The sequence below is a fragment of the Cryptomeria japonica genome, chromosome 2 (genome assembly GCF_030272615.1).
Source record: "Cryptomeria japonica chromosome 2, Sugi_1.0, whole genome shotgun sequence".
Classification (NCBI taxonomy): Eukaryota; Viridiplantae; Streptophyta; class Pinopsida; order Cupressales; family Cupressaceae; genus Cryptomeria; species Cryptomeria japonica.
The window spans coordinates 18,247,088-18,535,445 of NC_081406.1; the positions used below are offsets into that span (position 1 = coordinate 18,247,088).

General features: G+C 37.0%; 1 pseudogene; it reads left to right on the forward strand.

The window, feature by feature from the left end:
• The first annotated feature begins 29,555 nt into the window (after nt 1-29,555).
• Nucleotides 29,556-178,423, forward strand: LOC131035378 (putative beta-D-xylosidase; annotated as a pseudogene).
• Nucleotides 178,424-288,358: the final 109,935 nt, after the last annotated feature.

Below are 288,358 nucleotides of genomic sequence, written 5' to 3' on the forward strand. Positions count from 1 at the left end.
TCCAAATTAAAAGGGCAAGCACTCATTAACTTTGGTGAACTATGCAAAGCCAAAGCTAAACAAGAAAAACAAATGGCTATTCAAAAGAAAACTAAAGTACTTCAGAAGGTGAAAGAAATCTTAACCAATATGCTACCTGAAGCTACAGTGTCAACAGATGTAGCCATCTATATTCAACTGGATGAACTCCTCAATCAGATAGAGACATCTAGAGTAGATGCATCTGAATATTTGAGCAAGTTAAAGGACAAAGAGCTCACTGCTAAAATGATTGAAGAGGTACAGAAAGCTATTGCTATTGGCAAAGTTAAACTTGTCAAATTTATTGCTGAGTTGACCCCTCAACTCAGGCACATTCTTTATTTATTTCAGAAACTCTGTACATTTTCTCTATTCATTAAGGACATTAAAAATAAAACTGAAGTGATTGACAAAGAAAGTACCGATCTCTCAAATAAGTTGATGATTGAGCTCAACAATTGGAACTAAGGAATGAAGAGCACAAGATAAGGATGGACATAATGACTCTTCAAACATTATTCCTTCCTCATCTTTCATCTGTCCAAGAGCAGATCAACAAAGCTATCTCCCTATCCACTCAACAAGAGGGAAGCACCTTAGGTGGACTAATTTCACTGTTAGCTGACATTACAGCTTAGAATTCACTTATGGACAGTGTTAAGGATGTCCTCTCTGCTACCCTTATTGATGCAAAGACAAAGTACAAATCCATTTTTGACCAGTTGCACCATCGAATGGTAACTAAGTTTTGATGTTTTTCAAAATGAGGGAGTGAGTATCATATCAAATTATACAGGGGAATGTAGTATATAGGGGGAGCATATACCGAATAGAAACAGAGTATTCAAATGCAAAATCAATTTTGACAAGAAACAGAGAACTGAGAAGTGAACTGAGCAGTTAACATAGAACATTGATCACTGAGCATGCAAAATCAAAGTTATGTATAGTATATTGATAAGGGGAGTATATCTGAAATATACTACTTCATTGACAAATGTATATACTATTAGTTTAGTCAAATTTTGCAAGTATATAGATTTTTGAGGTATAACTTTGAAAGTAGTTTTGTCAAACATCTCAACTAATGTCAAAAGGGGATATTGTTACTACTTACTAAGTCTCCATTAGTCTTATGTTCAAAGTTATTCTAGTCAGTTACTACTACCAAATTATTCAGTCGGTAAGCATAGAACAGTCGATTATAGATGAAACTAGTCTCAGAGCCCAGTATTCACCGAGCTGTCTACCGAGTAACATTCCATGTCTACCGAGCATAAATAATGACATACTGAGTTGATATACACCGAGTGAGACATGTTACCAGATTCATTGAACTTGGACATATATGGGAAACGTATTACAAAGATCGAGGAACAAGTAACCGTTATCACATTGAAAATTGCACGTAAAGATTGTGTATGATTTTAAGGTCATCTAACCAATGAAATATTTTAAATGGTTATTCATTCAATAAATCATGTTTGTAAGATCGAAGCAATGAACCTGATCACCGACATAAGAGATCTATTTATACATCATGGATTAAGGATAAAAGTATGACAAAGAGAGAGATATAGAGGTGTATGAAGCTAGACATGTGTGATACATAAGAAAGCACTGAGTGTTATGACTGTTACAGAGACACAAAGGTCATCGAGAAGGATTTTAGAGAGTAGTCAAGGAATAGAGTAAACAGAAGGGTTTACCAAGTTAATATATGGATTATTGAGGTATGCTATAAGCAAGGTAATCTCATTTTGAGCACATAGAATCTGCTATAACATTCTAGATGTAAAGTTGCAGATATTTTGTAAAGATTTTGATTGTAATATTTTAAGTTGTAAGAGAAACCTCTAACAGGGTAAAAGACTCTAACTAAGTCTATAAATTGTAAAGCCTCTAACCAGGTGCAACATTTAGAATGAGTGTTGTAAAATCCTTTAGCAAGGTAGATCTAACAGATCTTGATACTCCTAATAGGGCAAGCTATCAAAAATAGCTAAACATGTAGCTCTAACCGAGCAACCTTTATTATTGCAGTAGTGAAGTTGTGGGTGCCATCCCCACCATAGTTTTTCTCTCTAACCAAGAGTTTCTGCATAACCAAAATATATGTGTTATGGAGTGAATCATGTATGATTGGTATTAATTTGTTTTAGCATTATATTATGTTACAACAATATTCAATTTATGCTTAATAGTAAAGTTATTTTTGAAGAAAAGTTTTGATGTACTGAATCACCCCTCCCCTCTCAATACATTAGCTTTCCATATTGGGCTTAACACCCCTGAGCTGAATATTGATCAATACAAAATACTCCATACTCCCCCTAATGTATACAAATCCCTTTTTTTTTTTTCACATCTATATCACTCCCCCTTTGACATCAATGCCATCAAAATTTCCAAAAAGAAAACCAAAAATCCAAAACCGGGATGAAGAATGAATGATACTGTACAATGAATATCCCAAAAATATCTTACCAGAGCTTAATATATTTGAAAATACAGGGTATTCCTTCTCCAAAATCTCAAGATAAGTATCCCAACCAAATTTGAAAGTGCCAAAAATATATATAAGTCCTATTAGCATATGTGCAAATGATTCTTTCTCACTTAACTTTGTCGGTGTGGGCTTACCAACCATATCCATGCACTCCTTATGTGCACTGAGTGAATCCAACCAGGGACTCACCAAACCTCTAAGACTTCTAGCTCTTCTTATGATTTGGTCCTTTTCTTTCTGAAGTACATAAATTTGGGCTTCCAAAACCAAAATCTGACCATCAATGGATGTAGTCAATGAATTCAATCCATCAAAAGAATTAGCTATACTTGCAATTTTCTCCTGGAATTCCTTAATCTTCTTATCCAAATTAAATGTAAGAGCATCTATGTTACAACATACTGTAAATATTTGTACATTGCTTAAAAGTATTAACTATCAATTTTAATTTCTCATCATTTTCCTTTCTCTTAGACTCAATCATTTGATCAAATGTAGCTCTTTTAGCTTGTGTGAACCTCTTCAATGCTTGCCGGTTTGAAATCTGCTACTAGGATTGAAAATCCTTTGAATTTTTCTCTATAATTATCTTAAGCTTGTCAGATGGGCTCGCTTCTCTGTCAAATTTACAATCCAGGACTAGTTTGTGCAAAACAGTGATAGACTAATCAATAATCTGTTTTATCCATAGATCCCTCCTTCATTAATTTCTGTGTAGCCATCATCATGAGTTCAGTAGAACTCATCTCGGTTATGTTTTTCTTTAAAACCTATGAGGTGTCAATTGACAAAAATGATGGACTCATTACTGGTTCCCTACTGGATTCCCATTTCTTCTCCTCTGATGATTTATCCTTTATAGTTTCCTTAGTTGCACCGATGGCTTTGCCACTTGGTGCAGTCTCAGTAACTACCGGTTCCTCCCTAGGAACTATAACCACATCTTGTACATTTGTATCTGGAGGACTGTTGTCCTCCACATTAGTATCCTATACATTATCAGCCTTTACACTCTCTATATTTGTTGGTATCTCAAAATTTTCCTATACATTTGTATCTACTAGGGGCTTAATTTCCACTATCTTAATGTTTTTCAAAATTGAGGTTGAAGTACCCATAATACCCTTTCCTTTACCTTCAACCAAGATTTCTGCAGTGTCTGTCTTTGATTCCGATAAAGTAAAGAAACCTCGGTTATCTTCAAAGAACTTAACCCATGTCTTGTGGGTCTCCTTGATTGTCTCATTTACTCCTCCTAACATAAGACTGGTTATTCTATGTTTGTTATTAAAGACTTTTCAATCTGCCACCTCAAGTGTCTTATCCACTTCCTCTAGAGTAATAGAAACACAAATAGATAACAACTCTTGTATCTTTATATGCCCATCTTCTTGTATTGCTGATAGTCTCCTAACATCTAACATTTTTCTACAATTCTATCGGTATTTGGTTTTCAATTTCTATCAAGGGTTTCTTATAAATATCCAAATATAACAAAACTACTTCCTCTATCTCTCTTTGTTCATCATACTCTAAATTTTCATAATAAAACTGTACATTCTTTAACATACCATCTTTAGTGATCTCATCAAATAATTATGCACAATTTTTTGGTGGAATGATAGTTACATTACCAAATTCAATTGCCAGATCAATGTCAGCCTTCTTATTCCTTCTTGTACTGCCAGATGGGGATGAAGGTGTTACTTTTGGAGCTTATTTCTGTGCTAGTAACTTGAATGTAACTTTCCTAACTGGTTGCTTTTAGCCTCTACCTTGGTTTCCTTTTTTTTCTTCCTTATAACCCTTTTGAAAGCCAGGGGTGTGCCATCCTTAGATGTAGACTCTGCTGCAATAGGATCAATGAACACTTCTGGTTCTTTTATCTTCCTACCTTTCTTTGGGACATCATCAATCAATTATTTATTGTCTTGTGAGACCTTCTCAACAAACTTACTTTCCCTTCCTTCTTGCTTCTCTCTTTTCTTCCAGTTGAACTCTATTTCAACCTCTTGTGTCTTTTGCTTTGCAATGCCAAAGGTTTTGACAATTTTATCTACCAGTGCATCAATTAACATCTTTGCATAGGCATCTAAAATCTACCCATCAACTTCATAGCCCATTTCCTCAATCCAGATCTTTCGAGGCTTAACCGCTTCCATAAGTGTTTCATCTTTCTTCACCATGAAGCATATGTCAGTTTAGTATTTTTGAACAATGTGCTTAGAAACCCTTTCTCTAGACTTCATATCTTTCTAGAATGCCTTAAAATATCCCCATATTTTGTCATCTCTCTGATTGTGTAATGTAGCAATTGACTATTTCAGCTGCCTCCCTATCGGGATATCAAATGGCCATTGCCTTTTCCCAAAACTGGGAATCTCATTCATGAAAAATAGCATTAAACAAACAATTAAGTTCCCATACTGGAAAGTTCCTTTCTTTTCTCCTTTAATATTCCCTAGTTTTATCAATAATTCATCTAACATCCAACCACATAGATCCAATTTCTCATTTTCTCTCATCATCTTATAAGCTATGAAAATGCAGGAGCAAGAAACAAAATTCTATTGGTTTCATTGAGTTACCTTATAACCGATGACCATGCTACCAAATCTGATGTCTATATCGATAATAGTGTTGATTCTCATGGATCGCCTGTCTAATGTTGCACCGGTGATTTTATTTACATAATCATTAGAAACCTTATTATCTGGACAATTCCCAACTTGTGGTAAACTAGTGAGTTCCTTGATAGTTTCCTTGGTGATCTTGTATGGTCTATCCAACCAGATAAACTCCCCATGTACTCTTCTTAAAATATACCTAACGATTTCATCTTCTAATTCTGGAATGTCCAGAATGCTGGTAAACCCTACGTCTTCGATGTGCTTGTATTAAGGTTTAACCTTTCCAGAATTTCCCATTAGCTCGCTCATGTACATTCCCTTTATATTAGATGCCCCCAAATCCTCAATGTGACAGTGTATGTATGCCCTAATATCTTCGACATATACAACACCTTTCGAAACATGAGAAAATGCTCCAACCAAGTCATCCAGGGAAGCCACATGTGGTTATCACTTGAAAGTTATCTTGGGATGGTCCTTGACCTCAACAAAAGTTGGATTTGCAACAAACATAGGTACAAATGATGACCCCACTTCCATAATTAAAGATAAATACCTGAGAATCACTTCTGGCGAAAAACCCTAACAAACTCTTTCAGTCGCCGGTGAAATTGCTCAAGAATATATCTGATCGCACTGAATCGCCTTTAATTGCTCTAAATCACTCTTAATCACACTGAATGCAAGGTGATAAAAAATGGAGTAGATTCAACCTTTTATCCTCCAAGAAAAAGAAAAACCCTAATCTTTTCATTGACATCAATGACTTCCGGTGAAAGATATTGGATCTTGAACAAAACATATCCATGTCGGATAAGCATCTCCAATGTCTAGAAAATCTTCTAGAACCTCTTCCCGGTGCATATGCAACATCTTCATGAATTTTGCCTACCCCTGAGGCAACTGCCTCAGTTATGGATTGAGCTTCCTGCTGGTGCAACAGGATCAACCTCCTCTACTAGATAAGTAATCAGTGCATTCCCATCTGTAGATTGATCTTTAGTCTTCCTAACCCATCTCTGGGTATGATCTTGCCAAATTTCATTAACCTTCTCTTTCCTTTTCAAATTTGATCCTCCATTACCAACCAGTGGATTTTTGCTTCTACAAAATTTAGCAATATGTCCAACCTTATTACATGCATAACATGTAATTGTTCTTTTGAATTGCTTTTCTAAAACTGGTATAATTGTTTGACCTGCAGTGATTAGCCATATGTCCAAATTTTCAACATGCATAGCATTTAACATTCATTCTGCAGTCTTTTGTCTTATGACCATACTTATTACATTTAGAACATTGACCGGGAGCAAAATCAGGGTTCTGATTTGCTTTGTTTCTACATTGCCTAGCCATGTGACCAAATTTATTACAAACAAAATATCTACCATTAAATTTAAATTACCTTACCAGTGCCTTATGGTTTTGATCTTCATTAGTAGTACCAGAACTCTATCCTTGCTCAGATCGAAGTCCACTAGAATCTCCATTCTGCCTTTGTGTCTTCAATAACTCATCTAGTTGTGCTAAACTAATCTTGAATTTTTCTTTATACTCACTTGCAATAGTTAGATCATCTCTCTGAATTATCATTTGTCTCTCAAGCTCTTGTTCATTACTCTGGGATTGTACTAAATCAGTTCTCAACATATCATTCTCATGAGCCAACCTACCACATTCTTCAAATTTGTTCTTCAAAGATATAGCAAGATTTTCTTCCTTTTTCTTTTGGTCATCAATCTCTTTAGAAATTCTCATAGTTATAGCTTGCATTTCATTTTTCATGACCATGTTCTCCTAACTCGGCTTCTGACACTATTCCTTAAGTGCATCTTTCTCTTCATCATCCTGATTTTGTAAAAGTTCCTTCCTCCTAGCTTGAATAGGTGACAACCTCTCCTGTAGGACAAGAATGAATTCCTTAGCAGAATTCAATTCATCTTGTAGCTTTAAGCTCTTCATCCTTTCAACATCATAATCTTCAAGTGCCATCTCAAGTTGCTTTTCCAAGCCCATATCCATGGATCCTGGATTTGAGATCTCCCTGAAGTTGTTAAACTTCCTCTGAGGCACAAGGCTCTGATACCAATTGTTGGAATCCAAGAACACTAAGAGGGGGGGTGGTGTAGGAGAACCTAGTTGAGTAAAACTCTCCTTTTTTAAGTATTTTATGCTTTCATGTTTGTAATGTCTTGTGTTAAGTTTATAATGTTGTTTTAGGTTGTTATGTGTCCTGTCTAGTGGTTTTGATCTCATTTTGGGCTCAGGAGGTCAAGTTTTGCCTTTCAGGCTTTGAGTTGACAATTTTGGCAAAAATGTGCAAAATTGCCTAAAAGGTCTCCAAATGATTTTCAAAGCATTGAAACATGTATACTAAGTTTTTTTAAGCATTTATTAGGTGTTTAGATAAGTTGATGAGGTAAGGTTGTAGAAAATGTCTTTTGGAGCAAGAAATGTTGTCATTTGGGCTTGCAAAAGTTGTAAAAGTTGTCATTTTTGGTTTTTTCAAATACAATGCAGTTGTGCAAGCCTCATATCCTTACAGGGATTGATAACTAATTGGAAGTACTATAAAAATGCCTCCCTTTTCCTTGAGAAAGGTTGGTGATTGTATTAACAAGAGAATCCTAATAGAAATCATCAAATTTTGTTTTTTCTCATTGTTTTTTTCTTCCTTGGAGTAACAGTCCATACTATAGCACTCTTTGTCCATACTGTACCTTTTGGGAAGTGTTCCTATTTATTATTTAATGCTCCCCAAGTGATTATTGCACTGGTTTTTCTTTTGCAAGTTGATGTAATAAAATTTCTTCCATTCTGTGTGCTCACTGCCCTGTTAAGGGTTTGGAATTAGAAAATGCCACAACTTGACTAATCCAGGCCTAAGCTCCCACCAAAATGGATTGGGTCAAGTTGTTTTATGCATGTACATTGTGTATATATGTCTTTTTGAGTCAGAACTATCTTTGGAGGACAAATTTGAGTGAAGATTAGACAAGCTTTTAAACTTAACTAATATCCTTCTTGAAAACTCAAATTCTTGTAATCAAAATGCATTAAGGTGTTAAAGTGGCCAAGCAAGGAGTCTGATAAGTGTTACAAGTTAGCTTGATTCAACTTCAATAGTTGACAAGTTTGTAATTTGCAAGTTTTATCAATCTTTGTATTTAGCAGCAAGTTCACTGTTTGTGATTTGTTTTTGTCAAAATGCTCAAGGAATGTTTCAAGAGCATTATCCAAGCCTTGTAACTGTGAAGGGAATGTAATAGGAAATTTCATTGATGTGTTGCAGACCTTATTAAGGTAGATTTCTAGTTAAAACTCCTTGTTATGCAGTTCCAAAGGTGTAGCAGCAGTTGACTATTAAAGGGCAGTGTCTTGACAGTGACAGTGGCATTTTCACTTCTTTTCTTAGTTGTTTGCCAAGTGTTTGGCATAATGTTTGTGTGACAGAGCCAGGGGACACATGTTGAAGTTATGACAGAGGTTGTATGAAGATATAGGTGCTTGTATTGGTGAACAAGGATGCTAACACAATGGTTATACTCCAAAACCCTCCAAAACCCTACATTCATGCCTTAGACAGCAAGACCACTTCTCTAAGCCTAAAACCACAAAAATATCTTTGCTATGACTTATTCCTCAGTTTCCAAATCATCTCCCATGGTCAAGAATCCCATCGTTGGGCAGGGTGAGTAAAACTAGACCAATTAGGCCTCCACGGGCTAGTAGCCCTTTTGACTGTTTTTATCAAAAAACATGAACCCGATTGCATGGAGAAGTTTGGGACTTATGAAACTTTGTGAGATCATTCTAAAACAATGAAACAAGGGCCATATAGGACCTTGGATAGTGTGTAGACTCTTTTGGAGGTTTTGATCCTTGGTTGGTGAGTTGAGTAAGCCAAAGGCTATGGGCCTTAAACTAAGTTTTGATTGTCAAACCTTGAGGAAACCTTGTTTCTCTACATGAACATGTTGGAGTTTCCTAATGCACTCTAAAACAGTAAGTTGAATGTCAAATGAACCAGAATTGAGAAATGTGTAGATGGATGAAGTGAGGAATTGGAGTAAGTTTGAGCATGGGTGTGAGCTTTCACTAAAAACGGAGGTTGATGGTGAAGACTTGTAGAGAGAACTATTAATAGTAACTACTCTTCATATTGCAAATATAAGGAGCAGATAAAAATAAGACTTTTTGTTTCCTATTGTACCTTTGGACCAAAATAAGTCTTTTTTGAGCACTTACCTAGCAATCTCCCTATCATAGTGGTATCATAGCCAACAAAATATTCGGCGAAAAAAGGATCACTAGGAAAACATGGTGACTAATTCTGAGTTAGAAAAGAAGGTCAAAGACCAAGAAGAGGAAAATAGGGCACTCAGAAAGATTGGATCAACTAGCAATGAAACTAGCTGAAGTAGAAGTCAAAACTAAAGAAGTCCATGATAAGGTTTGAGATCAAGGTAAAATGGTGGCCATAGAAGATGAGGTTCCCATACCTGACCCTGTTATTGAGCAAGAGCCATTCTTGAAAGCTTTGAGAGCTATGGGTGGTAAAACCTTAGAGGGAGTGGCTCTTATTAGTGGAAAGATGGATCTAGATGCTCTTATAGAGTGGATTGAAGGTCTAGAAAACCATTTTGAATGTGATGGAATAACTGAAGCACAAAAGGTTAAGGTGGCAAAATCAAGATTGAGAGGGAAAACCTTAACTTGGTGGAAGTTCATCCAAGAGGAAAGGGTGAAAGAAGGTAAGCAACCAATAGCCACTTGGAAAGCAATGGTAGCCAAAATAAGAGAAACCTACCTACCTAAAGACTATGAAGTCCAACTTCACAGGAAAAGACAAAATTTGAGACAAAAAGACTTAGATGTCAGTAGTTACACTAAGGAGTTTCAAAACCTGTGCCTAAGGTCCTGGGTAGTAGAGGATGAGAGAATAAAAGTGGCAAGGTACTTGAACAATTTGAGATGGAACATCCAGGAAGAGATGAGCTTGTTATGCCCACAAATAGTACATAAGTGTTATCAACTAGCACTTAAGGTGGAAGAGAAAAGTAGGAGAAAGCAAGAACAAAATAACAGAGGAAGAGGTAGGGGAAGAGATGGTAGAGGTCATAGAGGTAGTTTTGGGGGAAGGAGCATAGATCAACGATCCCAGGGAGAGTCTAAACTTATAGAGAAAAGTGGGGATTCTTAGAGCAAACCCAACTATAGGGGTAGGGGATCAAGCAACCCGAGTAGGAGTATATCTAATAGACCAGGGAGAGGGTCCTAATTCTCAACCATGAAGTGCTATAACTATCAAAAGTTGGGCCACCCTGCCTATAGATTCCCAAAGAAGCCTAGCTCATCCTATGATGGTGAGAAGAGGGTAAATTATATTTAGGAAGATGGAGGTAATACCAAAACTTTAGCATTAAACCTAGCTTCAGAAGATGGTGAGAGTTTAATGATCAAGAGCGTGTTAATGAAGAAGCTACATAGTAAAGTGGTCTCATAGAGAAGAGCATTATTCAAGATTAAGTGTCAAAACATGGGAAAGGTGTGTAAGGTGATCATAGATTCAAGATACACAGATAACATCATATTAGAGGAAGCAGTCAGTAAATTGAAACTACCTAGGATACAACACAAGGAACCATAAAAAGTAACATGGTTAAACAAGGGACAACATGTGTTAGTAAATGAGCAAGCCTGGGTAGATTTCCACATAGGTGGATTGTAAATACGCAAATTAAGGATAAGACCTAATCTACTCTTTATTCATAAATAAACTCATATTTCAAACAATAAGTCTATTTCATACAAAATATAGGGAAACCTCAAACATGGATATAAAAACATTCATAAATATATCATTATCATGTAAATGAATAATACACATTTCTCGACATATAAGTCCTTATTTCCTACTTAGGCTTTTAGATTGCCTCACATATATACAAGAAAAATGAACATGAGATGCATCCATCGATCTCCATTCTAAGTCACTTCCTTCAGTCCTTTGAATGAAGACGAGAGCAAGAGTCAGGCGCTTTTTCCGCCAAACCTTGAAGCTTATGCTTCCCCAGAATTCTTGGTCAATCAAGAATACCAGACCCTGCTTGAATTATTTTAACCAAAGAATTCGAAAGCAAGAGGGAATCTGGTGCATGACTAGATAATATATGCATTTTCATTTTTCTACTTCATTCTAAGAAACAATCATTCACTATTATTCAAGGATGTGGTAGAGAGCATAAAATAAGGAATTTCCATCATTTTCTACAGATAATTCAAATAATAACTTGGCCAAGTATAATGCTATGCACAACAAAATAATAGTTGAAAAAAGAAACTATTATCTCTAAAAACTAATGAATACTAAGAGGGGGGGGGGGGTGAATTAGTATACCAAAAAACACTGCACTTAAGCACTTAAATAGTCTAAAGATAAACCGGTAAAATAGTTTAACAGACAAACCGGTTATCACACATGCAAACCAAAATGCAAATAAAGCATTCACCCACAAAAGCAATACAACCATAACACAAGATATTTGACGTGGAAACCCAAATGGGAAAAACCACGGTGAGATGGAAATCACAAGTCACTATCTGTAGAATAGAAACCAGATCGGTGAAGGTCAGATTGGTTAAGGTCTTACAATGTTCTTCACCAGAACAGATCCTGTTAGGAATCTCAATCTCTGTTAGGAGATAAGTCCGATCAAGGAATACCTTGCTAGAGGATTTAAGATTCACAGAGGTGAACCACCTTGTTAGAGGATTTTACAAAAGGCTTTTGGGCCTACCTGGTTAAGGGCTGTAGACTTGTCAAAGATGTGAGTAATCAACAAGTGTTTGATCTATCTAATAGCATGGACTACTCAGTTAGATCCTTGATACCTTGTTCTTAATGCGCTCTTGCATTACTTCAGTCTTCTACACATTCATATTCTTTTCAACTCCTCAACCACCTTAAACCCTAGCCACAACATAAACCCACCTAAAACCCTAGACATGATGTCCTTTTAAAGGAATCTGATTTCATGTCGGTCCAATAGGATTACATTTCAATTTCCTAGGTTCAATGAATCTAGACATACTCAGTAACATGACACAAGAAGCACCACCAATGTGTTGGCACCGTCAAACAATTGGTGGATTGATAAATCATCACAAAATACTGTTTGGTAACTCATCACAGAGTATTACTGGTTCATACAAAAAGCCGGTTGCCAGTTTGACAAAAATGAAGACTAGTCAAAATGTGTTATGCTGCTTTAATCCTTCATACCGCTTGAGGTCAACATGCCGCTTTAGACCAGTAAACACATTTTGCAAAACATCAATAGTCTAATGACTATAATACAACATACTTGCAACATACCGATTGAAACATATACCGGTTGTGCTCTAAGTCATACATATAAAGAGGATCTTAATGCAAGTGTGTGTCTATCAATGACAATCACAATATAAACATCAAAAATGCCAACAATCTCCCCCTTTGGCATTGATGGCAACACTTAGGAAATAAAATTTTGACATCTAAGTGTTTTACAACAAAATCATGCTTTACATCAAAATCATGCCATTAGCAAAATTGCTGCCCCTAAGCATATACACTATCCCTTAATCAATACAATGTATAGCAATTTTGCATACAGAGCATAAACATTGAGATATCAGAGCATATATCATATATCAAAGCATATAGCAAAATTTTAAATACCAGATACGTCTCCCCTATACTTCTCCAGAATAGAATACTTCTCCCCCTTTGCCAACAATGACAAAGTATCGCTAAACAACCCTGTTTCCATTTGATATATAAAAATAATAAAAGTTTATGACAATAAGGAATAGTACTTGTCAAAAATAGATTTATAGTCCTGCAAGAATTGCTTCATTGATAGAGACCAGGACTCAAGTAGGGAGGTGGCCACTTCTTTCTCTGTTTGCATCTGGGAGACCTCTTCTTCCATGGCATCAACTGTGCTCATCTCTTGTGTAACTATCAAGGCATCCAGGTTCAGATAACACTTCTGAAGAATTTGCAGATGTGGAAGTAAAACCAGTTGAAGCTCCTACAAATCTCTAGACTGTGTGTTGATCTCTTGCTCCATTTTGGCAGACTGGATATGAAACCAGTGAACAGTTTGCCTATAAGTTGTGAAGGGATCATAGGGTGGCTTGAATGTGCTCAAGTAAGACTATAAATCTATTTGAAGCTTTTGCTTCTGAGCTAGCACATCATCATAGAACAAATGGGTTTGGCAGATTTTGCTAAGTAGCAGATTTCCCTCATCCAAAGCGTCCCTTATATCCTTTTGGTCTTTCTGCAATTCAGACCAGAGCTCATTCAACTTCTTTACCATAGAAATGTTAAGAGCTTTTTGATGCTCTTTCTTGACAATTTTCCTCAGCTACTTCTTCCAGGCTCTGGACCTGATCATCCACTACTGTGCATAGTAGCTTGAGTTTTGCTAGTGATGATTCAGTGTTGGGAAGATTTGTACCAGGTATCAAACCGGTAAGTGTGTCCACAACCGCTTGAATTATATCCTGCTCCTTCTTCCTTCAAATGATTTCAAGTCACTCTTGAGCAACCTTGATGCTCTTCATTAGCTCCAATTCACTTGCAGACTGGAGATCTATAGGACTGGAGAGGTCAGCCAGTTTGGCTTGACTCCTGGTTGCCTTCAGAGTCTCCATCTAGGTGCTCTTCGTCGCTTCTCCTGCCTCTTTCGCTTTCTTCTTCTTCGCTACTCTCCTCTTCTCTACTTCCTTGTCCTCCTCAGCCTTTTTCTTTTCTGCTTCCTTCTTCTTCTCCTGTTCCTTATCTTCTTTTTCCTTCTTCTTCTTTTCATCTTCTAGCTTCTTTTTCTCCTCTTCATCCTTCTTCTGCTTCTCCTCTTCATCCTTCTTCTTCTTCTCCTCTTCATCTTTCTTCTTCTTTTCCTCTTCAACTTTCTTCTTCTTTTCCTCTTCATCCTTTTTCTATTTCTCTTCTTCCTTCTTCTTCTACTTGTCTTCTTCATTTTTCTTCTTCTTCTCTTCTTCTTCCTTTTTCCACTTCTCTTCTTCATCCTTCTTCCTCTTCTCTTCTTCTTCCTTTTTCCTCTGCTCGACCTCTTTCTTTGCCGCTTCCTACCTATCCTTAGCTTTCTTCTCCTGTTCAGCCTGTTACTCTTGACTTGTTGCCTCAGATGGTATCTCCTGGGTAACATCTTCTCCATCTAGGGCATCAACATCAATAGTGTCGACCAGTTTATCAACTAGATTTCCTTCATCATCAAATGCTTCATCCGGTTTGGATATAGCCGGTTCTTTCTCAGCTTGCCAATTGGCTTTAGCCAATCGATGCATCTTAAGAGCATCTAGGGCGCGAGTGTGTGTATCCTTGAGCACTTCCTTACATTTTCCTTCCAGTAATAGGAGTCTTCTTCTTCTCATGAAGAAAAGACCTTTTTACTTGTTCATTACATCAAACAGTTCCGAATTTGATACATCAGGAAAGTGTTCAGCAAAAATGTTTTCTCTTATTTCCTGTTCCTGCTCTATGGCAATGCACCATTTATTGTCTAAGGACTTATACAAAGAATCCGATGTTTCAGATCTAATTTTTGAAGGGGACCGGTCATTAATACATAAATATTGAATTATTTGTTTTTCCATCACCTCCTTTTCATCATCATTAAAGTCATCAAAATAATCAATTAAATCATTCAATACTTTTCTCCTAATGTTTTTGATAGTTCTTTGACAATGTGTCAAAGGTTTGTAGGAGGAGATATCTATATTTACCGGTGCTGAAGATGCCGGTTCATTCCTTGTCTTCTTTCTTGTCTATCTCGCCTTCTTGGACTGCTCCTCAGACATAGTTTCTTCTAAGTCCGGAGAGTTGCTTCTTGTCTTCCTCTTTCTCTGGAACACTTTAGCCGGTGTAGCTTCCAGTTTCTTCTTAGCTGGTGACTGCTTGGTCACTTTTGGAGTTGCAGTAGTAACCGGTGCTGATGCTGCAGGCACTGCCTTTTCCTTCGTCACTTCTGGTCCTTTCTCTTTCACTGCTGGTGGTTCCTCAGTCGGTGCTATCCTCTCCAAGTAGGTGTCGGTTCGGTTCTCTTCGCCTTAGTATCAAGCGGTGAGGCAATAAGGGTAGAGGCATACCCTTCCAACATGTCGTGTTGGTATTTTGGTATGGTTTTGTCATTGATGTCAACACCTACTGAATACACCTACTTTGGAGATCCAACAACATTCACCGGCAAGCAAGTAAACTATGCAACAGTTACTGGTATATGGTTCACCGACAGGATATATTGTTCACCAGTACCTGGAATGATATGGAGGACACTTGGAAATGTTGAAGACATCACGTGGACACTTTTGTTTTGAAAAATTAATCATTGGTATATTCATAATTGCATATTTGACTTTATCGGCAAATAGGTCTAGGTTATCTAGGGTTACATTGGTAGGTTTATCTTTTCTAGATCAGCATGGCACGCTATGGAGATGATTTATTATTGTTGTAGATGCATTAAGCTGACATGTTCAATCGGTTATTGCATCAAATATTATATTGTTTGTAAAATGTTTTTATTGTAATATCTTGTAGAGCCGACCTACTAAAATTGGTCTTAGGGTATGGTATAAATGTAAGATCTTATTTGTAAGATCAAGTGTGGAATGCAAAAAAGAATTAAGTGAAGGTATATGCGAGATCAAGCAGGGATATACACAAAGACATCATTTGAAGGTGAAGTTAGGGTTTTGTAAAAGCATATCAGCATTACACTGGTACTGAATCCAGCATATGAAGATGCTATTTTGTACAGTGCATTCTTATTGGATTTAACCATCCATTTGTAGTTAGTGTGACTCCCATTTTGTGATTGAGCAGTGAGCTCTAGGCTGTTGGCCTTTCTGCATGTGCAGACCCCATTTATGTACACTTACTATCTGTAGTAGTATCATCTGATTGTGGGTAAGGTTTCCCACAGTGGTTTTTCCCCTTACAGGGTTTCCACGTACAAATATTGGTGTCATGTGTTGTGGATGACTTTATGTTTATGTTTCATGCATTAATCCTTACTGGTATAGCAATTTACTGTTAACACTGTCTACCGACATACTTAACTGGTTTACCGGTATTAAGCATTAAGTTGGTTAATAAGTTTTTGGTTTGAATTTATTAGACAACTGATTCAAACCCCCCCCCCCCCCCCTCAGTTGTCTCCGGACCTAACAATTGGTATCAGAGCTTAGTCCTCTTTTGCAGAAGTTTAACAACTTGAGGAGATCCAATGTCTACTAACTATTTCAGGAAGGACAATCCTAAACTTGATGGAACCAACTATGGGATATGGAAGATCAAAATGGAGACACATCTGAATTGCATTGGTAAAGACATCTGGGAGGTTACTAAGAATGGTTATACTACTGTTGTAGCTATTCAGACTGCTCCAACTACTTTAGCCAAAGATGAAGAGAATGATTGCAAAGCAAGAGAAGCACTTTTGAGTGGATTATCAGATAGGTCTATTGCTAAAGCTATTTGGGATCACTTGGAAACACTGAATGAAGGAGATTCCACATTCAAGATTGCAAAACTTGAAAGCTTCCGAGTCAGGTATGAACATCTGAAAATGGAAGAAGATGAAAGGATTTCTGCTTTTATGGAAAGATTAAATGAAATTGTTTTGGGTATTAAGTGTTGTGGAGGAACTCTAAGTGATGATGAAATTGTTTCAAAAATCTTAAGAGGTTTTCCATCGGCATATAAAATGAAGGTTACTACTATAAATGAATCAAGAACAATTCCTAATACATCAGTAACCAGGGATACATTGATTGGAAAACTTTCAGCCTTTGAAATTGAGGAATTTTGTCCTATTGCTACTATAAAGACTGATTTGGCCTTTAAAGCATCAACATCATCTGCTCCATCATTTGACAAATCAGACAAGAGAGCCTTTTATGCAAGAGAACTTGAAGAATCCAAAAAGGAGAATGAAGAGCTTGAAGAACTTGAAGCACTATTTGCAAGAAAAATGCCAAAAGGTCCAACTGGAAGTAAGTATGAAGGTAAAGCACCCTTTAAATGTTTTAACTAAAATAAGATTGGTCATATGGCTTCAAGATGCCCTGATAGACATGCTAGACTAAGAGAAGAAGCTAGAAGAACATACAAGCCTAATCCTGAATATCAGAAATATAGATTTAAGAAGAACAAAGATAAATCTTGTTACATTGCTGATGAAGGTGTGACTGATGATTCTGCTGAGGATCCAATAGACAATAGATGGGTTTTTGTTGCTATAACAGAAGATCAACTGGCACCTACTGCTCAACCGGTAGAACAAGCCCTAGCAGCTAAAGTTGAAACAAAAGATGAATGGATTATTGACTCAGGATGCTCACATCATATGACTGGAGACAAAGGTAAATTCTTGAACTTTCAAGAATACAATGGAGGTCTAGTAAGATTTGGAGATGACAAAGCCTATTCAATCAAAGGTAAGGGTTCAATATCTCTTGATGGTAAGCATAACACTGACAATGTTTACTATGTTGAAGGATTAAAGCATAACCTTTTAAGTGTTGGTCAATTAGTTGAGAAGGGATTTCAGTTACAATTTAAAAATGGAAAATGTAAAATCATGAATAAAACTGGTTTGGAAATTGCAACCGGTAATCAGACTAGAGGCAATATCTTTCATTTGAATAACAGTGAAAAGGCATGTTTAATTTCACATATAGATGAAAGTTGGTTATGGCACAAGAGACTATGTCATGTAAACTTTGATTGCATGGTAAAAATCAGTACTTCTAAGGCAGTTAGAGATCTACCTAAAATTGTGAAACCTCAGAATACAGTATGTAAGGAATGTCAATTTGGGAAACAAGTTAGAGCTAGTTTCAAAAGTATTCTAGAAAAATCCAATAATGCTCTTGATTTAATTCACACTGATTTATGATGTCTAGCTAGAACTAGAAGCTTACAAGGTGATAGATATTTCATGCTAATTATTGATGATTACTCTAGAATGTGTTGGGTTACTTTTCTCAGAGAAAAATCAGAAGCACTTGGAAAGTTCAAACTATTCAAAGCAATGGTTGAAAATGAAACCAGTAAGAAATTCAAATGTTTAAGATTAGATCAAGGAAGAGAATTCACATCTAAGGACTTTAATACATTCTGTGAGGTAAATGGAATCAGAAGACAGTTATCAGCACCTCAGACACCACAACAAAATGGAGTTGTTGAAAGGAAAAACAAAACTATCTTGGATGCAGCTAGAAGTATGTTATCTGAAGCAAATGTACCACATGTGTATTGGAGAGAGGCAGTTAGCACTGTTGTCTATACATTCAACAAAGTTCACATCAAACGTGAAACCGGTAAGAGCCCTCATGAACTATGGTTTTGTAATACTCCTACTCTTAAGTATTTCAGAATTTTTGGAAGTAAATGTTATATTAGAAGAGATGAGTATATTGGCAAATTTGATCCTAGAAGTGATGAAGGAATATTTCTTGGTTATTCATCTAAGAGCAAGGCATATAGATGTTTTAATAAAAGATTGCAGAAAATTGTTGAGAGTACAAATGTAAAGATTGATGAACAATTCAAAGGAACTTCAAGGTATATAGACTCTGAACCGGTAACAAAAATTGTGACAAATGAACCTATACTGAATCCACCGGTACAAAATGAAGATCCAGTTACCCCAGTATCATTAGAAGATTCCACAATAATTGAAGAACAACAACAAACTAAGACACCCCGGTATGTAAGATTGAATCATTCTGAAGACCAGATAATTGGAAACAAATTTAAAGGAGTTATGACAAGAGGAAGATTGGCAAATCAAGAGGTATGTCTTATTTCTCAAATTGAACCATCATCTATCAATGGGGAATGTGAAGATAAATTTTGGATTAGAGCTATGGAAGAAGAATTAGGACAAATTGAGAAAAATAATACTTGGACATTAGTTCCCCAGCCTAAAGATAAAAATTTAATTCGAACTAAATGGGTATTTAGAAATAAACTTAATGAAGATGGTAAGGTTGTCAGAAATAAAGCAAGACTAGTGTGTAAGGGATATTCTTAGAAAGAAGGAGTTGATTACAATGAAACCTTTGCACCGGTAGCCAGAATTGAGGCAGTTAGATTATTCTTGGCTTTTGCAGCTCACAAGGACTACAAAGTTTATCAAATGGATATTAAATGTGCATTTTTGAATGGAGATCTTGAAGACAAAGTATATATTGAACAACCTGATGGATTTTCTTTGACAGATGACAATGATATGGTTTGCAAGTTAAGAAAAGCTCTATATGGATTTAAACAAGCCCCAAGAGCTTGGTATGCAAGGTTGGATAAGTATCTTTTGAAGATTGGTTTTACTAAAGGAAGTCAGATAGCAATTCATATTGCAAAATAACTATTGATGACATCTTGATTATTGAAGTATTTGTTGATGATATAATCTTTGGAGGAGAAGATGGATTATGTAAGGAATTTTCTCTTGAAATGCAGCAAGAATTTGAAATGTCTATGATTAGAGAAATAAAATTCTTTTTAGGTTTGCAGATTTTTCAGACTGATAAAGGTATATTTTTGAGTCAATCCAAGTACTTGACAGAATTACTAAAGAAATTTGGGATGGAGAACTCTAAACCGGTAAGCACACCTATGACTACAAATGACAAATTATCTCAAAGGGATGAATCTACACCTATTAATACAATTAGATACAAATCTATGATAGGAGGTTTACTGTATTTGACACAAACTAGGCCTGATATTATGAATGCAGTATGTATTATTTCTAGATTTCAGAGTAATCCTAGGAAAAATCATGAATCAACAGTAATAAGGATTTTCTGGTACTTACAAGGCACATCAAATCTTGGATTATGGTATCCTAAAGATGAAAATTTTGATCTATGTGCATACACAGATGCAAATTGGGCTGGAGATATAGATGATAGAAAGAGCACCACTTGAGGAGAATTCTTTCTTGGAAAGAGATTAGTTTCTTGGTTAAGTAAGAAACAAAGTTGTACATCTTTATCAACAGTAGAATCAGAATATGTTGCAGCAGCAACAAACTGTACACAGGTACTATGGCTTAAGCAAATGTTGAAAGATATAAAGGTAAAATGCAAGGAACCTATTACTATATACTTTGATAACACTGCAGCAATTGATATATCTAAGAATCTGGTATTACATTCTAAAACAAAACATGCTTCTATCAAACTGAATTTTCTAACGGAAAAAGTTGAAGAAAAGGAGATAAAACTGGTTTATGTGAATACTAAAGAACAGCTTGCAGATATTTTCACAAAACCTTTGCCTAAGGAGACTTTTGAGTATCTCAGAGATTAGCTTGGAGTCATACCACCACTGGTAGAGACTTAGATAGTTGATGATTGTCATCAACCGATAGAACTAAAAAGACAAATCTTTTATTCCGATATTTTATGAGGAAGCTACTTCTCAGGGGGAGTAGTTGGTATATTGAATTGATTGGTATTTTGTATGAACTTGACTTTTTTTTGTGACTTTGGCATTTGATGTCAAAGGGGGAGAGATATCTATGGAAAAACACATTATCTTTTAAGGGAGAGATTTTGAAAAACACATTTAAGGAGAGATTGGTATTGAAAATAAATCTTTGGATAAACACATGTTACTCCCAGGGGGAGAAATGGAGATTGTTGGTTTTTGTATTTGGCATTTCTGTTTTGGCACTTTGATGGTTTTTCCATCTTGTGTTGCCATCAATGCCAAAGGGGGAGATTGTTGGTATTTTGGTATGGTTTTTTCATTGATGTCAACACCTATTGAATACACCTACTTTAGAGATCTAGCAACATTCATCGGCAATCAAGTAAACTGTGCAACAATTACTGGTATATGGTTCACTGGCAGGATATATTGTTCACCGGTACCTGGAATGATATGGAAGACACTTGGTAATGTCGAAGACATCACGTGGACACTTTTGTTTTGAAGAATTAATCATTGGTATATTCATAAATGCATATTTGCTTTTACCGGCAAATAGGTCCAGGTTATCTAGGGTTACACCGGTAGGTTTATCTTTTCCAGATCAGCATGGCACGCTATGGAGATGATTTATTATTGTTGTAAATGCATTAAGCCGACATGTTCAATTAGTTATTGCATCGGATATTATATTGTTTGTAAAATGTTTTTATTGTAATATCTTGTAGAGCCGACCTACTAAAATTGGTCTTAGGGCATGGTATAAATGTAAGATCTTATTTGTAAGATCAAGTGTGGAATGCGAAAAATAATTAAGTGAAGGTATATGCGAGATCAAGCAGGGATATACATGAAGACATCATTTGAAGGTGAAGTTAGGTTTTTGTAGAAGCATATCAGTATTACACTGATACTGAATCCAGCATATGAAGATACTATTTTGTATAGTAAATTCTTATTGGATTTAACCATCCAACTGTAGTCAATGTGACTCCCATTTTGTGATTGAGTAGTGAGCTCTAGGTTGTTGGCCTTTCTGCATGTGTAGACCCCATTTATGTACACTTACTATATGCAGTAGTATCATCTGATTGTGGGTAAGGTTTCCCACCATGGTTTTTCCCCTTATAGGGTTTCCACGTACAAATATTGGTGTCATGTGTTGTGGATTACTTTATGTTTATGTTTCATGCATTAATCCTTATCGGTATAGCAGTTTACTGTTAACACTGTCTACCGGCATACTTAACTGGTTTACCGGTATTAAGCATTAAGTTGGTTAATAAGTTTCTGGTTTGAATTTATTAGACAACTAATTCACCCCCCCCCTCTTAGTTGTCTGTGGGACCTAACATGTCATACATCACCTCATAGCCCATTGGCTCCACTTCTTCCATTCTAGGCTCAACAGCCTCCATTATACATTTTTCTACTTGGATGGTGAAGCATATATCATCTTCATATTTCTTGGTGATGTCTCTTGATATCCTCACTCTTTGGCTCATCTTCCTACTGAACTCATCAAAATACTTGTTTAGAATATCAGGGTAACTGGTTCCAAGTGCTTCAATGCTTTCCTTGATTTGCTTGGTTACTGGTTGGTCACCAGACCACTGAACGTCTCCTACTCCTAGGAAGTATCCTTGAAAATAAAAGAACAACCCAACCAATAGTTGTCCAAACTTGAACCTCGGTGCATTATCTTGTTTGATTGATTTCAGGTTCAATAGGAGTTGCCTCTGCATACCAGTGCATAGGTCAAATGATGCATCCTCCTTTATCATTCGGTAAGCGGCATTTACCACTGCAGCAGATACGGAGTTGACTCTATTGGCTGAGAACGTCTGGTAGCCTATCACCATGCAGGCATACTTAACCAGATCATCCTTGATTGAATTTACAGTCATGCCCCGTGAGTCACTCACTGAACCGGTGAGCTTGGACATCTTAGTTTTGCTAACTGTCCTTAGGGCTGGTACTTCCCCTGTATTGCAGAAACCGGTGACTACATGAATTGCCTGTGGCATGATATCATGCATCCTCTCCAAGTACATTTTGTCACCATGGACCCTGCTCAAAATAATCCTTATATGATCTTCTGTGAAATCCTCCAGGAAGTAAACAACATTGTGGAGTTTCTTCTTCTCCAGAATACTATACTCTGGTTTGATCATCTTATCTTGTCCACAAAACAAACCTAGTTGGGAGTGGATGGCTAGAGACCCTAGGTCTTCAATCTTGCAATCTATGTAGTCAGAAATTCCCTCTTCTACTATTACTCTAGCCAGAACTTGTGATAGGGCATTATATTTTGACTTCTGTTGAATAAAACTTTCAGACTCAATAGATGCACTAGAACTGGTATGAGATGCGGAAGCCATTGTAGAAATTTTAAGAACTCGAGAAATACCTTTTAAAACATGCAAATTTAGGGCTTTCTGATTCTTCTTCACTCCTCACTTTGTCGGTAGCTGAATCACCACTTTGTGTTCTCCACTTGACCTTTTTCTATTTGAATTTGAATCTCCTTCACGATTTCTCAATTTCTCCAAATCTCTGCTCAAATCGCCTTTTCGTTGCTCTTCTCTTTGAAAAAAATTTCTTGGCTCGAAAACTGATAGTGAGAAATGATTTCAAAAATGCTTTTAAACATAGTCCTCACCTACCGTCATTAATGCTCCTCCATTAGGGCATAAACCCTAATTTGCCTTTTTATCATTTCTGGTCTTCTGCCAAGCGACAGGTATCATATACCAGTTAAGGTCTTTTGCTGGTATAAATCGGGGGTTCGAAAATATTTTGCCGTTTTCTCCCCCTAAGCCTTTTGAAGCTTAGTTTGTCGGTTCTGATATTTCCACACTAGGTGCAGAAATCGATTCTTCTTCCAACATTACTAGTTTCCTCTTCCATTTTTTGTTCATGTCTGCTTGAACTATTTCAACATCAATTCCTCCTTCCTGAGTGACCGGTATATCATCAGATATACTCTTTCTGCTTTTGTAGAATCTTGCAATGTGACCTAGTTTGTTGCAGTGATAGCAAACCAATCCAGGTGCTCTCCAAGGTCCATTGTTCATGTTTCCATTCTTCCTTCTGCATGTTGCAGCAGTGTGACCATGACCATGACAGATCATACAATTTGCTCTCCATCCGGTTGCCGCTTGATAGTCACTGCTTCTTGGCTAATGATTGAAGACATTAAACTGGTTGTGATTCCGGTTCACAAAAGGTTTAGGACCAACTCCATGGGTCCTCTAAGGATATCTTCTAGTGTCATTCATGACAGACCTGCATTCAAATGCTTTATGCCCATACTTGTTGCATGCATACCAATGACCATTGAACTTATTGGATCTAGGTACATTGTTAATAAAGTAAGGAAAATTATTGTAGGCTTTGCTCCTACATACATTGGCAGTGTGTCCTTCTTTAAGATAGTTAAAGCAAACAGGTTTGAATTTTTTCTTACCTTTACCTTTGAATGTCGGTTGCTTCTTTGATGCTTCGGCATTTGTTCCTGAGGATTCTCCTTCCTCATGTCCAGAGAAACCAAGTCCATTGGTATTCTTTACCGGTCTAGCTGATTCAAGCTTTTGCTCTAGCTTGACAATACTTTTGCTAAACTTAGCAAGTATTTCCTTTGACTCAGAGAGTTCTTTGGAAATAGTAGCATTTGTTTCCAACAAATTTTCATTCTCGGAGATGGCAGTGTTCAGTTCTCCTTGCATGTCTTCCTTTTCCACCTTGCTTGCATGGAGTTGAGCATTTAGGGCACTCATCTCTTGTTTCAACTTGGAGATCTCACAATCTCTTTCTTTCATTAGGTCTTCAGTTTTTCTCCAATTCTCAAACTCTTGACACATCCGGATAGTCAGTCCTTCCAACTCCTTTCTCAAGTTGGAGTTTGATTCATTCAACTTATTTACTTGTGCAATTAGGGCTTCCATGTCTGCTTCATCTGTAGAACTATTTTCAAATAGCTCCATCAACTTTTCTGCATGTTCTCTCCTTTTTGCTTGAGATGCCTTGTATTTGACCATAAGATCATCATAGGCTTGCTCAGACTGAGTGAGCTGTTGAGTAAGTTCCCTCAAGGTGTATTCCCCCATATCTCTTTCCAAGTGGTTAAACTTATAGAAAGGTAGGCTCTGATACCAATTGATAAATACTAAGAGGGGGGGGGGGGGGTGAATTAGTATACCAAAAAACACTGCACTTAAGCACTTAAATAGTTTAAAGATAAACTAGTAAAACAGTTTAACAGACAGACTGCTTGTCACACATGCAAACCAAAATACAAATAAAGCATTCAACCACAAAAGAAATACAACCATAACACAAGATATTTGACGTGGAAACCCAAATGGGAAAAACCACAATGAGATGGAACTCACAAGTCACTATCTGCAGAATAGAAACCAGATCAGCTAAGGTCAGACCAGTTAAGGTCTTACAATGTTTTTCACCAGAACAGATCCTGTTAGGAATCTCAATCTCTGTTAGGAGATAAGTCCAATCAAGGACTACCTTGCTAGAGGATTTTAGATTCACAGAGGTGAACCACCTTGTTAGAGGATTTTACAAAAGGCTTTTGGGCCTACCCGGTTAAGGGCTACAGACTTGTCAAAGATGTGAGTAATCAACAAGTGTTTGATCTATCTAATAGCACAGACTGCTCAGTTAGATCCTTGATAGCTCATTCTTAATGTACTCCTGCATTACTTCAGTCTTCTACACATTCATATTCTTTTCAACTCCTCAACCACCTTAAATCCTAGCCAAGACATAAACCCTTTCAGCAACAACCTAAAACCCTAGACATGATGTCCTTTTAAAGGAATCTGATTTCATGTCGGTCCAATAGGATTACATTTCAATTTCCTAGGTTCAATGAATCTAGACATACTCAGTAACATGACACAAGAAGCACTGCCAGTGTGTCGGCACCGTCAAACAATCGGTGGATTGATAACTCATCACAAAATGCCGGTTGGTAACTCATCACAGAGTATTAACGGTTCATACAAAAAGCCGGTTGCCGGTTTGACAAAAATGAAGACTGGTCGAAATGTGTTATGCCGCTTTAATCCCTCGTACTGCTTGAGGTCAACATGCCACTTTAGACCGGTAAACACATTTTGCAAAACATCAATACTCTAATGACTATAATACAACATGCAACATACCGGTTGAAACAAATACCGGTTGTGCTCTAACTCATACATATAAAGAGGATCTTAATGCAAGTGTGTGTCCATCAATGACAATCACAACATAAACATCAAAAATGCCAACAAAAACATCCACATTCGGCACCCATCCCGAAAGGTAATTTTCTAACTCAAGCCAATCCATAGCTTGGTTCCCTCAAACTCAAATACAATTGAGAATACAATCTTTCTTTTTAAGCAAAAATAGAAATATCATTTTTTCCTACTAACATTATTTTGTCTAATTCATCTAATTGAAGACAATCTTTCATACTTTGGAAAACTATAAAATTTCATAAGCAATAGTTTCATAATCAATATTTCGACTAAATAAGATACATGTAAAAGAAGGTGTTATACATGCATGAATTTAGTTTCATATATGAACAAAAAGGGTATGCAAACACATTCTTAATTGGAATACAATCTATTCATTTAGACAATTTACACTACAATAGAAATAAAATTGACTAACATCTATTTCTCTATGATTTCTATTTTAAACTATTTATAATGCTTTTCCAATAAACAACGATATATGCAAAATCGTAAATAATAATCGTACTCTATACCTAAACTTCTAATTTCATAATAATAACCAAAATAAAATAATTCCGACCTCTTGTAAACTTGGACTGGCTGTACAACTTTGATGCTCTTTCACCAAATAGTACCACGCTTTACTCACCAATCTATCTCAAATCTATCTCTATCTATCTCTTTGATACTATAAAAGTATCTTCTCTTCTCCTCTCTTCTATTCTATTCTTTTCTTCACGAGTCTCTCGTCCTTCCTTTCTTGCGAATGAATGTCTTTTCCTCCCATCTTACACCTCTATTTATCCAATTATTCCATACGATTTCTCCCTATTCAAAGGCTCGGTGATTGTAATTGTTTAGAAGTCTTTTACTTTCATCTCCTTTGACTCTTCCACATCTAAGAGAGATGGCATCCTTTGTTATATTTTCTGCTATTATTGAGCAATATCTAACACTATGATAGAAGTCTATCTCCACGTGATCTCCATGAAATGAGTTCATTTCTAAGTTATCTGCTGCTTCTACTCTCCTTGATCATGATTACAACAGATCTTATCGGTCGAATGGAGAGGTTGGAAGGTGTACAAACTCTTATGTGTTTGTATTCAACGATTTTTTTGTTATATCTACCAGGTCTATGCCTTAGCATACACGTTGAGGCTCAATTTGCTTGGTTTATGCCATCACTAAGGGTCTTCCTCTAGCTGCGTGGAATGAAGAAGTAAACCTGCAGTTATCATGCATTATAGCATATTTATCGCTCATATGAAGTGGTTGGCATCTGAGACTTGTCTTCTATCATGGCGAGTTTAATGCCCATGCTGCCAGATCTATCCAAGGTCTCCACATTCCTATGTTTATGATGCCACTAGTCTACGTTTAGTTATAACTTAGTTTAAGACGTTGCATGCTATGTTTCAACATTAGAAACATCCAATTGATGCATTTAATTTCTGGTTTAATGGTCTAGTCCATCGCGTTTTCCTTATGCCACCAATCGACTCTTAGTAATCGTTGTTTTTAACTCCAAGTTGTTTGGCCACATGCATTTGTCGACTAGAGTCTAAGCGGCCACCTTTTGGTCATGCGACATAGTCGCTTTTCAAATAAAAACTAACCTGCCACCTTTTAACATGTGACTATAATATAATTAACGTATATGCCATATAAATACGTTTTATAAATAGTCATTTTTATGACAATATTCGTATTAATTAAATTTACAATTTTGCCTAAAAATCTATATATACGATTATGTGTAATCGACAAAATCAAGTTGTCTACCATCTATTTAACAATGACTAATCATTTTATATACTAGGTCATAGAATTCAATTTATTCAACTACTAATTAGTCATATTCAAATATTTATAGGAGTTGAGAAAATACAACACCACAGGAGCCCAAATAATCTCTGCAAGCTGAAAAACCTCTTACAAGGAGAAGCAAGGAAGCAAATCACAAAAGGAAAGAATACATAGGAAAAAAATATGCTCCAAAAGATGAGAGCTCAAAATCTCCAAAATGTATTGTCAATAATAATCCTTCTTCATGCAATGAAAAGAAAGAACTCAACCTTTAATAGGTCAAGAAACCCTAAAAGGGAAAGCCTAGGTTTGCACATAATAATTAATTAAAATAATTAATTATATGCACCTAAAGTTAGCTTAAGTGTAAAAGAGATAAAGGGAACTTAAATAATTAAACAAATAATGTTTAATTGATCAAGTAAATACCTGAATACTCTAACACCCCCGCTTAAGCTAGACTTAGGGAGAAGCTAAAACCTAGAACAACTATTGAAAGCAATAAAGATGGGTCCTGGCAACAAGGCCTGATCAAGTACCCAAATACAATGAAATCTCTATGAACTGGAGAAATAGAGAAAAACATGTGGGAGCAAAACTCTACTCCAAAAAGAGATGGAAAAGAATATCATTGAAGCATGAAGAACCTACAAACTCTGTCGAAGAATAACTGCTGATCTGAAGAACATCCACTGAACTAGAACATGACCAGGTAGAGAAGACTGTAATCTGCATGAGTGCCCTCAAATGACACTACTCGAATCAGAAGGCAAACAAGGAAAACAACTGAAATCAAAGATATAGATGGCATGAAAACACCAAAGCCTGAAGAGCTGATCAATTGAACCACGGAAGCATGAGAACCAGCAGGATAAACCTCCCCATAATGCGGAAGTGAGAGAGGGACATGAACACTGAAAAGGACAACCAAAAACAACTGCATGATGAAGAACCAAGAACATCAAAGGTGCTGAGACACATCATCATGAGGTGAATATTGTGGAAGGAACACTCACTGGACAAAGGAAGATGGCAAACAACCGGCAAACATCAACCCCCTCATGGCACTTGATCAATAGTGCATGTACAACAAGACACAAGATATGCAAGATTCCAAGTAAACAATGCATGATGGAACTTTATCTCAGTGTGTTTATATAAATACAAGCTACAATGATAAGAATCCTGGAAAAAGAAACGAGAATCAAAATAGAGACACCCTACTCAGAAAAGAGATCTGAGGACCTGAAACAACCACGATATCCACTAGAGTGCTGAAAAGCAAAAAATTGAATAAAATATGCATGGAGCAGAATCTGGAAATAAAACTCATATTTCTGGAAAGTACACAACACAAGCTTTTCGAAAATATAATGTTTTTGAAAAACGGAGTTCGGATGCTCATTCTACGTCTCCCGGAGTGCAAAAACTAGACCTCAGTTTGACTGGACAAAAACACAATCAAACAACAAAATTGGAAAAAATTACAAATATCATGAGGTCGGCCTTGGAACCAGCTTTTTGACACCTATTCATTTTCAAAAAAATGACTCCGTATGTTCAAGATAGGGCGAAAAAACCAAATCCCTCCCTGAAAAAGGCCAAAAAGGAGGTCTGGTGGCTCTTTGGTGGTCTGGTGGCTAGTGGGTGGCGCATCGGTGGTGGTCGGGTGGCAGAGCCAAGGCAGTGGAGGAGGCTGGGCCGAATGAGGGCTGCTAAGGTGGCAGGCCGTGGTGGAGCGGGGGACGCTGGGGCAGCCGACGACGGCGGTGAGGCGTTGCGGAGGGCGGCAAGGGAGGCACTGTGAGGGTTGGGTCATGGTGGTGGAAGCCGGTGGCGGGAAGGCCGGGCCGAGCGGCGGCAGCTGGGGAGATCTTCAGTGGGGGCTGAGTGCGGCGGTGGGGGCCAGGGAGGAAGCCGTGCGGCGGTGGTGGGCCGGGGGCCGGGAAAGCCGGAGGCCGATGGGCGCAGGGAGGCTAGTTGGTGGGGGCCGCTGCCAGAGGGGACCAGACAGTAGGGGGTCGGAGGCTGGTGCTGACAGGGGAAAGGTCGGCATGGGGGCCTGTGGCACGGGGCCCAAGGGCAGCCAGCGGTAGGGGCTATACTGACACCTGCAGGGGCCCTACGGTACCCTATGTACCATGGGAACCCCCCCAAACTTTGCAAATTTTTTTTTTTTTTAAATAAAAAACCTAATCGCCTTTTGATTTTTTCATGAAATTTTTTACAAAAATCAAATTTCGGCCTGCATGTCCTAAAAAGGCAAAATAATTTTATTTTTTTGAATTTTTTTCTCGATCTGTGTGCCAGGGTCGTACGACTTGGATCTGAGAAAAAAGTTCACCCAGAGGCTCAAGAACCAAAAAAGGTCAAATTTTATATGACCATAGGGGTTTTTGAGCCTTTTGAGAATGATGGTGAGTTCCGTTTAGGCCCAAAGTACTCAGAAAAAGGTCAAACCCTAGGTACATAAAATACTTTCTGAAACCCCAGATCTGCTTCCAAAGCCAAAAATCTCAAAACAAGAACAGGTAGCTGCAGATCTGAAGCTCTGATACCATATAGGAGTTGAGAAAATACAACACCATAGGAGCCCAAATAATCTCTACAAGCTGAAAAACCTATTACAAGGAGAAGCAAGGAAGCAAATCACGAAAGGAAAGAATACACAGGAAAAAAGTATGCTCCAAAAGATGAGAGCTCAAAATCTCCAAAATGTATTGTCAATAATAATCCTTCTTCATACAATGAAAAGAAAGAACTCAACTTTTAATAGGTCAAAAAACCCTAAAAGGGAAAACCTAGGTTTGCACATAATAATTAATTAAAATAATTAATTATATGCACCTAAAGTTAGCTTAAGTGTAAAAGAGATAAAGGGAACTTAAATAATTAAACAAATAATGTTTAATTAATCAAGTAAATACCCGAATACTCTAACAATATTCAAATAAATTAACATGAACTATATTCACTTTTGAATATACAAGTTTTTAATTGATTCCTAATACGTACAACTAAAATGTAGTTCCGAAAACCAAACATAATCAATAATTTCCACACAAGGAATGAGAAATCATAGAATCACTATATAATTTAGATCATTAATTGATTTTTCATCCTATATAGTCAAATTAACATAATATTTCACTCATAAATGCAGACATAAACGTATATGCATATTTTCTCTAATGTAGTGTGTGAGATTCCCTTTTTCCATCGAAGTCATTTAGTTAAAAACAACTCTACCTAATTCGTGTTCTCGCCTTTGACCTCATTCACCTTATCCTGCATCACTTGCACTCGCTAGTTTATCAGTATTGACAAACCCAAATTAAAGAATACTAAATGTCGAGTTTCATATCAATTGCAGGAATAAAAATGCATACAATATTTTCTCACAACTGGATTATGAATGATCAAATCTATTTTAATTTCAACGCATACATAAAAATCACATTAAATCTTTAAAATGTACATTATTAAAAATACGATTCGTGACATGGATACACGGACAGTATTCTATTTGACATCCTTCCTATGGATGCTTGCCACCTGCTGTTGGGTAGACCTTGGCAGTTTGACAGAAAAGCACAACATGATTGGGAAAGAAACTCCTACTCATTTCAGAAAGATGGAGTAACCTATCAGATTCAATCCCTCAATGAGGAAGGAGAGAGCAGCAACAAAGTGCCTAACATCTTGTTAGTGAGTGAGAAAGAATTCATAAAAACACTAGAAGAAGGTGAAGGAGTGGGATTTGCACTCATAGTGAAACCCAAGGAAGAAAAGGTAGAAAAGAAAGTTGAGATACCATATGAGGTGCAACAAATCCTTGATAAATTCAAAGGAATAAATAGTGATGGTACACCTACAACCTTACCACCTCCTAGAGCCATTAGCCATCAGATTGATTTCATACCAGGAGCCTCTTTACCCAATAAGGTAGCCTATAAGATGACCCCTGAACAAAATGAAGAGGTAGCAAGACAAATACAAGAACTCTTAGACCAAGGGCTGATTAGGAAGAGCATTAGTCCTTGTGCAGTACCTACAGTGTTGGCACCTAAGAAGGGTGGAACATGGAGACTTTGCACAAATTCTAGAGCCATAAAAAAGATCACCATCGGATACAAATTTCCCATACCCAGGATAGAGGATTTGATGGATTGTTTGGGGGGTGCACAGTATTTTAGTAAGATTGACTTGAAGAGTGGTTACCATCAGATAAGAATCAAAGAGGCTGATGAATGGAAGACAATTTTCAAAATGAATGAGGGTCTCTATGAGTGGCCTATCATGCCATTTGGACTCTCTAATGCTCCCAGCACATTCATGAGACTCATGAATGAAGTTTTACATGATTTCATTGGCAAGTTTGTTGTTGTGTATTTAGATGATATTCTTATCTTCAGTAAAACTAAGGAAGAGCATCTGAATCATTTAGCTATTGTTTTGAGAAAGTTATATGATGAACAACTAACCATTAATCTAGAAAAATGTGATTTTATGAAGCAAGAATTGGTCTATCTTGGTTTTTTTGTATCAAGAGGCAATCTTAAAATGGATCAATCTAAAGTTGCAGCAATAACCAGTTGGCCAACTCCAAAAACAACCAATTATGTTAGAAGCTTCCATGGTTTAGCACAATTTTATAGGAAATTCATCAGGGAATTCAGTGAGATTTGTGCCCCTATGTTAGACACCATCAAAGGGGGTGTAAAGGTAAAGTTTTAGTGGACAGATGCAGCCAATAAGGGGTTTAAACTATTGAAAACTAAAGTAGCTACTCAACCAGTGCTCATTTTACCTACTTTTGATAAGCTTTTTACTATTGAATGTGATGCTAGCAATATTGTTGTAGGAGCTATTTTAAGTCAAGACAATAGACCAATTGCATACTTTAGTGAGAAGTTAAATGATGCCAAGAAAAAGTACTCTTCCTATGATTTAGAACTCTATGCATTAGTACAGGCACTTAGGAAATGGAGACATTATCTTCTTCCTAAAGAATTTGTTGTATACACAGATAATCAGGCATTAAGTTTCTTGAACTCACAGGATAAACTAAATCATAGGCATGTTAAATGGGTAAAGTACTTGCAAGCTTACACTTTTACTCTTAAGCATAATAAGGGTCAGTTGAATAAAGTAGTAGATGCTTTGAGTAGGATGTTGTTAACTGTTCATGAGATTCAAGTACAGAGCATTGGTATTGATAGTTTTAAAGATATGTATCCTACTGATGATGATTTTGTTGAAGCTTATAAAGTTTGTCAAGGTTTTGAGAATCATTTCCATGGTGCATATGCTGATTTCACTTTGCAAGATGGTTTGTTATTCAGGGGTGGACAGTTATGTGTTCCAAAAGGCTCTATGAGAGAGAACCTCATTCAGGAGAAGCACAATGGGTGCTTAAGTGGGCATTTTGGTCTCAACAAGACCTTAGAGTTGGTTCAAAGGTTCTATTATTGGCCCAAGATGCAGAGAGACATCAGGAGGTATGTTGAGCAGTGTATGGTATGTCAGAAAGAAAAAGGTAATTCCTCCAATTCTAGTTTATATCAGCCTCTTCCCATTCCACATAGGCCTTGGGATTGCATTAGTATGGATTTTGTGGTAGGATTACCTAAAACTCAAGCTGGATTTGATAACATCTTTGTAGTAGTGGACAAATTTAGCAAAATGGCTTATTTTATTCCTTGTAAAACAACACATGATGCAAGTCATATTGCTTACTTATTTTTCAAAGAAGTTGTTAGAATACATGGTTTTCCTACTAGCATTGTTTCAGATAGGGATGTTAAGTTTCTTGGTCATTTCTGGAAAACATTGTGGAAGAGACTGGGTACTAATCTCTCTTTTGGTTCAGCTTATCATCCACAAACTGATGGCCAAACTGAAGTTGTGAACAGGTCTCTTGGAAACATGCTTAGGTGCTTGACAAAGGAATATGGGTAGAGTTGAGATCAACTCATTCATCAAGTAGAATATGCCTACAATGATAGTGTCAACCGGTCTACAGGTAAAAGCCCTTTTGAAGTTGTTTATGGTATGCATCCAAGGGGTATAATGGAGTTGAGGGATATCACTAACTTGCAGCCTAAGAGTGGAACAACAGATGACATGGCTCAATCCATGAAGGAGGTTCACGAGCAAGTGAGAAAAGCTTTCCAAGATACCTCCCAAAAAGTCAAGGCAAGAGTGGATGCTACAAAGAGAGATGTTCAGTTTTCCATAGGAGATTATATGATGGTTAATTTGAAAAAGGAAAGGCTACAAAAGGGAGTTCCAAGAAAACTTCAGATGAGGAGAATAGGCCCTTGCAAAATCTTGGCTAAGTATGGGTCTAATGCTTACAAAGTTGATTTGCCTACTAATATTTCTTTGTCTCCCTTTTTTAATGTTGTAGATTTGATTGCTTTCAAAGGGAAGCCACTTGAGGAGATTCAAAGAGTTTCAGATGTTGCACAATCCCTTTCTGATCTATCTCTCCCTTCTCTTTCTATTCCCCAAGCAGAACGGGTTCTAGACTCTAGGATTCTCAAGAAGACAAGGAATCACACCTATATGGAGCACCTAGTCAAATGGAAGGATAATACTATCTCAGAGGCCACATGGATACCTGAAACTAAATTTTTTAAGTATGGCATCCCTTCTTCTTTGCTGCCTCAAGGAGTCACATGACTTCTTTGTTTTTGGGGGAGTATGGTGCAGGAGCACCTAGTTGAGTAAAACTCTCCTTTTTGAGTATTTTATGATTTCATGTTTGTAATGTCTTTTGTTAAGTTTAAAATGTTTTTTTAGGTTGTTATGTGTCTTCTCTAGTGTTTTTGATCTCATTTGTGGCTCAAGAGGTCAAGTTTTGCCTTTCAGGCTTTGAGTTGACAATTTTGGCAAAAATGTGCAAAATTGCCTAAAAGGTCTCCAAATGCTTCCAAAGCATTGAAACACGTTTAATAAGTGTTTTTAAGCATGTATTAGGTTTTTAGATAAGTTGATGAGGTTAGGTTATAGAAAATGTCTTTTGGAGCAAGAAATGTTGTCATTTGGGCTTGCAAAAGTTGTTAAAGTTGTCATTTTTGGTTTTTTCAAATACAATGTAGTTGTGGAAGCCTAATGTCCATAAAGGGCTTGATAACTAATTGGAAATAATATAAAAAGGCCTCCCTTTTCCTTTAGAAAGGTTGGTGATTTTATTAACAAGAGAATCCTAATAGAAATCATGAAATTTTGGTTTTTCTCACTCTGTTTTTCCTTCCTTGGAGTAACAGTCCGTACTGTAGCACTCTTTGTCTGTACTATACCTTCTAGGAAATGTTCCTATTGATTATTTAATTCTCCCCAAGTGATCATTGCATTGGTTTTTCTTTTGCAAGTTGGTGTAATAAAATTTCTTCCATTTTGTGTGCTCACTGCCCTATCAAGGGTTTGGAGTTGGAAAATGCCACAACTTGACTAATCCAGGCCTAAGCTCCCACAAAAATGGATTGGGTAAAGTTGGTTTATGCATGTACATTATGTATATATTTCTTTTTGAGTCAGAACTATGTTTGGAGGACAAATTTGAGTGAAGATTAGACAAGCTTTGGAACCTGACTAATATCCTTCTTGAAAACTCAAATTCTTGTAATCAAAATGCATTGAGTTGTTAAAGTGGCCAAGCAAGGAGTCTGAGAAGTGTTAAAACTTATCTTGATTCAACTTCAATAGTTGACAATTTTGTAATTTGCAAGTTTTATCAATCTTTGTATTTAGTAGCAAGTTCACTGTTTGTGATTTGTTTTTGTCAAAATGCTCAAGGAATGCTTCAAGAGCATTATTCGAGCCTTGTCACTGTGAAGGGAATGTAATAGGAAATTTCATTGATGTGTTGTAGACCTTATTAAGGTAGATTTATAGTTAAAACTCCTTGTTATGCAGGTCCAAAGGTGTAGCAACAGTTGACTATTAAAGGGCAGCATTTTGACAGTGACAGTGGCATTTTCACTTCTTTTCTCAGTTGTTTGCCAAGTGTTTGGCATAATGTTTGTGTGAAAGAGGCAGGGGACACATGTTCAAGTCATGACAGAGGTTCTATGAAGATCTAGGTGCTTGAATTGGTGAAAAAGGATGCTAACACGGTGGTTATACTCCAAAACCCTACATTCATGCCTAAAAATGAGGTTAGATAGTAAGAACACTTCTCTGAGCCTAAAACCACAAAAATATCTTTGCTATGAATTATTCCTCACTGTCCAAATCATCTCCCATGATCAAGAAGCCCATCATTGGGTAGGGCGAGTAAAACTAGACCAATTAGGCCTCCACGGGCTAGTAGCCCTTTTGACTGTTTTTGTCAAAAAACATGAAGCCGATTGCATGGAGAAGTTTGAGACATATGAAACTTTGTGAGATCATTCTAAAATAGTGAAACAAGGGTCATATAGGACCTTGGATAGTGTGTAGACTCTTTTGGAGGTTTTGACCCTTGGTTGGTGAGTTGAGTAAGCCAAAGGCTATGGGCATTAAACTAAGTTTTGATTGTCAAACCTTGAGTAAACCTTGTTTCTCTACATGACCATGTTGGATTTTCCTAATGCACTCTAAAATAGTAAGTTGAATATCAAAAGAACCAGAATTGAGAAATGTGTAGATGGGTGAAGTGAGGAATTGGAGTAAGTTTGAGCATGGGTGTGAGCTTTCACCAAAAAGGGAGGTTGATGTTGGTATTTTGGTATGGCTTTGTCATTGATGTCAACACCTATTGAAAACTATCACTTTGGAGATCCAGCAACATTCACCGGCAAGCAAGTAACTATTGCACAGTTACTGGTATATGGTTCACCGGCAGGATATAATGTTCACTGGTACCTGGAATGATATGGAAGACACTTGGTAATGTCGAAGACATCATGTGGACACTTTGTTTTGAATAATTAATCATTGGTATATTCATATTTACATATTTGCTTTTACCGGCAAATAGGTCCAGGGTTATCTAGGGTTACACCGATAGATTTATCTTTTCCAGATCAGCATGGCATGCTATGGAGATGATTTATTATTATTGTAAATGCATTAAGCCTACATGTTTAATCGGTTATTGCATCGGATATTATATTGTATGTAAAATTCTTTTATTGTAATATCTTGTAGAGCCGACCTACTAAAATTGGTCTTAGGTTATGGTATAAATGTAAGATCTTATTTGTAAGATCAAGTGTGGAATGCGAAAAAGAATTGTGTGAAGGTATATGCGAGATTAAGCAGAGGTATACACGAAGACATCATTTGAAGGTGAAGCTAGGTTTATGTAGAAGCATATCAGCATTACACCAGTACTGAATCCAGCATATGAAGATGCTATTTTGTGTAGTACATTCTTATTGGATTTAACCATCCAACTGTAGTCAGTGTGACTCCCATTTTGTGATTGAGCAATGAGCTCTAGGCTGTTGGCCTTTCTACATGTGCAGACCCCATATATGTACACTTACTATCTGCAGTAGTATCATCTGATTGTGGGTAAGGTTTCCCACCATGGTTTTCCCCTTATAGGGTTTCCACGTACAAAATATTGGTGTTATGTGTTGTGGATGACTCTATGTTTATGTTTCATGCATTAATCTTTACCGGTATAGCAATTTACTGTTAACACTATCTACCGACACACTTAACTAGTTTACCAGTATTAAGCATTAAGTTGGTTAATTGGTTTTTGGTTTGAATTTATTAGACAACTGATTCACCCCCCCCTCAGTTGTCTCTGGGACCTAACAGTTGATGTTGAAGACTTATAGAGAGAACTGCTAATAGTAACTACTCTTGATATTGCAAATATAAGGATAGTAACTACTATTGATATTGCAAATATAAGGAGCAGATAAAAACAAGATTTTTTGTTTCCTATTGTACCTTTTGACCAATATAAGCCTTTTTTGAACACTTACCTAGAAATCTCCCTATCAGGGGGGGTGAATCAGTGTTCTACCGGTATGATAAATTTTAACCTTATTAAAACATGCATACACCAACTGGTATACCGGTACATAAAGAATTGAAAGAAGTAAAGCAATCAATAAGCCAATCACATAAATGAACACCATAACACACAAAATTATACGTGGAAAAAATCAAAGAGGAAAAACCATGGTGGGATTTGTGACCCACAATATCAATTCACTGGCCATATGAAGAGATATTAGAAAATATAAGGGGCCTACACTTGTAGGAATGCTTACAGCCTAGAGCACACTGCTCAATCACAAAGGAGCCTCACTGATTACATATAAACCCAGACTACAATCTAGAGAAATGATTGAACTGCAAAGATAGCATCCTCTATGCCTGAATACAGTTTTGGTTAAGCTCTGTCTATTCCGGTCTGAAACCCTAAACCCTTTTACCAGAATATCCCTTACATAAATATCCTCACATACATGATCTCTCTGATATATTTCACATCTCCTTCATTATTTCCCTCTTAATACATATTCGCATCATATCACATCCATCAAAATGATCTAATCCAATAGACCTATATACCCTATATAATTTATCATGCCTTATGTCAGCTTACAAAGATAATTACAATATCAATATACATGTCGGCTAGATAACATGAATACATGAATATCAAAAACAATTGTTGATACCAGATCCAAGAGATGTCAGCCTCCAATATCTAAACCATGTCGGTCTGCATTTTCGGTAACCTGAGAATTCATTCCATCCTGCTGGTGCCGGTGAAGTGCCTATAGGTGGAGTGCCTGTCAATACACAATTGACCCAAAATATGAAGCTGGAATAAGCTGCCATGTTTCCATCAGTGACAACATAGTGAAACCAACCAATTAAGTGTCAATTGCCAACATTGGGTTGGTCCAGCACTGCACCCTGATTGGAAAGGAAGTCAACCTTATTTGAACATTCAACCTCACATGTGCAAGGTCCCACACTTGGAGGTTGTTACTATTTTTCACAAGGTTGTTGAGAATTAGTGTTCAACAAGGGTGCACACCTTTGTGACATCAGAGACCTTGACACTTATAGATATAATAATGTTTAGTTGTCATATGTATCAAATATTTGGGTTGTTAGAGCTATCCATGTTTTTTATTTACAAAGATCTTATAAATTATTATTCTTGCATGATTTTGGAGAATCTAATGAGACATCGAATAGATAGGTAATAAAAATAAAACCTATCTGACATTGGTGGCTTCGAAGGATAGAATAATTTACATCATATCAAGTTTGGTTCTTACTTTGAGATGGTATTTTTATTGAGAATAATTTTTGGCTTTTCTTTTCTTATTTTCCTTTAGATTTCATTGTTGGTACTAGTAGATATGAAGAAAACATATATTATGAAGCTTTATTTTTGAAGATATGTGCAAGTGATTTGTTGCTGAAATCAATATGGATGGTTTCCTAGAGAGTTCATGAGACTATGATCAATAATTATGACCCTTAATAGGGTTAGAGGCAACATGATAGACCACTATGTGTGTGGAGGTGAATATAGATTCTTATCAAATAATTTGGTGTTTGTGATTCAAAAGTTTAGGACTAAGAACTTGAGAATTCGGCTTGGAGCTACACCTTTACAAGGGTCAACCTTTTGGGTCTTTAGGTAGCTTGATGGATTTCTAATTGATTCATTTTATTTCTTCAAGAAAAAATATTCTAATGCATTTTTATTTTATACAATTAGGAAATTTAATTGTGTGCCTTAAGGGGGGTCCCTTGGCTAGTGGAATTTTGAAGCTTAAGTGGTGCATTTACAAGAAAAATTTAATAAGTGAGAATGTTGGCATTATTTATGATCTTATAGTTAAGATAATTGTAAATGGGTAATCGTATGGATCTGTGTCACACTTTAGGATAACAATACCTATTCTCGTCGGAATGCTTCCGGACGGAAACCTTCCGACTGGACCGATTTGGTGGCCACACAGTGCTTGCGTGGCAATGGATTTTCGGCTGGAAACGTTATGACTAGAACCCTTTCGGTCAGAATGTTTTCATCCTTTAAATAGGTTGCAATATATAAACCCATAATTTTTTTTGAATAGTTCTGGCCGGAACCCTTCCATCCAGAATGTTTCCAGTTGGAACTGTTCCAACTGGAACTATCTATGTGGAATGCCAAGTGGCAACCACATCAACAAAAAAGATGATTTTCTGAAACTTGTCACTTCTGCAACAAAATTCAATAGGTAAATTAAACTTATTAAAAAAAAAAAAATACCCTTTTGTACAGATCAAAGTCACGATTCTACTCATATAATTTTTATATTGTTTTGATTACATTTAATATATGAAAAATTAAAATACTACAACTAGGTACTCTTTTGTTCGATAATAGACTAGTTTGAAAAACAAAAAAAAAATATCAAATCACTTCAAAAAAAATTGAAAAAAATATGGTTCACTAGAAGAGAGAGTCTTCTCCAAAAGGGTATTTTTAGTTTTTTGATTATCATAAATTGAATAGAAAATTGTGGTGGGAGACAAAAAATGTCAAATTCTGGTATATTCGACTTCCAAATGCTATAAAAAAGAAAATATACATCAATATTTTTTTTCATGCACTGTATATATATGTCATCTATAACGGTTATCAAAATCGGAAAAAAATAAGTTGATGTTGTCATTATGTGAATTGGTATGTGGACATAATGACATTGTATGTTGTCATTGATGTCAATATGTTGAAGAGGTATGAACTGGCATATGTGAGAACCGATATAACACTGTGAACCGACATTTGTGCCAAAGTGAAGCGGTGTGCTTGTTCAAGATAAACCGACATATGGTTATGGGAACCGGCACATGGAAGCGTTGTATGACTACTGGTTGGTAGTCTCAACTTCAAGGTTTCCGGTTGAAGTGCTTCAAGCCTGTATGGCTCAACCGGTGATCTTTGTGTAATGAGTAAGCAGTATAACAAAGAACAGATCATGTTTCCACGTCAACCTTGTGCGCGTGAAGGATCTTGCATGAAGAAGACTATCCCTATCTACCTCGGGAATGTGCAAAGTTTGTAAACGGTGAAAACGCGTGATGGATTATCAGCCGCCATGAAATCGGTGGATAATGAATGATGGAGAATGTCTTGAGATTTATTCAAGATCTGCTGCATTTAATACAGTATGATCAATGATCAAGATTGAACTGTTTGAATTCCTTAACCTAACAGGTCTAGGGTTTAGGGTTTATGCTACTGACCTGTCTATTCTCCTATAAGGTTGATGTTGTGATTCTTTTAGAGGTTGTTGGCAAAAGCTGTGTGTGAGTATCCAAGAGAAGGGATACGAGATCCTTGCCAGACTAGATGAGAGAAGTGATACCTGTAGAGTGTAAGTGCAGAAGGTGAAGAGGAGCTTAAGCGGATCTGCATTGGCATTGAGTGCTGTTACCAGATCATTATAATACCTATTGATCTCTAACCACCTCAACAGTTGGAAAATCCCCTAACAGGGTAGCCTTAACTGGCTTGCTGTAAATTCCTTAATAGGGTAACTCAAAGTTATTGAGATCTGGAAAGCTAGAGAGCTCTGGAAATCCTTTAGCTATTGAGTTCTTGAAATCCTCTAACAAGGTACCCTTGACAGGGTTTAACCCTTAACTAGGTATTGTATCCATCCCTTAACTGGGTGATCTCTAACAAGATCGGTTCCTAGCAGAACCTTTTGTAATATCTTTAACCGGACAAGGCTTCTAACAAAGCGGACTTCCAAAGAGTTCAACAACAAGCTTGTGGGTATTCATCCTCACCATGGTTTTTCCGAGTTGGGTTTCCACGTAAAAAATATGTGTGTCATATGTGATGCTTTTATCTTGTGATGCTTTGTTATTGCCTGTTAAGCATACAATGGTTTTGTGTTTTATGCCTATCAATAAAACATGTTGAACTAGCTATTGTGAAGATATGATGATAGATTACCTGTTCATACATAAGGGTGAAATGGTAGTGTAGTTTTGAGCTAAGTGGAAAACTTAGTGAGTAACCGGTTTATGATTGTTTTAGTTGTTCTGAGTTTTACCGGTTGCACTCTGTTTCAAACCGATGTCACTGTTTGCCGGTCATTTAGAGTAATTGTTGCTGAACCGGTTTAGGTCTGTATTTTGTCTGTACTGATTCACCCCCTCCTCTTAGTATTGGTTTGGTACATTCATTCATCATTGAGTTATCAATTGGTATCAGAGCATCCTCTAGGTCCTCTGTGTTATAAGCTTAACCGCTTGAGGTAAAGATCCTAGACAAATGATGAATAGGGAAAGTCCAAAGTTTAATAGGGAAAATTTCGGTATATGGAAAGATAGGATGAAGATATTCATCAGAAGCATGGGTGCTCAACACTGGATTTATGTTGAGAACGTCTATGTTGTCCCTACCGGTACTCTCACCGATGACCAAAAGAGAGAGATACAAGAAAATGGGCAAGTCATGGAAGCTCTCATTAGTAGTCTATCTGACATTGAGTTTATTGATGTTCAGGACAAGGTAAATCCCAAAGAGGTATGAGATGCTCTTGAAAATATCTATGGTGGTGATGAAGATGTAAAACAGGCTATGGAAGAAAGCCTGAGAGGGAAGTTTGAAGATATGCAGATGGTTGAAGGTGAGACCATTCAGTAGTATGGAATAAGAATCAAAACAATTGTTGGAGAAGTTAAAAGTGCAGGTGGTAAAATAGAAGACTCCACTGTGGTAAGAAAAGTCTTGAGATCCCTATTGTCAGTCTATGCAATACGAGTTGCTGCTATTCAGGAGTTGAGATCAATAGAGAAGACTAAGGTATCCTTGGACTCCATCATAGCAAAGTTGATAGCCTATGAGCTAAATAGTTTTGATGGCAGTGTTCAAAAGAATGAATCAACTTTTAGAGCTTTTGCTGTACCATCCAGGAAAGGAAAAGAAGAAAGCACTAGTGGCGAACCAAGATGGAGCAGAGTAATGGATGATGAGGAGTTTCTGATGGAATTTGAAGCTCTACTTGCCAGGAAGCTTCCTAAAGGAACCGGTAAATACAAAGGTAAGCTACCTTTGAAATACTTTTCTTGTAATTGGATAGGACATATTGCTATAAACTATCCTAATGGCGATATCAAGGACAAACCAGAAAGGTTCAGGAAATTTAAAGGAGGAAACCTGAGAAACTGTTTTGTGGCAGTTGATGAAGGTGTCACAGATGAAGAATCAAAGGATGAAGAAAATGAAGATATTGTGTTTGTTGCTGTCAAAGAAGATGTGTCAGACAAGAAGGCTCTTGTCTCCCGATTTGATAATTCCAATGAGTGGATCATTGACAGTGGCTATTCTCACCATATGATGGAGCAAGTTTCTATCCTTGGAGGAATATGATGGTGGTGTGGTTTGCTTTGGAAATGATACACCATGCATGGTCAAAGGTAGAGGGTCCATCTCTTTGAATGGAAAGAGTAGTGCTGACAATGTGTACTGGGTTGATGGTCTCAGACACAACCTTCTGAGTGTTGCCCAACTGAATGACAGTGGCCTCACTTTGGAATTCAAGAATGGAGTTTGCAGAATCAAGGGAAAAGATGGTGAATTGGTGGCCACCGACATGCAGACCAAAGGTAATCTATTTCAGCTGAATGCAAATATAAGCACATGTCTTATGGCCAAATTTGATGATAGCTGGATATGGCATAGGAGACTCAGCCATGTAAACTTTGATAACATTGTAAAGGCCAGTAAGATCAAGGCAGTTAGAGGATTGCCGGTGCTAAGCAAACCGGATAATACCTTGTGTAGAGAATGTCAATTGGGGAAAATGTCTTCCTCAACCTTTAAAGGTAAATCTTTCATTGCTAACAACTTGCTTGATCTTGTGCATACTGATTTGTGTGGTCCTATGAAAAATAGGAGTGTGTAGGGTGATAGGTACTTCATGATTCTCACTGATGACTGCTCAAGAATGATTTGGGTCACATTCTTGAAAGACAAGTCTGAAGCCTTTGTAAAGTTTAAAGCTTTCAGAGCATTAGTGGAGAAGGAAAGCGGTAAAAGGATCAAGTGTCTGAGAACTGATCAAGAAGGGGAATTCACTTCCGGTGAATTCAACAAGTATTGTGAAGAATTTGGCATCAAGAGACAACTATTTGCCCCCCAGACTCCATAGCAGAATGGCCTAGCAGAGAGGAATAACCAGACTGTGGTTGAAGTAGCTAGAACCATGTTGATTCAGGGAAAGGTAGCTCACACCTTTTGGAGAGAAGTGGTGAGCACTGCAGTCTACACAATGAACCAGGTACTCATTAAGAAAGGTAAGGACAAAACTCCTTATGAGTATTGGACTGGTAAGACACCTGTGGTTAGCTACTTTAGGGTATTTGGTAGCAAATGTTACATCAAGAGGAGTGAACATCAGGGCAAATTTGAAGCTAAATGTGATGAGGGAATATTCTTAGGATATTCCACCAAGAGTAAAGCTCTCAAGTGTTACAACAATAGGACTTAGAGAATTATGGAAAGTATCAATGTAAGAGTTGATGAATCCTCTGAGAAAACTGAGGAAAACGACAGTGAGCAAGCTGTAAATGAACCGGTTGCAACCTTCTGGGAACCGGTTGTCAGTCAACCAAGTACCAATAATAGTGTTCCTAAACTGGTGAATGCTGATACTGATGAAGATGAGGATGAAGAGGAAAAGAAAGAAGAACTAGTCAAGACCATTCCTCGGTATGTCAAGCTGAATCATGATCCTAAGCAGATCATAGGAGATAAGGATGCAGGAATCCTTACAAGAAGAAAGATCAGAGAAAACTCATGTATGATCTCTGAATTTGAGCCTAAATCATTGAAAGAGGCTCATAAAGATGAAGATTGGATCAAGGTAATGGAAGAGGAACTTGACCAGATAGAGAAAAATGGTACATGGTCCTTGGTACCCAGACCAGAGCATAAAAATGTCATCGGCACCAAATGGGTGTTCAGAAACAAGCTGAATGAGGATGGCACAATGATTAGGAATAAATCCAGATTGGTGTGCAAAGGATATGCTCAAGAAGAAGGAGAAGACTATGGAGAAACCTTTGCTCCTATAGCCAGATTGGAAGGAGTTTGTATGCTTCTTGCATATGCAGCTTTTAAAGGCTTCAAAGTATATCAAATGGATGTAAAATTTGCATTCCTAAATGGTGTACCTGAAGAGGAGGTGTATATTGAGCAACCAGATGGGTTTGCCCTATCTGAAGACAGTGACATGGTATGTAGGCTACATAAAGCCTTATATGGTCTAAAGCAAGCACCTAGGGCATGGTATGAGCGCCTACATTCCCATATTGTGAAGATTAGATTTGAGAGAACAAGTGAAGATAGCAATATCTACTTGATGTTTGAAGGAGATCGAATCCTGATCTATGAGGTATTTGTTGATGACATTGTCTTTAGTGGTGATGAGAAGATGAGTCATGAGTTTGCTGATGAGATGAAGGAAGAGTTTGAGATGTCACTCATAGGGGAGATTAAGTTCTTCATTGGACTACAAATTCAACAGATGAAGGATGGAATCTTTATCACTTAGTCCAAATATGTCAAAGAGGTGTTGAAGACCTTTGGCATGGAAGATAGCAAACTAGTTGGTACACCGATGGTGACCAGTTGTAAACTATCCAAAGAGGATGACTTTGCATTGGTTGATGAGAAGGAATACCGATCAATGATTGGTAAATTGCATTATGTAGTGCATAACAGACCAAATATTGCACATTCAATTGGCATTACTGCAAGGTTCCAGAAAAGTCCAAGAGAATCCCACTTGGTTGCAGTCAAGCGGATTCTTAAGTATCTGAAGGGAACTGTTGACTATGGATTATGGTATCCATATAGCAAGGACTTCAACTTGAAAGTGTTCATAGATGCTGATTGAGCTGGTAATGTAGATGACTGGAAGAGCACAATCGGTGGTGCATTCTTCCTTGGTGGTAGACTGGTCTCATGGATGAGTAAAAAGTAGAGTTGTATCTCTCAGTCTACAGTGAAAGCGGAGTATGTTGCAGCTTTCATGAACTGCACTTAGACAATTTGGATGAAGCATGTACTGAAAGGCTTCAAAATCCCTGTACCTGAACTGGTAAGTATATTCTGTGATAACACAAGTGCTATCAATATTTCAAAGAATTCGGTTTTATATTCTAGAACCAAGCACTTTGAGCTTAAGTATCATTTCTTAAGGGAAAAGGTTCAAAACAAAGAGATTGCACTGGAGCATGTGTCCAGTAAGGAGTAGTTAGCAGACATATTCACCAAGCCTCTTCCAAAGACTACATTTACACACTTAAGAGGTGAATTAGGGGTACTGCCCCTTCAAGAGGTGAAATAAAAGTATATTCTCCACATCAGTCATGTATTGCATAGTCAAATCTTTCTTCAAGATTGATGTGTTGAAGGATTCTACTCCTCAGGGGGAGCAGCATAATGGAACCGAGAAGCTTGTGCCTCCACTTTGGCATTGTTGTCAAAGGGGGAGAAGATGTAAAGTAGAGATGTAAAGCAGAGAGATATCTTTGGTGAAGCGGAGAGATATCTTTGGTGAAGTGAAGAGATATCTTTGTATATTGCCATCAATGCCAAAGGGGGAGATTGTTGGCATTATGTGAACCGGTATGTGGACATAATGACATTGTATGTTGTCATTGATGTCAATATGTTGAAGAGGTATGAACTGGCATATGTGAGAACCGGTATAACACTGTGAACCTGCATTTGTGCCAAAGGGAAGCGGTGTGCTTGTTCAAGATAAACTGGCATATGGTTATGGGAACCGACACATGGAAGCGTTGTATGACTACCGGTTGGTAGTCTTAACTTCAAGGTTTCTGGTTGAAGTGCTTCAAGCCTGTATGACTCAACTAGTGATCTTTGTGTAATGAGTAAGCAGTATAGCAAAGAACAGATCATGTTGCCATGTCAGCCTTGTGTACGCGAAGGATCTTGCATGAAGAAGACTATCCCTATCTACCTCGGGAATGTGCGAAATTTGTAAACGGTAAAAAAGCGTGATGGATTATCAGCCACCATGAAATCGATGGATAATGAACGATGGAGAATGTCTTGAGATTTATTGAAGATCTGTTACATTTAATACAGTATGATCAACGATCAGGATTGAACTGTTTGAATTCCTTAATCTAATAGGTCTAGGATTTAGGGTTTATGCTACCAACCTACCTGTTGTCCTATAAGGTCGATGTTGTGATTCTTTTAGAGGTTGTTGGCAAAAGCTATGTGTGAGTATCAAAGAGAAGGGATACGAGATCCTTGCCAGACCAGAGGAGAGAAGTGATACCTGTAGAGTGTAAGTGTAGAAGGTGAAGAGGAGCTTAAGCGGATCTGCATTGGCATTGAGTGTTGTTACCAAATCATTGTAATGTCTGTTGATCTCTAACCACCTCAACAGTTGGAAAATCCCCTAACAAGGTAGCCTTAACCAGCTTGCTATAAATCCCTTAATAGGGTAACTCAAAGTTATTGAGATCTGGAAAGCTAGAGAGCTCTGGAAATCCTTTAGCTATTGAGCTCTTGAAATCCTCGAACAAGGTACCCTTAATAGGGTTTAACCCTTAACCGGGTATTGTAGCCATCCCTTAACCGGGTGATCTCTAACAGGATCGGTTCCTAGCAGAACCTTTTGTAATGTCTTTAACCGGACAAGGCTTCTAACATAGCGGACTTCCAAAGAGTTCAACAAGAAGCTTGTGGGTATTCATCCCCACTGTGGTTTTTCCCAGTTGGGTTTCCACGTGAAAAATATGTGTGTCATATGTGATGCTTTGTTATTGCCTGTTAAGCATACGATGGTTCTGTGTTTTATGCCTGTCAATAAAACATGTTGAACTAGCTATTGTGAAGATATGATGATAGATTACCTGTTCATACATAAGGGTGAAATGGTAGTGTAGTTTTGAGTTAAGTGGAAAACTCAGTGAGTAACTGGTTTATGATTGTTTTAGTTGCTCTGAGTTTTATCGGTTGCACTCTGTTTCAAACCGGTGTCACTGTTTGCCAGTCATTTAGATTAATTGCTACTGAACCGGTTTAGGTCTGTATTTTGTCTGTACTGATTCACCCCCCCCTCCCTCTCAGTACTGGTTTGGTACTATTCGTTCATCATTGAGTTATCAGTTGACTTACATTTTCTTTTGTGGTAGGAACTAAACCCCTTGATTTTTCAGTGTTTTTCAACAATAAAAAAATGGACTTTAAAGCTAAAAAAAACATATAAATTATTGACAATTTTTTTTCAAAAAATTGTAGACTTAAAATTCAACAAATTTTACACATTTCATCAGTTTACATCATCTTCAAATTCAAAATGCAAATGATACTTTTATGGCTATGAAATTGAACAGTTATTGTTGTGTTAACCTTTTCCTTCGTAAAAGTGTGACACAGGTTTATACTTTTACCCAAAGGCTCCTCTATATGAAGCTATATCATGCAACTCATTGAGTAATATATCTAATATTTCACCCTTCACCAACAACATTTTCCATACCATGTATCCTCCTTTGTGGAATCCTTCCTTAGATCTTATGCAACTACCTTGGGTAAAAAATCCACCTATAAGATTGGAACTTCCTCATAATTGATACTCTATTGACTAACACTTTTAGGTAATATCAAGTTGATAATATAAAGATCCTTATATCTTCAAGAATTACTTTTCTCCCAAAGGATTTGAAAAGTCTCTTTGATACCAATTGATTCTTCATTATGTCCATGGAAATCCTAAAGAAAGGGTTTTTTTGACGACACAAATTAGAGTTAACATAATAGAAATTGACACAAATTAATAAAGAAACTTCTAATTGATTTGATATCAGAAAATGGTGACAATTGGATCATTATTATACCACATTTAGATTACAAATATAGCCTGGATCATAGATTTCCATAGGTTTTTTACAAGCTTATACATAAAGGTATGACACTAAAGCCTATTATCACACTTTTATTTTAGATTTTATTACTATTTCCACTAGCCAAACTATTACTTGCAAGGTTGAATTCTCTATTACAAACTAAATATCATCCAAATGAATCCAAGAGGTGATTCTGTTGTAGCTCCAACCTTTAAGAATGATCTATGTCAATGGAATTATTTTCCAAATATTAATATCCTATGAAATGTGTAAGATGGATAAAATTTGATGATGAAGCATTAGATGTTAAAGAGTCTGGATGAGGTTTCAACTAAAGGCCTCTATAGTATGATAATTTGTTGTGATATGTTTAATCAAATGCCACAAGTTAAATAATGGTTTTGCAAACTTCACATGATGAGTTAAGTGCTTATTGTGAATTCAAAGATGATTGTGGTAAAAATACTTGTTAGTAGGCTAATCCAAAAATCTTAAAATGTAGATTTAATATAAATGATCTATTTCTTAATTATTATTTTTATCCATGAGCTGATATAAGATTATGTGATGAAATACACCAGGCTACATTAGGATATTCTTGCATCACCTTTGCAGTAATACAAGACCAACTCCTCCTTACTTACATCACTCCTCTCTATTGGTGATCTAAATAAATTAGATACTTTCACATAGAATAAGTATAATTCAAGACAATATTGTGGTGTTCAATAACTTCTAGCAATAACCTTCAAAGGTTTCTAAGATAAATATGCTACATGACCTTAAAAACAATAACCCATTAGATTTCAAAAATTTAGTTGAAGCACCTAATGTTAGGATTTTTGTTTTTGCATGAAATGGTCATTGCAAGAAGAAGGTATGGTATAATAGATAATTATCACCAATTATTACTACATAGAACTGGTTTTGACCATAATAGAGTTAAATGATCATTTCTTAATTGAGAATAGATTTACTTAATATAAGATCACCTAAACCATTATGAAGATGACCAAGGGCAGCAATAGTTACTTCCATGTAAAGAGTGTCAATTATTGTGGCTAGATATTTCATGCCTATCAATAGCTACTATATAAGGAGTGCCAATTAGATTTAAAGAGACTAATCTTATTTTTCATGATGGGAATACTACAACCCAAAAAAGGGGCATAACTAGGTAAGATAAAAAATAAATCATTTCTTGCAAACACATGACAAAATAATAATGAAAACTAACACCATTAAAACAATATTTTTCTTTAAATGTACAAGATGGCACAAGCCCTAGATGCTCCTACATTATTTCTCAAAGTGCATGCCTTTCTTTTTTCATTTTTCATTTTCTCTAAGAATTTACTTTCTTACTACTACTAATGATTTATTTCCATTTTAATCTAGTTTATGTTAGCATATTTAAAAAATAATAATACGACTCCTATGCTAAAACACAAGAAATCATAGAAAGTGGCCTTAGTGTTTATTCTTTTGAGTAGAATACTTAACAACAAATTAAATAGTATGGTTGAGGAGAGTACTAGGTATTTTTTTATTTTCTATAAAATGAATTTTAATTATTATATTATGATAGCAAAAATAAAATCTAGCTAACAAAGAATTTTATCTATATGTACAAATAAACATATGTAGGTATTCATCAACAATATACTAAAAATTTGGTCCAAAATAATGTGACTCAACTTGTTTGCTACAACTTTCAAGGTCAAAATGTTGAGCATTTTTTACCAAAGTATTAAATAAAATAAAATTTTAATTAATACCTAATTTTCTTTTTTCAATAAAACTACCCAATAAACTATAAGACATAAATAAGGTGGCAAGTCGATCCATATTTTATAAAATTATGGAGGACTATGAATTCTCATATAATCAAATTCATAAATTAGTTGATCCAAATAAACATGTGGAAAGTTTCATCAACATTACATCAAAAAATAGAATTAATAATTCAACTTATTTTCTATAAAATTCATATTAAAAATTCACATTTTTACAGAAATATTGACAATTTTATCAAAACTTTGAAAACTTTTTCAAAATATTAAATAAATTTTTAATTAAAAAAAAAAGATCTATAAAACTATCTAGTAAACCATAATATATAAAATGACAAGAAGATCCATACTATATAAAATTATAAATAATCCTTTAATCTCTTAAGTCATCAAGTTTTTAAACTATAGAAAACAAATTTATTGAAATATTAAAAATAAACAAACTTTCTATTGCTATAGCACTCTAGACTACATATACCACATTTCTTCCCTTCAATCACAATCTACTACCACTCAACAACATCTATGCAACCATCAAATAGGACATTCGATCATATTGTTTAATTAAAAAATAACAATTTTTATTTTCAATTAATTAATAAATACAATCAAATGTACAGTCTCACCACTACATAGATAAGAGTCCACCACCCATCAGTTTTCACGTATTTTTTACATCATAACTTTACCATTTATATCCTATCTGTAGACGTCTAAAAATGGCCAACGCTTGCGGAGTCATACTTTAACATTTGCGCATTGCCTTATTTTAGGGTTTTTGCGTCGCATTAACATTTCTCCTATGATTCGCACTTGGTCTTTATCATTTGCGAGCATCGAGTCATTCTTCTACATTCTTCATTTGTCTCGCTTTCGAATTTGGTCTTGTCAATAACAATATTTGTCATGATTTTGGTCGATCTTATCTTGTCGCATCAATGTGTGCGTGCTCGTTTGTCATATTTTGACATCGTCAATTCGATTTCATTTTGGACATCATCAATCCTAATTAGGGTTTTGTCCTCTTATCAATCTTGTCATCTTGCGATCAATTTGTCATCGATCGTTGTCGTTATCAATCTTGTCATCTTGCGATTGATTTGTCATTGATCGTTGTCGTTTTCAATCTTGTCATCTTGCGATCGATTTGTCATCGATCGTGGTCATTTTCAATTTTGCGATCGATTTGTCATTAATCATCGTCTTTCTCAATCATGTCAATTTGGATCAATTAGTCATTGTTCCTCGTCAATTGGCGCACTTATCAATCAAATCATTTGTCAAGCATTGGTCCTTTGTCAGTCAGAATCATGATCAAATCGAATCGATATCAATGATCCTTTGTCAAGACCTAATTGTCATTCTTGCATTTTCTAATTCATCTTCTAGGGTTTCATGATTTATTCATTTAACCTTGTTTGTCATTTCTCCCTCTAGGTTAAATAGTTTATTTATCCTAAGTTTTCTTATCACAATAAAATGTTTACTTAATTGGCTAATTAATTCTTCCCTCTTTGTGAATTAATTAATAAATGAAAAATCGTTAATTAATTCACTTAATTCCTAATTTCCTAATTTTCATCAATTTCTAATTCCTGAATTCCTAATTTCTATTTCATCTAATTTTCAATTCTCTCCTATTTTCCTCCTAATTTCATGGGAATGACATTTCAAGTTGTCATAATTTGTCATAATTGACAATCAATCAATTTTGACATAGAAATTTGTCATAATTTTTTCATAATTATCAATCAATCAATCTTGCATAGAAAGTGCAAATTTGTCATAATTTGTCATAATTGACATTCTTGATTTGCAATTTCCATTCGAATCTCTTCATGCTAATTTGATCTTTTCTCCAATTTGTCTATAAATTGGATGAATTTCTTCAATCAAGATCCCTGCCTGGTCGAATCAATCACGCTTCTAGTATTCTTGAGCTACCATCTTATCTACTTGCTTTCACATCATGCTTATGCACTAGTAGGTGAGATCCACAAACAAAGCTTTGAAGGAGAAAGAAGGAAAATGGAGCCACATGAAGGAGACATTCAAGTTTGCAATGGTTTGCGTTTGAATTGATGTCTTGTTTTCATGTCTTTATTGAGTGTTTTTAGGATTGGTCATTGCAATTGAGTTTTCGTGATTGAACTAGACTAATGTTTATATTGCTTTGATGATTTCTAGATTCCTATCTACATTAATTGGTGAACCCGACATGAACTAACCTCCTAACCATGCTCTTGAGTGCTTTTGAGATGATTTCCAAGTGAAAAACCAAAGAAACAGGGTAATGTAGGCCTTTCTGGGCACTTCTGCGCCTGTGTAGGAGCAATATGCGCCTGTGTCAAGCATTCTGCACCTGTGTCAAAGACTTCTGTGCCTATGTCAAAGGGATCTGCGCCTATGTTGCATCATTTTGTGCCTGTGTTGCATCATTCTGCGCCTGTGTCAAGCATTCTGCGCCTGTGTAAGTCCAGAAACAGAGGGAAAAAAGAAGTGTTTTTACTTGCAAATTGGTTTGTTTTGCATTTTGTTTCTGCTTTTTAGTTTTATGGTATTGATTCTTTGTGCAGCACCTTGGCATTATGCATGGCAAAGACAAAGATGAAACTACTAATGAATTTTATGCAGATTCGATAGTCAAAGATCAAGCATATCAAACTTCTAACTTGGTGGTTTTGTAGGTTGCGTTGGACTACAACTAAACTTTGTGTTTGTAATTAATATTTAGGCACCTAGTATGATTTCTAAATAGGATGGAATGAACATGTGTTTGCTTTGTTTGTCAAGTTTGACATTGGAGTAGGAGAGTATGCTCTCATCCTTCTTAGGGTGATCAGAAATCTAGATCTTCAATACCATTCTCATGTTTTGGATTGTGTGTTACCTTTAGAGGGCCTGCCTTCTCGACCATTTGCTTTCTTTTGCAAGCAAGTGACAATCATGAGAAGGGAATGACCCAAGTGAGCACAGCCAGAGTACCTTGGCATTCTAACTCACTATAAATAAATACCTAATGGGTGAAAGCTTTGAAGGAAGGGTTACGTGGGAATTGTAGCTACTTGGGAAGTGATGACCCTTGGACTCTTTCTCATATCAACATCTAAGTAGGGCCTCATGGTCTAAATCGTGCTTGCACGACTACATTTGTTTGGTATCTTGGTGGGCCTGTGTCTCAATCATGCTTGCATGACACCAAGGAGTAACGCTTAACAGAAATCCTTATTAAACACCTTGTATTTAGAGGGCAAAAATCCTTCTAGTTGCTTGAGAAGGACAAGTTCAGATACTTGGAAGAGATACTAAGTTCGCCATGGGGAGATTTCCATGGGGACTAATGCTTGGCTGCCGTGAGAAGTGAGTGCCGTGGAGGGGAGCCCGTGGGGTCAAGCATCTATGTATTCTCCTTGAATCCCATAATGAGTCTACCTCTCAATTACCTAATGTCCTTGCCTACCATAAGAAATGTGTGAATGAGCATGATTGTATTGAGTCTAAGTTGAAATATCTTGTCTTCTTTGCTTGTCAAAAGTTGAATTGCATCTCATTTCAAAAACAAGACAAATTGATTCAAAACAAGGTTAAACATAAGAACATTTCATCCAACAAAGTTCAAAACACCTTCAGACATGGTTGTCAAACATTGTTCAAAATCTTGTCTCAACATTCATGTCACTTAGATTTAGGTTCATCTTAGGTTTGCATTTTTGCAAAGTCGTTGTCAACTACCAAGGTTAGGTTTCACCTAGGTCATACTCCTTTGCATATCAATAAGGGTCATCCATTTGCATGTGTCCTCTTGCATTAGAGTAATACCATTGTCATACATTTGCATTTGCATCCTTTTCCTTATAACGTTAGGTCACATTTGCATACCCTAGGTATCTTCATTAAGTTTAGGTCATTATCATATCCTATTAGGGTCATTGGCATAGTAATTGTCCCTTTGCATATAGTGTCAAAACTAGGTTTTGTCATACTTGAGTAATGCAAATCTTTGAATAAACCTTAAGTCATTGTTAGGAAGTCTAGACCTTATCAAACTTTTGTCTTTTTGTCATCAATGTCATTTGGTCAAACCTAGCTTAGTATCCAAGCATATAGGGGAGACATTGTCGTTTTGTCCTTTTGTCACTTGGTCCTTTTGTCCTTTGAGGTCTAGACATCATTTCAATTTCCTAAGGGTCTGATTTTTAGAATTGCATTCATGAGTTTGTCAAAATCTTGAAAAGTCCAAAAAACATTAAGTTGCATTGTCATCCTTTAGGTTGCATTTGTCAATCCCATTAGTTGCATTGCATAGTGACATGTTTGTTGAAATGAGGTCTCAACCTTCTTACGAAGCCATGTCATCACAATTGAGCAATCAATCATGTCAATCCAATCTCTACATGTCTCAGAACTTGGATCAAACTTTTTATGATGAAACAAGTCTCCAAATACAAAAACTAGAGGAGAAACTAGCTCAAGAAGAGGAGATATTGGAACAAAGAGTGAAAAACATTGAGAAGAATAGATCACAAATGTCCAAAATGTTTCAAAAATTTCCAGGTCGAAATCCAAAGATTGAGCCAATTGATGTAAGATCTCTTCTTGAATGATCAGACATACCAGCTCTCCTCTCCCAAATAGAGATGATGAAACAATTTCAAGAAAAGAGACAACATCAATTTCAACTTTATGTGCCTCCACAACAAGAACAAGAAGGTGTTTACTATCAATCAGATTTGCAAACAATACAACCAATGGTTCAACCAATTGTTCAACATATACAACCAATACAACCAATGGTTCAACCAATTGTTCAACATATACAACCAATACAACCAATGGTCCAATTTCAACAATATGTCCAACCAACTATACAATGTCCACAAATAGTTCAACCAATGGTGGAATATCAACAAGTTCAATCAACATATCAATGTCAACAACCACAACCAAAAATTCAAAAACAAAACTTGCAACACACACCAAGCCAAATTTTGAACATGTCAAACCAATTTGATCAACATCTAGTTCAACATCAAAACATGAAATTAGATCAAAACCAACTCCTTGCCAATCAAGTTCAAATTCCACTTACAACTATGTCAAAACCTCGAAAGAAAGGTGGCTTTATTGCAATGATCTTAAGGAAATTACCAAGTGAGTTCTTTGAGGAAGATCAAGATAATACACTTATGTCTAGCAATGCCTCATCCCCCCACAAACAAATTGACTCTCCAGTGGCATCTATCCCTACACCTTTAGAAGTTTCACAAGAACCTTCCATATTGTCCTCATCAAACAATACACCCAAGGACGCAATTACCCAAGGGCTATCCATAATTGATTGCCAAGATAATCCAATTCATGATGCACATCCTTGTCATGTTTCAGAAATACAAGACCCAATGCCACCATGCACTTTATTGCCATTACCTGTTTTAGAGGACCCCATTTGAAGTCCCTCTTCCTCATGTTCAAGCATTGATTCCTTGCCAGAATCCATCACAAATGTTCAAAGTGCATTTCCTTCATGCCAAAACATTGATCCCTTGTCAGAATCCCCCATGCATATCCAAAGTCCAACCTCATGTCAAGAGGATAATTTAAAGCACGAAGAAACGTGTCTTGAAATAGATCAAGATCAAGATCCTGAAACCTTATCATCCCATCCAATTGTTGACGAGGATCCCATTTCCCCAAACACTTGCAATGATTCCATTATTCATATCCATTCTATCCAAGAACACAATGTCCTTTCAAATCCCATTGACATTCCACTTCCTAAGAAAGATCAAGATATCCCTTCCATCTTTTCCGATGATTCCATTAAAAGTCAAGAGCAAAGCACCTTTAAAGAGGAATCCAATGATCTTCCTCCTTGTCAAGATCAAAGTATCCTTCCAAATTGTTTTCCAACACAAGACCCTATCATTCGTTCAGATCCTCCACAGGATCCACTTGTTCCTCCATCTCCACATCTTAATGCTCCATATACACTCCAAGATCTCATTTCTTGTGATGATCCCATTATTTCTCCCATTCCATCTCTTGAAGAGCCTGTCATTGAACCATGTCCACTACACAATCCTAGTCCCCCTCATGATCCTAATCCCCCTCATGATTCTAACGTGTCAGTGCAAGATGTTCATGAACCCTTGACATGCACAATGGGTTCTTCCACTTTGGTGAAATCCGATCCACTTCAAGATCTCATTATTTCTCTCATATCATATCCACCTCATAATGGACTCACGTCTTCTTCCCAAAGAAAAGAGTATCCTACAAGTCAAGATATTCATAAAGGCCAAGGGGTAGACCTTCACAAGAAAGAACTCCTCAATATGAAAGAAAATGTTAAGGGTCATGTCTACACAACTCTCTCTCAAGATGTTGGTATCCCCCCATCAAAATCAAAACATACACCTTCCCCATCATATTTTCCATCCATCTTAGGTCCTTATATCCCTTCTTCCTCTATGCAAGGTCAGCAAAGGCACACATCCTTGAGTAAATTTCATCAATCCAAAAGAAGTCCATTTCATTCATATCCATCCATGCATTCCTTTCCCCCTCCAAGCAATTTGGATGCCAAGCATAAAAGTCATAAGTCTAGAAATCCACATGTATTCAAGGATCAACATATCCAATTTAATCAACATGTCAAAGCAAAGAAAAATATGATCCAAAAAGAAAAGGAAAAATCCAAAAGGCCACAAAGGCCCACTAAGCAAAATAAAGCAACGCCAAAATATATATGGGTTCCTAAATCCCTTGTGCAAGCAATGCACTCCAAGGAATCACAAAAGCATGAAAAATCAAAAACCATGTGGATCCCTAAGCGGCTCCTTGAAGCACAAAATCCTAAAGAAACATCCAACTTGGCATCCAAAGTTGCTATTCCTCCATCCAAACCTCTCAAATTTGTTCCTCCATCACCTTCTTCATCCATTTTGGGCGCTTATGTCCCAAAATCCCAAGCTATTCCTCCATCCAAATCTCACAATCTGAGATCCATTTTTCCTCCATCAGTTCGTCACCCATCAAGGTGTGTTCCAATGTTGATCTTTCCTTCATTTCCGTCCACTGAAGCCCAATTCTTCCAATATCCTATCTATTATCCAATGCATATTTTCCATCCTTTGATCCCTTTGGTCCAATCCTTTGCATAAACCCTTGCCTTAGTTTCATCTCTTTTTCCATGTACTTATCCTACCAACGTCTTTGAGCATACTTTTAAAGGTCATGGTCCATTTTTTTTCAAGGCTACTATCCAAAAAAAAAAGATGCTTGAGTCCTTCTTCCACCCCCTATCATGTGTCCATCTTCTATTGAAAAAGTCAAAAAAAAAAATCAAAAAAAGTGAAAAATTGAAAAAAAAAAAAGTAAAGCAAAAATAATTCGTCCACTGGTGAAAACCTGGCAAACAGGTGCCTTGGGTAAGTACCATGATGAAAACCTGGCAAACAGGCATCATGCATAATCTATGAACTTCTTGCACACCGCACTTGGGGGCAGGTTTCCTCCTTCATATCCTATTGCCCTTCATTATCCTATCATACCATGTCATACTCCTCCATTATCCTATTGTCCCTGATGTCCATTTCCTCTTTCCACCTTTGATCTTGACAAGGCTGAGGATCTTCATGAGCATCATGCATCTTGTTTGAAGCTTTCAGTCTATCATAGCTTTTGGTCATGTATCCATTTGTTTATTATAACCTTTCATCCATATTCCTTGTCTTATTGCAACTTTCTACTACTATCCCTTAGCAAATCTCGACTTTCAGTCCATGTCCCTTATCCATTCTTGGTCTTGCTTATCCTATCCATATCTTATCACTATCCATACACTCTTTTTCATTCCTTGATCTTGGTCTGTAATAAGGACGCAAAATTTAAACATAGTTTCAAAAACCTCTTGACGTGTCCCTCATGCCATCTTCCTGCTTTACATTGTCATATCCAGTCTCTTGTCCCATCATGCAATAGCCCTTGAAAATTGCATCCATATTGTCTCCATAATAAAAGGCCTTTGTCTTCCCCCTATCCACCAACATTTCAAAAAGCCTATTTATTCACGTGTCATATTCCTCGCCTTGCTAGACACTGGGGGCAAAATCCCTAAAAATCATATAATGTCCTGAAAAAATCCAAACAAAAAAATCAAATAATGTCCTGAAAAAATCCTAAAAAAAAATCAACTAATGTCCTGAAGAAACTCCAAATCCAAAAACAAGCATTTTGCATTTTGTCAATAAATGATCCCTTTGTGCATAAACAGATCACTGAGCATCCCTCCAACGAAACACAATCACACGCTACGCTTTAATGAAATCATGCATTAACAGATGAACTTTTTCAATTAAACCAGACATTCAAACTGATCACAATTGTCATATTAATCGAACGTCAGCATCAATATCATTTGACTTTGTCACTACTATCATGGGTCTTATACAGGGTGTGGTATACTCGAAACTAGACTGTGTCCTGTCTTAGACGGGGTACCGCATGTCCTGAAACCAGACGGCATGATCGTCCTATCAACACTTTCAACTTTTGACAATGAAGATCAAGATGTTTGTTTGATTTGTTGGAATTTGTGCATCTTATCTTTTTACTGATTTATCTTTGGCTTCAATCATGTTCCTATGTTGCTCGAATATGTCACTGAGTGATTTAGAGTGACCGAGATGGTTCATGGTCCTTTTCTTTTCTGTTGTGATTGTTGTTTGTCTGCGAGGTGTCTGTCTTTTGCAAAAAGGGTTGCATTTTAGCTCTGGCCTTCAATTCCATGATGCTACGCATCCATTTTGCTACATTAAATAAAGGTTCTCACCTACAAAGTGCATTAGTGAAAGCAAGTTTTTCTTCGCCTCTAACTGTCCTCTGTCTCATTTCTTCTTACTAACATTTCTTCTGTCAGTTTGGATAGTCAGCTCGGTCTAGTGCTCCGATTTCCCCAAACACATATGCTACATCCTGCATCCATTTGGTTAGTACATTTGCATTACATCAAGCATCATATCAAGCATTTTATCCATTTCATATCATAAATGCATCAAAAACACATCAAAATGTATCCATACATGTTCCACAATAAACAGTGCATAAGATATCCATGCATGGAAAGTAAACATATGTCATAACACATTGCATCCCATCATATCGATGCATATCATATCATATGTCACAATAATTTCAGAGTACAAAATTGGACTGTCTGTCCTCAGTATGGCCCGTAGGTTGACTATATAATATCACACTACATAATGTCAACTGTCTGTCATAAGGAGCACGTGCCTCTGTCACTGGGTGCTCCCTCTATCCTCCTCATCCCTGCCATGTCTCAAGGACGATGTACCTCCTATCCCAAGTCCTGCTAATGTATCTCTGTCCGTGCTACTGAGTCTATGTCGTAACATGAAGCAGTCAGGTCGGTTCTCCCGCGTGATCAATGGATACTGTCGACTCTGCATCACAATTGGGGCACATTTTGTCAGTTTTAGGGTTTGCTCCTATTGGCTGCATTTCCTTGTTTCATGTCCAAATCAAGGTGTTTTTCATCTCTTTTGACCTATCCTATTCTTATCCCCCCTTTTTGGATCATTCGCATGCCATTTTTGACCAAATTAGGGTTGCCAGAGCACAACTGCGCCTGTGTGCTAACTCCTGCGCCTGTGTAGCAACAAACTGCGCTTGTGTAACCTACACAAGTGCAAAAGACCCTACACAAGCGTAGGATGCGCTCACACAGGCGCAGAAGTTAGTTTCTGCATTCCCTGTGGGCCCCGCACTGTCCCGCAAGCAATCAAAATTCATAAAATTGACAATATGGGTTTTTGAGATACATACCGCTGCTCCCACGTCATCCGGTCATTTGTAGGTGCGTACACATTCTCCGAGGTGATCTGCCATTGGAATGTTTGCCATCTCTTTGCAAGTGTCCTTTTCTAGAGCAACAAATTCTCCTCTTTGGCTAGTGCAAATGAGCAATTTGCACTCTCTTTGTCTTATTTATAGATCTTTGTCAGTGCATAGATGGACGTGCACCCTCTCCATCTTATGCTAGTCGTGGTCTTTTACATCATCAATTGCCTGTCCTTTGTGTATCTGATCTCCGATTGTCGGTCCGTTCAATCCCATCATTTTTATCGATCAATTGGCCTCTTTTCTGCATGTTTCCGGCCAATTCCTCGAGGGGGCATGCATATGTCATTGTTAGTTGTCTGGGGCATTTTCATTATCATTCTTTGAAACAACACTTAAAATCGCATTGTCTCAAAGAGGGGCAAAATGTAGACGTCTAAAAATGGTCAACGCTTGCGGAGTCATACTTTAACATTTGCGCATTGCCTTATTTTAGGGTTTTTGTGTCGCATTAACATTTCTCCTATGATTCGCACTTGGTCTTTATCATTTGCGAGCATCGAGTCATTCTTCTGCATTCTTCATTTGTCTCGCTTTCAAATTTGGTCTTGTTGATAACAATATTTGTCATGATTTTGGTCGATCTTATCTTGTCGCATCAATGTGCGTGCTCGTTTGTCATATTTTGACATCGTCAATTCGATTTCATTTTGGACATCGTTAATCCTAATTAGGGTTTTGTCCTCTTATCAATCTTGTCATCTTGCGATTGATTTGTCATCGATCGTTGTCGTTATCAATCTTGTCATCTTAAGATCGATTTGTCATCGATCGTTGTTGTTTTCAATCTTGTCATCTTGCGATCGATTTGTCATCGATCGTGGTCATTTTCAATTTTATGATTGATTTGTCATCGATTGTCGTCTTTCTCAATTGTGTCAATTTGGATCAATTAGTCATTGTTCCTCGTCAATTGGCGCACTTATCAATCTAATCGTTTGTCAAGCATTGGTCCTTTGTCAGTCAGAATCATGATCAAATCGAATCGATATCAATGATCCTTTGTCAAGACCTAATTGTCATTCTTGCATTTTCTAATTCATCTTCTAGGGTTTCATGATTTATTCATTTAACCTTGTTTGTCATTTCTCCCTCTAGGTTAAATAGTTTATTTATCCTAAGTTTTCTTATCACAATAAAATGTTTATTTAATTGGCTAATTAATTCTTCCCTCTTTGTGAATTAATTAATAAATGAAAAATTGTTAATTAATTCACTTAATTCCTAATTTCCTAATTTTCATCAATTTCTAATTCCTGAATTCCTAATTTCTATTTCATCTAATTTTCAATTCTCTCCTATTTTCCTCCTAATTTCATGGGAATGACATTGCAAGTTGTCATAATTTGTCATAATTGACAATCAATCAATTTTGACATAGAAATTTGTCATAATTATCAATCAATCAATCTTGCATAGAAAGTGCAAATTTGTCATAATTTGTCATAATTGACATTCTTGATTTGCAATTTCCATTCGAATCTCTTCATGCTAATTTGATCTTTTCTCCAATTTGTCTATAAATTGGATGAATTTCTTCAATCAAGATCCCTGCCTGGTCGAATCAATCACGCTTCTAGTATTCTTGCGCTACCATCTTATCTACTTGCTTTCACATCATGCTTATGCACTAGTAGGTGAGATCCACAAACAAAGCTATTTGAAGGAGAAATAAGGACAATGGAGCCACATGAAGGAGACATTCAAGTTTGCAATGGTTTGCGTTTGAATTGATGTCTTGTTTTCATGTCTTTATTGAGTGTTTTTAGGATTGGTCATTGCAATTGAGTTTTCGTGATTGAACTAGACTAAAGTTTATATTGCTTTGATGATTTCCAAATTCCTATCTACACTATCAATATAGATACAACTCCTTTGGACCAAAGTGAGGTGCAATGGTAGTGCGGATAGGAAATATAGTTTGGGTGATATATCACGATAGGGGGAAATTGCAAGAAAAAAATAAGTTTATTGGTTGACAAGTCTTCTGCAATATATTCAAGCATATCATCTGCCAGTCTTAAAGTCTAGAGAATGTTGGTCAATTCTGAATGTTCAACACTTTTAAACTTAGAAATATAAGCTTAGTGTGTGTGATTTAAGCAGTTCTCCAAGCTCTCTAAAACGCTCTCCAAACATTCTTTGTGGGCATTTACTTACAAGTTTATTTTGTGGATGTTAACCATTTAAGTCGACTTATATAGTTTGTGTTGCTTCTTTTGAAGTGCGATACACAACTATTGTAAGGTGAGCAGAGTGTGCAATACTAAAAATAATTATTCACAGAGAGTTCAGACGGAGGACTTTAACAGATGGTATATTCACACAGAGATCTCTGAAATGCTTGTTACACATTTGGGAATGAGTCAGATTACATGACTTTGTGGGTGTTAACCATTTTACTCAACATATATTCTTTGTTGCTTCTTTTGAACTCTGATATAAACAGCTATTGTAAGGTGAGAACAGTGTGCAACACTAAAAATAAGTATTCACAGACGATATATTCACACAGAGTTCTTGTGTATCTCTACAATAAGTAATGTTTGAATGGGTCTGTTTGGCAATTTTAATGTGAGCCATACAATAATTGATCCTGGGCACTGGAGTGTATCATCATGCAGCTTTCATCCAGAAGATTTTTTCATGTTTCTAAGTCTGGTTTTAGGAGATCTTTTAGTGTCAGTGTGTCTGATTTTCAGAGTTTTAGCTGCTATTTTTGAAGGATGCGATCTGTTATTATTAGTGCCCAATATGTATGATTTTAGGTTGTAAAATCTATACAATAATAATCTTTATTACAGTCTTTTAATAAGTCAAATTTAATCAATTAACGACTGTTAAAACGTCTGCAATCAGTCAAATTCAGAATTGAGTCACACTACTAGCACAACCTCATTAAATTTCAGTCGGGTTTAAGGATTTTTTATACTTTTTCTTAAAATTATTTTTACAGGTGATTATATTGAATGCTAATTTTTTATTTATTCGAAGATTCAATGAAAATAATTATGATTATTGGAATATTAATATATTATTTTTTAAAAGAATATTATAGAAATTAATTATCAAGAACTACTTGCTTGAAATATTAATATGATATTTTGTAAAGAAATATTATGGAAATTAATTATCATGAATTAGTTGATTGAGTGATTGTTGCAACTATGAAAGAAGCTAAGAATAAGAACTCACAAGTCTTATTTCATATACAAACAGTTCTACATCAGAATTTGTTTTCAATAATTATATATGTAAACACCACCATAGATATCTAGATGACTCTACAAGAAGCTTACAAAGGCAATGATCGTATATTAGTGGTCAAAATGAACAACTTGAAGAGAGAACTTCATAATTTGAAAATACATAAACCTTAAAGTGTGAGTAATACTTTTGTAAGATTCAATAATGTGGTCAATACAATGACTTACTCCTGGAGAATTTCTTAGGGTAAGAGGTGTTATTAATCTTGCAGTCTTAAGTCTTATTTATTTAATTGCATCCACATATTTGGGAAATCCCACTTGAAGTGACATTTGATGTCACTTGAAGTGTAATATTTCATGAAGTATAAGATTCAGTGTCATCTTGATGTCACTTGAAGTGTAATATTTCATGAAGTGACACATGATGTCCCTTGATGCATTCTTATGTGTATTTAGCTCTCATCTTCGAGGGTTCCTTGGTAGGGCATTATAGTTGACATGGTCATATAGGACTCTTTTAGCATAAAATTCCATTTACGTTGGATGTTGAGCCTTTTAGGAGAAGGAAAAGTCCAATAACCCTACTATGGTTCCTAAACTACAAGATCTTGTGAAACTTAGAAAGGATGGGATAATAAATCCTATAAGACATTCATATTGGGTTTAAAATTTAGTTCTAGTTAATAAAAAGAATAGAGATATTAGACTATATATGGATTATGGGAGTTCCTCAACATGTATTCTCAAAAGGACAATTACCCTTTTCCAAACATGTTAACTTAGGCCATCACTAGCAATGAAGCCTGGAAAGTTATTCTTAGACACTGCATTTCTGCCAAATATCTGGCTAATAAGCCCTCATGAAAGGGGTTCGACTTTCAAACCCTTCTTGTCATGAAAGATAAAGTGTAAATTCAAGGTACTTTTGTTGCCAAAAGCATTTGGCGTTCCTGGGAAACTGTCAAACCCTAGCTTCAATACAATGGAGCTAGATTTAGCGATGGTCTTTCTTTCAATCAACATAATATTTAGTGGTCATTGCTCTTTTATATTCAAGGGATTTCTTTAGCCCGTGTTCCTGGGGTTATTTCTCTACATTTTCACAAATGTGGCATTCGCACCCCTAGGAACCTTTTTTCCAAAGCCACCGTGCAACTTCGCTCTTGGGAGGACATGCAAATCTAGTTTCAGCTCGCCTAACCATATTAACAGACATTTGACCTTTTCTTATCGACCATGCCTCTGAATATGCCACAAAAGTTGGGCATTCGGTCTATCAAACCCTAGTGGAAATATTAGCATGGGTTTTCCAACACGCCCTTTTACAATTATAAACCTAAATTGGTTACCATTGGCTCATGCGTCATTTTCTTATGGTCTTGGCTTTGAATCTTTGGTGGTATTTACAATCACCACAACACATATGGCGTCAAAAATTTCAAACTATTTGGTCCACCATTGTTGAACCTAAGTTGGCTCACTTTACCTGGTGTATTCTTTTCCAAAGCTAACTGTCGGGAGCTCAGTTGTGGCACTTGGGATTTCCTAACCCTCATTGCCATTTTTGTGGTTATCTAGAGTCTTTCACTCACCTTTTCTGGTTTTGTTGTTGAGCTCAACATTTGTGGAATTGGATTCATGATTTTTTAAGCCTTTTTAGCCTGAACTTTTCACTTGGCATATGGCTCTTCTACAAGACTCCCCTTGGATTCCCTTTAAATTCACACAAATTTGGCATGCTTTCAAAGTGGAAATTCTCTTCACATTATGGAAGGATAGAAATGTTGTTTTATTCTTTCACAACTCTATTGATATCCATGTCTATTGAAAATGAGTTGATAGCATCTTCAAAGAAGATTGAAGATTGCTATGATCATCTAGAAAAGATATTTTAGAGGCACCTAGACTATGGTATATCTCTCAACCTAAGTAAATGTATGTTTGGGGCTACTAAGGCCATATTGTTAGGACATACGATCAAATTCATTATATTTTTATAATCACACGTTTGATTTCAATTTTTTTTTCTAGATTAGACCATATAGATTTTGTGTTACCATCATTTTTAGATCAAACTCTATGATTCAAGTAGCTTTTTAGGGCATATGATGTTTAGAGATGGAATCAAATTGTAAAAGGCAATAAAAAAATGTTAAATATAGGACAAGTAATTTTATGAGAAGGTGAGTTAATAAAAAGTTTTTTAGGTATAAAATAGCCAATCATACATGCCCTTGTTTTTGCCTCATTAATTAGAAAATTTCCTAAAGGGAGTGGTGAACAAATCAAAGGATAAGTCTTAATCTTCATGCTCTAAAATAAATTATGATTGAAGGAGGTCTCGTGTGGTTATATTGGCATGGTGTCCTCCTGAGATGCCTAAATGAAGAAAAATCTAATAAGGTATTGTAGGCACCTAAAAGTTGCACAATGTATTAAGTGAATTTTATTCATTTAATTATTCTTAATTCTTCCAATTAATTAAATTAAGATTTAATTAATACCCCTATTCTTCTAATCGCCTATTAATTAAATCAAAATTTAATTAATATACCCTTCTTCTATCTAAGTCATTTAATTAAATTTATATTTAATTAAATCCCCCTTCTAGCCCATTTAATTAAATTTACATTTAATTAAATCCCCCCACTGACAAAATCCTACAAATACAAGTTGCAACCACAATTGAGATAAATTAATTTTATTCTAATTAAATTTTATTTTCCCCACCCACTTGCAAAATCCTACATCTCCCACTTGCTTCCCTAAACCCCCTTCTAAATTCCTCTAATCACTTCTAAATTAGCCTAACCCATCTCCTAAATATTATCACATCCCTAAGAAACGGGAAGTCACTTCTCAAACCCTCAAAGTCTTTGAAAACCATTAAAGGCTTTATGTCTTCAACAAGTTAACCTTGAAAGTCTTCCAAACCATTAATGGTTAACTCAACCTTCTTACATGGTTAGAGACTTTTTAACTAACTCAACCTTCATCTAACCCAAGGGTCTCATCAAGCATTCATGGCTTTACCCTTGGTTATCCCTTTAACCCTTGCACAAGAGTTTACCCCTTGGGTAAAATCTTTATCCATTGGATAACCCTAACCTAACCATAACCCTTACCTCCTAAGGTAACCTTCATGTCTTCTCAAGCATTTAATGCTTCTTTCATCTCCTCTCAAGCAACCTCTTGTTGACAATTGTCACCATTTCATTGGTGAGAATTGTGAACATGGATTGATTAAATTTCAATCCTGGCCTTTGTTAAGATTATCCAATCTTGACCATCCATTACCCTATTTTCCCTATAAATAGAGCTCATTCCTTCTTCAAATATATCAAGTCTTTGTGCATCAAACTTATAGTCTCATAACATTAAGCATATTATCTCTCTTTTAAAGAATAGTATTTTAGATCATTTTGATAGCATTATAATCTTAGATATATCATGTTAGCTTCATCCTAGTATCATTTTCATACTAGTTTAAGCTTCATATCAATATCTTGCATCCTATCATCATCTAGTTTCATATCTAAATCATCACTAGGATCTTGGTTCCATTCCATTTAGATCTTAGAATCATTAAAATCTCGTTCTTTAGGTTGTCATGTTAAAGAATCAAGTGCTCTTCCAAGTTGAGAGTCACCTTGAATCTTGAAGATCCTTGGAGATAGAGGAACATAGAACAATTTTAAAGAGTTTAGATCTATTAACTTTCTTTGTTTGGATTTCTAACCTCTAATACAATGTTTCATGTGTGTGTTTGAATTATTTTCTCCTATTACATTTTGACACCACATTTTCGACATACATTTTTGGTGCCCACTGTGGGGCACGTCCCAAAAATAACATCATTTTTCATGCAGGTAGACGACAACAATCATGCCAAAAAACCAAAATAGCACATGCAAAACTTTTTGTAGCGCATCTATGCTAAACTTTAGCACCTGCATGGCATTGTTTAGTGTTTATAGGCCATTCTTTAGTGCATTTTGTAAAATTTCTAGTGCATACCCTTTTCTGCTTGTCAAATGCATAGGAGTACCGTTTTAGCACATTCTGGCCACATAATAGCACATTGGTGCTTTCTCTTAGCGCATAGACATAATTTCTTAGCGCATTGGTGCTTTTTCTTAGCGCATAGACATAATTAGTGCATAGAGTTGCTAGAGGCAAAAGTTTGTAGCAGAGTTAAAAATTAGGCTTATGGAAGGACAAATATATGAAATATATTCCATGTATATTGTTAGGATGTTTGAGAGGGGTTTCAAACCCCTAGGAGTTATAATGCAAAATCTAGTTTTTGGAAGATCCTCCAAATTTCAGACAGTCAAATTTCAGGGCATTTCAGGATCAGGATTGTAAAATTTGTAACTAAAATCAGAATTTAGGCTTGTGTAAGCCCACACTAACATTTGATCACTGACTATGTGCAGGTTCTAATCCTTTTTTTTGTGTAGGGGAAGGAGTTAGTTTAGAGGCTTTAAGTTTCTTTTTTTTACTTTCTTTCAACAAAAGTTGGTTAAAAATAATCCACTCTCCCTTCTTGTACAAGTTAAAATAAACCTCACATTTTATTTTGGAGTACATAAAATGAACCTCAAACTTCTTTTTGGTGCTTAAAAGAAAATTCATCTCTTTATAGCAAGGTAAAAAGAACAACAAAGCAAACCTTTCATTCCTGCAAGTTAGGCAAAACACTTCAATTTTGGGGTTAAAAATAACAAGACAAACTTTGATTTAAAGCTTAAAATGAACCCCACCTTCCTTTGGTGTCTAAAAGGATCCATTTTATTTTTGCAAAGGAAAAAGAACCTCATCTTCATTTTATACAAAGCGAAGAGGGAAAACTTTCCTCTATCGACTTTAATTTTGTTGACCAAAATTACGATTTACTTTGTTGACCAGGCTTATTTTTCAAAGGTTTTCAAAAATACACACTTTGCTATGTGTAGCGTCCTAAAATTGCGACACTTGCAATTTCGACCGCATTTGGGTCTTCACGATGGCGACGCAACACTGAACCTGAATGGAGACCCCGAAACTTGTTCACGACACCAAAAACTGTATTTTTCAGCACCCTGGCCTGATCCTCCTTGCACCCTGCTGTCTCGGGAGGTGGGACCAGAGTGCCCAGCGCCCTGGTCCTTCAAGACTAGGGCGCCCAGCGCCCTGGTCCCTAGCCCTATTTTGGGCCCGGTCTCCTATGGGGCTTCGGGTCTTTATGTTTGCAATTTGGAAAATAATCTTTCCTGGTTGGCCCAAGGTCGGAAAAATCAGTCTATCAACCCTAATTGACAAGTATATAAACTACTTTTCCTCTCTCATTTTGGGAGGAGGGAAAAAGGCGTGGAAACGATATTCAAGCATTCAAGCATTCAAACATTCCTTCAAACAATTGATCATTCTAAGTCTCCATTCAAGGCTAGGTGTTGCATTCAAGACAAGGATTCAACCATTGAAGAGGAAATCACATGCTACAATATACAACATACAACAAACAACAACATCTATACCTTCGCATATATGGATACAAACATCCTTACAACAAGGTACTAGTACTTGTTTTACATTACAATCATTTACATTTACAACATTTCTCATTTCTTGGTTAATTCCAAAACCGGGGTTTGACCTAAGGGCAAACCCCTAATCCCTAACCCCCCAATCATCTTCACTTTTCTGTGTGTAGGTTGCAGGTACGCGGCTGAAATTGAAGATCTGGAATCCTTGTGCAGAGACGAACAGATCCCCCTTCGTTTCGCGGATTTTTCGAAGGACCGTGTGCACGCCGGGCGCCATCGTCCCATCAACTTTTGCTCAAATTTGCAGGACAGCGTCGTCTCGACATTTTACTGCTAATTCCAGGTCCGCAGCTTCATATCATATCCCTATCTCTGTTTATAAGCGAATATTTCCCACTTTACATGCATTCCTAGTTCAATCTTTCTATCTACATTTCTTTACAAAAGAGGGTATCCTTGCTATCACAACCCTTGAAACTCATATAGAATCCAATCTTGCATTGCGTGGGATTGGATCTTGTGGGTTTCAACTCCTCTTTTGAATGTAAAGTCTCTCCTAAGTGAAAACCATCAACCCTAGTGACTCTCCCTTCTCTCTCCTTGGAGTTGGGGAGGGGAGAACAACTAGGGTTCGATTTTTCCGCTTTACATTTTGGTGAACCCGACGTGAACATCCTTTCTGATTATTCATAGTTAGATCTGAAAATTTTGCTTTCCTAATTATATTTCCATGTTTGATCTTTTGCAAAATTTTAGAGGTTGATTGCATAAAAACCCTAAATTTTCTTTTTAAGTAATTAAACTTGTGAAATGTTTAATTGTTAATGCTTGTTTCAGATCTGCCCTTCTATTACAAATTATCAATTCATATTTGTGCTTTAATTCTGAAAATTAAGTGGTTAAGTGTCAAAACCCTAATTTTTGAAACCCTCTTGATTCAACCTTTGTCCGACAATTTCACTGATCAAAACATCTCCAAATCGGCTGTAACTTTGGATTCCGCAATAAAATCACAATATCTTTCATCCCTGAAAATTTGGAAAAAAGTTGAGAGGACTGTGTGCACCCCGAGTGCCATCGTCCCCGACATTTTTTTCGAAATTTCAGGAGCTAGATCTTACTGTATTTTTCTGCTAAAATCCAGAATTTTGGCTGATTTTATCAATTTTAACACTTTCAAAATTACGGTCAAAGTTGGTCTAGCGATTGCTTGGATTGAGGCTTCTAATCATTCAAAAATTGTTGAAATTGAAATTTGTGTCAAAATTGTGTTTCTTACAGTCCTAAATCTGAAAAGTGTGTTATCATTCATTCGAAATTTCAGTGATTTATTCAAATTTTTTGCAATTTGTGACTTTTGAAATTAAGTGCTTAATTACAACAACTTTGATTTCCACTTTCAAAATTGAATTTTGCGCGAAATTGAGTCAACTTTCAAATTTCAAAACTTGCATTGCTTTTGGTTTTCCCTGTAAAATCATAAAATTCAAAATTTCATTTTCCCTCTCTTTTTCAAAATTCAAATTTTGCATTTTTTCGACAATCTTGGTAGGGTTCAATTTTGAGATTGCAACTTTAATTTGGCCTATCTACAGATCGTAAAATCACTCAATTTTTTCAGGTTAGCTATAAAATCATTATAACTTTCATCCCTGCAAATTTCGAAAAAAGTTGCGAGGACCGTGTGCACCCCGAGCGCCACGGTCCCGGACATTTTTTCTGAAATTTCGGGAGATTGTCCTGATTGTATTTAACAGCTTAAATCTAGAAGATTGGCTGATTTTACTGAAATTTGCTACCTCTAAAATTCAAAATCTTCTCTCCTTCTTTAGTGCATGAGTTTTACAACAATAAGTCCTACTTACACTATTCCCGTTAGATGAAGCCTTAGAATTAAGTCCTTCCAAGGTTTAATTACTGAGGAGATGGAACCTAATTTGAATGGCCTTTTTAACGAGGACATGGGTAATTCCTCTAATCCTCTTAATGATGAAGAATCTCTCCATGAGGTTTCTGTAGAACAACTTTCAAAATTGGATAACCAATTTGACGATTTTCGACAGTGGATGTCTCAAGAATACCCTGATAGTCAAGCTCTTCCTTTAATTGAGGGTCTAAAACGTATGCTTCAAAGTGATAAGAATGGAATTGATATTTTGCGTGGTATTGCACACATTGTGGATTCAAATGTGATGCCTATGAAGAGTTGTGCTGAAACCTTAGGTTATACACAACCTCCTATTCAAGTTAATCATTCTATTCCTTTGACGACTCCTATTGCTAGTATACCTACTTTTACATCAAACATAATGACTACTTCAACACAAGACATTCCTCCTATGATCACCAGTCATGGGGGCAATCCCTCTTCTTCAATCAACCCTCTTCCTTCATTCAATCCGACTTCTTTATTCATTCCTTCAATGAGTGTTCCTATTATATCTCCACAAATGAACATGACGCAAGGGGGCAATTCATTTAACCATTCCATTCCTCCTTGTAGTGTTCCTCCTGTCCAATCATCCCCTATGACTAACTATCATAGTGTCCCACCACCTTACTCTCTACCTTCTTTCAATAACATAACACCTCCATCACAATCTAACACGTCTAATATGAATTCTTTGACTGAAGCGACCATTAACAATCTTGCACAAACTGTCTCCTCTTTACAGCAACAAATTGCCTCTATGAACCAATCTAAGTTTAGTGTGCCCACATTTGATGTTGCGAGCCCACTTTCTCTTGACATTGTTCGAGCTATCCCCCCTAAACATGTTGAAATTCCACACTTGGAACTTTATAATGGTAAGGGTGATCCTCTAACACATGTTAAGACCTTTCAAACAATATGTACTGATTTTGCTTATGACCAAAGGTTGCTTGCAAAACTGTTTACTAGAACATTAAGAGACAAAGCCCTACAATGGTATTGCTAGTTGCCTTCCTATTCTATTACTTCTTTCGAACAACTTGCAAATGCTTTCATTCAACAATTTCAAAACAATATAAGTCCTAAGGTTACTTTGATTGATTTAATGCATTGTAAACAAGGTGTTAAAGAAAAAGTGGCTGATTTCATTGGTAGATATAAGCATTTGTATGCTCAAATTTCCTTTCTAGTGCCTGACAATGATATTCAAAGAATCTTTATTTCTAATTTACAAAAAGACATTAGAGAAAAACTCCTATTTTCTGAGTTTACTTCTTTCCAACAGTTGTGCGCAACTCTTCACAATTATCAACTGACTGTGAGTCAAATGGAACAATCACATCCTATGGCTCCGAGTGATAAGGGTGATAGTAGTCAGCAACCATTTGGAAAGTTTAAACCGAACAGAGAGTCCATTAAATCCAATGAAAACATCATCAACAACAATGTGAATGCAGCATCAGGTGTGTCTCCTATTTCTAAGTTTTTCAAGAAAGAAAGAAAGTTTACTCCTTTGAATGAATCATTGCATAGTATTATGAATAAGTTATTGAAACAAAATGTGCTTACTCTTCCTCCTATAAGGCAAATTGATCCTGCAAAGATAAATTCACCTTATTTCGATAACAAATCTTTTTGTCAATTTCATCGTCATCCTGGGCATGATACTGAAAAATGTTTTGCTTTAAAGGGGAAAATTCAAGATTTGATTGATAATAATACTATCTCTGTTTCTGGAGTGAATGATAAAGGCAATACATCTGTAGCTCCTCCTAACCAAAATCTTCAGATTTTCACTGATCCATTGCCTTCTCATACCTCTAATGCGATTGATACTACTGATTCCTCTGTCTCACCTGATGATCTCGTGTCTATGACTCCGAATGTGATTAACTTTGTAGAGCAGCAAAAAATCCCTAAAGAACTTTCCATCACCTTTGATTCTAGCGAAACTATCAGGGCACCTGATGGTCCTTTATACATAGTTGCAAAAGTAAAAAATACACCTTTCCGTGGAGTGCTTATTGATCCTTCTTGTATGGTTAATATCATTACTGAAGAATTTCTTTTTACTTTGCAATTGAATCAAGTAATCTATGATGAAACAGATGTGGTTGTGAAATTATTTGATGCATTTTCTTCTCCTGCAATTGGTTCTATTACATTACCTATTGAAGTTCATAACAAATCCCTTGATGTGAACTTTGCTATTATTCCATCTTCCGAACAATTTCGTGTGAAGCTTGGCTATCCTTGGCTATCTTCCATGAAAGCTATTGCTTCTCCTATTCACAAGTGTTTGAAATTTCCCCATAATGGTGAAGTTGTTACTGTCAATCATAGTCTCTTTAAACCAGCTGAAAGAACTTCTAGCGTTCCTATTGATTACTTTTGGCCTAAACAATTCCAATCTCTTCCTCTGCGAAGTGATCATCTTTTCAAATCTTATCAAAAGTGGAAAAAAGATATGATCCTTTCTCTAAGTGAACCTAGAACACCCAAACTTGATATTCCTATCATTCTTGAGAAGGAAGTTCTTCCTTTGAGAGATAAAACTAATGTCTTTCCTCAAGAAGATTCCTCACCCATTCCTATGGATGTGACTATGCCTATATCTAATAAACTTCCCAAAAGTAGACCTATCCCTCCTCGTCATGATGGACTTGGTCTCCTTCAAAAACCAAATATTCCTCCCTTATATGGAGCAGTTCCTCCTCCTTCCTCTTATGGAGAGAAGAGACCTTCCTCTTCTTCTATTGTTCAACCTAAGAGACCACAACCTAAACACCCAAGTGATAAGGATGAGAACATTCCTCCTCCTCAATCTTCACAACTTCCTACTAAGACTAGATGAAATCGTTCTGCACGTGAACGCCGACGAAAGCGTCGTCTTAGAGCTCAAACTTTGCAATCCCCAAAAACACCTTCAACTAGTATTATTCCATTTTCTCCTCAGCCGGAAATTGAGCCAAAATCTCCTAAACATAAGATGCATGATGGTCTTGATCCTGTGCAAGTTAAAGACCCTATTTTTATAAATCTTGATGATGATATAGATGAAAATGTTACTTCTCTTGCTTCTGATAGTGAATATGAACTTGTTGATGTTGATAACCATTTATCTAACGAATTTTCTAAAGCACTTATCCTAGCTCCTAGACAAGAACAACGTGGCTTGGAACATGAACATAGCCCTTGTTTGGATCTTGTGATAGCTCCATCTGCTGTGTTTAATGTTCCTCCTCTAGCGTGTTCCCTGCCTTCCCGAAACATTGATCAGCAAGATCGGGGGGTAGATGACGTGCTAGACTAGTTTCATTAGCATAGCAGATTCTCTCCTCCTCTCTTTTGTTACTTCTTCTATATGTTACTCTCATTCTTCTATTTGTTGTCCTTAGTGTTGTCTACTTGAGGACGATGCAAAACATTGAGATCTCTCGATCTCTCTCATGTTGACTCAAAAGACACATGTGTTCCCTTCTTCTAGGTGACCTTCCTTGATTGGGGAATGAAGAACAATTATGCATACATACATATGATATACATGAATAATCATATAGCATACTGACCCCGAGGAAAGCGAAGTCACCTTGTGCTTTGTGTTTTGTGTCTATTATCCTTGGGCTTATCTCACACTTGGGGGCTAAATCCTTGTGATAACGTGCTCCTTTCTCATTTCTTATATGTATCACTACCTTAAAGCAATCACCCCCGGTGAGGCGTGTGCAATCGCTTTAACGTAGGGGGGCATACATCCCGTTCATATCTTTTCAAGATACTTGAAAATTTCTTGACAAATTTTGCCTTGAAGATTTTTGATATCTTTCTTGCATGACTCATAGTGAGGGAACCTTACTACTGACAGTCATGGTTCTCCCTCGTGATCTTCCCTTTTACTTTGTCAATCAAAGTCATAAGATCCTTAGTCCACTGGGGGCGGGTGTATCTTGCCTCCTTGACGTGGTGAAAGTTTTTCAATATTGTTTCCTTGTACTTTACCGGAAGTATGAGCGTACGCTTATACTCCCGCTAAAGTGGGGGCTAAATGTAGCATCCTAAATTTGTGACACTTGCAATTTTGACCGCATTTGGGTCTTCACGATGGCGACGCAACACTGAACCTGAATGGAGACCCCGAAACTTGTTCACGACACCAAAAACTGCATTTTTCAGCACCCTGGCCTGATCCTCCTTGCACCCTGCTGTCCCGGGAGGTGGGACTAGAGCGCCCAGCGCCCTGGTCCTTCAGGACTAGGGCACCCAGCGCCCTGGTCCCTGGCCCTATCTTGGGCCCGGTCTCCTATGGGGCTTCGGGTCTTTATGTTTGCAATTTGGAAAATAATCTTTCCTGGTCGGCCCAAGGTCGGAAAAATCAGTCTATCAACCCTAATTGACAAGTATATAAACTACTTTTCCTCTCTCATTTTGGGAGGAGGGAAAAAGGCATGGAAACGATATTCAAGCATTCAAGCATTCAAACATTCCTTCAAACAATTGATCATTCTAAGTCTCCATTCAAGGCTAGGTGTTGCATTCAAGACAAGGATTCAACCATTGAAGAGGAGATCACATGCTACAATATACAACATACAACAAACAACAACATCTATACCTTCGCATATAAGGATACAAACATCCTTACAACAAGGTACTAGTACTTGTTTTACATTACAGTCATTTACATTTACAACATTTCTCATTTCTTGGTTAATTCCAAAACCAGGGTTTGACCTAAGGGAAAACCCCTAATCCCTAACCCCCCAATCGTCTTCGCTTTTTTGTGTGTAGGTTGCAGGTACGCGGCTGAAATTGAAGATCTGGAATCCTTGTGCAGAGACGAACAGATCCCCCTTCGTTTCACGGATTTTTCGGAGGACCGTGTGCACGCCGAGCGCCATCGTCCCATCAACTTTTGCTCAAATTTGCAAGACAGCGCTGTCTCGACATTTTACTGCTAATTCCAGGTCTGTAGCTTCATATCATATCCCTATCTCTGTTTATAAGTGAATATTTCCCACTTTACATGCATTCCTAGTTCAATCTTTCTATCTACATTTCTTTACAAAAGAGGGTATCCTTGCTATCACAACCCGTGAAACTCATATAGAACACAATCTTGCATTGCGTGGGATTGGATCTTGTGGGTTTCAACCCCTCTTTTGAATGTAAAGTCTCTCCTAAGTGAAAACCATCAACCCTAGTGACTCTCCCTTCTCTCTCCTTGGAGTTGGGGAGGGGAGAACAACTAGGGTTCGATTTTTCTGCTTTACACTATGAAGGGTTAAAAGGAACACCATGCTTGTTGGAGCAACATCTCCAAGTAGAAGTTAGCAAATCATTATCTTGAAGGCTAAAAAGAACCTTTTTTGCCTTGTCTCGAAAGTGGAAGGTATATGCTCTCTCCTTAACTAGGTGATCAAAAAGCCAAACCACTCTTGCGCTTTCAGTATTTCAAGCAATAAATCCTTTAGCAGGCTTACCCTCCCAAGGAGCTAAAAACTCTTAAAGCCATTCTTTGGCCGGTGTGAGGGGAATGACCTAAGTGGGAAATGACTTTAACATAAAGTGTTCCAACCCACTATAATCAATAGTGGAGGGCGATGAAAGTCCCTTTCAACAGTCTCGCGCAATGATTAGCCTTCCCCTAGTATCTTTATGATATGTAAAGCCTTTGTTCTAAATGTTGGGAAGCCTCCTGAGGGAGTTTATCACTGACAGTCGAACAAGAAGCTTGATTATGAACCTTAGTGTTAGAAACTTTGAGCTGAGTAAGTCGCCAAACATTGGCAATATCATAGTGTAAGAGTGGGGAAGAATCCGCCCCCAAGATTACTCACCATATATCTCCCAAGATAACTACTCAATTGTGAAGCAATTCACTTTGAGTTAATTTCTAGCAAAAGGCAAAATGATGGGTGCCCTCTAGGGGGTGACAAGGTTGTTTGAGCTGACAAAGTATCGAGACTAGTGGGCTATGTTATTGTCAATGACCTTTAAATAAAGAGTCTACCTGATGTGTCTTTTGTTGTAAATCAAACCAATGATAACATTGGGGATTTGAACACATCCTCAAAAGAACATACACTCAATGTTTAGCATTAGGATGACCATTGTCTTCATGTGTGCTATGTATTCTTGTCACAAATGTTAAAATATCTTGCAAAGTATCCAACAATCAAACTCAAAAGTCAGTTCAAACAAGGAAAAATCATAAAGTGGAGAAGATTTCCAGATCCAACAAAGCATCTTTTGAGATGGTTATCAAATTTCAACTATCTTTAGGAAAGACTTTCATCCAACAAGATTAGGGAAATATCAAACCAAGCGATCAAGAGTTTATCTATTTGACTTAGTAAGCTTGAGTATCCAAAACAAAATCATCCATCAAAATCACAAGTGTTAAAATTCAAAAACAACAAAAATAGAGCAATCATGGTAGTTTAGCGCATAGGAGCAACTTCCTAGCACATTTGGAACATTCTCTAGCGCATACGAGATGAATCTTACTGCTTTCATCAGTCAAAATAGTGTATAACCAATATCATCGTGGTGAAATTCTAGGTAGCGCTTGTCAGCATCAGTCTAGTGCATTTAGACATCAGTGTAGTGCATTTGAGACATATCATAGCGCTTTTAGTCCAAACAAAAGCATGTAATCGGGACATATTAGCCCATAACCCATCCAGAGAAGTCATTTTCAAACAATTTGAGTCAGCACATAGGAAAGGCAACTTAGCGCATAGAGAGCCCTCTATGGCACATCTGGAACATTCGTTAGCCCATCCAGTCTCTGTTTTAGCGCATGGTAAAAACCAAGAAAAACAAAGAGAAAATCAGGTCTTTAAGGAAATTTTCATCAATAGTCTTGAGTACCCTTTTTGGTCTTCTGTCAAAATCAACAGTCAGAATCTGAATCCAATTATCAGAGAAAACAATTCCAAATTAACAAGGCGTTCTTAGAACAAGTTTTTTGAATCTTCAACTAGCTAGAGGTAAGACTTTATCCTATCAAAATCAGGTATTGTCATCACCTTGATCAAAAGGTCCATCATCTAAAGGATTCTATCAAACAATCATACCTAGTTTAGACTTAAGTCATCAAATCAAGTTTCCATATTGGGAGACTTTATCCATATCATTTGACACACTTTGTCGTGGAGGTTAATCTGACTAAACCTTTACTTGATAAAGTAGGCTTTAGTTTTCAAATAAAGTATCTCAATCCAAACATCAAAGGAAACCATTGATCATTTGTGTATGACCACTCCTCATATTTTGAGAAGAACAAGTCTGCATCAAAAGACTAAGTTAAAGAAGAGACAACCTAGTCCTAGGGCCCTTATCAAAAGGAGTAAATTTCTCTATATCAACCTATCAAAAACATCAAATTTTATCATTCATATGACCATTCATCATCAAACCAAGAAAAAGGAAACTCAGTCAAAGGAAATGACTCCTAGTGTAAATCAAGATCAAGATATCATGACTTCCCAATCAGATCCCATCTTCGATCAAGATCCAACTTGTCAAGAATCTTATGATGATCCCCTAATCTTTTGATATTTCATCCATGATGATCTCCTTCCATTTCAAGAGCAGAGTCCCATTCAACATCCACCTCCTAAGCAAGAGCATGATATCCCTTCCATCTCCTCCACTAATCTAATTCCAAATCAAGAGGAAAGAACAAACTCAAATGATCCTACCCCAAGTCAAGATCGAGATCAAGGAATCTCTTCATCCTCCAAATCTATCTTAGGTCCTTTCATTCCAAAGTCAATCTCTTCATCTTCCAAATCTATCTTAGGTCCTTTCATTCCAAAGTCAATCTCTTCATCCTCCAAATATATCTTAGGTCCTTTCATTCCAAAGTCAAACTCTTCATCCCTTCCATCCATCTTGGGTCCTTACCTCCCTCCATCACTAATCCATCACCTCAAATGATCCATAAGCAAGATCAACAAAGGAACACATCTTTGAACTTATTTCAACCATCTATCTAAACATCTTTCCAAAAATATTCTTCCATCATTTCCTCTATCTATTTTTGATCCTTATGTCCCAAAATTCAATTTTCCTCCATCTCTTCATCACTTCTCAAGTTGTGTAACAACACTCATCCTGAATACATTTCCATCTATCCTCACACAAATCTTCAAACACTCTATCTATTATCCAACACCTCTTTTCTGTCCTTCAATCCCTATCATTCAATCCTTTGCATAAATATTCCATCTGTGAAATAGGCATTTGTGTCATTTTGTCACATGCTGTCCCATGCTCAAATATAATGTTCAGTCCTTTTCTTAGATATCTATTCATGAAATGCTTCATAATCCAAGGTTGTTCCTCTTTAACATTTTCTTCTGGTTGGGATACACACTGAATTCAGAAAAGAACCACTTATCGTATCTTGGTACTGACATCTTTTGATTACTATATCTCATACACTTAATCAATTGCTCTAAAATCATTGTGATCTCTTAAATTGAAGACATGGCTAGTGAAAAATCTAAAATCTCGCTCCAGGGCCACTATAATTATTAGACCCATGTAAGTTTCATCACTTACAAGCCAATGCAAGAAAAATAAAGAGCAAAAAGAAATATTAAAAGATCAGAAGCATGATCAAGAAAATGAATATCAAGAAAAGAAAAATGCAATATCAAAATGCTTGGCTATGGGAACATGCAAGTAACTCCATCGGGGCTATGGACACCTGGCTGGCAATGGAGCAATATTTGTGAGGTTATAGCGATAACCTCGTCGGGGCTATGGATGTTCGCTGGCAGCGAGGCTCTATCTAGGATGCTTTTGAAGTGAAGGTAACTCATGTAGCTAGCCACGCTGGATTCTGAAGATTACAATGATCATATGAGCCAGAATGAACCCACTTGCACACACATGGGTAATCAAAGACTAAGTACCTTGATCTAGTTTGGGATTCCTCTTCACTTTTGAGTCTACTTCCTAATTGCTAGAAATGTTCAATTGAATTTTTCGGAGGTTATAAGTGTGGGTTGGGTCTCTATCTTTAAAAAGTTAAGGAACACTTATTCAGATGGTGCTAAATGGTGTGACAATCTTACATATCACCTTTTTGAAAATGGAAACCTCTATGCTTGGGGAAAAAGTTCATCCACTCTATTCTTCCTACCATATCTCCCATTATCCTTCCTCCAATATCCATTACCCTATCTAACTTCATCATTATCTACAATCTTGCTTCACTTTAATCCATATCCTCTTATCCATACCATCTATCCTATCTATTCATTTCTTCTATCATCTAGTCCTATCTATAATCTTGCTTCACCTTATCCATATCCTCTAATCCATACCATCTATCCTATCTATTAACTTCTTCTATCATCTAGTGCTATCTATAATCTTGCTTCACCTAATCCATATCCCTGATCCTATCTATTGATTGCTTCTATCATCCAGTGCTATCTACGATCTTGCTTCACTCTAATCCATATCCCTTATCCTATCTATTCATTGCTTCTATCATCTAGTGCTATCTATAATCTTGCTTCACCTTATACATATCCTCTAATCCATATCCTCGTATCCATACCATCTATCCTATCTATTCATTACTTCCATCATCCAGTGCTATCCATTTCCTATCTCTATCCATATCCCCCTTTCCATCCTTGACCTTGATCAAAACTATAGACTATAGACACAAAAAATCCATTTCCACCTCAATGGTTCAGTCATCCATTCATAATATTCCTTGTCTTGCTATACATTGGGGCAACCAAATACATCTTTTTTCTAATCCACAAACTCAAACAAAACAAAATATCCAAAAACTCAAAAAAATCAAAATATCTAGAAACTAAAAATCAAAAATCAAAAACATGAAAGCATGGTCCATCCATCAAATCAGATCAACAACAGGAAAAATCTCAAAGTCTGCAATCAAACTGATCACGTCTTGTTAGTCAATTCATTACTCGAAATCAGCATCAACATTAAACATGTCTTATACAGGGATAGGTACACTCGAAACCAGACATATCGGTCTTATACATGGTACTCTTTCTTTGAAACCAGACATTCCTATCAATCATCGAGTCTTAATAATCAATCCATCTATCAACATCAACATCAACATGTCTTATACAAGGATAGGTACACTTGAAACTAGACAGATCGGTCTTATACAGGGTACTCACTCTTTGAAACCAAACATTCTTATCAATCATCGAACAAATCAAAACAATGACATAGATTATTATGACTGCTGGATTTTATTCTAGTTAGCCTTATCTTTATCAATTGATGGCAATACATGTATCACAAATCATATTATACATATCATATCCACCCATCTGAGACATCACCAGAAAATCACAAATACTTATCAATCCTGGACATACTTAGCGTAGTCACTGTCCTTGGTTTATCTGAATCGGTTATCCAAATCATATCCCACTTGGCTTGGTGATCAGTGTACATATCCATATCGAAGTAGTATCAGCAGCAAGGGGGCAAAATCTTGACCTTGCTGGGGGCATTTCGCCTTCAGGGTTTTCAACATCAGACCAAAAACATAGCAAGACAAGAAGGATTAGAACAACCAACAAATGAACCCGACAATGCAAGAAGGCTAGACATGGAAGATTTGAACTGATTTCAACTAAAAAAAGATCTATTTGTAAGATGTTTTATTTGACAAGAATACATTCCAAATAGCATGCATGCTTACTTATGGTTGTTAATTTTTTCTTATCATATCTCCTAAGTGACTGAAGGATGTCTTACGACTAGAGAAGCAAGGAAGGAATATGATGTTTTATTTGTCTTCTATCTGTGAGTGAATTCTTTTATCATACAAATTTGTCTTATGACGTGATCAGGTAACATATCACTGAGGACATTTCAGATTTGTATGGGACAAAGGTTAACTCTTGTCTGTTTACGCAAGCAACACTCAGGTCATCTTGGTTCAATTATACCTTGATGCTTGTGTCGTCTTGCAATATCAAAATCCATGTAAGTTATACTTAGGTCATTATGGTTCAATTATACCATGATACTTGTATCAACTTTCAACAAATCAAGGCTTGATGATGAAAATAAAGGAAGCACTGACACTTTGATCACAATAGATGGCAACATTGAGAACAAGAATGCATATTAAGTTTTTCATTAGCTGCACATCATTATCAACTTAATCTTGAATTAGGTTGCATATCATTTTTCTTGCATTTAGTTGCACATCAATATCATTATCATAAACATCTCATAAATCAAAGCAATTCATCATACATTTTTCTTATCAAAATCATGAATCATACATTCACATCATAATCAAAATCAAGAGAATTATTATCTAAGCATCAAATCATCCTCATAGAATCTCATATCAAAAAATAATGCATATCATTCATCATTGCATTCCTCACATGCATATCTATCGCATCATCATGGAATCTTTCTTCACTTTCATATCTTCATCATTCTTCCAAACTATCTTCTATCATGTCTTATATAGGATGTATCTTTTCTGAAACCAAATGTTTTGATCAGCTCTTATATAGGATATATCATTCCTGAAACTAGATGTTTTGATCAACTCTTATACAGGATATATCGTTCCTAAAACCAGATGTTTTGATCAGCTCTTATACAGGATATATCATTCTTGAAACCAGGTGCTTGATCATCCATGTCTTATATAGGCGATATCATTCCAGAAACCACACGCTCAATCATCCATGTCTTATATAGGTGGTATCATTCCTGAAACCGGACGCTTGATCATCCATGTCTTATACATGAGGTTTCATACCTGAAACCAGACTTTATCTTAATTTGATCAATCTTAATCTCAATCCAATAAATCTAATCAATCTTATCAAACTCATGCATGTCATCACTATCCACTCTTCTATCTTTCAAATAGCATTCTTCTTCTTTCGAGAGATCATTCATTCCTTTAGTGCATGAACAATCTCCCGAGGGGGCATTATCGTATCAAATCTTGACATCAATTTCATATCAATTTCATATTGACATCAGTCTCATATCAACTTTTCATATCAAATAAATTCTTCATATCTGGAGCATCATCAATATCATTCATCAAATCTAAGGCATCATATCGATATTTCGACACAAACATCATATTCGACAAATTTTCTTTGAATAAACATGCGGTCACACGTTAACTCAAAGAGGGGCAAAATGTAGACACCTAAAAGTTGCACAATGTATTAAGTGAATTTTATTCATTTAATTATTCTTAATTCTTCCTAAGATTTAATTAATATACCCTTTTTCTATCTAAGTCATTTAATTAAATTTAAATTTAATTAAATCCCCCCACTTGCAAAATCCTACAAATGCAAGTTGCAACCATAATTGAAATAAATTAATTTTATTTTAATTAAATTCTATTTTCCCCACCCACTTGCAAAATCCTACATCTCCCACTTGCCTCCCTAAACCCCCTTCTAGATTCTTCTAATCACTTCTAAATTAGCCTAACCCATCTCTTAAATATTGTCACATCCCTAAGCAAAGGGAAGTCACTTCTGAAACCCTCAAAGTCTTTGAAAACCATTAAAGGCTTTATGTCTTCAACAAGTTAACCTTGAAAGTCTTCCAAACCATTAATGGTTAACTCAACCTTCTTACATGGTTAGAGACATTTTGCCTAACTCAACCTTCATCTAACCCAAGGGTCTCATCAAGCATTCATGGCTTTACCCTTGGTTATCCCTTTAACCCTTGCACAAGAGCTTACCCCTTGGGTAAAATCTGGTAAACTCTTTATCCATTGGATAACCCTAACCTAACCTTAACCCTTACCTCCTAAGGTAACCTTCATGTCTTCTCAAGCATTTAATGCTTCTTTCATCTCCTCTCAAGCAACCTTTTGTTGACAATTGTCACCATTTCATTGGTGAGAATTGTGAGCATGGATTGATTAACTTTCAATCCTGGCCCTTGTTAAGATTATCCAATCTTGACCATCCATTGCCCTATTTTCCCTATAAATAGAGCCCATTCCTTCTTCAAATATATCAAGTCTTTGTGCATCAAACTTATAGTCTCATAACATTAAGCATATTATCTCTCTTTTATAGAATGCATTTTAGATCATTTTCATAGCATTATATTCTTAGATATATCATGTTAATCTCATATCATGTTAGCTTCATCTTAGTATCATTTTCATACTAGTTTAAGCTTCATATCAATATCTTGCATCCTATCATCTTCTAGTTTCATATCTAAATCATCACTAGGATCTTGGTTCAATTCCATTTAGATCTTAGAATCATTAAAATTTCATTCTTTAGGTTGTCATCTTAAAGAATCAAGTGCTCTTCCAAGCTGAGAGCCATCTTGAATCTTGAAGATCCTTGGAGATAGAGGAACATGGAACGATTTTAAAGAGTTTAGATCTATTAACTTGCTTTGTTTGGATTTCTAACCGCTAATACAATGTTTCATGTGTGTGTTTGAATTGTTTATATCATTTAATTAAAAAATATATTTTATTTAATTAAATCCCTTGTTCTTACTTTTAATTAAATTTACATTTAATTAATAGTTTACCCCAAATTGAATAAATCTAATTTATTTAATTTCCCAATTTGCAACCAAATTGAAATAAAGCAATTTATTTCAATTAATCCTATTATCCCTTATCCATTTGCAAAATCCTACATCTCCCACTTGCCTCCTAAACCCTATTCCTAATTTCTTCTAGAATCCATCTAATCCTAATCAATTAACCCAAATCTATTCATTATCCCCTTTCCCTAAATTTGACGAGGTCACTTCTCATATTTGGAGTAAAGTCTTCTAAAAGAATTAAAGCCTTTATCCATTCAACAAGATAACTTGTTGAATACCCCCAAATTTGGAAGGACTCTTACAAATTTGTTCCCAAAGTATTCAAACTATTAATGGTTAACTAACCCTTAGTGGCATGGTTAGAGACTTTTTGACTAACCTAACCCTCATCTAACCTAGGGGTCTCATCAAGCATTCATTTCTTTGACCATGGTGATTCCTTTAACCCTTGCACAAAATTTTATCCCTTGGGTAAAAGCTTTATCCATTGGATAACCCTAACCTAACCTTAACCCTTATTGATGCAGAGATCTTGTGCCTAGCTCTCCAATTCACCCTTACTCACCCCAACTCCTCAACTAACCCTTCTACTCAGGCTCCTCCAAGGTAACTTGTTAGGGTACACTCCTTAGACCTCCAAGGCATAAAATATATTGGATTTCCTCGTAGGTATAGCCTCTTGAGGTTTCTTTTTGGTTTTGACCCCAAATCTCTGATTTTGAGATGGTCTCCTACTAGTTTCCCAAAACTCCAGCTAGGCTCCAAAGACCTCTGCCAAGGACCTTCACTCTAACCATGTTTAAAGTTTGTGGTTACATTTTTCAGGTATTTTAAAGGTAATTTTATTAATTATAAAGTTCTGCACCTTCCTCCCAAGCCCTAGGCTTTCAACTTGCTTCTACCGGTTGCTATTAGGCCCAAATGACTAGCCCTTCTAGGATTGTTTTTTGGTCTTTTCCCCCAAAATTTCCTAACAACCCCCAGATATTTTTACATATTCAAATACCCATTTGGAAGTTAAAAAAGATCACAAATTTTCCCATCTGATTTTTTCGTACAACTAGGGTAACTCAAAATGAGCTATTTTTAAGGGGTTTAGGGCTTCTAGGCAATTTTTGAAGATGTGCTCCAAACTCTTCACCAGTCAAAATAACCAACCAAAAAAATCTTGGATTATTTTAGTAAAACCATAGAAATTCCCAAAACACTATGGGTTTCTGTGGTATCACTTCTCCATGGCACTAAAAATGAGCAATCTCTGCTGCCCCTACACACTAGCTACAAGCTTGTGTGTTATTCATCTCACCCATTCTCCTCCTTGTGGCCTGAAAAAACAAAAAATGCTTACTCTAAAACTATTTATAGAGCCTACCCAATCCATCCAATGGATTTCAACTTGTTCCATTCATTGATGCTCAAGTAAAATACATTTTTACAATCAAAACCCTAAATTTCAAGGGTTTGTTAGCAATTTTCACAAAAATAGTGATAACTTTTGATTCAAAGCACTTCAGAACTTAATATTATACTTGTTGGAAAGTTAAAACAAATTTATAACTTCCTATTCTACTATGAGCACCGTACAAGACTATACAGGTCATACAAAATCAGAAATTCAAAGCAAAAATAGTCCAAATGTGAGAAAAAGCATAGGAAACCCTTGGCAAATGAATGGAATGCAAACCAAAAGTTGATTAACCTCGTAATGGAGATTTTTAGAAGGTTTTATACACAATTTCAAGTTGGTTCCAACCAACTTCCAATGTCATTTCCTTCATGGACAAATTTTGCCTAAAAATGCAAAAGTTGTCATGACAATTTTGACAACTTTTACCTATGAGTGCAAAAACACACTCCAAGGCTCTCAAGGCCTTAAAAATAACCCAAATGGAATCCTAAAATGGATTTAAACCATTTACAAAAATTCTAGCAAGTTTCCAGGCATCCACTTGGTACAAACAAAAAAACTGACATTTTGACAATATTTCAGGATAATGACAATTTTGGATCCTCAGCACAACAAAAGTGTGGACAACCAAACTATGGCTTCAAAAAGCATCATAGTATTTATTCCACCTTATTACAACATAAAATAACTTGAAATCACACAAAAACTCTAAAATTCAAGAAAAGACAACTTTGAGCTAGGTGCCTTGCACCACTTACCTTCTAAGGTAACCTTGAGGTCTTCTCAAGCATTTAATGCTTCTTTCATCTCCTCTCAAGTAGTCTTATGTTGACAATTGTCACCATTTCATTGGTGAAAATTTTAAACATGGATTGATAACTTTCAATCCCGACCCTTGATTAATTCCTTCAATCTTGACCATGCATTGGCCTATTTTCACTATAAATAGTGCTCTCATTCCTCCATTTTAAAGGATCCATGCAAGATTTTAGTATCTCATTTATGCTCAAATTTATCAATACATCTAGCTTCTCTTTGTAATAGGAATTAATCTAATAAGCATTTTAGAGTATTTCCTTTATCATTAGCTTAGATCATTAACTATTATATCATGTTAGGATAGTATTGCTACTAACCTTGTCATCTTATAATCTAGTTTACTTCATTTGTAGAATCATGCATAGATAGGATGCATTTCATACTAAAATTAATCTAAAGCATCCCTCATTCTTGCATTTGTCATCCCTAAGCCACTTTTCTCAATGATCTAAGAGCAAAGGCATTCAGTTGAGGGACCTTGTGAGATAGAGAACCATGGAACCTACCTTGGGAAGTTGAGTCATTCTTCATGACTCCATAACTTGCACCAAGAAGTCCTGTGGGTGTGTGAACAAGCCTCTTTGAGACCACATTTTCACATTTTGAGTTTCATAGACCCACTTTTTCTGCACACATTTCTGGCTCCCACCGTGGGGCACTACCCCATTAATCAAATCAATTTTTAAAACTAATCACTTTTGCAGGTACATGAGAAACAGGAATCAGCGCGTAGGGAGAATCCCTTATCGCATCGGGTTAATCTTCCAGTGCATCAGGCTCACTGTTTAACATGTGGAACTCATTCCCTAGTGCATGTAGACCATAGCTTAGTGCATCATCTTTCTAACATTTTCCTGTAGGTCTCGGTGCGGGAGAAAAACAGAGCAGAGCATTCAGAAAACTGTTTAACTTTGAGCTAGGTGCCCTGCACCATACTCCCTTTGGGCAAGGAACTCAAGTCCCTTGAGTTATCAGGTCTACTAGCTGCATTCCATGATGAATTATGTCAGCTTTTGACATCCACGTAGCCTCTGAATCAGGTAGGCTTTCCCACTTCACAAGGTAATGTTTGTAGATGCCCTTTCTAGTCTTCTTGATCACCTTGGTATCCAAGATGCTTTGCAGCTGAACCGGTTGACTAACAAGTAAATCCTTCACCCATTCCTCTTCAAATTGCGATGTGGTATCCATCTGAGAGGTCTAACATTCTCCTTTATAGGGATACAAGTCACAAACATTGAAAATAGGAGATATGGCCAAAGAAGGAGGTAGTTAGACTTCATAGGCATTTTGTCCAAACTTATGCACAATCTTGAGTGGCCCAATATTCTTCATCATCAACTTGGTTGGCTATCCTTTTGGAAGTATTTCCTTTCTGAGATAAGGCAAAACTAAGTCTCCAACCTTAAATTGCAATTTCCTCCTTGATTGATCAGCTTGTTCCTTATATTTTTCTGATTTTTGTTGCAAGGACTGTCGTACTTTATCATGAATTTCCTTAATACCTTTAGCAAAACTCTCTCCTTGAGCACTCTTGTAGGTCAATGTACATCACTAAGTTCTAAGACACCTCTAGGAAGCATTCCATAAACAATTTCAAAAGGACTTCTACCTGTGCTCCGGTTGACTGAATCATTGTATGCATACTCTGCCTGGCTGATCACCAAGTCCCAAGTCTGACCATGCTGCTTAGTGAGACACCTTAGGAGATTACCTAATGAACTATTGACCACCTCAGTCTAACCATCTGATTTTGGATGGTAGGCAGATGAAAATGAGAGTCTATTACCCAACTTCTTCCATAAGGTTCTCTAGAAGTGACTCAAAAACTTAACATCCCTATCATTCACAATGCTAACTGGAAGTCCATGGATTCTTACTATTTATTTGAAGAAAAGACCTACAATATAGGTGGCATCATTGGTGCTCTTACAAGGGATGAAGTGAGCCATTTTGCTGAACCTATCTACCACCACATAAACACTATCAAATCCTCTTGGTGTTCTTGGTAAACCCAACACAAAGTCCATGCTCAAACATTCTCAAGGCCTTTGGGGTATGACTAAGGGCTGAGATAAACCTGCATTACTTTCTAATCCTTTTTCTCTCTAACATATGGCACATTGTTCAACAAATCTCCTTACTTCTAATTGCAACTTGGGCCAATAGTAGAACTGACTAACCTGCTCCATTGTTTTATTGTTGCCAAAATGACCTCCTAGACCCCCTTGATGTTTCTCTTGAATGATGTTTTATCTCATAGAGCATTGGGGTATACAAAGGAGATGTCCTTTAAAAAAAAAACTTTCCTATATCATATACTCTGAGTAGGAAACATGATAAGTGTTAGAAAAATTAGAACATGTAGCATATATATTAGCAAAATCTTTGTCTTCTTTGTAGAGGTCTCTCAACTCCTCCAACCCTACACTATGCAATTTAACCTCTTGTATGGTCATGACTCTCCTACTAAGTGCATCAACAACTTTATTTGAGGTGCCCTTCTTATGCTTGATAGCAAAGGTGTAAGATTGTAGGTATTCTACCCACTTGAGGTGCTTTTGATTCAACTTCTCTTGTCCATTGAGAAAACTAAGGGCATGGTTGTCAGTATAGACCACAAAATCTTTGGGCAGCAAGTAATGATGCCACTTCTTCAAGGCTTGCACCATGGCATACAACTCCAAGTCATACACAGAGTACTTTTGTTTTGCTTCATTCAACTTTTTAGAGAAAAAGGCTATGGGAAGACCCTCTTGACTCAAAACATCCCCTATTTCTCTTTGACTAGCATCACACTCAACTGTAAATAACTAATTGAAATCAGGTAACCTAAGGGTAGGTAACTCAACTATCTTCTTTTTCAACAACTCAAATCCCTTTTGGGCCTCCTTTGTCCACCTGAACTGACACTTGACTCCCCCTTTGATAGTATTGAGCACAAGAGCACACACATGACTAAAGTTTCTTACAATCTTCCTATAAAAGGATGCTAACCCATAAAAACTCCTAACATCATTGATATTCTAAGGTGTAGGCCAACTAAGGATTGCCTCAACCTTACTAGGATCCATTTTTAGACAACCTTGTGAAATGACAAAACCAAGATATACAAGTTTAGTTTTGAGAAACTCGCACTTTTCAAGGTTGATTTTGAGTTGTGCCTTTTTTAGCTTCTTCAAGACCATCTTCACATCCTTGAGATGTTCTTCTTTGGACCTGCTAAATATTAGAATATCATCAAGATACACAATCACAAATTCACCTATGAACTCAGCCAAAACTTCATTCATGAGCCTTTGAAAGGTGCTAGGTGCATTGGTAAGGCCAAATGGCATGACCAACCACTCATAAAGGCTGACATTGGTCCTAAAGGCTGTCTTCCATTCATCCCCTGGTCTGATTCTTATCTGATGATAACCTAATTTTAAATCCACCTTTGTGAAGTAGCTTGCACCCCCAAGATTGTCCAACAAGTCTTCTATCCTTGGCATAGGGAATCAGTACCTTATAGTGATCTTATTGATTGCTCTAGAATCTGTACACATTCTCCATTTACCCCCTTTCTTGGGTGCTAAGACAGTAGGTACAACACATGGAATCAAACTCTTTTTGATGAATCCTTTGTCCAAGAGCTCCTGCACTTGTTTGGCAATTTCTTCATTTTGACTAGGTGTCATTTTGTAGGCAGCCTTGTTAGGATAACTTGCCCCTGGAATTAGGTCTATTTGGTGATTTACATCCCTCATTGGTGGCAAAGAATCAGGTAGATCTTCTCCTATTAATTCTGCATATTTTTTGAGTAGACCTTTCACCTCTTGTGGCACTTCTTCCATTGGATTTGCCTTACCTTCTTCACTAGGTTTGAGTACAATAGCATACCCTTGATCTCCTTCTTGTTTCATCACCTTAAGAAAATATTTTCCACTCATCATCATCACACTTGATCCCACTTTTGTTTCCTCTTTTGGATTAGGTAATGGATCCATTTGATACCTCTTACCATTCTTGATAATGATATAGCTATTCTTTTCTCCATCATGTTGAGCCTTTACATCAAATTGCCATGGACGTCCCAACAAAAAATGGCAAGCATCCATAGGCAATATATCACATAAAATATTATCCTTATACTCACCAATCTCATCATCTACCCATGCTTGCTCATCAACTAAGACATGTTGGCCCCAATTGAGCCATGACACCTTGTAGGGAGTGAGATGTGGCAACCTCTTTAACTTGAGTTTATCCAACATTTCAGTTGAAACTATATTCTCAGTCGAACCTGAGTCTACAATCACTTTGCAAATCTTTCCTTGAGACTTACAATTTGTTCTAAACAAACTCTTCCTTTGTGGTGGCTCTTGGGCTTGAGGAATCTTCAACAAAGACCTTCTTAGCATTAAAATTTCACCATCTGTCACTGGGCCTGCCTTGCTGAGAGGGGAAGACACACTTTGATTGTCTTCTTCCTGTACTAATTGTGTTCTTCTCTCACCCATGTATGAGTGTGAAATGCTGGTTTCTTTCTCTGGACACCTTCCCATTGTGTGGCCAACTTTATTATAATTGTAACATCTACTAGTGAAAACTGAATTTCCTCTTCCTGAGCTTCCAAATCTGCCCCTAGAAGTGTTTCTTCCTCTGAAGGATCCTCTAAATGGCCCCCTTGAAGAGTCTCCACCACCTTCTTTCTTGGAGTTTTCTTCATTCCTTGATGTTTTCTATCCTTTACTAAAAGTGCCCCTTCCTCTAAAGGATCTGCCACCTCTAAACTCTTGATTTTGTTCACTCCTCCTCTCGATTTTGTCTTCTACCCTTAATGCTAACTGAAAACACTTATGAATGGTATCAGGAGTAAGGATACTGATTTCATCTTGTATATTTTGTCTCAATCCATTCATGTATCTAGCCAATTTCTCCACCTCATTCTCATGGTTCTTAGCTCTGAGGCTTAGCTTATGGAATTCCTCCATGTAAGCATTGACATCTAGCTCCCTTTGTTTCAGATTTTGCAGTCTCTTATGAATTTGAACTTCATAATCTCCTGGAAGGAATTGTGCCTTAAGTCTGATCTTCATACGCTCCCATGAAGTTATCTTCTTTTTTCCTTCTTGTATCCTTTCTTCTTGCATCATATTCCACCAAACCAATGCTGATCCTCTCATTCTTGATTTGGCCACATTAACTCTTTTCTCTTATACTACCTCTTTATAATCAAAATGATTATTGATAGCTTCTATCCAATCTAGCAACTCTTCTCCATTGAGGTTTCCTCCATATGTGGGTAATCCATCCAGATTGTTCTTAGAAATGGATTTGACTGCATCTAGGAATAACTTTTGGTCTTGAGGCATAGCTACTGCTGGTGGTTCCTCTCCATCTTCCACTTCTTCATCAGTCTCATCACCCCATTCTATCTTAAGCTTTCCCTTCTCCTTCTTTGTCTCTCTTGTTCCTCTGCTTCCTTATGTATCCTTCAATCCTTCTATCATCTTTGCCACCATCTATCAGATGGCTTCTGGAGTCATTGCAATCTGACATATACCAAATATTTCAAAGAATGGCTCTAATACCACTTAGATGTAGAGATCTTGTGCCTAGCTCTCCAATTCACCCTTACCCCAACTCCTCAACTCACCCTTCTACTCAAGCTCCTCCAAGGTAACTTGTTAGGGTACACTCCTTAGAACTCCAAGGCCTAAAATATATTGGCTTTCCTCCTAGGTATAGCCTCTTGAGGTTTCTTTTTGGTTTTGACCCCAAATCTCTGATTTTGAGATGGTCTCCTACTAGTTTCCCAAAACTCTAGCTAGGCTCCAAAGACCTCCACCAAGGACCTTCACTCTAACCATATTTAAAGTTTGTGGTTAGGTTTTGCAGGTATTTTCAAGGTCATTTTATTAATTATAAAGGTCTACACCTTCCTCCCAAGCCCTAGGCTTTCAACTTGCTTCTACCGCCTGCTATTAGGCCTAAATGACTAGCCCTTCTGGGATTGTTTTTTGGTCTTTTCCCCCAAAATTTTCTAACAAACCCCAGACATTTTTACATATTTAGATACCCATTTGGAAATTAAACAAGATCATAAATATTCCCATCTGGGTTTGTTGTACAACTAGGGTAACTCAAAATGAGCTATTTTTAAGGGGTTTAGGGCTTCTAGGCAGTTTTGGAAGATGTGCTCCAAAATATTCACCAGTCAAAATAACCAACCAAAAAAAACTTGGATTATTTTACTAAAACCATAGAAATTTTCAAAACACTATGGTTTTCTGGGGTATCACTTCTCCATGGCACTAAAAATGAGCAATCTCTGCTGCCCCTACACACTAGCTACAAGCTTGTGCGTTATTTATCTCACCCATTCTCCTCCTTGTGGCCTGAAAAAACACAAAATGCCTACTCTAAAACTATTTACAGATCCTACCCAATCCATCCAATGAATTTCAACTTGTGCCATTCATGGATGCTCAGGTAAAATACATTTTTACAATCAAAACCCTAAATTTCAAGGGTTTGTGAGCAATTTTCACAAAAACAACGATAACTTTTGATTCAAATCACTTCAGACCTTAATATTATACTTGTTGGAAAGATAAAACAAATTTATAACTTCCTATGCTACTATGAGCATCGTACAAGACTATACAGGTCATACAAAATCAAAAATTCAAAGCAAAAATAGTCTAAATGTGAGAAAAAGCATAGGAAACCCTTGGCAAATGAATGGAATGCAAACCAAAAGTTGATTAACCTCATAGTGGAGATTTTTAGAAGGTTTTATACACAATTTAAAGTTGGTTCCAACCAACTTCCAACATCATTTCCTTCATGGACAAATTTTGCCTAAAAATGCAAAAGTTGTCATGACAATTTTGACAACTTTTACCTATGAGTGCAAAAACACACTCCAAGGCTCTCAAGGCCTTAAAAATCACCCAAATGGCATCCTACAATGGATTTAAACCATTTCCAAAAATTCTAGCAAGTTTCCAGGCATCCACCTGGTACAAACCAAAAATTGACATTTTGACAATATTTCAGGATAATGACAATTTTGGATCCTCAGCACAACAAAAGTGTGGACAACCAAACTATGGATTCAAAAAGCATCATAGGATTTATTCCACCTTATTACAACATAAAATAACTTGAAATCACACAAAAACTCTAAAATTCAAGAAAAGACAACTTTGAGCTAGGTGCCCTGCACCACTTACCTTCTAAGGTAACCTTGAGGTCTTCTCAAGCATTTAATGCTTCTTTCATCTCCTCTCAAGCAGTCTTATGTTGACAATTGTCACCATTTCATTTGTGAAAATTGTAAACATGGATTGATAACTTTCAATCCCAACCCTTGATTAACTCCTTCAATCTTGACCATCCATTTCCCTATTTTCACTATAAATAGAGCTCTCATTCCTCCATTTTAAAGGATCCATGCAAGATTTTAGTATCTCATTTATGCTCAAATTTATCAATACATCTAGATTCTCTTTGTAATAGGAATTAATCTAATAATCATTTTAGAGTATTTCCTTTATCATTAGCTTAGATCATTAACTATTATATCATGTTAGGATAGTATTGCTACTAACCTTGTCATCTTATAATCTAGTTTACTTCATTTGTAGAATCATGCATAGATAGGATGCATTTCATACTAAAATTAATCTAAAGCATCCCTCGTTCTTGCATTTGTCATCCCTAAGCCACTTTGCTCAATGATCTAAGAGCAAAGGCATTCAGTTGAGGGACCTTTTGAGATAGAGAACCATGGAACCTACCTTGGGAAGTTGAGTCATTCTTCATGACTCCATAACTTGCACCAAGAAGTCCTGTGGGTGTGTGAACAAGCCTCTTTGAGACCACATTTTCACATTTTGAGTTTCATAGACCCACTTTTTTTGCACACATTTCTGGTGCCCACCGTTGGGCACTACCCCATTAATCAAATCTGTTTTTAAAACTAATCACTTTTGCAGGTACGCGAGAAATGGGAATCAGCGCGTAGGGAGAATCCCTTAGCACATCGGGTTAATCTTCTAGTGCATCAGACTCACTATTTAACATGTGGAACTCATTCCCCAGTGCGTGTAGACCATATCTTAGTGCATCATCTTTCTAACATTTTCTTGTAGGTCTCGGCACGGGAGAAAAATAGAGCAGCGCATTCGTAAAATAGTTCAGCGCATCAGGTCTGTCCGTTAGCACATCCTGGTTATCTTGTAGCACATATAGTCTGTCCTGTGGCGCATCACAAATAGAGGCAAAATTAAAAATTGTAACCAAACTTGAAATTAGACTTGTTGAAGTCCACAAAATCCACAGATTTTTCTAAATGTTTTACTTGGTATCTTGCAGGGTTTTTGATAGTTTATTGTAGATGGGAGATTAGTTTTATTTTTGGAATCCTAAAAGGTTTAAACTTTTACTAATTTATTTAAGTTAGTCAAAATTTAGAGTTTTTTTCTTTGATAAAATTGAACTCACTTTGTTTGGGCTTTAAAAAGAACCACAAAACAATCCTTTTTGTTCTTCCTAGGAGACAAAATCTTCAATTGGGTTTTAAAAAGAACAAAAGCAATTTTTCAAAGTTTTGCAAGCAAAGGGCTTAAAAATAACTTCACCATCCTTTGGTGCATAAAAGATTCCATTTTTAGTTTTTTCAAAGTAAAGAATCACACAAGTCCAAAAGTCATTTGCAACTAAAGAGGGAAGATCTTCCCCTTTCAATCGATTTTTTTTGTTGACCAAACATCGCATTTATTTTGTTGACCAGGTTCCTTTTCAATAGATCAGAAAATCATTGCTTTAAAAGGATAAAATAAACACCATGTTTTCATTGAGCAACATCTCCATGTAGATTTAACAAATCATTGCCTTGAAAGATAAAAAGAACTTTGTTTTCCTTATCTCGAAAGTGGAAGGAATATGCTCTCCCCTTAATTGCGTGATCAAAAAGCCAGACCACTCTTACGCTTTCAGTCATACATCATTTAAATCCTTTAGTAGGCCTGCCTTCCCAAGGGGTTGAAAAACTCTTAAAGCCATTTTTGGCCGGTGTGAAGGGAACAACCTAAGTGGGAAATGACTTTGAAGCCAAGTGTTCCAACCCACTATAATCAAAAGTGGAAAGTGACAAAATTCCTTTTCAACGGTTGTGCGCAACAATTAGTCTTCCCCCAATATCCTTGAGATACATAAAGCCTTTGTTCTAAAGGTTGGGAAGCCTCCTGAGGGAGTTTATCACTGACGGCCAAATGAGAAGCCTGATTATGAACCTTAGCATAGAAACTTTGAGCCAAGTCAGTATACAAACATTTGTAATATCATAGTGCAAGGGTGGGGAAGAATCCACCCCCAAGATTGCTCACCATATATCTCCCAAGATAAATACTCAATTGTGAAGTAATTCACTTTGGGTTAATTTCTGGCAAAAGGCAAAAAAATGGGCGCCCCCTAGGGGGTGATTAGGTTGTTTGAGCTGACGGAGTATCGAGACTAGTGGACTATTGTATTACTTATGACCCTTGAATAAAGAGTCTGACTAAATTGCTTGTTTTATCTAAACCTGTTGAAACATTAGTGATTTGAAGACATCCTCTCAGAACATACACTCATTATTTAGATTAAGAAAAATGTTTGTCTCTTTTGTGTTGTGTCTTCATTTGTTGCTTTAGAAAATCATCTATCAGCACTGAAAATCCAAAACAAAATTCCAAAAATCGTAGACAAGCAACCAAGTCAAACTATCAGGGCAGTTTAGCGCATAAGAGTAACCTCTTAGCATGTAGAAACCATCTTTTAGCGCATTAGACCTTCACCTTAGCGTATTAAGTGTAAATGTTAGCGCTTCATCAAAATCCAAAATTAGCAGTTTCAAGTAGCACTTTTTGAAAATAGTTTAGCACATTGGAGCATCAACTTAGCAAGTGGAAATCAAACTTTAGCACCTAGGGTTTAACAGTTAGCGCATTGGTAGCCCATATTAGCACGTAACCTTTTGAACCAAGGCAGAATCAAAACAATCTAGTTAGCGCGTAACAGGAGGCAACTTAGCGCATGGAGTCTTTTTTCTAGCGCTTTGAAAACTTTCTATAGTGCATCACGTCTCTGCTTTAGCGCATAGCCAAAACTAGAAAAATAGGGGGAAAAACAGAGGTCATTTTTGAAAAATTTGAAAACAATTTTAGAAGCTTTCCTTCCTCAGCCTGAACTTCATCAAACAGAAGACCAAAAAAAGAGTATCAAAAACTATTTCCAAAGCAAGTTTTCCATTGAACAAAGTTGTCCAAAATCTGAAACTAGTCGCAAGATAACACATCTCTCCTATCAAAATCAGGAAACCTCATCACAAGTATCAAACAGGTCCTTCAATCAAATGGATTTCTATCTCAAAACACACTTGTTTTAAAACTCCAAGTTGTCAAATCAAGTTTCCATATCGGGAAAGCTTGTATTCCATATCATTTGATAGACTTTGTCGTGAGGGGGCATCTACACCTTCATTTTGATAAAGTAAAACTTGAGTTTCCAAAACAAGATAAACTAAATCCAAAACAAATCAAAGGACACTATTGATCGTTTGTGCATGACTAATCCTCATATTCTGAGAAGAAAGAGTATTTATCATAACACTAAGTTGAAGAAACAACAACCCAGTTCTTCGAAACTTGCCAAAAGAAATAAGTTTTTATACATCAATCATCAACTCTTCAAATCTCATCGCACATTCCTTCATCATATACGCTTGTATCTTCAAAACAAAACCAACAAATTTGATAAGGAACCATTGAGGAGTAGAGCATTCTGTCAAAAATCAACATTCAATCAATGCATAAATCGAGGGAAGATCGATCCGGCCTTCTTTCCCGAAGAGTACATCACTTACAACATACCCCGATTTGAACCACCAACCCCTGAGCAACACATCAAAGAGGACTTCATTCCCTATGTCACAGAGAGTTTTTACTAGATGCCCATTGTTACTCGCTCTCAATGAAACAAACAAAGCGAAATGCAACCGAAATCTAGCATGAATCAAAGATTATCAAATCCTTTTGAGGGTCCGCATCTAGAGGACACTGAAATTATTGAGGAACTCCTTCAAGAGTTTCAAGAAAGCACTTCATTTCAAAGGCTTGTGGAAAGGCTCATGGAAAATGACAAAGAAAAATATTTGCTCATGCTCACAAGCAAAGGAGTTAAATTTCCTGAAGATTTGGACACTAAAATTTTTAGAACAAGATCTCAACATTATGAATATCAAGAACGATAAAGAGAGGAAGAAGCCCGTGACCCTGAACAAAACATACATGCGAAAAATCTATGAGAACAGAGATTTCCCTTGCAAGATATCCCTGAGAAAAACATCTCCGAACCAAACATACCATTCCACACACCATTTCAGCCTAGAACTAATGCAAGGGAAGAAACCTCCCCTTGGCAAAATAATGCACCTTTGATTTCTCTCACTTAGAAAATGCAAATGTTACAAAGACAAATGCAAGACATGCAACAAGGGAAAACAATATGGTACTCCTTAACTGAAATTTGTCCTTATCCTTTTGACAGACGATTAAACATGGTACCTTTTCCACCAAACTCAGACATTCCAAAATTTGATAAATATGATGGGAAAAGTGATCCCCATGATCATGTTCAAGAATTCTGTACAATGAGTCTTGAATTTTCCCACGATGATACCTATTTGATGAGGTTATTCCCAAGGAGCATGGGAGGATAAACACTAGAATGGTTATCCAAAATCACACCTCTTGTCAGATCATTCGATGAACTAGTCAACAAATTCATAACTCAATATTCCTATAACACCTAGCATGCTATCACCATGTTAGATGTCTATAACACCAAACAGAAAAACAATGAAACATTCATGATATTCCTTCAATGTTGGCAGCATATGGTTTCGAGATATCCTCGAGATGTGCCTGAAAAGGAAAAGATGGAGATTTTCATCGACAACTCGAATAGTGAGATGAGTTACATACTCAAACTTCAGTACATACCATCTTTTGCCAAGTTGATTGAAAATGGCATCCAAGTAGAAGAAGCATGTGTCAAGAAAGGAACATTAAAATTCTTCAAAGAAGGCACAAGTTCATCCAATTATAACAACCAAAACAACAACAACTTAGACAAGTCCAGGTTGTGGACAAGAAACAAAAACACTGGGAATGAAGGAGGCAATGAATCAAATGATCCATTTTCCAAGCAACTCGTACTCGTGTTATCAGGTAATCCTCAAGCTACAAAAAATCCCAAAGGTGCTAACCAAGGCACTAACACTTATGCACCGAATATCAATCAAGATCAACTCAACACAAACAACACCAAGAATACCCAAAACAATAACACCAATAGAGGACCTAATCCAAACTCATGACGTAACACAAACAACTTTCCAAAATGCATTTACACACCACTAGGGCAATCACTGGAGTCAGCATTTAGAGAACTCCTAGCAAACAAAATTATCTCCTTACCAATGATCAACAACTTTGAACCACAAATCAAACCACCCTGGTGGAATGACTCACACTTATGTGGTTTTCATTGCAACAAAGGTCATCAAACAAATGATTGCATAAGGCTGAAAAACATTGTTCAAGACATGATCGATAGAGGCGATTTGACAGTTGATGGTCTCAAAACAAATGGTGACCATGGAGCCTTTAAAAATCCTCTTCCAAACTACAACAAGGATGGAGCTTCAACCTCAAACGATACACATGGGGCTTGTATCAATCACATATATAGTAACACCATCAATCATATATCAATAGAGGATAATCAAGTAAATGTCATCACAATCAGAGACAAGTGTGAACATGAATCTGTCAATGTAACAACCAGAGCTCAAAAATATGTCTTGAAGGCGCATATGTCAACGACAAACACCATACCAAAAATTCAATATGATCTAGTTAGTCAATTGCGCAAAACTCCTGCTCAAATATCTATACTAGAGTTACTGAAACTTTCACCAAAACCCAAAGACATCTTGGAACAAGTGTTACTAGAAACTAATGTACCTCAAGATCTGGATGCTGAGAAATTCCAAGCCATGGTAGATCATATGACAGGGCCTCATAACCTCACTTTTTCTGAGCATGATAATATCTCATTGAGCCATCCACACAATACTCTGCTCCATATTGAAGTTTTGGTCTACAAACATCGAGTCAAAAGAGTATTAATATATGGAGGAGCTGGACTCAATATCTGTACCCTGAAACTTATCCATGCATTACGCTTCTCTAAGCAATCTATTGATCCATGCAAAAAGATCACTATCAAAGCATATGATGATGAAGAGAGATCATCCAAAGGAATAGTAATGTTGCCAATTCAAGTAGGACCAATACAAAAGGATACTATGTGCCAAGTCTTAGACATAAACCTCACATACAATATCTTATTGGGTCGACCGTAGATACATGAAATGCAAGCAGTACCTTCTACTTATCATTATTGTGTTAAGTTCCCCTAAAATGGGCTAGAGATTTCTATATCAGCAGATCATAATCCTTTTCAATATTGTAATCCTATGGGGGCAGTGGTGTAGGAGAACCCTTCTAAGGTCTTCCTCCATGTGACTTTTGTTGGAATTTTGCTTCTTTAAGAAGCCATGTAAATGTAATAAGAGCCAAGAGCTCATTGGTCTTGTTTAGGTCCTAGTTTAGGTCCTAGGTTCACAAGTCTAGGTGGAGTTTTCTTGTGGAGTAGAGGGTATGTGTGCCTTTGATGAGTTTGTGGTCCTTTTGGCATGGTTGTGTCCATAGGATAGCCCAAGGTGGGCCCAAAAGTCAAGAAAAGCAACATTGTAAAAGTTGCTCAAAAGTTGTAAAAAGTTGCATGACAACTTTTCAAAGTTGTCATGCAACTTTTCCACCAAATAGGTCATAACCTTAGCTTGGCATTGGGAACCCTAACCATGGTACACAAACCAAGTTAGAGACACTATAAATTGTTGCAAACCCTAAAATGAGGGGTTGGATGTCAGATTGTATGGCCGAAGAGAAAAGACCTTGACTGTGACTGTGTTTTTATTACCAGTCGGCACAAGTGGAGCATGAACAGGTTGATAATGGATTGTTTTGCAAACTAAATGGTGTTGAGAGTCTTGCATTGTGTTTTTAATTTCATTTTGAGCACTTAGGTTAGGTTCTTGTGTAGGTTTTTGTGTGTTTTGTAATTATTTTGTGAAGTTACTCTTTCACTGTCCAGTTTTGGACTGTTTTGTGTAAATGGGTTGACAACTCCTATACCCATTGTGGAAAAACTATGAAACCATGGGAAATAGGAGTGCAGACCCTATATAGTACCTCAGAGGAATTAGGGCCCCTGAAGATGTAGGAAAGCTTTTCAAATACCCACTCCTAGGTGAGATTGGACTGTGCCCGGCTAGGAAGGGTTGAGGTTGCAGAGGTCCATGAGAGCAAGGTAGGACAAGGAAGGAGGCATCCTTTGGAAGAGTTGTAGAGGGGTGTGTGGAGCACCATTGGTGAGAAGGAGGAGCTTCCACCAATCTAGTTAAGGTGGTAAAGATAGCAAACCATCACTAAGATCCTCGCAGGCCTTAAAACCCTCATAAAAACCCTCAAAAATCCCAAAATTCACCTAGGGCAGTGTACGGACACTTTGAGACCCAACACCAGGAAAATATTTGAGCCATTTCCAAATGATTAGTAGTCCCTTTGGGAAGTTTCACAAGTTTGTGAATCACTTGCAAGAGGGAGCCCTAAAATTCCAGAATGGAGGCCTAATTGGGCACATTCCTTGTAGCCCTATTTTGTAGGAAATAAGCAAAATTGTGAGATCGGTAACAAATAGGAAGGTCAAAACCTCTTGGGGGCACATGAATGGATAGAAAACAATGTTAAAGACCTGTCCTATCCTTTCTAGGACATAAGAAGGTGTAGGAGGAGCTAAACCCTTATTAGCCTATGTGAGGGTTTTTGATGCTTGTGAGTAGGTGTGACCTTAGGAGCAGTATCACAGGTTGTTGGTGCATGGATTGGGCAAGGTCAGGGGATTCCATAGGCAAGGGAAGTCCTAGAGACCCTAGGGTGTGGTTGGAACACCTGGTGATCCAAGGAGAGGATCAAGGAGCATAGACTAGGCTAGTCTATCCCATACCCATTCCCATCAGGCAGCCCAAGATAGCTTGGTTCCACATAATAGAGAAAAATAGAGTAACTCAGCATCAGCTCTTTAGCAAGAAAAGTCTACATCACTATCTATGGATTTCAAACAAAAGATGAAAATCAAAGAGCAGGGCATGGGAGAATACTCTTTGGAGCCGTTATGTTTAGCCAACTTACCAATATCACCTAAATCTCATGGGCTACCTTCAGCATCAACACATCAAGCAACACAACCCATCACCAAGTTTGATGCCAAATTTATTCAACTAGGCACTCTAGCACATGAATCGGAGAGAAAGACATCCTTAGTTGGCTATTGTGGAGGTGGCTATACCAACGCACCTGTATGGAAAAGGTTACCTAATCATGCAACGAATGAGATACCATGGCAAAGGACCTATCGCCAAGTGTCAAGAAGGCATCACAGAACCATTGGATCCTCCTTCACAATTTAGTAAAGACAAAAAAGGATTGGGCTATGAACTCACTCTACTGCCAAAGAAGATACCATGCAAATACCAAAAACCTGAGTGGAAAAAAAAGAAGAAATACAAGGAGGACTCCTGGTAGGAAGCACTATTTGAGTCAGTAGAGACAATACGTAAAGAATGTGAAAATCAAGAACAAAAGAAATATCAAAGGCAACCTATCAATCAAACGAAGGAAGCATCTACTATAGAAGCACATCATATTCAAGAATCAATATCCGAAAAAGAGGAATCACCTCCTGATAACATTATTCCTCCTCGAGGAGAGACAATATATGAACAAATGCAAAGATTGGAAGCAGGATCTGACATAGAATCAGAGAAAACTATCAAACTTGTATCAATCATCAAAGACCTGCTCTCACCCTACAACATACCTTTCCACAACACTACCAGAATTTGGGATACTACCTCTGAGACTGATTCCAATGAATATGAATGGGGTAGCTATTCTAATGTTACTGAAGATATTTGTGCAAATGACAGTCATACACCCATCTCTCAAGAAGAACGCGGCACAGAATCTAGACCACTTGAATTTGGTCCACAAAACATCTATGACGCCAAGGAAAATGAGTAATGATATTACGAGCAAGTCTATATGGAAGATGATACCATCGAAGACCTTGATGAAATCCTTAACTTCTTTAAAACCTAGGCCAATCACGATGATACCTTCATCCTGACACTTACAGCAGCTAAGCTTGATCCACCTAGCGACTCCTTACCACTTGTCTTTCCTGACCTCATAGACTGGGATGAACCTGAAATGCATGATATATAAATTTTCCCAAATAATGAATCCATTATCCATTACTTGTGTATTGCTAACTCAAAACAGACTCTACCAGTGAACAAAGTAACGACATCTACAATCAAGGGAGTGCCAAGTCTCTCATTCACAAAAATGAACAAAATAAAGGATCTACTGTTGAAAACCAGTCAATGACAGCAATAGATCACAAAAAAGTAAAAATAAAGGATGCATCTGAGAGTGAAAACCTTTGTAAGGAACTTAAAGATGGGATACTTGACACTCTTCCTTAGCATTATCACCAGCGATCACCCATATTGATTGATCCCACTCAATCAATCAACATTGGTACTACAGAAGCAGCCAAAAATATACAACTTGTAGAATCTTTGACAAAGGATGAAAGAGCATAGTTTATCAAATTTTGTAAAGAACAACAAATCAACTTTACTTGGTCATATGTAGATATGCCCAGGATTGATCCACAATTAATCATGCATCACTTATCCATTACTCTAGGAGCTAGGCCAGTCAAGTAAAAACTGCGAAAGATGAATCCACATGTGGCACTCATGGTTAAAGCTGAGCTAAAGAAACTATTAGATGTCAGATTCATTCGACCTATCAACTATGCTGAATGGATTTCCAACATTATACCAGTATGAAAACCAGATGGCAGTATCAGAATATGCACTTATTTTAGAGATGTCAACAAAGCTTGTCAAAAGGATGACTTTCCTTTGCCCAGTATCGACATAATTGTAGACCTCACAATAGGCCATGCAATGCTATCACTAATGGATGGTTTTTTAGGCTATAATCAAATCAAGATAGCCCCAGAGGATCAAGATAGAACAACATTTACCTGTCTCTGGGGAACATACTATTGGAATGTCATGCCTTTTGGCTTAAAGAATGCAGGAGCAACTTACCAATGCGCCATGACAACAATCTTTCATGATATGATGCATACCTTCATGGAGGACTATGTGGATGATTTACTAGCCAAATCATTCACCAGGTCAGAACATTTAAGCATCTTAGAAAAGTTTTTTGATAGATTGGAAAAATTCCAAGTCAGGCTCAACCCTAAGAAGTGTGTCTTCGGGGTTACATCAAGAAAATTACTAGGCTACATAGTTTTAGCTAAGGTTATTGAAGTGGATCCAGCAAAGGTGCAAGCTATTATGGAGATGCCACCACCAAAGAACATCAGTCAGTTCAGATCTCTACAAGGATGACTCTAGTCAATCAGGCGATTCATCGCTCAACTAGCAGATAAAAGTCTACCATTCAATCATTTGATACATAAAAATGTACCATTTAGATGGGAAGCCAAATGTGCAGAATCATTCTATCAAATCAAGAAATATCTAATGAACCCACTAGTTCTAGTACCACCAATAGCGGGGAAGCCACTCAATAGGGCAAGGAACGAGCTATTTATTACATCAGCAGGACATTGAACGGATATGAACTCAACTATACATTTATTTAGAAGGCTTGTCTAACAGTAGTATTTGCCTCTCAAAAGTTTTGACACTACATGCTAGCTCACACAATTAAGCTAGTTGCAAAAATTGATACTCTCAAATATTTGCTCAGCAAAGCCGCTCTTATAGGAAGATTAGCTAAATGGGTCATGATTCTTAGTGAATTTGATATCCACTACACCGAGCGACAAGCTATCAAAGGACAAGAAATTGCAGATCAACTGGCAGAAGCACCACTACCTAGAAAACAACCTATGGAAATCAAATTTCTAGACAGAGACATTCTTGCTATCTCCACCAAACAATGGACCTTATACTTTGATGGAACCTATAGGCAACATGGCTCAGGTGATGGCATTTTGTTCATCACTTCTGAAGGGCACACCATAGCTAGATCATATAGGCTTATGTTTCCATGCACAAATAACATTGCTGAATATGAGGCACTGGTTATAGGCATCAAAATGGCCGTGGAATGGAGAATCACAGAATTAAAAGTCGATGGAGATTCACAACTAGTCATCAATCAAATCAACAATGACTACTAGACAAAGGACGACAAGCTACTACCATACAAGTGAATGGTGGGTGATTTTAAATAATATTTTGTACACATCACCTTTGAGCAAATACCACAGTTGGACAACAAAGCAGCCGATGCAATGGCTACTATCGCTTCACTACTACAAATTCTAGAGCAACAAAATCATCATGAGTTTCTGGTAGAGTAGTTGTTCTCCCCAGCCTGTGACCATTCTGATTCCCATGTTATCTATGCCTTGACTGGTTTGAACTCTCCATTATATGGACTGATATATGACTATCTTAAGAGAAATATCCTACCCATTGACCTATCCCGAAACCAAAAATGCAACTTTATCCGGCAAGCCACCCGTTATACTCTCATTGCTGATACTTTGTATCGTCGAGGTCTAGATGGTACTCTTCTTTGTTTCCTTGATCATAATGAATCTAACTCCACTTTACAAGAGCTTCACGAAGGTATCTGTGGCACACATTCAAGTGGTTCTACTCTTACTAAAAAACTTCTAAGAATGGGATATTGTTGGCCGAAAATAGAAAAAGACTCTTATCACTTTGCAAAGAAGTGTCCGAAATGCCAAATCCATGGCAATCTTATACATGCACCAGCACAGGAACTACAGCCATTCACAACATCCTGGCCCTTTTACTAGTGGGGGCTGGACTTGGTCAGAAAAATTCATCCTTCATCTTCCAATGGACACAAGTTCATTATAACTACAACAAAATACTTTACCAAGTGGATTGAAGTGGTCCCCATGACCACAGTAACTGGAAAATAGATAGCCTCTTTTATCCTTAATTATCTAATCTGCAGATATGGCATTCCAAGTTCCATCATCACAGATAATGGATGACCTTTTAAAAACCAAGATGTGTGAGAACTATGTGAAAAATTCAAAATCCAACATCGTTTCTCTACACCTTACTACCCACAGGGGAATGGTCAAGCAAAAGCATCCAACAAAACAATATTAAAAATCCTAAAGAAGATAGTGAATGATGCAGGCAAAGATTGGCATGTACAACTCAATCCAACACTTTGGGCATATAGAACTAGCATCTACACACCTATGGGAGCTACACCTTATTCATTGGTATATGGATCAGAAGTAATTTTACCATTGGAGGTAGAAATTCCATCTCTCAGAGTCTCTTTGAAAGGCCTAATTCCAGATGAAGAGTACCGACTTAACCGACTGCAAGAGCTAGAACTTCTAGATGAAAGATGTCAATGTGCCTACACTCATCTCAAAGCATATCAGCAACGCATGTGCAGAAGCTACAACCACAAGGTCATTCCCAGAATTTTTAAAATTGGTGACATAGTACTCAAAGAAAACCCTAGAAATCAGCAAGATTAGGAAAAGAAAGGGAAATTTGAACCTAACTGGTTAGGTCCCTATGTCATCATATTAGCCTATGGATTAGGTGCTTATTAGCTAACAACTTTAGAAGGAGATGTTCTTGATGAACCAACTAACAACATCCATCTAAAGAAATACTACACTTGAGTAGTCTAATGCACAGAAAAGTCAAAAAATCAAAAATCAAGAAAAAACAAATAAAGAGGTACAATAAAATCAACTGGTGAAAACCTGGCAACAAGCGCTAGTGTGAGAGGATAACTCCTCTATCTATCTTTTAATAGCATACCATTGTTAGGCCCAATATGGAAAGCTAATGTACTGAAAGGGGAGGGGTGAATCAGTACTTCAAAACTTTTCTTCAACAATAACTTTACTGTTATGCATAAATCGAATAGTGTAGTAACATAACATAAAGCTAAAACAAATGGATAACAATCATACATGATTCACTCCATAACACATATATTTTGGTTACGCGGAAACTCTTGGTTAGAGAGAAAAACTACGGTGGGGATGGCACCCACAACTTCACTACTGCAATAATAAAGGGTGCTTGGTTCGAGCTACATGTTTAGCTATTTCTGATAGCTTACCCTATTAGGAGTAGCAAGATCTGTTAGATCTACCTTGCTAAAGGATTTTACAACACTTCATCTAAGTTCTGCACCTGGTTAGAGGCTTTACAATTTATAGACTTGATTAGAGTCTTTTACCCTATTAAAATTTTCTCTTACAACTTCAAAATATTACAATAAAATTATTACAAATATCTACAACTTTACATCTGGAATGTTATAGCATATTCTATGTGCTTAGAATATGATTACCTTGCTTATAGCATACCTTGGTAACCCATATAGTAACTTGGTAAACCCTTTTGTTTACTCTTTTCTTTGACTATTCTCTGAAATCCTTCTCGGTGACCTCTGTGTCTCTTTAATAGTCATAACACTTAGTGCTTTCACATGTCTTGCTTCATATATATCTATATCTTCCTTTCTGTCATGCTACATGTATATTTCTGATCTTAATCCATGTTGTATAAATAGATCTCTTATGACGGTGAAACTTTCATTGCTTCAATCTTACAAACATGTTTTATCGAATGAATAACCATGCAAAATATTTCATTGGTTAGGTGACCTCAAAATCATACACAATCTTTAAGTGCAATTTCCAATGTGATAACGGTTAGATGTGCCTCGATCTTGTAACACGTTTTCATATGTATGTCCGGGTTCAATGAATCTGGTAACACGTTTTACTCAGTGTATAACAACTCAGTGTGTCAACTTTGTTGCTCGGTAGACAGCTCGGAGTATACTGCGCTTTGAGACTACTTTCTTCTGTAACCGACTAGACTGTGCATACCAACTGAATATTTCGGTAGTAGTAACCGACTAGAGTATATAGAATAACTTTGAACATAAAACTCATGGCAACTTGATAAGTAGTAACTGTAGACGTCTAAAAATGGTCAACACTTGCGGAGTCATACTTTAACATTTGCGCATTGCCTTATTTTAGGGTTTTTGCATCGCATTAACATTTCTCCTATGTCACGCAATTATCAAGTCCTTCTTCTGCATTCTTTATTTATCTCGCTCTTGAATTTGTTCTTGTCGATAACAATCTTCAATCATGATTTTGGTCAATCTTATCCTGTCGCATCAATGTGCATGCTCATTTGTTATCATTTTGGACATCGTCAATCCTAATTAGGGTTTTATCCTCTTATCAATCTTGTCGTTTTGCGATCGATTTGTCATCAATCATTGTCCTCTTATCAATCTTGTCATCTTGCGATCGATTTGTCATCAATCATGGTCATTTCCAATCTTGTCATTTTGCAATTTATTTTGTCATCGATCGTGGTCATTTCCAATCTTGTCATCTTGTGATCGATTTGTCATTGATCATGGTCATTTCCAATCTTGTCATTTTGCAATCTATTTTGTCATCGATCATTGTCATTTTTGTCATTTTGCAATCGATTTGACATCGATCATTGTCCTTCTCAATCATGTCAATTTGGATCAATTAGTCATTGTTCCTCGTCAATTGGTGCATTTGTCAATCAAATCACTTATCAGCATTGGTCTTTTATCAATTCAAAATCATGATCGAATCAACATCAAATCAATCTTACATCAAGACCTGATTGTCATCCTTGCATTTCTAATTTATCTTCTAGGGTTTCATGATTTATTCATTTAACCTTGTTTGTCATTTTCTCTCCATTTTCTCTTTAGGATAAATGATTTATTTATTTATCCTAAGTCTTCTTGTCACAATTAAATGTTTATTTAATTGGCTAATTAATTCCTCCTTTTTTTGTAAATTAATTAATGAATGAGAAATTATTAATTAATTTACCTATTTTTCATCAATTTCCTAATTTCCAAGTCATCATTTCCAACTTAATTTTCTAATTTCTCCAAAATTCCTAAATGTCTATTTCTATTTCAAAATCTTGTCATAAATTCTTGCATAGCAATTTGTCATAAATTGTCATAAATCCTTGCATAGCAATTTGTCATAACTTGTCATAATTGTGTTATTCCTGATTTGAATTTCCATTCGAATCACTTTCATGCTAATCTGATCTTTTCTCCAATTTGTCTATAAATTGGATGAATTTCTTCAATCAAAGTCCCTGGTCGAATCAATCACACTTCTAGTACCCTTATGCTGTCATCTTGTCTTAACAATCTTGCTTTCATCTCATGTGTATGCACTTGAAGGTGAGACCCACAAAACAAAGCTATTTGAAGGAGAAAGAAGGACAATGGAGATTTCCGGAGGAGACATTCACATTTGCGTTGGTTTGCATTTGCATTTGAATGTGTTATTTCCCTTTTTCTATTGAATGTTTTTAGGATCGTTATCACTGCACTTTAGTTTTTGTGATTGAACTAGGCTAATGTTTATATTGCTTTGATGATTTCCACATTTCCTAGCTATATTAATTAGTGAACCCGACGTGAACTAACCCCCTAACCATTCTTTTGAGTGCTTTTGAGTTGATTTGCAGATCGAAAACCCAAGAAACAAGGTAGTTTAGGGCTTTCTGGGCACTTCTGCGCCTGTGTAGGAGAGTTATGGGCCTATGTTAAGCATTATGTACCTGTGTCAAGGACTTCTACGCCTATGTCAAAGGGATTTGTGCTTGTGTTGGAGTTTTTTGTGCTTGTGTTACTGCATTCTGCGCCTGTGTAAGACATTATGCGCCTGTGTAGGGCCAAAAACAGAGGGAAAAAGAAGTGTTTCTTACTTGCAAATTGTTTTGTTTTGCATTTTGTTTTTGCTTTTTGGTTTTTTGGTACTAATTATTTGTGTAGAACCTTGGCATTATGAATGGCAAAGACAAAGATGAAACTACTAACAAATTTTATGCAGGTTCGCTAGTCAAAGATCAAACAAATCAAACTTCTGACTTGGTGGTTTTGTAGGTTGCCTTGTACTCCAACTAAACTTTGTGTTTGAAATTCATAGTTAGGAACCTAGTATAATTTCCAAGTAGGATGGAATGAACATGTGTTTGCTTTGATTGTTGAGTTTGACATTGGAGTAGGAGAGTATGCTCTCATCCTTCTTAGGGTGATCAGAAATCTAGATCTTCAATACCATTCTCATGTTTTGGATTGTGTGTTACCTTTAGAGGGCCTTCCTTCCCGACCATTTGCTTTCTTTTGCAAGCAAGTGACAATCATGAGAAGGGAACGACCCAAAGTGAGCACAGCCAGAGTACCTTGGCATTCTAACTCACTATAAATAAATACCTGATGGGTGAAAGCTTTGAAGGAAGGGTTACGTGGGAATTGTAGTTACTTGGGAAGTGATGACCCTTGAACTCTTTCTCATATCAACATCTAAGTAGGGCCTCATGGTCTAAATTGTGCTTGCGCGACTATATTTGTTTGGTATCTTGGTGGGCTTATGTCTCAATCACGCTTGCATGACACCAAGGAGTAACGCTTAACAGATATCCTTATTAAACACCTTGTATTTAAAGGCCAAAAATCCTTCTAGTTGCTTGAGAAGGACAAGTTTGGATACTTGGAAGAGATACTAAGTTCGCCAAGGGGAGATTTCCATGGGAATTGATGCTTGGCTGCCTTGAGAAGTGAGTGCCGTGGAGGGGAGCCCATGGGGTCAAGCATCTATGTATTATCCTTGAATCTCATAACAAGTCTACCTCTCAAGTACCTACTGTCCTTCCCTACCATAAGAAATGTGTGAATGAGCATGATTGTCTTGAGTCTAAGTTGAAATATATTGTCTTCTTTGTTTGTCAAAAGTTGAGTTGTGTCTCATTTCAAAAACAAGACAAATTGATTCAAAACAAGGTTAAACACAAGAGTATTTCGTCCAACAAAGTTCAAAACACCTTCCAACATGGTTGTCAAACATTTTTTGAAATCTTGTCTCAACATTCATGTCACTTAAATTTAGGTTCATCTTAGGTTTTCATTTTGCAAATTCATTGTCAACTACCAAGGTTAAGTTTCACCTAGGTCATACTCCTTTGCATATCAATAAGGGTCATCCATTTGCATGTGTCCTCTTGCATTAGAGTAATACCATTTCATAATTCAACCTTAGGTTTTGTCTTAGGTTGACATTGTCATACATTTGCATTTGCATACCCTAGGTCTCTTCATTAAGCTTAGGGCATTATCATATCATATTAGGATCATTTGAATAGTAATTGTCCCTTTGCATATAGTGTCAAAACTAGGTTTTGTCATACTTGAGTAATTGCAAATCTTTGATAAACCCTAAGTCATTGTTAAGAAGTCTGGACCTTATCAAACTTTTGTTTTTTTGTCATCATTGTCATTTGGTCAAACCTAGCTTAGTATCCAAGCATATAGGGGAGACATTGTCATTTTGTCCTTTTGTCACTTGGTCCTTTTGTCTTTTGAGGTCTAGACATCATTTCAATTTCCTAAGGGTCTCTTTTTAGATTTGCATTCCAAAAAGTTTGTCAAAATCTTCAAAAACTCCAAAAACATTAAGTTTCATTTTCATCCTTTAGGTTGCATTTGTCAATCCCATTAGTTGCATTGCATAGTGACATGTTTGTTGAAATGAGGTCTCAACCTTCTTACGAAGCCATGTCATCACAATTGAGCAATCAATCATGTCAATCCAATCTCTACATGTCTCAAAACTTGGATCAAACTTATCATGATGATGTAAATGTCCAAATACAAAAACTAGAGGAGAAACTAGCTCAAGAAAATTAGATTTTGGAACAAAGAGTGAAAAACATTCAGAAGAATAGATCACAAATGTCCAAAATGTTTCAAAAATTTCCAGGTCGAAATCCAAAGATTGAGCCAATTGATGTAAGATCTCTTCTTGAACGATCAGACATACTAGCTCTCCTCTCCCAAATAGAGATGATGAAACAATTTCAAGAAAAGAGACAACATCAATTTCAACATTATGTGTCTCCACAACAAGAACAAGAAGCTGTTTACTATCAATCAGATTTTCAACCAATACAACCAATGGTTCAACCAATTGTTCAACATGTACAACCAATACAACCAATGGTCCAATTTCAACAATATGTCCAACCAACTATACAATGTCCACAAATGGTTCAACCAATGGTGGAATATCAATGTCAACAACCACAACCAAACATTCAAAAACAAAGGTTGCAGCCCACACCAAGCCAAGTTTCAAAGATGTCAGAACAATTGAACCAAGTCCAATATCAAAACATGACATCAAACCAAAACCAACTCCTTTCCAAACAAGTTCAAATTCCAGATATAGCTATGTCAAAACCTTGAAAGAAAGGTGGCTTTATTGCAAGGCTCTTAAGGAACCTACCAAGTGAGTTCTTTGAAGAAGATCAAGATAATACACTTATGTCTAGCAATGCCCCATCCCCCCACAAACAAATTGAGTCTCCAGTGGCATCTATCCCTACACCTTTAGAAGTTTCACAGGAGCCTTCCATATTGTCCTCATCAAACAATACACCCAAGGATGCAATTATACAAGGGCTATCCATAATTGATTTCCAAGATGATCCAATTCATGATGCACATCCTTGTCATGTTTCAGATATACAAGACCCAATGCCACCATGCACTTTATTGCCATTACCTATTTTAGAGGATCCCATTCGAAGTCCCTCTTCCTCATGTTCAAGCATTGATTCCTTGCCAAAATCCATCACAAATGTTCAAAGTGCATTTCCTTCATGCCAAAACATTGATTCCTTGTCAGAATCCTCCATGCATATCCAAACTCCAACCTCATGTCAAGAGGATAATTTAGAGCATGAAGAAACGTGTCTTAAAATAGATCAAGATCAACATCTTGAAACCTTATCTTCCCATCCAATTGTTGACCAGGACCCCATGTTCCCAGACACTCATGATGATTCCCCTATTCTTGTCCATCCTATCCAAAGTCCTGTTGACACTCCATTCCTTGAGCAAGATCAAGATATCCCAGTCCATCCAATCCCAAATGATCCCCTTCCATTTCATGAAAAAAATGTCCTTTCAAATCCCATTGGCATTCCACTTCCTAAGAAAGATCAAGATATCCCTTCCATCCTTTCCGATGATCCCATTGAAAGTCAAGAGAAAAGCACCTTTAAAGAGGATTCCAATGATCTTCCTCCTTGTCAAGATCAAATTATTCCTTTAAATCCTCCACAAGATCCTTTTGTTCCTCCATCTCCTTGTCTTAGTGCTCCATATCCACTCCAAGATCGCATTTCTTTTGATGATCCCATTATTTCTCCCATTCCATCTCTTGAAGAGCCTGTCATTGAACCATGTCCACTACACAATCCTAGTCCCCCTCATGATCCTAATCCCCCTCATGATTCTAAAATGTCAGTGCAAGATGTTCATGAACCCTCGACATGCATAATGGGTTCTTCCACTTTGGTCCAATCTGATCCACTTCAAGATCTCATTATTTCTCTCATATCATATCCACCTCATAATGGACTTGCGTCTTCTTCCCAAAGAAAAGAGTATCCTACAAGTCAAGATATTCATAAAGGCAAAGGAGTAGACCTTCATGAGAAAGAACCCCTCCATATCAAAGAAGATCTTAAGGGTCATGTCTACACAACTCACTCTCAAGACATTGGTATCCCTCCATCAAAATCAAAACATATTCCTTCCCCATCATACTTTCCATCCATCTTAGGTCCTTATATCCCTTCGTCCTCTATGCAAGGTCAGCAAAGGCACAAATCCTTGAGTAAATTTCATCAATCCAAAAGAAGTCCATTTCATTCATATCCATCCATGCATTCCATTCCCCCTCCAAGCAATTTGAATGCCAAGTATAAAAGTCATAAGTCTAGCAATCCACATGTATTCAAGGATCAACATGTCCAATCTAATCAACATGTCAAAGCAAAGAAAAATATGATCCAAAAAAAAATAAAAATCCAAAAGGCCAGAAAGGCCCATTGAGAAAAATAAAGAAAAGTCAAAATATATATGGGTTCCTAAATCCCTTGTGCAAGCAATGCACTCCAAGGAACCACAAAAGCATGAAAAATCAAAAACCATGTGGATCCCTAAGTAGCTCCTTGAAGCACAAAAGCCTAAAGAAACATCCAACTTGGCATCCAAAGTTGCTATTCCTCCATCCAACCCTCTCAAATTTGTTCCTCCATCACCTTCTTCATCCATTTTGGGCTCTTATGTCCCAAAATCCCAAGCTATTCCTCCATCCAAATTTCAATATCCAAAATACTTCTTTCTTCCATCAGTCCATCACCCCTCAAGGTGTGTGCCAATGTCAATCTTGCCAACATTTCCATCCACTCAAGCCCAATTCTTCCAATACCCTATCCATTATCCAATGCATATTTTTCATCCTTCGATCCCTTTGATCCCATCCTTTGCATAAATCCTTGCCTTAGTTTCAGCTCTTTTTCCATGTCCTTATCCTACCAACGTCTTTGAGCATGCTTTTAAAGGTCATAGTCCATTTTTTTTTTTTTCAAAGCTACTATCCAAACAAAAAGACGCTTGAGTCCTTCTTCCATCCCGTATCATGTGTCCATCTTCTATTGAAAAAGTCAAAATACAAAAAAAAAAAAAGTGAGAAAAAAAAAAGACAAAAAAAAAGAAAAAAGTAAAGCAAAAATAATTCGTCCACTGGTGAAAACTTGGCAAACAGGCGCCTTGGGCAAGTACCATGATGAAAACCTAGCAAACAGGTGTCATGTGTAATCTATGAACTTCTTGCATACTGCACTTGGGGGCAAGTTTCCTCCTTCATATCCTTTTGTCCTATTACCCTTCATATCCTATCATCCCTCATGTCCAATTTCCCTTTCCACCTTTGATCTTGACAAGGCTGAGGATCATCATGAGCATCATGCATCTTGTTTGCAGCTTTCAGTCTATCATAGCTTTTGGTCATTTATCCATTTGCTTATTACAACCTTTCATCCATATTCCCTAGATTATTGCAACTTTCTGCCACTATCCCTTAGCCTACCCTGACCTTCAGTTCATGTCCCTTATCCATTCTTGGTCTTTCTTATCCTATCCATCTCTTATCACTATCCATAGACACTTTTTCATTCCTTGATCTTGGTCTGTAATAAGGACAGAAAATTTAAACATGGTTTCAAAAACCTCTTGACATGTCCCTCATGCCATGTCACTGCTTTACATTGTCATATCCAGTCTCTCGTCCCATCATGCAATAGCCCTTGAAAATTGCATCCGTATTGTCTCCATAATAAAAGGCCTTTGTCTTCCCTCTATCCACCATCATTTCAACAAGCCTATTTATTCACCTGTCATATTTCTTGCCTTGCTAGACACTGGGGCAAAATCATAAAAATTTGAAAAATATCCTGAAATAATCCAAAAAAATTGAAAAATGTCCTGAAATAATCAAAAAAAATCAAATAATGTCCTGAAAAAATCATAAAAAAAATCAAATAAAGTCCTGAAAAAATCATTAAAAAAATCAAATAATGTCCTGAAAATAAAATCATAAAAAAAAATCAAATAATGTCTTGAAAAAATCTAAAAAAAACAAATAATGTCCTTAAAAAAAAATCAAAACAAAAAAATCAAAAAATGTCCTTAAAAAATCCCTAAAAAGTCAAATAAAGTCTTGAAAAAATGAACAAAAAAATGGTAAAAACTCGAAAAGCAAAACAAAACAAAAATATCCCCTTTGTGCGTAGACAGATCGCTGAGCATACGTCCAATGACACACAATCACACACTACGCTTTACTGCAAATCACACATTAACAGATGAACCTTTTTCAATCAAACCAGACATTCAAACTAATCACAATTGTCATATCAATCACTCAACATTAATATCATTCGTCCTTGGCATCTTATCATAAGTCTTATACAGGGTGTGGTATACTCGAAACTAGACTATGTCCTGTCTTAGACGGGGTACCGCATGTCCTGAAACCAGACAGCATGATCATCCTATCAGCACTTTCAACTTTTGACAATGAAGATCAAGATGTTTGTTTGACTTGTTGGAATTAGTTAGTCTTATCATTTATTGATTTATCTTCGATCATGTTCCTATGTTGCTCGATGATGTCACTGAGTGATTTAGAGTGACCGGGATGGTTCATGGTCCCTTTCTTTTTTTGTTGTGATTGTTGTTTGTCTACGATGTGTCTGTCTTTTGCAAAAAAGGGTTGCATTTCAGCTCTGGCCTTCAATGCCATGATGCTACGCATCCATTTTGCTACATTAAAATAAAGGTTCTCACCTACAAAGTGCATTAGTGAAAGCAAGTTTTTCCTCGTCTCTAATTGTCCTTTGTTTCATTTCTTCTTACTAACATTTCTTTCGTTAGTTTGGGTAGTCAGTTTGATCTTGTGCTCCGATTTCTCCACACAAAAACACATAAGCTGCATCCTGTATCCATTTGGTTACTACATCAAGCATCACGTCAAGCACTTTATCCATTTCATATTATAATTGCATCGAAAACACATAAAAAAATATATCCATACATGTTCCACAATGGTACATCAACAATGCATAAGTCATCCATACATGGGAAATAACATAAGTCATAACACATTGCATCCCATCATATCGATGCATATCATATGTCAAAATAATATCAGAGTACAAAATTGGATTGTCTGTCCTAAGTATGGCCTGCAGGCTGACTATATAATATCACACTACATAATGTCCAACTACATCTGTCTGTCATAAAGAGCACGTGCCTCTGTCACTAGGTGCTCCCTCTATTCTCCTCATCCTTGCCATGTCTCAAGGATGATGTCCCTCCTGCCCCTGGTCTTGGCTGTGGTGGTCTCATAGGTCCACTCACCCCCATGCTGCTCACTGACCTCCAAGAGCGTGCCCTACTCTCTGTCCTCGATCATGCCCGATATGAATCTTCTCTCTGCTCTGGTGGAACTACACTCTCATATAATGTCCTCCAATGGTGCATCTCCTCTCTGGTCTCTACCAACATCTGTGCCATCTCCCATGTACTGGCATCCCTAATCGACCCAATATACTCGGTGACTCTCTGTTCTTCTCGTTGTGCCTGAGCTATTGTTGTATCTCAAGCCGCTGTAAGTCTAGCTATCTTCACTCTGAACTGATTATGCTCTGTCCTCAAGATGGCATTTTGTCTCTCTAATGTCACAATGTGATCATGCTGATTCGCTATGGTAGCCCTGCACATCTCCATCTCCTCTATCCTAGTTGTCTCCGGCTCTATGGGTATATCCTACAATGACTCCTGATCGGCTGAGTCTGGCTCATAATCATCATCACCGTCCTCCTCACCTTTGTCCTCATCATCCCCCTCATCCTCATCACCACCCTCATCCTCCTCATCCTCATCATCTCCCTCCTCCTCTCCAGCGAGTGGGAAGTCCTCCTGTCTCGTCGGTACCAGAATATTAGGATCTGTCAATGGCACTAGTCATCGTCATGCAAACCATCGCTCATACTCCTCTGTCATCCCAACATCCACCACATCTGATCTCCAATCCCACTATCTCTGTTGTAGCTATGTGTGGCTGAATCATCCTCCCCCACTAACTCGTCTCTCTGTGAGATCGGGCAAAGTGTGCAGTCCCTCTCGGTACATCCTGTCTCTCTCCAAACTATCATCTGACTCTCTTTGGCAGGTACATCTCAATCACTCTCTGGTGATTCACTGGTCGCCCAATCAGGTATCTCTCCTATCTACAATACGATAGCTCATCACTATCATCTGACCATCTAGGGCAATCAAGATATGGCCTCCATGTGAAATCTCTCAATCTGTCTAGCTCATGTCGCTAATACAATATGTATCCAAACAGACCCTGTCTCAGTGCTCCCCCATAATAGTACACATATGGTTAGTGTGGTAATACCTGTCTCTCTGCAATCGGTCGACATATGGCTATGTGCTCAAATGCCCATACCTGTAACAATGTGACTCCACAACTCAAAGTCTGCACTCCCTGATATGCTATCTGATGCAACTGAAAATATAGCATCGCGAGCACGCATGGTCCCCATGCATACATAGTCCCCTCTGTCACCATCCGCTCTAGCACTCTTCCCCATCCAATAGGAAATCCATGTCCTCATCTGTCTCCTACTAGTAGGCATGCTATCACCACTGCTATCACCACATATCGCCGATCATACTCTGATGCCATGGTCTCCTAGCCAATCTCCCTCTCTACGATATCTAGATCATCTGTGTCACACTCAAATAATCTGCACAAAGCATCTCTCCCTATCACTGGGTCATACTCTACCATCTCCCCATGAATCGGAATGCGGAGGATACGCCATACATCCTCTAGTGTCACAGTCGCCTCTCTAGTCGCCAAATGGAATGAGGAAGTCTCTGAATGCCATCGCTCTGCCAATGCGATGAGTAGTCCTGTGTTTTCCCTAATCTTGGGCATGAATGTGATATAGTATATTCCAAGTCCTGCCAATGTATCTTTGTCTGTGCTTCTGAGTCTATGTCATAACATGAAGCAGTCAGGTCGGTTCTCCCGCATGATCAATGGATACTATCGACTCTGCATCACAATTGGGGCACATTTTGTCAGTTTTAGGGTTTGCTCCTATGGGCTGCATTTCCTTGTTTCATGTCCAAATCAGGGTCTTTCTAATCTATTTTGACCTATCCTACCCTTATCCCCCCTTTTCAGATCATTCGCATGCTGTTTTGGATCAAATTAGGGTTGCCAATGCACAACTGCGCCTATGTGCTAGGTCCTGCGCTTGTGTAGCAACAACTTGTGCCTGTGTACCCTACACAAGCATAGGATACCCTACACAAGCATAGGATGTGCTCACACAAGCGCAGAAGTCAGTTTCTGCATTCCCTGTGGGCCCCGCAATGTCCCGCAAGCAAGTCAAATTCATAAAATTGACAATATGGGTTTTTGAGATGCATACCGCTGCTCCCACGTCATCCGATCGTCTATAAGTGCATACACATTCTCCGAGGTGATCTTCCATTGGAATGTTCACCATCTCTCTGCAAGTGTCCTTTTCCAGAGCAACAAATTCTCCTCTTTGGCTAGTGCAAATGAGAAATTTTCCTTCTCCTTGTCTCATTTATAGATCTTTGTCAGTGCATAGATGGATGTGCACTCTCTCCATCTCATGCTGGTCATGGTCTTTTATGCCTTCAATTGCTTGTCATTCGTGTATCCGATCCCCAATTGTCAGTCTATTTGATCCTATCATTTTCTATCATTCTTATCGATCAATTGGCCTCTTTTGTGGATGTTTCCGGCCAATTCCTCGAGGGGGCATGCATATGTCATCATTATTGTCTAGGGCATTTTCATTATTGTTCTTTGAAGCAACGCTTGAAATCGCATTGTCTCAAAGAGGGGCAAAATGTAGATGTCTAAAAATGGTCAACGCTTGCGGAGTCATACTTTAACATTTGCGCATTGCCTTATTTTAGGGCTTTTGGGTCGCATTAACATTTCTCCTATGTCACGCACTTATTGAGTCCTCTGCATTCTTTATTTATCTCACTCTCAAATTTGGTCTTGTCGATAACAATCTTCAGTCATGATTTTGGTCAATCTTATCCTGTCGCATCAATGTGTGTGCTCATTTGTTATCATTTTGGACATCGTCAATCCTAATTAGGGTTTTGTCCTCTTATCAATCTTGTCATTTTGCGATCGATTTGTCATCGATCGTTGTCCTCTTATCAATCTTGTCATCTTGTGATCGATTTGTCATCAATCGTGGTCATTTCCAATCTTTTCGTTTTGCAATCTATTTTGTCATCGATCGTGGTCATTTCCAATCTTGTCATCTTGCGATTGATTTGTCATCGATCGTGGTCATTTCTAATCTTGTCATTTTGCAATCTATTTTGTCATCGATCGTTGTCATTTTTGTCATTTTGCGATCGATTTGACATCGATCATTGTCCTTCTCAATCATGTCAATTTGGATCAATTAGTCATTGTTCCTCGTCAATTGGCGCATTTGTCAATCAAATCACTTATCAACATTGGTCTTTTATCAATTCAAAATCATGATCGAATCAACATCAAATCAATCTTACATCAAGACTTGATTGTCTTCCTTGCATTTCTAATTCATCTTCTAGGGTTTCATGATTTATTCATTTAACCTTGTTTGTCATTTTCTCTCCATTTTCTCTTTAGGATAAATGATTTATTTATTTATCCTAAGTCTTCTTGTCACAATTAAATGTTTATTTAATTGGCTAATTAATTCCTCCTATTTTTGTAAATTAATTAATGAATGAGAAATTATTAATTAATTTACCTATTTTTCATCAATTTCCTAATTTCCAAGTCATCATTTCCAACTTAATTTTCTAATTTCTCCAAAATTCCTAAATGTCTATTTCTATTTCAAAATCTTGTCATAAATTCTTGCATAGCAATTTGTCATAAATTGTCATAAATCCTTGCATAGCAATTTGTCATAACTTGTCATAATTGTGTTATTCCTGATTTGAATTTCCATTCGAATCACTTTCATGCTAATCTGATCTTTTCTCCAATTTGTCTATAAATTGGATGAATTTCTTCAATCAAACCAGACATTCAAACTAATCACAATTGTCATATCAATCACTCAACATTAATATCATTCGTCCTTGGCATCTTATCATAAGTCTTATACAGGGTGTGGTATACTCGAAACTAGACTATGTCCTGTCTTAGACGGGGTACCGCATGTCCTGAAACCAGACAGCATGATCATCCTATCAGCACTTTCAACTTTTGACAATGAAGATCAAGATGTTTGTTTGACTTGTTGGAATTAGTTAGTCTTATCATTTACTGATTTATCTTCGATCATGTTCCTATGTTGCTCGATGATGTCACTGAGTGATTTAGAGTGACCGGGATGGTTCATGGTCCCTTTCTTTTTTTGTTGTGATTGTTGTTTGTCTACGATGTGTCTGTCTTTTGCAAAAAAGGGTTGCATTTCAGCTCTGGCCTTCAATGCCATGATGCTACGCATCCATTTTGCTACATTAAAATAAAGGTTCTCACCTACAAAGTGCATTAGTGAAAGCAAGTTTTTCCTCGTCTCTAATTGTCCTTTGTTTCATTTCTTCTTACTAACATTTCTTTCGTTAGTTTGGGTAGTCAGTTTGATCTTGTGCTCCGATTTCTCCACACAAAAACACATAAGCTGCATCCTGTATCCATTTGGTTACTACATCAAGCATCACGTCAAGCACTTTATCCATTTCATATTATAATTGCATCGAAAACACATAAAAAAATATATCCATACATGTTCCACAATGGTACATCAACAATGCATAAGTCATCCATACATGGGAAATAACATAAGTCATAACACATTGCATCCCATCATATCGATGCATATCATATGTCAAAATAATATCAGAGTACAAAATTGGATTGTCTGTCCTAAGTATGGCCTGCAGGCTGACTATATAATATCACACTACATAATGTCCAACTACATCTGTCTGTCATAAAGAGCACGTGCCTCTGTCACTAGGTGCTCCCTCTATTCTCCTCATCCTTGCCATGTCTCAAGGATGATGTCCCTCCTGCCCCTGGTCTTGGCTGTGGTGGTCTCATAGGTCCACTCACCCCCATGCTGCTCACTGACCTCCAAGAGCGTGCCCTACTCTCTGTCCTCGATCATGCCCGATATGAATCTTCTCTCTGCTCTGGTGGAACTACACTCTCATATAATGTCCTCCAATGGTGCATCTCCTCTCTGGTCTCTACCAACATCTGTGCCATCTCCCATGTACTGGCATCCCTAATCGACCCAATATACTCGGTGACTCTCTGTTCTTCTCGTTGTGCCTGAGCTATTGTTGTATCTCAAGCCGCTGTAAGTCTAGCTATCTTCACTCTGAACTGATTATGCTCTGTCCTCAAGATGGCATTTTGTCTCTCTAATGTCACAATGTGATCATGCTGATTCGCTATGGTAGCCCTGCACATCTCCATCTCCTCTATCCTAGTTGTCTCCGGCTCTATGGGTATATCCTACAATGACTCCTGATCGGCTGAGTCTGGCTCATAATCATCATCACCGTCCTCCTCACCTTTGTCCTCATCATCCCCCTCATCCTCATCACCACCCTCATCCTCCTCATCCTCATCATCTCCCTCCTCCTCTCCAGCGAGTGGGAAGTCCTCCTGTCTCGTCGGTACCAGAATATTAGGATCTGTCAATGGCACTAGTCATCGTCATGCAAACCATTGCTCATACTCCTCTGTCATCCCAACATCCACCACATCTGATCTCCAATCCCACTATCTCTGTTGTAGCTATGTGTGGCTGAATCATCCTCCCCCACTAACTCGTCTCTCTGTGAGATCGGGCAAAGTGTGCAGTCCCTCTCGGTACATCCTGTCTCTCTCCAAACTATCATCTGACTCTCTTTGGCAGGTACATCTCAATCACTCTCTGGTGATTCACTGGTCGCCCAATCAGGTATCTCTCCTATCTACAATACGATAGCTCATCACTATCATCTGACCATCTAGGGCAATCAAGATATGGCCTCCATGTGAAATCTCTCAATCTGTCTAGCTCATGTCGCTAATACAATATGTATCCAAACAGACCCTGTCTCAGTGCTCCCCCATAATAGTACACATATGGTTAGTGTGGTAATACCTGTCTCTCTGCAATCGGTCGACATATGGCTATGTGCTCAAATGCCCATACCTGTAACAATGTGACTCCACAACTCAAAGTCTGCACTCCCTGATATGCTATCTGATGCAACTGAAAATATAGCATCGCGAGCACGCATGGTCCCCATGCATACATAGTCCCCTCTGTCACCATCCGCTCTAGCACTCTTCCCCATCCAATAGGAAATCCATGTCCTCATCTGTCTCCTACTAGTAGGCATGCTATCACCACTGCTATCACCACATATCGCCGATCATACTCTGATGCCATGGTCTCCTAGCCAATCTCCCTCTCTACGATATCTAGATCATCTGTGTCACACTCAAATAATCTGCACAAAGCATCTCTCCCTATCACTGGGTCATACTCTACCATCTCCCCATGAATCGGAATGCGGAGGATACGCCATACATCCTCTAGTGTCACAGTCGCCTCTCTAGTCGCCAAATGGAATGAGGAAGTCTCTGAATGCCATCGCTCTGCCAATGCGATGAGTAGTCCTGTGTTTTCCCTAATCTTGGGCATGAATGTGATATAGTATATTCCAAGTCCTGCCAATGTATCTTTGTCTGTGCTTCTGAGTCTATGTCATAACATGAAGCAGTCAGGTCGGTTCTCCCGCATGATCAATGGATACTATCGACTCTGCATCACAATTGGGGCACATTTTGTCAGTTTTAGGGTTTGCTCCTATGGGCTGCATTTCCTTGTTTCATGTCCAAATCAGGGTCTTTCTAATCTATTTTGACCTATCCTACCCTTATCCCCCCTTTTCAGATCATTCGCATGCTGTTTTGGATCAAATTAGGGTTGCCAATGCACAACTGCGCCTATGTGCTAGGTCCTGCGCTTGTGTAGCAACAACTTGTGCCTGTGTACCCTACACAAGCATAGGATACCCTACACAAGCATAGGATGTGCTCACACAAGCGCAGAAGTCAGTTTCTGCATTCCCTGTGGGCCCCGCAATGTCCCGCAAGCAAGTCAAATTCATAAAATTGACAATATGGGTTTTTGAGATGCATACCGCTGCTCCCACGTCATCCGATCGTCTATAAGTGCATACACATTCTCCGAGGTGATCTTCCATTGGAATGTTCACCATCTCTCTGCAAGTGTCCTTTTCCAGAGCAACAAATTCTCCTCTTTGGCTAGTGCAAATGAGAAATTTTCCTTCTCCTTGTCTCATTTATAGATCTTTGTCAGTGCATAGATGGATGTGCACTCTCTCCATCTCATGCTGGTCATGGTCTTTTATGCCTTCAATTGCTTGTCATTCGTGTATCCGATCCCCAATTGTCAGTCTATTTGATCCTATCATTTTCTATCATTCTTATCGATCAATTGGCCTCTTTTGTGGATGTTTCCGGCCAATTCCTCGAGGGGGCATGCATATGTCATCATTATTGTCTAGGGCATTTTCATTATTGTTCTTTGAAGCAACGCTTGAAATCGCATTGTCTCAAAGAGGGGCAAAATGTAGATGTCTAAAAATGGTCAACGCTTGCGGAGTCATACTTTAACATTTGCGCATTGCCTTATTTTAGGGCTTTTGGGTCGCATTAACATTTCTCCTATGTCACGCACTTATTGAGTCCTCTGCATTCTTTATTTATCTCACTCTCAAATTTGGTCTTGTCGATAACAATCTTCAGTCATGATTTTGGTCAATCTTATCCTGTCGCATCAATGTGTGTGCTCATTTGTTATCATTTTGGACATCGTCAATCCTAATTAGGGTTTTGTCCTCTTATCAATCTTGTCATTTTGCGATCGATTTGTCATCGATCGTTGTCCTCTTATCAATCTTGTCATCTTGTGATCGATTTGTCATCAATCGTGGTCATTTCCAATCTTTTCGTTTTGCAATCTATTTTGTCATCGATCGTGGTCATTTCCAATCTTGTCATCTTGCGATTGATTTGTCATCGATCGTGGTCATTTCTAATCTTGTCATTTTGCAATCTATTTTGTCATCGATCGTTGTCATTTTTGTCATTTTGCGATCGATTTGACATCGATCATTGTCCTTCTCAATCATGTCAATTTGGATCAATTAGTCATTGTTCCTCGTCAATTGGCGCATTTGTCAATCAAATCACTTATCAACATTGGTCTTTTATCAATTCAAAATCATGATCGAATCAACATCAAATCAATCTTACATCAAGACTTGATTGTCTTCCTTGCATTTCTAATTCATCTTCTAGGGTTTCATGATTTATTCATTTAACCTTGTTTGTCATTTTCTCTCCATTTTCTCTTTAGGATAAATGATTTATTTATTTATCCTAAGTCTTCTTGTCACAATTAAATGTTTATTTAATTGGCTAATTAATTCCTCCTATTTTTGTAAATTAATTAATGAATGAGAAATTATTAATTAATTTACCTATTTTTCATCAATTTCCTAATTTCCAAGTCATCATTTCCAACTTAATTTTCTAATTTCTCCAAAATTCCTAAATGTCTATTTCTATTTCAAAATCTTGTCATAAATTCTTGCATAGCAATTTGTCATAAATTGTCATAAATCCTTGCATAGCAATTTGTCATAACTTGTCATAATTGTGTTATTCCTGATTTGAATTTCCATTCGAATCACTTTCATGCTAATCTGATCTTTTCTCCAATTTGTCTATAAATTGGATGAATTTCTTCAATCAAACCAGACATTCAAACTAATCACAATTGTCATATCAATCACTCAACATTAATATCATTCGTCCTTGGCATCTTATCATAAGTCTTATACAGGGTGTGGTATACTCGAAACTAGACTATGTCCTGTCTTAGACGGGGTACCGCATGTCCTGAAACCAGACAGCATGATCATCCTATCAGCACTTTCAACTTTTGACAATGAAGATCAAGATGTTTGTTTGACTTGTTGGAATTAGTTAGTCTTATCATTTACTGATTTATCTTCGATCATGTTCCTATGTTGCTCGATGATGTCACTGAGTGATTTAGAGTGACCGGGATGGTTCATGGTCCCTTTCTTTTTTTGTTGTGATTGTTGTTTGTCTACGATGTGTCTGTCTTTTGCAAAAAAGGGTTGCATTTCAGCTCTGGCCTTCAATGCCATGATGCTACGCATCCATTTTGCTACATTAAAATAAAGGTTCTCACCTACAAAGTGCATTAGTGAAAGCAAGTTTTTCCTCGTCTCTAATTGTCCTTTGTTTCATTTCTTCTTACTAACATTTCTTTCGTTAGTTTGGGTAGTCAGTTTGATCTTGTGCTCCGATTTCTCCACACAAAAACACATAAGCTGCATCCTGTATCCATTTGGTTACTACATCAAGCATCACGTCAAGCACTTTATCCATTTCATATTATAATTGCATCGAAAACACATAAAAAAATATATCCATACATGTTCCACAATGGTACATCAACAATGCATAAGTCATCCATACATGGGAAATAACATAAGTCATAACACATTGCATCCCATCATATCGATGCATATCATATGTCAAAATAATATCAGAGTACAAAATTGGATTGTCTGTCCTAAGTATGGCCTGCAGGCTGACTATATAATATCACACTACATAATGTCCAACTACATCTGTCTGTCATAAAGAGCACGTGCCTCTGTCACTAGGTGCTCCCTCTATTCTCCTCATCCTTGCCATGTCTCAAGGATGATGTCCCTCCTGCCCCTGGTCTTGGCTGTGGTGGTCTCATAGGTCCACTCACCCCCATGCTGCTCACTGACCTCCAAGAGCGTGCCCTACTCTCTGTCCTCGATCATGCCCGATATGAATCTTCTCTCTGCTCTGGTGGAACTACACTCTCATATAATGTCCTCCAATGGTGCATCTCCTCTCTGGTCTCTACCAACATCTGTGCCATCTCCCATGTACTGGCATCCCTAATCGACCCAATATACTCGGTGACTCTCTGTTCTTCTCGTTGTGCCTGAGCTATTGTTGTATCTCAAGCCGCTGTAAGTCTAGCTATCTTCACTCTAAACTGATTATGCTCTGTCCTCAAGATGGCATTTTGTCTCTCTAATGTCACAATGTGATCATGCTGATTCGCTATGGTAGCCCTGCACATCTCCATCTCCTCTATCCTAGTTGTCTCCGGCTCTATGGGTATATCCTACAATGACTCCTGATCGGCTGAGTCTGGCTCATAATCATCATCACCGTCCTCCTCACCTTTGTCCTCATCATCCCCCTCATCCTCATCACCACCCTCATCCTCCTCATCCTCATCATCTCCCTCCTCCTCTCCAGCGAGTGGGAAGTCCTCCTGTCTCGTCGGTACCAGAATATTAGGATCTGTCAATGGCACTAGTCATCGTCATGCAAACCATCGCTCATACTCCTCTGTCATCCCAACATCCACCACATCTGATCTCCAATCCCACTATCTCTGTTGTAGCTATGTGTGGCTGAATCATCCTCCCCCACTAACTCGTCTCTCTGTGAGATCGGGCAAAGTGTGCAGTCCCTCTCGGTACATCCTGTCTCTCTCCAAACTATCATCTGACTCTCTTTGGCAGGTACATCTCAATCACTCTCTGGTGATTCACTGGTCGCCCAATCAGGTATCTCTCCTATCTACAATACGATAGCTCATCACTATCATCTGACCATCTAGGGCAATCAAGATATGGCCTCCATGTGAAATCTCTCAATCTGTCTAGCTCATGTCGCTAATACAATATGTATCCAAACAGACCCTGTCTCAGTGCTCCCCCATAATAGTACACATATGGTTAGTGTGGTAATACCTGTCTCTCTGCAATCGGTCGACATATGGCTATGTGCTCAAATGCCCATACCTGTAACAATGTGACTCCACAACTCAAAGTCTGCACTCCCTGATATGCTATCTGATGCAACTGAAAATATAGCATCGCGAGCACGCATGGTCCCCATGCATACATAGTCCCCTCTGTCACCATCCGCTCTAGCACTCTTCCCCATCCAATAGGAAATCCATGTCCTCATCTGTCTCCTACTAGTAGGCATGCTATCACCACTGCTATCACCACATATCGCCGATCATACTCTGATGCCATGGTCTCCTAGCCAATCTCCCTCTCTACGATATCTAGATCATCTGTGTCACACTCAAATAATCTGCACAAAGCATCTCTCCCTATCACTGGGTCATACTCTACCATCTCCCCATGAATCGGAATGCGGAGGATACGCCATACATCCTCTAGTGTCACAGTCGCCTCTCTAGTCGCCAAATGGAATGAGGAAGTCTCTGAATGCCATCGCTCTGCCAATGCGATGAGTAGTCCTGTGTTTTCCCTAATCTTGGGCATGAATGTGATATAGTATATTCCAAGTCCTGCCAATGTATCTTTGTCTGTGCTTCTGAGTCTATGTCATAACATGAAGCAGTCAGGTCGGTTCTCCCGCATGATCAATGGATACTATCGACTCTGCATCACAATTGGGGCACATTTTGTCAGTTTTAGGGTTTGCTCCTATGGGCTGCATTTCCTTGTTTCATGTCCAAATCAGGGTCTTTCTAATCTATTTTGACCTATCCTACCCTTATCCCCCCTTTTCAGATCATTCGCATGCTGTTTTGGATCAAATTAGGGTTGCCAATGCACAACTGCGCCTATGTGCTAGGTCCTGCGCTTGTGTAGCAACAACTTGTGCCTGTGTACCCTACACAAGCATAGGATACCCTACACAAGCATAGGATGTGCTCACACAAGCGCAGAAGTCAGTTTCTGCATTCCCTGTGGGCCCCGCAATGTCCCGCAAGCAAGTCAAATTCATAAAATTGACAATATGGGTTTTTGAGATGCATACCGCTGCTCCCACGTCATCCGATCGTCTATAAGTGCATACACATTCTCCGAGGTGATCTTCCATTGGAATGTTCACCATCTCTCTGCAAGTGTCCTTTTCCAGAGCAACAAATTCTCCTCTTTGGCTAGTGCAAATGAGAAATTTTCCTTCTCCTTGTCTCATTTATAGATCTTTGTCAGTGCATAGATGGATGTGCACTCTCTCCATCTCATGCTGGTCATGGTCTTTTATGCCTTCAATTGCTTGTCATTCGTGTATCCGATCCCCAATTGTCAGTCTATTTGATCCTATCATTTTCTATCATTCTTATCGATCAATTGGCCTCTTTTGTGGATGTTTCCGGCCAATTCCTCGAGGGGGCATGCATATGTCATCATTATTGTCTAGGGCATTTTCATTATTGTTCTTTGAAGCAACGCTTGAAATCGCATTGTCTCAAAGAGGGGCAAAATGTAGATGTCTAAAAATGGTCAACGCTTGCGGAGTCATACTTTAACATTTGCGCATTGCCTTATTTTAGGGCTTTTGGGTCGCATTAACATTTCTCCTATGTCACGCACTTATTGAGTCCTCTGCATTCTTTATTTATCTCACTCTCAAATTTGGTCTTGTCGATAACAATCTTCAGTCATGATTTTGGTCAATCTTATCCTGTCGCATCAATGTGTGTGCTCATTTGTTATCATTTTGGACATCGTCAATCCTAATTAGGGTTTTGTCCTCTTATCAATCTTGTCATTTTGCGATCGATTTGTCATCGATCGTTGTCCTCTTATCAATCTTGTCATCTTGTGATCGATTTGTCATCAATCGTGGTCATTTCCAATCTTTTCGTTTTGCAATCTATTTTGTCATCGATCGTGGTCATTTCCAATCTTGTCATCTTGCGATTGATTTGTCATCGATCGTGGTCATTTCTAATCTTGTCATTTTGCAATCTATTTTGTCATCGATCGTTGTCATTTTTGTCATTTTGCGATCGATTTGACATCGATCATTGTCCTTCTCAATCATGTCAATTTGGATCAATTAGTCATTGTTCCTCGTCAATTGGCGCATTTGTCAATCAAATCACTTATCAACATTGGTCTTTTATCAATTCAAAATCATGATCGAATCAACATCAAATCAATCTTACATCAAGACTTGATTGTCTTCCTTGCATTTCTAATTCATCTTCTAGGGTTTCATGATTTATTCATTTAACCTTGTTTGTCATTTTCTCTCCATTTTCTCTTTAGGATAAATGATTTATTTATTTATCCTAAGTCTTCTTGTCACAATTAAATGTTTATTTAATTGGCTAATTAATTCCTCCTATTTTTGTAAATTAATTAATGAATGAGAAATTATTAATTAATTTACCTATTTTTCATCAATTTCCTAATTTCCAAGTCATCATTTCCAACTTAATTTTCTAATTTCTCCAAAATTCCTAAATGTCTATTTCTATTTCAAAATCTTGTCATAAATTCTTGCATAGCAATTTGTCATAAATTGTCATAAATCCTTGCATAGCAATTTGTCATAACTTGTCATAATTGTGTTATTCCTGATTTGAATTTCCATTCGAATCACTTTCATGCTAATCTGATCTTTTCTCCAATTTGTCTATAAATTGGATGAATTTCTTCAATCAAACCAGACATTCAAACTAATCACAATTGTCATATCAATCACTCAACATTAATATCATTCGTCCTTGGCATCTTATCATAAGTCTTATACAGGGTGTGGTATACTCGAAACTAGACTATGTCCTGTCTTAGACGGGGTACCGCATGTCCTGAAACCAGACAGCATGATCATCCTATCAGCACTTTCAACTTTTGACAATGAAGATCAAGATGTTTGTTTGACTTGTTGGAATTAGTTAGTCTTATCATTTACTGATTTATCTTCGATCATGTTCCTATGTTGCTCGATGATGTCACTGAGTGATTTAGAGTGACCGGGATGGTTCATGGTCCCTTTCTTTTTTTGTTGTGATTGTTGTTTGTCTACGATGTGTCTGTCTTTTGCAAAAAAGGGTTGCATTTCAGCTCTGGCCTTCAATGCCATGATGCTACGCATCCATTTTGCTACATTAAAATAAAGGTTCTCACCTACAAAGTGCATTAGTGAAAGCAAGTTTTTCCTCGTCTCTAATTGTCCTTTGTTTCATTTCTTCTTACTAACATTTCTTTCGTTAGTTTGGGTAGTCAGTTTGATCTTGTGCTCCGATTTCTCCACACAAAAACACATAAGCTGCATCCTGTATCCATTTGGTTACTACATCAAGCATCACGTCAAGCACTTTATCCATTTCATATTATAATTGCATCGAAAACACATAAAAAAATATATCCATACATGTTCCACAATGGTACATCAACAATGCATAAGTCATCCATACATGGGAAATAACATAAGTCATAACACATTGCATCCCATCATATCGATGCATATCATATGTCAAAATAATATCAGAGTACAAAATTGGATTGTCTGTCCTAAGTATGGCCTGCAGGCTGACTATATAATATCACACTACATAATGTCCAACTACATCTGTCTGTCATAAAGAGCACGTGCCTCTGTCACTAGGTGCTCCCTCTATTCTCCTCATCCTTGCCATGTCTCAAGGATGATGTCCCTCCTGCCCCTGGTCTTGGCTGTGGTGGTCTCATAGGTCCACTCACCCCCATGCTGCTCACTGACCTCCAAGAGCGTGCCCTACTCTCTGTCCTCGATCATGCCCGATATGAATCTTCTCTCTGCTCTGGTGGAACTACACTCTCATATAATGTCCTCCAATGGTGCATCTCCTCTCTGGTCTCTACCAACATCTGTGCCATCTCCCATGTACTGGCATCCCTAATCGACCCAATATACTCGGTGACTCTCTGTTCTTCTCGTTGTGCCTGAGCTATTGTTGTATCTCAAGCCGCTGTAAGTCTAGCTATCTTCACTCTGAACTGATTATGCTCTGTCCTCAAGATGGAATTTTGTCTCTCTAATGTCACAATGTGATCATGCTGATTCGCTATGGTAGCCCTGCACATCTCCATCTCCTCTATCCTAGTTGTCTCCGGCTCTATGGGTATATCCTACAATGACTCCTGATCGGCTGAGTCTGGCTCATAATCATCATCACCGTCCTCCTCACCTTTGTCCTCATCATCCCCCTCATCCTCATCACCACCCTCATCCTCCTCATCCTCATCATCTCCCTCCTCCTCTCCAGCGAGTGGGAAGTCCTCCTGTCTCGTCGGTACCAGAATATTAGGATCTGTCAATGGCACTAGTCATCGTCATGCAAACCATCGCTCATACTCCTCTGTCATCCCAACATCCACCACATCTGATCTCCAATCCCACTATCTCTGTTGTAGCTATGTGTGGCTGAATCATCCTCCCCCACTAACTCGTCTCTCTGTGAGATCGGGCAAAGTGTGCAGTCCCTCTCGGTACATCCTGTCTCTCTCCAAACTATCATCTGACTCTCTTTGGCAGGTACATCTCAATCACTCTCTGGTGATTCACTGGTCGCCCAATCAGGTATCTCTCCTATCTACAATACGATAGCTCATCACTATCATCTGACCATCTAGGGCAATCAAGATATGGCCTCCATGTGAAATCTCTCAATCTGTCTAGCTCATGTCGCTAATACAATATGTATCCAAACAGACCCTGTCTCAGTGCTCCCCCATAATAGTACACATATGGTTAGTGTGGTAATACCTGTCTCTCTGCAATCGGTCGACATATGGCTATGTGCTCAAATGCCCATACCTGTAACAATGTGACTCCACAACTCAAAGTCTGCACTCCCTGATATGCTATCTGATGCAACTGAAAATATAGCATCGCGAGCACGCATGGTCCCCATGCATACATAGTCCCCTCTGTCACCATCCGCTCTAGCACTCTTCCCCATCCAATAGGAAATCCATGTCCTCATCTGTCTCCTACTAGTAGGCATGCTATCACCACTGCTATCACCACATATCGCCGATCATACTCTGATGCCATGGTCTCCTAGCCAATCTCCCTCTCTACGATATCTAGATCATCTGTGTCACACTCAAATAATCTGCACAAAGCATCTCTCCCTATCACTGGGTCATACTCTACCATCTCCCCATGAATCGGAATGCGGAGGATACGCCATACATCCTCTAGTGTCACAGTCGCCTCTCTAGTCGCCAAATGGAATGAGGAAGTCTCTGAATGCCATCGCTCTGCCAATGCGATGAGTAGTCCTGTGTTTTCCCTAATCTTGGGCATGAATGTGATATAGTATATTCCAAGTCCTGCCAATGTATCTTTGTCTGTGCTTCTGAGTCTATGTCATAACATGAAGCAGTCAGGTCGGTTCTCCCGCATGATCAATGGATACTATCGACTCTGCATCACAATTGGGGCACATTTTGTCAGTTTTAGGGTTTGCTCCTATGGGCTGCATTTCCTTGTTTCATGTCCAAATCAGGGTCTTTCTAATCTATTTTGACCTATCCTACCCTTATCCCCCCTTTTCAGATCATTCGCATGCTGTTTTGGATCAAATTAGGGTTGCCAATGCACAACTGCGCCTATGTGCTAGGTCCTGCGCTTGTGTAGCAACAACTTGTGCCTGTGTACCCTACACAAGCATAGGATACCCTACACAAGCATAGGATGTGCTCACACAAGCGCAGAAGTCAGTTTCTGCATTCCCTGTGGGCCCCGCAATGTCCCGCAAGCAAGTCAAATTCATAAAATTGACAATATGGGTTTTTGAGATGCATACCGCTGCTCCCACGTCATCCGATCGTCTATAAGTGCATACACATTCTCCGAGGTGATCTTCCATTGGAATGTTCACCATCTCTCTGCAAGTGTCCTTTTCCAGAGCAACAAATTCTCCTCTTTGGCTAGTGCAAATGAGAAATTTTCCTTCTCCTTGTCTCATTTATAGATCTTTGTCAGTGCATAGATGGATGTGCACTCTCTCCATCTCATGCTGGTCATGGTCTTTTATGCCTTCAATTGCTTGTCATTCGTGTATCCGATCCCCAATTGTCAGTCTATTTGATCCTATCATTTTCTATCATTCTTATCGATCAATTGGCCTCTTTTGTGGATGTTTCCGGCCAATTCCTCGAGGGGGCATGCATATGTCATCATTATTGTCTAGGGCATTTTCATTATTGTTCTTTGAAGCAACGCTTGAAATCGCATTGTCTCAAAGAGGGGCAAAATGTAGATGTCTAAAAATGGTCAACGCTTGCGGAGTCATACTTTAACATTTGCGCATTGCCTTATTTTAGGGCTTTTGGGTCGCATTAACATTTCTCCTATGTCACGCACTTATTGAGTCCTCTGCATTCTTTATTTATCTCACTCTCAAATTTGGTCTTGTCGATAACAATCTTCAGTCATGATTTTGGTCAATCTTATCCTGTCGCATCAATGTGTGTGCTCATTTGTTATCATTTTGGACATCGTCAATCCTAATTAGGGTTTTGTCCTCTTATCAATCTTGTCATTTTGCGATCGATTTGTCATCGATCGTTGTCCTCTTATCAATCTTGTCATCTTGTGATCGATTTGTCATCAATCGTGGTCATTTCCAATCTTTTCGTTTTGCAATCTATTTTGTCATCGATCGTGGTCATTTCCAATCTTGTCATCTTGCGATTGATTTGTCATCGATCGTGGTCATTTCTAATCTTGTCATTTTGCAATCTATTTTGTCATCGATCGTTGTCATTTTTGTCATTTTGCGATCGATTTGACATCGATCATTGTCCTTCTCAATCATGTCAATTTGGATCAATTAGTCATTGTTCCTCGTCAATTGGCGCATTTGTCAATCAAATCACTTATCAACATTGGTCTTTTATCAATTCAAAATCATGATCGAATCAACATCAAATCAATCTTACATCAAGACTTGATTGTCTTCCTTGCATTTCTAATTCATCTTCTAGGGTTTCATGATTTATTCATTTAACCTTGTTTGTCATTTTCTCTCCATTTTCTCTTTAGGATAAATGATTTATTTATTTATCCTAAGTCTTCTTGTCACAATTAAATGTTTATTTAATTGGCTAATTAATTCCTCCTATTTTTGTAAATTAATTAATGAATGAGAAATTATTAATTAATTTACCTATTTTTCATCAATTTCCTAATTTCCAAGTCATCATTTCCAACTTAATTTTCTAATTTCTCCAAAATTCCTAAATGTCTATTTCTATTTCAAAATCTTGTCATAAATTCTTGCATAGCAATTTGTCATAAATTGTCATAAATCCTTGCATAGCAATTTGTCATAACTTGTCATAATTGTGTTATTCCTGATTTGAATTTCCATTCGAATCACTTTCATGCTAATCTGATCTTTTCTCCAATTTGTCTATAAATTGGATGAATTTCTTCAATCAAAGTCCCTGGTCGAATCAATCACGCTTCTAGTACCCTTATGCTGTCATCTTGTCTTAACAATCTTGCTTTCATCTCATGTGTATGCACTTGAAGGTGAGACCCACAAAACAAAGCTATTTGAAGGAGAAAGAAGGACAATGGAGATTTCTGGAGGAGACATTCACGTTTGCGTTGGTTTGCATTTGCATTTGAATGTGTTATTTCCCTTTATCTATTGAATGTTTTTAGGATTGTTATCACTGCATTTTAGTTTTCGTGATTGAACTAGGCTAATGTTTATATTGCTTTGATGATTTCCACATTTCCTAGCTACAGTAACAATCTCCCCTTTTGACATTAATTGAGATGTTTGACAAAAACTACTTTCAAAGTTATAACTCAATAATCTATATACTTGCGAAATTTGACTATACTGACAGTATATACAATAGTCAATAAAATAATATATATCCAGATATACTCCCCTTATCGATATACTATACAAAACTCTTATTTTGCATGTTGTTCTGTTCACTGCTCGGTTAACTACTCTTGGATACTCGACTCACTCTGCTCAGTATATTCCCCCTGTATACTATACTCCTATTGTTTGATACTATACTTTGAATACTATATCACTCCACTAATACTATATCTCTCCCCCTTTTTGACAAACATCAAAATTTAGTTACCATTCGGTGGTGGCAACTGGTCAAAAATGGTTTTATACTTTGTTCATGCTTCGGTGTGAGTGACAGAGAGGGCATCCTTTACACTGTCCATTAAAGAATTCTATTCTTGAATATCAGCCAATAATGATATTAAGCCATCTAGAGTGCTTCCCTCTTGTGTAGTAGATAAGTATGTGGCTCGGTTGATCTGTTCTTGGACAGATGAAAGATGAGGAAGGAATAATGTCTGAAGTGTCATTATGTGCATCTTGATCTTGTGTTCTTCATTTCTGAGGTCCAATTGTTGAGCCATGAGCTGTTGTAGCTTTGTATAGAAATTTTGAAATTAATTTGGCTCTATGGTCAACTTATTTGAGAGATCAGTGATCTCTTTTTCAATTGCTTCTGTTTTATTCTTGATGTCTTTAATGAATAAAGAAAATGTGCAGAGTTTCTGAAATAAATAATGAATGTGCTTGAGTTGAGGAGTAAACTTAGCAATAAATTTGACAAGTTTAACATTGCCAATAGCTATAGCTTTTTGTACCTCTTCTATCATTTTTGTAGTGAGCTCCTTGTCTTTTAGCTTGCTCAAATATTCCAATGCATCTACTCTAGATGTCTCTATCTTTGTTAGGAGTTCATCTAGTTGAATGTGGATGGCTGCATCTGTTGACACTATTGCTTCAGGTAGCATATCTATTAAGAGTTCTTTCACCTTCTGAAGTACTTTATTTTTTTTTTGAATCACCATTTGCTTCTCTTGTTCGGCCTTTGCTTTGCATAGTTCACCGAAATCAATGAGTGCTTGCCCCTTTAATTTTGATATGTCTACATTGGGAAACACTATTGGTTTTGACAAATCAACTTTAAAAATATGCTTTTTCATCTTTTTTTCTTTACCTTTCACTGATGGAACTAAGACAATGGCTTGTGAGGCTTGATGACCCTCGGTAGGTTGCTTGGTAGAGACAACACTTTGATCGGTTTCTTTAGCCTTTGTAGTGTCCTTCGGTGTCTCGGTACTCGATGTCTTAGTTGCAACATTCTCAGTGCTAGAAGGTGCTTGAGATGTCTATTCTTGAGTAGTACCTTCTCCTACTGTAGACTTGTGACCTTCGGTGCCTTGATCCGTATCCTGAGGGGTTTCGGTTGAGACAGGTTGTTTGACAAGTGGATAAGGCTGAACTTATTCCAAGACTAATTCACTGGATAGAGGTTTTGCATATGCATTTCCTTCTATCATTTCCTGTTCCGGTGCCTCTGTATCCATGATATCTTATCTATTTGAATGGTGTCAGTAGGGTTTTCTCGGTAACATCAGGATCTTTCTTAGTGACATCAACTATTTCAACTATAGCTTGCTCTCCAGCATCCTTGATTTTAAAGATTTCCTACCACTATTCTTTTGTCTCATTTTCTACTTCAATATACAGACCATTCATCAGTTTTAAGGCTCTTTGTTTGACGAGAAACTTTGAGTTGTAGGTTGTCAGATGTTCTTTTATTTCAGCTACTGACATGTTAGGAAAGAGATGTACCAGACTTCTTTCTCTGATCTATTTCTCCGAGTCCATTACATACTTCCACCTATTGTCAATATGCAAATAAAGTTCATTTGGAAGTGACTTAGATAGTTCCAATGGAGCTAACCGGAATTTTAGAAGTGTGCAGATGACAGCTTCTTCAATTTACCTCTTTTCATCATTATTCCTAGTTTCATACTTAACATATCTAAATCCTCCAAATCCACCATATCCTTTCAGATTAGCACAAAAGTTTTCAACACTATGTACATTTACCTTCTTGCTCTTGACAATCTGAAATTTGCTTGCATCCTCAGATTCGGTATCACTAGACTCTTTTGCCAAAATGAGTCTCCGAGTAGATTTCTTGTATGTTTTTGTTACCTTGGGAATAGTAAGACTTTTTGTTTTCTTACTCGGTGAAGCTGCAGATGCTATTGTGTTAGGTCACTTTACTAGAGGGGTCGGTGAGGCCTTTGATGTGTCCTGTTTCTTTCTTTTCAACACTTTTCTGTTGAAAATATTCAGGACTAACCAAGTTACTGAGAGGGGAGGGGTGAATCAGTAACACTTAAAACTTTTAATTCATTTCTGCACTTGCATATATTAAACCATTCATTCATTTAATCTACTGCATGCATGAAAATATAATCATTCACAACACATAACACAAAGATTTGGTGACCCAGAAACCTTCCAAATAGAAAGTAAAACTGGGGTGGGGATGGTACCCACAAAACTTTGGTACTGCAGTAAAAGTTGGCCGGTTAAGGCTTACAATGATCACTTCTGATGATCTACCCTGTTAGAAGCAAATTTGGACTGCTAGGTCCACCTTGTTAGAGGATTTATAAACATACAATGAAGTATGCACTCGGTTAAGAGATTTACAAAAGACTGTTAAGTCTACCCGGTAAAAGGATTTACAAACTGATTCAACTGTTAGGATGAAATAGTAGATCTTGACTTACAACTTTATTGCTGATAAGATCCTTTGAGTATTGATCTCCTTCTGAGATAGATATGTTGATTCTGCTCCTTTACTGACTCTGCGAAAATGTTCTGGTCTGCTGCCTTAATGCAGTTTCTGCTCTGCTCTTTCTAATTTCGCATATCCATACATCTTACATACATACAACAGATGGTATAATACATCACATATATATACCGTCCATAATTACATTTACATTTCATAAAGTCGGCCTCATACAAATTAATAACATAAACTCATTCTTAAGTCGGCCTTACATAGGTGAACAAAATATTACTGAGTCGGTAGATACTCGGTTCCTCAAGCTGGCTCGGTGATCTTCTGATACACGGCGTCCACTACAGTACTCGGCATCGTCATGCTCTCGGTAAGAGTAGAAGCTCGGTCCATACTAGTCCCGAAGTGTAGCTTGGAACTCGGTAGCTGTGGTGACTCGGTAGATATAGTGTCACTCGGTAACCACTGGTGACTCGGTGAGAACTGACTTCTCGGTAACTGCTGTTTGTCTCATATGCTCGGTGACAGTCTTACTGCTTGGTTTGAACTGTTTAATCGGTGAGCTTTACTGAATGCTCGGTATAGGCTGTGGACTGAGTGATGAGCTCGGTAACCATTCAAAATCGAATAAGTGTTTTCACTAAGTGTATTCACTAATGACAAATATATCATTATTCCAACATTTTCCCTTACGCAATTTAGTGCTCAGTGTTATAGCTACCTCTTGGGCTTCAGATTCTTCTTCAGTAATTGCTAAAGTGCCTTTGACAAGTGTGGAGGAAGAGTGTTCTCCAAATTTCTCTGATAATGCCTTTATCATCTTTGTTGCCTTTCTTGTAGCTTTGGGTACTACAATGCTCATCTTTACCTTTTCCTTCACTTCCTCATAGGTTCCATACCTCAGCTCGGTAGCATGCCTCGGTAATGTGAGAAATGCATCAATTTGTTGTTGTGTGATGTCAAAATCAAGCTCATAACCCATAGGTGACAAAGATTGAGTTCTCAGTTCCACAACATTCACATATCAGTAATCGATGTCAACTTCAAAACATATGTCATTTTTGTATTTCTCCACTAGCTAGGGTGGAATTCGATATCTGTTATGCATTTTCTCTTGAAAATTACTGAAGTAATCATCCATAATATCATTAAAATTATCACCTAACTTCTTGATGAAGTCATTAATCTGATGGGTGATTGGTTGGTGTAGTTCCCAAACAACTTTACTGACTAATGGAAAGAATTTTTCAAAATAGAAAAACATGCAAACAAGTAATGATCCAAACTTTAGTGTATTAGCTGAGTTGTTCTTCTTTGGCTTCGTGATGGTGTTTAGATTTTCAAACAAGTTCTTCAGCAATACCTCACATAGATCAATTTTCATTCCCTTTTTCACAATTTTGTATGCTAGGTCTACTGCTGCACAGGGTACACTGTTTTCCCTTGTTGATTGGAAGAAATAGTAGCCTATTACTCTAATGGCAAATTTTAGTTCTTCATCAGTGACATTGTTCAATTTTAGTCCTCTGCAATCAGATTCCACTCCGGTTAAACTGATCAATTCCTTCTGTGATATCATCTTTTGGGCTCGGGCATGATCATAAATAGGATAACCAGTAATTGGATGAATGATTTCCTTGGTAATATTAAATGGTTGATCTTCTAGCCACATGAAATCATCATGAACTCTACTCAGAACAAACTTGACCCACTGGGGTTTGAACACACGGGGATAGGTTAGGGCTTCAGTTAATCCCTTGATCTTAATGTGCTCATAATTGCTATTCAATTTACCATTGGTACACAACTCATCATAGGTGTCTCTGATTTCAACATGACCGAGTTCTTCAACATGACATTTGGTGAAAATCTCACATCCTCGACTAATAACACTCTATCCGGGATGAGTGAAAATGTGGTTTTGTCATCTGATTCAGAAGCAACTTTGGGAGTCAAAGAGTATTTTAGTGAGGGCTTTTCTACATTCTTGACAATGATGGGATCTTGGATGCCATTGTAGATTTAATATAAACGCTAACAAAGAATCCTTAGGGTTTCAAGATTTCAAATGGCAGATGCTTTATACTTAGCAGATAATAGCAACTTGATGAGATCGGTAAACCAACTTAACAATGCATTGAGATTGATGTAAATACCTTGAATTTGCTTTGAAGGAGGTTTGATAGCCTTTGAATCACTTTTCTCTACTCTCTCAAAAACTTGGTAAGTAAAAATGATCGTGAAAATGCTTTTAAGTACACAATATGCCTTATCAAGCTCCGTGCGGGTTAGTTCAAAAACATTAAATGCACTCAGTTCCACTTAACTTTCTTTCCTTTTTCCACTTTAACCGAGTAACCAAACTTCCTTCATTCACCGACTAGACAGGTTTCCTGTATTCACCGACTTGACAGGTTTCCTGTAAAGTGCTCCAAAAGACTTTGATAGAATTTCAAACTTACTATTACATCTTAATTATGAAGATTTTGAATTAAGTACATAATAAAATAGGAACTATTAAGATTTAAGCTTGAGAAAATGTAGTCCCTTCATACCTTTACCAATTAATTTGGAATAGGTGCACCTAACTCGGTAGGTAAGGTGCTTTGTTTATTTGACACAATTTCCTTGTTTTTCCAAATCATCTTTAATTTTTCTTTTATTTCCTCAGTGTCTTTTCTAGGTTGATCTCTACAATCTCTAGCTAAGTGTCCAACTTTGTGAAAATGAAAACATGCCATACCAAGATTTCTCCATGATCTTCAGTTGTTCATATCCTTGTATTGTAATCCCATGGTACTACAGAATACCGTCGGTAAGGATTTCTGTGAGTTCGGTAACCACTAGCATTTTCTCGGTGTGCATACCACATATAGTTCTTTTGCTTAAGCCAGCACTTCTCAGTACTATGTCCATATCTATTGCACTTTTTACAAAACCCTTTGAATTTTGCCTTCTGATAATTGTTAATAGACTTTGTCCTACATTGATTAGATGTGTGACCATATTTATTGCAATTGTAACAATAACCATTGGACTTAGTGACATTCGGTTGCTTACCTTTTCTGATTTGGCACATGTTGGCAGTGTGACCTTGATTTCCACAATAGTTGCAAATAGGCTTCTTTCTTTTGATGTTCTCCTTGTTTCTAGCTTGCTTTGATGATTCTCCTCTCTCAATAGTATGAATTTCCTTCTCGGTAGAGTCTGTTCCTTTTTAACCGAGTCCTGCATCTTTGTTGGGTCATCTTGTATTCAGTTGCTCATCCAACATGTTTGATGCTTCATAACTCTTCTTCAGTGTTTCCTTGGATTTCTTCTCTATGTCAAGTTCATTGGTCAACCTTGATACTTCAAGTTTCAATTCTTGACTCTCACCATCTTTCAGATTTGCTTCATGATGTGCATAACATAGTTGATCTGACAGGTTTTGTTGAATTCCAGTGATCCTTGTGATTTCATCATTCTTATTAGATACTAACACTTCAAGATGTTGTCTCTCTCTTTCTAGATCTCTTACTTTATCCTCGACTGTCCTCGATGCATCAAGATTTTCAGTCATCTGTGTGCTGAAATGTTCATGTTCTCTTTTCATTGCTTTTAGTTGATCAGCCAGTGCTTTGTTCTTTTCTTTCAATACTCCAATCATTTCTTTAGTCTCTTCAGATATACTATTCTCAGATGATGTCTCAATTTGTTCCACTAACTCTTGAGAGTCCTACAAATCATCAGATAATCTTCTTCTCACTTTCAGAGATTTTTGCATTTTCCTTTGCATGTCTACAATCACTTGATTAGCATGATCCAGCTCTTCTTGTAGATACACAATCCTCCGAGATTGTTTATAGAATTCCATTGATAAGATCTTTCTCTTTAGGCAGTTAAACCCTTTTCCAAGATTGAAGCTCTGATACCAATTGTTAGGCCCAATATGGAAAGCTAATGTACTAAGAGGGGAGGGGTGAATCAATACTTCAAAACTTTTCTTCAACAATAAATTTACTGTTATGCATAAACCAAATAGTGTAGTAACATAATATAAAGCTAAAACAAATGGATAACAATCATACATGATTCACTCCATAACACATATATTTTAGTTACGCATAAACTCTTGGTTAGAGAGAAAAACTGTGTTGGGGATGGCACCCACAACTTCACTTCTACAATAATAAAGGGTGCTTAGTTAGAACTACATGTTTAGCTATTTCTGATAGCTTACCCTGTTAGGAGTAACAAGATCTATTAGATCTACCTTACTAAAGGATTTTACAACACTTCATCTAAGTGTTGCACCTAGTTAGAGGCTTTACAATTTATAGACTTGATTAGAGTCTTTTACCCTATTAAAGGTTTCTCTTACAACTTCAAAATATTACAACAAAATTATTACAAATATCTACAACTTTACATCTGGAATGTTATAGCAGATTCTATGTGCTCAGAATATGAATTACCTTGCTTATAGCATACCTCGGTAACCCATATAGTAACTCGGTAAACCCTTCTATTTACTCTGTTCTTTGACTGTTCTCTGAAATCCTTCTTGTTGACCTTTGTGTCTCTGTAACAGTCATAACACTTAGTGCTTTCACATGTCTTGCTTCATATATATCTATATCTTCCTTTTTGTCATGCTCCATGTATATTTCTGATCTTAATCCATGTTGTATAAATAGATCTCTTATGATGGTGATCCTTTCATTGCTGTGATCTTACAAACATGTTTTATCGAATGAATAACCATGCAAAATATTTCATTGGTTAGATGACCTCAAAATCATACACAATCTTAAAGTGCAATTTCCAATGTGATAACGGTTAGATGTGCCTCGATCTTGTAACACATTTTCATATGTATATCCAGGTTCAATGAATCTGGTAACACGTTTCACTCAGTGTGTCATCTTTGCTACTCGGTAGACATGGAATGATACTCGGTAGACAACTCAGTCTATACTGCGCTCTGAGACTATTTTCTTCTCCAATCGACTAGACTATGCATACCGACTGAATATTTCGGTAGTAGTAATTGACTAGAGTATATAAAATAACATTGAACATAAAACTAATGGCAACTTGATAAGTAGTAACAACCATTATATCCACAGTAAGCACTATGGGCCATCATCTGACATTTTTATCACAATATTCATCCAGGACATACTTAGCGTAGTCACTATCTTGGTTTATACACATATTCTTTCATTGCATCTCACCATGGCTAGGAAATCACTGTACATATCCACATTAAGAGGACCATTTAGCTAGGGGGCAATATCAATCAGAACTTTCAGCACATTGAAGACGTCAAAAACTTGTAGCAAACTCAGAGTATTGTATCCAGCAAACAAAACTCAAACAATCACAAAACCACACATTGATCACTTAACAGGATTCACAAAATATGATAGATGATTTTCTAAAGTATCAAATGTTTGCATCTTGCATGAAGTTTTGACTATTTTGCACTTAAACTTTTTGAATTATTAGATCCTCTACATTTTCTCAACAATGCTTCATGCTAGAGAAAATCGAGGGGACTCCAATACTTTTTAGTTTTCTATCTGTGAGGCGATCATTTGTACTGTGTAGATACTTGTCTCGAGACGTGATTCCAAGCATATCACTGAAGACATGATCCCACATTGCACATACAAATGGTTTAATCTTGTTTGTTTATACGCAATCCGCACTCGGGTCATCCTGGTTCAATTATACCTTGATGCTTGTGCTATCTTGCAAAATCAAAAATCATGTAAATTTTTCTCAGGTCATTATGGTTCAATTATACCATCATGCTTGTATAAATTTTCAACATATCCCAAACAAATAAATGCTCAATGATGATACCTACAAAGAAAGAAAAAACATGTGGCTATATAGAGATGACCAATGTAGAATGAGGATGCTCAAATCAATTAATTGCATATCATTATCATACATCTCATTTTCAAGATACATCTCACAGCATATCATATCATACATCTCATTTTCAAGATACATCTCACAGCATATCATTATCATACATCTCATTTTCAAGATACATCTCACAACATATCATATCATACATATCATTTTCAAGATACATCTCACAACCTATCATATCATATCATATCATACATCTCATTTTCAAGATACATCTCACAGCATATCATTATCATACATCTCATCTTCAAGATACATCTCATAAACATCATGCATTAACACATCATATTCATCACATATCACATCACATTCATCTATCTAAGCATTGCATCATCATGGAAAAATCAAAATCATATAGAAAGCATCATCCATAACACATCACATAAGGATCAAAGAAAATGGTGTCGTATATATCTCAAAAAATGATCAACGTACAAAATATGTCATGTATGTGCCATTACATCAAAATGATCAAAATACAATAGAGACAACGTCTCTTAGGTATGACTATCTCCTGAAGGAGACGGTCTCCCTACACATGTCCCAGCACTTGGATCTCCAGGTGGATCCTGCCTAGGAGGCCCTGTCATGCCTCTACTCTCTGTCCTTGACCCAGTCTCTCAAGATCGACTAGATATTAACACTGTAAAACTCTACACTCAACACTCCCTGGGCACCACATCCTCATAATGTCTCCTATAGTACTCCGCCTCCTTGGCTCTCAAAGCAAGCTCTCTCAAGGTGTCTCTCATTGGGCCACCTACTGTCGCTCTTTGCAAACTTGTTGCGAGCTCATCTGCTCGACCCTAACACTCTATCTCTATATCTCGCTCTGTAGTCAGCTGAATAATCCGACGCTGATGCGCCAACAACTATGTCTGCAACTGCTACACTAAAAACTATAGAGATCTAATCTGCACATCCTCCAGATGTGTTAGAATTTGCATCTGCAGGGGTACCTGTGAAGGGGTACTCGCTATCCCTCTACTTATCCTTGGTGCTAGTGGAGGTAAAATATTCGACCTCCTCCTCTAGGTCGATCATCTAAAATCATTATACCCTCCCACCGCCGCTATCACCTCTCCAACCCTCTCCTCACCCCCAGCTCTAATGGCCAAACCTCCTCTCCCTCTATCCACCGTAGCCTGCCACACTACTCTCTCAACCTGTATCCCCTATCACCACCATCTCCATCCCTATCTCCTCTCCTTCCCTGATCCAATCTCCCCCTATCCCCTCACCAACCTCGGCCACCTCCTCCACCGTCTCCACCATCACCTCCTCTACTATCACCTCCTCTCTCATCCACCTCCTCACTAGCCTCTCCTCATCTCCCTAGGCTCTTGGGTTGATCATTTTCATCATCATCAAAAGAAGGAATCATCTCCGCTAGAACTGATATCCTGGCCACAACACGCACTGCAAAGAGTACTGCAAACTCATCAGTCATCCCTACATCCACTATCTTAGGGGCATAGTCCCATATCTGGCCGGCTAAGTGAAAGAACTCCTCAACTGCCACTGCGCTATCAATAGTGGGTCCCCACTCTAGAATATCATGTCTCTGTTGAGCATATAGGCATGCTCCTTGTGGAATCCCTTGTTATCGACCATACTGCCGCAACACCCGGCTATGCAGAAACCTCTCAATAACAAAGGGCATCTGCCCTATCAGATACCTAGACATATATACATAGGGCATCTCCATCCCATCCTCTACCCATACCTCACAACCTATATATGGTCGCCAGATGACCATATCAATGTCATCCAAAACTCTCCTCCAGTACTCTAGTTTTCCCAACTTACGCTAAACAACTATCCCTTGATATCTGTATGCGTAAGCACACCCAACAGGCCTATCTCTATCTTCTAGTGGTCTAGCTACGGGAATATGTTCCCACGCCCATACCTGTAGCAGTGTAACTCCAGCGGATAGACTGCTATACCCCAAGTACACCACCTAATGCAGATCCTTGTATAAGTGGGCCAACATAGCCGAACCCCATGCAAAGCGGTGACCCTGTGTCACCATATCCTCTAGGACCAACCCCCATCCTATAGCCAATCCCTTCGACCTCCGATTGGGACACAAGAAACCACCTATGCAACCTGCCAGCATTGATGGTAGAGGAGCATAATCCAAATCTAAAAACTCCTGTCAGGGGATCTCATATCCACAAACTATATCATGCTGCAAAATCTAGCGAAGTGCCTCTATCCCACCCTCCTTAGTCTACTCATAGGGTAATAATGCCCCTACCACAGGAATCTGCAGAATCCGGTAGCAATCCTCAGGCATCACTGTGATCTCGCCTGTCGCCAAATGAAAGGTGTTTGTATCACTATGCCACCTCTCAGCTAATGCTATCAATAAACCCTGATTAGAGATAAAGCGAGGCATCTCTAATAATGAGGACAGGCCACACCTCTCAATAATATCTCTATCAGCCTATGTCAATTGTGGTATCAATGACCACAGTCTTGGAAATTGCTCTCGCGACTGAACCACTCCAATGCGCTCCTGTCACAAAGCAAAACAAATCCAATATCAATTTCCTCATCAAAATAATTCATATCCAAATAAAATTCATATCAAGTTGAAACTTTGAAAATCTAATCAAGTTCAACATCATATAAATCCATTTTCATATCAAATCATATCATCTTGTAACACAACTCAAGTTTCACAATCATATCAACTTGTAACACAACTCAAGTTTCACATCCATATCTACTTGTAACACAACTCAAGTTTCACATTCATATCAACTTGTAACACAACTCAAGTTCCACAATGCAGCTTGTAAAACAACTCAAGCTCCACATATATATATCAACTTGAAACAATTCAAATCAAATCAACTTCATATCAAAAACATCCCTATCAAAAACATCCATATGAAATCAGCATAAAATCAATATCAACTTGAAACATTGCAAATCAAATCAAGTTAAATCAAAACTCATATTGGACAACTTATCGAAACAATGACAGTAGACACGTAGAATGACAATTTGCACCTATCTTGGCAGAATTGGCATCCACCTACCAATTTTCTTCATCCAAAAATCACACTTTACCAAAATTTTTCCCTATGCGCTAAACAATCTTGTCTAAGCGCTAAACTATTGGGTATGCGCTACCCTGTCCTCTTAGCACGCTACACCATTTACCCTCTACACTAGCCAACATCTACGCACTATCCTATCCTCTTTCTATGTCACCTAACCTACCGTAAGCGCTAAACTACCCTATGCACTATCCTATCCTAGTCTGGCACTCCAAACCTAATCCTATGCACTAGGGTATACCTACGCGCTACCTATGCCTACCCATGCAACCCCCTAAGAACCCTATGCACTAGGTCTAACCTATGTGCTACCCATTCTATCCTATGTGCTACCCTATGATCCCGATGCGCTAACCTAATCCTAAGCGCTACCCTAACCTACCGCTACACAATCCTAATCTTTTCGGACGCTACCCTATTTTATTAAACCCTACGTGCTATGAAACCTATCATATGCGGTATGCTTTGACCCCGACGCACTAAACCGTTAAATCCGTGTGACAAAATTGAAAACGTGATAAAAACGACAAAATAAAAATCCAAAAGGTGAATGTTTACAATTTTCACCAATGAAATGGTGACAATTATCAACATAAGACTGCTTGAGAGGAGATGAAAGAAGCATTAAATGCTTGAGAAGACCTCATGGTTACCTTAGAAGGTAAGGGTTAAGGTTAGGTTAGGGTTATCCAATGGATAAAGCTTTTACCCAAGGGATAAACTCTTGTGCAAGGGTTAAAGGAATAACCATGGTCAAAGCAATGAATGCTTGATGAGACCCCTGGGTTAGATGAGGGTTAGGTTAGTCAAAAAGTCTCTAACCATGCCACTAAGGGTTAGTTAACCATTAATGGTTTGAAGATTTTGAGGACAAATTTGTAAGAGTCCTTCCAAATTTGGGGATATTCAACAAGTTAGCTTGTTGAATGGATAAAGGCTTTAATACTTTTAGAAGACTTTACTCCAAATTTGAGAAGTGACCTCCTCAAATTTAGGGAAAGGGGATAATGAATAGATTTGGGTTAATTGATTAGGATTAGCTAGATTCGAGAAGAAATTAGGAATAGGGTTTAGGAGGCAAGTGGGAGATGTAGCATTTTGCAAGTGGATGAGGGATAATAGGATTAATTGAAATAAATTGCTTTATTTCAATTTGGTTGCAAATTGGGAAATTAAATAAATTAGATTTATTCGATTTGGGGTAAACTATTAATTAGAAATAAATTTAATTAAAAGTAAGAAGAAGGTATTTAATTAAATAAAATTATTTTGTTAATTAAATGATGTAAAAGGTTTAAGTGAATTTAACTAAATAAATTGAATAATTTATTTAATTAGATAGAAGAATGTGGGTGATTTAATTAAATTAGATTTAACTAAATAGAGGAATGAGAATAAAATGAACATTGAATATTCATTTAGGAATATGGTCATTTTTATACATATACAAGTATTAACTAAGATCCACAATGGTCAATGCAAAGTTCATTTTATAGAAAAGAAACACCCACCAAATATGGAGAGTTAGTTATTAGTGGCCATCCTTTTTTTCTAATGTGCATAGGATGGGAAAAAAATGATACTAGCTAGCATTTTTTAGGTAAATTAAAAGGATATAATAACATTGATACCTTTAATAAATATATTCTTGAACACAAGATGTCACTAAGAGGGGGGATGAATCAGTGATTTCCAATCTTAGTCCTTTCCTAACCTATGTGTGTAAACCATTAACAGATCTAACATAAAGCAGACATACCAATTAGATGGGAGACTAACACAAATTAAATCACACATAAAAGATACATCTCATAACACCAAATGTATGAGGAAAACCCAAGATGGGAAAAACCTCAGTGAGAAGAGCTGCTGGAGACTACTACTACAATCCAACCTCACAATGAAAACCTTGGTTAAAACATTTAGGGCACCAACCCAGGGAGTACCACTCCTACTTTAGGGAACCAACCCAAGGAGTACCAACCCCTTATTTTAGGGCACCAACCCAAGGAGCACCAACCCCTGCACTGAGATCCAACTCAGTGATCTACAATAAACATATGTCATATACAAAAGTAATATCTTTGTTACAAAAGAACTTTGTAACTCTCATGTATGTCTCTTCTCTGGTTCTCCTCTCTTCAATCCTCTGTTGGTTTTCTCCTCACCTTCTCACTGTAACAACCCTTTTCTCCTGCTGCAACCCACTCTCTGTTGCACCTTGCTTTCTGTTGCACCCTTACCAATTCAACCTCTTCTCCTTCTTTGTCGGTTCTTATTTCTGTCGGTTCTCCAATATTTTTATCACACTACTGCTGGTCACCACCGGTCTTCTTCACTCAATCAATTGTATATTATCTGATTGCTGTTGATTATAAACTTACTTTCTTTGCAATCTTCTTTGCCTCTTCTCTGCCAGTTCACCACCACTGATGCACTCCTCTATCAGACTTATTGGAAAACTACCAGTTGCCTCACTATTGTCAGTTGAACTCTTCAACCCGTTTCTCACTCACATAGTCTCTCCTCTGATTCTCATTGAGAACTTGACATATTTTCTCTCTTCTGCAGCAGCAATAACAATATCTTTGGCTCGCACTCTTATAGCCAGATTTTCCCACCTAAACGTGAGTTTGAACATTGGCACACTAGGGTTTCTGCCATGCACTGAATCTGCATCCGCTATGATCTCTGATCATCATGACATATCAAATCCAATCTAATATCATGTCCTTGATCGATGTTCATCACTCAATCAATGAGCATCTCCCATCTATTTACCTTGCGAAACACGTCTTTTATCTTTAGTCATCTATAGCATGATTTTTGACCTTTTTTATGATCGATCATGTGAGAGATGTGGTTTCCTTTATCCTCTTCAATCTGCAAGATCAATCTTTTCTAGATCTCTGTTGTTTCCTTGATCGCAAGCCACAATCCTCTACCTTTCTTCCTCAAGCTTTGCAGTCGCCATTAAATGTTGGACCAAATGCCAATGACGTCACCAACACATCACACCGACCTATGCATGGATGCCACTTCACCTCCACGTGGCCCCTTTATCGGCATCCACCTTTGCTAGGTCAGTTATGTCTATCCAGATAAGATCACCGACCAACCACACAACCTGGTTCATCTACTGGTTCACAGAATCTGTCGATTATACCCTAACTATTTTGTCTTCAACCTTGCAGTTTGCTTTTCTTCTAGTAGAAGACCTAAACCGGCCAACACACATGCCAACCTACCTCATGCACATCTTCATCAGATGGAAGCCTTCTGCATTTGCACTTTGTCAGCATTACCAGTGGACATACTTACTGATAAACACCTTGATGACATCATGCTATCAACCTTCAACTGTCTCCATCTATTTGCATCTGTGGTAACACCTTTCTTCACCACTAGATCGGTTTTTCTATTAACATGTTTCTCAAGGTGACAAACATATCCTTCCTTCTTTGTATTGGCAACTCATCATGTCTGCCCTTCTGATCTGATGCATATCCCTTATCTCATGCACCTAAGGAAGCTTAGTGTTTCACGAGTTCATTTGGTGTGAGCCTTCAATCACTTGCCTTTAACCTTTTGTCTTATCTTGAACGACTATGATGTATTCCATGCATAATAGGAGATAATCTCATCTTACCGGTGGGAGTGGATCCTTGTCATCTGTATCCTGCATTTCACCAGTGTGCTTTCCCTGTTTGATGAAAATATCTTCAAACAGGCACATGTGATCCAGTTGGGATACATTCATTGTCAGTCATCTCTTCAAATGGTGACTACATCTTTATCTAGTGGGAGTCTTGCTATTTCACGTCCACATAGCATACTAGTGGCCTACACATACTTCACCTATGATGTTGATGTGATTTTGGTAACATTCCTCTGCTTCATTACAATCAACCACTCAACTTCCTTCTCTCATGTTGGTTGGCAACTATGCGCTGCCAACATGTCATAGTTTCATAGTTTCACACTCATCCCCTCACCATCCTCATAAGGGAAAGGACAAGTTCAGTCCACCAACAAAATATAATGAAGATAATGAAAAGATTGTGAGGTCAAAATTAAAACGCATGTGATTTAAAAAATAGATTAATTGTGTGGATTGGTAGAGTGGCACTAAAGAGAGCTATAGATAGTTTATCTTTTGAATCGGTGTATGGAATTGATGCAAGGATATCAATACATAAATTGATGCCTATTTATAAGTTTTGCAAGAAAATAATGAGTTTAGTCATGTTATAACTAGAAGAATACACCAACTCATTGATCTCGATGAGAATAAGAGAAGGGTCCAAATAGTTAATAGGAAGAAGAAAACATGGAAAGTTTAAAATAATAACCTTGCATTTATAACCATATAGAGGAGTGAAGTGAAGAATTTCCTTAATAATTGAATTGGACATTACACAAACCATTATTGTGCCTTTGAAGATTACAATAATCATAAAAAATATATATATAAAATATGCCTATAGTAGATGAATCAAAAATATACAAAAGCCAAAAAAAAGAGACAAAACAATGTATGATAACCTCTTCTTCCATTTATAGCCATCTAGAGTGAAGTGAATAATTGTATTAAGCATTGAATTGGACATTCTACTAGTTATTAATGTGCCTTTGAAGATTATAATAATAAAAATAAAGAATCAAAATAAACTTGGCCTATAGTAGATGAATAAAAAATATAGAGAAGCTAAAAAATGAAGATGAAGTAATGTATGATAACCTCACCTTCCATTTACAACCATATAAAAGAATGGAGTGAAGAAATACCATTCCCAAAAAAAAAATTAATCATACAAAACTAAAAAAAATGTTGGTTCTGATAGTCCTAAAAAATGACTGCACAAAATTTTTCATGTTTGATCAAAATATTGGTCATTCTGGATTTATTTTGTCCTTTGTCAAAGGTCAAGGTCTAGGGTTTAGGTTTTCTAAATTTCTGATTAAGTCTTGTGAAGGAAAAACCCTAAACCTATTATATTTTGTCATTACCTTTTTCCACTTAAGCCAAGGGTCAGTTATCGTTGGCAGGGCCATTGAACTTCCTAAGCATTAAGTTTTTTTCATTCGAGCCCCTTATATTTTCCTAAGTCTAAAATTTTAAATACTTCGGTCGGTGGATAAAGGCATAATAGATCTGACAGTCCATGCTTCCCCATAGCTGAAAATGCAAGGAAGATAAGGACCGTAGCATCACGAGATGATGCCACGTTTCCTTGGTGGATAAAGGTGAGTCAGTGGTTTGACTGTTCAAAATCATTATATTACCAGTTCTCAAGAGGTAAATACTAGCTTACTAATGATCCCATCAATTTACATGTGTTTCAATGGAGGGTGATGTTATAATCTGGGCGAAAAGGTGCTCAATTTTTAATTTGCAAAGGTTGGCAGGCATTGTGCTCGCAAGGTAAAGTGCAAACATATCTAATGACTCTCGTAACCCCGAGAAGGAAGATGTAGGAAGTTTATGGACCATGGTATCACGAGATGATGCCACATGTCCTAGGCTGACCAAGAAGACCAACAATAGGGCCACTGACAGTGTTAGGCTAGGAGATGATATGGCACTGCTACGTCACATGTTTAATGGGTCCATAAGCCACGATGGAAGATCAATGCCATATTGACCATAAGTGATCATTTGATTTGCTAGGCTGGGCAAGATCTACGGCGAAGTTTCAAACTGATTTTTAAAAGGGGCATTAAGGGTAATGGTTGTCGCTCGTGCGGGAAAGTTAGAATGGATAGAAAACAGGCTTGTCGACATGGAAAATGATAGCGACAAGTTGGGACACTTGGATGTTGACTCATTCTTGAGGCACTAATTTGAAGATTTCTATTGAGTTAGGATTGATTAGACAAGCAAGGACGATGTCTCAAAGGCATGGAAGGATTGGGATAGCTTTTGAATTAGAGGAGGATCACGGGTTCCCCGATGACATCAGAGATCACTTGTTGATAGAGATTCTGAAGCAGAAAATGTACACTCAAAGAAGAATAAAATCAAAACAAAATCATCCACACAAGATGAACCTTAGTAGGATGCAGTGGATTTGATAGGCATGATTTCTAGAATCCATAACTGGCAGGTTGAGTTGAAAGCACCAAAATGATGATTTTTCACGTGAATGAGAATCACCAGATGAAGTGTTTTTTATTATAAATACAATGAGGTGGTGACCTAATTGGTAGAAGAGAAAATAAGCCTTTTCATTTTCTGAGAGAAGTTCTTTCTTCTGCAAGGAAGATGATGTTTGAGCAAGATCGTGCATGGAGTTGTTGTATGCTCTATGATACTGAATGGGTGTTTTTCTCTTATGTGAGTATGTTTATTGTCAGAGGGGTTGTGAAAGTGAGAAGGATTGCTAGAGGGGGCATGAAAGCCTTTTCTTATGAAGAAAGGCCACGCATGGCACAATCTCTACTTCTACTCTGCCACTGGATGGTAGGGGGTTCTAAGAAGGTGTCATGCCCAACTTTTGGGCACGAACGGAATTTTTTTTTTTTTTTTTAAAGACTTAACTTAATACAACTAACTTAATTAAAATATTCAACTAAGTACGATTAACTTAAATAAAATAATGCAACCCTATTTGGTCTTAACTATGTTTCAAATAAACCAAGCAACTAAACTAATGAGACAAAAATAACCTATGTTAAAAACGAGCCATTATTTCCCCAACTAGTGAATATTAATCTTCTATTAAATGGTTAAATTCTCTAATAAGAAAATTTCCAACTAAATATAAGATTTCTAAAATAAGTTAAAAACTTTCTATAGTTCATTAACCACTTGGGTCAGATATTAACTCATCCTAACTCTTAGATTAAATAAATTTGTTAAATCAAGTATTCATTAATTTGAAACAAGCCCATTAATTCTCAGAATAGAGGGGCCAACATGGACAATTTAATCCTCTAAAATTTACCCTCCCAAATATAAAATCTCTCTCTCTCCTTTTTTTTTTTTTTCACTTTATTAAAATGCTCCTACATTTATCAATAATTTAAAAGAAAACATTACTTAGCCTTACAATCCACTATTTGATCCCATATGAATATCAAGATTTAATCCACACATATATATATATATATATATATAAAATATATTCACATATATATATATATATATATATATAATATATATATATATATATATATATATATAATTATATATAAATATATATACATATATATATATATATATTTTTTTTTTATCCACACTTTAATACACAACTGATAATTTATATTTCCCAAAGAGGGTGGGGTCTTCCTTTTATTAAATTATTCAACCCCCTCCCCCCTTCCATACACTCCTAACACACACATATCTAATTTGAATTCCCTATGAGAATTTGCCCTAACCCGAGACTAGGGTTAGGGCAAATTGGCCAACATCTTTTACTTTCCCCTTTTTTTTTGTGTAAGCGAGCTGGGAGTGTGTTTCCTTATTTTTGTGAGTGTGTGTGCGCGGGTGGAGGAGTGGCGGCCGAGCATCGAGCCCGTGGCGAGGCCGAAGGGAGGAGGCGACGGAAGGGTTATCTTCCCTTGTTTTCTGGGCGAGTGGAGTGAGCGGAGCATAGGTTGGAGTGGGGGGGGACGCCGGGCGGAGACACCCGTTCGGGCGGAGGAAGGGTTTGGAGTTAACACCGCTGCGCGGGGGAGTAAGGAGGAGGCGAAGCGGGGGGAAGTGCCGGCAGCGCGGGGCACCACCAGCTGCGGTCGGTGCCGCCCGCAGGCTGCGGACGTCGTCGCCCACAGTCTGCGGGTGCCGCAGGCTGCGGCCGCCGCCGCCCAGGTGCTGCGGCCCCCGCGATTTCATAGCACAGTTTCTTTTTTTATTAAACATTTTTTTGTTTATTTCGTTTTTTAAACAAAGTTAAAACCATCAAAAAAATTTATAATATGTTTTTTTTTTTCTATTAACATTTATAAATGTATATATATAAATATAAATATATATATATATATATATATTTATATGTATATATATTTTGGTAAAATAAAATACATATAGTTTTCTATTTGGAAACTTGCAGATTTCTCATAAAAGGAATATATATATATATATATATATATATATATATATATATATATATATATATATATATATATATATATATATATATATATATATATATATATATATATATATTGAAAAACTTAGCATAATAACAGTCCTCTCTTTTTTTTTGTATTATCAGAGCTGTAAATATTCTTTTTTTTTTGTATAACAGATTATCAAAATGATATTTGAGGAGCAAAAAAAATATTTATATATATCTCTTTTTGCTACCATTTACTTTTTTTTTATATATATAATCCCATATAGGCTTTCCTTTTGAGTTTAATATTATTTTGTAAATCATCAAATGCATTTAAAGGGATTCCCTAATATATATTCCTTTTTTTCTTTGTAACAAAATGCTAATATTTATTGCTAAATGTTTTTTTTTTTTTTTTTTTTGCAAAGAATAGACCATTATAATAAATTTCATTTCTGCAATAAACAGGAAAATAAATGACTGTTTTCACTTAAATTTATAGCAGCATAATATTATAAGGAACATGTAGCAATAAATTCCATTTACTTGCAGAATTCATAATAATGCATTTACTTCTCTTTCTTTTGTAAAACATGAAAATCTACATGCAATCTAGTGCATTGCTTTCTTCATTTGCAAACTAACTAGAGTAGGGAAGACATTATGTATTTCATTAGCAAGGTAGATACAAAATAATTATGGATACAAAATAAACATGAATACAAATGGGTTGAAATCCCAACAATGTTTTTCTCTACATAGTAACTTGAATATAATACAACACTTTCTCTTTCTTGAAAGTAAATACTACAAATGCTCACATTTCTTCTTTTATACAAACTACTACATTGAATCTATCCATTTCTCTTTTTTTTTTTAAACACTTTTCTGCAACACAAAACAGCAACATAGCTCTTTAATCCTTCTTTTCCCATCCCATGCAACCTGCAATAAAAACACATCTTGACCATGGAGAGCTCACCTCCCAGCCTAGGCTTACTAGTAGCCACCCCCGAGCTTGGAGAACCAAGCACTAGACGGGTTACAATCAAGAAAACTCCACAACAAACATAGGAAGACACTCAACATACAAATTTCCCATCCCAAGCTACACTTTCACCACATTCATGATGATTCTTCCATGGGTGGAAGTGGACCAAGTACCAATGGGGAGATTGCAAGCCAAATACAACACAAGCCACCTCATGGCAACACAAATGTTACAAAATACTTCCACATTCCTTATGCCCCCCAAAAAGCTCAAGGCCATATTTACTCCCCTTATGACCCCCAAATGCATACACAAGGCTATGCAACAAGGGTCACAAAGGACACCCTTGAGATCACTCTCCATAAGGAGAGCCTCTCACCCAAGGCTGTCATACTCCTTCCACCCCAAGATCTTCCTACCCTCCGAAGAGTAGGAGATCTTGGACACTCCCAAAAACAACAAGAACACAAAATAAATCACACGAAAATGAAAACTACACATTCTTTACTTCAAAAAAAAAAAAAACTTCATAAAACACTTTCTTTACAAGCATCTCTTTTCTTCTACAAAACAACATAAAACTAACTCATACAACATAAACAAGAAGAGATAAGAAGAAACCAACCTTATTCTGCCAATAGGTATACTAAAATTAGTTGGGGATGAGCTGCCCAATTCCACACAAACTTTCTTCCAAATTCCTCCAAAAAAATTCTATTCTCCTACTAATTTTTCAAAACAAAGCATAATCTCCAAAAATGGAGAGTGGGTGATTACTCACTAAGTCTCCCATTCTTGCCTAAGAAGGCCTCTCACACACTTCCCAACCCCTTGGGTGAGGTGAGAGTTCCCATTGGTTGCCCTTCCCAAACTCTTACACATTACTAAAATTGGAAAGGGAAAAGGTGGAAGAAGATGGGGAAGAGAGTTTGACATCAAAAGGGAGGGTTGCCTATCCTAGGTGGAACTTTCTAAGTTGAATTTTCGTTTATCTTGGAAACACCACTTTTTGAAGTGACTAAATAGTCACATGGGAGAAGCCAAATGTTTCAAAATACCCCTAACCCATAGGTATACCCTTTGGACCTTTGGAAAAGCCTTAAAACTGACCCTAGGAGTCCTTTAAACCCTTTAGAAACCCAACTGAAGTTTACCTACGGGTCAAACTTGAGTTGACCACTCCCAAGACTCCCTACCCAAGGCAAATTTGGGACCACACTCATGTTTTTGAATGGCTTTGGTAGAAACAAAACTCCCTCCAAGAGACAAGTCAAAATCAATGACACTAATCAGCACATGTGTCAAGTGACACAATAAAAATACAATATAAAAATCACACATGGAATTTGTCTCTTGTAAGATTACACATATACATATAAATTAATTTTTAACACTCAAGCATCATACACTTCACAAATAAAAAAAATTACAATGGGGTGTTGTCTCTCCAAATAGACAACTCCCGGCTTAACAAACATACATCGGTCTAGGCCTGGTTCTCCATATCAATTCCATGGTCACATGGATAATTTTCCTGCGCATCTCAATTAACACATTAGTAATTCCAAATAATCACAATTATACATAATCAAATGCATGGATTTCATTGCACATCAAACACTCATACATTTGGCAACAACAATTCAATAGCTCATTCGTTAAAATTCAATTTCACATAAGCAATTAACATAAATTTTTTTCAAAATTGAACCATTCATAAATAAGCATCATTTTTCTATCATCAAAATGAAATCCTTCAAATTTCCAATAATGACACTCACCATCACAATGTAATTCTATTCTAGTAACATATCTAAAGTTTCATAATCATCATGCATGAAATAAAGCATCAACATATGTCAGTGTGATCCAAATCATGGAATCACATAAGTTCTAAGTCCATAAAGCATAAAATAAAGCATCCATAATAGTCTCAATATGCAAATAACTAAAAATGTCAAACTGAGTCGGGGTAGGGCCTCACACCCTCCCCCTCTAGGCATGAACTTCCTCCTGGAGTTCATCAAAAAGGTGGGGGTACTGTGATCTCATACGTGCTGCATCCTCCCTTGAGGCTATGACCTCATCATAGCAATCCCACTGGACCCTAACCTGGTCCAGCTCTTGACCTCGAAGGCTCAGCGTCCGGTGTGCCAAAATGCGAATGGGCTCCAAAGCTAGCTGCCCGTCCGATTCCACCTGCAAGGCATCCCAATCTAGAATATGAGACTCATCGTAGATATACTTCCTCAAAACTAAAACATGAAACACATCGTGGATGTGTGACAGGCTAGGTGGCAATGCTAGACGGTAGGCAACTGGCCCTATCCTCTTAAGGATCTCAAATGGTCCTACAAATCGAGGTGTGAGCTTAGAACCCTTTCCATAATGGATTGGACTCTTATGCGGTCGCACTCTCAAGAAGACTCTGTCTCCAACTGAGTAGCTACGATCAACCCTCTTTGCATCTGCATATTTCTTCTGTCTATCCTATGCCTCTCTAAGATGCTGCCTAATCAAATCCACCTGCTGCTCCATATCCCGAACTATCTCTGGACCAATAGCAACTCTGTCCTCTATGCGGTCCCAACTCAATGGTGTCCTACAAGGCCTGCCATATAATGCCTGATAGGGTGGCATCCCCAAGGACGTGTGATGCCCATTGTTATAGGCAAACTCCACTAAGGGAAGATACTCCTCCCATCTGGTCTGGTGATCCATGACATACATGTGAAGCATATCCTCTAACACCTAATTAACTCTCTCTGTCTGGCCATCCATCTCCGGATGATAGGCTGTACTGAAATTGAGCTTGGTACCCATAGCTGCCTATAATGCCTTCCAAAAAGAAGAAGTGAAGAGGGAATCCCTGTCGGAAATGATCTTACGTGGAACACCATGAAGTCTAACAATGTCTTGCAGAAACAATTGTGCTACTGCTGGTGCTATGAAGGTGGTACGAACTGGTGAAAAGTGAGCCACTTTGGTCAACTTGTCAACCGTCACCAAGATGGCATCATGGCAGCGAGATGACATAGGGAGACCAATGATAAAGTCCATGGATATAGTATCCCACTTCCACTCTGGTATAGCATGAGATTGGAGCAACCCACCTGGATGGTGGTGCTCCCCCTTGACTCTCTGACACTCAAGGCATCGGGCTAACAACTTGGCAATAAGCTGTCGCATACCTGGCCAATGGTATAGTTCCCTCAAGTCTGCATGCATCTTCTTGACCCCGGGATGTGCTGCATAAGGAGCTCTATGAGCCTCTGTGATAATGAACTCCCGCAATCCCCCGGAAGAAGGTACATAGATGCGCCCTCTATGGCATAATAAACCATCGGACTCTAAGGAATAATCCACATATTTCCCTTCTAAAGTTTCCTAAGATCGTATAGCCTGGCAAACCTCTAAATACCATCTGTCCTCTGGCAATCGCTGCATGATCCGATCTCTCAAATCCGTGCTCATAGACATGGTGTATTCCTCGTGACGTCTCCTACTCAAAGCATCTGCAACTACATTTTCTTTCCCTTTGATGTAGTGAACATCAAAATCATACTCACACAAGAATTCCATCCATCTCCTCTGACGTGCATTAAGATTCGGCTGAGTAAATATGTACTGAAGGCTCTGATGGTCTGAGTGCAACTCAAAGTGATGACCCAAAAGGAAATGTCTCCATCTCACAAGTGCATGCACTACAGCTGCAAGCTCAAGGTCATGAGTAGGGTAATTAAGCTCGTGAGTCTTGAGTTTCCTAGACTCAAAAGCTATAGCTCTACCATTCTGCATAAGTACTGCTCCTAAACCCTCTAGGGAAGCATCTGTGCAAACCATGAAATCAGTTGAAGGATCTGGTACTACAAGGATAGGTGCGGTAGTAAGTGCCTTTTTAAGTTCCTGAAAGGCCTTCTCGCACTTCTTTGTCCACTCAAACTTCTTCCCTTTGCGCTGAAGAGAAGTGATAGGATGAGCAACTCTAGAGAATCCCTCAACAAAACGTCGGTAATAACCTGCTAAGCCCATGAAGCTTCTGACCTCTGTCACATTGGTAGGTGCTGGCCAATCCATAATGGCTCTGATCTTTGATGGGTCTACTGAGATCCCATCACCGGATATAACATGACCAAGGTACTTGATCTCAGTTCTAAAGAAAGCACACTTCGACAAACTGCCATACAACTGATTTTCCCTCAAACACTGCAAAACCTGTCTCAAGTGTTCCTCATGTTCCTCCTCATTCCGTGAATATATCAAAATGTCATCGAGAAACACAATCACAAAACGGTTGAGGAATGTACGAAATACTCCATTCATGAGACTCATAAAAGCTGCTGGGGCATTCGTAAGACCGAATGGGACCACGGTGAACTCATAGTGGCCATATCTAGTGCGAAATGCGGTCTTGTGGATATCACTATCCACTATCCTCAACTGATGGTACCCTGACTTTAGATCAATCTTGGAAAATACTCTGGCACCTTGAAGTTGGTCAAATAAATCATCGATCCTGGGCAATGGATATCAGTTCTTGATAGTTACTTTGTTCAACTGACGGTAATCCATGCATAATCGGAGAGATCCATCCTTCTTCTTCACGAAGATGACTGGTGCACCCCAAGGGGACACACTAGGGCGAATGTGGCCCTTCTCTAGGAGTTCCTCAAGCTGAATCTTGAGCTCATTAAGCTCATTTGTGGTCATTCTATATGGTGCTCTTGAAATTGGTTCGGCTCCTGGAACAAGGTCTATATGAAAATCAATTTCTCTACGGGGCGGCATACCAGGTAACTCTGAAGGAAATACATCTGAGAATTCCTTAAGGATGGGGTGGTCGTCAATGGATGGTTCCTTTTCCTCTTCTTCTTCTCCATCACTAATGGTGATGGCAAATAACTGACATCCCTTTCGCATGCTTTGCTTAAGCTGCATGGCGGAGATCATACGAAGAGACACGGGTCTCTGAATTCCAGTGATCACTATTGGAGAGCCATGATCATCCTCACACTCGATCCTTTTTAGGCGATAATCCATCTTGGCTCTGTGGTCATAAAGCCAATCCATGCCAAGTACGACGCCATATGATCCGAGTGGTGTAACTCTAAGGTCTACTAAGGTGGTGGTATTACCAATCTGAATCTGACAACCCTTAACCTCTGATTCCACTGACACTCTAGCCCCTGAAGCTAATTCCACTTCCCAACTGACCTCTTGCCTAATTGCCACTAGCCCGCAATGCTCCACAACCAAAGGAGATATAAAAGAATCAGTAGCTCCTGAATCAAATAATATAGATATGCTGCTACCTCTGATCATACCTGCTACCTCAATAACTGTGGCCTGATGCTCTGCCTGGCGGTTGTCAACCGCTGCGAAGACCCTATGGGACTTGCCCATATCCCCAATTGTCGGCTCTGATGCTGCCATCCTCTGATTCCCTGCCATCTGACCCTGAGGACACTCTCTCACCATGTGTCCCATGGCTCCACATGTGAAGCAAGCGCCTCATGCCTGAAACTGCACTCCCTATGGTCTGGAGAAAGACTGTCCCCCTGTCCTACTAGAACCACTGTACCCACCTCTAGAGGACTGCTGAGTCCTCGCCGGAGGTGTGTATGGACCTTGAGATCTCTGATCTCGCCTCTGACCCTGTGACTGCCACTGCTTGGGCTTCGTGCCCTGCTGACTCTGCGGAGGCCTTTGCCTCTAGTTTTGCTGTGACTGCTGCGGAGGAGGGGATTTGGAGAACCTCGATGAGTGCCTGTTGTTACCTTTCCAATTGGGTTTCTGAAACCCATAAGTCTGTGGTGAAGGGTTACGGTTCTGGAACCGATCCTTCGTGTCCTGAGGTCTGGCCTGAATCTCCTTGGCTATCAAAGCCTTCTCCACGGCAACCTGGAGGCTCCCTGGAGCAGCCATTCTCACTGGTCCTGCTATGCCGGAATTCAATCCTCTGATAAATCGGTTGACGAGAAGCTTTTCATCTTTCAGGTAGTCTACATAAGGTAAGAGTTCAAAGAACTTGTTCTCGTACTGTGTCACTGAAAGACCCTTCTGCTGGAGGTCATGAAACTCATCCACCCTACGCTGTCTGAAATGCTCTGATAAATACCTCTCCCTGAATCTCTCTGTGAAAATCTCCCAAGTGAGGGTCTCTATCTCTAAGCCACACTTATATTCTTCCTGTCTCCACCATGTGGAGGATGTTCCTCGCAATAGGTGAACCGCTGCACGTGCTTTTAGATTGCTCTCATAAGAGCGCAATGCAAAGCACCTATCTAGGCTTAAAAGCCATGCCTCTGCCTCTACCCCGTCGGTAGATCCCCCAAATGATGGTGGCTGAAGACGCATAACCTCTCTGATTAGATCCCCTGGATCTCGACGTGCCCTCTCAATATACACTGGTGCTACGGCTGGAGGTGGTGCTGGTAGGTGAATGGGTTCAGGCTCATGCCCTGCCTGACTCTCTACGGGATTAGGAGGTGGGCTCCTACTCCGTTCCCGTTCTACTGTTCTATGACTTCCTGAGTTCTGGTTCTCAACATTGTGGTCTACTGCTGTAAGCCTATCCTGAACTAAGCCAATCAGGTTCTGAAGAGCTACCAAGATGTCTCGGTTTGGGTCAACTGATCGCTCAAGAGGAGCTGCTGGGTCCACTTCCTGAACCGATTCCTCCCTAATGACCTCTTTGCGTGCCATGCGTTCACGCCTAGGGCCTCTACCACGTTTGTGAGCTTGTCGCGTAGTTGGAGGCATCCTCTTTAAGAAAATAAAATAAAATGAAATAAATAACTATTTTAGGAGAAAATATTTTAGCTAATTTAAAAATAAAAATAATTACAATTTAATTAATTAAATAATTATAGCAAAACGTAATGGAGTAAGGTTCCTAGTGTTGGCAACTTGGCTCTGATACCAAAATGTCATGCCCAACTTTTGGGCACGAACGGAAATTTTTTTTTTTTTTTTAAAGACTTAACTTAATACAACTAACTTAATTAAAATATTCAACTAAGTACGATTAACTTAAATAAAATAATGCAACCCTGTTTGGTCTTAACTATGTTTCAAATAAACCAAGCAACTAAACTAATGACACAAAAATAACCTATGTTAAAAACGAGCCATTATTTCCCCAACTAGTGAATATTAATCTTCTATTAAATGGTTAAATTATCTAATAAGAAAATTTCCAACTAAATATAAGATTTCTAAAATAAGTTAAAAACTTTCTATAGTTCATTAACCACTTGGGTCAGATATTAACTCATCCTAACTCTTAGATTAAATAAATTTGTTAAATCAAGTATTCATTAATTTGAAACAAGCCCATTAATTCTCAGAATAGAGGGGCCAACATGGACAATTTAATCCTCTAAAATTTACCCTCCCAAATATAAAATCTCTCTCTCTCCTTTATTTATTTTTTTTCACTTTATTAAAATGCTCCTACATTTATCAATAATTTAAAAGTAAACATTACTTAGCCTTACAATCCACTATTTGATCCCATATGAATATCGAGATTTAATCCACACATATATATATATATATAAAATATATTCACATATATATATATATATAAAATTATATATACATATATATACATATATATATATATATATATATATTTTATCCACACTTTAATACACAACTGATAATTTATATTTCCCAAAGAGGGTGGGGTCTTCCTTTTATTAAATTATTCAACCCCCTCCCCCCTTCCATACACTCCTAACACACACATATCTAATTTGAATTCCCTATGAGAATTTGCCCTAACCCAAGACTAGGGTTAGGGCAAATTGGCCAACATCTTTTACTTTCTCCTTTTTTTTTGTGTAAGCGAGCTGGGAGTGTGTTTCCTTATTTTTGTGAGTGTGTGTGCGCGGGTGGAGGAGCGGCGGCCGAGCATCGAGCCCGTGGCGAGGCCGAAGGGAGGAGGCGGCGGAAGGGTTATCTTCCCTTGTTTTCCGGGTGAGTGGAGTGAGCGGAGCATAGGTTGGAGTGGGGGGGGACGCCGGGCGGAGACACCCGTTCGGGCGGAGGAAGGGTTTGGAGTTAACACCGCTGCGCGGGGGAGTAAGGAGGAGGCGAAGCGGGGGGGAAGTGCCGACAGCGCAGGGCACCACTGGCTGCGGTCGGCGCCGCCCGCAGGCTGCGGTCGGCGCCGCCCGCAGGCTGCGGACGTCGCAGCCCGCAGTCTGCGGGTGCCGCAGGCTGCGGCTGCCGCCGCCCAGGTGCTGCGGCCCTTGCGATTTCATAGCACAGTTTATTTTTTTATTAAACGTTTTTTTGTTTATTTCATTTTTTAAACAAAGTTAAAACCATCAAAAAAATTTATAATATGTTTTTTTTTTCTATTAACATTTATAAATGTATATATATATATATATATATATATATATATATATATATATATTTATATGTATATATATTTTGGTAAAATAAAATACATATAGTTTTCTATTTGGAAACTGGCAGATTTCTCATAAAAGGAAAATATATATATATATATATATATTGAAAAACATAGCATAATAACAGTCCTCTCTTTTTCTTTGTATTATCAGAGCTGTAAATATTCTTTTTTTTTTGTATAACAGATTATCAAAATGACATTTGAGGAGCAAAAAAAATATTGATATATATCTCTTTTTGCTACCATTTACTTTTTTTTTATATATATAATCCCATATAGGCTTTCCTTTTGAGTTTAATATTATTTTGTAAATCATCAAATGCATTTAAAGGGACTCCCTAATATATATTCCTTTTTTTCTTTGTAACAAAATGCTAATGTTTATTGCTAAATGTTTTTTTTTTTTTTTTTTGCAAAGAATAGACCATTATAATAAATTTCATTTCTGTAATAAACAGGAAAATAAATGACTGTTTTCACTTAAATTTACAGCAGCATAATATTATAAGGAACATGTAGCAATAAATTCCATTTACTTGCAGAATTCATAATAATGCATTTACTTCTCTTTCTTTTGTAAAACATGAAAATCTACATGCAATCTAGTGCATTGCTTTCTTCATTTGCAAACTAACTAGGATAGGGAAGACATTATGTATTTCATTAGCAAGGTAGATACAAAATAATTATGGATACAAAATAAACATGAATACAAATGGGTTGAAATCCCAACAATGTTTTTCTCTACATAGTAACTTGAATATAATACAACACTTTCTCTTTCTTGAAAGTAAATACTACAAATGCTCACATTTCTTCTTTTATACAAACTACTACATTGAATCTATCCATTTCTCTTTTTTTTTTAAAACACTTTTCTGCAACACAAAACAACAACATAGCTCTTTAATCCTTCTTTTCCCATCCCATGCAACCTGCAATAAAAACACATCTTGACCATGGAGAGCTCACCTCCCAGCCTAGGCTTACTAGTAGCCACCCCCGAGCTTGGAGAACCAAGCACTAGACAGGTTACAATCAAGCAAACTCCACAACAAATATAGGAAGACACTCAACATACAAATTTCCCATCCCAAGCTACACTTTCACCACATTCATGATGATTCTTCCATGGGTGGAAGTGGACCAAGTACCAATGGGGAGATTGCAAGCCAAATACAACACAAGCCACCTCATGGCAACACAAATGTTACAAAATACTTCCACATTCCTTATGCCCCCCAAAAGGCTCAAGGCCATATTTACTCCCCTTATGACCCCCAAATGCATACACAAGGCTATGCAACAAGGGTCACAAAGGACACCCTTGAGATCACTCTCCATAAGGAGAGCCTCTCACCCAAGACTGTCATACTCCTTCCACCCCAAGATCTTCCTACCCTCCCAAGAGTAGGAGATCTTGGACACTCCCAAAAACAACAAGAACACAAAATAAATCACATGGAAATGAAAACTACACATTCTTTACTTCAAAAAAAAAAAAACTTCATAAAACACTTTCTTTACAAGCATCTCTTTTCTTCTACAAAACAACATAAAACTAACTCATACAACATAAACAAGAGGAGATAAGAAGAAACCAACCTTATTCTGCCAATAGGTATGCTAAAATTAGTTGGGGATGAGCTGCCCAATTCCACACAAACTTTCATCCAAATTCCTCCAAAAAAATTCTATTCTCCTACTAATTTTTCCAAACATAGCATAATCTCCAAAAATGGAGAGTGGGTGATTACTCACTAAGTCTCCCATTCTTGCCTAAGAAGGCCTCTCACACACTTCCCAACCCCTTGGGTGAGGTGAGAGTTCCCATTGGTTGCCCTTCCCAAACTCTTACACATTACTAAAATTGGAAAGGGAAAAGGTGGAAGAAGATGGGGAAGAGAGTTTGACATCAAAAGGGAAGGTTGCCTATCCTAGGTGGAACTTTCTAAGTTGAATTTTAGTTCATCTTGGAAACACCACTTTTTGAAGTGACTAAATAGTCACATGGGAGAAGCCAAATGTTTCAAAATACCCCTAACCCATAGGTATACCCTTTGGACCTTTGGAAAAGCCTTAAAACTGACCCTAGGAGTCCTTTAAACCCTTTAGAAACCCAACTGAAGTTTACCTACGGGTCAAACTTGAGTTGACCACTTCCAAGACTCCCTACCCAAGGCAAATTTGGGACCACACTCATGTTTTTGAATGGCTTTGGTAGAAACAAAACTCCCTCCAAGAGACAAGTCAAAATCAATGACACTAATCAGCACGTGTCAAGTGACACAATAAAAATACAATATAAAAATCACACATGGAATTTGTCTCTTGTAGGATTACACATATACATATAAATTAATTTTTAACACTCAAGCATCATACACTTCACAAATAAAAAACATTACAATGGGGTGTTGTCTCTCCAAATAGACAACTCCCGGCTTAACAAACATACATCGGTCTAGGCCTGGTTCTCCATATCAATTCCATGGTCACATGGATAATTTTCCTGCGCATCTCAATTAACACATTAGTAATTCCAAATAATCACAATTATACATAATCAAATACATGGATTTCATTGCACATCAAACACTCATACATTTGGCAACAACAATTCAATATCTCATTCGTTAAAATTCGATTTCACATAAGCAATTAACATAAATTTTTTTCAAAATTGAACCATTCATAAATAAGCATCATTTTTCTATCATCAAAATGAAATCCTGCAAATTTCCAATAATGACACTCACCATCACAATGTAATTCTATTCTAGTAACATATCTAAAGTTTCATAATCATCATGCATGAAATAAAGCATCAACATATGTCAGTGTGATCCAAATCATGGAATCACATAAGTTCTAAGTCCATAAAGCATAAAATAAAGCATCCATAATAGTCTCAATATGCAAATAACTGAAAATGTCAAACTGAGTCGGGGTAGGGCCTCACAGAAGGATCCCACATAGGAATGAAAGATTGATTTGTTTGGGTGAGGAGTGGTAGCCAGTCATCTATGTGACTACATGGAAGTTGCGACCCCTCCCAAACATATTATGTTTCCCCTTTAGCTCCTCCTTCCACTTTTTTTGATCTTGGGAATGAAGGCTTGAGGTCCTCTTCTAGTTTAGAGGCAAATTTTCTTCTTGCTGGGACCCAGTATCCCTTTCGAGAAGGGAAATACTCTATTGAATAGAACCTAACATCTCACACTCCATTCGAAGGAATCAGGGTGATAATGGCATGGCTCAAGCGGTTTTGCTTGTACCAATTTTCAGTTGAAAATATTGATTCATAGGTGCCAATGCATGGATATAGAATATCTTTTTAAAAGAATCGTATATGGCCTTTTAGGCCTAATTGTTGAGAGTAAATCTGCTATTGACATGTGTCTTTTGGTCTGAAGCTTGTTGCTCCCTTTTCTTCTATAAAAAGGGAAATCAAGGCCATTAGACAGGTTCGAATTTGGGGAGTCTCTTGAGGGTTCAAAATTTTCCAGTTCCTTGGGGTTTCCTTGTTTGGTTCTAATAGTGAGTCTAGGTGAAGTGAGCAAGTTGTAAAGTCATTTACAGAGCAAAATGAAAAGCATTTAGTGTCAAGCTTTGTGTAGGTTCTTGAAGGAATTATATGTAAATTTCATTCTATGATAAAAGTAGTAATTTTATTCAATAGAAGTAAAATTCTGACCTATTTCTCTCTATTGTATGATTCTATCAGTTTTTTAGTGAAATCAACCAAGGGTTTATTTTATTCAGTGCATTGTTGTGATGTATTTGGTTTTGTGTTTATGATTTGGCTCAATGGGTCAATTAAATTGCTTAAATAGAGTCGCAAAATGATAGGGCTTGTGCGGGGATTTAGATAAGTAGTTTGGGTTGGGATTGCAAATGAGATATATTCTAAGGAAATATTATCTTAGATCTTATACTATTAGATAAAATTTTGTCACGTTTTCAGTTTACATTTTGTATCTTCAGGTGCCCAATGGAGTAAGGCACTGATCACTTCTTGTAACTATCTTTAAATATCAATCTTGTTTCAAATTCACTAATGAATCACTATAATTTGTTGATTATCAAAATACCTTTGATTTCATGTCTGTAATCATTTGTCTTAGCCATCTCATGCTCCAGTTAGGTTGAGGATCACTGAAGGATTTACCATCCTTGAGCATTATCCATGTTGTTGAGCCGGCTTATGAGATAATTTGCTTTGTTTTAGTGAATCTTTGAGTGTGGTGCAGAGATCAAGAAATTCACTAAAGGGATTACCCTCCCGGGTTTTGCAGAGCCTGAAGTATAGAAGGATTTGCATAATCCTTGTCTCAATTGGTCCAATACTTGTGAAAATTTCCATGATTGAAATTGGCTATTTCATAGAAATTGGATTGAGTGTATCTTTCAAAGCATAAAACCCAATTTGGGCACCAATAGGTTCGTTGCCTTAGGTTTAAAACTTCACCTCAAAATGTAGACCCATTCCTTTCACACCAACACTGGGAAATCCATTGGAAACCATGGTTGAAGTGTTGAAGAATAGGGTTAGTCAGAATCTGATCAGACTGAGTTGTCTAAGTTGTCTAATTGGCCTAATCGGCCTTAGACAACTTAATTGGCCAATTAATTATATATCCTTATGTCAAAATAATAATTATATACATATTGACTTATATATGATTCGATCTATACTATGATTAATATGTTTATGAATTGATTAATTTAACAATCGATTATATGTTATGATTAGCTTATGAATCAATTAATATTTATAAACCGATTTGATGTTAAATCAATTTATCTAAACTTTTTGTTAAACGTGTTTTTGTCTAATCGATCTTGGAGAGTCATGATGGTTAGGGAGAGATGTGATGGCTGAGGAAGTCATGTTGGTTGACTTAGATATCATGCTATGTATATCTTTTTAATCTCTCCCTTGACTTTGAGATCGATAAGTATAGTAGATAGAAAGATAACATTTCAGTTTCACCATTCTTCATATTCGAATTATTCAGCATCTACAGTAGATCGTGTCCTCTATCTTTGTCTTCTAAATAATCAATCAAATTGAAGTCCTCTTTTGTGCCGAGATTTATTTGTGTATCGTAAATCATCATTAAGGAATATTGAATACATAGTTTGAACTGTATAGGAGCATTCTACGAGGTAAAACTAAATTATTGGAAAATAATTTTGAAATATAATATGATCACCAAAACTCAATATGAAGGAGAACATAAGTGAACCAATTCTAGTGTCATACCAAGCAATATTTTAGGAAGAAGAGGTTTAGAAGTGAAATGATAATGGATGAGTAATGATGTATATTGTACAATTGAAGGCTCTATTGTTTCAGGACCTAGAGCCATCCCAAACTTTAAAATGTGGAATGATGTAAAGTTAGGGAAATGGGTTGCACCAGTGGAATGTAGTGCGACATGAGATAAATGTGACCATATTAGAATTACATATGTCTATCTAGTTTTTGATCCATGGCATTCATGGTGAACATGTACTTGGACAATTGGGAATTGCCACGAGTAGGGGAGAGGACCCAGTAGTTGTGCACCCTAACTTCACGCATCTCAAAAGCCTACGTAGAAATTTCAAATCACTCCCAATTTTTTATAGTAGCTTACTTAGAAAGTCCCTTTCTTTTAACTAAGTTTTTAACACCACATCATCAAGTATGGTGCCACATCAGCATGCTTTTTGCCAAGCTGTCCAAAACAACCTCCCCAAAAAGTGAGACCAATAGGCATGCAAAAGAGTCCCCAATACTTGTGCAGCTGATGTGGCATCACATGATTGGTTAATTTTCATAAATAATGGTACATATCCTAACAATAAAAACTTTAAAGTCACAACTATTGGTGCATATAAAACACACAAAAATTGATATTTTATGTTTCAAACAATAATATTTATTTATACTATTATTGGAGCAAAAAGTATCAACAACCCTCACAACAATTCGTACATGCTCAACTAATGGTGCTCTTCCCCTAATGCTTATGATTCACTTTCGATCAACATTTTAAATAGTAAGAAAAATGAGTCTCATCTTCTCGTCATCCTCCACATGATCACTAATTTGAACACTTCTAAGAAATTTTAATATTTTGCAAGATAACTACACATGATAAAAAAAATGAAATAGATCTTTATAGTATGTAGCCCTCCATATAAATTACATAAGATAGGGTGCTCCACCATTAGCCCCTCTTCCCTAATGACACCCCAACAATTATCTGTTATATATTAATTTTACGCGATTACGTGAATGGTTCGTTAAGCTTACCGCGAACCGCATACGTGAGTGCAAACATACAGAGGATTGATCAAGGATAAGTAGTTATTTCTATCTAGTAATAAATCATGGGATAACATATTTGATGTTTGTCATTTTGTTATCGAGGAGTGATCTGAAGAAAATTTGAAATATTTTTATATATTTTTTTTAGTTTTTCTATATGTTAGTAATTGTCATTTTTGAAGGCCTTCAGGACATTTTCAGCCCTTGAAAGTTTTGCCTGTCCTTTAGAATATTGTTATAGGTAAGTTCTTTCTGGACTTTCCTTCTAACTCTTTGAGACCTTTCTAACAAGTTAAACAACTCGTAATTTCGAGTCCCGAGCAGAAAGTTATGCCTAGTTAAAGTTAGGACAAAATTTCATATAGTTTTTTTGAAATTTTTGTACTTTTAGATTTTATTATGTAATAAACAAATATGACTGTTGGGTTTCGATTCTCAAGGGGTTTTTGTGACCCTTGGAATCTCATGAACTACTATATGTTGAATTTTTTAATGGAATACATCACTTTTTGGCTTGCTTCAATTCTGTGCTATCTTGTTCATCCACAATACCGTAGGTTCTCACTTCGGTGTTGTCATCTGAATCCATATTTTGGATTAGTGGTATTAGAGAAAGTTCGCTCCTGTATGTCATATCACACGCGATCAACATATCAAAGATTGGGGTTGGAAACAAGGAATCCTTCAGACTACCTTCAATTGAGATGCACAAGATCGTAGATGGCTAAGTTGCAGACTGATGATGACATTAAAGCATTGGTTGCAGATGCATTAACAAAACAATGTGAAGAAATGATGGAGCAGTTCAAGCAAATGCTGGAAAGTCGTGGGTCACCTGCAAACCCACCATTCACAGGGTATACACCATTCAAGGTGCAAGTGAATTTCGATATACCCACATTTCAAGGAAAGATTGATGCAGATGTCATTGATGACTGGGTTTCAAAACTGGAAAGGTATTTCTCTATCAACCAGTTCTTAGATGAAGAGAAAATAACTTTCACTCTTCTCAAAGTTGAGAATCATGTGAAAGATTCTTGGGAAGTGAAGTTAGCAACCAAGGTAGCAGAAACTGGTAATACGTTAATTTTTTATCAAAAACCCACATGGGGAGAATTCATGGAGCACATAAAGGAAGAATATTTTCTTGTAGATTATGCAGTGGCAATTGCTTTGATAGAAAAAGACCAAACTATTAAAGAATATACTAATCTGTTTCATGCTTTAACAACAAAACTTGGCATCAAAGATTGTGAGAAGCACCGAGTTTTAAAATATCAAAGTGGACTCCATAGCTATATTCAAACTGAAATGGAATTCCTAAACATAGAGACTTTACCTAGTGCATATAAATTTGCTACAAAACTTGAGGAGAAATTCAAATAGAAAGGAAGGAGGGATAACTTCACAAATAAGAGATGGAAGAGTGAAGTTAGAAAAACTATGTGGAAACAAACCTCCAAGGAATCTTCTCCCAATTCACCAATGAAAAAGGCATGGGGTATGAAGAAGACACAAGAGAACAATATGTGGTGTGAATTCCATAAGAGTCCTTCTAACAACACAAAAGATTGCAGAACCATAAAAAGTTTAATGATAGAGATGCATGAGGACAAGGAAGAACCTAAGGTGGCAGAATCTTGCCCAAAACAAAGTCATGAGCAGGTCATGGAGGTTGATCCATATGCAATGGTAGCTACTACAAAGATATTGCCCCGCGAGGATGAGGAGAGATTGTTTCACTTACAGATGTAGGTCAGAGGAAAAGCCTTGCACTTTATTGTTGATAGTGGAAGTCAAAAGAACCTAATATCATTTGAGACCGTGAAAAGATTGAATCTAAAAACAACAACACATCTGCAACCCTATTCTATGGGATGGGTAAGTCAAGGGAGAGATATCCAAGTCCACCAGTAGTGTCGCCTTTCCTACTTTATAAAGCCTTTCAAAGATGAAGTAATTTGTGATGTGGCTCCTTTATATGTTTGTGATGTTTTTTTGGGACACCCATATATGTACCAGCGCCATGGTGTCTATGAGTCCAAACATCGCAATGTGACAATCAGATTAGGTGAGCAGAAATACCGAATACCAGAGGTAAGCCCTACATACACTACCTCTTTGATTAGTGCTAAGCAATGTAGGAAGTTGGTTGCCAAAATAGGAACATTCATATTATTGATGATTCATTCTGAAGAAGAAAGGAAGTCTGTATATAATTCCAATACCATCACAAACACCACAACACAACATAAAAGATCAATGGACCAAATTTTGATAAAATATGAGAATTTGTTTAAGTTGCCAACTGGGGTACCTACACACTGCCAAGAAAGACACACTATTGATTTGATACCAGGAACTCCATTGCCTAATGAACCAGTCTATCGTAGATCAATATTAGAAAATGATGAAATTAAGAGGCAAATACAAGAATTGATTGAGAAAGGACATATTCATCCAAGTGCATCATCCTGTGGTAGTCCCATTGTTGTGGCCAAGAAAAAGGATGGAACTTGGAGACTTTGTATTGAATATAGGGCCTTAAAAAAAATTTCAGTCAAAAATAGGTATCCACTTCCCTTGATAGATGACCTCTTGGACTAGTTTAGAGGGGCCCGATTCTTCACAAAAATTGATTTGAAATCGGGATACCATCAAGTACCAATTGACTCAGCTGATGTGTGGAAGACAACTTTCAAATCTAAAGGGATTGTTTGAGTGGCTAGTGATGTCTTTCGATCTAACAAATGCCCCATTGGCATTCATGAGAATGATGAATGATGTACTCAGGCCATTCACTGATTCTTTCGTGGTGGTATATCTGGATGACATACTCATCTTCAACAAAACTTGGGATGAATATTTGCAACATGCGGAAAAACTTCTCTCAACTTTACAAGATCATGGGTTGTATGCAAACAAAGAAAAGTGCTCATTTGGTATGCAGAGTATCAGATACTTAGGATATGTTATTGACAGTGAGGGTGTCCATGTCGACCCAAAGAAGATACAAGTAATTAAGGACTAGCCATCTCCTAGAAATCTTACAAAGTTATGAAGTTTCCTTGGATTGGCAAACTTTTATCACAAATTTGTGTTGGGATTTTCCCATTTGTCTTGGCCTCTAAATTAGTCATTGTGGGGAGGAAAACAGGCAAAGTTTAAATGGATAGGTTCTCAACAGGAAGCATTCGAGGAGTTAAAACCAATATTATGTCCTGCACCAGTTTTATCTCTTCCTGACTTGCAATAGTCATTTGAAATACAAACCAATGCATCGGAATATGCCTTGGGAGCTGTCCTTATGCAACATGGTCACCCAGTTGCATATCATAGTTAGACTTTTTATGATACAGTGCATCGATATGCCACTTATGACAAGGAACTGTATGCTATTGTTCAAGCCTGTAAGCAATGGAAACATTATATTTTGGGTAAGGAGACTATCATCCACACATATCACAAACCTCTTCAATTCTTGAAAACACAAGGGAAGTTGTAGAATGATTGACATCAATGATGGTCAGCCTATCTTCAATAATTTCATCTCAATATTCACCACAAGAAGGGAAACACTAACAAAGTAGCAGACTATTTGAGCAAGCCTCTGATTGCAGCTATCAATATGGTATTGGACTCATGTGGTCATAAGACTGAAGCCTGGGCTTTCTTGTATGAGAATGATGTTGAATTTGCAGATGTTTATAATCAAGTGAATGATTTCTATTTGCAAGATGGAATGCTTTGTCACCTTGGCCAAATCTATGTGCCCAATGAAGAACGCAAAAAGTTGATATGGGAAGCTCACTATAGTAAGGTTGTTGGTCACTTTGGCATAGGTAAGAATACTACTATACTTTAGAGGTATTTCTATTGGCCAAAGTTGAGAAATGATGTAATTTTATATATTCAAGCTTGTATCACATGTGCTATTTCTAAGCCTACCAATCATAAACTTGGATTGTATTCACCACTTCACATTTCTGAGAAACCTTGGCATTCAGTTTCTATGGACTTCATGTCTGGTCTTCCTACCACAAAAAGAGGCCACGATTGTGTGTATGTTGTGGTAGATAGGTTCTCAAAAATGGCAGTAATAGTGGCTTGTACAAAAACAATTTCTCCAGAGGACACTGCAAAGCTTTTCTTTGAACACATTTGGGTTCATTTTGGTTTGTTGAATACCATCATTTCAGATAGGGACAGTAGATTTCTTAGTAAGTTCTGGTCCACATTATGGGAAAAGATGGACACAAAATTAAGAATCTATTGTTTTCCATCCTCAAACAGATGGCCAGACTGAGGTAGTGAACTGGATGATCATTCACATCCTACGCATGTATCACTCAAAACATCCCCACACATGGGATGAAAGTCTTCCATACGTTCAACATAGCTACAACAAGGCAATTCATAGTTCCACTGGTCATAGTCTATTTGAGGTTTGTCTTGGTTATCAGCCACTTGCACCCATGGATGTTGCCATACCACTTATTCAACCAGATCTGATTCCATGTGTTGGTAAGGAGGAAGATAAGGCAGCCCAGTTCATTGATAGAATTCATCATCTGCAACAACAAGTCCATTAAATGTTGGAGCATACCAATAAGAAATATAAGGAGAGACATGATAAGCATCGTACCCATAATTTTCAAGTCAGGGATAAGGTGTCGCTTCATATTCAGAAGGAACGATTGCAGGGTACCAATAGGAAGCTTCGCCCTCTGTGTTATGGGCCATACACAATCATCAAGCAAGTTGGTGATAATGCTTTTGAACTTAATTTACCCCCATTTCTGGGTCTTCATCCAATCTTCAATGTGGAACTCTTGAAGCCATATTTTCCTCCACTATTAGATGTTGTAGATGTGGCAGAAACAATTTCCACTACAGAATTGAATCCAGGTGCAACTTCTAACTTTTGGAGACCTTTCCAATGAGTTAAATGACTCGTAATTTCGAGTCCTAAGCATAAAGTTATGCCTAGTTAAAGTTAGGACAAAATTTAATATAGCTTTTTGAAATTTTCATAGTTTTAGATTTTATTATGTAATAAACAAATGTGACTGTTGGGTTTCGATTCTCAAGGGGTTTTTGTGACCTTGGAATCTCATGAACTACTATATGTTGGATTTTCGAATGGAATGGATCACTTTTTGGCTTGCTTCAATTATGTGTTATCTTGTTCATCCACAATACTGCAGGTTCTCACTTAAGTGTTATCGTCTGAATCCATAATTCAGATCAAGGAGACTGGTCAAGGATGCCCTATATTACAGGAATACAGATTGTATGGCTGGTGTATAGCTAAGAATGAGTAAGAAAAGAACGAGATTAAAGATGGTCTATGAGACAGTGTGCAAGTTGATGTTGAATTCTTCCAATTTCTCAATACTGAATAAATTATATCACAAACTTACCAGTTAAGATATTAATAAACTTTAACTTATCCCTACTATCTTTGAAGAAGAAGAAAAGACACATTGATATTTTTACTTTATAAATACCAGACACTGCTATTCTCAACGCAACGGACTCGGTGAGTGGAGAGGCACCATGGACACTTTGTTGATTTTGTTCCTTATTGTGGGGTTGGTTCTGAACGGAGGAGGAGTTGGTAACAATGTTGCTAATTCGCAGGCTCCTCCGTTTCCGTGCAATGAGGGAATGGACTCTTTTGGTTTCTGTAACATGTGATTGAGTATAGAAGAGAGAGTGATGGACCTTGTTGGGCGTCTGACCTTGGACGAGAAAGTGTCATAGCTGGGGAGCACAGCAGGCAACATTCCAAGGCTTGGCATTCCGGCCTACCAGTGGTGATCCGAAGCATTGCATGGAGTCTCCGATGTAGGTCCAAGCACTGGTTTTCAACCTCCCATTCCCTCGGCCACCAGTTTCCCCACTGTTATTCTTTCTGCCGCTTCCTTCAATGTTTCCCTCTGGGAAGCCATTGGCCAGGTTTGTCCTTCTTTCTTTCTTTCCTTCTTCCTATTTATTATTGCATTCACGTTGTATGGAACTCAGTAGTGTGATGTTTGCATGCATTGCATCCCGTCGTATGTAACTCAGTAGTGTGATGTATCCATGCATGGCACTGAAAGAAGAGAGGCTTTGTTGCAGGCTGTATCAACGGAAGCACGCGCCATGTATAATGTTATGCTTTTCAATCTTAATTCTCTATAAATTATTGAGATATGATTTTATACCCACTTTTTTTTTTTTATGGACGTGTATTTTTCTTTACAAAAATCATATTGTTGGTCACCAGTTGCAGGAGTTCCTTGTAGATATACATCGCCCCTTGTAGGATTTCAAAATATGTTCCAACCCTTTATGCCCCAGGTTGTGCAAATGTGTTATTTGCTAAAAGTGATTTAGTGGAGGAAGAAGTTCAACAAGCAAGGCGAGCAGATGCAACAGTGTTAGTAATAGGCGGGGATCTGCCATTAGAGGCCGAGGGACTTGACAGACAAAGTTTGTTGTTGCCTGTATACCAAGAGGAGCTAGTGTCCAAAGTTGCCAATGCATCAAAGGAACCTGTAGTGCTTGTCATCATGTCAGGTGGACCTCTTGATATAGCCTTCGCAAAGCATGATGAAAATATTAAGGGCATTCTTTGGGTAGGCTATCCAGGAGAGGCTGGAGGCACAGCTATTGCTGATGTACTTTTTGGGAAGCACAATCCAAGTTTGTATAAATTAACCCCTCCATTTGTTTTTCAATTACATTTTATATGGACCCTAATCTTGTGAACATGCAGGGTTGGCAACTAATACATATGTCTTTCTTATTGGTTTGCCTTAGGTGGGAAATTGCCAGTGACATGGTATCCTCAAGAATTTGTTGACAAGGTCCCCATGACTAACATGAAGATGAGACCAGATCCGTCCACTGGATATCCTGGAAGAACTCATAGATTCTACACTGGTGAAACTGTTTACGATTTTGGGGAAGGTCTGAGCTACATACAATTTAACACCACTCTGGTTAAGGGACCTAAGCTAGTGACTATTCCAATCATGAATGATGCCAAGCATGCATGTACTGCTTCTTCATGTGACACCATCCCAGTAAGACACATTACCTGTGAGGACTTGTCCATGGATATTTATGTTGATGTACAAAACACTGGTTCTAAAGATGGAAGCCACGTAGTATTCCTATTTTCTACACCGCCATCCAAGCATCAAGATGATGGTGCTCCAAAGAGGCAGTTAGTAGGATTCAAGAAGGTTCATGTTAATGCAGGAGGCAAGGAAAGGGTGGTGTTTAACGTTGATGTATGCAAGGACCTCAGTATTATGGATAAAACTGGCACTAGCTATCTACCCCTTGGTTCACATCTCCTTCACATAGGCGATTTGCAACACTTTGTATCTTTGCAAGTAGGAACTTAATTTCTTGGCATGGGAGTCATGCTACTCTCTATATCTCTCTTCAAAGAACCCAAATTTGATCTTGCCAACAAAAAAATAGTTTTTCTCCAAGAGAAATAAAATGAAGATCTATTTTAGATTTTTTGAGTGAATACATTCATGGGAGAGAAACTCTGTGAGAAAATAGAAGGCTAAGAAAATATGGAAATATTTTCCTTATATATTAAAATTATACTAAAATAAAGTTCATCTAATTGAGTGATAAAATTAATAAATCATTTTTGAATTCTAAAAGTGTTAATAGAATGGATAGTTTAAATTCTTAAGATTGTGGTTGTGATTCTACACTCTAGAGTGTATTGTAATTTAATCTTCTCACTTTCTATTCAAATTCTAATTTAATTATTTCTTATGTTAACATTTATAGAATATGACTATTACATATCAATCATCATATAATTTATGTTTTAAAGAACATATATAAGATTATATTAATAGCCATTCATAGATCATTCTAATAATAGGAATCAAGATATTACATCTACATGAAATCGCATTAGTCATCATTATGTCAATTGGAGATTCAACTATTATATTTTACATTACCTATCAAAATCTAACATCATTGTTTGCCTTTTATTTTGTATTATTAAATCAATGGTGGGATCTATTAGGTAGGCACAAATTTGAATGCTTGTCCATTTGTTCATAGTAATTCTTATTTATGATTCCTAGCATCGTCCATTTTTCCTTATATAAACATGCATCAAGTAAACATCTTTCAATAGTATTGAAGATATACTCTTGCCTAAAATGAACCAACATCATCATGATAGAACCATGCAAGTTGGACTAGTTCATAGATTTCGTCATATTCCAAGACCCTAAGGTCTCAATTATTATATAATTCTAATTGTTTAACTAGCTTTGCATTTTAGTTGTTTGTCTCTTTGTCATAACATCATAGTAGTCAAAGTCAACACTAAATCAATTTCCAGGTAAACTCTAAATCATCTTAGACAATTAAAATTTATTTATGTATCTTTCACAAAATTTACTTTCTTCACTCATGTTAATAATGCAAACATATTTTTTTCTTTGTACTTTGTAAAAGCTTTTTTCGTATATTTCCTCATTGTCTCTAGACCTGTTTCCTCTAATTATCTCGTGTTTCTCCTTCTATGGATAGGATAAAGATATATAAAATTAAGGGCAAAAAGTTCAAATAATTCATTAGGTAGCTACAAAAGGGTCCATCAATATGACATGTGAAGTCTTTCAAATAGCCCATTTAAAATAACATTATATATAAGGCATTTAATCACTCCTCCATTACATATTTGATCTTAAAAAGTATTGAAGATCTACCTTTTCTTAAAATAAACCCACATCATCAAAATATTAAATTAAGCAGTAATTATTGTTGGACATTATATTAAGCTGGGTAGTTTCTAAGATTAGATTAAATTTTAAATAAATAAATTGTTCTTATGTTATTTATTAGTTTAATAGTTGGTAGTTTTGTATGGAAAAAAGGCTTTAAAAAGCCAATGCAATGTATTGGAAAATGATCCTATTTGAATAAATTGAATATCAATTTCAGTATTGTCAATTTGATGTACTTTATGTATGTTGACTCTACCAGTTTTAACATGGTATCAAAGCATTTAATCTCTATGTGCCTATGATAACATTATGTCATGGAGAATTCACAATGAAGAAATTGTATATAGTGTGATGCTAAGAAAAAGTTTGAAGAGGCATTAAATCTATGATGGAAGGTTGTAGCTTTTGGTAGAAGCATGTGAATTTGGAAAGAGAGAATAAAATAAATGGCACAAGTATTTATTATTGCATTAAATTTCAACATTTAAATCACTTTAAACCCTTTGTTCATAAATGGTTTGGTAAATTTTTTTAATTATATATTTGGAAGAAGAACACAACATAAATAATTGTGAAGGAGATTAAAATCATAAGTGTTATGGTACTTGAGTAGATGCATTTGACTATAGATGTAATTCCCCTCTAGTTTTCTCTTTTGCACTTCATACTTCTTAAAGTAGACTTGTCTTTGTGCCCATGGTTGTGCTTCTTGCAATTGGATGTGGGTTATTTCATGACGCTTTGATCTTGTTTTGGACACTTCATTGTTGCAATATATGATTTTAAGTGCTTATCATATGCTTTGATTTGATATATGTTATGTGACTATTTTAGGACAATGATGTGTTGGATTGATTAATGGTGATCTTGATTATTTTGTTGCATTGAGATGTGTGCTTTCTTTCTTGTGTTTGGTTGTGAGAACCATTACTTAACTAATTTGTATACTTCATCTTTTGGGTTATTTCTATGGAGTGATATAGGCCAATTGTGTTCATGATGATTGAGATGGATTAACTATATGACTTTCAATTATTGTATTTAAAAATATATTAATGCTTAAGTTCAAAAGCGATGTTAACTTGATTAATGATTAGAAAGTAATAAATTATAATATTTTATGCCATTTTATTTTGTTAATGTATTATAATCCTTTCAGTCATGATCTATGATATTCATGTTAGATGTAATATTTCAATATATTCAGCTTAATTATTTAATATTGATTGATGAGATATTATGTTACTAACAATGGCTTATGTGACCCCAATTCGGGAATTACTATTTGAGTTTCAATTATATTATATATGTATATGCATAGATATTTTTTGCATTTTTGGTGGATGGAGGTACAAGGAATCTAGTAGCAGCAACTAGGAAGGAGGACTGAGAGGGGGGGGGTGAATCAGTCTTCACTGGAATACCAAACTTAAACACAAACATAGATCTAGTAAACTACAATAATAAGATAGATAAGCAAATTGAAAGAACAACACACAACACTAGGATTTTGACGTGGAAAACCCGGTTAAGGAAAAAACCACAGTGGGAACCCACCCAGAGTAAGATGATACTCTATAGTAGTATGTGAAAATATTATAATGGGGAATGCACATGCATTTAGACACACTACCTAGAGCTCACTGCTCAAATGATAATGGCGCAGAAGGCTACAACCCTCAAGGAAGTGCCATTGAATTACAATAAGATTTAGACTACAAATCGGAAGAAATGAACTAAAAGAATAACATCTCCAAATGCTTGATTCCGTTTTGATTAAGCATGGATGTTTGCTTTGCAACACCAATCTCTCCTCAAACTCAACATTGAAGGATAAATCATTTGTTCGCACATGAACCTCTTTCTGATAATGTAGACACAACATTGACACCGAAATTACATGAATATATCACCTATATATACAAATCATCAACCTTGATAAAAAGGTCGGCTAAACCCTCAACCCTCAATTACAAAATTATATCACATGATACAAAGATCGACCACCGGACCAATATAATGGTTTACATAGCATAACATGGTCCTAAGACAAATTCCAAATGTGCAACTCCATTGGAATTCATGCCAAGATCAACCGCAACACGCTACACCACTAGGAAAACCGCATAACACAAAAATCATCACCGGTTCATAGAAACCATCAAAATCTTACACAATGATCAATGCAGATCACCAAAACAAATAGGGCATGACTAGGAAGCACCAACAAACATGTTAGAATCATCAGGAATAGTTGGATCAACACCACTTATCAGATCTTCATCGATCAACATCTGAAGGCAAATGTCACAAAGAAAGATAACCTACAGAGCACCAAATCATGAACCATCTGAAATGGAGATACACAATGTGTGTGTGAAAAGTGGACTTGTATCTGTATATGGAATACACAACACTTCAATTAAGTCATTAGATGCATGGTTAGTAAGATATAAGCATGAATAATAAAACCATAACAAATCGACCCATTGCCTTCTAGTAGATGCGAGTTTAGATTGCTCTCAGATTGCTAAGCTATCCAGTGACTAGACAACACCTAAACGAAGGATTTTTATCTATATGAGCATGGATTTAAGCTAAATGGATGCAAGATTTAACCTAGATATGCAAGATTAATCTAACATGATTTAAGCAATAAATGAGCTAAGTGATCTAAATGTGTATGTAATAACTAATATGCAAAATCCCAATGCAAATATTATTGAACCTAGAGCAAACACAACATGATAACAATATATTCTCCAGGATCCTTGAATGAGAGATGAGAGCCTGAATTTATAGAAAATTCAAAAAGAAACCAAAGGCTAAGATCAAATGATGATGAGCGGTCAAGATTTTCCAAGAGGAAGCACAATCCATGTGAATTGATGTGATTGGATGCTTTTCTCAGTTTTAAAGGAAATTGAACTAAAATTAAGATAAAATCAGAAAAACTGATTTATTCTCTATTTCATTCAATTTTAATATTTAACTGGTTTAATTACTTTCTTTGAGATTATTTATCAATTTTTAATTTATTTTTCAAGATTATCTCCAATTGATTTATTTTCTCAATTTTTAATTCTTTCTTGGTCAATTAATTCCTTTTTTGATTTATTTCCTTTTTTGAGGATTTGATGGCAAATTGATTTATTTCATTAAATATGCTAGGATATTCAATAAAATAAATAAGATAATTGTTTAAAAATGATTTACTTGGAATGATTTAATTAATTAAATAAATATTTAATTAATATTGAGTGATTAATTTTGCCATGTGACATTTGATGATTTTAGAATTATTTTTTTTTCAATAAAAGTGGAATATCCACTAAACTTATATATTAATAATAAAGAGTTTACATCAGGTTCAAACAAGGCATACTGGCAGGAAAGAACCCACAAGAAAACCTCCGGTTGTAGCCTTCAAAACAAATAAAAGTGGACACTACCCTTACATCATGAGTGCTATCCAGTCATACCCCCCAACCTCCTATTTCTACAAATTTTACAAGAGTCCCATAGGACAATTCCAAAAAATTAGAGTGTCACCAATAGAAGAATGGATCAACATGTAGGACCGCCAAGTAGATAAATAAGATAAAATTACCTATCAGAACCATAGATAATCAACCGAGCAAAATAGAAGTCGTAGAACCTTCAAGCCTGCAAAAAAACCATTCCACTAGCTACAAAAAGAACATAGTTAGCTATCCAAAAACCAGGAACTAGAGCTCTCATCCAAAGGTTCATGAGATGAGGTCGAAGGCGGAATAATCCTTAGAGGAAATGCCACACAAGCATGAGCAGAGCACAAAAACCCCAAAGTGATTAACCAATGTAATGCCTGGAAGACAACCCAAGCTTTATCCACATACTGATCAGGCGCCAAATACAACAAAAAATCCATAGAGGCCCGAGTGTCTTCCATGGAATCACATATCAAACCCATTCATAATTCATGTAGTAAATGGCCAGACCAGCCATTAGCCATAAGCTCATGACGAGGGAGAAAGCCACCATAGTAAAAAGACCCCATATCAAACCAATAACCAGCCAATGTAGGAGAAACCAATGCCCAATTGCATACTATCGAAAAAACAAACGTGGACACCAAGAGGCGGACCTAGTCCATATCAAGTAAAAAATCAAAGAAAACAGTAACAAAGCGAGAGAGAAGCTCAGCAAACGAAACTTGAGGGCAGACCTGCAACCACCGACATCCCAAAAGCCTACAGAATTCAAAATCCACCACAGGAGTAAACAGGTTAAAAACCTTACCAAGCTTGACAGAATTGTCCTTATTTTCATTTTCTTCCCCCAATGATCAGGCTTCTAAAACCACTCTGCAAACACCAATGGGTAGAGAAGAAGACATTTGCAGTAGGAAGGGCTCCGAAAAAAGCCACAAAAAACATAGCATTAACCGCTTTGACAATAGCATAAGATAACATAGTTGAAAAACCATCCTTAATTTTCCATAAAGACACTGCAAAATATCCATTGCAAGCTTGCTTGATTAGATCAGTTCACATGAATTAATAAGCCTTACACTAAAACCCATAAATGCCTATCTCACAAGAAAGGACGCCACCTAAAGATATGATTATCCCATAAGCCAATTCTGTCGGGCTCGAACAAACACAAGGCAGCCAACAATATGGTACTTACATCAAGGAATAACAACTTAGGAGCGTACCAACTGTTAAGAAGTTATAAGCATGCGAAATCTTATCAAGGACTGAAAATAAAGACTACACAGATCACACATGCCACCATCCTATAAATGTCATTATCAATGTCAATGACTCAAAGACAAAAAGCTGTATCAATATCAGATAACGGTCTATATAATGCATCCCACTACCTTGTACATAAACATAAGGAAAAATCTCCTCGACCTTCGATAGAGAAACAATTAAACCTTTTAGATTAACATGCATACTGCAAAAACTGCAAATTCCCTTTTACCCATAGCGCATAGGATATACACCCCACCATCCAGCTCAAAAACAAATTTTAAGAACACAACATATGTAAATAATGACATAAGCCAACTATTTACACATGTGATGCAAATATAATTTGAACTGAAAGGAAGATAACATGCATACCTCAAGAAGTAATAGAGATGGATGATGTGACATAAAATTCCATGACCGCAAAGTTATACCACAAAGCATAGAGCCCAAACCCCATCAGAATTAAAAATTAGCTCTTAGGATGAGATTCAAACTGTAGTTTACCTGACCACACCTCATGAGATACACACATTAACATCTAGCCCGAATGCAGAATTGTAAGAATACATCATATGCAAATAGAAACATAAAAACCTCCTATCAACACATGTGATACAAATACAAGCTGACCAGAGAAGAGGATAATATGTATACCTCAAGAGAAAATGGGAAAAAAATAGCTCAAGATAAGTAGCTTAACCTTTTGGTTGGATTAAATACTTGAGCAGAATGTCTTGAGGAATATCACACACTACTACACTCTTATGATGTGCACTAGAGTCAATAGCCATATTAGCCAAAAAATCTGCTAGTTTATTTAACTCCTTAAAACAATGAGATAATGCGAAAGTATCAAAGAAGGACAATTTCTCCAAAATATGATCAATTATGTACTTCAAGTGCCAATAATTACTCTTACAGCTCAAAACACTTTGGATGACAACCATTGAATCCCCCTGAATCAAAAGATCTTTAATCCCTAAGGAAATAGCCAAATCAATCCCAAGGGACAAAGCTTGACATTCAGCAAAATTGTTTGACTGAGACCCAAGGGCATGCCATTGAGCAGCTATTAGGACTGCATTGTGGTAAAAAATGGCCATACTAGCCCCAGCCAAACCTAGATCACCCCTAGAAGCCCCATCAAAGTGAAGCTTGAAATGACCCAGAGGAGGAGGATATCATCTAGCAGCAAGTCTCTTGTTCCTAGTAGCCAGACCTCTTGCAACAGACCCATGGGAAGGGATGACAGAAAGAGATTTCCATGTCCTTGTAATCATGTCATCCTAATGAGAGAAAGATGTCAGATTTTCTAAATTCTTATGAATATATGACAAAGCCACCTCCAAAATAGAAGCCTCTATCTTGACTAAGATATCAAAAAGCGAAGCAGATACATTTCTAAAGATCCTATTGTTTCTTTCTAACCATATGTTCCAAATGATAATCGATGGAGATATGAGCTAGAGGTAGGCATAAAAGGAAGAGGAGAACAAGATAGGCCATGCTCTAAAGTGGGAGAGAAGGTCATTGCCAATAACAAAAGACAAACCTAGTTTCTCAAATAGCCATTTCCAACAACCAAAAGCAAATTCACAATGAAGGAACAAGTGAGAGGATGATTCCAAATTCTTATTGCACAAAACACAAGGGAAAACAACAGACAAACCCATCCTATCCAGTCTCATCCCGGTAAGAACCCTGTCTTGAACAACAAGCCAAGCAAATGCTCCAGCCTTCGGGAGGCAAGCTGGATGCTAGAATAATTTATAAGGCCAAGAAGAAAGATCCTTAGCTGGCATAAGGGAATTATAACCATCTTTCACTAAGTATTTTCCAGATGTGTTCTTAGTGCAAATAAGATCATCTTCCCTCTCAGATAAGATGATAATTCTATCTTTGAGGATAGTACAAAAATCTGCTTTCAGGCTAGGATTAACAGACAGAAAATTAATCAATTTCCATTTAGCCACCTTTACATGTCCATTATGTACAACATCAAAATAATCAAACAAAAAAACCCCCCATTTATCCAGAAGGATTGATTTCAAAGGTGACCAATCCCTAATAGAATCCAAAGGACAATGACTATTCCAAGCATCATCCCAAAATCTAATTTTACTACCATTATGCACAACCCAAGAAAGATGCGGCAATGAGACACTTCTACATTTCCCCATAAAATTCCAAATAGCCGACCCCCAGGGCAAAATCGAGGCACGAAAAATAGACTCCCTAGCTCCATTATGAAGATATTTGGCAAACATGATCCTAGCCCAAAGGGAATCTGGTTTATCATACAATTTCCACTCTAGCTTAGCCCCTAGGGCCATATTCTGATTCTCCAAACTGTGAATTCTAGACCCCCCAAGCTCTTTAGGAAGACAAACCTTATCCCAGGCTAACAAGGGGATCCTAGTTTTCCCATCCTTATTATTATTCCAAAGAAAATATCTCAGAGTATCCTTTAAACTGACAAGGACAACCTTTGGAGCTTTTATAATTGATAATAAATAGATTGTCACCACATTCAACACAGACTTAATCAGAACAATTTTCCCAGCCATGGTGAGCCATTTATGGTTCCATGACAAGATTTTATTTGAAACCCCTGTGACTACTTTGTCCTAAAAAATCACCTTATCCTTTTTTAAAAAAAAGGGGATTCCAAGGTAGCTACAAGGGAAATCCCCAAGTTGGAAACCCTAAAATTTTTGAAGCTTATCCTGGATCAAAGAGTGAGTGTTTAAGATGAAAATCTTAGATTTTTCCTTGTTGACCTTTTGACCCGAAAATGAAACATAATTCCTAACCACTTGATCTATGACTCCGGAGTCCTTCAAGGATGCACTACCAAACAAAAGGGTGTCATTAGCAAAAAGGCAATGTGAAATCCTCTGATCAAAGTTTTGAATTTTAATACCCTTCCATAATCCGTTCACTCGAATTGATTTGATTGCCCAACTCAAATCTTCAGCTAATAATATAAACAAGAAAGGGGATAGCGGATCCCCTTGCCTTAGACCCCTAGAAGAGTGGAAGAAACCACAAGGGGACCCATTGACAAGAACCAAGAATCTAGCCAAGGAGATACAAGACATGATCCATTTTATCCAAGCCAAAGAAAAACCCAACCTTGACAGAACAACTTTTAATGCATTTCATTCGACCCTGTCATAAGCCTTCATCATATCTAACTTAAGGATCATGGCAGGATATTTCTAGACTGAAATCGAATGTAAAACCTCGTGAGCAACTATAGCCCCCTCAGAAGTTTTCCTTTGTGCAACAAATCCTCCTTGCTCAAGGGATATTATTATTGGTAACAGTTTGGCCAATCTCATATAAATCACTTTGGCAAATATCTTATAGATGGTGTTACATAAAGCTATAGGATGAAAATATGCAAAGGTTTTAGGGTCCTCCTTCTTAGGTAAAATAACTATTAAGGTAGTGTTCATCTCTTTAATGATTGACCTATTTCGTCTAGCTTCTTCAAGAGCCAAAAGGACATCCGGACCCATAAAATCCCAACATTTCTGGAAGAATAAAGGAGTGAAACCATCAAGCCCGGGTGCCTTATCTAGGTTCATATAAAAAATAGCCCCCTTAACCTCATCTAATGAAAAAGGAGACATTAACATTCTATTGTCATCTTGAGAAACAAGAGAGGGAATGTGAGAAGAGATATTGTTAGAGTCATCAATATTCTCATATGAAAGAAGATTCTTAAAAAAATTTACCGCTTCCCTAGAAATGTCCCCTTCCTCTGAGAGAATATTCCCATGACAATCTTGAATATAAGAGATCCTACTCCTAACCCTTTTCATTTTAGTGGTAGCATGAAATTTTTTTGTATTCTTATCCCCATCAGCTAACCAAAGCTCCCGAGATTTTTGTCTCCAATATACCTCCTCTCTTGCCAAAATTTCTTCTAATTCACTCCTAAGAAACTTAATTTTATCAAACACCCTAGAACCCATACCATGAAGCATCACATGCCTATAAAAAACCTCAATCATATCTAAGATCCTTTGCTTTTCTTCAAAGATATTCTTGAAATGTAGAGAGTTCCACCCCCTGATATTTAAAAAAATAAAACTGATCTTCTTGACAATTTGGAACATTCTAGATCCTCTAATGAATGGAGCCTCTCCCCACCATTGTCGCAGGAGGGAAAGAAAAGAAGGATCCCTAAACCACATAGGTTCGAACTTAAAAGGAAATTTGTGGGAAGATCTATCTCTTACAACAGAAAGGGAAACTGAGAAATGATCAGACCCAGTCAGGGGAATGATAGAAGAAAAAAACTCAATATCTGATTCAAACCAATTAGAGGAAAGTAAAAATCTATCCAATCTTTCTGCAATTTGAGAGAAATTATTCCTCATGTTTGTCCATGTGAAAAGACCATTATTTGGCTTGCAATAAAAAAGAGACATATTAGAAGTGAATGCTTTAAAGTCATCCATAGACTTCTTATTTGGACAAACACCCCTTGTTTTTTCTCCTAAATCCAAAATTGCATTAAAATCTCCCCCAAAAATAATAAAGGAATGATTCCTAAGGGGGGATGAAACCCTAATGAGTTCTTGCCAAAGATTGTATTTAGCCGAAATGCCTGAGGTGGCATAAATATTAAACACCCATACTTTAAATCTAGAGTCTTTGTATGATACTAATGATAACATCCAATTTGGAGCAGTAGCGGTCAATTCCACATCAACCACAAAATCATTCCATAATAATGTCAGGCCTCCCAATGCCACAAAGGCCGAGCAAGATAGAAACTTCCACCTCTTCCAAGAAGAAAATACGAACTCAAAATTCTCCAAAGAGAGCTTAGTCTCTTGGAGCATGCCTAAATCCCACTTAACCAAGTCTAACTGAGACTTGATCAAGCGTCTTTTGTTAGGGGCATTTAAGCCCCTAACATTCAATGATATGATCCTCATTTCCCTCGAGGGGAGGTCGACACTCCCCTCTTTTCATTCATGGGAGAAGAAAAGTTCTCCCCAAAGCTTTTATGTAAGCTCCTCTTAACCACCACAGATCTAGTAACCGGAGGACTAAGAACACACTTTTTTTTCTTTTTAATGGAGCTCGAGCCATAGCCACTATTTTTCCCATTACCTAAAGACAATGTTGAAGCCTTCTTAAACCCAGGGGAAGCAGAAAAAACTTGTTGAATGCCTGCATCAATTTCCAACTAAGTTTTGTGGTTTTTTGGAGGTCTACCCCTACCCGGGGACACAACGGAGATAGGGAAATTCAGCTCAACTTGGGCAATAGAAGAACTAATAGGAATTTTAATAGAAATTGACCGAGGAGAAGGCACCAATTCCTGATGAACCACCCGATTTGAAGCATCCTGGGTAACATTAATAGGAACCTCAAAGGGGTTAAAAGAAGGGGATAGTGGAAAACTCTTATGAATTTAATCCAAGTCATTCCCAATAGAACACATAATCTTATCCAAGACCTCCTCCTCCAAAAGATCCTTGTTAGACTTGAGCAAATGCTCAACTTGCTGAACCATGTGTTCATCTGGAGAAATATCTAAAGACACCTGAGGCATGCCACACTCCCTACTAGGCTTACTATATGCTAACTCTTTTACTTTTTGAATTATAATAGCATCGTTGAGACTAAAGGGAGTAGACACAACCGGAGCAATCACCCCAGTATCTGCAATATTATGTGGAATATCCATATGACCAGCCAACCTTTCTAAAGAACAAAGGACCTCACCACCTAGATTGCCATCAAGCCCTTCCTTCTAAGCAGGGCAATGATTGGGGCCTTGTAAGGGAGGAAGACATGTTTGGCTAGCTAGATTAGCAATGCCATCTTTAACCTAACCGACAGACTTAGAATTAATAAAACCTTCCAACTCAACCTAATTTAAAGTGTTCACAACACTCTCCATTTTGTCAGTGGAGTATTTATGGAGAGGTTGGAAGGCATTATTGGGACCCTCCTTTAACTGGTAATTAGGCTCAACCAAGACATGAACAAACTCTTTAACAGGGGCGGGATTCACAGGAATATTCAAACCTTCCTTATTGTTTATACCAGCTTTGGAATTACGAAAATCCAAGAACAGGGGAGCATCCACGATAATCAAATTTTGACAAAGATCATTATCCATCTTCACAATAGGTTGTTTCCAAATACCCTCATTTGATTTGAGATTACATGAAATCGAGCATATAGAAGTTGGGGGAACCAACACGTAGATTTTTACCAGAACCTTCCCTTCCTCAAAAATAGATTTAGATGTCAAAAACTTCCCAAAGGTATCTCCTATGGATTTCAGTACTTCTGGGTCCATGAATTCAAAGGGAAGCTGGGGCAATCCAAGCCAAACCGTGAGAGTTTTAGGCTTGACCCACTCTGGGACAAAAAAGGGTTTCCAGCAGAAACCCTAAACAAAATATTACCAAACCAATGAAACGAATTCGCAAGAACATCATCCCTAAAATGGGGGGATTCAAAAACCAAAACACATGAATTTAATGATAACAACTGAAAACAAATTAGTGTCAGCCAACATTTACGCAATTTAGAATGCAACTTAGACAAATTGATCTGAGGACCCCAGAATTCTCCTAAGAGAGAAACAAAATGTAACTTGGAGGCCCTTTCTACCATAGAAGAACCACAAAAATCAAAGAACGATCGCGGGAACCATACCTCTTTCGATGGGGCTACTTCCACCATGTTACCTTTTTCCAGACTAGAGATAGAAAGGGTTTTATTACTCGAGATTGCCGCATCTTTGCCAGAGATAACAAAAGCACCCACCTGTTTGACAGACTCGGATGCCCTTGAAGCAGCCTTGACTCCCGTGGCCACCACTTCAGCAAAAGATCAGTTAACATTACCGGAGATGGCCGTCTGCTTCCCCATGACATGATTTCTCCCATTTCCACTTTGTCCTCGCAGGTTTAAGCTCCCCATACGACAATGCAGAAAGCTCTTAAAGAAACCCTGAAAATATTTCGAGACCGGACGAAACCCTCTGTAATGCCTTCCTAAATGCGAAGCCCTGTCTTCCCATCTCCCCTTGGAGAAAACCCATTGGGGCACATGTGGCGGATCATCCCATGCCACATCTGCCCAAGTGCCAAACCACCTATTGTCACCTAATTGCAGAGCCATCACCCCGATGATTTTAGAATTAATTGTGTGCTCAAGATTTATTTAATTGCCTTTGGTTAGGACCTTGGTAATGTTGTTGAGATTAGGGGCTCATGGTTTAGATGACCATTTTTAGGGTATTACATTTTCCCCTCTTTGAATTAATGTTCGAGCAATGCGTTGGTTCAAAGAATAGTTGATGTCTAGGAGATACCAGTTCTGAACTTGATTGATCATGAACTAGATGAAAAGCGAGGTGCTAAGCTTGATTCAAAGCGACGAAGCTAAATGAAGTCTGATTAAAGCGATACCGATCCTGAACTTGATTGAACTTAGGAACGATAGAAAAAAAAATATACCGAACTTTAACTTGATTGATCAAGAAGCGGATCTTACTGATCTAGAATTTGATTGATCTAGACACAATGAGTGAAGATAAAAATCGATCTTGAACTTGATTGATCAAGATACGATGAGTGAAGAATAAACTATTCAGCTTGATTCGATGTGATGAAACTGAACACCTGCTTAGATTGGGTGTGATCGAAGATACTCTTTAAACCCTTGATTGAGTTTAAACGAATAATTAGTTTGAAAAAGCGATCAAATTGATTAACATTAAGAGATTGATTCAGAAAAAGACAATATCAGCTTGATATGAAGTGATGAAACTGATATGCCCTTAGAGATTGATTTGATTCAGATGATTGAGAAATCTCAACTTGATATAAAGCGATGAAGTTGAGATGCCCCTAGCGATAAGAATTTGATTAATTTTCTTTAGTTGAAAAATATTTTTACTTGACTTTCGATGACGATTTGAAAATTTTATTGACATTTGAAGATGTGAGGTCATAAGGTCATGAGTATGCCCCCTCGGGAGAGAAATCGAAAGATAGCGAGGGTACATGATGATAGGCAATCTTGAGCGATGATAAGTTGTTTGAGCACAAATTGATTCAGAGGAATTTTTTGAAAATTTTGTGTTGATTGATAATAAATTGACCGCAAAGTTGATTTGTAGAAATTAAATTGAGATTCAGCATTGATTCATGAGAAATTGGGCGCAATTAGAAGAGAGAATGAGCTTTTGATGAAAAGCACCAAGTTTTTCAAACTTTGTGAAATTGACTAGGAAAATGATCTCAAATTTTGATTTCGATCCCGAAAATGGAGTCAGAACGGGTGAATTAGCTAAGGGTACAATTTTCACGTCCATTGGAGCAAGTTGAAAAATTAGGGTTTTGGCTATATATGGGACAAAAGTGTCATTTTCAATTCATTTTAACCCTCCAAAGTTTGAAAATTCAAAAAGCCTTATGTGAAAAAAATGGTGGTCCCTACTCATGAGCATCGACTCAAGCACCAGAGACAACATAATTGACCGCGACACTATGAGCCACTAGTAAGTGATCTATCTTAAGCCTGTTATTCATTCCAAATTTGAATTTTTTTGTTGATTTTTCAAGTTTTTTTGGTATGTTGAGTTGGGTTTTATCGTTTTTTCATGCGAGACAGGATCCTGTCTCGTACAACAAACTGATAAATTTTATTTTGTCATTTAAACCCATAATGTTTTTCATTCGGGACTCACCCTTGTGTCGTACGACAACCTTCATAAAAGCCCATTTAGTCGTGCGAAGTCTAATATTTTGTCGTTTGGGAGTCTTTTGTCGTACAAGGCTAAATCCTAACTTGTGCGAGCTTCTACTCTTCTATATTTTGTCGTTTGGAAAACAGTGAGCATTTTTTAAGGTCTAAACTTGAAATTTTGTTTTTGCAATTGACGTAGTTGGATTTGTGTGATGTTTTATTTCTTTTGTAGGCTAATTTGGAATGTATTCTGATACTCCATCATTTGATTTTGCAGGTTCGATTGCCTCACATGCTCTTCAGGTGTGTTTATCCACCTACCATGACTGTAGTTTGGCAACTATCAGAGGTTGAGCAGGCTCATATTGACTTGTGCGGCTTGACACATCTGTTGAGATTACTTGATATCTGTGTGAATCATGGTATGCTCACAGCATTGGTAGAGAGATTCCATTATGAGAATAATACCTTTCACTTACTAGTTGGGGAGATAACTATCACTCCCGAGGATGTATATAGGATCCTCTGTATCCCTTTTGCTGGGGATAAGGTGGATTACGATTCAGGACACCTTCTTGGAATACAAGTAGTGAGGCATGTCTTTAGGGATCCTAATATCTTGACACATTCCATCAGTTGGGACTTCATGATGAGCAGGTACAGTGATGAGTTTCCTCTGGCTTGTATCCTAATAGGTTTTATCGGTTGTTTTCTGATCCTGGATAGAGGTCAGCAGGGATTTCAGTGTGGATAGGGCCGGATGTTGGAGAGATTGGTTGAGACCCCCTAGAGACTTAGCTGGGTTTCATGCATTTTGGCCCACATGTGTCGCGAGATGCATGAGATAGTTTATAGGGAGGGCAAGAGCATGGCCGCTGGTGTTTTGATCTTACAGGTTTGGGCTTGGGAGCACCTCCCAGTTTGTAAGCCTATTGTTGATGATAACGGAGAGCTTGGGTAGCCAGTTGTATATAGGTATGTTGGTTACGTTACACAACCCCATCTGGGCAAAACAAATTTTTGGCAGCGAGAGTTGGATGACCTGATAGCTATGGTATGGAGGCCTTATAGGGGCTTAGAGCCATGGGATGACTAGAGGTTGGTATGCAGGGACCTTTTTGTTACTCGCCCTCTTATTGGCAAATCGCAGACAATAGTGGAGTGGTTTGTAGTATCACGGGTGATGAGGTAGTATGGCCGACCTCAGGGGGTATCATAGGAGTTTACAGCATATGCCCGATATGCTGATGAGGAGAGGCATGGGTGGTCACTGAGGTTGTCCTATGCCTTGGCCATGTAGGAGCTGACTGGTCTACAGAGACTGAGATGGGATTACCTGGGTGCTATTGCGGATGCAGGGGTATTGCCCCAGTATAGAGATTTTTTCCAGCAGCATACATTCCCTCGTTTGATGGATCCAGCTGAGTAGGCTCCTCGCATTGAGAAGGTTGAGGATGATGCCCCTGTGCAGGGATAGGGAAAGGGTCAGAGGTAGGGCCAGAGATAGAGACTGAGAGTTGAGGCTCTGAGGCTGACAGGTGGTGATCCTAGTGCTAGTAGTAGCAGGGTTCCGACTGATGTGGGATAGCAGAGGGGTGAGGGTGGATCTCTTGGGGTCATGGGCATGAGATTGGGCAGAGCTGAGGAGGAGCGAGCAACTCTAAGACAGGCCTGTCAGCAGCGAGAGGAGCAGGGTGGAGCTAGAGGTGGAGATGAGGGTGGAGAGCCTATGAGAGAGTAGGGGATGGATGTTGGACGGTCGATGAGGGCACGTTTAGCGAAGCTGCAGTCACAGTTGATAGTGGCTCAAACTCAGTTGGCGGAGTGAGACCGGTAGCTTGCAAAGGTGAGGGCTAAGCGAGATCGTCAGCTTACAGAGATTAGGGCTGAGTGAGATCATCAGCTAGTTGAGTTGAGAGCAGAGTGCGATTGTCAGGTCACGGCGATGAGAGCAGAGCGAGACACCCTTCAGTAGGAGGTTTTGCATCAGACTAGCAAGGCAGCCTATTATGTTGCAGCATATAGCGTGGCAGTTCCAGTTGCACAACAGGTTGTCCCTTATTAGCAGTATATGGCACTATCTGAGGGAGCGTGGGAACCTTGTCAAGATCCCGATCATCAAGTTCCTCCTCCTCCTCCACCTAGCGATGATGGAGAGGGCGCTAGCTAGATATTTCTTTTTGTAGCAGTGATATTTTTTTTGTAGACACACCCATTTTTTGTAGCCTATATGATTCTTGCTCCGATGGGAGTTTGTATATGTCATTTGACATCATTTTGTACTATGATTTTATATGAAATATATATACGAGATCAATTTGACTTCATTTTACTTGTGTTGATTCATTTATGAGATGTTTTATATGCTTTATTCTACATGTATGCATTTCTTTCAGTAGGGATGTATGTAATGCAAATGATCATGGATGTCTATTTTTCTTTCTTTTCATATGCAATTAAATGAACGTGAATGAGTAATGGGTAATGCAAATTTTTCATTTTTCTATGCAATAAGATAAATGAAAATGAGTAATAATGAAACGTATGAATCTATATAAGATGCTTATGTATGCAGCTTACATCTCAAAACACAAGTACTTAATCGAAGAAATGATGAAAAGAGGCCACTTAGCTAAGAAATGATGGAGCTTCCAGCTCTCATGCAGAAGATAAAGAGATTATTGTTACCACACTGAAATCACTCTAAATTCACAAAATGTAGAATGAAATGCAAAATGATATGCAAAATGCAACCTAAACCTAGTCAGTGGATTTTGAAAAGCTTAATTTTCATCATTGAGCATTTTACAACCACAATAGGCAGATTTAGAGTTCCTTCCTTTTCATGTGCAATATTAATTATATTGTCCGCAATGACCCTTTTTTCATTCATATCCTTGGACAAATTACGAATGGACCCAGATTGCACAATAAAGAAATTCCCTCAAAACAAACAAAGAAATGATGGGAACCTCCCTGTAGCATTCAAATAAGCGGAGTCGAGATCTGTGAGGTGATTTCACCTTGATGTGAAGGATTTTATCACAGACACCCAGCTAATTTAGATGTTTCTAGATCATCAGAATCATTCCTATAAATAGAAAACAACGAAGATATTATGCCCCCAATCCTTGCTCCTCTTAGCCAAGATAGCCTTCCTCGAGTTACTCAGAGGGATAATAATCGAAATTCAATAAAAAACTGCACACAAATAAAATTTTCATGCATAGCTCAAACTGGTCAGTGATAGTTTTTAGTTATGTTGTTTTGCTTGTTTACTCAGTGATAAAACTCTTCAGTAGTCAGGAGACAGGTGACTGACTTAGAGTGGACGACTGGGTATCACTGACATGAAGATGACTTGGTTGATATTGCTTAGGACATGTAAAGTTCTCTGGCGATTAACCTAAGACTAGGACAATGACCAGTTTCAAGCCATGAGGGTTCCAACAAACCAGGATGTCACAAAAGTGACTAAAATATGTACAGGTGAAAGCAAAGATGTATGATAGCGGGAATGCCAACGTTGTGTTGATAGATGGAGCGCTTGAGTACAAGAGGCGCTTGTTTGCTAGGTTTTCACCTGCTTGGTAGAGATTCCTTTTTTTTTACCAAGGTGCTTGTTTACCAGGTTTTCACCAAGGCATTTTCTCTCTGTTTTCCTTTTTTTTTTTTTTTTCTTTCTCTTCTTTTCTTTTTTTCAAGACTTTTTCTGATTTTTAGGATTTCTTTAGGACTTTTTCTGGTTTTTAGGATTTCTTCAGGACTTTTTAGCTGTATAAGTTGCTGGGGCAGAGAATATTTAGGTGAAGAATTTCTTCAGATGGATGGTGTTGATTGGTTCACAGAGTTGTTCTCCTTCTGATGTTGAGAGTTGATAGGCACCAAAGCCAAAAGCTGCAGTAACAATATACGGACCCAACCAATTGGGTTCAAACTTCCCTTTGTTGTCTCAAAACCGTTGATTTTTAGGATTTTCTCTTAGAACTAGGTCACCAACCTAAAATTCTCTTTGTCTAACCTTCTTGTTATATCCTCTGGACATTCGCTTTTGATACACCCTGAGATGATCAAACGCCACTTGCCAACACTCATCCAACAATTCAAGCTCTTGCAATCTAGATATTCTATAGTCTTCATCAGTAACCGGACCTTGCAAAGAAACTCTTAGAGATGGTATTTCCACCTCAATAGGTAATACTGCTTCAAACCCATACACCAAAGAAAAAGGTGTAGCCCCAGTAGGTGTTCTGATACTTGTTCTATAAACCCACAATGCAGGATTGAGCTGCAGATGCCAATCCTTCCCAGATTTATTCATTGTTATGTGTAAGATAGTCAAAAGGTTTTTGTTAGATACCTCGACTTGTCCATTACCTTGAGGGTAATATGTTGATGACCAGTGTTGTTTTATTTTGAATTTCTCACAGAGTTCATTTAGGTCTTTGTTCTTGAACTGTCCTCCATTGTCAGTTATAATGGATGAAGGTATACCATACCTGTAGATGATATAATTAAGAATAAATAGAGCTAATTGTTTGTCAGTTGCTTTGATGAGCGGAATTGCTTCTACCCACTTAGTGAAGTACTCAGTAGTAGTGATAATAAATTTGTGTCCGCTAGATGATGCAGGATATATTTGGCCAATTAGATCAAATGCCCACTGTTGAAAGGGCTAGTGTGTCACAAAGGGTATGAGATCCCTTACTGGAGCATGGATAAGGTGCCCATTTAGTTGGCACTTTTCACAAGTTTTAATAAATTTTATAGCTTCTTTCTCCATATTTGGCCAATAGTAGCCAACCCTTAGTAGTTTTCGTGCTAAAGTTAGACCATTCGAATGGGATCCACAAACACCTTCATGAACCTCGGATAATGCATGTTGGGACTCCTCAGTTTCTAGACATCTAAGCAAAGTATTATCTAAACCTCGCCTAAATAGGTCATTAGCAATGATGATGTACCATGATGCATTTCGGATTAGATTCCTTTTTTCATTTCGGGAAAGATTAACAGGGACAACTTGGTCACGTAAGTAAGAGTAAATGTAGCTATAACGAGATGAGTCATGTCTAATAATAGAATAGACCATCTGGGACTCGGGAGAATCATAGGCAGGATAATGTAACTCTTCCACTAGGAATTCAAAATGAAAATTAGATTCCTATTGTTGTGGTATAGATGCCAAAGTGGCCATTGCATCCGCTGCTCTATTTGTTGTTCTAGGGATCTGCTAAAATGATACAAAGGTAAAGTATTTCTTGAGATAATCCACCATTCTCTTATAAGGCATCAGTTTCTCATCTCTTGTCTGATATAGGTCATAGATTTGGTTGATGATGAGTTGAGAATCTCTGTAGATGTGTAATTCAACAATCTTCCACTCGATGGCTAGCTTGATCCCATTTACCAAAGTTTCATATTATGCAATGTTGTTTGTGTAAGGTAAGAGAATCTTGTAAGCTTTTGGAATTGAATATTTTTTAGGAGTAATAAAAAGTATTCCGGCACCAGAACAATGTTGAGTGAAAGACCCATCAAATAACATCTTCCATGATTGTTCAGTAAGGTGCATGATTGATTCATCTGGGAATTTGATATGCAGAGGTTGAGTGTCTTCAAGTGGAGCATCAACAAGTTGGTCTACAATAACTTGTCCTTTGATGGATTTACGTTCCACATATTCAATATCAAATTCTGTAAGAACCATGACCCATTGGCCAGTCTCCCTATAAGTGTTGCTTTACTAAGAAGATATTTGAGTGGATCAAACTTGGCTACCAACTTAATAGAGTGTGCTAACATATAGTGCCTTAATTTTTGTGATGCAAAGACCAATGCCAAGCATGCTTTCTCTATTGTAGTGTATTTCATTTCATATGACACCAATGTTCTACTGATGTAATAAATAGCTCGTTGCTTTTTATTGTCATCTTGTTGTGCCAGAAGTGCCCCCAGTGAAGTATCTGTAGCTTATATGTATAGAATCAATGGCTTACGTTGAATCGGTGACATTAATATGGTTGTATTAGAAATATATTCTTTGATTTGTTGTAAATTTTGTTCACAATCTTTATCCCAGTTGTATTGAATTCCTTTCCTTAATACCTTTGTGAAGGGTTGAGCTTTGTCTGCTAGCTGAGATATAAAATGCCTTATTGACTGAAGACGGCCCTGTAAACTTCTCATTTGACTGATATTCTTGGGCAGAGGCATTTCCATTATAGCTTGGACCTTTTCAGGGTCAACCTCAATTCCTTTTTTTGGAACTATGTAACTAAGCAATTTTCCTAATGTTACCTCAAATGCACACTTTTTAGGATTTAACCGGAGCTTGAATCTTTCCATTCTATCGAGTATGAGGCCTAGTTCTTGAATATGTGTAGATCTCTTCATGGTTTTTACTAGGGTGTCATCAACATAATCTTCCATGTTTTTATGCATTATATCATGGAAGATAGTGGTTACTGCTCTTTGGTAAGTTGCTCCTGCGTTCTTTAGCCCAAACAGCATAACATTCCAACAAAAGGTTCTGCATGCACATTTGAAAGCTGTCTTTTCTTGATCTTCAGGTGCTATCTTAATCTAATTGTAACCATAGAATCCATCCATTAATGAATACATCTCATATCCAGCAGTCATATCTACTATCATGTCAATGTTGGGCAATGGAAAATCATCTTTCAGACATGCTTTGTTGAGATCCCTGAATTCTATGCAAACTCTAATAGATTTGTCTGTCTTTGATATAGGTACTATGTTTGATATCCATTTTGTGTAGTCTATAGCTCTGATAAATCTAGCTTTTAACAATTTCTCTAGTTCAGCTTTGACTAGCAGTGCCACATGAGGATGCATCTTACAGAGTTTTTGCTTGACTGGTTTAACTCTTGGTGTAAAAGAGAGATGATGCATGATGAGATCAGGATCTAGTCCTGGCATATTTGAGTATGTCCATGCAAAGTTGATCTTCTTTTCTAAAAAAAGGTTGCTGAAATATTTTAACTCTTTTGCTGATAGTGATTGAGTTAAATGAATGATGTGTGGTGTCTCTTGACTCCAAATGTTCATTGGCTGAGTTGGCTCGATCAATATGGAAGAACTTTCATGGAAATGACTTGGCAGTATATCAAGTATCTCACCTTTAGGTGCCTCAGAGAGGTTTTCACCTTTAGGTGCATCCTTTATTTACTCTTTTATAGATTCTGACACCACCACAATATGGTTTTCACCATCGGGTCTTTTATTTTTATTTTTCTTTCTTTTGTGACTAAGATACTTGATATTTGTTTTAGTCTTGTTTTCACTCTGTTCACTGGTGGAAGAGTTTATGGGTTCAACTGCATTGAGATAATAGGCTAACGTATAGTCATTGGCAAAAGTAGGTGCATTCAAGGGTTGGTTATAAAGAGTACAATCAATCAGTTCAGCATGTATTAAGGATAAGGTTGGAACAGGATCAAGGGAGTTCACGGTACTATCATCATGGCTTTGGACTGACCAGTCGAGTTCCAGAAGACTACCTTGCGTATGTGTCTCGAGACCAGGAAGAGTTACAACATGATTATCAAAATTCATGTTAGTATTTATTGGACCTAACCCAACCGACCTACTTCTAGCATCGTCACCTACTTCAGACTGGACTACATATTGTGGTGTGATAGTAACAGGGTCAACCGACAGCATCTCAACATTCATGAGAGAGTAGTCATAATGTGTTGTTGAACAATCGTTGTTATAAATAGAGCTCCTGTTTGAGTTATCAGAGTCATAAGATGAAGTTTCTGACTCGTCTTCAAGTGGCTTAGTAAAAGTATATATAGTATCAATACCCACATCTTTGATGCTGCAAGTTCCTTTGTGATTTGGTTCATTGATTACCTGTATTTGACATATTAGTGGACATAACCTTGATGGTTCTATTAATCCCTGTCATCTGTTCCATTCAGCTTCCTTTGGACTGATGACTGGTTCTGTTTCTGTAGCTTCTAATTCTTCTTTTGTAGTTCCATACCAGATTTGTCCTATCTCATTAGAGGGAGAGTTAGTAGGTGAATAAATTACTCATGTCCGTTCTTCCTCTAGTTGTTGTTCATAGTCTTCTTGTATTTTTAGTCTAACTTCTTCCATTTCCTTTTGCATTTTTAGGTGTATCAGCTCTTGTGCATCATCTGTGATATCACTAGACTCTTCAGGGGTTTCTATAGTAGATGTATCTGAGAGATGGTCAGGACCCCATTCATACTCATTTGAAGCAGTTTCTGAATCATCTATTTGTTGTCTACCAGTATATGTGATCGGAATGTTCAACGGTGAAAATAGTTCTCTAATTCTGTATACTTCGTCTCTCATATCCTTTGAGACTTCTACTTCTTGTGGTATTATAGCTGATATAATTGGAACTTGATTACCATCTATTTCCTCTCTCTCGGTGGGCAATTCTTTTTTTTCATTGTCACACTCTTCTTGAGTTTGTTGAATATTAATTTCTTGTGTTGTTAAAGGTAGTACCTTTTCCTTCCCCTTAAGTTGATGGTGGGATGTGTGCTTCTAATCTGATGTCTTTCTTGGATCATATCCCAGTCCAGCTTTATCATTGGCAGACTTGGTTTGTAACTAAATAGGTTCAACAATACCTTCTTGACATTTGCCTAGTGGACCGGTACCTGAATATCCCATGCATTGAAGCATCTTATAGCCTGGACCATATTATGTCGGGGAAATCTCACAATGTCATATTTCTTTGTTTACACTATCTTCTTTGAAAAGTGATTTGAGATTATCATCCTCTTCTATTTCACCTGCAAGAGAAGTAGAGGACTGTATAAAGATACCATCATAAATCACTTTTGGAGTTGAAGTTTGTGGCTTCATAACCTCTGATGGTTTTCCTGACTATCTTGGTGATGGAGGAAGAGACATTAGTGAGAGTATAGGCTCTATTTTGTAGCCATCTATGCCAGTGTTTGTGATTTTCAATTTATTTTCTAATTCTTTCAGCAAAGATTCCAAACTTTCAGCTGTAGAGGCTACTCTGTTATGAGGAACAAAAGCATCAACACTCTGCGTTAATGAATTGTAGGTATAGCTTGTATTGGCAGGAATATTGACTTCAACTCCATTATAAGGAAATTTCAGACATTGATGATACGTAGATGGTATTGCTTTCATTTCATGAATCCATGGCTTGCCTAGTAAGATATTGTATGAAAGATGAAGATCCAAGACTTGAAAAATGACATCTCTTTCTATAGGTCCTACCCTGATCGATAACCGCACCAGACCCTTAGAGGTTCTTCTTCATCATAAGCCTTGATTGTTATTTTCTTTGTTGTATCAATAACGTTTGCAAAAAATCCCAACTATGTCAGTAGATTATAGGTACAGATATTCAACCCATTGCCTCCATCTATCAAACCACGTTTAACTCAGTGTTTATGGATCATGGCTTCAATGTGTAATGGCTGGTTATGGGGGCAACTCAGTGAGTTATCATCTTCTTCAGAGAAAGTGAGATAATGAGGTGAAGTGAAGTGGCCCACCATAGATTGAAACCTATCTATGTCTAAATCTTTAGGGATACTGGTGGTAAGTAGAGCCTTTTCCAGGACCTCTCTATGAGAAGAAGAGATCTTAAGCAGTTCCAAAATGGAGATTTGAGCATTGGTTCTCTTCAATTGTTTGACAATACTATAACTAGGAGAAGATGATAAAGATAGTTGTTTTGATTTGGCCATGATTGTATCTGTTTGTCCATTTGGTAGATTTGATGTTGTTTGATCGAAAGTTGAGGAACTAGCTCCTGGGAGAGTAATCTTCCTTTGAGCGCGAGTCACAACATTAGCAGTTTGTGCTTGATTTTGTTGATCCTGGATTATGATCATATTGCAATATTTAGGTTGAGCAAATTCAATCATGTTGATGACATTATCATTGTTAGTGTAGGTATAATTGACTCTAGCTCCTCCCTTGTTCATAAGCCGGTAAGGGATCTTTAAAGGCTTTATGATCAGCATTAGTCACATGATTTCCAACAACGATCTTGCCTGCGTCAATGAGATCTTGGATTTCATGTTGGAGTTTCATGCAATTGTTTATGTTATGTCCCTTGTTCCGATGGTAGTCACAGTATTCATTTTCTCTCCACCATTTGGGTCTAATTTTTGGGTCATATGGTCTAGAATTGTCTGGCAATGTTATCAGATTATTTGCTAATAAGGTTTTAAAAGCTGATTCATATGATTCATCTAGAGGAGTAAAATCACGCTTAGGTTTTGAGAGCCAAGGCTTTTCTTTAAACCATTCTCTTGCTTTCTTCAAAGGATTTTTTGCTATAGTTTCAGCTGCCTTGAGTGCTTGCGTGCCACTGGCCAAGTTAAATATTGTGAATTTTGTTTTTGCTTGGACAGTATCTACCACTCCATCACTAACAACGTTCATGTTGTTATCTTTACCATATTTTTCAGTATTTTCTCTTTTCTTTAGAACTAGAACCTTGCGATGTTTCTTTCCAAAGTGATATATCTCCCTTTTTTATAAAAACATCTTCCATTCTGAGGGTGTTATCTACCTTTGTTTAATGAAGGATGTACTTGCATCTGGACACTATACTTCAATTCAGGGATTAAGTTGTTGACAAAGATATCCATTTTCTCAAGGTCTGGGATAGTCTGTGAATATCTAGAGAACATCTTTCTCCATCGTTGGAGAAAAGTGAGAAAGGGTTCCCCTATTTTTTGTTTGGTATTGCAAAGTTCTATCATAGTTACTGGGTGACAAATATTGTAGGAGTATTTCTATAGGAATAGTTGGATTAATTCTTTGAATGTTTTTATTCCCATGGGTAGACTTGAGAACCATTCCATAGCTTGCCCCCTAAACTTCTCGGGAAAAGGCACATGAGATACATTTGGTTATGCATGAAATCCATACCTAAAGCACAAAATTCTCTAATATGATCTTGGGGGTCCGTATTCCCATCATATTTGTCAAACTTAGGCATTTCTACTCTTGAGGGAAATGGAGGCATGTAAAGGTTTTTGTCAAATGGGAAAGGGCATATTGTGTCCAGAGAATATTGTTTTGGTGTTTTATCTTTGTTTTTTAGTTTTGTGACCTCAGTTTGTAATGTTTGCATTTGTTTGTTTATCTTTCCCCATGGTGTCTCTTCCTCTTTTGTGACGAGGGCCTCCACATTATAACCAGTAGGGAGTTTGATGCCTTGCTTTGCTAATTCTAGGAAATAGTCTTCTTTTTCCCTAGCCATGATGACCTTCATCATTTTTTGAAATTCTTTATCATTCTGACATTTATGTATTTTGGCCTTGGGAGGCTCAGGGCTCAGATTCAGTTGATGAGGAATCACTGTCAGTAACATGATTGCTGAAGTTGTTGTGAGTGTCTCGTTTACTAGCTTCTCTTTCTTGTCTTTCCCCAAACATGGTAGGAGATAGGGGCTGACCAAAGATTGGTAGATCGTAAACTGGTATTTGTGACGAGGACGGTTTTTTTTGAAAGAGCTTTTCTATAAAGAATGGATTGTCGTTTCACAAAAAGGGTGTTTCTTTTTCTTTGTCTGTTTTGCTGCAAGAGTTTCTAGTTTGAATAGGCATTTGTAACCGATGAGACCGAGAGCTAAATGTGTTGCAAAAGTCAAGATCGAATTGTAGCTAGTAGTTCATTTAATATAGTGATTGAGAGAAGTTACTAAGATCTGGTCTGGTTTCATGAATGATCTATCCTTTATAAGATGTTATCTAAGTTAACTTAGGTTCGATAAGATGTTGTTTGAACTAGCTGAGAGATGATCGACAAAATCATGCAATGCAACGGCAAGGGTACACTATCAAGGTTGTTTATGGTCATGAGGATGATAACCAGTTTTAGGCTTGTTGTAGACTGTTTTAGATAGGTTTGACTGTTCTGGACTGGCAAAATCAGAGACTCATACAATAGGATTTCTAAGATCATACGACAGTATAATAGCTTTAGGATAATAACAGTTATGTTTCGTATGAGTTGTTGCCTAGTACCGTATGACAAATGGGCATGTCCCGAATGACAAAGGATTCAGTGCAATTATGTCTCGTACGACACAAGATTTAGCTTGAAATGACAGACTTCTAGGTCTCGTACGATAGAGGATTGAGCTTGGATGACAATTTAGAAGACTCATATGACACAAGATATGGTGTAGGACAACAAATGATTAGGTTCATACGACTATTAATAGGATAGAGACAAAAATTCTGATTTTTTCAATAGCTGAGTATGACAACTGAGTATGACCAATTCAGAGGTGGATTGATTTTTGACCAGGATAGACTAGTTTTGATACGGATAGAGTTTTATCACTAAGTTGTTGATTTGTTTTCTCAAATTTTAGTATTCCAGTTTTAGTTTGAGGGATGAAAACACAGAAAATAAGCAGTATGAATAGTAACTCCAATCACAATATGCAAACCCTATGTAAGTTGGCTTAGAGAAGAAAACCTTTTCTTGCTGACTTAGGTACACACCCAATAGCTAATTAGAATACGACCGCTGAGTCTCATGCAATTGATTTTCAATGCCGTATTAGCTGACTCCAAACGCTAATGGGGGCACGATATGGCAAGTGTCTTGGGAGAGTTATTATCTCTGTTGCACAAAGCTTATCAACCTTTCGGAGGTGAATCAGGTAGCTTCTAATTTTAATTGGATCTAGTAAGGGTTCCATTCGACGTGTTGAGCTATTCTCGAGCATTGCCATTGACTTGATTTTCATCAAATCACATTTATTTTATAGTGGGTTGGAGTACTTGGTGTTTAGTCGTTCCCACTTAGGTTGTTCCCCTCACACCGGTTGTAATGGCTTTAAGAGTTTTTAAGCTCCTCGGGAGGGCAGGCCTGCTAAAGATGTACAAATCTCAAACAAAGAAAATGCCTCAAGGGTCTAGATTTTTGATTGTCTAAAAAGACAAGAGCATACTCTCCTACCTCTCAAAATTTACTTAAAACACAAAATACATATTTGTTCTTTAACCAGATAGCAAGTTAGGTGCCTAAAAATTAAAGAATACATGATGTTTGATTGATTCTCTTTAGGAAACCTGCAAAAACAACGCATCAGTAGTCATGTTGTTTTTTATTCTTTGACAGACGTATGTTTGATTGATAAACTATTTGACAAGCATCCTACAAGAAACTAGTTAAGCTGTGAAAATATCAGGCAGACAAAAGATGATTCAGGGTTAGCGTCAATATCATAAAATTTTAATTCAAGAAAACCCTGAAAAGTGAAACTTGCTTTAATCCAACAGAAAATAGAATCGTACGACAATTATCATAGAATGAAATGACAAAAAGATTTTATCATACGAGTTAGAATTGAGCATAGGATGATAGAAGATAAAATTAGATAATCAGAACAGTATGTCATATGAAACCATCTTCTGATTCGTACGACAAATAGCAGGCTTCAATCTAATGTCGTATGACAAAAAACAGGCTTCAATATAATGTCATACGATGTAGTGATACTACTCATATGATATTTCATAGAGATTGTATGGACGAAACTTGCAGGATAAAAAAATGATTCTGAGGCCGAAAAAATAGTTTTCAGCCCCACGGTGGGCGCCAAAATGTGTGTGTGAAAAGTGGACCTGTATCTGTATCTGGAATACACAACACTTCAATTAAGTCATTAGATGCATTGTTAGTAAGATATAAGCATGAATAATAAAACCATAACAAATCGACCCATTTCCTTCTAGTACTTGTGAGTTTAGATTGCTCTCACATTGCTAAGTTATCCAGTGACTAGACAACACCTAAATGAAGGATTTGCATCTATATGAGCATGGGTTTAAGCTAAATGGATGCAAGATTTAAGCTAGATATGCAAGATTAATCTAACATGATTTAAGCAATAAATGAGCTAAGTGATCTAAATGTGTATGTAATAATTAATATGAAAAATCTCAATGTAAATATTATTGAACCTAGAGCAAAAACATCATGATAACAATATATTCTCCAAGATCCTTGAATGAGAGATGAGAGCCTGAATTTATAGAAAATTCAGAAAGAAACCAAAGGCTGAGATCAAATGATGATGAGCGGTCAAGATTTTCCAAGAGGAAGCACAATCCAGGTGAATTGATGTGATTGGATGCTTTTCTCAGTTTTAAAGGAAATTGAACTAAAATTAAGATAAAATCAGAAAAACTGATTTATTCTCTATTTCATTCAATTTTAATATTTAATTGTTTTAATTGCTTTCTTTGAGATTATTTATCAATTTTTAATTTGTTTTTCAAGATTATCTCCAGTTGATTTCTTTACTCAATTTTTAATTCTTTCTTGGTCAATTAATTCCTTTTTTGATTTATTTCCTTTTTTGAGGATTTGATGGCAAATTGATTTATTTCATTAAATATGCTAGGATATTCAATAAAATAAATAAGATAATTGTTTAAAAATTATTTACTTGGAATGATTTAACTAATTAAATAAATATTTAATTAATATTGAGTGATTAATTTTGCCATGTGACATTTGATGATTTTGGAATTAATCATGCTCAAGACTTATTTAATTGCCTTTGGTTAGGACCTTGGTGATGTTGTCGAGATTAGGGGCTCATGGTTTAGATGACCATTTTAAGTGTATTACACACAAGACCAACCCAAACAATATCCCAAAATCTTAGTACAAGATCTGATCACACCAAAATATACCGGAGGATATACTGAGCTCTGCAAAACATTGATCAGCAAAACAAAACAACAAATTGGATCATAAGATCTTCCCAATTTGTAATCACTAGATAAATACATAGGAATATGTTGATATCAATGACAACAACATATCATAGAAGCAACAATGACCAACAATCTCCCCCTTTGGCATTGATGGCAACATATGAATGTGAAAAATTATCAATGCAAAGAAAGAAGATATGTCCAACAAACTCCCCCCTAAGATCAGGATGTATAAAGTAGTTTTTCACATGATGTCTCTCCCCATTTGACAACATTACCAAAGATCTCAAAACAGATAGCCAAACTCTCCCCAAAAATAGAGACATGAATCTGTCTCCCCAAAACATAGACTACTCCAGTAGAGGAGAAACACCAACTCACCAATCCAGATAAGAGGATAAGACTTGTGAAGTCCACCGAATTAATGCAACTAAATTCATCTAGTTCTCATAAGGAGGGGTGGATACCCCTAACTTGTCTCTCAAATAGAGAAATGTATCTTCAGGCAAAGGCTTAGTGAAAATATCACCTATTTGTTCCTTTGTAGATACATACTCCAGCTTCACCTTTTCTTCAGTGACTTGCTCTCTCAAGTAGTGATATTTGATTGACACATGCTTAGTCTTTGAATGTTGCATCAAATTCTTTGACATGTTAATAGCACTGGAATTATCACAGTATATAACAGTAGGCTCATCATGAATAATTCTAATATCTTTCAACATTTGCTTCATCCAAACTATCTAAGTGTAATTACTAGCAACATCAATGTACTCAGCTTCAGCAGTAGATAAGAATACCGAATCTTGTTTCTTTCTATCCCATGAAACCAATTTCTTACCCAAAAAGAATAATCCATCGATAGTGCTCTACTGATCATCAACATCACCAACCCAATTAGCATCAGTGTAAGCACACAACGTGAAATCATCATTGCTCGGATACCATAGTCCATAATCCATAGTTCCCTTTAGATATTTGAATATCCTCTTCACAAAAGTGAAAAGACTCTCTTTCAGATCAGCTTGATATTTAGCAACCATATATACAACATGCATAATATCCGGCCTGGTCTGAGTAAGATATAACAGTCCACCAACCATAGATTTGTACAAACTCTGATTAGCTTTAGGAGATTCATCATTCTTAGACAATTTACAACCAGTCACCATAGGAGTTCGAACTGGTTTGGAGTCATCTAACCCAAACTTCTTCAACAATTCCTTCACATACTTAGTTTGAGATATGAATATACCTTTTCCAGTTTGTGAAATTTGCAAACCTAAGAAAAATTCTATCTCACCAATCATAAACATCTCAAATTATTTCTGCATATTACTCGCAAACTTCTTGCTCAAGCCATCGTCACCTCCAAAGATAATATCATCAACAAAGACTTCAAAAATTATGATTTTATCATTCTCAATCTTGAAATATAGGTTACTACCAGTAGCACCTTTAGTAAATCCCAATTTCAACAAATATTTATCTAGTCTAGCATACCTGGCTCTAGGGGCTTGTTTCAATTCATAAAGAGATTTCTTCAGCTTACATACCATGTCTCCATCATCTAAAAATGAAAATCCATCATGTTGCTCATTATAAACTTCTTCCTCAAGATCATTATTCAAAAAGGCAGGTTTGACATCCATCTGATATACCTTGAAATCTTTATAAGCAACATAAGCAAGCAACAGTCTAACAGCTTCAAGTCTGGCAACTAGAGCAAAAGTATCTTCATAATCAATTCCTTCTTGCTACTAATATCCTTTGAAAACTAGTCTTGCTTTATTTTTGACAACCTTATCGGCTTCATTCAATTTTTTTCTGAACACCCATTTAGTACCAATAACATTTTTATCCTTAGGTCTAGGCACAAGTTCTCATGTATTATTCTTTTCAATCTGATCTAGTTCTTCTTCCATAGCTCTCATCCAATTTTCATCTTTTCAAGCTTCAACAACATCTTTAGGTTCAACTTTAGAAATCAAACACTTCTTCAACAACTAACCTTCTTCTAGTCATTACACCCTTGTTCTTATCACCAATAATTTGATTTTGAAAATGATTTAGTCTTACATACCTCAGAGTCTTCTGATTATTTTGATTATCAGGTTCTTGCACTCCTTCACCAACAACAGCAACATCCGATACAACAGTTTCTACTGGGTCATTCTGCTTAGGTTCTTCAGTATGAATAGAGGCTAAAACAATACATTGACCATCATCATAACCACATGCTCTGATCTCTTTCCCAAGGTTCTCATCCACCTTCATATTTGAACTTTCCACTATCTTACTCAGTCTCTTATTGTAGCACCCGTAGGATTTGCTCTTTTTAGAATATCCCAAGAAAATTCCTTCATCACTTCTAGCATCAAACTTTCCTATATCCTCATCTCTCTTGATATAACATTTGCTGCGAAATACTCTGAAATATCTCACAGTAGGAACATGACCAAACTAAAGCTCATAAGGAGTCTTACCGGTATCACCTTTAATGTGAACTCTATTGAATGTGTAAATAGCAGTACTAATGGTTTCTTTCTAGTAGATCTTTGGAATATTTCCTTTAATGAACATAGTCCTTGAAACATCCCAAACAGTTATGTTCTTCCTCTCAACAACTCCATTTTGCTGAGGGGTTATAGGAGCAGATAATTGTCTTCTAATCCCATGTTTCTCACATAATGAATTAAACTCATGGGAACATAATTCTCCACCTCTATCAGATCTCAGACACTTCACCTTCAATCTAGACTCAGTCTCAACCTTTTCTTTGAACATCTTGAATTTATCCAATGCTTATGATTTCTCCTTCAAAAAGACAACCTACATCATCCTATAATAATAATCAATTAGTAGCATAAAATATCTATCACCTTGCACACTTCTAAAATTTGTAGGTCCACATAGGTCAATATGAACAAGATCTATTAATCCTTCTGATGTATACTATTTGCTTTTGAAAGAAATTCTTGTTTGCTTACCCAATTGACATTCCTTACATACTAGATTAGTAGGCTTGAAAATGTTAGGCAAATCTCTAAGACCATGTGTAGAATTTATCTTAATCATTGAATCAAAATTTACATGACATAGTCTCCTATGCCACAACCAACTCTCATCAATCTAAGCAATCAAACAACTTTTCTCACTAGCATTCAAATGAAAAATGTTACCTTCAGTCTTAGTTCCAGATGCAATCTCTATACCAGAGGCATTTAAGATATTGCATTTACCATCCTTGAATTGTAGATCATAACCTTTATCAACCATCTATCCAACACTTAAAATATTATGTTTCAAACCTTCAACATACAAAACATCATTAGTATTATGCTTACCATTAAAAGAAATAGAACCGCTCCCATAGATCACACAGGTTTTTCATCTCCAAATCTAACTATTCCACTATCATATCTTTCCATATTTACAATTTTTCTTTTATCACCAGTCATATGATGTGAACAACCACTATCAATTACCCATTCATCTTTCTCTTCAACTTTAGCAACCAAAGCTTTCGCCTCAATAGAACAACTAGTGGAATCAACAGTACAAGTCCATCTTCCTTAATGGAAAGAAATACAACTTCATCTCCTTCTGATTCTTCATATGTAATACCTTCATCAACAACATAGTAACAGTTGTTCGGATTTCTATACTTCCAGTTAGGCTTGTAAGACTTATTGTAAGGACCCGCTTGTCCTAACACTAGTTAAACCAAACTTAAACTCACTATTTTAATTAAAAAATAAATTAACCATTATTGCACATGCAAAAGCAATGATTATCAACATGAAAGTAATAGATAAGTAACTGAACAACCATGCAACTCATAAATAACATGTAGAAATTAAATGTGCATGCAAAAATAACAAACTAAAATTACGCATGAGGACAGAATAGAATGCAAACCATAATTAGTTAAGATGTCAAGTTATGTGTGCACATGTGTAGCGTAAATTGTATGCATGAAATTATTACAAATTAAATTAACATGCAAAAATTCATAATTAAATAATCTACCAGATAATTAAATATGACCATGCATGCATGTGTAAATGAAAACTAATCTAAGAAAGTAAATCATGCATGTTAGTGGGTTAGTATGTTAGTAGCTTTTTCTCTTATTTTCTGTGTTAGTTACATTGCATGGTGACTTCCTGTCGCTTTACATCAGGTTACCTTATAGGCCCTTTTTCATAACTTCTACATGCGACCATTCTAGTCTTTACAATGAAATAAAATACACATCTTTAATTATTACATAAAATTTTATCTGGAATCTCTTACTTTCTCTGTCTCCAGATGTGTCACCTTCGTTTGACTTGGATAACCTCCTCTCACAAACCAGATGATAGACATATGACCCAGGCATTTTATCCGCCCAACCAAATGAAGCATAAGCTTCCCGGTGCTCTTGATAAGCTCTCGTCCCTCACGACGGAGTATCCTAGCAAGTCGGTACCAACTGGCAGTAAAGGAATCCTGTGCAATCATGTAGAACTAACAACCCATCCTGGTTGAACTAACTACATGTGTTATGGAAGGGAGAAAAATAAATAAATATGATGGCCATCATTACCCTATTGGGGAGGTGAAGAAAATCACCCTTCCCTGGTTAGCCCATAAACAAGCACTCTCGTTCCATAATCATCCCTCATAGACAGAAAATAATTAACCCTCCGTGGATTAATGTTAGAATAATATTATTATATGTTTTTCTTTATATGTTTTTATAAATTTTTCCTTTATAATATAATATCCTCAAATCAAAATTAAATTTTAATATTTTCAATAATTCTAAATTAAGAATCTCTAATAAGTTAATATAATCCTTTAAAATTAATTCCTAATATATATATTAAATATTTTTAATTGCTTTTATTTTGTTAGTACTCTCATAAGAAATTAACATAATGCATATTCTATGATAAAAAAAAAATAACAACAAATAATAATAAAAAAAGAAATCAAGATTCACAGTCATGATATAGTCGTAATGTTTCAGTTGTTTCTCACAAACCCAGATCCCAATTTCTCTGAAATTTTCACAGCACTTAGAAATATTTGGAACTCAAAAACTTGGTAAATTTCCTTAAAACCCAGTTTCTAATTTTCAAGATACATTGAGAAGAAGGCGTTGACAACACAACTGACACATCAAACAAACTAGCATTAAATCTAGACAATATCCAATTACTCTCAGCAACAAAACAATACTAGTCAATTGATTTCATAGATAGAAGTCTTGTGGTAAAGAAGAGATTAAAAACCTACCTCTAACAAATTTATTCCCTGTACTTAAATTTTTAATCAGAAATTATGACAAAAGGGACAATTTTTAAAGAAAAAGATCAAATTAAGACTCAAATAAAATATGTAAAATAAATGAACCTGGCTGTGAGAAAGAAGAATCCCAGGCGTTTCCCAAATTTCAGACAATCTCTTCAATCTACCTTGTCGACTTCATAGCAATCACATGAATCAAGAAGCTCAAAAAGAATTGGAATGATCAAATAAGAGATTTATCCCTATATTTATAGATATTAAATTCTCTAAAAATAAAATTTAACTGATTGCATGATTAAGTTCTAAAAATAAAACCAAATTTTTAATTATAAAATGCATGATTAGAACTCACAAAATAATTCTTAAATTAAATCACAAATTTGTTAGCATGATTTTAAAGATTTAGTTTTAAAGAAAATAATCTACTAGTTTAATTATTTAGTTTTCATCATGCCTTGCATGTCGTCTATATTTTTAGCACATTATTTTCACTAAATTTAGTATCTTACTATTTACTCATGCATTGTATCTTGCATGTCGAAAATATAATTTATAATCTTGATTATACATATAAAATTATTTTATTAATTAATATTTTAATAAATTCCTTGAATTAATCCCCTTTTTTTAAAAAATTAGTCCTCTAATTATTTACAAGATGTTATCTCTTTAAATAGCTTTTATTTATTTTATAATTTAATTATCAAATAACTTATATATTATTTTTAATTACTCACTTTTCAATAGTTATATTATAATTAATTTCTAGCTTGATTGTAATATTAAATACTTGTATATTTAATAATTTATCCTTATTATTATTTTATTATTTTATTTTAATAATTTAATTTTATCATTTATATTAAACTCCCTTATTTAATTTACTAATTGCTTATCTAATTGGGTACTTTGCACAAGGTTCCAATACTTAGGTTGCTACTGGCGAGCTAGAAAAACTCCTCCTCGGTCATATGTCTGCCTTCGACGATTAACCTGCAACTTACTCCAACTCAAAAAAAGGTCATCAAATCACGATAATAAAATGCATTATTCATATTATCAGGTTTAAAATCTAATTAAAGCATTAATATCATTAATGATCATAATTGAAAATAATAATTCATCATCATTAAATAACGATATTATAAAATAACTGACCATCATTAATGTCATTAAACCACAAAATACCATCTAACATCATGAAAAAGCTAATCAAATAATTACGTATAAAATGTCAACAATATAAGTATCTGACATAGTAAAGTAAATCTAACTAGGGTCTAAGTCGGGTTGTGACACTTATCATAGTTCTCATGCTTTTCATATCTATCATTCCTATCATGCTTATCAAACTTATCATGCCTATCATACTTAGCCATTCTCTCCGGGTATCTAGAAGAAAAATGTCCTATCTTATTACAAGAGAAACATTTCAAAGGCAACTTTCCATTATACTTACCGATACCTTTAGGCAATCTCTAGGCAATCAGTGCTTCAAGTTCATCCAACTCCCTTTCTTGCTCTTCCATCTCTCTTCTCTCTCTTTCATATCTAGATACTCTGCATTCATCAAGATCATATTTTTTCTTACCAGATACAGATGTAGATGCTCTAAATGTTATTTCAGACTTTCCATGTGATTGTCCAAACTCACTCAGCTCAATTGTAGCAAGCTTTCCAACCAGCATTTCTCTTATCACTCTAGTCACACTTTGGATCTCATCAATAGTAGCAACCTTATGTTTGTAGGTAGGAGGCAAAGATCTCAACACATTAGCAACAATTTCATCTTCCTCAATGGTTCCATCGACACATCTGATACCTAGGACAAGCTCATTCACTTTAGCCATAAAAGAGTGTATGTTCTCATCATCTCCCATCTTCAATGTCTCATACTTCCCTTTCAAACTCTGCAACTTAGCGACCTTCACTTGTTTATCACCTTCATACAAAATGTCAAGCTTCATCTAGATCTCATGTGCAGTTTGTAGTCCCATTACATTTGTCATCTCAGAATTAGCCAGGGCACTAAGCAATGCTTCCTTCACTCTAATATTGTGTTCAACTTCCTTGATCTCATTAGGAATAGATGGTCCATTCGGAGGAACAGTTCTAGTTAAGCACAAATGTCTTCTTTGCAACACCAATCTCTCCTCAAACTCAACACCAAAGGGTAAATCACTTGTTTTCACATAAACCCCTTTGTGATAATGCAGACACCACTTCGACACCTAAATTACATGAATATATCACCTATATATACAAATAATCAACCTTGATAACAAGGTCGGCTAAAACCTCAACCCTCAATTACAAAATTACATCACACGATACAAAGATCAACCACCAGACTAATATAATGGTTTACATAGCATAACATGGTCCTAAAACAAATTCCCAAATGCGCAACTCCATTGGAAATCATGCCAAGATCAACCGCGACACGTTACACCACTAGGAAAATCACATAACACAAAAATCATCATCGGTTCATAGAAACCATCAAAAGCTCACACAATGATCTAGGTGGATCACCAAAACAAATAAGACATGACTAGGAAACACTATTAAACATGTTATAATCATCAGGTACAACTGCATCAACACCACTTATCAAATCTTCATCAATCAAGATCTAAAAGTAACTATCACAAAGAAAGTTAACTTGTGGAAAATCAAATCACAAACCATATGAAATGGAGATATACAAGACCAACCCAAACAATATCCCAAAATCTAAGTACAAGATCTGATCACACCAGAATATATGGGGGGATATACCGAGCTCTGCAAAACAATGATCAACAAAACAAAACAACAAACCAGATCATAAGATCTTCCCAATCTGCAATCACCAGAGCAATACACAGGAATGTGTTGACATTAATGACAACAACATATTCTAGCAACAACAATGACCAACACCATCAACTCCACCTAGCTCCATATGTTTGAGCATGCCCATATCTGTGATGGTGGTTACAAGAGATAGCACATTGGCCATTAACATTATCTAGCCCTAGTCATCATTCTTAATTTGGAAAGTTTATCAAATTAGATGTGGTTACGCCTCTGGTTACCATTTTGGTAAAGTTCAGTTACCCTAATGCATATTTGTGTAAGACTCGTAAACATCGTTTGTGCATAGTCTGTCAATTATGAATTTTCACCATTTAATGCATATGTATTAATCATATTTTAATATTTTTGAGCTAATTTAACATTTAAATGTGAAATATGCCTTATGGGTATTTGTTTTAATTAGCATTTATCAAGTTCAATATATGGGTGGTTGTTGAGGTTGAATTTGGAATCTTGGAGGTTTTAAACTTAATTTTGAAGTTATTTAATATTGATATGGCTTTTAATTGTTTAATGTTTATTTGATGCTTTTGAAATATTTTTATGGGGCTTATTTACATTCATTTTATTATGAATTTAATTCGGGTAATTTTATGATTGTGGGAATTAAAGTTTTATTTAATTATTTATTCACTTGCTTATTTTATTAATTAGCATAAATCCAATTGGGTTTTATATTGAAAAAGTGTTGATTTGTATGCTTAGTCTTTTTTTCTTATATTTGGAGCTCTCAAAAAAAACCCTACATTTGAATTGATGGGTATGGGAGATTTGTTGAACACACCACAAGACTGAGAGTGGAGTGAATCAGTCTCGACCAAATCCTTTTAATAATAAGTGTTATCAATTATCATTACCTAACTAAAAATTAATGCAAGATGAAACAACAAACATCAAACACATGAACACTAGAATTTTACATGGAAAATCCAATGTGGGAAAAAACCATAGTGATAATCACACTCAACAATATAAATAACTAAAAACAAAGTTCAAGCTCAAGGATAAGGAAACTCACTACTCCTGATTTGGACTTGAAAGTTAAGACACACAACCTTAGTTCAAGATACAAAGGACTTACATTATTGAGATGAACGATCTTGAGGAAAGATGTGAATCTATAGAAGCTACCAAAATGACTCACCATCTTCTGATAGGCATAGGGACAAGATGAATTTAACTAAGTAGGATCTCTTGATCGTAAACACATCACAGATTGAATTTTGTACTTTTGCTTCCACACATATTTCTACATCATCATCAACCAATCCACACCATAATTAATGTATCCACACATCCATTTTATATCAGCTTGTTCACTAAAACACTCAATTAGGTGGGCCACAAATAGAGTATGCATAAATTACACAAAGTCAGTCACCATGGTCAATTTCTCTAAATGCGATCCACTCTTAGAAATAAAGGGGACCCATATACATCACAACATGTCTTCCTAAGTCAATTCCAATGAACCGCATACACCAACACATCCTTCAAAGTCAGCATCAAATGTAACATGTAGATAAACAATAAAGGACATTAACTAGTTGGCCCAAAAACATTATCTAATGCAAATAACTCAATGGGAGTCTTCACATGCCACGATAAGGCTCATAACCTCCAGTGCATGTTGGAACCAAAAGAGTATGATCCAAATAAGAAATTAAATCAGTTAGAGGCCAACACAAGTGATAATTCCAAAGAATAGATCAACATAGTTTCACATGCAAAGAAAACCAACACTTGAATTCTAAATTGGAACACTGCATGAGCATTATGAACATGTTCGTCAATCCATAACAATTGAACTAACACTGTAGAGAATTATTTAGACCAATCCTGATAGATAGTCTCATTGTCAGTAGACTACAAGTATTTATGCTGAGTTTGAATGTTATTTGTAAACCTTAACAAAGATCCAACTACTAACCTAAATCTACAAACTAATTCAATACAACATCTATAGAGATATACAAATGCATGCAAATAACATAAAATAAATAAAGATATACCTTCACATGCAAAGTAAGCTTGTTTCTTTGTTCTCCTATCCTCCATGATCTTGTACATTTGATGTTGTTGCTCTTAGATTTGTGTTGCACTTGCATAAGCTCAAGGAAGAATGGATGTGGTTATGATAATGTATAGTTATGATGTAAAGATGGTGTATTATAGGTTGATGTATGCTTGAATAAAATATGATTAATTGAGAGAAGAAGGCCTCTTTTATAGAGAACATCCTAAAAATCAAGATTTAGGATTGGGAGTTTAAATGATGAATGATGGCCTAGGATTCAGGAGTAGGTATTTAGAAAGACATCTCATCATGTGGATAAGAAGAAACATGCTAAATAAATTAATCAAATAAATAAAAGAATTTATTTAATTAATAAAAGAAAGGCTGCATAAATTAAATAAATAAAAATATTTATTTAAATTAGAAAAAAGGCTTATTGAATTAATTAAATATATAAAAAATATTTCCTTAATAATGGAGAAAGCTAATGAATTAATTAAATAACCACTAATCCTATATCTACAAGCTTAAACTAATTCAATAAAACTCAATAGAGATCTATCATGCAATGTGTTGGGTGAAAATTTTGTAAACTTGTAAAGGGTTACAAAAAGAGTGTTTCACTATAGCACTCAAGATAATATCTCTCAGAATGCAAGATACACTCCCTTCTAATTATAAGGGAAGGTCCCCCTTTTTCTACTACAATTATTCTACTTTCTTCTACCTACTAAATTTACACTAATCAAAGGTACAACTATTGGCAAATGCACACTCCAATGAGAAATTGTAGGTGATTGAAGGTATTGTCATTCATGGCAACCTTACAATCATATGATATCGGCAGGCACGGGCATCGGCAGACTCTACACCGGCATACAGTTCATCGACACCAAAAAGATTGATTACCAGCACCATGGCCGGTAGGAATTTTGTTTAATTATATTTTGTATTTAATTATAAAATCTTTTTGTAAGCTGACATGGTAGATTGTAATAAGACATATAAGTATGAGATCTTGTAGATCATTTCGGAATTGGATATTGTTAGATTATTGCAGACCTAATGTGTGAATTGTAAGGCAAATTTTGGATAAGGGTTTATAATTATTACAGAGCTTAAACCAGTACTGAACCTGACATAGCAGATGATGATCTGAAGTAGTACATGACATTGGATTTGTATAATCCACTTTTGTAAGTTAGTGAGACTTCTTTTATAACTGAGCAGTGAGCTCTAGGTACTCGGCCTTCCTGCATGTGCAGGCCCCTATTGTAACAATAATATTCTCTTATTGGCCAGTAAGCAAATATTGTGGGTCACAAATCCCACTGAGGTTTTTCCCACACCGGGTTTCCTCATTAAAATATTGTGTTATGGTGTGTCTTTCATGTTGTTCTTATTGTTCTTATTTACTGCATTAATTTTGGTTTACCGATACACAGTTTTTGAATGCTTTTCATATAATAAGTTCAGAAAATTCATTAACCGGTTAGATATTGATTCACCCCCCCCTCTTAGTATCTTTGGAAATCCTAACAATTGGTATCAGATCCTGGGCCTCTATTTTCAAAAGCCTAACAACTTGAGGAAGATTCTAACACCGATAGAGATGGAAAACTTGAGAAAGAAATTGGAAACAACTCTTTCAGACTATGATGCAGAAAAAGTGAAGAATATTAAACTTGAAGATACAAGATATCATTCAAGGACTTCAAGAGAATCTCACTATCGTAAGAAACAAGAGAAGAGAACTTTGTGAAAAGATGCAGAATGATGATGATGAAAAGGAAACTTTTAATGATCTGGTAAACAAACTGAGACAAGAAAACAGTACAATGAAGAATGAGATGCAGGATATGACAATGAGATTTTGTAAAGAGACAAAATCGGAAGAAGAATGAAGATGGCTTGGTTAGAAGACTAAATGATGCTGGAAATAAAAACACAAGACTCGGTCATGAAAATGATATGTTGAAGAAAGATTTGATGCATATACAAAATGACAAAACTGAACTCATGAGACAGAAAGATTTCTTGGAAAATGAATTGGTGACTGCAAATCAACATAAGGAGAAATTCAAGAAAATTTCAGAAGAACTTGATGACATGCTGGAGAATTAGAAACCTAATGGTGATACAAATGGCCTTGGCTTCAAAGTTGGTGAAAGCTTTGGTATTGCAAATAATCATTATCACAACAAATCGGTAAGACAACCTAATTCTTACAAATTTAATGGGAAATGCTTTAACTGTAATAGGTATGGTCATAGAGCAAATCAGTGTAGATCTAGAAATTATCAGAACACTAATACACCCACTGGTCAATGTTCTAAATGTAACAAAGCTAGTCATAATTCAGAAAATTGTAGAATGAATGTAAGATGTTATGTTTGTGGAAGATTTGGACACTTATCTAATCAATGCAGAACACATACCGGCATAGGATATGGGAAAGCTATTCAGAAAAACAATGTGACTTGTTATGCTTACAACAAGATTGGACATATTGAATTTTTTTGTAGAAGTAAGACATCACCGGCAAACAACAAAGGACCCAGCTTGAAAGGTAATGAAAAAATTGAAGAGGTAAAGCAAGAATTCTCAAAGCAATGGATTAGAAAGTCAGATCAGAATGTTGATGGGAATACTCCTCCACCGATGGAACAGAGTATCACTCCACCAGTAGGAGGTTCTTCATCTAATAGAAAAAAAATCCCTTGGGGGGTATGGCAACAAATTGAAAACATACTAATTTACCCTTGGTTGATGGTGAGAAGTTGAATTACTTCCTTACTGGCAGATGAGTTAAGTTTTTGACTTAACCGACAGGAATTAAATGTGGTAGTTGAAGGAAATCACATTATAAAAAAAGTGTTTTGGCTCCTTTTTCATTCACTGAGCATTCAAATCTCCAGAGAGCGTAAAAATCCCGAGCGAAGGCATCCTTAGCGAAAAGTGAAGCAGTTCATTCAAGCACTCATCCTAAAGGAAGATTAAGGTATTTATAACTATGGCTTCTTCATCTACACCTGAATTTATTGAAACCCTACTGTGATTGAATTTATCAAGTGCCCTAGAACCGTGTTCAAACTTATTCCCGAAATTGTGAAGAAAAATTATACCCTAGGAGCATTTTCAAAAATACCTAAGGGAGTAGTTTATGCAGAGGATCCTAGAATGTATATAGATTGTCATATTGAGGAACTAGGATATGATGAAATTAAGAACATGTATATGACTGTAATTTGTGATGCAAATGGTAATATTAAACCGAAACACAAGTTAGTGGAAACCCTAGGTTTTGTGGACATTCTTAGTATCCTTGATTTTCTGAAAGATGTGATAAGGATATTCCTGAGAAGAGTCCATGGCGAATTCTTTTGGTTGGATTTCATCCATAAGATCACTAAAGAGGTAGTTAGGGCAGTAATAGGCTTACATTCCACTGATAGCAGGCTTGACAGAACTAAGAAAGTTTCAAATGACACTGTGATGACCTTAACCGACGCAACATTTGACAAAAGATCCCTAAGAGTCAATGATGTGAAGGACATCAATGTTAGATTTGTCAGTATGATTCTTGGTTATAAGGCTACACATGCAAATAGACTAAACACTGTCTCTAGCTTTATGTATTAAAAGTGCATATGACATGGTGAATGACAATGCAAGAATTGGTGTATGTGAATGGCTTAAAGATGAACTGATAGACAACTTGAAGAAAATCAAGGTGATAAGAAGGGAACTTTCAGATTTGGTAACTTGCTTGTGTGCTTAATGTTATACATTACCAAGTAAGTACCCGGTATTGGTAGGAAAGACTTTGGTTTTGATATCCCGGTAGGAAAACAACTTCTTGATATACTAAACAACATGGGAGATGACAGAGAGAAAAACATAAATGAATATATTCAAACTTTGAAAGAAAGAATGAAGACAAGAATAAGGCTATCTCAAGAAATTGTTGATATGTATCAAAAAGAGATATGCTTTGTGATCAAGAAAGATGAAATCTGGATGGAGGGAGTTGTCCCTAGAACTATTTGGGTTACCGAGATGGGATATGAGATAGATGACAACATAATTGAAACTTATGCAAAAGCCTTCTTAGGAGCCCCTAAGGAATCGATAGAAAAAGTATTTGGCAATGCTAAAACAATTGAAAGTAGAATTCAATCTTAGAAAAGAGTTAAGAAAATTGAATAGATAGTGAAGAAGGGAATGAGACAGGCGAAAGAAATAAAAGAAGATGTATTAAAGAAAATTGATATTAAGTAAAGTGAACTGGAAGGACTTCAACCGGAAGCACATCTTTCACCGGTTGCAACTTCTTCTAACAGTGAGATACTGACTGTATTCAAAAGGGTAGAAAGAAAAAGAAAACCCTCACTGGCACCCTCACCTACATCCAGAAAGAAAAGACAAAAACAACAGGCAGTGAGGCCCCCAACTGAAAAGATGACACCTAGAAAGAAAAAGTAAAAATAGGTTATTCCTCCACTTGACAACCTATTGAATGAAATAACAGATGATGGAAACTTATCAAATGTAAGTAAATTGTATGATACTTTTACAAATGAGGAGAAAGAAAGCATAGAAAATAGTATCATCTTACACCTAGATATTTATAAGAAAGTTTTGATAGAGGTTGTAGATGATTTGCCTAGTGATCTATATAGGTGGCTTGATGCTAAAAGGTTAGCCATTATGGAACTAGACAAGAAAATCAAGATTGAGAAATTCCTAGTTGTTCATCCAGTAAAATCAGTTGAGGAAATTGATGAATTGATCAGTGAAGCAAACAAGACAATCTTTTCTAGTGGTCACCGACATGTAAGTCTAATGGCAGGTAGAATGAATGAAATCTCTGAAGAAACAACTGATAAATGGGACATCTTCTTTGTGGAGAAAGAAAAACAAGAAGAACTAAAAGGACCAAAACCCTTTAAGGTATACCAAAAGGATAAGGACAAAGGAAAAGGCAAAGTAGGTGGGCCACCAAATATAAAAGTGACAAACAATTTGCCACCACCTTCAGTTACTCCACAGGTACTAACTGATAGTTCACCAACTACTGAGAATGTGGAGACTCCACATGAGGATACGAATCCTGATTTTGAGGTGTTATACACAATGAACATTGACACTCAGGAAGTCAACATTATGGTGGATAAGGAATCAACTGAGAAGACAGATGTGGCAACAGAGCCACCGACATGAAATATTGAAATTTAAAACATTGGAATTGGGGAACAACAACAAACTGAAGGATCAAATGATCCCCTAGACAATGGAAAGGCAGAGACCACAGATGTGCATACTAATGCATCTACTGAGCCACCAGAAACTACTGAAACTAAAAAACCAACCGAGTCACCGACAGTAGACAACACAGAGGTATACAAAGAAAAACCAGCAGTGGACACTACAGTGAAATCATTTGAAGCACAAACAGAGAAACCATCAAAGCAACAGGCTCTTACTGAGGAAAACACAGAGAAAAAGGCAGAGCAACAAGCCCCTTCTCAGGTACCTACTTAGACTGTACCACCGGCTTCATCTGAAAATCCTAAGCCTTTGGTAGTGGAAATGCAAACTCAAACAGATCCTCCAGAGAAAGAGGAAAGCAAAGCTATCACTACAATTGACAGACTATAGATTGTGAGAACAATTGAACAGTCATCTAGCACATCAATGATTGAATTTAGGCCAACAAATGTAACAGAGGTACTCTTGGGGGTGAACTCACAATAATGGTTCCCACTTTTGACACTGAGATGTACATTTTTAAAATAATCTTCAACTTCCGAGAACTATAACTTTTAAACTATTAAAAATTTGAAGATGATGTAAATTAGTGATTTCTAGCATTTTGTTTGTAGATTCTATATACATTTTTTTCAAATTTTTTTGAAAGATTTTTTAAAAAAATTTCTATCTCCCTCGAAAAGTAGTTTTTTACAACAAACTACATTTTTTAAGAGTGATGTGCCTCCCGAAACGCATAACTTTTTTTCTATAAATGATAAAAACTCAATTCTTTTGAATTTTGGTTTGTAACATCAATATCCAGGGCTTGCATTTGGTTTTATAGTGATATGTTCAATATTTTTCATTTTATAAAGTTTTGAAGTCCGACTAGTCATAATTCAAACATAGGTTTACGTTTGAACACATAACTCTTTCTATATAAATCGAAATTCAATTTTATTTTTTTTGTTAGAAAGAAAACATCAATACCAAGGGCATAGATATTTTTCAGAATTTTTTTGAATTAGTTTCTTATTTTTCCCAATGCGTTGAACAAAGAAGTTCATGTTCGGTGAAAAACCAATTTTTAATAAAATTAAAAAATCAAGAGCATAATAAATTCAAAATATAACAAAATTATATTCGTTGGAAAGATTGCTTCGAGTACTACCATCTAATATTTTTGGGTTATCAAGATTATTTCATTCGTGTATTGAACTAGAGCTTCGAAGTCATTAATTCTTCAGAACTCTGAAATTTTTTGGGAGAAACTTCTAATTTTGGGGTTTCGATCGAACACGTGTTCGATCGGATTGGGTTCGCTCGAACCAAAAGGGGTTCGAGCGAACCCCCATTCGTTCGAACCGGCGAGATAGATTTTGGCACGCACATTTTTGTAACTGCCATGTTTGAGCGAACCCAACAATTTTTAACTGTTGGCTTTCGTTCGAACTTGGGCCGACGCATTTTTTTTTTTTTTTTTCATTTGTGGAATCGTATAAATGTCCATAATTTTTTTTCGCTTTTTATCACTCAAATGATTAAAATAATTCACATTTTTGGATGAGAGAAGATATTTGCAAATTATTTTGAAGGCAAATAATTTGAAGGTTTTTTGTAAAAGCATGGGGAACAAGAAGAGAAGGCAAAATAAGACTTCAAGGAATTATTCTCCCGAAACGGAAGAAAGATATCGAGAACAAAGAAGACAAAGATATCATGATGCAAGTATGTATTTTTAATTTTATTTCTATTTAATTTAATATGTATTATGTATCAATTAATTAGAATTCAATATTTTTTATCTAATATTTTTAATAGGATTAAAAATAATTTTGTTTTAATTGGAAAACATAATTAATTTGAGATAATACATGTGTATTTGCAAATTTCAAATTCCATCAACTTGCTTGTTGTGTAATTGCATTTTTCTCCTATATAATTAAGTTCATTTATAATAGATAAGACCTATTAAGTCATAAAATTAATAAGACCTATTATGTCATAATTTTTAGGTTCTAAATTATATATATTGAATATTTAATCTACATGTACAAGTAATTTCATGTGATAGGTCCTTTAATATCACATAATATATTTGTCTTAAGGGTAGTTAAGTATATTAATTTTGTGAAATGTTTTTTCAAATGTGGTCATATTGATTTTAATAATAAGGCCTATTAGGACTATTACATTGATTATAGTTCTTAAATGTGACATAAATTTATAACCTATTAAACATGTTGAATAATTTAGGTGAACTATTTATATTCAACTTCATGTACATGCAAAAACATTTCAGATTAGGAGGTCTATTATGCAATAATAGGTCTTAAATATACACACATGTGACAAATTATAGTCCACTTACATTATGGTCCATAACAAATTAATATGAGGTCACCTAAGTTATCGTATGCATGCATCAAAATATTTGTACTTTTAATTTTCAAAATTGGAATTTCTAATTTATCAAAATTTTATTTTATGTGTTAAATTAGTGCTCAAAATTAGAGATTGAACTTTAATCCTAACCTGAGAACAAATTGAACTTTAAACCTAAACAGGTAATTTAATTAGAGTTATAACAATAAGGTCCTAAAAGTATTTAAATTTAATAAACCAAATTGAATGGGCTAATTTTAACATGTAAAGCTTTAAGCCAAATTCACCCCTATTCTTAATCCTAATTGAATAATCTCTGATTAATTCAAGAACCTTACACAAACTCTTAAATTATGTGCAGAACGGGCAAATGAACCTGTTGAAGAACACAATATAGTTGATGAACATAGGGAGGAGATTGTCCAAGTTGAACCAATGGAGACCTTTGAAGGAGAGGGGTCAGGCTCCTTACCTCCTACCACTGATATGGATGAGCATATTGTGGATCTAGCTAAACAGGTGAAGATAAATATTTCTTATAAAAATTTAGATCATTTACTTGAAATGGATGTGGATGAGTTGAAACGTCTTAGTGAAGAACCTAGACATACTAAAAGGAGGTCAATGAATAAAAGTGCAAAAGAAATAATGTCGCATTTCAACAATCTTGATACTACACTAGAAAAAGCTCAATTGTTATCAATTGTACTTACTCATAAAGACTTAATAGATCCAATGAAATTGTTGGGTATAGATACAACAAATCAAAAGAGGAAATCTTCTCAGCTACAAAAATCTATTGTTGATAATGTTAAGAAAGGTTTGGTGAACATTGGTAAAAAATCTCGAAAACTAGATAAGACCATTTCAAGAAGAGTGATGTTGACATCTTTAGTAAATGAAAGATTGCCTCAAAAAAGACAAATCTCTTCACTGTCATCTGAGTTTGGTTTTAGTAGAAGGACAATATCTAAATATGTTAAAAGGAGAAAGATTTTGGATGATACTACCTCAGAAGGGAATTGGGCAATTATGTGTAGAGCTCCTCGTTCTGATAGAATTGAAGATGTTGTTAGGAACTTTGTGACAAGTTTTTGGAATGATAATACTCGCCCTTCATCAAATAGTAGAGATGTTATCAAGCAAAGGATTGGTCCTGATCGTTATGATCTCCATGTAAAACATTGGATAGACACAACAAAACATGAATTGTATGTATTGTTTACTAAAACAAACCCTCATATAAAGATTGGACAAACCATGTTTGAACGGTTAAGGCCATATTATGTGAAGTTAAACAAAGTTTTCGAAACTTCTTGTTGTCGTTATCACATTGAATTTGACTTGTACTATCAGGTGTTTCGAAAGATTAGAGAAGATAATGATGGTTATGAAAATGCTCCTCCTAAACGAACAAGTCAATTCATAGCATCCATCTTATGTGATAAATCAGATGATAATGCAACCGGTCAAATAAATTGCATAAGAGGAATTTGTGGAACATGCGGGGACTTGGCTAAATTGCCTTTGAGAGATGAAGATACTGACATGAGGAAGATGGTAAATTGCAAGAGTTATAAGTACAAAAAAATTGAAACAAAATTTGGAAAGGAATCTACAAGACTAGATTATGTAGAAGAGGAAATACCTATTGGAACATTTATGGAAAATTTTCGTAAGTTGATAAAACCATACATATGCCATGGTTTTTTTGCCAAGTGGCAAGCAGAACAATTTAAAAGATTAAGAGACACTTTCCCACTTGGAACTATTTTATTTGTAGTTGACTTCGCAGAGAATTACTCTTTTGTGCATCAAAAAGAGATTCAATCAGAGTATTATTTTTCAAAGCAAATCACTATTTTCGTGCATGTGTGTTATCGACATGCACAGATGAATTTAGATGGTGTTGATAGTACATTTGAAAATCGTGTCATTAAGAAAGAGTACCACTTCTATATCAGTGATGATAAGGAGCATGACACACTTTTTGTACAACATTGCTTTAAGAAGTTTTTTGAATATTTGAAAGATAGAGGCATAACAATAGTTAAACATTTTGTTTGGTCTGATGGATGTGTGGCACAATTCAAATCTTCGAGGCCATTTTATGCACTATGTAGATATCATCGAAATGACAAAATACCACATGTTTGGAGTTTTTTTGAGAGTGGTCATGGAAAGGGTGAACATGATGGTGCAGGAGCTTGTATCAAATGTACTCTAAGAAAGCATCAAATAAAGTACACAGGAGAACGTATAGAAAATGCACATGATGTTGTTGAATGGTGTAAGAAACACTTTGAGCAACCTAATTATCCTGGGGAATCATCATCAAGAACATATAAGCCCATTCCATATAGAGTGTTTTGGGAGATAACCGGTACGTGTTCTCTTTTAGTATTTTATTTAATTTTTTTTAATTTAACAACTTGATCTACATGTACATTCTTGTACACATGTACATTTTACAGATGTGGATAGAAAATCAATGCATGGATGCAAGAGTGTGGAGAGGACAAGATCTTTGCATTGTGTCATGAGTACAGATAATCACCCATGGACATTATACACTAGAGATTATTCATGTTTTTGTTCTGAATGCATTTTCGAAAACTATGTTGATTGCAAGAACCAAGAGCTTGGATATGTTAGTGAATGGAAAATGGTGCCACTAGATGTTTCTAACACATACGAGGATTCAAATGAGGATGAAAACTTTGAAGACATTCCTTTGATTTCTGGTGATTACAATCATATTTCAGGATTGATTAAAAAAGGTATGTATGTACATGACGTACACATGTAAACATTTCCTTAAAAATGACATATAACTTAGAATTTATTTAACTTGTGTCAAATTGCAGGAGATATTTTTGCAGCCATAGCAGAAGATGGAAATATAGAAGGTGTTAGTTATTATTTATTGTGTTGCATAGAAGAGAGAAAGAAGTTATCAAAATCTGAGATGAGTGATGGAATGTCATTTCCCACAGGTTTGAGTTCTGATTTGAATATGTACATACATACAAATCGCTTGTGTGAAATTTTTTAATTTCTCACGTTTCTTATATACATGTACATGCAGGATCAGTTGTAGTGCAAGGGACATATTTCAAACAAGTTAAAATTGTTCAACATGGGATTCATTTCATTGAATACCAAATTGATAACAAGGTATATCAGTATAGTCACTTGGTCATTGCTGTTGGCCTAATTCTTCAAACAGTTCCACGTCGAGGGCGGTCTCAAAAGTGGAGACTAGATAGTGAAGATCATGACAAAATATTAAGTGTTATTGAAGAGCGTTGTGAACCACTTGATGTGGTATGAACTATATATACATTTAGTAATCCACATGAATTGAATTTTAATGTACAAGTTCAAGATAAATTCTAGATCTCAAGTAACTTGTTTTGAAACTATTTAGGATAAATATTTTTTAAGTTTATTTATACATTATATCAAATTAGGATGTATTTAAATGTGCACGTTTAATTGTATGTAATTGTATTTGTATTTAATTAAAAAATGCATATTTAAATTAGAATGTAATACGTACATTTGTAAAATTGATATATTTAATATGGAATTAGGACATGTACATGTTGTGAACTATTTAACTAAAATATACATACCTAGAAGCTCACATACCTACAAATATACATACCTATGTAATATACATGTACTGGATGTGAACTATTCAATACATGACCTATTAAGTTTAGTTTGTTCATTTCATACATACTCTTTTGTTTGAAAATCAAACATGTATAATTGAATACATAATCTTTTGTTTGAAAATCAAACATGTATTTAAATCTAATCTAATCAAACATGTATAAATCTAATATAATCAAACATGTATAATAGATGATCAAACACAAACTAGGTATACAGAATAATCTAGAGTCTAAACAAGTCGTTGTACATGCATGAAATATACAATCTAATCAAACATGTATTTAAATCTAATCTAATCAAACATGTATAAATCTAATATAATCAAACATGTATAATAGATGATCAAACACAAACCAGGTATAAAGTATAATCTAGAGTCTAAACAAGTCGTTGTACATGCATGAAATATACAATCTAATCAATCATGTATTTAAATCTAATTTAATCAAACATCATGTACATAAATCTAGAATATAATCAAATATGTATAAATATAATATAATCAAACATGTATAAAACTTATAACATGTATAATCTATAGTCTAAACTCCATGTATAAAGTATAATCTAGAGTCAAACACAAACCAGGTATAAAGTATAATCTAGAGTCTAAACTCCATGTATAAAGTATAAAGTATAATCCAAAGTCAAACATAAACCAGGTATAAAGTATAATCTAGAGTCTAAACTCCATGTACGTGCATGAATATATATAATATGAAAGTATATAAAAAGATAAATGTAAATGAGGTATAAAGTCTGGAGCAAATCAACAGGGATCATCATGTCGGCTATGAACTGAGCGACCATCTGAGGGGGAGTCCTGCAAAAGTAGAATTTATTTAAATATTAAATATAATATATATATATATATCTCTAGACGTGCATGTACATCAAATATATATATACCAAAAACCATAACTAACCTATACACTAACAGCATCTAAAGAATCTCTCCTACGCACATGCTCAGAGCTCAAGGAAGGAGTGACATGAGCTAACTGTCAATTTAAGGATTAGTCCACAATCAATTTAAATGATCTACAAATTAAAACTTAGAACTATAGATTATTTATTAAACATGAGATCTATATATATAGATTTATCAGGTACAAATTTGCAATGTATGTATACATATCTTCTAAAATTTTAAATGCACATGTACATGTACATACCTGTGTATCACCTGGAGTAGGTTGTATAGTCTGATCCTGTCCCGTGATCATATCAACAACATCACTCGTGCCAGCATATCTCTCTCTAGTTGTACGTATCACTGAGGAGTGCAAGGGGCTAACTAGATGAGTGGGCATCGTGGATGAAGTGTGTGACTGTAGTAGCATGTCCATAAATCCAGTATGGCTCAAATCTCTCAGCTGATCCTCAAATGAGTCCAAACCCTCATCTGTGATATGTACCTGATCAGCTCGTATCTCCTCACATGAATCCAACCGGCCGTCATCTGTGATATGGAGCTCATCAGCTCGTAGCTCCTCCTCTGCAGCAACAGAGTGATCTGTAGGTGGGTCAGTGCCTGGAGCATGCGTAGAGTGATGAGAATGCTGTGACTGCCTCAGGGTATGCGTCGATGTTGCTGTAGCCTGAACATCTCTGAGAATCTCCTCTCTAACATCACCCAATGGTATCCCAAGTCGAGATGAAATAAAACTATAAGCATGTAGTAGGTCCTCGACTAAATACTGCGACATCTGTACATGTCTACTACCTCTGACTATAGCTGCTACCTCATCTGGGGAGGGGATGCCAGTAGAAATATACCGATCATCTGAATCTGAAGCCCCCCCATGACTAGAAGATGCATGATCTATGGATGATCACGAACGTGGTCAACTCATCATATATCTGCCCACCCTGTCAGAAGATATGGTGGCTGCTGCTGATGCAATATGTCCAATCCTATCAATTGCTTCTCTCTGAGAAGCAATCACAATGTGATCTGCTATGGGTGCCATGGCTGGGACTACTGCAGGAAATCTCTGGCCAACAAGGTCCCTGTGTCTAGGCGGAGCTCTATCACGCCTACGATATGCATCTCTATCAGCAATCCTGCCCCTCCCCTGTCCATAATATCCCGGAATATCAAGGTAGTTTGGTTTCATCTGACAATGAACCTCAGCAAATACCTGTTGTGCAAAGTATAATGGAATCTGGTCGTTATTAGGATAACGACCATGGGCTGCTAAGAATTGTGGGTAAATCAGTGATGCAACCTGTGGGTCGATACATCTGGTAACCTGATATCCCCTCACCTTACTCTTCTCCTGATATTGTGGGAAGCATCTCTCCTTGATGGTCTCCTTCGAGACCACCCCCACCACATCAGCAAAAGAATGAGGACCCCTCACCTCACTCCTCAACTGTCTATATATATCCTCTATAACCTCAGGTGAGAATGAGGTATGAGATACTAAGCGGTCCCTCAATGTCTGCAAACTATCAAAAATGGACGTGCACGTACTCTTGTACACGCCATCAGTACGAGGGTCATCTAGTATGGCCCTCAACCTATGAAACTCTCGATCACTGTAATGAAAAATAGTAGCAATGTCGGGCAAGGGGGGATCCTACTGTGGAGGATCCTGCTGTGGTGGCTCCTGATGTGGAGCCTGCGCAGGTGGATCCTGATCAGGAGCCTACAAAGGTGGATCCTGATCAGGAGACTGCAAAGGTGGATCCTGATCAGGAGCCTGTGAAGGTATATCCTGGGATGCCATCTATCTAGGTACATGTCATAAAGTTAAAATAAATACGTAAGCAGAGAGAGAGAGATCATTTTCATGAGAGAGAGAGAGATATCATTTTCATGAGAGAGAGAGAGAGAGAGATTATATACATATAAATCTTCATGACAGAGAGAGAGAGATCATTTTCATTTTCAAAAAATACATGTAAAAATTTCAAATATTTCAGTGAGAGAGAGAGAGAACATATATTTCAGATATAGAGATAACATATATTTCAGAGAGATAGAGAGATCTAATGTACATGTACATATTTAAATCTTTGACATACATAAAAAATTCAAGAATAGAGAGATCTAACACGTCATATGTATGTTAGGACACTATATTATCCTATGGGGAATGTCATATGTACAGTAGGATGTTATAAGGGGTCATATGTGGGTCTAACCACATATGACCCCTTAGGACACTATATGATCCTAAGGGGAATGTCATATGTATAGTAGGATGTTATAAGGGGTCATATGTGGGTCTAACCACATATGACCCCTTAGGACACTATATGATCCTAAGGGGAATGTCATATGTACAGTAGGATGTTATAAGGGGTCACGCATGTGTTAATGCATGTTGACCCCTTAGGACCACATACGACCCCTTAAGATAGTATGTGATGGACTAAGGGGTATGTCGTTCACACTAGGATTCTATAAGGGGTCACGCATGTGTTAATGCATGCGTGAGCCCTTAGGACCACATATTCAACCCCTTAGGACACATAGGAAATTTCATATGTACAATAGGATGTTATTAGGGGTCATATGTGACCTACTAAGGGGTCACGTATGTGTCAATGCATGCGTGGCCCCTTAGGACCACATATGACCCCTTAAGACGCTATGTGATGAACTAAGGGGTATGTCGTTCACACTAGGATTTTATAAGGGGTCATATGTGGTTATAGGATTTTATAAGGGGTCATATGTGGGTCTAACCACATATGACCCCTTAGGACACTATATGATCCTAAGGGGAATGTCATATGTACAGTAGGATGTTATAAGGGGTCATGCATGTGTTAATGCATGTTGACCCCTTAGGACCACATACGACCCCTTAAGATAGTATGTGATGGACTAAGGGGTATGTCGTTCACACTAGGATTCTATAAGGGGTCACGCATGTGTTAATGCATGCGTGAGCCCTTAGGACCACATATTCAACCCTTTAGGACACATAGAAAATTTCATATGTACAGTAGGATGTTATTAGGGGTCATATGTGACCTACTAAGGGGTCACGTATGTGTCAATGCATGCGTGGCCCCTTAGGACCACATATGACCCCTTAAGACGCTATGTGATGAACTAAGGGGTATGTCGTTCACACTAGGATTTTATAAGGGGTCATATGTGGTTATAGGATTTTATAAGGGGTCATATGTGGGTCTAACCACATATGACCCCTTAGGACACTATATGATCTTAAGGGGAATGTCATATGTACAGTAGGATGTTATAAGGGGTCACGCATGTGTTAATGCATGTTGACCCCTTAGGACCACATACGACCCCTTAAGATAGTATGTGATGGACTAAGGGGTATGTCATTCACACTAGGATTCTATAAGGGGTCACGCATGTGTTAATGCATGCGTGAGCCCTTAGGACCACATATTCAACCCTTTAGGACACATAGAAAATTTCATATGTACAGTAGGATGTTATTAGGGGTCATATGTGACCTACTAAGGGGTCACGTATGTGTCAATGCATGCATGGCCCCTTAGGACCACATATGACCCCTTAAGACGCTATGTGATGAACTAAGGGGTATGTCGTTCACACTAGGATTTTATAAGGGGTCATATGTGGTTATAGGATTTTATAAGGGGTCATATGTGGGTCTAACCACATATGACCCCTTAGGACACTATATGATCCTAAGGGGAATGTCATATGTACAGTAGGATGTTATAAGGGGTCACGCATGTGTTAATGCATGTTGACCCCTTAGGACCACATACGACCCCTTAAGATAGTATGTGATGGACTAAGGGGTATGTCGTTCACACTAGGATTCTATAAGGGGTCACGCATGTGTTAATGCATGCGTGAGCCCTTAGGACCACATATTCAACCCCTTAGGACACATAGGAAATGTCATATGTATAGTAGGATGTTATTAGGGGTCATATGTGACCTACTAAGGGGTCACGTATGTGTCAATGCATGCGTGGCCCCTAGGACCACATACGACCCTTAAGACGCTATGTGATGAACTAAAGGGTATGTCGTTCACACTAGGATTTTATAAGGGGTCATATGTGGTTATAGGATTTTATAAGGGGTCATATGTGGGTCTAACCACATATGACCCCTTAGGACACTATATGATCCTAAGGGGAATGTCATATGTATAGTAGGATGTTATAAGGGGTCATATGTGACCTACTAAGGGGTCACACGTGTTAATGCATGCGTGACCCCTTAGGACAACATACGACCCCTTAAGACACTATGTGATGGACTAAGGGGTATTTCGTTCACACTAGGATTTTATAAGGGGTCATGCATATGTTATAACAAATGCATGACCCCTCAGAACCACATATGACCCCTTATGACACTATGTGATCCTAAGGGGAATGTCATATGTATAGTAGGATGTTATAAGGGGTCCTATGTGACCTACTAAGGGGTCACACGTGTTAATGCATGCGTGACCCATTAGGACCACATACGACCCCTTAAGACGCTATTTGATGGGTTTTGGGATATGTCGTTCACACTAGGATTGATTTTATAAAGGGTCATATGCGATTCTAATGGGTCACGCATGTGTTAAGACACTATTTGATGGACTAAGGGGTATGTCATTCACCCTACAATTTTATAAGGGGTCATATGCGATTCGAAGGGGTCCCGCATGTGTTATAACACGTGTGACCCCTTAGAACCACGTATGACCCCTTAGGACACTAGATGTGATCCTAAAGGGAATGTCATACATGTACACTATTATATTATATGTGATCCTCTATGACCTCCTAAGGGAACGTATAGTGTCATATGTGGTCTTAAGGGGTCATGTTGTGCGTGTAATAGGATGTGAAAATGGGTCACATTGTAGAGGAAATTTATTTTGTCTAATTTGTTTAAATTTGGTATCTAAATTTTCTAATGTTTATTTAAATTAATTTTTTTAACGTTTTTCTTTTTTTGCTAATGTTTTTCTAAGTTCTGATTTACTACAGGGTAGTTTTCTATGTTTTTCATAACAATTTTTTAAAATGTTGAAAAAAATATACATCTATACAATTATGTAATTTTAAAAACAAATTTACACATTTCAATCAAAACATTAAATTATCAAACATTTTTCTAAAATAATGAAAAACAATAAATTATCAAACATTTTTCTAAAATGTTGAAAACCAATAACTATATATAATTATTTAATTAAAAAATTAAATTAACAAATAAATTATTTACAAATTTAATAAAAAAAGACATTATTAAACCAAACAAAGGGTTATTTTGTGCACCTGATATAACAAAGGTCGAAAACTAAAATAGGAAAGATGCTAACTGCTGCAGACAAGGCTCGATGACGTGATGCTGACGACTGGTTTGATCCAACCCCCACCAGACAGAAAAAGTCAAATTTAATAATGACCTTTTAACTGTCATTTTCGATATTTATAAAATTAAAAAAAAAACCCTAACTGCAAAGGGTTCGAGCGAATGGGGGGGTTCGAGCGAACCCATTAAATATTGATATTTTAATGGGTTCGCTCAAACCCAAAACCCGCCCACTGTTCGATCGAACCCAACTGAACAGTTTGGTTCGCTCGGACTCCCAGGGGTAGTCCGAGCGAACATTTGTGTTTCGCTCGAACATTGTCAAATCCGAAATTCCCACTTTCGCCAAATTCTTTCGTTGGCAAAAGTGGGAACCAGCTTTGTGAATTCACCCTTGGATTCAATAAAGAAAATAACAAAGTGTAATGCACAAGCGTATAAGGCTATAGATGACACCTTACCAATTTTGAAAATGATAGCTCCAAAGTGAAACATAGATAATAAAGATTCTTTGAGCCAATTAAACACATTGTTTTAGGTTGCCGACAACCTAATAACACTGGACCAGATAAATGAAGATACATTCAAAAAGAAAATGAATAAGGAGAAAGAAAAATTCTTTGAGGAAACAATGAAGAAGAATAAGGAACAAATGGTAATTGTGGGATGCAAAATTCATCTTCTATTAACAAAGTAATCAATTAGAAACAAGGGAAATCATGAATCCCTATCCTAATTAGAATTTAACAAACAATACAATGAAATAACGCAATTAAGAAATAGGAATTATAAATCATCAAATCAAATCAAAAACTCCCTATTCCGTGACTATGTAGAACTTCCATTGCTCTTCTCCTCTTCGTGGTATGATGGCTCTCAGATATTGCGCTGGTAACCTACAAGTGACAGAAAGATTCAAAGTTCGTGATTTTTGAAAATGGAGATTGGATGCTCAATTTATAGAAAATTGGATGAGATTGATTGAAAGGTGGAACAGATTGATCAAGAGGTGTGAACCCGGGTGAGCTCAAATGAAAATTGATAGTTGAACTGCTGATTGTAGCAGTGAAACTCAATAGATTGAATAGATTAATTGAGTCAACTGATTGAGAAAAAGTTGACTGAAGGAAGAAAAAGTACGATTGGTGGAAATAAAGAGGATGACGAAGAAAGCTTAATTTAGAAAAAGCTAACTGAAAGATGGAAATAGAAGTTGAAGAGATAAATGATTTAATTAATTAATTTAGCATATGCTTGCATTTAGATTTAGATTTTTAATTTAATCTTTGCATGAGCTATTATTCAAATAATTGAATTTATTAATTGAATTTAGTATTTGAATATATTTAGAACTTGACTTTTATTTTCAATTTGGTTTTTGAAATCATGCACATGTAATTGAATTTGGAAGAAATTAGAAGAATATGAAATTAAATGAAATTAGAATTTGGGGATTTGGAATTCAAGAATTAATTAGCTAATTAAATAATTTAAAGAAACTATTTAATTATTTAGAAAGGGAATTTAATTAAATAATAAAGATTATTTAAATTAAAGGATTAAATCACAATTAATTAAATAATAAATATTTAATTAATATTTAGAAGAGGGTTGAATGATTAGATGATTAGAGATAGAAATTGGAAATTAATTTATTTAAATAATAAAGATTATTTAAATTGGGGAATTAACCATAATTAATTAAATAATAAATATTTAATTAATATTTAGAAAATGATTGAAATGATCAAATGATGAAAGAATAAGAAATATAATTATTAGTAAGATTATGAGGAAATATAAAATTAGAAGAATAAGATTAATTAAATTAATTAAATAATAAAGATTTTTTAATCAATTAGAGGAATAATTATTACATGATCAATGAGACATTTTTAGGTGTCTACATTTGCCCCTCTTTGAGACAAAGTCAGAACAACATTGTTTCAAAGAAAATGAAAATTTTTGCCCCAGTATGCCTTGGTACTGTTGTATGGTGTAAATATGCCCCCTCAGAAAAGGTGGTCAGGAAATTCCAAAATTGAGACCATGTTTTCGATATCAGTCAAATGAGCAAGCGTGTAAAATTTTGTGTGATTTTGAGATCGTTTGAGTAGGCTACGAGGTGTTTGAAGCTGGCATGGACCACGGGCGTCCAGGTGTCAAAAAACCCTAATTTTGAGCTATAAATAGAGATTTTTAAGCTTTCATTTGCTCATTTGCACTTTGGTAATTCCTTGGTTTTCTCTGCAATTTGTGTGCTTTTTTCTAAGTATTTGATCATCATGGTTGGTTATAGAGCTCGATTGCACCTGTTTAACCAAGTACGTTCATATCAGAGACCTCCTGGGACTGGCAACATGGTATTTTTCCAATTTTTTTCCCGATTTATGCCTGTTTTATGTCTGTTTTTCAAAAAAATTCCATGATCAATTTTTGCTTTGTGTTACGCAATCGCTTGTCGAATTTCACACATTAGTGTTAAGTGTACCACAAACTCTTTAAATGCTATGCATGCGTCCTAAGTGTTAAGCATTAGTGTTATCATGCCTCATTCATGTATACCATTATGCATAAGTGTTTATTGTTACGCATGCGCCCATTTCATTACGCATTAGCTTTAATCATTATGTAAGAGTCATATTTGTACCGTATAAGTCATAACTGTCATGCATTTGTTGTATATGTAATTTTTTGTCATGCGTTTGAAAATTTTTAAGTTTTTCGGGATCTAATATCTGATATTTTGATCGTTTTCTTGTTGCAGGAGAACATTGGAGTGTTATACTGCCGACACAGCAGACCTAGTGGACTTGATCTTCGAGATGACTTACCTAATGAGGAGATCGAGCATATCCGACAGCTTGGTCTATACCATGTTTTACATTTGCTAGAGGTTATGGCTAGTAGGGCCATGATTACAACTTTGATAGAGCGGTGGCATTCTGAGACCTATTCTTTTCATCTTCCGACTGGTGAGGCATCCATTACCTTAGAGGATGTATGGTGTATACTATGTATTCCCATTCATGGTGAGAGAGTTATATATGACCATGATGATGGCATTGTTGGACTATGTGCACTTTTCGAGTGTGAGATTCAGGATTTACAGATCAGTGGTCGTTATGACATCCCTTGGGCCCGATTAGACTATGATGACCTGACTATTGTATTATGCAGTGTTGTCAGTGGTTTACTAATACCTGACAGACGAGGTAATGGGTTTCTAGTTGGATGGGGTAGAGTGCTCCATGATATGATTGTGCATCATCGACTATATGCCTAGGGTCCTTATCTTCTAGTCATGTTATAATATCAGATGCATGGTATTGTGTACCTGGGATACCATTCCATAAGTTGTGGTGTTACTTTGCTTCAAACATGGGCATGAGAGCATATTTCTATTTCTAGGCCTGTCATTCATTTAGACTTGCATCCTGGTGAGCCTTATGCCTTCAGGTATACAGTAGGTATCAGACATAGGGGTTCGGGGAACACCTTGTACTAGAGACATCAGTTTGACATATTGCAAGATTTTATTTGGAGACCTTACTTAGATTGCCCCGGTTGGCTTGATGATGTAGTGCATTTGTCTTTCTGCCGACAACAGAGATATCTTATTGGGAGGACCTTTCAGACCCAGCGGATTATTGAGATGTATCTTCCAGGGCAGGTTCTCAAACAGTTCGGTGAGGTACAGGTGACACCTGTGGTTACTGCCTATTTTGCCCGTGTATCACGAGAGGTATCTAATTGGGGTGTGTGCATACAACCACATGTTGCTTCCCACTAAGTTTGATTCTTTGCAACCATTACTCTGGGGTTGGGGTAGAGGTGGAGCAGATCCAAGGACAATGACGAAGTATGATGCATGGTTTGTTAGGCATGGGCCAATGCCTTTGATTGATCTTGCTATTCCAAATGCAGCACAACAGATTCGCCATCCTAGATAGCGGTTGAGGATAGACGCAGGGGAGAGATCTGGAGGAGGAGGAGAGGGTGGAGCTGAGGGAGGAGATGGTGGAGATGAGGGAGGAGGTGGGGAAGATGAGGGAGGAGATGGGGGAGATGATGGAGATGAGGATGTAGACATTGGCGGGGACACCGAGTCTATTAGCAGTGAGGATGGTGATGATTCTTCTAATTCATCGAGCAGCAAGGATGGAGATGATGATGAGGATATGCCAAAGTTGGAGGATGTGCCTGGTGCTGAGGATGGGAGAGGATAGGTTGATGATGAACTGGAGACTCTTAGAGCGCGAGTTTAGAGTTTGGAGGACGAGGTCGATAGATGAGATATCGAGCGAGAGACGTACTATACAGATTATGGTGCCCTTCGGGCTGAGAGAGATCATCTCCAGAGGGAGAGAGATGAGCCAGTGCAGAGATGTCAGATTACTATGGATGCCTTCGATTAGCTTTTTAGAGAAGGTACAGATATGCGTGACCAGGTAGATAGGTATTTCACTACTGCACAAGAGTCTATTTATTATCAGCAGGCATATGAGAGAGCCATCCCTGAGGGTCAAAGAGAGCCTAGCTTTAGTGCATACATGGGGAGGAGATCGAGTATATCTACTTCATGATGGACTAGTAGTGGTGGTGTTATAGGACCACCTTGATGGTGGAGGAGCACCCTTCTAAGGTCTTCCTCTTTTTGGTTTTTGTTGGTGTTTTGCTTCTTTGAGAAGCCATTGTAAATGTAATAAGAGCCATGAGCTCATTGGTCTTATTTAGGTCCTAGGTTCTCAAGTCTTGGTTGAGGTTTCTTGTGGAGGAGAGGGTATGTGTGCCATTGATGATTTTGGGATCCTTTTAGCATGGTAGTGTCCATAGGATAGCCCAATTTAGGCCTAGGAGTCAAGAAAAGCAACATTGCAAAAGTTGCTCAAAAGTTGCAAAAAGTTGCATGACAACTTTTCAAAGTTGTCAAGCAACTTTTCCACCTAATAGGTCAAAAACCTTAGTTTAGCATGGAGAACCTTAATTTTGGCACACAGACTGAGGAAAGGATACTATATATTATTACAAACCCTAAAATGATGGGTTGGATGTTAGTTTTTGTACGGCCCAAGAAAAGAGACCTTGACTGTGACTGTAATTTTGTTGCCAGTCGGCACAAATGGAGCATCAGAGAGTGATAATGGATTGTTCTCTAGACTAAACTATGTTGAGAGATTTTTGTTGTGTTTACTCTTCCATTTTGAGCAATTATTCTTAGTGTGTTGTGCTAGTTTTGAGTCCTTTGTAAATATTTTGTAAAACACTCTCTCACTGTCCAGGTTTGGACAGTTTTGTGTCAATGGGTTGACAACTCCTATCCCCATTGTGGAATCACCATGAAACCATGGAGAATAGGATTAAAGACCCTATACATTACCTCATCACAAGAAAGGCCCTTGAAGATGCAGGGAAGCCATCCAAAGACCCACTCCTAGGTGAGACTGGACAGTGCCCGACTAGGAAGGGTTAAGGTTGCAGAGGTCCATGAGAGCAAGGAAGCCTAGAGGAGGATGTACCCTTTGGAGGAGTTGTAGAGGGGTGTGTGGAGAACCATTTGTGAGAAGGAGTAGCTTCCACCAATCAAGAAAAGGTGGTAAAAACACCAAACCATCATTGTGACCCTGGCAGGCCTAAAAAGCCTCTTAAAAACCCTTAAAAACCCCAAAATTCACCTAGGGCAATGTACAAGAACTTGGAGGCCCTAAACTTGGGAAATATTTGAGTTTTTTCCAATTGAATAGTAGTCCTTTTTGGTATTTTCACAAGTTGGGTCATCGTTTGCAAGAGAGAGCCCTAAAAGTCCGGAATGGAGGCCTAATTGGGCTCATTCCTTGTAGCCCTATTTTGCAGGAAAGAAGCAAAATAGTGAGATCGGTAACAAATAGGAAGGTCTAAACCTCTTGGGGGCACATGAATGGATGGAAAATGATGTCTAAGACCTGTCCTATCCTTGCTAGGACCTAAGAAGGTGTGGGACAAGCCAAACCCTTATTAGCCTAAATTAGGGTTCTTTTGAATCTCATGAGTAGGCGAGACCTTAGGAGAAGTATTACAGGTTGTTGGTGGGTGGATTGGGAAAGGTCAGGGGATTCCACAAGCAAGGGATGTCCTAGAGACCCTAGGGTGTGGTTAGAACACCTGGTGATCCAAGGAAGGGATCAAAGAGCATAGACTAGGCTAGTCTATCCCATACCCATTCCCATCAGATTGGTATCAGAGCCAATTAAATATTTGGTGGACTGCACATGTCTCTATATTCTGGTGAATCAGTAGGGGAGAACATAATGGTCACTAATGTAGAGCTGGCTAGGGAGGTAGAAGAGCAGAAGGAGAAAAATAGACTCCTTTAAGAAGCTATGAGTGAGATAAGGGACAAGCAGCAAGAAGTGGTTGATCAGAGGGCACATGGACTCTAGGGTGAGGACACCAAGGATAAAGGCAAGAAAAATATTGATATAGATGACATTATACCTAAACCAGACCCCTTGATTAATGAAGAACCTTTTTTAAAGGCCATTAAGGCTTTGAATCCAAAATCTTTTGAAGGATTGCCACTTTTCAGTGGAAGGATGGATATTGACACTGTCATGGAATGGATTGAGGGTATGGAGAACCATTTTGAGTGTGAGGGTGTGATGGAAGCCCAAAAGGTTAAGGTTTCCAAATCTAGACTAAGGGGAGCAGCCTTGACATGGTGGAAATACTTACAAGAGGAGAGGGTTAGCATGGGGAAGCTCCCTATTGCAAATTGGAAGGCCATGGTGAGTAAGATCAAAGAGAACTACTTGCCAAAGGACTATGAAGTCCAACTTCATAAGAAGAGATAGGGAATAAAGTAGAAGGATCTTGATGTGGCCTCCTATATAGAGGAGTTTCAAAATCTTTGTCTTAGATCCAAAGTCCAAGAAGAAGAATCCATCAAGGTGGCTAGGTATCTAAGTGGTCTAAAGTGGAACATCCAAGAGGAGATAAGCCTATGGACTCCTACCACTATCCAAAAGTGTCATTAGCTTGCTGCTAATGTAGAAGAGAGGAACAAAAGGAAGGGAGACTCCAACAACAGGGGTAGAGGCAGAGGTAGAGATCAAATGAATCACCGAGCTGGTTACCAAAGCAAGACAAGTGAACAAACGAATCAAGGAGAGTCCAAGTTGATTGAGCATAATAGTGAGACCACTCTTAGAGGATTTCATTCTCAAGGTAGAGGTGCTCAAGGGGGCCCAAATAGGGGCAGAGGTACTAGTAGGAGCAGTTCCTACTTTGCAACCATGAAATGCTACAATTGTGGTCAATTGGGACACCCAGCCTATAGATGCCCTAACAAGCCTACATCATCAAATAGTGGAAAAAGGGTTGCTTATGCCCATGAAGACACATCAAGAAACAAGACACCTGAGGTGGACCATATTGAATCAGAGATTGGAGAAAATCTGATGTCCAATAGAGTCTTGATAAGACAGTCGGTTAAGGATGAACCTAAGCATAGGAGATCATTGTTTAGGGTGAGATGCAAGATCCTTGTTTAAGTTTGCAAGGTGATAGTTGATTCAGGGTCAACTAATAACATCATATTAGATGAGGTAGCGAAGAAGTTGAAACTCACAAGGATACCCCACACTAGCCCTTACAAGGTGACATGGTTGAATCAAGAGTAGAGTGTGCTTGTCAATGAGTAGACTTGGGTAGAGTTCTCTATTGGAGGATACAAGGATAAGATCCTTTGTGACTTGTTACCCATGGATGCCTGTCATCTACTGCTAGGTAGACCTTGGAAATTTGATAGGAAGGTGATCTATGATGGAGAGGAGAACTCCATTTCCTTCAAGAAGGATAGTAGAACCTTTAAGATTTAGTCTCTAACAGAGAATGATGAGGGAACCTCACCTAGTGTCTTATTGAATACTGGTAAAGAGTTCTTACACTTGCTACATGAGGAGGAGACAGTGAGGTGTGCCATCTTTGTGAAGCCAAAGGAGGAGGAAGACAAGTTGAAGATAGAGGTACCCAAGGAGGTGAAGCAAATGTTGAAAGAGTATAAGGACATAGTGAGTGATGGAGCACCTGTAACACTTCCACCAAGAAGGTCTATAAGCCATCAAATAGACTTTGTTCCTGGTGCATCCCTACCCAATAAAGCTACATATAAGCTCACACCTGATCAAAACAAGGAGGTGGCAAGGCAAGTGTAGGAGTTGTTGGATCAAGGACTGATCAAGAAGAGCATCAGCCCATGTGCAGTCCTGATAGTGCCAGCATCAAAGAAGGGAGGCAAGTGGAGACTTTGCACTGAGTCAAGGGCAATCAATAGGATCACCATAAGGTACAGATTTCCTATTCCTAGAATAGAGGATTTGATGGACTTTTTAGGTGGTGTCATGTATTTTACTAAGTTGGACCTTAAAAGTGGTTATCATCAGATTAGGATCAAGGAGGGTGATGAGTGGAAGACCGCTTTTAAGACCACAAAAGGGTTGTATGAATGGCTTGTGATGCCATTTGGACTCACCAATGCCCCAAGCACCTTCATGAGGTTGATGAATGAGATGTTAAAGGAATTCATAGGCAGGTTTGTGGTGGTGTACTTAGATGACATACTCATCTATAGTAGAACCAAAGAGGAGCACCTAAAACATCTGAGGTTAGTCTTAGAGAGGTTGCATGAAGAGAAATTAGCAATCAACTTAGAGAAGTGTGACTTTTTGAAGCAAGAGTTGGTCTACTTGGGATTTGTGGTGTCTAAGGGAACCTTGAAGATGGATCCAAGCAAAGTGGAGGCAATCTTGAATTGGCCTACCCCTAAAACAGGGACTGAAGTTACGAGTTTCCATGGTTTAGCCCAATTCTATAGAAAGTTTGTGAGGAACTTTAGTGGCATATGTGCACTAGTACTTGACACAATAAAAGGAGGCCTAAAAAAAAAATTCAAGTGGACTAAATAGGCTAATAAAGCATTCCAATTATTGAAGCAAGAAGTAGCCACAAAACCCATCCTACTCTTACCTACTTTTGACATGCTATTTACATTGGAATGTGATGCAAGTGGCATTGCAGTAGAGGGTGTACTGAGTCAAGAGGGAAGTCCTATGGCATTTTTTAGTGAGAAGCTTAATGAAGCAAAGAAGAAGTACTTAGCTTATGACTTAGAGTTGTATGCACTAGTTCAGTTTCTCAAAAAGTGGAGGCATTACCTACTCCCAAAGAAATTTGTGGTGTTCATAGATAACCAGGCTTTGAGTTACATTAACACTCAAGAGAAGCTTAGCAATAGACATTTGAAATGGATGGAATACCTCCAATCCTTTACCTTTACCATCAAGCATAAAAAGGGGCAACTCAACAAGGTGGCAAATGCTTTAAACAAGAAGTTGTTGACTATCCAAGAGTTACAATTGCAAAGCATAGGAATAGAAGGTTTCAAGGACCTTTATGAAGTAGATGAAGACTTCTCATCAGCCTACAAGGTCTGCAAGGAGTTTGAGAATCATTTTCATGGTGAGTATGTAGAATACACTCTTCAAAGTGGTCTCTTATTCAAAGGTAATCAGTTATGTGTGCCTAGAGGATCCATGAGAGAAAATCTCATACAAGAGAAACACAATGGTAGTCTAAGTGGACACTTTGGGATCAATAAAACCTTGGATCTAGTACAAAGGTACTACTATTGGCCTAGGTTGCCAAGGGATGTGAGAAGGTATGTGGAGTAGTGTGGTGTGTGTCAAAGAGCCAAAGGAGGGTCAAGTAATGCAGGCCTCTATCAGCCATTACTGGTCCCAAATAGGCCTTGGGAGTGTGTAAGCATGGACTTTGTAGTAGGACTCCCCAAGACAAAGACAGGTATGGATAGCATCTATGTGGTAGTAGACAGGTTTTCTAAGATGAGCCATTTCATTCCATGTAAAACTACCCATGATGCTAGCTATGTTGCACATCTCTTCTTTAAGGAGATTGTAAGGATTCATGGACTCCCACTAAGTATTGTTTCAGATAGGGACAACAAGTTCATGGGCCATTTTTGGCAAACCTTATGGAAAAGACTAGGGACCAATTTATCATTTAGCTCAGCTTACCATCCACAAACTGATGGTCAAACTAAAGTCATTAATAGGGTGTTAGGCAACTTGTTGAGGTGTCTAACCAAGGAGTATGGGCAGACATGGGATCTAGTCATTCCACAAGTGGAGTATGCCTACAATGATAGTGTAAATAGGACCATTGGAAGGAGTCCTTTTGAGGTTGTCTATGGCAGACATCCAAGGGGAGTGTGTGAACTATGAGAACTTGGTTCCATGGAGATGAAGAGTGGGCAAGCAGACGACTTCACTCAAACCATGAAGGAGGTCCAAGAACAGGTCAAGAGAGCCATCCTAGAGTCTACTCAAAAACTAAAAGCTAAAGTGGATGAGAAAAGGAGAGAGGTTCAATTCAAAGTGGGTGACTATGTGATGGTCCATCTGAGAAAAGCTAGAATGCAAAGCGGAAAGCCTACTAAACTGCAAATGAAGAGGGTAGGACCTTGTAGAATTCTGTCAAAATATGGTGTGAATGCCTACAAGGTTGATCTTCATTTAGATTTGGCTATATCACCAGTCTTTAATGTTGTTGATCTGATATTATACAAGGGTGAAATAGTAGGGCAAACTGAGAATCAAACCAAGGTCCTGTAGGACTTGGATATGAATGCCTTACCTCAAATGAAGCAGCCCATAGTAGAGGAGATCTTGGAGTCAAGGGTGAAAAAGTCTACTAGACACTAGGTCTATATGGAACACTTGGTGAAGTGGGCAGGTCAACCTGAGTTTGAAGCCACTTGGGTTGAAGAGGGCAGGTTCATGAAACTTGGTATTGACTCGGCTCTCATTTCTCCCCTAGTTCCTTAATTTTGTGCAAAGGGGGAGTATTGTGTAGGAGAACCCTTCTAAGGTCTTCCTCCTTTTGGTTTTTGTTGGTGTTTTGCTTCTTCAAGAAGCCATTGGAAATGTAATAAGAGCCATGAGCTCATTGGTCTTATTTAGGTCCTAGTTTAGGTCCTAGGTTCTCAAGTCTTGGTTGAGGTTTCTTGTGGAGGAGAGGGTATGTGTGCCATTGATGAGTTTGGGATCCTTTTAGCATGGTGGTGTCCATAGGATAGCCCAATGTAGGCCTAGGAGTCAAGAAAAACAACATTGCAAAAGTTGCTCAAAAGTTGCAAAAAGTTGCATGACAACTTTTCAAAATTATCAAGCAACTTTTCCACCTAATAGGTCAAAAACCTTAGTTTAGCATGGAGAACCCTAATTTTGGCACATAGGTCGAGGAAAGGATACTATATATTGTTGCAAACCCTAAAATGATGGGTTGGATGTTAGTTTTTGTACGACCCAAGAAAAGAGACCTTGACTGTGACTGTAATTTTGTTGCCAGTCGGCACAAATGGAGCATCAGAGAGTGATAATGGATTGTTTTGTAGAATAAATTGTGTTGAGAGATTTTTTTTGTGTTTACTCTTCCATTTTGAGCAATTAGTCTTAGTGTGTTGTGCAGGTTTTGAGTCCTTTGTAAATATTTTGTAAAACACTCTTTCACTATCCAGGTTTGGACTATTTTGTGTCAATGGGTTGACAACTCCTATCCCCATTGTGGAATCACCATGAAACCATGGGGAATAGGAGTACAAACCCTGTACATTACCTTAGAGCAAGAAGGGCCCTTGAAGATGTAGGGAAGCCATCCAAAGACCCACTCCTAGGCAAGACTGGACAGTGCCCAGTTAGGAAGGGTTAAGGTTGCAGAGGTCCGTGAGAGCAAGGAAGGCCAGAGGAGGATGCACCCTTTGGAGGAGTTGTAGAGGGGTGTGTGGAGAACCATTGGTGAGAAGGAGGAGCTTCCACCAATCCAAACAAGGTGGTAAAAACACCAAACCATCACTGTGACCCTGGCAGGCCTAAAAACCCTATTAAAAACCCTTAAAAACCCCAAAATTCACCTAGGGTAGTGTATGGACACTTGGAGGCCCTAAACTTGGAAAATATTTGAGGTTTTTATAATTGAACAATAGTCCTTTTAGGGAGTTTCACAAGTTGGGTCATCATTTGCAAGAGAGAGCCCTAAAAGTCCGAAATGGAGGCCTAATTGGGCTCATTCCTTGTAGCCCTATTTTGCAGGAAAGAAGCAAAATAGTGAGATCGGTAACAAATAGGAAGGTCTAAACCTCTTGGGGGCACATGAATGGATGGAAAACCATGTCTAAGACCTGTCCTATCCTTGCTAGGACCTAAGAAGGTATAGGACAAGCTAAACCCTTATTAGCCTAAATTAGGGTTCTTTTGAATCTCATGAGTAGGTGAGACCTTAGGAGAAGTATTACAAGTTGGTGGGTGGATTGGGCAAGGTCAAGGGATTCCACAAGCAAGGGAAGTCCTAGAGACCCTAGGGTTTGGTTAAAACACCTGGTGATCCAAGGAAGGGATCAAAGAGCATAGACTAGGCTAGTCTATCCCATACCCATTCCCATCACTCGACATCCTGGGGCAGGATCTAGTGAACATGATCCACCTGCTGACAAATGTAGTGTTGGTTGATCATGCTATCTGATCCTTCAGGCTTATTTATTGTATTCACACATATTATCATTTTTGAGTTATATATATATGGCATGCAGGTTTTGGTAATGACCTATGTATGTTTAATATGATGTTATGAGTTTTATGATGCATATCTATTTTAATTCTATATGATTCTAAATGCAATGGTAGTACATGTATGTAGTAATGATGTAAATGAATGCAAATGAATGCAAATGACTCTATAATGAATGCTATAATGAATGTAAATAAACTCTATAATGATGAAATGAACTCTATAATGATGAATTATTTTTGTATGATAATGGTTGAACCAATTTTAACTCAGATATAAATTGAAGAAATGTTAACCAGATTGATAGAGAGAAAAATTGGTGATAGAAAGAATGTTAGAAAGAATGTGATTTAGACAGAAGATGAGAAATCAACAAACTATTAATAAGCAATTGACATGAGAATAAGAATGAAATTGAATGAATCACGAACCTATGTCACATATTTTATTGCGTAATTATATATTCATCACTAGGCCTTATTATTGAACAATGAAGCTTTAGCATATCAGGGTATAAGGAACCAAGATGTAAAGATATCTCATTGAAGAAACAAACATGTAGCAGACAAGGAGTGAATCCTCCATTCTGGGAATTGCATTAGGGGTTGAGGTATGTGTGGCGATTTCACCTTGATGTGAATGCTCTTATCACAGACACCCACTAGAGCAATTTCCCTAGAATTTCATCGGTTCACACCACAAATAGAAAACAAAGAAAAAGATAATGCCCATCATAGCTCCTCTAGTCACTTATGGACATGCTTGAGTAGCATAGGAACAATATCTATCACCAAATGATAAAAAGATAAAGACTGACCCGGACAAAATTCAGCAGCTATACTGACCTTGTGCCTTCGTTCTCAGTTGTTTGATGTGATAGTTGATAATGTCTGATCTCAGAAAGTTGCGGACCCCGTGTAAGACTGACCTGTCGGATTTCAAGTGTATCCTCTTCTATTTAAGATAAGATAATGATCACGTTGATATGGATATAATACGATTGGTAAGACAGTTTGATCAGTTGATTGCAGATGTTTGACTAGATAGTCGTATCCTTTGTTAACTTCGTGCGAAGTGTTTGCTGGATATCTGCTAGGGTATTTGTTTCTCACAAGACATTTTATTGCAAGTTTTTCTAATTGATTGATTTTTTGATTTTTAGTTCTTTTCCAAGAGCTTTTGCGATGTTTTTGGATTATGTAAATCGATATTTGAATGTTTTTGGTTGATTTTTTTAGGATCGTATTTGAATGTTTTTTGTTGATCTTTTCAGGATTGTATTTGAATGTTTTTGGTATTTTTAGTTTTTCAATGTTTTTGGATATTTTTGAAGGACGTTTTATGATTTTTAGGATTTTTTTCAGGACTTTATATGATTTTTAGGATTTTTTCAGGACTTTATTTGATTTTTAGGATTTTTCAGGACTTTTTATGATTTTTAGGATTTTTTCAAGACTTTATATGATTTTTAGGATTTTTTCAGGACTTTATATGATTTTTAGGATTTTTTCAGGACTTTATCTGATTTTTAGGATTTTTTCAGTTATGCCCCCAGTGTGCAGACCTATATGAGATTCTGCAGAATGTATATGGAGACAAATGAATTTTGGACATGACCTATGTGAATGTAATATGCAGGATGAAGATGCATTTCCTATTCGGACAAGGTTGATTGTCTTTGTTTTTGCATTGGTAATACACCAATAGAAATGGAGGTGCAAAACATCTCATAGATAAGCGCTCAATCGATCTCTAAGGCCCTTTAGAACATTCATCTCAACACACTTAGTGACTAGGATTTACAAATGGAGATGCAGAAAACTTCCCCATTGGTTCTTGAAACTTTGATCTTCTTTTGCCCATGTGTGTGTAAATGCATTAATTCCTGCTCTTGTGTTCACTAAAGATCCTTAGCATCCTATATGACTAGCTACATGATTTTTCTAACTTTAAAAGCTTCCCGAATAGAGCCTTGCTACCAGCAAGCCTTGAGAGCTCCCACGAGGTTATAGACTGTAATTTCTCAAATATTGCTCCATTGCCAGTAGGCGTTCATAGCCCTGATGGAGTTACTTGCATGTTCCCATAATCAAGCTTTTTATCACATTTGTATACATGATATTTCAATTATATATCATTGCTTTATTTGCCTTTAGATGGATATTTGGCATAGCTCTTTTTCTCTTTTTTCTTTTCTTGCCTTGACTTGTAAGTAATGAAACCTACTTGGGTGTGACAAATACATCGGCGCTGAAGTAGAATTTTAGATTTTTCACTAGTCATATGATCAACTAGGTGTCTAGAATGAATTAGAGATCTTATTAATATGTGAGATATAGCAATTGATAGATTGTGGGTTAACAAGTCTCAAATAGTGAAATCAGTACCCAACCATAAGTAAAGCATCATCACAGGGTAATGTTGAGAATGAATGACCTTAGAACCTCAAAGACTTCATGCCCGAATATCTAAGAAAGGAAATGACCCTTATTTCCCTTAGATGCAAATTAATGATAAACTCGAACAGTTGCCTTGTTTTATTGATGCTTCTATATACAAATGTGGAAAGTTTAAGAATGCGATGCATTCAAAAAAGAAACTAGAGGTGATGTTGTGTTTTAAATGATATGATATGCAATGTGGAAAGTAAAACCTAAACTACACAGCCCTTTAGGTATAATATCTCTTAAGGTGCATGTTGTTCATAGGGCTAGAGATTGGATCTCCCTCCATGGTAGCCAATTTATAGGCTCCATTGCCTATGAACCTTGTTATAATGAAAGGACCTAGCCAATTAGGTTTGAATTTCCCTAGCCTTTCTCATTCTGCTAGGTTCCTTTTATTCTCTTTAAGTACTAGATCTCCCACTTGAGAAGTTAGTGGGCAGACCTACTTATTATAACTTTGTCTCAGTCTATTTTGATAGCCTTGTAGATGGTTAAATGATGTTTGTCCTTTTTCATCAAGGGTTTCGAGTTCTTGTAACCTTGCTACCTTGTAGTCTTCCTTTGATATGATGCTCTATAAGGAGACTCTTAGAGACAGTATTTCTATTTCAATGGGGAGTATCACTTCTGTCCCATAGACCAAGGAATATGGTGTTACTCCTGTAGGTGTGCGTACTCCTATTCTGTAGGCCCAAAGAGAAGAATTTAACTGGAGATGCCAATCCCGTCCTGTGTTAGTGACTACTTTCTTAACAATTTTCAATATTGTTTTATTTGTAGCCTCTACTTGCCCATTACTTTGTGGATAGTATGGTGTGGCAAATCTTTGTTGTATGTGGAATTTGTCACACAACTCTTTCACTTCCTAGTTTTTAAATGGATGCTCGTTATCTATAACAAAGCACATTGGAATTCCGTATCTACATAAAATGTAGTTGAGCATGAATTTTGCTATCTTCTTTCTAGTGGTGTATGTTAAAGGAATCACCTCAACCCACTTAGTAAAGTATTCAGTGGCTATCAAGATAAACTTGTGCCCATTAGAAGAAGTAGGGTTGATTTTACCCACTAGATCTAATCCCCATTGTGAAAATGGCCACGGTGATGTGATGGGTTGAAGATCTTGTGCTGGTACATGAATAAGGTCTCCATGCATTTGGCATTGTTTACACTTCTGTATATAATTGTAAGCATCTTTTTCCATTGTTGGCCAGTAATACCCTGTTCTGAGCAATTTCTTTGACAATGGCGGACCACTTTGGTGAGCCCCACAGATTCCATCATGGACTTCTTTTAAAGCAAGGTGTGCTTCATTCTCATCCAGACATCGAAGAAGAGTTCCATCGAAACCCTTTCTATACAGAGTATCAGCTATAATGGTGTATCTAGATGCCTGACGAATAAAGGTCTTCTTTTGATTTCTTGATAGATCCGGTGACATGTATTGGGTGTGTAAATATGTGTATATTTCATTGTACCAAGGTGATTCTGGACCCACAATTGTACATACATAGTCTGATAGGGGAGTCTCATATGCAGGTAACATTAACTGTTCTATGATACACTCAAACTGAGTTTCATTAGCAAGCATATTCAGAAGAGATCCTATGGTTGCCATTGCATCTGCTGCCTTGTTTTGTATTCTTGGGATTTATTCAAAGGTAGTTTTGTTGAAGTGCTCCTTGTAATCTTCGACCAACTTCTTATAAGGCATGAGTTTGTCATCCTTCATGTTGTAATCATCATTGACCTAGTTTACAATCAACTGCGAATCACCATAGACCTGTAACTCTTGTATTTTCCATTGTACGGCTGTACGAAGCCCTCTGAGGAGAGCTTCATATTCAACCATATTGTTGGTGCATGGGAAATTGATCCTAAAGGACTTGGTTATAACATCCCCTTGAGGAGTAATGAAGAGAATGCCTGCTCCAAATCTATGAGTTGTATATGACCCATCAAAGTATAACTTCCACATTACTGAGGTAGTTAATGTAAACACGGATTCATCTGGAAAGTCTATCAGCAATGGATGACTATCATATATAGGAGCCTTTGCTAATTGATTTTCTATGATTTGGCCTTTGATGGATTTTTTGTCTATGTATTCTATATCAAACTCACTCAAGATCATAACCCACTTAGCCAATTCCCTGGTCAATGTTGCTCTGCTCAATAGATACTTGAGTGGGTCAAAGTGTGCAATGAGTTATACCTTAGGACTCAACATGTAATGTCTGAGCTTTTGTAATGCAAAGATTAATGCTAAGCATGCTTGCTCTATGGGGGTATAATTAAGCTCATAGCCAATCAGAGTCCCACTTATATAGTAAATGGCTCTTTCTTTTCCATTTTTGTCATGTTGTGCCAATAGAGCTCCTAGAGCTGAGTTCATTGTTGATATGTATAACAATAGAGGTTGTCTTGGAGTAGGAGATATTAACACTGGTGTGTTCAAAAGATAATCTTTTAGAGATTGGAAAGCTTCCTGGCATTGTTCTGTCCATTTAAAAGTAACTCTTTTCCTGAGTAAATGCTAGAATGAGTGACACTTATCTGCCAACTGTGCTATGAATCTCCTTATGGATTGCAATATTCCTTGTAACCCTCTGAGCTGTTTAAGTGTTGACAAAGGTTATATATCAATGATTGCCTTGACCTTGGCAGGGTCTATTTCAATTCCTCTATTTGATACTATAAACCCTAACGGTTTACCTGTTGTTATGCCAAACACACATTTCTTTGGGTTTAATCTAATATTATACTGTTCCAACCAATCAAATATCTGTGTAAGAACTGCAAGGTAACTTTCCCTGGTTTGTGATTTATCCAATATGTCATCCACAAAATCTTCCATTATGTTATGGATCATGTCATGAAACAACGTTGTCACGGCTCTTTGGTATGTTGCTCAAACATTTTTAAGACCAAATGGCATCACATTCCAGTAGTATGTTCCCCATGGGCATCTAAAGGCCGTTTTATGTTGATCTTCTGGTGAAATTTTAATCTGGTTGTATCCTAAAAAACCATCCATTAAGGATAGCATCTCATTTCCAACTGTTAGGTCAACTATCATGTCGATATTGGGTAGCGGGAAGTCATCCTTAGGACAAGCTTTATTTAGATCTTGAAAATTAGTATAGATTCTTATGCCTCTCGTGGGCTTAGTCACAGGTACCAGGTTGGATATCCATTCTGTGTAGTCAATAGGTCTAATAAAACCTTCATCCAACAACTTTTGTAGTTCTATTTTAACCAGTAATGCAATACTTGGATGCATTTTTCTCAATTTTTGCTTTCAAGGTTTAACTCCTGGTATCAATGGTAAGTGATGTAACACTAATTCAGAGTCTAAGCCCAGCATGTCTGAATAGGACCAAGCAAAGTTGATAGGTCGTTTCTTGAAAAAATGAATGAATCTGTCATTTTCTTGTTTGCCCAATGATTTTGCTAGATGGATGTTATGTACAACCTCCCCTTCTGTTATGTTTACTTCTTCTGTTTCCTCTGTAAGTAATACTAAACTTTCTCTTTCCATAGGAAGATTACCCAAGTTACTTTTGTCATTATGGGTGGTTTGATCCTTATCTTCTGTTGGAGAAGTACTTTCTTCTCCAAAGTATGTCGTTCTATTCAAGTCTATAGCAAACCCTGCTTTATGATCACCTTGTGGAAATCCCTCTCTAACTCCTAGAAATTCTGAAATTGCTTTGTCATTTTCAAACCAATCCAACATTGGTTTCCCTTCTTTCCCCCAATCAATCAAGTGTGAATGTACTAGGGGTAAATCATTACTCCCTTCTTTAGTAGACTCTGATAACATGAAGACTTGATTATTTGACTGGCTTTGTGTATCTTCATCCTGTATAATCCTTATTAGATTCTTTAATATTACACTTTTTGGTGGGCTAGAATCATGGAGTGATAAGAATTCGTAATCATGAGAGTCTGTCTCACTTTCAATATATGTTTCATCATATAAGTTATCATCACTTATTTCTTCTTGCTCCTGTCCCTAATTCTGTTGTAGATTCATGGGTTGTCTTTGCACATTAGTGACCCTTCTTAAGCTTGGTATAAGCCTTTGCAATCTTTCTTCATTTGTTTCATTAGGTTGAGCCTGAGTTGCTTCTTGTGGTAGAAGTACTGACAATAACCATGGGTGGGATTCAGGTGGTGGGGGTAATCCTGCATCTATTGCCACATTAGCCTGTACTATTGTGTCAATAACTGTATCATTTTGTAACTCAGTAGTAGGTTATTGCAAGAGTTGTCTCATGTTTTCCCCATCTGATTCTGTACTTGGTGATGTATGTACCTGATGACTCATTTGAGTTGAAGATGGAAGCGCCTATGTGGACAAATTCCTGTGTGATATGTAATCTGTAGTTTTTCTTGGTCAATTTAGTATATCAAGAGTACGCTATCTTTCTTCGATAATATGTTGTACATGCTTGTATCCCAATCCTTGATTCCCTGGATTATCATTAGGAACAATAGGTTCTAGTCTTCCTTGTTTCTGTAACCCAAGTCCTGTGGTACCATCATATCCATGTTTTTGGAGTATTTTGAATCCATTGCCATATTAATCTGTGTGTATTCTAGGTATTGTCATATGATCTTCTTCTCTATATATCCAATGGTTAACATCTTCGTTCAAGGATTCTTCCTGTAAGTCAGCCCATCTAATGAAAGAGCATGAATCCATGTCTTTGACAATTTCTTTTCCTTTCTCTCGCTTTTGCACTGTAGTGTGAGGTTTCCCAAAGGACTTAGGAGAAAGAGACAATTGTTTCCCACTTAAAGTATTTGCAATAGAGTACTCTCCACAACCCATATCCTTTATTTGTAAGGAGGATGTTGTAGGCATATCTTTTTTTGTTTCTATGATCTTTAATGTTTCTAACTGTGTAGTGAGAGGTGCAGCCTGATTGATAGGTACCTGATTATCGACACTGTCTTTCAGATAATTGCAATGTTGGAACGAATTTGGATCACCCTTTATGGTGATTTCAATACCATTGTTTAGGAATTTGACACGCTGATGAAATGTGGATGGTACTACTTGCATGGTGTGAATCCATGGGCAGCCCAATAACATGTTATATCCTAGCTCTCTGTCCAAGACTTGAAAAGCGACCTTTGTTGTTATTGGTCCTACTTGTATAGGTAATGTTACAATGCCTTTATATGGATGTTCTTCATCATCGTAAGCCTTGATATTTATCCTTTTGGAAGAATCAATGTGAAGCTTAGAATATCCCAGTGCTTTGACCAGCTTTGAAGTACAAATGTTGAGACCGACTCCCCCATCTATAAGTACTCTTCTGATTCTTTTCTTATGAATGTAAGTTTCTAGATGTAGTGGGTCATTATGAAGCAATTTATCACTAGGAATATCTTGTTCTATGAATGAAATGTGTGTGCCTTGTGTTAGACTTCCTACCATAGATTGGAAGGCATTTTCATCTATATCTCTATCCACTACTAAATCTTGAAGTTCTTTGTCCATTATAGCTCTATGATTAGGTGACATACACAATAGTTCGAATAATGATATCTATGCTGGAGTTTTCTTAAGTTTCTCAACTACATTGTAAGTTCCTACTGCTGGTGGTTGGTTTTGTGGTATCCCTTGTAAAGTTACCTTTGATCTACAAGTAACCACTACACAGTCTCTGTCTCTAGGAGTAATTGTGATTGTAGCAATTGTATCATTTGTATCATAGGCTATCTGATCAATATTTATGTTAAATCCCTCTTCATAGCCTTGATGTGTCTGTTTGACATCCATAATATGTTCTATGAGTTCATCTTCAAACCAACCTAAGTGAGATGGTTGATCATGTCCCCAGTCTCTGAGACAAAGATTTGTATCATCATCGTACTTTGGTGCTTCAGATATCATTCAAATTTGGTTATCATCTCTATGAGTGTCTTGATATTGGTCCTCTTGATCAGGTGTTTCTTGTGAATCATTGTTTGTTGTATCTTTTGAGCTAATGGCATGAATAGTGTAGTCATATTGTCTTGGGTACCTGATGTGGTAGCTTTTCCCTTGTCATGCTTAACAAAAGGATCCTTAAAAATCATATGATTTGTGTTTGCTGAGGTCTTATCAGTATCAATTGTGACATCCCCTTGGTCTATCATATTTTGGACCAAGTTTTTCAATTTGTAGCAACTTGCCATTTTGTGACCTTTAGTCCTATGATAATCGCAGAAATCATTATCATTCCACCATGTTGGTTTGAAAGGACCTGGTTCATACACTCTTACTTCAGGTAAAGTGATCATGTTTGTCTGTATTAACTTTTTGAGCACTGACTCAATTGGTTCTCCTAAAGGTGTGTAATTTCTTCTTGGAGCGTTTACCCTAGGGTATCTTGTGTTTGGGTTTTGCGTAGCATTACATTTGCTGATGTTGTGTTATTCCTTGTATGTGGATTTGTTGACTAAGTCATTCCCAAAGACAAAACGAGTTGAGTTTTGTTTATCATTCTGGCGTCTACAATATCATCATTGGTCACATTTTTGTTTTTCGACCAAAACTTAGATTTGTCATTGTTGTTGGTGTTATCATACTTAATAAGACCTTGTTCTACTAATCCCTTCTCACATTGGAGAGCCTTTTCTGTGATTTGTTTGCATGTGGTTAGACATTGCATTTGTATCAGATATTTAATCTTAAGAATCAATTTTTTTGTAAACATATCCACTTGCTTTGTTTCTGGGATAATTATCTTGCACCTCCTATAGAGAGCCCTCCATCATTGTATGAAGGATGCAAATGTTTCATTCTCATATTGTTTAGTAGCACATAAGTCCATCAAAGTAACCAGGGTGTCAATGTTGTGTGAGAAGTTTGCAATAAATTGTTCAGCTAATTCTCCCCATGATGTGATGGTTGGTGGTAAATGTGAAAACCATTCTAAAGCCGGAACTCCCAGACTTTTAGGAAATAGTCTCATTAGATAAGTATCTTCTGAGGAAACTTCTATACATGCCATAAAAAATTCTCTGATATGATCTCTAGGATCACCCTTCCCTTGATATCTATCAAATTTGGGCATTTCAAAATATTGTGGGAAAGGTGGCATGTATAATGTGTGATTGAATGGATAAGGACGTAGGTCTTGCATTGTGTAGCTCTTTTTATAGTTACCAGTTTGCATGGTTGTCATTTATTGTTGCAAGATTTGTATTTGTTGTGTCAGAATATCTATTTGTGTCAAAGGTATACCTTGTGTTTGTGCATGTCCCACAAAAGGATTCATGTTTGCATAACTAGGAGGTTGTTGGAAGGTACCAGATTATAACCTTGTGTGTTGTGCATTCCACTAGGTACTATGAAATAGGTGATATGCGAACCCATGTTTGGTTGAGTTGTACTTGTTGTATTGGCAAGACCTAGATTTGCATTTTGATAACTATATGTGGATCCCATGGAATAGGAAACTAGAGGTTGGGTTGCACTAGGTGCTGAGACACTTGATATTACTGGTATGCTCTGTGATGGTATACTAGCATTGATCGTTGAGGATGACACACTGGTTTGAAAGTTTGCATTTGTGTTGATATTTGTTTGGATAGGTACGTTTTAAGGAAAATTGGAGGTCATTGCTTGTATTTGTGTCAAGGGTGGTGTTTGACTGTTATCTTGACCTAAAGTTTTCCCTAGTGGTAAAATCTTTGTGACATCAAAATCCTCAGGTAGTTTTGCCCCATTTTGTATTAACAGCGAAAGATACTTGTCCCTATCGCTATGTATAAGTGCATCGAAGATCATGAGGACATGTGGGTCTTGTTGTACAGACTCAATTTCTTCTTTTGTCAAATGTTGTTGTAATTCGTTTATGGTGGACATTGTCTGTGTACCTGAGTTTTGACCTATGTCCATGTTCCAAGTAGGGTTTATAGACTGTGTGTTGTTCGGGTCCATTATTCCTTTCACTTTCTGGCACCTTGTGACGGGCATCTAAAATTGCTTATATGAGGGTGGTTCTATGAAAGACGATGACCTAACACTAGACAATAGACGTAAATATGAGGTATGCATGACTATACTAGACTCTATTGAGGATTTTGATGTGAGATCATTTTAGCATTTCTAGATTTCTCTAATGCAAGTCTTTCCATTTGTTGATGAAGTTGTTCAACCTCAATCTTTGTATCAATTATATGGGAAATCCTAGACTCAATGTTTATCTCGTGTATGACTCCTATATATTGAGGTGCGCTTCTTCTTAAATCCCAAGCTAAGTTAGCTAGACCATCAATGATTTATCATTGACCGCCGTTTAGAACTAGATTAGGTTGCTCGAAGGGGAGCAAACCATAACCTGGGAGACCCATGAAGGCACATGCTATGAACCTATAATTGACAATGGACTTAGACGTATATGTGGTCTAGATGAAGACGTATATGATAATGCAAGACTATGCACCTACTATGGATGATAATGAAAATGACTTAGGATGATAATGAGGATGTAAGTGGGACTATGCAAAAGATGTAGGATGATAATGAGGACGTAATTAGGACTATGCAAAAGACTATGTAAAAGATTGTGTAAAAGACTGCCTAGGGTCACAAGTATGTAAGGACTTTTGAGAATTGGTTTCAAAATGGACTTTGTTTTCTGTAACTTTGTGTGTAGGACAATGTTTTGTAGTTTTCCAAATCTGAGAACAATTGTTGGTAGGTATGTATAGTTGACTGAATCAATTTCCGTACAATCTCAGAAAATTCAGAGATACGTGGGATAGGGCCTGAAATAACCCAAGGGACTAATTCAATACTGGTCTAGCACAATGATACATAAAAAAGCATAGAATACAATCTTAGGCTGGATAGTGGACACCATTCAGTGAGGCCCTTACGAAATACTGAGACAAAATGAACAGATAGAGAGTCTGGCAGCACTGGCTCCACTCCATGACACACACTTCTTGGGCATGCCAGTCTCTCTTACCCCAAGATCCGAGGATATTTTAGCTGAGGGATTCCTATATCATAGTGTAAGATACATGAAGGGTATCTATGGGGTATGATCTACACTCCCGGAACCACTGAATGTAGGATTTTTGGCAACTAAATTAGTTCTTAGTATTAGGTTTCGAGGGGTCCCGATCCAATGACGGATTCTCAGAGAAAACCACTTAAGGCTTTAGTTGAGCTTATCGGTGTAGGGAAGGCCCCCACATACATCGAATTCACTCAACACTCTAGCTGCCTGACCAGTATATTTATATAGTGGCTTGAAAAACCCGCTCGAGAGTACGCTGGGAGAGATGATATCCCTAATGCATCCCACTTTGAAGTACCTCTGTGGGGTGATGAAATCCCCAGTCAAAGATACCCCTCACTACGTAGAACAAAATAAAATTTGGATGTCATCGTCACCTTCCTTCTTTCTCCCCAGAGCCTGATGGCGGGTAGAAAGTCAGTTAGTACAACTGTAGGTCCACCCCAGACACAATGAAAAGTTCTTTACCTTAAAAAAAATAGAAAATGATTTAATCTAATGTAGCCTGATTCACGTTTGTTTTATAGCCCAAATTTAGGTGTTAGATCTGCATGTGCATGTCAATTTTAAACACCAAATCCAAGTATGAAGGCATACATGTCAATTTTAACCATTTGTTGATTTTTAAGCACCAAAAACCAAGTGTGAGATACACGCATGTCAATTTTAGCCCATTTTCATTTTAAACACCAACAATGAAGTGTGAGATTATCCATGCATGTCCTTTTTAACTATTGTTGATTTTAAGCACTAAAAAATTGAAGTGTGAGATTATCCATGCATGTCCTTTTTAACTATTGTTGATTTTAAGCACTAAAAATTGAAGTGTGAAGTGTGCATGCAAAATTACTAATCTAATCCTCTCTGTGAATCCGCCACAAGCTACAAATAGAAGATTAGTAGTAAAATTAAACCAACAAAAAATAGAAACTCAAAACTTGACAGAGGCGATTGCGTAATACTACCTGAGCGATTGTGTGATACTTACAGACTGAATGCATAAATCTGACAGATCAAATGCGTGACGGTATCTGGTCGATTGCGTAGCACTAACAGGTTGATTGCGTGATAGAATGTAGACAACAAAAAAAGTTAAAAACTAAAAAAAAAAAAGAAAAACTAAACCCGATCAGGAACCTGCGAAACCAATTGTGAAGCCCTAGTCAAATCCCTCATCATCCATTCAATATTGATTAGATCATATTTAATTGTATAAGAAATAACTAGGCTATTATATCTATCTAAGGCCAGTTGTTCTTCCAAATAATATATCAATTTTTTTTCTTGGAGAACTTTTTAATATCGTTTGGCTTCTCTCCTTTGTTGTTTTGTCCTTCTTGCACCTAAAATCTTGAACTGAACTTTTCTTTCCATAAACAGTGTTAATCAAATCATGAAATAAAAAACAATTTGATCCTGGATTAACCAATTTTAAGACAAAATTAAATAGAACAGATAATAGACAGAAGAAAAAATTAAACAGCAAAGCTTCCTACGAATGCGTGATCCCAAAAGGGCGATTGCGTGATTTGGATAGGGCGATTGTGTGACCCTGTCAGAACGAATGTGTGACCCCAAAGGGTTGAATGCGTAATTTTGTCTATGCGATTGCATGACGATGTAAGCTCGATTGCATGATGGAAATATCTTTTCTCAAAATTCATGCAACCTGCAAAAAAAAAATGAAAAATCTGCACAATCTGCAAAAATCACACAAAACACAAAACAAGGTTAAATTGTTGTTAGTTCACATCGGGTTCACCAAAAATGTGGGATGCAAAATTCATCTTCTACTAACAAAGTAATCAATTAGAAACAAGGGAAATCATGAATCCCTATCCTAATCAGAATTTAACAAACAATACAATGAAATAACACAATTAAGAAATAGGAATTATAAATCATCAAATCAAATCAAAAACTCCCTATTCCGTGACTGTGTAGAACTTCCATTGCTCTTCTCCTCTTTGTGGTATGATGGCTCTTAGATATTGCGCTGGTAACCTGTAATTGACACAAAGATTCAAAGTTCGTGATTTTTAAAAATGGAGATTGGATGCTCAATTTATAGAAAATTGGATGAGATTGATTGAAAGGTGAGACAGATTGATCAAGAGGTGTGAACTCGGGTGAGCTCAAATGAAAATTGATAGTTGAACTAGTTCTTATAGGAGTCAAACTCAATAGATTGAATAGATTAATTGAGTCAACTAATTGAGAAAAAGCTGACTGAAGGAAGAAAAAGAATGATTGGTGGAAATAAAGAGGATGACAAAGAAAGCTCAATTTAGAAAAAGCTAACTGAAAGATGGAAATAGAAGTTGAAGAGATAAATGATTTAATTAATTAATTTAGCATGAACTTGCATTTAGATTTATATTTTTAATTTAATCTTTGCATGAGATATTATTCAAATAATTGAAGTTATTAATTCAATTTAGTATTTGAATATATTTAGAACTTGACTTTGATTTTCAATTTGTTTTTTGAAATCATGCGCGTAATTGAATTTGGAAGAAATTAGAAGAATATGAAATTAAATGAAATTAGAATTTGGGGATTTGGAATTGAAGAATTAATTAGCTAATTAAATAATTTAAAGAAACTATTTAATTATTTAGAAAGGGAATTTAATTAAATAATAAAGATTATTTAAATTAAAGGATTAAATCACAATTAATTAAATAATAAATATTTAATTAATATTTAGAAGAGGGTTGAATGATTAGATGATTAGAGATAGAAATTGAAAATTAATTTATTTAAATAATAAAGATTATTTAAATTGGGGAATTAACCATAATTAATTAAATAATTAATATTTAGAAAATGATTAAAATGATTAAATGATGAAAGAATAAGAAATAGAATAATTAGTAAGATTATGAGGAAATTTGATATTAGAAGAATAAGATTAATTGAATTAATTAAATAATAAAGATTATTTAATCAATTAGAGGAATAATTAGTACATGATCAATGAGACATTTTTAGGTGTCTACAGAAACCTTATTACCGGTATTAGGAGAAACAATTTTGGATTTCAAGAAACTGTACAAAGATACCTGCAAAACTGATATTTTGACAGAGGACATAGATTTAGAGGTCAGCAAAGCACAAAAAGAAATCAACAATATTGCTGACAACTTAATAGGAACATCAGATTCATTTTTGGAAGTTGAAAAGAATATTGTAGTTCTTGAGGGAAAAATTGAAAAGTTAGAAAAAGATAAAGAAAAGATAAAGTTTAAGGCAAAGGATTTAAAATGCAAACTAGGCCCTAAATTGGATTACTTCATTTCTTTGAGAAAAGAAATTTCTGAGGCTCTGGTTCCAAGACTTAAGACACCAGAAGAGAAAATGCACATACTCATCGATACAATTCAAAGAACTGAAGCGGCATTAAAGGACAACGAGAAGTTCAGCGACAATCAAAATTTTGCATTGGCGGACATCTATCATATTGTAACCCACCGGTTATAAGGATCTAGGCAGGAACCACACTCCATTGACAGTGAATGACAACCTTTGTCATTGATGCCAAAGGGGGAGTAGTGGAGATGAGAAAAATGATTAGAAGAAAGACATCATCAGCTCAGGGGGAGCACACATTTTGGTAACATGGTTTTGACAAGTTTTGGCAGATTCTTTTTTGGACACTTTTTAGATTTTTCTCATGAGTGTTGCCATCAATGCCAAAGGGGGAGATTGTTGGAAAATGCACACTCCAATGAGAAATTGTAGGTGATTGAAGGTATTGTCATTGATGGCAACCTTACAATCATATGATACCAGTAGGCACCGGCACCAACAAACTCTACACCGACACCGAAAAGATTGATTACCGACACCATGGCCGACAAGAATTTTGTTTAGTTATATTTTGTATTTAATTGTAATATCTTTTTGTAAGATGACATGGAAGATTGTAATAAGACTCATATAAGTATGAGATCTTGTAGATCATTTAGGAAGTTGATATGGTTAGATTATTGCAGACCTAATGTGTGAATTGTAAGGCAGATTTTGGATAAGGGTTTATGATTATTACAGAGCTTAAACCGATACTGAACTTGGCATAGCAGATGCTAACCTAAAGCAGTACATGATATTGGATTTGTATAATCCACTTTTGTAAGTCAGTGAGACTTCTTTTGTAACTGAGCAGTGAGCTCTAGGCACTCGGCCTTCCTACATGTGCAGGCCCCTATTGTAACAGTAATATTCTCTTATTGGCCAGTAAGAATATTGTGGGTCACAAATCCCACTGAGGTTTTTCCCACACTAGGTTTCCTTGTTAAAATATTGTGTTATGGTGTTTCTTTCATGTTGTCCTTATTGTTCTTATTTATTGCATTAATTTTGGTTTACCGGTACATAGTTTTTGAATGCTTTTCATATAATAAGTTCAGAAAATTCATTAACTGGCTAGATACTAATTCACCCTCCCTCTTAGTATCTTTGGGAATCCTAAAAACAACAACTTAGTTCTCTTTTTTCAAAACCATATCCATCCAATTCTCTTGTAAAAATAGACTTTTTTCCTAATTTAAACAACTTGAAAACTTGCAATAATACTTAAACTAATTATTTTGGAAAGTAAAGTGTCCATGAAAGAACAAAGTCTCCCAATACTTTCCTCTTCTAAAAATGACATAGGGATGAGAACTCACACACTTAAGAACTCAAAGTTTCTTTTTATGTATTATTACTCCTATCAACCATTGTAACCCAAATATACCGTTAGCTCAAAGACTGACAGATATATTGAATGATATTCTACTCTAACTAGATAGTCTGAGCAATGCAAAGACTTCACTTTCTATCTTTTTAAATTTAACTCGAGAGATAATTTTCAAAAGCATAAAGACTTGAAATAATATTATCTTAACCAAATTCCAATTATTTAATCTTCAAAGTAAGTCAAAGATTACTTGTAAAAATCTAAAGTTCTTCAATATCTATCATCAATAACTTTCACCAACTTTAATCAATTGAGATCATATGATACTAAATGACATAAGAACATCAATATCACACAAATATTGAATTCAAAACAAAGTTTGAATACCAAGCTTCAATTCTTCTTGATTAAATTGCAAATTCACAAAAAGAACACAGAGTCTCAATTTGTTCTTCACTTGGGTAGAGTTTTGTTGCATAAAATAAAGATGGAAAAAGATCCTTATTACAATAATAACTCTCATATATACAAAAGAGGGGTACAACATGAAAATAGGAAAATATAACTAAACTATGACTAAGTCAAAGAAGAGTTTGATTTGACTTAGGACTTGTGCACTCAACAGGTGCACAAGAGAAATTATAGAAAGACACTTGAAGTGTTGCTGGATAAAACAAAAAGCCACTGGAGAATCACGAAAATGATAAGTATCACTCTCCTTAGGTAGAATTCTTCTTCTAAAATTACTCAAACTTCTGGAAAGCTTACTTCAACTGAATTCCATCAAGTCCCTGGGTATTACTGGTGATGATCTTAACCCTAGCAATGAAATTTTGTAAATCAATACAACATTTCTTATGCTTCCTCAGAATAGTATCTAAGAAATACATGACAAATTGAAGGTCAACCAACTTATCAATCTAGGATAAAGAGAAATCTGTTAGAAAACTCAGTTAACCAGAGAAAAACTAAGAGGGGGGGTGAATCAGTTGTCAATAGATTACAAAACTTTAGCCATTCAAATTTTTATTACCAGAACACATAAACTCAATATTGGAATGCATAAACCAAATAACAGAATAACTGATATAGCAATTAAACATAAACATAAATCATAGAATAGTTACCATCTATCCAGAACACATGACACCAATATTTGTACGTGGAAAACCCGGTCAAGGGAAAAACCATGGTGGGAAGCCTACCCACACTCAGATAATACTTATGCAGTAAGTATGTGATTACAAAATGAGGGGTCTGCACATGCAGGAAGGCCAACAACCTAGAGAACACTTCTCATCACAAAAGGAGCCTCACTGACAACAAAATAAATCCAGACTACAATCCGGAAAGAAGAGTGAACTGCAAAGATAGTCTCACCTATGCTTGAGTACAGTTCCATTTAAGCTCAGTACCAGAGGTATTAAACCTCTTCCACTAACCCAATTTGATCACCTATGATCGACCAAAACCTCTGCATATGATTAAAACCTTATTCGCACATAGGTAATCCTATAACTATAATCCCATAATCCCATTGTATACAAAGAGATCTTACATCATATTTATACCAACCTGAGACCTAAACAATTAGGTCGGCCACCTAAAAGATAATACAATAAATTCATAACATAAACCTACAATCCAATGACCAACCAAATCGGCTTAGGCTGAAAACAATGTAAACCAATCATTAAATCCCAGTGGTAACACATTGGGATCATCCACCAACACATTACATAAGCCGGTCCATAATCTAGATAATATCGGACCCAAAATAGGCTGCCATAAACCAAATCCATCACCATCGATCAATAGGAACACACATAAGATAACCAACAACATCCTGAAATCCAGTTAGAAGCTGCACCAACACCACTTATCACATGTATCAAGAGATCTTCAACAAAGATCTATCGATAAAACCCTTACCAGTGACCAAAAGGATTACTAGAACAAATGATAGTATCTAAGTTGTCAAATCCCAAACCAACTGATCATAATACACATCTGAATATCATGAATGATAAATCCAAATCAATTCCACAAACCAAAGCATACCAGAGCATGCCAAATCAATATCATAATCCAACCACTCTACCGGAACCAACAGAAAACCGGTAAACAACCAAAATAGTCGGTGTTTCCATCAATCAGAAACATCAATGCAACACATAATCAATTCCTCCAAATTTCCAAGAATATCCCCCTTTGGCATTCATGGCAACACTAGATGTGAAAAACATCCAAGTGCAAAGAAATGCCAAACAAGTCTTCCCCTATGGAAGACAACCAACAATCTCCCACAAAATGATATAGTAATGAAGCTCTGAACCAAAATACCCTAATGAATATATCTCCCCCTTATGCTTTTCACAAGAATAACTCTCCCCCTTTGACATCAATGCCAAAGATCTGACATAAATATAAAAGAAAATTCATAAATCCTCTGATTCTTACAGATGACTACTCCCCTTGAGCAGTAGCACCACCACATAAATCTAGAATGAGTAATAGCTCTAATAATGCATACCGGACTGATGCCAATCAACATCACTCAGGTCTCTACTAGAGGGGCAAAAACCCCCAATCTGTCTCTAAAGTACTCAAATTATTCTTTGGGTAAAGGTTTAGTGAATATGTATGTAATCTTCTCTTTAGTGTTCACATAAACCAATCTGACTTCATTTGCTTCCACCTTCTCCTTAAAAAAGTCATACTTGATAGATATGTGCTTTGTCTTAGAATGAAATAGCGGATTCTTTGATATATCACTAGCAGTAGAGTTATCACAGTGAATAACTATTGGTTCATTACAATCCACCTTTATATCCTTCAACATTTGCTTTATCCATAGAACTTGTGTACAGTTAGTAGCAACAACAACAACATACTTAGCTTCAGCTGTAGATAAAGAGGTACATGACTGCTTTTTGTTGATCCATGAAACAAGTTTCTTTCCAAGAAAGAAAGCTCCACCAGATGTGCTCTTCCGGTCATCAACATCTTCAACACAATCTGCATCTGTATATGCACATAATGTAAAGTCATCATTTTTAGGATACCACAAACCATATTTAGTTGTTCCCTGCAAGTACCTGAAAAATCCTTTTCACCGCACTCTCATGATTTTCTCTAGGGTCACTCTGATATCTTGATACAATACAAACTACATTCATTATATCCGGTCTAGTCTGAGTCAGATATAACAAACCTCCAATCAGAGACTTGTACCTTGTAGAATTTACCGGTGCAGATGCATCTTTCTTTGTCAATTTCTCACTTGTAACCATGAGTGTACCAACCGGTTTAGAATTTTCCAACCCAAATTTCTTCAACAACTCCCTAGCATACTTAGTTTGATAGTTGAGAATACCTTTATCATTTTGAGTAATCTGCAAACCTAATAAGAATTTCATCTCCCCAATCATAGACATCTCAAATTCATTCTTCATATTGTTAGAGACTTTCATACACAACTTATCTTCACCTCCAATAATGATATCTTCAGCAAAGACTTCAATAATAAGTATGTCATCATCAGTAATCTTATAATATAAATTACTATCAGCATTACCTTTAGTGAAATCAAGCTTCAAAAGATATTTATCCAGTCTTGCATACCAAGTTCTAGGGGCTTGTTTCAATCCATATAAAGCTTTCCTTAACCTGCAAACCATGTTTTTATTATCTGAAAGTGAAAATCCATCAAGTTGCTCAATATAAACTTCCTCTTCAAGATCATTCATAAATGCACACTTAACATCCATCTAGTAAACCTTGTAGTTCTTATGTGCAGCATAAGCAAGAAATAATCTCACAACATCAATCCTAGCTACTGGTGCAAAAGTTTCAACATAATCAATTCTTTCCTTCCGAGAATATCCTTTACAAACCAAATTCCAATAAAATTCTTATTTTTTAGGCAAGGGAACTAAAGTCCATGTATTATTATTTTCTATCTAATCTAATTCTTCTTCCATAGCTTTCATCCAACATTCATCTTTACAAGCTTCAATTACTGATGTCAGTTTAACTTGAGAAATTAAACATACCTCATCAGCTACCAACCTTCTTCTTATCATTTTTCCTTTATTTATGTCTCCAATGATCTAATCTTCTGAATGATTCAATCTTACATACCTAGGAGTCTTCTGATTTTCTGTTCCTCTGTCTTGATCTTTAGTTACTATTGAATTTTATGATACTACGGGAGTAATTAGTTCAACATTCTATTCTGATGTAGGTGCTACCGATTTAGTTATGATCAATTCCACTATTGGTTCTCTCTCATAAGTTCTTATTTGACTTATGTTCTTCTCATCCACCTTGACATTTGCTCTCTCCACAATTATCTACAATCTTCTGTTATAACATTTATATTCTTTGCTTTCATTAGAATAACCAAGAAATATTCCTTCATCACATCTAGGATCACACTTTCCAATGGAATCATCTCTTTTGATATAGCATTTACTACCAAAGATTCTAACATACTTAACTATCGGTGTATGACCAAACCATAACTCATAAGGTGTCTTACCAGTATCTCCTTTGATATGACCCATGTTGAATGTGTATACCATCATGCTTACAGCTTCTCTCTAGTAGACATGAAACAGATTATCTTCCATCATCATAGTTATAGCTACATCCAAGATAGTTCTGTTCTTTCTTTCCACAACTCCATTCTGCTAAGGTGTCTGGGGTGCAGACAACTATCTCCTTATCCCATTCTTCTCACAATAGCTATTAAATTCACGAAATGTGAATTCTCCACCCTGATCTGACCTTAAGCATTTAATCTTCAATCCCATCTCTGTCTCAACTTTAGCTTTAAAGATTTTAAGCTTTTCAAATTCTTCAAACTTCTCCCTTAGAAAAGTAACCCATATCATTCTTGGATAGTCATCAATGATTAGCATGGAATATTTATCACCCTAAAAAACTTTTGATTCTAGTAGGACCACACAAATCAGTATAAATAAGATCAACAACATCATTAGATTTGTCTTGTATACTCTTAAAATATGTTCTCACTTGCTTTCCCATTTGACATTCCTTACATACCAGATTATAGGGCTTTACAATCTTAGGTATATCTCTAACTGCCTTAGTAGAACTGATCTTCACAATGCAATCAAAATTCACATGACACAACCTCTTATGCCATAGCCAACTCTCATCAATTTGTGCAATCAAACATGTCTTCTCATCGGAGTTCAAATTAAAAATGTTACCTTTAGTTTGTGTACCAGTTGCAATCTCCAATCTAGATCTATTGATAATCTTGCATTTTCCATCCTTGAACTATAATTTAAGTCCCTTATCCACCAACTGTCCTACACTCAAAAGATTATGCCTTAAACCTTCAACATAATAAACATTATCAGTTTTATGCTTACAATCCAATGATATTGTTCCTCTTCCCTTGATCATGCATGCTTTGTCATCTCCAAATCTAACCAAACCACCATCAAATTCTTGCAAAAATAAGAAATTCCTTTTATCTCCAGTTATTTGATGTGAACATCCACTGTCAATTACCCATTCATCATTGTCTTCAATTTTAGCAGTGTTGGTGTAAACAATTATTCATCTTGGATATTATTACACCTTACTTAAGTTTACTTAGGTACATGCATTTCATAGTAGTTTGGGTATGGGACACTTGGGTGTTTGTGCCACATTGGGATAGTGTGTGTAGGAGAATTTCCATCTTTTATGGTGTGATCTTGTTGTTACACTCCACATTAAGTGGTGATCCACCTCATGTGGACTATTATATTATTTCTCCTACCTACTCACACCTATTTCCTACCTACCCTTGTTTCTTGTTGAGCCACATGTCATGTTTGTGTGCTCACATATCCATATAGCCTTGCCTATATAAGTAGGCTCATATTCATTGTATGTAACGCTTGATGATCCAGTTGATCTGTATTTTCATCTTGATAGAATACAGTTTATTCCTATCATCTATTTTGTCTCTCTTATTTGTGATTTCCATTGCCTCTTGATCTTGGCAAAATCTCACATGGTATCAAAGCCATTAGAGTGTCATTGGTTTGCCAATTGAGAGAATTTTGGGGTTTGCATTTTGGAGTTTTCTATTGCAGGTTATTATTGGAGCTTGTTGGGTTAGATCTGAGGTCACCATTGGATTGAGGAGGTTTGAGAAAGTAAGAATCGCCTTTTATTTCGTCCAAATCCAACATCCAAGGCCAAATCTAGAGCCGTTTGAAGGTGGAGGGTGGTGACTTGTCCCGGCAGCGATCTGCAATTTTGGAGCATTTTTGGTCAAATCCATCATTGCCATTGCGCTCAGAAGGCCCAAAAACCCCAAATCGACTATCAATTCGTCAAAATCGACCTCCGTCACCCCGAGTTGAAAAAATCTTCCCTCCCAGCCCGCCGTACGAACTTGCAGGTATAGGTCTGAAAATTTTTTTATTTTATTTTATTTTTCTGTTTTTTAATTTTTCGGAAAATTAAAAAATAAAAAAAATTTAACTTTAGATAGGGCATTTTTATTGTTTTCGCTTTTTTTAAAAAATCCAAAAAAAAATAAATTTTGGGGGAACGGGGAGTCTGTATCGGCCCGCAGGCCAACTGTGGCTACCGTAGGTGGTACCTACAGCCACCTCCATAGGGTACCTGCAGGAACCGCAGAGTATTGCGGCTTGCAGGCTCTGTGGTAATCGTAGGCCACCTGCGATGGTCCCCGCAGGGATATGAGGGCCCCTTCCCATGAGGGGGGGTTACTTTTTATTTTTTTTAATTTGTGTTTTTTTGGTTTTTTTTTTAATAAATAAAAAAAATCAAATTTTCTTATTTTTTAATAGGTTTTTTTTTAATTAAAAAAAAAAACTTTTACAGTTTTTTTTATCTTTAATAATTTATTTATTAAAGTTTTTTTTAATATCATTTTTTTTTCAAAAAAAAATGACTATCGCCTTTTTTTTCATTTTTTTTCTTTATTTTTTAATAGAGTTTTTTCATGGGCATAATAATTGTTTATATGTAGATTTTTAAAATCTTTTAAAAACACAAACATTATTTAATAAGTCAAATTGGGAACACTTTTTTTGTCACTTCACACCTGTCTTGCAGTGCTTCCAACCGGCAGTCAAGGGGGGCGGTTGATTTGCTCCTTTATATCTCTTGGCCACATCCCAATTGGAAGCATATTTTTCTGCAGTATTCTACAGGGCTTCTTGGTGGCATCATCTTCATGTTTCCAGATTTGCACTATCATGTTGTATGCTCTCGCTTGAGCAATGCTATACTCGCACTATCATAAAGTGCCACACCTCTTTGTATCTTGTCATTGTTGACATATTTGATGCAATCCTCTTGTACACGTAGACTAGGAATATCTTGTGAGACTTGGTGCATGGCTCTAGTTGAGACTTAGATTGTACACATCTGTGCATGGCTTCCGTGAGACTTGGATTGTACCAGTATTTCTACTTTTTCTAAGTATCCAAATGATGCTCACAGCAGGTTGTCTCCATGCCTGATCTTCATTTTGTTGCAGCGAGTGATTCATCGTCATCGACTTGGTACCTAGTTTTGTCACACTTTGACATTATTGGTGCAACATTGGCTCTCTTTCTTCCTTATGGGGAGGTATTTTGGTCATCATCATTGGACCATCTTTGCAGGAGATTCGACATTGAGGGGGGGCTTCATGGTCTCTTCTTCTCTCTTATGGGGGGGACATAGTTTTTCTTCTCATTTTTCATTGAGAGCATTGTGTTCTTTCATCATCTCTGTTTTGGGGGAGGGTTTTTTCCCATTGGATTTTTCTCTCTTTCCCCACTTTGTGAGAGATTTCATTGCATTGGTTTTCATGCATTTGCATTTGTACATGGGTACCTAACATGGCCTAGTAGCCGGGACCCATCTTGCATTGCTTAGTTGCATTGTAGACTTTAGTGCATTCCCCTAAGTTGCACTTAAGGGAGGGTGTTGGTGTAAATAATTATTCATCTTGGATATTATTAAACTTACTTTAGTTTACTTAGGAAATGCATTTCATAGTAGTTTGGGTATGAGACACTTGGGTGTTTGTGCCACATTGGGATAGTGTGTGTAGGAGAAATTCCACCTTTTATGGTGTTGATCTTGTTGTTACACTCCACATTCAGTGGGTGATCCACCTCATGTGGACTATTATATTGTTTCTCCTACCTACCCTTGTTTCTTATTGAGCCACATGTCATCTTTGTGTGCTCACATATCCATATAGCCTTGCCTACATAAGCAGGCTCATATTCATTGTATGTAACGCTTGATGATCCAATTGATCTGTATTTTCATCTTGATAGAATACAGTTTATTCCTATCATCTATTTTGTCTCTCTTATTTGTGCTTTCCATTACCTCTTAATCTATATTTTCATCTTGATTGAGGAGGTCCAAGAAAGTCAATTTTGTCTTTTGTTTCATCCAAATCAGACTTCGGAGGCCAAATCTAGAGGCATTTGAAGTTTGACGCTGCGGCAGAAATTTTCCAGAAATTATAATTTTGCAGGCATTTTTCAAATAGTGATATCTCACTCATCTGAACTCCTTTTTTCGAGCAATTTTTTTTGTTTTGGGGTATAATTTCATGATCTATACAATGGTGTAGGATTTTTCTATTTCTCGGATATAGGTTTTTTGGAAATCGTGAAATCCTGATTTTTACAACTTTGGAGGCTTCATTTGGGCTCATATGGACTCCTTTTCAGGTGCCGTTTTTTTTGAAAGTGCATTATTTTTTGTCTACTCTCAGAGTATGCTATCAGTTTGCAGCAATTGTGGGTAGAAATTGTACTTTCATCATATGGTCTTATTTGGCCAATTTGACATTTGTATTACATAGATCTATCTTTTTGATATTTTGCTTTGAAGTTCTCAACCTATTGGGGCAGTTGTAAAACAAAATTCGAATTCCACCTTGCCATTGTTTGCAAGTGGCCTATTGTACACACACTACATATAAAGTGCCAAAATCATCATTTTTTGTGGGGGCACTTTGATTGAGTGAATTTGGGGGGGTGTCTCTTGTGCTTTTGTGCTCTTGTGTTCCTTCCTTTCTACTGCTATGGGTTCTTCTAAGTTTCCTCTCTTAACTCCTCATAATTATGATACTTGGAAAATTTATGCATGGAGTAAACTTATGGAAAAAGGACTAACTCATTACATTGATGGAACTATTGTTGCTCCCGCTGATCCTAAGGTTGATCTAGTTGGTCACTTGGATTGGCTCACTAAAAATATCATGGCAATTGGTACCTTAAGAAAGTATGTATCAAAGGATCTCATTTTTCATATTGAGAAATGTACTCTAATCAAGGATGCTTGGCAAAAGTTTCAAGACTTGTATGGTCAAGTTGATGAGATTAGGGGATATCCAATTGATAGTGATCTCACCATGTTAGATCCCAAGAACTTTGATACTATACAAGATTATGTCACTAAGGCAAATGAGTTGAGGGCACAACTCAAAGATTGTGGCATTGATAAGAAGGATACTCAATTGATATTCAACTTGATAGGAAAGCTTCCACAAGAATATGCAACATTTTTTTCTAGTTTCCAAACCCATAGGATGACAATGGGTTCAAGCTACACAATGCCTACATTTGATGCTTTCAATGAAATGTTGATGATGGAACAAACTAAGTTGATAAGCATGGGCACTCTTAAGGCTTCTAAGTCTCAAGCAATAGTGGCAAATCAAGGGAACAAAGGAAATCAAGGAAGGGACAACTCAAACAAGAAGAAATGGTAATCAAAGCCTAAGGACAAAGCATCATCCTCTCCACAACAAGAAGATACATCCTCTTCTAAGAGGGATAATTCACCAAAGAGGGAGAGACCTACTTGTGCCTATTGTAAAAAGGTTGGTCATGAGGAGCGTCATTGCCATTCTAAGAAGATTGATGAGCTCACACATATCATAAAAAAAAAATAACATTGATTTTCCTAATGTCTACAAGAAGGACGATTCATCAAATTCCACTTCCTCACATTCAAAAGGAAAAGGGCAAGCATTCATGGCTTCTACAAGTGGGAAGACTCACTCTTTTGGGACAAGAAAAGGAAAATCTCTATGTGCTACTATTAGTCATGATTCAGAGAGATGGCTTCTAGATTCAGGGGCTTCTCATCATATGGCATCTTCGCAATCTATGTTCTCTACATTTGAGCCTTGCACCATGCCGCAGATTTTGATGGGCAATCATACATACATGGATGTGATTGGGAAAGGATCTATTGACATTGGGGATAACTCCTTCAATGATGTGTTGTATGTACCCCACTTGACAAACAAACTCCTTTCTATCTATCAAATCACACATGGCACAACTAAGAGAGTTGTGGAGTTCACACCTGAGTCAGTTTTCATTAGAGATTTGGAGACTAGAGCTATCATTGCGACTGGGGTGGTTGATCATGCATCTCAATTATACTCCTTTTCAGATTTTGTTGATGATTATGATTTCACATTTGATGATTCTACACATGATGATCACACTTCTTATGATGGTTCAGTTTTTGAGGAGAACTTTGGACACTTGAACATGGGGATTCTCACATGTGACCCCATTCTTGAGCCTTATATTTCATCTCCTCATATTGATATCACATCACCTATTCCACCTGATGATGTAGATAGTGCAATAGTTTTGCCTTCATGTGATTCAGTGCAGCAAGATATTCATTGTCTTCCAGCTTTAGATTCATGGGATGATTACTTGACAAACATTGCAGGTTTGGTTGTGGAATCCTACATTGCAGATTTGGGAGACATCATTGATGACTTTCATCTTCTCTTTGATGAAGATGATCCTTCTTCGATTGTTTTGAGGGAGCACTCTGACCCTCTTGTTCATTCTCTACATGATCATTCTTTTGAGGATGACATGATTGTGGATACTTATGTACAACAGTTGGAGGAGGTCTCTTTATTTTTTGAGGAGACATGTGAGTCTTTGGATATTGTTCTACATCCATCTCCACTATATTTTGGAGTTCATTTTTCAGCAGTGTGGCACAGTTTACCACCTTTGGAGGGGGTACCTTTTAGCATCAACATGGGGACACTTGACCAGTTTTCAGAGATTCCTTTCATCATAAGTATTTTTTCTTCATCTTCCCTTCATGATTGGGGAGACTTCATGGATACACCTTTTGTTTTGTTTCTTCCTAAGGGGAGGAATGTTGCTCGACGTTTGTGGAGCAGTTTCTTCATACATTGGCCTTCTATCATTGGTATAGATTCCACATTGAGGGGGGGATTCCTAGTCTCTCTTCTTCTTCTTCTCTCATATTGGGGGGACTTTTTCCTCACATGGGGTTTTGTTCCTCACATTCTTCTATGAGAGTTCTCTTGTATAGCTTTCATCTCTCTTTTGGGGCAAGGTTTTTTCCCATTGGGTTTTTCTCTCTTTCCCCACTTTGTGAGAGATTTCATTGCATTGGTTTTCATGCATTTGCATTTGTACGTGGGTACCTAACATGGCCTAGTAGCCGGGACCCATCTTGCATTGCTTAGTTGCATTGTAGACTTTAGTGCATTCCCCTAAGTTGCACTTAAGGGGGGGTGTTGGTGTAAATAATTATTCATCTTGGATATTATTACACCTTACTTAAGTTTACTTAGGTACATGAATTTCATAGTAGCTTGTGTATGAGACACTTGGGTGTTTGTGCCACATTGGGATAGTGTGTAGGATAATTTCCACCTTTTATGGTGTGATCTTGTTGTTACACTCCACATTCAATGGGTGATCCACCTCATGTGGACTATTATATTATTTCTCCTACCTACCCACACCTATTTCCTACCTACCATTGTTTCTTATTGAGCCACATGTCATGTTTGTGTGCTCACATATCCATATAGCCTTGCCTATATAAGCAGGCTCATATTCATTGTATGTAACGCTTGATGATCCAGTTGATCTATATTTTCATCTTGATAGAATATAGTTTATTCCTATCATCTATTTTGTCTCTCTTATTTGTGCTTTCCATTGCCTCTTGATCTTGGCAAAATCTCACAAGCAGCAATGGCCTTCTCTTCAGGTATCAGATCATCTTCCTTGATAGCCAAAAATACCCATTCCTTTCCATTATCGGATCCACTAGCAGAATCTTGTGTTGGTTCATCATTAGAATCAGTCACACCTTCCTCATCTGCATAGTAACATGATTTGTCTTTGTTTCTCCTGTACTTATTCTTGTTCTGATAATCATGGTTAGGCCTAAAATATCTTCTAGCTCTTTCTTCAAATCTTGAATTCCTTTCAGGACATCTAGATACAAAATTACCTATATTATTACATGCAAAGCATTTAAAAGGTGATTTTCCTTCATACTTACTTCATGTCGGTCCTTTAGGTATTCTTCTAGCAAATAAGGCTTCAAGTTGCTCAAAATCTTCATCTTCTTTCTTCATATCCTCTAGTTCCTTTGCATATCAAGCTTTCCAATCACTCTTGCCAGTAGATGATGTAGATTCATGAAAAGTAGGTTCAGATTTTACAGCTCCAGAAGGTCCAAATTCCTCAAGTTCAAAAGCAGATAATTTCCCAACCAAGGTATCCCTATTAATAGAGGTGTTTTCCATAGTTCTAAGCTCATTAATTGTAGTATCCTTTATCTTATAAGCTAGTGGCAAAGCTCTCAGTACTTTAGAAACTATTTCAGCTTCGCTCAGAGATCCGCCATGACATTGAATTCCCACAACAATCTCACTAACTCTCTCCATAAAAGCAGTAATCCTTTCATCTTCTTCCATCTTCAGATTCTCATACCTCACCCAGTAACCATCAAGTTTAGCAATTTTAACAATACGGTCACCTTCATTCAGAGTCTCCAATTTGTCCCATATAGCCTTTGCAGTTGATTTGTCAGTTAGTCCCATTATTTGTTGATCAAAAAGTAGACACAAAAGCTATTCTCTATCTATACAATCAATCTCAAGCTCCTTATCCAGGCCTAGCGGAGAAGCATTGTCGGATGCTCGATTAAAAGAGGTTACCCCTTTCTTAGTGATCTCCCAAATCCTCCTTTCCAAGACATCTCAGATGAGTCTCCATCCAAATCTTCCATACCTTGTAATTTGTTCCATCAAGCCTAGGAATTTCTCTTTGGAAATTAACTATAGATGTACTTGATGAAGTTGAACTGTTAGTTGCCATAGGATCTTGCTCAATTGGTTAAGCTTATGCAGAGAGGACCAGGCTCTGATACCAATTGTTAGACAACTAGGATAACCAGAGGAAAATTGAGAGGGGGGGTGAATCAGTTGTTAATAGATTACATAACTTTAAGCATTCAAATTCTTATCGGAACACATAAACTAAATACTAGAATGTATAAACCAAATACTAGAATAACTAATATAGCAATTAATCATAAACATAAATCACAAAATAGATACCATCCATCTAGAACACATGACACCAAGATTTATGCATGGAAAACCCCATAAAGGGAAAAACCATGGTGGGAAGCCTACCCACAGTTAAATAATACTTCTACAAGTAAGTATGTGATTACAAAATGAGGGGCCTACACATGTAGGAAGGCCAACAACCTAGAGTGCACTGTTCATCACAAAAGGAGTGTCATTGACTACAAAATGAATCCAAACTACAATCTAGAAAGAAGAGTGAATTGCAAAGATAACATCTCCTATCCCTAAGTACAATTTCGGTTAAGCTCAGTACCAGAGGTCTTAAACCTCTTCCACCAACCCAATTTGATTACCTATGATCGACCAAAACCTCTGCATATGATTACAACCTTATTCGCACATTGGTAATCCTATAACCATAATTCCATAATCCCATGTCTACAAAAGTATCTTACATCATATTTATACCAACCGAGGACCTAAACAATTAGGTCGGCCACCTAAAAGATAATACAATAAATTCATAACATAAACCTACAATCCAATGATCAACCAAGTCGGCTTAGGCTGAAAACAATGTAAACCAATCATTAAATCCTGCCAGTAATGCATAAGAATCATCCACCAACATGTTACATAAACCGGTCCATAACCTAGATAACATAGGACCCAAAATAGGTCATCATAAACCAAATCCAACACCGTCGATCAATAGGAACATGAACAAGATAACCAACAGTATCCCGAAGTCCATCTAGAAGCCTCACCAACACCAATTATCATGTGTATCAAAATATCTTCAACAAAGATCTACCAGTAAAACCCTTACTGGTGACCAAAAGGCTTACTTGAACAAATGATAGCATCTGAGCCATCAAATCCTAAACCAACTGGTCATGATATGCATCTAAATATCATTAATGACAAATCCAAATCAATTCCACAAACCAAAGCATACCGAAGCAATATAATATAATCCAACCACTCTACCAGAACCAACCAAAAACTGGTAAACAACCAAAACAACCGGTGTTGCCATCAATGATAAAACATCAATGCAACACATAATCAATTCCTCCAAATTGCCAACAAAATCCTCTCTGTCAAGTTAAGTAGTTATAATTAAACTAAATTCTTTAATGATCTCATCTACTGGTAGCATTTTCCCATCCTGATCAAGGAACACACATGGACTTTTTGAAACCTTTGTACCAATCTCTTCCTTCTTATCAACACATTCCTTTAAATCCTTCCTCATATCCTTGACTAGATGCTCAAGAATGTTCATTTTGTGTTCTAAGTCTTTTCACTACTCCACATACATGCGTAAAGGAGTAACATTATTCTATATGAGTTCATCCAGATCATAATCTTCAAATTTCAACCAAGCCTCAAAGTCTCTTTCTTGTGTTTCAAGCTCCTGGGAGAAGACCTTTATAGTGCTATCTATCTCTATCTTGGTGGTGTCAAGGTTGTTGATAATGGTACTAGCTGAACCTATGAGTCATGTTCCTTGACTCAAAATATGATCCATCCATTCTACCACAACTCTACTATGAGATGTCGCTTGCTCAGCTCTTTTAACATCTTTCTGATCCAAGGAAGAAGTCATTGGCTCAACAGTCTTAGAAGACTTATTTACCTTGATCAAGATCAAAGTGAGTTTCTCAATCCTTGCTTTGAGTTGATCTTTCTTAACCTTGTCTTCATCATATCTAGCAACAAGAGCTTCCAAAGCCGATATTGCATCACCTGAAGTAGAATCATGGGTTTGTTTTCCCAACTCAACCCTCTGAATAGTATAATCAATATCATGTACTTGACCAATAATTGCATCTTGGGGAGGAACAACAACCTCAACATACTTGTTCTTATCCTTATCGACCTTAACTCTTGACAGAGTCTTAGCCTTCTTGGTAGTTTTGGATTTGACAAGAACAACTTGACTGAAATCAAAATCTTTAGGGGAAACAACTTGCTTCTTTCTTTTCAGGGTATTAGAAAACAACCAAGGTGGCAAGGTAGAATCATCTTCCCCACCAACCACCACATCTTGGGAAGGATTGATAGATTCCTGAATAGTTGTAATCACAAAAGGAGAGGGTATGGTGATTACATTGGTGGGATTTTCTAATGAATATTCATTGACCTAGGAGTTAACTCATTGATGAAATTATCAAAATCATCTAATATAGATGTAGACACTCTGGATAACATGGGAAAATCTGAGAAAACATTTTTAATATTATCATGGGGTGTGTCTAGGGATAACTCACTAATACTTGTAGAAGATACATGAATAATACTTGATGAAATAACACTTGCAAATATCGGAGGCTCAAGATCATAATTAGAGATAGGAACTTGCAATGTAGATGTAGGAGAAGATACCTGGAGTAAAGGATCATCTTTTTGTGGTAACTCTTCTTCATTCAGCTCATCTTGTTCCTAATAATCCTCTTGTTCATGAACTAACTCTTCATTGGGAAATTCACCCTCCTCCCACTCATTTGGTGCATCCAATTCTGATATCTCCTGAACATTAAAACTTGAAGGCTCTCCCTAAGATTTACCTTTCTTGGATCCAACTGTGAATTTCAATTTAGTAGCTTTTGTTGGAACCGCAACATCCTACTTTTTCCTGGTTATAATCTCAAATCTCTTTCCCATTGGTCTAGCAGTGTCATCATCAGAACCAAAGTAGAAAGGTTTTAGAGGAACACTATGCAAAGATAACCAAATATTAGTATTTGTGAGAATACTCTAAAAACATGGTCTAATAGAAATACACTCCTTTTGCGACCACTGAATAAGAGGAAAAGGAGTAGAAGAAACCCTATTTTTTTCATATAAAGTATCCAAGATATCACCATCCTCCTCCGGATCATCAAGAATATCGGAAAGACCAAAATTCTCAAATTTCTCAACTATCAAGCGACAATAATAAGGTTTCATTATATCATGCTTGGATCTAAAATCAACCAAAACATCTTCAATCTAATGAATATGCGCATAGGCCTTCTTCAGTTTGTTTCTCATACCCTTATAGTCAAAGTCCTTTCTGGCTTTCAAAAATCTCATAGTGACTCTTCTCATCTCATCCTCCATGGCTTTGGCCTTGAAAATATAATTGATGGAATATCTTCCAATGGAGAGAGAATTTCAAACCTGTCTTATGAGAACCAAATTGGGAATTGATCATGTACTACATTCATCTGATGAGAAAGCTCCATTAGCACAATCTTGTCAAAAGGATATCTAGGGAGCATGAAGGGCTCACCATTAAAACATCCAACCCTAATATAGGTAAAAGTTGGAAACTGGAGAAACATGCATCCATATTGATTAAAAACTTCCCATGCATGATCAGACACCCTCTTATTAAATAGGTTTTTATCCATCATAACCATATAATAACCAAAGAAGGCATCATTGATTCTTCAGAAATGACTTTGACTTTCTTTCAAGACCAACTGGGTATAGTATTCATGTACCTCAACTTGCCTTCTGTCACTAGTAGTGGTCAATCCAGGTAAGTGTCTCATTGAAGCCGTAACGTACACCAAGTAAGAAATCGCATATAAATTAAGAGTAGTAGGAACCTTGGCGAGCTACTCACAAATGGCATCACTGATTTGCTTTCCCCAAAATATCTTCTCTTTATTCTGTTTGATCACATGGATGTATTGATACATCCACTTATGGAAATTATTAGAAGTGGGAGTCCTTTAACTCTACTTAAAAGAGTTATCAAGTCATTGACTTCTTCAATGAAGTCACACCTGGGAAGAGTTTTTGGCCATCTTGCAATAGTTGGCCTTGGAGTTTTAAACTAATTATCACTCATATTATGCCTACACTTGTCAGAATTTATATCAAAGTAAGCTACAACTTACTGCATAGTGATATTTGAATATCTCTTAATACTCTGACACTTGAACACTAAATCAAAGAACTCTTCATCAAGCTTGATTAACTTCTTTCCATATTCATCTTTCACACTTCTACTTTCAGGATCAAAATGCTTTTCCACTACCATCAGAAACTCAGGATCCTGTGCTAACATGGGAAAAGTTGCAACTAAGTGTATACCACTATTGATAACTACTTCTATATCTCAATATAAAGGTGCTTTCTTGATTCTTTTGAGAAATTCTTCCAGGTCAACATGACCTATCTCTGTGTCTCTACTATGATCAATATTAGAAGTAACTAAAGAAGGAAAAACCAAATGTAGGTCTTGCTTCATGAATTTCATCTCTCTTTTTTTTGGAGATACCTCTGTCATTATTATGATAACAATACTGAGAGAAATAGAAATTCAATAGTATCAACATGATACACTTGATCAATTAATTTTTGTTCATATGATTTGAAAAAACTATAACAATAGTACACTTGAGATAATTAGGTTTTCCAAAAACTTATTTTTAAATAACTTAATGTTTCCAAAGTAAATGGAATGAAAAATCACCATTTACATGTGTGCAAATAAATGAATTTCAAATAAAAATATTTGTAAAAATCCATTTATAAAAGTAGAAAAAATGAAAGTAATTAAAATTCATTTAAAAATAATTTAATTATATTTTGGAAAAAATCACCCAAAACAAGTGTAATTCGGACCCATAGATCTGAAATACATATATTAAAAAAAAACACCAAAGTGTTGGTCGGGTCTATAGACCTACCATTAACTTAAAATATGACATAAATATCATATGACAAAGGGTGGGTTCATAAGCCTGCATTGTAAGTAAACTAGGGCATGGTGGGGTGTTGGTTGAGGTCTCCGACCTGTCACACACCATGTTGTGGTGTATAGTAGGCCGAAGGCCCCGACCAACACCACAATAAAGACTACGATATAAAAAAAATGTGGCGGGTCAATGAACCACCACACACCACACTATGGTGTGGGCTGTCAGCCCTCCACAACTCCACAGTATTAAAAATATAGCATGTAGGTAAAAATTAGTGTCGTGGCAAGGCCACAGACCTGCCATAGACCAATCAATGTTGTGTGGTGGGCCTACGACCCCATCACGACACCATAGTGATATAACTCAATTAATGAAAACAAAAACCCGACTCGGATCAAAGATCCGACTGGGTGAAAAGCTATGAAAAAATGATTTGATAAACATATAAATTCATGAAAAGAGTAAAATGAAAAGTGCTATAAAAAACCCTAAATCGAAGGGAAGAAATTTATACTCAGAAATGGAATTTGAGAATCCTTCTCCTTCCAGCCACAAATTTGATATTAGAGGGGTTAAAATGAAGATTAAGGAGATAAATTAGCCTTTGAAAGAGGAAAATAGACTCCTAATCCAACACTTCAAAAATTCCACAAATAACTTAAAGTATTAAATAAGTGCAATTCGGGTTTATAAACCTGATTTGCACCTATGAAGTGTAATTTGGGTCTATAGACCCGAATTGCACCTTGTTGGCATATGCACACTCCAATGAGACATTGTAGGTGATTGAAGGTTTTGTCATTGATGGCAACCTTACAATCCTATGACACCAGCAAGGCATTCCACCGGCACTAGCAAGATCGAACTCTACACCGGCACTCACATCACCGGCACCGACAATGAAAGGAAGCATAACGGCATAGAAGCCGACATGATTTTTCTTATTAATATATTATGTTTATTATTGTAAAATCTTTGTAAGCCGACTTGGCAAGTTGTAAAATGACTCTTATATAAGAGAGATCATTGTATAACATTTGTAATGAAGTAAGAAGATTGTAATTAGGTGAAATAAGGTAGACCTATTATGCAAATTATAAGTTAAGGGTTTATGTAAGAAGCAGAGCAGAAACCGGTATTGGATCTGGCATTATAGATGCTATCTTGAAGTAGTACAAGACACTGGATTTATATAATCCATTTTGTAAGTCAGTGAGACTTCCTATTTTGTATTTGAGCAGTGAGCTCTAGGTAGTTGGCCTTCCTGCATGTGCAGGCCCCTCTTGTAGCAATAATATTCTCTTATTGGCCAGTAAGTGAATATTGCAGGTCACAAATCCCACCGAGGTTTTTCCCACATCGGGTTTCCTCGTTAAATCCTTGTGTTATAGTGTGTTTTTCATGTGGTTGTTTTTATCTCTGTTTATTGCATTAGTTTCTCCTTACCGATACACAATATTAATATGCTCTACATGTTTTAAGTTAAGAAAATCTAAATACCGATTAGATACTGATTCACCCCACCCTCTCAATATCTATGGGAATCCTAACAATTGGTATCAGAGCTTGGTCCTCTATTTTCAAAAGCCTAACAGCTTGAGGAAGATCTTGACACCGATAGAGATGGAAAATCTGATGAAGCAACTTGAAGGAGATCTCTCAAACTATGATGCAGAAAAATTGAAAAATATCAAACTTGAAGATGATCTAAAGGCTGCTCAGGATATCATTCAAGCACTTCAAGAGAATCTTACTATTTCAAGAAACAAGAGAAGAGAAATTTGTGAAAAGATGCAAAATGAGAATGATGAAAAGGAAACTCTTAATAATATGATAAACAAGCTGAAGCAAGAGAACATGACAACAAAGAATGAGATGCAGGATATGACTATGAGATTTTGTAAAGAAATTGAAGATAGAAAGAATAATGAAGAAGATTTGACTAGAAGACTAACTGATGCTGCAAATGAGAACACAAGACTTAGCTATGAAAATGATTTGTTGAAGACAGATCTGATGCACACTCAGAATGACTCAAATGAACTGATGAGGCAGAAAGAAGTCTTAGAAAGAGAACTAGATACTGCAAATCAACATAAAGAAAAATTTAAGAAAAGCTCAGAGGAACTTGGTAACTTACTAAAGAATCAAGAACCTAAAGGTGACACTTCTGAAATTGGCTTTGAAGTTGGTGAAAGCTCTGGTACTACAAACACACAGGATCTAAGCAAACTGGTAAGACAACCTACTACTCATAAATTCAATGGCAAATGCTTTAACTATAATAAGTATGGTCATAGAGCAAATGGATGTAGATCTAGAAACTATCAAAATACCAATGCACCCACTGGTCAATGTTCAAAATGCAACAAAGTTGGTCATAACTCTGAGAATTGTAGAATGAATGTGAGATGTTATGTTTGTGGAAGATCTGGACACTTATCTAATCAATGTAGAACACAAACCGACATAGGTTATGGAAAGGCTATTCAGAGAAATAATGTGACTTGTTATGCATGTAACAAAATTGGGCATATTGCTAAATTTTGTATAAGCAAGTCCTCGCCGACAGACAACAAAGGTCCTAGTTTGAAAGGTAAAGAAAAAGTTGAAGAGGTCAAGCAAGAATTTTCAAAACAATGGACCAGGAAATCAGAACTGAATGTGGATAGGAATACTCCTCCACCAGTAGAACCAAGCAACACTCCACTGGTAGGATAGAGTAGCACTCCATCGGCAGAAGTCTCTTCATCAAATTGAAGAAATTTCTTTAAAGGTTTGGCAATCAATGAGACATATGCTATTATTCCCTCGGTTGATGGTAAGAAGTTGAAATTACTTCTATACCGGCAATTATGTTAAGTGATTACTTAACCGGCAAACATTAAATGTGGTAGTTGGTAGATTGACATTATAAATTAATGTTTTTGGCTCCATTTCACTTCACCGAGCATTCAAACATTCGAAGAGCATGAAATTTCCAGAGCTAAGGCATTTCGAGCAAAGAGGCAAAGCATTTCAGCGATCAATCCTTCCAAAGGCAGAAAAAGGTATTTATAATCATGGCATCCTCTTCTATACCTGAATTCATAGAAAACCCTACTATGGTCGAGGTAATCAAACGCCCTAGGCCCGTATTTTAGTTAGTTCCCGAGATAACTAAAAAGGATGACAATGTAGGTACTTTTTCCCAAATTCCCAAAGGAGTTGTTTATGTAGAAGACCCTAGAATTTATATCCATTTCCATATAGAAGAATTAGGAGATGAAGAAATCAAGGACATGTACAAATTTGTTATCTGTGATGACTCCAGAAATGTAAAACCTGAACTCAAAATTGTTGAAACCCTAGGATTCACTGAGATCCTCTGCATTCCAGAATTCCCCAAGGAAGTAATAAGGATAGTATTGAGTAGGGTACATGGAGAATTCTTTTAGCTAGATTCAATTCATAAAATTACCAAGGAAGTTGTGAAAGCTGTAATAGGGTTACCTTCCACCGATAACAAACCAGACAAGACAAAGAAGGTCTCAAATGACCTGGTAATAAACCTAACCTAACTGGTGCAACATCCAATAGAAGGTCTCTAAGGGTTAATGATATGACCGATATAAATGTGAGATTTGTTAGCATGATTTTAGGTTACAAAGCAACACATGCAAACCGACTTAACTCCATTTCTAGTTTATGCATAAAAAGTACACATGATATGGTTAAGGATAATATAAAAATTGATGTATGTGAATGGCTAAAGGATGAATTGATTGACAATTTAGGGAAAATCAAGAAGGATAAGAAAGGAACATTTAGATTTGGTAACTTACTTGTTTTCTTAATGCTACATATAACCAAACAGGTGCCCGGTATAGGTATCAAGAACCTTGGATTTGAAATCCCGGTAGGAAAATAGTTATCAGACTTATTCAACAACATGGGTGAAAACAAGGAAAAGAATATCAATGAGTATTTTCAAGCACTAAAGGCCAGAATGAACAAAAGAGTCAGACTGTCATAGAAAATTGTAAACAAATACAAAGATGATATACGTTTTCTGATTAAAAAGGATGAGATCTGGATGGAAGCAATTATCCCAAGAACAATTTGGGTTACTGAGATGGGTTATGAGAGTGATGACCACATCATTGAAACATATGCTAAAGCACTTCTGGAAGCACCAAATGAACCTAAGGAAGAAATATTTGGTAGTGCTGAGACCATTGAAAGCCAAAATCAATCTAAGAAGAGAGTAAAGAAAATAGAAGCAACAGTGAGGAGAGGTTCAAGGCAGGCTAAGGCTATAAAAGAAGATGTACTAAAACAAACTGATATCACTGAAGATGAGTTACAGGCTTAACAACCAAAAACTCACCTTTCACCGATAGCAACTTGTTCAGAGAGTGACATGCCAGCTGAATTCAAAAGAGTTGTAAGGAAAAGACAACCTTCACCGGTATCCACACCCTCGCCTAGAAGAACTAGACAAAAACAACAGGCAATGAGGTCTCTAGTAAAGAAGACAATTCCAAAGAAAAAGCTAACACCTAAGAAGAAAAGGAGTCAACAGAATATTTCTCCGATTGACAGACTGTTGGATGAAATCACAGAAGAAGGAAAACTCAAAAGCATAGAAAAATTATATGATACACTATTAGTAGATGAGAAAGAGAAAGTTGAAAATAGTGTTATTTTACACCTGGATATCTATAAGAAGTTTTTTATGGAGGTTGTAGATGAACTACCAAATGAATTACTCAAGAGACTAGAAGCAAGAAGACAATCTGTTGTAGAGCTTGACAAGAAAATCAAAATTGTAAAATTACTTGTTGTCTACCCAGTCAACTCTCCAAAAGAAATAGATAATATAATTGCAAAAGCCAACCGGTCAGTATTCTCTACTGCACACTGACATATTGCACTAATGGCAAGAAGAATAAAAGAGGTAACAGAAGAAACAGAAAATGGATTGGATATATTCCTTGTGGAGAAGGAAAAGTGGGAAGAGTACAAGAACCCCAAACCTATCAAAGTCTATCAAAAGGACAAAGATAAGGGTAAAGGAAAGGTTGGTGGACCTCCTAGTATCAAAATAAAATATAACTTATCCCCACCGCCTTTGATTACTACACCAGAAACAACAAAAGAAGACTAACCAGAAAATGATAGTATGGATGTATCACAAGAGGACACTAATCCTAATTTAGAGATACTATACACAGTTGATGTTGATACTCAAAAGGTCAATATTGTGGTAGATAAAGACACAACCGATAAGGCTGACATGGCTAGTGAGCCACTGACAACTAATAACATTGATAACACTGAAGGAAAAGTTGAAGATGATAGCACAACGAAACAGACAGAGAGACAAACAAAGCAAAAGACTCTGGAACAAGAACAGGTTCATGTGGAAACAGTACCACCGGCAACAAGAGAGAAACAAAAACCCTTGCTTAAAGAAATGGAAACACAGACTGACCTACCAGAGGTCACTACGAGCATGGTTACTTCCTCCACTGGTGGAATTCAGAATGTTGGTTCCTCCTCAGCAAATTACAAATCAACCAATGTAACTGAAGTTCTTTTAGATTCTTTAAAGAAAATAACTAATTGTAGTTCACAAGCTTATAAAGCTATAGATGACACAATCCCAATT